This window comes from Mastigoproctus giganteus, chromosome 10 (assembly GCF_048544385.1).
Source record: "Mastigoproctus giganteus isolate SK-2022 chromosome 10, ASM4854438v1, whole genome shotgun sequence".
NCBI lineage: Eukaryota > Metazoa > Arthropoda > Arachnida > Uropygi > Thelyphonidae > Mastigoproctus > Mastigoproctus giganteus.
The window spans coordinates 113,050,501-113,333,275 of NC_143584.1; the positions used below are offsets into that span (position 1 = coordinate 113,050,501).

Consider the following 282,775-nt stretch of genomic DNA (forward strand, 5'->3'; position numbering starts at 1 on the left):
CTGTACAAGTTCTTTAGAGAGGGGCCGTATTTGTCTCGTCATGACAATGCTCCGTGTCACAAAGCACGTCCAGTACGACAGTGGTTTGAGGAGAATAATGTGACTGTCATTTTCAGCTTTGAGCTGATGTGAATCTACTTGAAGTGTTTTCAAACAGCAATTGAGAATTGCTGTCTGAAATTTTCTGTTTTCTCACCAGTTTTTTTTTTTTTTTCCATTTAGTATTCCAGTAAATGTTGGAGGATAAGGTATATAAAACTGAAATAAATTCGTTTATAGGTCCAGAACGTTTTGAGAAACTAGTTGAATATGACCGGTATTTTATCGCTTCTCAGTTTAGGAAACCAGCACTTTGTTCATAGGAAGCTAATCGTAATCTACAGCATAAATATAGTGAAACAGTGAAATAAATATAATGAAACAGTGAAATAAATATAATGAAACAGTGAAATAAATGTAGTGACACTGCGAAATTCACATTCAGTCGTTTCGCTCACTTTTGTGTATCTTGAATGTAAACTGCAAATTTAGTCATATTTGAGAGATTTCTCGTGTCAGCAGCAGAGTCATGAAATCGCGCTGGTTTCATCCTATCTGTCCATTGTTCAAGTTCAAAAACAAAAATGTGTTCCGAGTCACATTTTGTCTTACAACTGTTCCCCCCCCACAACTTTTCAACAGTTGCTTTTATTCGTTTTCCTATTTTCGTAATTTTCTGTGCTGAGTCTAAACAAAAGCTGGAAACTAAATGTCATTCACTGTGAAATATTTATTTCTATATTATACGAAAGATGTCCATTTTCTTGTGCGCATTGTCATTTGAGAGATTTCCTCGGTAGAACGAGAGCATGCCTCTTCTGATCAAAACAAATGGGCCTTGTTAGTTCCTCGCCTTCCTAACTAGTTCACTCATTTCGTTGGAAGTAATCTGGTATTTACAGTTACAGCTTGCTGAAGTAACATGGTTTCGACTGGTTTCCTCCACTTTCTTTAGAATCCCAAAGATTTCAGTGCTGTACTTAACGACCTTCCATAAGACTGTTCTTTGATGCTTCATACAGCAGAGATCACTACAGTGTCTTACTTTGTAATTCAGCATGAATCGGTCTTTTCACTACAGACGAGGGAGTGTTTATGTTTTTTGTCAGTTTTGCATGATGGGGATCAGCAATGAGGAGCGTCAGGCTAGGCATCGTGGCAACTAGGGATGCTGTCATTGTACCTTGGAGAGAATTCCTGGCTGACGATGGCGTAGCTGAAGAACAGTTGCTAAGTCGGTGTTCTCGGCATCCTGTAAGTAAACATGAAAAATAGGAAATAATAAGACAGTAACAATACAGTGAACTTTGATTACATTCACGATAGATTATAAGAGAACTCGATAATGTATTATCGTTTTTTGCCATTACAACAAGTTTTTTAAATAATTGTTTCTGCTGTAATATGAATAGCATAAAAAAAATAGCATATCATTACTTATTCAGATAATTTCAGAGAATGAAAAGTGCCCGTCTATTCTCAGTTCTTCGTAAGACTGTAATGTAACATCTCTTATTTATTAGGTGAAAAATGCTGTCCCATGTACAAATTAGTGATGGGCATAATCGGCAGGTCATAATCGAAATAATCGATTATTAATCATTCAGTCATGTCCATTACTAGTACAAGCCTTCGCTTTAACCTACTTTATCAGAGATTGTACAGGTATCCCTCTAGTTACTCGATTAATGCATCCCGGGAAATAATCACAAAGCCAATCAAAAAGCCAAAAACGAGTATCTCGCAAATCGTTTTCTCAGAGAAAATAGTAATGTAACAAGGCTAGGTTTCGTTCTTGATCAGACTACCGAACATTTTTTAAAAAATATTATTATTAATTTTATATTTCGAGTCAACATCAGTCCTTTCATCCTTTTAGCTAGTTACATCAACGCTTCTCCGTCGTCATAAGTGTAGATTTGGCCGAATTGTGGAATGGCTCTAATGGGCATTAAACTCGTCGTTCCTTTCATCATGGCACTTCCTCGTATTCGCATCGTATAAGGGCCGCCGCCACCTTGAAAGTCTGTGTTTTCGGTATTAAAAGACGCAAAAGCGTAAAGATTGTTGGAGATTCGAACGTATGTGCGGCTCTTCCGAGTTCACCGTGAAAAGATAATCCGCTGTAATGTTGACATTCATCTACCATATCACCTAAATCGCAATATGATACTTTCAGTGGTTTCTTCGTTATCAGGATCTTGTGAAGGTCTTACGTTACGTTTGAGCCGTTTAACGGTTCACTGAGTTTCGGCCTGTTTCTTCTCCATATTAGCTACCCGCTTCCTGTAGCGTTGATTTTCCACTTGCTCGTCGTCATTGAACTTATTCTATGATTAGTTCGTAACCCTTAGCATGTTTTCTCTATATTTCCTTGAAGACTCACGACGGCGTCGTTTTCTCTTGGAATCGGCGATTGCCAATCTAGGTTGTGGCATTGTGTTAATTACTACGTTTGTATGTATAATTAGAAAATTAAACGTCACGGATTCCAGACATACTTGTCGAAATGCACTGATCGATATCTAATCAGGAATTGACCTATGTAATGCATGAGGAATATTGTTGCATCCCAAAGAGCAGGACTAAAATATTTACAAACTATACAAATATTTAAATTTTTACAAAAACTAAACTATTTACAAATATGCAAACTATATCGGGTACTTTCATTAGCTAATATACAATGAAACATCAAATGATGCCAGGTGTGGTCATGTATTAGACAGTGAACCACGTGCACAAGGTTGGTGAAGGTTATGGAGGCAGTTATAGCTCGAATAAGTGACGTAATTGCCCCGCCCTCTTCTCTCATTGGCTGGAATAAATATCACTAGGAGGAAAACCTTTTAATGTATAGAGAAATAATTTAATTTATTTCTAAATTAAATTAAACGACCCAGTACTTGTTTATAACAAGTACTGGGTCATTCAAGTACTGGGTTTATAACAAGTACGACCCAGTACTTGTTATAAACAAGTGCTGGGTCATTCATATGCAGAAATTGTTGTTTTCCGGTCCATCTGAGTTGGCGAAATGGTTGCATTTGTGCATTAAACACGAGCTTAAGGTCAAAAGTTATTTCCTGTGTCGGAATATATACGTACATGGCTTCGTAACATCTATTCCTCGTTGCCTGTTCAGTACTCTTCTGTAAATTGGTTTTTCTGTGAACAGTGTCTCAATATGGAAGCGCGCTTGTTATAACAATCTCCAAAGTTTACCTTTAGAGAACTCGAAAAAATGACAAAAGTAAAAATTTCAAGAACTCGAAAACATAATTCCAACGAATTTTAGGAATATTTTCGTCCGATGAGCAGATTCAGTTCATCTAATTTGTTTCATTGGATTTTAAAAGGTGAATAACGATATATATATAGTTGTGTAAAAATTTATATGTAGTAAACTTAAAATGAATAGCAAATGCTTAGAAAACGGTATTATAAGGTTACTATAATTTCACTATTGTAAACTTAGTAAATTAATAAGAGGAGTTTTCCCTCAATATAGTACGTGGAACACTTCCGTATGATACCCTCCAGAAATTAAAACGGAAAAAACGAAAAAATCGACAACTTACCGGTACATTAAAGTAAAATATAAATAATTAAAGTAAAATATAAATAATTAAATAATCAATTTAACACAATTCAAAATCAATTCAAAACAATTAAAATTCAAATTAACGCAATTAAAAGAATCTAACGAAAAAATTCAAAACGATTTTCCTTCCTGAAGCTGACAATGCTTTTCGACCGACTGTCGTGATCACAGGAATGAAAATTACCGAATCAGGCTAAACCTGCACCTTAAATAGTGATTATGTGTCTTCGCGCATGCGCGTAAAGGTCCACGCATCGGAGATCAAATATGGCCGACGAACATTAACAGAATTCTCGTGTAATTTAATTTCAACGGTTTCTGCAATTAATAGTCGCGTATAATTACGTTGAACGTTAAGTATTTTGGCCTCGTTAAATAAAAAAGTATGTTTTTCGTTAATGGCATGAAAGGCTAATTCTGACGCTGCTGAACGAGAAGCACGAACTGAGGCTTCGTGTTGATTTACACGAATATTAAGAGAAAACCGCGTCGAACCCTGATAAGACGAGTCGCAATCACCGCAAGAAATGTTGTATACTAGATCATTAATTTGTGTTGCGAACGCGGAAAGAACCGAGCGATTGTTCAGTATAGTGTGTAACTTCCGTATAGGCCTAGCTATAATTTTAAATTCGGTATCTTTAAAGAATCTGTTAAGCTGTTTGTGCCACTGTTCAACATATGGGACAGAAATAAAGTATTTTTTGATATTACTATTGTTGATTGGTGCAGTATTTTGTATCCTATCCTTAGCTTGTACCCTAATTCGATTTATTGTGTTAATGGGATAACCTCTGTTCAAGAATCTGCTAGTTAATATTTGTATTTCTGAGTCCAAAGCAGAATCCGTCGTTGAATATTTATAGGCATTTAGAAATTGATTAAAGATAATCGATCTTTTGTAGGTGAACGGGTGGTAGCTATTATAATGTAGAAGCATACCGGTGTTTGTGGGTTTCCGATAGATGCTAAATTGTATTTTGTTCGAGTCCCGGGTAAGCGTGAAATTTAGAAAGTTTAATGACTTAGTATCCGTATCTTCCCTTTCCAATGTAAATTTGAGTCTAGAATGAATATTATTAAACGAATGTAAAATGTCTTGGATAGTACTACTATCGGTAATAACTAGAACATCGTCTAAATACCTCCCATAGTATGTGATACGGGGACGAAAAGGTGTCAAATGTATCTGCTCAATCGTTGAGAGATAGATCTCTGACATTAAGCCACTCAGACTCAAACCCATTGGTAATCCAAAAATTTGTTTGTACACCTTGTCTCGAAAGGTGATGTAGTTAGCCTCAACTAATAGTTTAATACAAATATTAAATCTGCTAGTTAATACAAATATTAACTAGCAGATTCTTGAACAGAGGTTATCCCATTAACACAATAAATCGAATTAGGGTACAAGCTAAGGATAGGATACAAAATACTGCACCAATCAACAATAGTAATATCAAAAAATACTTTATTTCTGTCCCATATGTTGAACAGTGGCACAAACAGCTTAACAGATTCTTTAAAGATACCGAATTTAAAATTATAGCTAGGCCTATACGGAAGTTACACACTATACTGAACAATCGCTCGGTTCTTTCCGCGTTCGCAACACAAATTAACGATCTAGTATACAACATTTCTTGCGGTGATTGCGACTCGTCTTATCAGGGTTCGACGCGGTTTTCTCTTAATATTCGTGTAAATCAACACGAAGCCTCAGTTCGTGCTTCTCGTTCATCAGCGTCAGAATTAGCCTTTCATGCCATTAACGAAAAACATACTTTTTTATTTAACGAGGCCAAAATACTTAACGTTCAACGTAATTATACGCGACTATTAATTGCAGAAACCGTTGAAATTAAATTACACGAGAATTCTGTTAATGTTCGTCGGCCATATTTGATCTCCGATGCGTGGACCTTTACGCGCATGCGCGAAGGCACAATCACTATTTAAGGTGCAGGTTTAGCCTGATTCGGTAATTTTCATTCCTGTGATTACGACAGTCGGTCGAAAAGCATTGTCAGCTTCAGGAAGGAAAATCGTTTTGAATTTTTTCGTTAGATTCTTTTAATTGCGTTAATTTGAATTTTAATTGTTTTGAATTGATTTTGAATTGTGTTAAATTGATTATTTAATTATTTATATTTTACTTTAATTATTTATATTTTACTTTAATGTACCGGTAAGTTGTCGATTTTTTCGTTTTTTCCGTTTTAATTTCTGGAGGGTATCATACGGAAGTGTTCCACGTACTATATTGAGGTAAACTCCTCTTATTAATTTACTAATATTATTATCAACGTAGAACATATTGAGTATTACAGCTCTGATTCATACTATTATACTATTGTAAACTGAAAATATATTGGTATTAATTCATGCCTTTCTAACATTAAGCATTCGCCCCTTTCTAAGCTTAAGATTTTATACCCTGCGTATAAGTCGACCTTAAATTTTCAAACGATATTCTGTTGCTTCAGTGGGCTACTTATACTACGAAATATAAGGCAAATCTTATCTACCAAAATTTTATTGATTTTTGTTTGCTACAATTTCAAGAACTCGAAAACATAACTCCAACAGTCTGACAAGCTCTCGAATACCATCGCTGTAGGTTTAGATAATTCCCTACTGATGTGTGACATGCTCAGCAGGCTGAGCATGTCACACATCAGTAGGGAATTATCTAAACCTTTACTTACTTTACTTTCCTTACCAATTTTTATTGGTAAGGAAAATCTTGGCTCACTGGCACTCTGTGTTATTGTGAAAATATTTTAATTAATGACAAATACCACCAGACTGAGGCAGTTATTTTTCCAGATTTCGTATAGGCGAACATTCCAGTTCCATGCACTCTGTCTGTTATTTATGAAATCTATTAAATTGAATTCTGTTAAAGACAGAATGTATTGTAAATTACGGTACAGACAATTCACACATTGGCATTAAGGACATCTTGCAAAGCAGCAATTATGCCTATTGTAGATAATTATCTGTCTAAAAAACCGGAATAACTCACTGGAAAATTCAACTCCTCTGGCTGAGATCGGTTAACTGTAGCTCCAACTGTAGAGGCCTCTCAGAATTCCTCCAGTCTCTGACGGGATTTTCCTTCCACTGTTTATGATGTTTGCTTAACGTGCTTTCGTTTCCTGCTTCACTTTTCAGAAACGCGCTTGTCGAGTTAAGTGAGAAATTCCTGTGCACCCGAGCTCAAGTGCATGTCTAAAAACCCGAAGTGCAATAGAGGGAAGATCTAGAAAAATTGGATACATAGGGTAAAAAGTGACATTGACAAATGCAAGATGCTGCATATGGATAGAAGTAATTCCAGAATAACATACCAACTGGGTGTTATCACACTCAAGGTAGTGGAGAACAAAAAAGACCTGGGGTAGTTGTACAGCCAAATACGAAGTTCTCTGAGCAGGCTGCTAGGACAGCTTGGTTCCCTGGGTTTTTCAGGGTTCTTTCAGTGATATAAAGGATTTTTAAAACAAATGTATAACACTTTATATCACAAGGTAATTATCCCGTTGTATAAGGCCATTGGTTAGGCCGCATCTTGAGTACTTCATACAAGTCTGGAAGTCTCATTTTAGGAAGCATGTGGGTCTGTTGGAATGGGTGCAGAGAAGAGTAACAACAGTAGCCTGAGGCGCAAAAGTTTTTCTCTTACGAAGAAAAACTTCATTTCTGCCAATTGCAGCATCTGGAAACTAGGAACTGCGAGGAGACCTGATTAAACAATGAGTAAACAATTCTGATGGCATCTTTACTCTTGCCCAGATTTCAATCACGAAAGGATGGTTGCAGGATAAATGTGCGAAAATTTGCTTTCAGCGAGAGATTGCTGCTACAATCAGTTAGCAGCAAACTTCTATGCGGTGTTATGTAAGCGAGAAGTTTGCATAAATTTAAGGAAGGATTAGACCAGTGTTTCTTAACCTTTTTGTTGTTGCGGCACACTTTTAAAGACGCTAAAAATTTGCGGCACACTTTTAAAGACGCTAAAAATTTGCGGCACACTACAATCACTACTATACTCTCATATATTCACAAACTGGAAGTTGTTTCTGTTGGGTATACATATATTTAATAATACACATATTTGTGTAATATAGGTGAACAGATCTAGTAGCTAGGAATCAAAACGTGACGTCACATTAACTACCGGAAGGTGCTCGGACGACGCCACCGTTATCTAAAGGTGGCGTCGGCTCGGATCGGCGCTGCGTAAATAAACGATTTTTTGCTTGAATTAATTTTTATTATAAAACTTAGATTATTATTATTTTTTTTTAAATTTGCATTTTCCTCGGCACACAGGTTGAGAAACACTGGATAGACAAATTATTGGAGGGGATGGACAGGTGATATGGGATTTTTTTTTTTTTTTTTTTGGTTGATGCTGTAGAAACTTGCTTCCTTGCATCATTTGTCACTACTAATACTAATACTAACTGTGAGTAAAGAGCATTTCGAATTATAGAGATTCAATTTAAAAGTTGACTGTACATTGTAGATAAATTAATATAACACTCAATTGCTCTGCTAATGAAAATCACCAGCTACGATGATCATATTCATAGCATTAAAAATTTGACGATTTAGGCAGATGTTAAGTAGATATTTGCCTTAAATCTTTCAATATTTTTAATGCACATTAATATTTATGCCCAAATTTCTCGATATTTGGAAAGATGTTGTCATTTGACTTATGTTATAACATTCATACATACAGTACTTTCCACTGGTTTCAGTACCAATGCGTAATATAGTACACTATATTCTCAAAAGTATTCGGACAGAATACTTTACAAACAAATGGATGTATGTCCACCTCTATCTTTAATAATAGTTAAAATTCTGAGAAAACGATAATGGAAGGTAGCTGGTATTTTATCTTACTTTTCTTAAAAAAACGTTAACTGCACATCCAGAAAAGTGAATGCATTGATTTGTGTTTCAGTTTATCCCAAAGAGGCTCCGCGAAAGTGCAATTAATGAAGACTGCAGGCCAGGATAATTCTGCGAGATGGTGTTTTCTTCAAACCAAATTCTTGAAAATTTGACTTTGTGTTCTGGATCGTTTCATGCTGACGCATGCGGAATCCATTTACAGAGCATTGCTACGATGTAGATATGAAATTGTTCGAAATATCAATGAAAAACATAGCCACGAGGTTTAGATCCTGGGATCAACAACTCAGTCCAAATCACAAAGAGCTGATGTACATCATGTCGTTTTCTACACTTCCTTGAAATTTCGTTGTTAGGACAGTACATTTCAGCACGTGATACCTACTTGGGCATTTTTCAAACTCGACTGTCTGATTGAAATAGTCCTCGATGCAACTCAACACTTCATACGACCGTTTTGCACCATTCCACACTCCAAGAAAATGTTAGGTTATGCTGGACTTATTGAGTTGCAATATCATAGAAACTACGATTGAACAATCTGGTTTCCAGTACCCGTTGAAGGGCTGTCCGAATACTTGAAAGAGTACAGTATAAAGTGTACCTGTATTGACTACGGTCTATTTTTGGTAATCCCATTCAAAAATCTTGTTTTGATTATGAATCTCTTGCATATTTTTCACGGGGAAGAAATGAGTCGCACGCATAAACCATCAGAACAAATAAAGCTTTCACTTACTATTTATTTAAATTTGGGCAGGATCCAATCAACTCCTCCATACTTAGTAAGGACGGAAATCTTGGCGTCAAAATGACACGTAACAAACAGGAAGGCAGTATCACCATTTTATCTGAAACCAGTGGAAAGTGTTTATAACTGATAATTCTCACTGTGAAAAACTGTACTGACATCGAGATCACATAAAAAAAAATAAAACTATTAATTAAATAAAAAATACTATATTAATGTATACTAAACTGTGTCGAATTAAACTGAGAGGAAAATGCTTCATTTAACAATTTATTGTCTAAATTTTCTTGGAATATGAGGTGAATTTTTCTTTTTTCTTTCTAATACTGATCTAACTGGGGCGAAGGCATTTATATGTTCCAATTATTATCATTAATTGGGATGAATCCAATTTTTTTAATACTATATCATAAAGATAATACTGCACTACATTTCAAAAAATGTATATACTTCAGTTATCGTTCTGTGTGTGGGAGATGTTACAGTACTATATTTTTTCTCCCTAATGCTCGAACTTCAGGAAAAATAGTCTTTATTGATAGAGTCAATAAACCTGCCTTCATATACCCTCCTTTCTTCTCCCATTTTCATTTCCCTTTGTTCTGGTTACATCGTAACAAGGAAGCCGTGAGCAAGTAGGAAAATGGAGAAAATCGTCCACGTTAGGCTTCGAATTTGATTACCGGACTCCCACGCACCGAGAAGACATCGTTTGCTGTAGAAGGCAAAACAATGACAGGAGCCAGAAGGGAAGCCGAGAAAACTGAACAAAAAGCAATGGAACGGAAATGAGATTCTTTTCTTATTGGAGATCAGAAACATGACAGAAAGGGAGGAAGGGACAGTCACTAATAGATATTTGAATTGTCAGATACAGTCTTCCTTGCAAAACTCGTGCGTAACAGTTCAGAACAGCACAATCTTCTTGGCGAGTGAGACTAATAGAGAATGCACATGAGTGTGGTTTATGAATGTTTTTGTATAAAATTTTACTGGCATTAAACATCAATAATATAATGCTGCTACTTCCGAGATAGCCACCTTCTTATCTAAAACACTTCCGCCATCTTTCTACTAACTAACTTCCGAATGCCTTTTTCTAAGAAGTTGTGGTTGTTGTTGTAGGAAATAGATATGCTCGGCTTTGATGACTTCATCATCATTATTATTATTTTTTTTTATGCCTAAAAACTCTGACTGATCTGAAGAGACGTCTGATAATAAGAATGTTAAGATTGGACATTGAGGGAGCGGGGGAGGGAGGGCAACTCCCATTTAATATTCCTCGGGCTACTCAGTTTTAGTGTGGCTGAGTGAGGCCTCACATTGTCTTGTAGCAACAAGATGCCTTCGGTCTCTACATTTTGAGCGTATTGCTGGCTGCACCCTCCTCTTCAAGACTTACAATCGTAATCCGCATTTGATAACCGTCCGCTGTATAAGAAAATTAATGATGATGACAATTTGCATCCCATATTTCATATAGGTTCGTTTAGTATGAACTGTTTTCCTGGACGAAAAACTAACTCAGCTAGTGGGAAAAAAAAGAAAAAAAAAGCCATTAAAATTTTTCTCGTGTTATTAACGGGATCCGAACTCGGCCTTTTGTAGTCTGTGTGAGAAGAAGGAGGGTGCTCATATGCACTGTGTTATAAAGGATTTTATAACACAGAACCTGAGCTTAGTAGTAGTATTAGTATGTCTGCGCGGGTGGCCCAGTGGTATCATCACCGTCCTCCCAACGCCCGGTGGAAAAAGCCCAGGTTCAATTATGGGCTTTTTTCACTCAGTGGCTGAGTTAGTCGATCTCAGGTGTAAATAGTAAGGTTCCTCCCCCCCCCCCCCCCGAAAAACTAAGATTTTTCGGGGGGGGGAAGGAAAGAAGGCAAATCGACCAGAGAACACACGCAATTTGCAGACACAATACACATGGATAGTTGAACGTGATTTTCTAGGTGACCCTAAAATAATAGTTTTTTTTAGTATTATAATGGCTAAATGATGAAAAGAAGTGTGCTTTATGTGCATTTGCCTAAAAAAAAAAAAAAAAAAAAAAAAGAAAACCAAACGATCATTCATATTCTTCCCCGTCGCCAAAAAGTAGTTATCTAATTCCGCTTTGAACTTAACAGACTCTCCTCCTCACCAAGGTAGCGAGCAATTCTTTCCGGTAATGTATAACACGCTGCCGCAAGTAAACTTTTTGAGATTAAGCCTTCAAAATTTTGTGCCCTCTAGTTCTGCTTTCTTCTTCCAATGAAAATGTACTTCTCTCGTTCATTTTACTGATTCCTTCAGAGCGTTGTATATACCTATATCAGGTCCTCCCTAAGATGTCTAATTGCCAAGCTTTGCAGTCCGTGTTCATCGCATGGCATCGATTAACAACCCTTACCGATCTATTTATCTTTCTCTGTTCTATGTCTTCGTTCAAGTGTGGCCTCCATGCCTGAACACAATATTCTAAATGTGGTCTTACCACCGTTTTATACGAGGGCTGTTCAATAAAGAATGATCGTAATTTTTCATAAACAACCGTACTATTTCTAACTGAGCTGCGGAATTTAAGACCAAACCAGCTGCATCAGTTTGGCAACTGCACGGTTAACTCGAGCACACCGTGTGACTTTGGCAGTCAGTCAAGTTTATGCCTGTTCAGTTTCGCTTACGAAACAATGGACCTGACACGCGAGGAACAGTATACTGCTCTTTCCGTCTCATAAAATCATCAACTGAAGCGTATGAAATGTTAAAAGAGGCTTATGGTGAATTTACGCTTTCATATAGCAGAGCTTGCAGGTAGTTTAGAATGATTAAATGGATCACGAAATTCGTAGGTCCTGGAACTTCAACCACCGGTGTCATAACAGAAACCATAAACATTGTTTCTGTAACCGTGAGAGAAGGTCGTCGTATAGCAGTAAGGCAACTGACAGAGATGTGAGAATATCAGTAGAAAGCACGCACGGTATTCTCTATGACGATTTGCAATATGACACGCGTTTGTGCTTGTTGGTTTCCAAGACTACTCACACCTGAACAATTCGGGTGGAGGTTTTTCAGGAGCTGCAACGGATGGGTTACCGAATATGGTGCGGTTCTGCACATTTATGTATGTATGTGTATGGGTCGGCTGGCTCCTAGAGCGTCCGTTCAAATCCGCCTCGTTTCTTTGGGATTTTAACAGACTCTGTAAAATAAGAGATGTTGTGTTGTGCTGGCCTCTTGGCTGCCCAGAAGCAGCAGTCACCTGGAAAGCTGCTTCCAAGTATTCGTCCACACCACGGAAAGGCCGGCCAATTCCAGTAGATAGGACGCTTATTGTCTCAGCTTATGAGACAAAAAAAAAAAAAAAAAACAAACAAACAAACAAACAAACAACTCTGGGGGAGGGCTCAGTCCAGAATGAACAAAATAAATAAAAGCGAGAGCAGGATCAGTGCAGTCTTGTGTACGCAATAATTCACAATCCATTTTCCATCAGATTTCACAGTTCTCAGTTAAGTGACACTAGAACCATACTTGATTATAAGTCAAACACTCTTTTTGCAAAGGTCTGAAGTAGTTGAAATTTATTCCTATCCGATATCAACATAGCTTCTTGTTTAGGTATTAAGTTTTCTATAATTCCCATTATCTCTGTTCTGATGTCTTCATAAACAGTGCATTCATATAAAATGTGTTGCCAAGTTTCTCCGGCTCCTCCATAAAAGCATGATTCAGTATTACTCAAATCAAGTACATACAGCTTCTTATTCATAGGTCCATGTCCTGTAAGCAGAAATGATAGCTGCGAAGTTGGTGTAAATCAGCTTCGAATTTGCTTACTGTTAAGAAAAGTTACTTCTGGAATGAACTTTTTTGTCATTCTGCCAGCTGGTATGGTACCATAATACAGCTTAATAATCTCATTAATACAGCTTTTCTTCTCACATTTAGTACCTTAGTATGTATTTCTATACCAGCTACTGTAGTAGGTATTTTTTTCTTAATGTGATAACATAACCCACGAGACAAGAAATAAAAATCAAGGGTTATTGCTCCTGCCAATACTTGAAGGGTCGCGGTGGAGACCCTTCAAGATTACACGCAAGATTCCAAGATGCATGGTACGCTGAATAGAGTTTAGTTTAGCATGGAATCGAACTATCATAGCTCTATGATACCAGGCTCCTGCAGCACATAGTTATGGACAAAAATGCCGCTCTTTATACAATAACAATGTCTTACGCGACAATCTCAGTCTGATTTTGAAATCCTTACAATTGAACTTGAGAATTTTCTGATTTTATCACTTAAATAAAGTGATTCCTACAATTCCTAAATATTTTGTTTCTCGTATAAACGCCATTCAGCTTAACTGTGGTGGTCGATTAAAATCTAAGGCTGCCTTAAATAACATCATCTTAGTTTTGCATGAATTAATAATTAATTCATAATCCTAAGCCCATCTCTGTATATCTGTCAGCACACGATTAGCATACAATTCCAAAATTGCACGTGTTGTTCAAGCTATAATTATCGTAAGGTCATCTGTGAAAGCAAGAATTTGAGCATTTGGAAATTGACGGATTAAGCAGTTTGAACACCAAGTTCCAAATTAAAGGCCCCAATACAGAGCCCTGGGAATAACCCCTTTCAACCTGTTTTATAAACTGAAGGTTTCTTGACCTAATAACCACAGTTCTGTGTCAGAAGTCAATTCCTACTTAGGTCAACAAAGAAAAATTTTATTTTAGTTACTTTTTATTAAATAATTACAATTAATATAAATATGTATATACATATGACAGAATCACAATATTAAGTGGCAAAACAGAAAGCGAATTTCCTTGCAATTTTCCATTTTCCTTTGGTGTTGGACTATTATTTTTATTCACACGTTTCATTTTCCATTTTGTTCCCTCCTTGACTCAGACTAGAACCCAGAATGAAAAAAGAATCTGAAAAAGAAATTTTTTTCCAGCGATCTACACGCTTCGCCACTGACGGTATTTATTCCTAAATTTATATCCTGCTAAATATCTTATATAAGAGAAATTTTTTTCTCCCATATAAAACTAAAATTAATTAATTAAATTTAATTAATGAATTAATATTTGAAAAAACTGTATTAACATCAAGTGTCATCCACTACAAGTTTAAAAAAAATTTATTTGAACTTGAGTGGATGAATAAAAAGTATTTTATTAACGATTGAAAATTTGAACAAGATATATAAATATATATAGGGAGAGTGTGAACTAATAGTAGGAATTGAATAACTGGTAAATAGCGGATATAATTCTAACGGACAAGCCGCTTCTCTCAATTGAGCTAAGGCCGTTTCCTACCACACTGTATCGAATGCGCCTTCAAAGTCCACAAAAACCGCCCATTCGTAATTACGAGATGTAGACATTCAGATATGTGATTGAAAATTCACTAAACAGCCCTCGCTAGATCTTCCTGGGGTAAACCCGTATTGTCTGGGTGATAACACAGATTTTGCTATCACGTCCAGCTTGACTTCTCTTATTTCACAATTAATATTTCTTTTTTTACTAGTTTATTAACAAATTATCTAATCAGCTTTAACAAAGGAGAGTTTTCATGAAATTAAAATGTTTTTAGCCTGATTTCTGCTTGTATGCTGTCCTCACCCGGCTTCTTTCCAATTTGTTGCTAGTGGAACAGGAATAGGAATAAAAATTCAGGATTGACTTCATTGTAGGATCCCTTATTTTTGTGGCTCCTAGAATAACTTGAAATTTTCGTAAGGCAGATATATCACTGTTCGTTGTCTGATTGGTTTCACGCCGAATAGAGAATAACGTGCTTCCATCCATCCATTCAGTGAAGTTTACCTTGACAAAAATTGTCCGTTTAATTTACACATTCACAGTGGTATTGTTTCTCCGTACTGTTTAGAAGAAAATCAGAAATCGGAGCACTTTACTCATTAGGCGCTCAGCTAAGGTCTCATCATTTTGGGTGATCTCTCTTAGAAAGTTGAAATATATATCCAAATACACATAATTTGTTGCAGTAGGGCTTCCAAAATACAACAGCGCCCAATTGATCAAAACATACCTTTGCACAACCGGCCTCAAATACGCACAATAGACAACTGTTTAACAAGAGTTAACCAGTTATAACATTTTCATAATAAATGATTCTTGACTCAACCCCTTTTTACTCCTGTTTCGTCTACATGCAATAAGCGATGCATATTTTCTAACTTTGTTGTTTTTTTTTTTTTTTTTTTTTTTTTGAAAACTGCGACGTGCTGTAAAATTTGTGTCCTGATTCGGAATTAAAATAACAAAATTCATTTAAAAAGTTAACTTTCCTTATAGTTACCAAACATATTGAATAGCAAAATTCATCATGAAAGTCTGGAGAGAATTCTTTTTTACCTGTTTACCAAATTAAGGACTTTACTAAAGTTAAATTAATTAAAAGAAACACGATACCAGATTTAATAGCGAAAGTTAAGTTTATTTGTTTAACACTGAAATTTCAAATCTATTAACATGTATATATTTGCAAAATCACTAAACATTCATTCGTAAAGGGCGAAGTTTCTGTGTTCGCTACGGAATTCAATCATCGGACCCAACTTAAAAGGGAGGAGTGGGGGGTTAAATTCCAAGCTCGCTAGAGAATAGCTGATAGGATTCCTTAGTAAACCGAGATACGTTGCAGTTCCTTAAGAATTTTTAGTGATTTATTGAACTGGATGTAAGGACGGTGTAACCTAATTGGAATTTAACAAATAAGCTTAACTTATTATACAACGAGATCTCCTTTAATTTAATTTTAGTAATGCCAATTCAGCCACATATTCCCATTTCACACTTTAAAAAATAAAAAATAACTATTGATCACATTACTGTAATTTTGAATGAATTAGCTGTGTAGAGTACTTGTGTTAGTACATACTCATGTCAACAATCTTTTAGTTTAATTGAATACATTACTGAATTCAAATGTAAAGAAAGAATGAGATAATAGCAACTCACCTCCATTCACTAGAATAGATGGGTTTGAAGGTCCCAGAGATGAAGATGTATGTGCAAGACTAGAATTCCTATTGTGATGGCACATTACACTTTCTTTAGTATTCTTTTCTGGTTTTAAAAGAGCTATATACACTTTCGGCATGAAAAGGCATGCTAACTGAACGCCTCCGCTAAGGCTCAACAGGAAACTTAAAGTCACTGCTCGGATGGCGTTGCTGGTACTGAGAACAAAAAGTGGAAGGAAGGCCAACCAGATTACGCATGTGGTATAGTTGGTGAATGTCAGATAGCGGGCTTCGTTGAATCCATCCGGGCATTTGCGTGTCTTGAAGGCATAAACAGTGCAGAAACCAATCAGGATGAATGGGTAGATGAGGCCAACTAAGTAGGAAGCAGTATCGGATCCGAGACAGATGAGCACATTCTCCTCTCGAGTAGGATACATGTGGACAACTGCAGGTGGATTATACAGGAGCCAAGTAGTGCTGATGATGACCTCTACGGAAACCAGCAAGGCAGTAATCACGAGTTGTGACTTTGGGCTGGTGTAACGGGGTTTATGACAAGGTCGACGCCGTCTCTGACTGAAGATGCGGGCAATGCGGTTGGTTTTAGTGACGATAGCAGCATAACAGAGAGTATAACAGAATCCTAAGAAGAAACGGGTTACTCCGCATGTCCAGGAAGTAGGCTTCGCAACGATGGCAAAAGTCATGCTGAATGAGAGGAAAATTCCTGCTAAAAGAAGATAACTAAGTTCCCGACCTGCAGCTTTGATAATAGGAGTGTCGCTGTAAGCCCAAAACACAAGCGCCACAAAAGACGCAGTCAGGATTCCAAGTCCAGCAAATGCCATGGCACCAATGGCCCAGGGATTGGTATAACTTAGATATGCTTCCGGGATAGATACACAGGTCCTCTTGGTCTGGCTTGGCAAAGTTCCATGGGGACAGTCTCCGCAGTGGTAATCATCTGGAAGATACTGGTAGAGAGAACAGTTGGTGCACAGCCAGCAACAAGTATCACCCTCCAGCTGCAGCTTGGCTTGTCCTGGAAGACACGGCTCACTACAAAAAGAACGTGGAAATGACGGTTCCTCGTGCTTGAACCTCATAGCATTGATGTCGAGTTCCAGTTTCGCCTCTCCTTCATCGCCTACTTCAGAACGCAAGAAATTAACGCTGCGTCAGCAAAGTTGTTGGTTAGTACGGCAGGAGTTAGTGACAGCAAAAGCCACCAGTACCAGAAAGCAAAAAGAAGATGAGTTCTAAGAAGTAAAGCATAGATTAGATTTATGTGATTATTAAAGATGTTTTGCTTTAGGTGAAACCATTTTCCTGGGCTACGAAAGGTTTTAGAGGAAATGAAGATGCAAAGCGTTCAGAGATAAAAATATTTAGTATATTAATCACTTAGACTATTAAACAATATTTTATATATTATTAGTGAAAGCCGCGTGAATCTTTTCAAAATGTTTATGCCATATGAGCTAAAGCTAATTTTATGTGTACACGAAACAATAGTCACTTAATTTCAAAGAGGAGACGTAGATATAATGATTGACAGAATGAGAGCTTTGACAATGTTAGAGAGACGTTGGTTCCTGAACGTATACAGCAATATTTCAATGATACCAAGCTGTTTCCCCGCTTTACAACGTATATTACTGATATGGCGACCCTCATGGGTAGCATAGTTGGTAGGATCGCCGTCCTCCCCACACCGGGTGGAAAAGTCCTGAGTTCAAGTCGCGTCGAACTCAAAGAGGAGACTCGGATATGATTGCCAGAATGAGGCCTTTGAAAATGTTAGAGAACTAACTCTGATTACCTAACTAATCACCATATCAATTATGCGAATTTTATCGCATTCTGTTAATGCGAAGTCAGCACTGAACAAGAAAACAGTGAACCACAAGGGGGGGGGGCAATCTTGAACCGGGTTCAACTGAATGGGAAAGTCTGGTGAAATAAACGAAAATTCTATTACTATCACTTCTTTACAAATTAAGGTTAATTAGGCAATTTGTAAGGTTAATTAAGGCTGGTAACTGTTTAAGTATCTTTATAATCAGTTTCCAAGTTTATCTCATAGAAAACTCAAAGGAGTCAGTTCGAGGCTACGTTCGGAAGTTAACTTCTAATCAGTAGTGAGAACGAATAATGACCAAAGTTATGGAAAGGAGCATGGAACCATAAACTTTCGAGGAAAAAGAAAGATGCCAATTAAGAAAGTATCATTGAAAATACTGTATGCTGAATAATTTCAAAAATTAAGATACAATACGAATTTGAAGGTTAATTTTTTGCACATCCACATAGAATACTTTTTTCCCGAAAAAAAGTTTGTTTTGTTATAGAGGAACCTGGTGAGCGATTTTACCAAGATATAGTATAAAGGATATGGAAAGGAGACAGATATCAAGAAAAGTAGAACTTGTTTAACTTGATGGCAGGTTACTGCTGGACTTTGAAAAGTGAGATGTTTAGCGTAATGCACAAAAGGAAAAGCCACAAAAAGTGCATTTCACAAAAAAAAAAAAAAAAAAAAGAAAAGAAAAAAGACCAATAACGTATTCCAAGAAATTTACAGATGGGAATGAATCCACATGAACACGCACTCTGTTAATATTTATACAATCCTTCACTTTTCATCCACTTTATTAAAAAAAAAAAAGTGCACAAATTGCTATTAGGATAAATTAAATGTAATTTAGGAAATGAAATACTGTATAAGGTGCTTTCTCTTTTCCTATTTATGGAAACTCCTTACGTGACATAAAAAAACGGATGCCACATTGAAATCATCAGAGCAAACGTAGGGACTATATTACAACAGGAACTCCATTCTAGAAGTCTGATTAATTACTTCGTTTTTTAATTTGTTATTACGCCCAAGACCCTTACTTACTAATGACGAGATGAAATTGTAATATAGACAGCAAAAAGAAAACCAGAAGAATAAATGCTTTTCCTTAAACTTTTATTTGGAATAGAAATTCATTTGAGGTTTCTATTTGGAATTTTGGAATGAGTGTTTTAGCCTAGTACAATATAATTTAAGTGCTTCTAGTTTGTTTTATCAATAGGAGTCCTTTATTCAAATGTGTGGCTTCCCACAGATGAGGCACGAACTGGCGCTGAAGCGACTATCTAGGGATGGAAATTTTCTGGGTATGCCCAAAATCCAACAGTATCTACTATATTGTAAAAATTCTATATATTTATTAGTTTTTTAGTAAGTCAAAATTTACCTAATTAGATTAATTTTGTATAAAAAATAACAAAAGTGTGTTTTAGCCTAGTACAATATAATGTAAGTGCTTCTAGTTTGTTTTATCAATAGGAATCCTTTATTCAAATGTGTGGTTTCCCACAGATGAGGCACGAACTGGCGCTGAAGCGACTATCAAGGGGTGGAAATTTTCTGGGTCTGCCCAAAATCCCAACAGCCCAGAATCCCGACAGTATCTGCTATATTGTAAAAATTCTATATATTTATTAGTTTTTTAGTAAATTTTTACTTAATTAGATTAATTTTTTAGAAAGAATATAAAAAATAACAAAAATTTTAACGACAAATACCTCCCTCAATTTGAAGATCATGTTTTCTGTTACAGAAACAAAACAGTTTGAAAATACGGTCAGCAAATAAAAACGACTGAATTAATTTTACTTTATTATATTGCATTTAATTGGAATTTTTCAAGTCGAATTTTTTTTTATTTTGGTATTTGTATAGGACGTTTGAGCAAGTAACATTTGCCATAAATATCATTAGCATAACTAAAACTGTAATTATATAGGTATTTGTTATTAGCTGTACTTTCACGAAATTCTTTGGCAAGTATGTGACAAGTACCTGCCGCGCCCAAGGCATGACCATGGGTGCGGCAGGATATTTTGAAAGGGGTAACAGGAAAAAATAACTCCCGGAAAAAATATTCCGTTTTCGTCTTATTATTATTATAATAATAAGAAGAAAATCGGAAAATAAGAAAATGCGATTTCTTGTTAAAAGATTCTGCAGCGGGAGAGGAGAGAATTCTATTTACAACAAAAGTAAATATTCAACGCCTATCATGTGCTCAATATTGGATTGTGGATGGCATTTAAAACCGTACCCACAATTCTTTATCAGTTATATACAATACATACACCCGTCGGTAATGGAAACTATCGAATGTGGTGATTACGAATAAGAGTGAAGAAAATTATAAACGGTTGTTTCAATATATGATTGGCTTTGCCGAAGAAAACGAAATTGAATTGAGACCACAGACCATATTAACTGACCTGGAATTAGCTGCAATAAATGCCTCCAAAGGTGAGTTCCCCAATGTGTCTAATAAAGTCTGTTTTTTCCACCTGGGACAATGTGTTTGGAGAAAAATTCAAGCAAGTGGACTGGCATCTCAGTACGGCACCGATGAAGAATTTAGTTTGCTGCTTCGACATTTGTGTGCTTTGGCATTTATTCCTTCTGAGAGATACCACAAGCATTTTTAATGTTCTGAAGCCATATTTTCCGAGGGAAGCTAGTGATGTGATAAAGTGGTTTGAAGACATGTATATGGAAGAAGTAGACGGTATATGCGTAATGGTAGAGTAGTTTGCGCTCCACCATTATTTCTACCAACATTATGGTCCGTACACGATTCCATTCAGCTGGGAATTCCACGCACCCAAAATAGTGTTGAGGCTTGGCATAGAAGATGTAAGTGTATAGTTGGACGAGTACATATTGGCGTATATAGGATCATTGAGGAATTTCAGAAAGAACAGCAACAGGTAGATAATCAGGCTGAATGCATACTTCGTGGTGAATCCTGTATATGCATATATATATATAGATAGACATATATATATATATATATATATATAGACAGGATTCACCTAAAAAAAGAATTCAGAGGGTATTACGGCGTATAATCTCCACTACAGCCCTGTATATATATATATATATATATATACAAAGGGTACTAGGAAAGTTTTGCAATATGACGCAACAATGAATCACAGGAAGCTGCTTGTTGCTGCATGTTGAGACATGTTCATACGTGCATAGTAGCCGCCGCGCCAAGTCGATTGGCTCAGTTATTCATTAGTAGTGAGAGTGTAAAGTGCTTGCGATGGCATCGTGGTCACGAAATGAGATAAGGACAGTTTTGTGGTATAATTTCGTGCATGGTTTAACCATAGACCAGTGCTTAGAAGAAATGACTCTTGCACTAGATGATGATTGTCCACATCGTACAACGATATTCAGGTAGTATAGAGAATTCCAAAGGGGAAAATTTCACTCTGGAGGATTCTGAGAGGCCGGGAAGGCCACGAACGTCAGTTACGGAGGAAAACGTTACTGCTGTGAGGAAAATGCTTGACGAAAACAGGCGAGTGACCTACCAACAGATAGAGGATACTCTGGGCCTAAATGCACCAGCAATTCGTTCGATTCTGCAAGATCATTTGCACATGAAGAAACTTTGTTCTCTCTGGGTGCCGCATCAACTGACTGAAGAGCAGATGACACGACGTGTGACTTGGTGCCGGGAGATGTTAAAAAGGTTTGATAAGGGACAATCTCGGTATGTGAACAACATCGTGACAGGTGACGAGACTTGGCTGTACTATTACGATCTGCCGACCAAGGCTCAAAACAAAGTTTGTAAATAAATCTTTATTTGTCCTACCAAATTTAAAATATAGGTGTACATTGGTAAGTGACAAATTCCGTTCACGGCAGACAATGCCAGGGGATTATCATAAAATGCGAATAAAAGAATGTCTAAAATATACAAGAAAGGTTAAATATACACGAAAAGATTACATTTAAACTACATTACTCTTCACTACATTTCTGTCTAGAGTCCTGGCAATTGTAATACAAAAGTTCATCTTACATCACATCCACTGATCAACTTGTGCGAGATATACATTATTCAATTGCGTACACACAGTTCGACAGAAATTCACACAACTACTAGGCAACAGTAGCCTCAGCGAGCCACACTGCGGTTTGTTTCCTATATTTCGGGTCTTCTATGAGCTTTAGTAGGTCAATTCCGATATGTGTTAGGCACTGAATTGATTCTAACGCACTGGCGGGTATAAACCTGTCGGCCATCTTCAGTCTGTTGGTCTTCATTCTCAAGGATTTTGTACCTCTTAATGCAGATGGCGGGATGTGCCACTCACAAAGCTGCCAGAAGCATGGTGATGATATCGTGCCAGTCATCATTTTGATTGTAGTTATTAATCGTTTCCAGGCAATGATGTCTGGTAAACGCTGCAGTTTAAGCTGCTCAGAGAGCTGCGTGGTTCTTAACTGTTGAGGGAGGTGGTGCTTATGGTTTGCCCACTTCAGCAGCCAGAATTCACTCGCATATATTCTCCTAATGTGGGTAGGGGTGGCTGACGCCCACAATTCAGCGCCATACAAAAATGGGTCTTTGATGATGACGACACACCCGTAATTGTCAGAAAATCCCGATCTGTAAAGAAGAAAATGATAGCTGTATTTTTCAAATCGAGTGGAATTGTGGAACGTGTCGTTTTGGACACGCAGAAGACAGTCACAGCTAAGTGGTATACTGAACAATGCCTGCCTAAAGTCATTGGATCTATGAAGAACCTGCGGCCAAAGTCAAGAATGGACACCTGGTACCTCCATCACGATAATGCTGCAGCTCACCGCGCCAAAGCCTGCACCGAATATTTGACCACGACAGGACTGAAACTTCTCGAGCACCCTCCCTACAGACCAGACCTTGCTCCCTGCGACTTTGCACTGTTCCCGCATGTGAAAATGAAGCTAAAAGGGAGGCGGTTTTCCAGTGATGAGGACTTTCTACGGGCTTGGGACAACGAGTGTGCTTTACTCCCTAGTGAAACTTGGCAGAACTGGTTTAAAGATTGGTTTCGGAGGATGGAGAGGTGTATTGAATGTAGAGGAAATTACTTTGGAAAAATTAAATAAACAAAGCTGTATTGCAAAACTTTCCTAGTACCCTTTGTATGTAACATTTTTTAATTATAATACCAACTGGATAAATTGGAGAATTTAGAATAAAAGTATTAGGGGTGAAAACTATACTCATTAGTTCAAAGGTGCCAAGTATTTAGGTAACTTAAGTTGGACTTCTTTGTTGTACCCTATAAATAAACACAAAGAATATAATAAAATAAAATGAAATAGTAAAATTAAAATGATGATATAGCTAATCATAGATATATGGATACCTTGAATGGAACGTTAACTAGGACTAGTTCCACTCAATATATCCCATCAATAATTAGCTGCGGTTATCTGTTTCTGTTTGCCATTTGCCAGTTTTTCTGTGTACAAATATACTTAGAATTTACTGTGAATATATAATAAAATCGGTTTAATTACTTTAATATACATTAAATTTAGCTGTATTACCTGGGTACCTACCCGCTCACTGATGACGAAGCCAAAAAGCTTCGAAACGATCGTCTGGGTGGTGGTACCGCTGAAAATAAATAACAGTAGCCTTCTCTACTAGAGAAGCGTTATTTATTTGAAGTAATTCAATAGTAGCTATCTTGTTGTGAAGGCAACCACATTATGAGATACATTTAAAACGATGCCTTCTACGCTACAATCGTAGCTCAAATATATGGGTTAACTATGGTGTATTTACACCGATATTATATAATTAAATTTAGCAGAAAACTGGCTAAATTTAGCAGAAAAAGGATAGTAATGGTAATGGAATAAGGATAGTAAGGAAAGCAATTCGAGGGAGATTGAGGTCTATTACTATCAACAAAGAAGTCCAACTTAGGTTACCCAAATACTTGGCCTTTTGAACTAATGAGTATATGAGTTTTCACCCCTAATACTTTTATTCTAAATTCTCCAATTTATCCAGTTGGTATTATAATTAAAAATGTTATATACAGACAGATGTAATGTACAATCATAAATCATTAATCTGTTCTGTCACTCTTTCTCTTTTTCTATTTCTCATATTCTTCTACATAACTTCATATATATATATATATAGTGTGTTTTGTTTATTCATTAATATGACATAAAATATTAACATTATCGTATACTGTAATGTTTTTAGCGGCCGTTTTGATTATATGAAAAATATTTTTTATCGCAAACAGTTTCTGAGATATGGACTCTAACTTTGTTTTTTTTTTTTTTTTTAAATACAATCGGGTATGTCGGGATTTTGGTTGTCGAGATTTTCGGCTGTCGGGATTTTGGGCTGCACCGAAATTTTCCTAATTTGATTAAGAGTCACATTTGAATAATCTGGGCAATTACTTGTGTTCCTTTTGAAAATTAGCAGATATCGAATATTGAGTCATTTGTCCACGCATATAAACCACTTGATATTGGCGGTCATTATCATCTTGGGTTCTCTGCCGTATGGGAGGTCTATGACAGCTGGAACTCATCACTTCTCCATCTCTCCCTGTCTTTAGCCCTTTTTTGCTGCCAACGATATCTATCAGCCTCTGTCAGTAATCCAAGATTTTACCTCTTTCTTTCTCTCTCGTTGTCCATCACTTTCCCTTCAATTACCGCTCTTAATAAACTCTCTCCCAAACAATATATTAATTCAATTTCTCCTACCCTCTTTACTACTTCCTTGTTTCTAACCGTATCTGTCCATTTCATTACTTATTAGTTATTTATTAGTTTTTCTTTGATTCTTCTAATGTTCTCCTTTTTTCCGTATCTCAACCACAAAGCATAGAGGTGGCCTTATGACATGTAGACTGATGTTATGTAAGTAACCTTTTCCTTAACTTCATATTTATTTTTCCCCTGTAAATATCTGCTTCCTTTTTTAAAATTCTGTCTTACCCGTTACAGTTCTAATTCTAATTCACCGACTACTTCTTTCATCGCTTGTTAGTAGACTGCCAAGATATATGGATTAATCCATATATCTTGGCAGTCTACTACAGTGAGTTGACACCTTGTCAACTCACTATAGTTTCATTATCAGTGTTCAATCTCTCCACTCAATTCCCGTACCTTTCAGTATCTCCATTAACCATTTTGAATTTAATGTATCAAATGCTTTTTTTCTAAATCCTTAAAACAAATATAGGCGCTCCCATTCATCTTTATATTTCTTTCCTCAAAATTCTCATTATTCTAACTGCAACCTTCGTTCCTCTCTCTCGTTTCGGAACCTGTATATTGTTCCTTTCCTCTCACTTCCTCCATTATTTTTTCAATCGTGTATTCATTATCCTCAACATCACCTTTTTTCCTGCATCCGATATCAAGGTAATGTTTCTGATATCCTCTGATCCTTTTTCCTTTTCATATACTACTTATCTCAATAGTGATAAAATAACTTACAACGTATATAACTTATTTAGCCTATCTTATTTAGTGATAAAATATATATTTTTAACAAATGAATGTGGTTATTTTATGATTATACCTCGTACGTTGCAAGAATATATGCAAGTCATAATTTTGCTATACTTTACCTTCCGAAGTGTAAAATGCATCTCATCCATCTTTATCCCTCTTATATTAACTTTCTTATGATTTGTTAACTCTAATTACATTTTCCTGGAAAACGAACAAAATTATAAACATGCGTATTTGTCAGACTCTGCCCAGATACCTATCAGTGTATATATCAATTATTTCCCAAATAGGTATTTAAATGAAATTGAAAATAGAGTAACTCGATGAGATATGCTTCAACAACTCTAAATTCAATGACACTAAAAAATAAAATTCATTGTGCATGATTTTTTCGAACTGGTTAGCACTTACTGTACATTACACAGTAGTGCATTTACAACATGATTTTAATTCAGCAAAGGCAGTACTTACGCAGATACGTGCCCACGGGTCTCCATATGAATGTGTTGTCAGGGAGGCGTTGAAAATTGATGATACTATAACGAGGAGGCGCGTCACCACTCTTCAAGAAACGGAAAGTCTTCGCGCTTTCATCTGTAACAAAAATATTTTAAGTAGGAGGAAATATTTACTGAGAAGTAAAGGATGTCGAATAAACTGAACATTAGTATAACCCTGCAAATTAGGGTTAAGTGATATATATACAGGCGGGGGGGGGGGTCCCAGGATTCTTTAAAGGAGTCGGCGAAAGCAGTGTTCCAGGGAATCATTATATAGGATGTTTATAATTAAATTGCCATTAATCATGTTCTTAAGTGAGACGTTTTCTTCGTGGATGATATCCATCGAAAAAATGAGCAATTGCAAACATTTTCATAGACCACGATAGTTATAGTTGCTTCAGAACAATGAAAGATTAGGCGGAGAGAAAGTATAGTAGGCTATGAGAACGCTAGGCACTGAATTAGAGATCCTCTTACGACATGACTTCAAGCAGTGTAAGAAAGTCAAATTTATGACCTTTCTTTTTTTTTCACTTTTGTGTAGTCTTCGCACAGTGTTTATAATCGCTGTCTTCTTTCCCCATCCTGAGTGAAGAAGTTGCAGATTCGAATTCCGTCAGTAATGCAAGGAACTTTTATTTATTTATTTTTACTCCTGGTTGAGTTAGTCAGTCTGAGACGAGGTTAAGGTTCCCCTCCTTCCTGAAACTCCGATGTTTCGTCCAGCAAAACAGGCCAATCGACCAGGTGATACATACACACCGATAGACGAAGTAATCTCAGGTTGTTCTAAGATGATAGTTTTTTGTTTTTTTTTTTTCATTCATGGCGCATGTGAACAAGGACTTGGTATAGTTTTAACTTGATGAATATCAATTAAAGTGGCTATCTTTATCTTTGAAGTTTTTGCAATAGCTCATTTCCTAGTAAACAGTGTAATTTTGACGGTCTTACAAGGTCTGGTAACGGTTAAATCGCATAGAGTTAGAGTTGAAATGTGCAGTGGAAAAGATCCACACCATGCAGAAGTGAATTGCTCAACAAGTCTGATCACGGTATCGTATAATTCACGTGTTATGTCCATAAAATTGTTCCGTGTGATGACGATCAATGTCAATATGCCGGAAGCACAGAGCTGCCTGAGCAATTGTTGATTGCAGTATTTTCTTTGGAATGTTCTCCGCCTACTTCATGATGAATGATTTTCTTCGTCTCCCAGAGGCTTGAAAGTTTCCTGACAAAACCGGCCTTGAGATAACACCACAAACAAAACCTGCATGAACTGAGGTAAGATGATGAGTCAGATGGCCAATAAATTGGTAAATAGCAGGATATTATACGAGGGAATATGGAAATGTCTTTAGGAAATATGCCGGGAGAGTAATGTGGTATAGTGTCCTATTCTGTACGAAAACAGTTGTGCCCAACCAGCCTCATGCCCGAGGGTTAAAAATACACAGTGGATGATAAGTTCAATGATCCCGAACTTCCTTAACAAAGTTGGATCCCATTACAGAATTCGCAGTAAATCTTCGTAATATACCTCCCTAACAACAAAAATGTCATCTTGGACTAGAATACTGTTTACTGTTATCTACGGTGGTTGAACTGGGACACAAGGAAGTCTTCACGATCTCCAAGGCGCTCCTGCTTTCGAACCTGAATATCACACCGTGGTAACATTTCATCGATACACGAATAGTGTAACCCTTATTCAGCTGTTTACACGCGCGCTGGGTGCCCTTAACATAGACATCATTGTATGCAGCAGGAAGAGAAGAGAAGACAATTATTCCAAGTCGACCTTTTACAGAAGCGTACTTCAAAACTTGACATGCATCTCATACTTACTTCCCTTCAACATCGTCAATTACTTCAACACCTTAGAAACCTACTCAACACCTAAGTAGAATATGTTTTGAAAAGAACTACAGAACACAAATCTTGGCTGATACCTTCCTCAGTATTCACTTCTACCACAGCAAGTGACCAAATTGCTGCACAGACAAAGGCTATTCAAAATGAACTATTTTCTTTCTGTGCTGTGGTAACTTTCTATGGGGTTGAGTGGACCCCAGATAATAGTTTTTTATTCTATTTACTCTCGAAATTTTTGCAAACTTCGTACCAAATCTCTTATTTTATTTATTGATTTACGCTGATTTATTATCTTTTGTGCTTATAACCTCATCACTGTAACTCTTAATTGACCGGTAATTGATGTAAACCCCGCTAGCAGCACAGCTTGGTGTAAAGGGGTGAGGCGATGGTCTCAAACGGATTATAAACAATAAATAAATAAATAAAATGAAATGGAATTTCGTGGACCATGTTGTATGTGATAGACTGCATGTCCGATAATTATGACTGTTCACACCGTCATTGAAATAGAAATGTACTTCATCAGTCAACATGATGTCTCAAATTATGAGCAAAGTCTGTGCTTCTGGGAGTGAGGTGGTATTAGTTGCCGCACTTTTTTTGTGTTTTGCGCCAAACCAGCCGAAGATACGAGACTTCAGTGTATCGTGTCTCTAACGTGTACGTTTGCATTTTTTACCAGATGAAAAATCCGAATTTATGGTCTGGTAACGGTTAAATTAAAAAAGACCGTGCATTTGTCACTGGAGGCCGAATAACGCGGACACAGCGTAATAAAATAAGTCCATAAAAATTCCTTTGAACGTCTTGAAGAAATTCGAACCCAGACCCCCACTATGCTACTGCGAGCGTCTGCACTATGTGAATCTTCAAAAAAACAAAACAAAAAAAAAACAATTTACATACAATATACATGGAAGATTCATTGCCTGGGCACTAATTCCATGCAACAAACCAATCAGTAGCATAATGGATGTCTAGCCACTATGGCCCTTTAACTGATGTCGTCGTTGTCCGATTTTCATATTTATTGCGTACAGCGCCAATTCAGATTTGGTGCCAGATTTTTAAAGTCTTTTCTTCTGTGACTCATTTTCTCATGGTCTGCATATTATCCATCCTAAATTTCAGTGTTGTGCCCTTTGATTATAACCGTGATCAAAATGATGTGCTTTAATCATAACCGTCACGTACAGTACTGTATTTTAGAACGATGTTTCTACTACTTTGTATTCCTAAAGCCATTTTATTTATATTAAATCTTTGTCTGGTAGTTCCATTGCATATGGTCATCTCTTACTCCTCAAAGAGTGCCGCTTCAAGTTTCTTAAGATTCTGGATGCACACAAGACAATGCTGTTTCTGCCCAATATGCGAAAAGGGTAAAACTTTCGCTGTCCCTTAGAACTGGAGGTTTGTTGTAGTTGCTTTCAGGGGTTCATGTTACCACAGCACTATTTAGGAATACGGAAAATTGAAAATGATCGACCGAGATCGGACGAGGAACAAGATACTCTTCAAGAATATGCAATAAAAGTTCTTTTGTTTGGATTGATGGTAAGAACACAGAACAGCGAGACTGGAGGTACCTGTGGTACCGAGATTTTCCTCTCGTGTCAGTCAAGCCCGACCCAGCAATGAACCTCTTTAAATGGTATTATTGGAAATAGCAGTGTTCATTTGTGGAATGGTATGTATAGAGAATTTCATGCAGAATTCTGTGACAGCGTTTGACATGAGATCGTAGAAAGTAGGCCTACTCGGCAACATGAATTTGTTTACTTGTTTGTTTACAAGTATTTGTTTACATCAGCCTGCTAATGAAAGCTCCCGAGATTTTTCAGTACTGCTATTTTTAGCGCTACTAAAAGTAAGAGGGCTGGTATAATAACATGGGACTCAACCGAGTCTATTAAAATTATCTCTTCACACATATCTAAATAGAAATGATGACCTAATTTTACGCCAGATATGAGTATTTTTCTGAACATAATAACTGAAATTATGACTGCAAAAAAGTAACTATTTTCACTATATATTATCAATGCAAAAGTGTTTAGAACAAAGTTAAATTACCTTTAAAGGTTACCTTCTCCAAATATCTCTTCAGTTCCTGGCCGTCAATGTTGCCCATTTCATCGCACATTCCAGGTATTCCTTTACATTTTTCTGCATGCATGTCATGGAGGGCATGAGCAAAAGCATATGCAGCATCTCGAACAAATAGCAGCGCTGGCGTCTGTCTGTACCCATTAGCGTCTGAGATTCTCTTGTTGAGGGAACACCAATGAGGATAGTTTTCATTGTATGGAGTTTCAGGAAATTCTGGCAGTTTGCACTGGAAGTGTTCCTCCCAAAATTCCGAAAACCATGGGTTGACGTTGTTTCTTTCTGGAAGTAACGCTGTGAAGTACTCGTCGAATCCTTCGAGAGGCCGCACCAGTGGCGATACAGTAATGGCACCTTCCACGAGGGTTTCATGGTTTTCTACGACGCTGCTTCTGCCTCCCCAGGCATCACTACCTATCCACACAAAGCGATTCATTGCTCCACGGCGTTTAGCTGCGGTCATTAAATTCCTGGCAGTTTGCTTGTCGGCGAAAACCACAACCACTATGAAAAAATTATGTAAAAGTGTAAAAAAAAATGGTATTATCTTGCTCTTGCTCTCTCTCTCTGTCTCTCTCTGTCTCTCTCTCTCACATCTATCTATCTATATATGCATTTGCAGTTCAGCAAATTACCATAAAGGGAAGGAAATGGCTAAAAATTTAAGTTTCTCAGTCGGGAAATGACAAAAGAAAAACTGAAATAAGTAAACTAACAATGTAAGTTTAAAACAAGAAGAAATATCGATGAATACCAAATTAAAATACTGTAATACGTTGAATTCCTAATTATTTTTATTGTCAATCCATTAACTGCTCAAATTATAGCTTCAAGAAGAAATCATTGTGTACACAGCTAAGAATGGCCGAACAGTAATACTGTACTTCTAGTCTTACAAATTACACGAATGAGTAATTGAAAAAAAAGATGTCATTGTGAATATCAGTATCTATATTACAGAATTTATATTAAATAAAAGTTTCCATGTTTGCTGATGATTTGAAGGTGGAAAGGGGGTTAACAAATCGAGCCAGGTCATGTTGCTTCAAAAAGACTTGGATCGGTTGCATATATGATCCGAAAAATGGCATCAAGTTTAATGTCTAGGATTTCTAGAGCCTTTGCTCGTAGGGAGAAGGACATCACTGTCCCTCTTTGATATCATTGAGAGTCCGGCGACAGCACAGTAGTTGCAATCACCTTACACCGGGCGGAAAAGGCTCGGATTCGAAACCTGTCAATGACATGAGGAGATTTTATGGGCTTTATTTGCTCAGTGGCGAGTTAAGGCCATCTCAGGCGTAGACGGTGAGCTTCCCCCCCCCTCCGGAAACTCAGTTTTTTCGTCTACCAGAACGGGCAATTGACACATGCAATTTATGTACATATTATACATGGGCAGATGAATTGGTTCTCAGATTGTCATTTGACAGTTTTTTTTTTTTTTTTTTGGTCTCATAAGGTATGGTCATATTATTGAATAAAATGAGGAAGGTTTTTTTTTCTTCCTTGTTGATGAGTCACGAGCAAGGGAACATATACAAAATCTCAGCGAATAACAGAAGATTGGATCATGAGTTTACCAGTGGGCAGTAGGCTGTCCAACATTGGAAGCCTACTGCCCACTGAATGGAAATAGTATGAATATCCCGTATTATTATTATTTTTATTTATTTTTTTCTCCTCCCCGTTATGGGTACTGCTACAAAGTGGTGGTTAATTGTGTCCGGTTACTATTATTATTATTACTACTGTTGGTCGAGAAACTCTGACTGTCCTACAGATGTTAAAGATCGCGACTTACTGGAGTTCCATGTAAGAGTTCTTTGGGAGGCCTATTCCTGCTAGGTTCTTTGGCACCAGGCCGGTGGTTCACACGGGTAGTCATTACTTGTTCGTTACGGGATTGTCATTATTTGTTCATTACGGGATTGTCATTACTTGTTCCATATGCCACATATCTTTAATTTCCTGTCTCAAATCTGTGTACAGTACTTGCTGATCTTTTCCTCCTAGGTTTCTGGAGGTTGCAGGTTTTGGGCACCGCTATTTCGATCGGGTAGGTAGCCATTTCCTTCGTGTCGATGAGGGTTATGTCTGGTCTGTTGTGCGAGATTAACTTGTCCGTTATTATGGCGCGTACTGCGTCTGGTTCATCACCCAGTATTCCGCGGTGATGTGCTGGATTGTTTCTTGGACCAGGTAGCAGCGTCGACGTGTCATCTGTCACTCCATAATCTTTGTCGTTGTATTTCCTCTGTTTCCTGGCGTCTGCGCGGTCGCACACCAGGTGGAAAAGGCCCGGGTTCGAATCCCGTCGATGACGCGAGGAACTTTAATGGGTTTTTTCACTCCGTGGATGAGTTAATCAGTCTCAGGCGTAGTTAGCAAGGTCCCCCCCCGACAGGCAGATCTACCATCAATTTACGGACATAATACACAATGCACGGCAGATGAATTTAATTATTCGAGTGGCCTTAAAATAAGTTTTTTTTTTTTTTTTTTTTTTTTTTTGCTTGGCTATGTGTCTGTGTGTGTATGCAGCTGAATTTCTTTTATCACCAGTTATTGATGTTATCTATTGCTGGGAGGCGCCTCCGTAGCCGGGTGGGCAGGAGCAGCAGTGCGTAGCTTCTTGATTAGACCGTGGTTCGAGCCCGTGACCATCAAATACGGAGGATGCGGAAAGGTTAGGGAATGACCACCGCACATCCCCGGAGCAATATGGCTTAGTTGCTAATGCTCCTAAAAACCAAATAACTAACAATAACATCTATTGCTAGGGGTTCACCAGTTGTGCGATTTCATGAAGCACTGTTTTATTTCTTTCTCCTATATCCTTCCCCCAATATGTCATCTCTTGTATTTCCTATTATATACACTATGTTTTGCAATAATACTCTGCTCGGAAAAATTAACAGAACAAAATGTTTTATTGCGAACAGCCTCGCCGAAGGCGAATATTTGATATAATAGGCATCCTGGCATGTAAATACCGAGTATCCAATTGAAATGGATCTACCACCTTACAGAGTTGTACATTAGATAAATTATTAATGGCTATGAAAAAGACAGGTTGCGACCACATCACCTACATTCTCACTTCATTCTCATTTTTTTGATTTACTCAGTGGGATAGATACATCTTCAGTACTGAGGATGGCAAGCCGTCATCGTTTAGATGATTCTTTGAGATGGGCGAGCTAATGGAAAACTTGAAGACAAGCAGTTGCAGGAGGACGTGGCACGTTGGCGTTATGTGTCACGCAGTGTCCTCTCGGCACTATGGATCGAAAATCGTATGCGCAGTAGCCAGTGGTATCATCATCGTGCTCCCCACACCGGGTGGAAAAGGCCTGGGTTCGAATCCCATCGATGATGCGAGGAACTTTAGTGGGCTTCTTTACTTCCTGGCTGAGTTCGTCGATCTCACGAGTAGATAGCAAGGTTCTCACCCCCCCAAAACTAGAGTTTTTTTCGTCCAGCAAAAAAAGGCAAATCGACCAGAGAACACACGCAGTTTACAAACACAATAATGGGTTTATGTATTAAATTACGGGTAGCCATAATACACTGGTGTTCAAAGACAGTGCATCACTCCTTAAAATTGTAATTGCTGTCCGAATAACATAAGTATATGGCAATATTTCTTACAGATTGCATCAGATAAGATTTACATGCTTAGGCGATGACGTAATATGCACCAGCTGTTACATTCAGCTATATAAGCACGCTCTGCATGAGTTGCAGTCATTTCTTGCTTGTATCAGGATGGCGAGTTACGTGCAGTTAACGCCACGAAGAAAGAGTGCTAATATTGATTAGGAAGGATGTTATTCCCGTCATATTGCTTATAGAGTGAATTGTAATCAGACGACAGTGAGATTTCTTTCCAAACTCAAGAATACTGGTTTTGCTGATAAAAAAGGAACCGAATGCAAACAAGTCTCTACGCCAAAACAGGACCGTCTTTTGAAGCGCTTATGCCTTAAAACCGTAAAGCTTCTTCGTCTGAGCTGAAAAGAGAATGGGAAGAACAAACAGGAGTGGTAGCAAGTGCAGTAACAGTCAGAAGACGCCTCTTCAAAAATTGACTTGTAGCCCGTCGTCCTAAGAGGCCTGATTAATTTGGTGTAAGGAGCATGTCAAATGGATCCCCCAGCAGTGGAAGTCAGTTATTTTCTCGGATGAGAAGAAATTCAACCTGCATGACTCTGATGGGAGACAAACGATTCGCCGTAGACATGGTGAAGAATACCATCCAGACTGTATGATGTCTACAGCGAAATTCCCTACCAGCCAAATGATATGGGGGTGCATTTCGTATCGCGGAGTAGGTCGCCTGCAGTTTATAAAATGTTCCGTAAATGCCAATGGATACCTGGCTATATTGGGAGGCAAATTGCTGCCAGCCTTAGAGATCATTTCAACATGCTAACTTGGCATCTTTCAGGACAACTCTGCTTCTTGTCATCGGGCGAAAAGTGTAAGTAGACACTTCTGTAGTTACTTTAGCTTCATTTCTGTATTAGAGGTTGGACAATAATGTGTTTACATATGTTACAGGTGAAAAAATGGTTGGAAGAACGGTCCATTACAACTCTTAGCTGGCTAGGAAACAGCCCGGACGTGAATCCTATAGAGAACTGTTGGCATCGTGTGGAATCTGCAGTTGCCAGAAAAGAACCAAAGACCCTTCGTGAACTTCATAATTGGTGTTTGGAACCACGAACTATCAGTTGATTATCTTCAGAAATTGATCTTGTCAATGTCTCGACGGTGTGCTGCTGTCATCAGGGCCAGAGGCGGTTCAACTAAATATTAGTTTTGCACCAGGTGAACTTTTCATTTTGTTTTCCATTTAAAATGATAAACTGAAGCAAATTGAGGGCTTCTGATAAAATTTCATCCACAATTGTCGTGTTTACCGAAACTGTTGTATACAGATTGTAAATGTTCATTTTGGAATATTTTGAGAGCACTTGTAAAATATTATTTAGCTTTGCCTTAACTATTAATAAATATCTTTTGTTTATATTTCTATTTGTGACGGTAGTCATTAATGTAACATACCATCGCGAAAAAGGGTTAGAAATGTGAAATTCCTGGTTGATGCACTTTCTCTGAACACCAGTGTATAATAATAATTTTTATGGAATGAAAATCGGTCCATTCATGAAGCACTGTTTTATTTCTTTCTCCTATATCCTTCCCCCAATATGTCATCTCTTGTATTTCCTATTATATACACTATGTTATGCAATAATACACTGCTCGGCAAAATTAACAGAACAAAATGTTTTATTGCGAACAGCCTCGCCGAAGGCGAGGCTGTTCGCAATAAAATAATATTTTGTTAATGTTTCGAATATTTGTTTCGAATATTTATTCGTTAATGTTTCGAAAATAATGTTTCGAATATTTGAAAACTTTGATTTAATGTCTTTTCACACTTACTTCATTACCACCTAAATAAAAATGCACCTGACTTCATTAGGTTAATGGTACTCGTGGGCTGTCCCTTGCGTTCATGCATTTTATAGGATCAGCAAAGTTTCGTACTTATGTAATGATAATCTATTATAAGATAACAAGAATAAGTTCGTTTTTTATTCCTTTGCAAAATGATAAGATAAAGGCATTTTCATAATGTCAATGATCTTCCATTTTGTGAAGATTCTAAGAATCACCTCGCTGTTGCATTGCAATTAAAAGCTATTTCTTTAATAGATGTATTATGCTATTTATTTGTAACGTAGAGTCATCTGTGGCTGTTTCGATGGTTAATGCGATCTCGTTGATGGGATGCCAGATATCCAGCAAGGAACAGAAAGTCTCATTACAAAAAACTAATGTATCAAAATAGTAATATATATCAGTTACATTAAGTAATTAAACTGACCTCTTGCGTTAATTTTGTGCATCAGATTTTTAATGACTGTGTCATAGTCTTCATCTGTGAAGTGATCCACGTTAATACTTTGGGGACTGGAAAAGCAAATGTTGTACTGTGAGGCGAGGTCTTGAAGCTTCTCGTAGCCTTTGTTTCCATAATCGGTGTCAGAGTAAATGACTGATACATAAGTCCAGCGGAATACTCTAGACAAAGAAAAATAAGCACTCTGAATTAATGAATTATTTTAGCACTCTATATGATTTAATACTTTTGTATTGTGAGATGAGCACATACAGTCTGCGCGTGTAGCACAGTGGTATCGTTAACGTCCTCCCAACACCGGGTGGAAAAGGCCCTGGTTCGAATACCGTCGATGACGCGATTAACTTTAATGGGCTTTTTTCACTTAGTGGCTGAATTAGTCGATCTCAGGTCTAGATAGCAAGGTTCTCCCCCCCTCCCCCAGAAACCGGGGTTTTTCGTCCAGCAAAACAGACAAATCGACCATAGAACACACGCAATTAACAGACATAGGACACACATCACAGCAGATGAATTTAATTATTCGGGTGGCCTAAAAAATAATAATAGATGAGCACATACTACTGACCTACATTTTTATCGTATCCCAGTATGCATTATTGTTGTTGCTCTTATATTAGTTTTCTCTAAGGGGGGGGGGTTCCAACCTGTGATGGGTATTGCTACCAAGTGCACAGGGTAGTTGTTATGTCTGGTGTTACTGTTGGCTCGAGGAACTCTCTGGCTATCCTACAGGTGTTCAGGATTGCGACTTTCTGGAGTTTCTTGTAGGTGTCTCTGGGAGACCTATTGCTGTAAGGCTGTTATGTAAGGTATTTGGTAACATACCGGTGGTTGACACGATGATCAAGATGGGCGTTACTTGTTGCATATGCCACATTTCTTTGATCTTCTGACTTAGGTTCGTGTACTTTCTGATTTTTACCTCTTGGGTTTTCTGGAGGTTGCCAGTGTTTGGCACCGCTAATCAGATAGGTAGCCATTTCCTTCTTGTCGAATAAATAAATCTTTATTTGTCCTACCAAATTTTAAATTTGGTAGGACAAACAAGACTCGACAAGGGTTATGACTCTGTTGGGCGGGATTGTCTTGTCCTTATTATGTCGCGGTTCCTGTGCAGCTTGTGGATTGGGGTCTCTAGTACTGCCTGGTATTCGTACACAAAATACGGTACACTTTCCTTGATCAACTGATATTTCCTTGTTAGCTTCTGATGTATTATCCTGGCTACCTGGTCGTGTCTCCAATGTACTCGTCTGGGTGATCACCTTGAATCCCGCGGCGATGCGTTGGCTCGTTTCTGAGGCCAGGTGGCATTGTCAACATGTATCGTTTGACACTTCTGGCTCTTTGGCGATGTACTTTGTATAGTTTCTAGTGTTGATTACCTGGTCTTGGATGGCGAGCATGAATTTTCCAGTCTTAGGGACGAGCGTGCCACTCGTGAGCCATGCATTGGAAGCAATTTTATTTATGTAGTCGTGATGGAGGTCACTGTAGTGTTTTCTTCTCATGGAGTGTCCTCTTACCTTTAAGTTTACGATAATTATGGCTGCTACCTTTCAGAGTGGCTTTTTCTGCATCTGATAATGTTTTGGAGGAGATAGAGCTTCATATCGCCAGCATACGAAGTCAGGTTGTCATTGACATTGACAAAGGGTTCCAAGACGACGGCAAACAGCATGCTTGAGAGAACACCACCTTGTGGTACCCGAAGGAAGCAGAAATTTAATTTCGGCCTGACTGTGGTTGATAAGAAGTGTTCTGGCCTTCAGAATGTTCATAAGGGGTTTTAGCAGATTGCTTTGAATCCTAAAATAGAGACAGAGAATTACATCCAGTGCCATGCTGCCTGCAAGGCTGTCCACAGTATCGGAATAGATGACGGTTGCTTGTCCATACGCCTCACTCTCGGTCAAAAACATACCCCAGGTGTTCATTTAGATTGTCTGACGAATTTGGAGGCCAATCAAGATGTGTGATATCTTCACTGTGTTCCTCGAACCACTTCAGCACAATGTGGGCCCAATGACACGATGCATTTTCGTATTGGAATATCCTGTTTCTGTAGCGGAAAAATGCAACATGGCAGAGTGCACATAGTCTCCTCAGAGCTGCCGATAGACCTCACTAGTGCTGCACGAGTAGCACAGTGGTATCGTCATCGTCCTCCCCACACCAAGTAGAAAAGGCCCGGGTTCGAATCCTATCGATGATGCCAGGAACTTTTTTCGGCTTTTTTCACACCGTGGCTTAGTTAGTCGGTCCCAGACGTAGATACCAAGGTTTCCCCCCGGAAAACTGGGGTTATCGTCCACCAAAGCAGGAAAATCAACCAGAGAACACACGCAATTTGCAGACACCATACACACGGGTAGTTGAAGTGATTTTCTGGTGACCCCAAATATAATAGTTTAGTTTATTTTTAGACATCACTAGTTTTACTAGTGAGGTCTATACCCACCGGGGTCCTATTCTTTTCCTTCAAAACGTCTGGTTTTGGTGCATTATAGCCTTAGTTGCTGATGCGCCAATAAAACCCAAACCAAACCAAAACAAATACTTCAAAACGTAACCCATATTAAGCAATAACGGCCATGCATTACCATGCATTGTGACAATATACGAGATGTAAGAGACCTGCCTGCAAGGTTTTCCCCCAGAAAAACTGGGGTTTTTCTTCTAGCAAATCGACCAGAGAACACCAAGCAAATTAAAAGACACAATACACATGAGTAGGTGAAGTGAATTTCTAGGTGACCCTAATATAATAGTTTATTTTTTTTTAGACCTCACTAGTGAAACGTTGGTCCATACGCACTGGGTTCCTAGTCCTTTCCAGCAAAACGTAACCCATATTAATCAACCATGGCCGCCTATCTGGATGGTAAGCACCATGCAGGATGGGTTCACGGATTCCTGCTGCCTGCGCCACACAAGAAGGCGTCCGTCAGCGAATTGGACCAGGTATTTGGATTCTTCCAACCAGCACACTCGTTTCCAGTCCAACTAGCGTGTTACCACAGCATTCGCTGTCGATGATGAGTAGTGAGTAGTGGGTGTCTCTTGGGTTCTCTGCTGTGGAACTCCATACATCTGAGTGTGCGGCGCATCCTCATTTGGGATATTGTTCTTGTATTCCCCCATATTGTATTGCGATGTCAACTGTTGCACATTGACCTGCCGTTGAGCCCGTACAATGTGCTGCACCCTTCGCTTACCACGAACCCGCTTCGCTTACCATTTACCTTGCGTAGTCCTTTAGAGCAGCGGTTCCCAACATTTTTTGACTCGCAAACCCCTTTCAACGTAATATTTTTTATCGTGAACCCCTTTCAACACAATATTTTTAATGCGAACTACTAAGCCTGTATTCTCTGAAATCGTATAATATTTCAGAATTTTTATTATAAACTATTTCCAGTACTATGTTTCTACAGGGTGTCTCAAAAATATTGGTACAAACGTTTAGGGGAGGCAGATAACATCTAAAGGAATGTGAATCGCATAGGAACCCATAACCGGAAACGTCACTGTAAGTCGGTACTCGGCGCTGTTCATCAGTTCGCGAGATTGACAATTTCTGGTTTACTCATTCAAGCAGTAGTCGCCGCACGAAGAGCATGCATCAATATCCGAACTGTGAGCTGGCAGACATACACCTAGTGTATGGATTAGCAGAGAGCCCACACGGTGTGCGCCCCCATGCGGCACAACATCGCTTCGGAATAAATGTGTGGACAGGTATGGTCGGCGACTGCTTAGTCGGCCCATTCCTGTTACCATTCCGCATGAACTCCGCTAAATATGGTTCTGTCTTGAACAAGTTCTACCAGGGTTACTTGACGATGTTCCAGCAAATGTGAGACGCAACATTTGGTTTCAACATGACGGGGCGCCTGCCCATTATGGAAGGTGTGTTCGTGACCATATGAACAGGCGTTTTGGGCGTCGATGGATTGGCTGTGGTGGACCGGTTGCCTGGTCCCCAAGCTCACCTGATTTATTGAGCCTTGATTTCTTTCTGTGGGGGAGCCCTGAAATCTATCGTGTATGAATCGCCTGTGGAGACGGAAAGGGATCTCGTGGCGAGACTCGTCTGCGCTGCTGCTACTGTCAAAGAAACTCCAGGTGTGTCGACCGTGTCCGCCAATCCATGCTGCGTCGGTGTCACGCATGCATCGCGTCTCATGGTGGAACCTTCGAGCATCTGTTGTAACATCATGAAATGCATCCATCTCGTACTCCATTGTTAATATTATGTCAAATAAATATTTGCCACTAATTACTGGCTTGTGTCATTTCTGCTTCTTGTGCCTCTGCTACTACTTTCTCGTGACGTTTCCGGTTATGGGTTCCTATGCGATTCACATTCCTTTAGACGTTACCTACCTCCCCTAAACGGTTGTACCGATATCAATATTTTTGAGACATTTAGTATAAGCGACCTTGCTTAATAATCAAAATTATTATTAAGTATTATTTATACTTTGTAAAGCAGTTATTAATAAGTACAAACAAGATTTCGAACAGGCTAAGAGTAGAAAACTTGCTTCTTGTCCGAATAGTAGCCGAGCATTCTGGTCTCTTGCCAAAGCTAATGGCCGCAATTTTTAACCATCTCTGTTCCCACTACTGTCAAAATCAGATGGTTCTTACCACATCAGCCAAAGATAAAGCTAACCTACTAGCATCCTATTTTTCTTCCAACTCATGTATTGATGATCGTGGTAAATCACTTCAAACCTTTCGCGGTACACTCCATTCAAGGCCTTCTGTGGTTTTCCGTCAACAGGATGTCAGAAGGATTTTGATGAATCTGATGCTAAGAAAGCGCCAGGTCCCGATGGTATTTCTCCACTTGATCCCAAAACCTGTGCTTGCCCCTGAACTTACTCCTGTTTTGTGTTGTCTTGTTTCACTTTCTTCAGGACGTATGTTCCTTCTGCTTGGAAGTTTGCTGAAATTCAGCCAGTTCTTAAAAAGAGTGACAAATCCCTTCTACTCTTTCCAAAGTAATGGAGAAATCAATTAACTGCAACTCTTAAACTATCTGGAAATCTTTCATCTGATCAACGATTGCCAGTATGCATTCCGTCAGTGTCGATCCATTGGTGATATTCTGGCTTATGTTACCTATTTAAGTACAAATTCAATGGAAACGTTTGGTGAAACTCAAGCCATTGCTCTTGACATTTCAAAGGCTTTCGGTCGTGTTTGGCATAAAGATCTTCTAAATAAGCTTCCATCCTATGGTTTTCCAGCTGTTCTTTGTAATTGGGTATCCAGTTTTCTCTCTGACCGCTCACTGCGGGTGATGGTAGACGATTCTGTGTCTTCTAACTTCTCCACTAATGCTGATGTTCCCCAAGGTTCAGTTCTTTCTCCTTGTTCTTGTATATTGATTCTTTCAGTTCTTGTATATTGATGACCTTCTTCCATTGACAGGAAATCCTATCTTTTGCTGATTTTGCTGATGATAGCACATTGCTTTCCACCATCCAGTTTGAGAAATCCTGCCCTGCTCAAACAGCTTCAACTTTTCGAGTATCCACTGCCAATTTTTAAATGCCGATTTCAAGGTAATTCGACAGGTGGGGCAACGAAGACTGAATTCCAAACCTTCCAAAACTCAGTCCTATCTTATATCTCGCAAAAAGAATTCCTTTGCTCCTATGATTATCTTCGATTACGCTCTGATTTCTAGGCAAGATCTTGGGGATTACCCTGACTTCTAATCTCTCTTGTCATAAAAGATATTACAAATATTGCTTTCTCTGCATCCAAAAAACTGGGTTTTCTCTTCCACACATCGGCCACACCTTCCACGACCGTCGGTAATAGTAGACCATGTGCTATTACCCGTAACTCCAAATCACAGCTTTCCATTGTTCTACGGTCTAAGAACGACGGACCTTACACCTTACTCGGGGTAATTTGTTAATTGTGGAAGGCTGCTGCATGACCGTGGTAATCCACATCATGGAGCGTCTTGCGTACTGTACTGGTGCTGACACGTGTCTCAATCTCACTGATGGCCTTTGTATGCTGAGACAACATCGTTCCCAGGGGACGATTCTTTGTAAAGCTCTCCTGTCTGTCACATTCTGTCAGCTTTGTAGATTTTCCGGGTCGTTTCGTGACAGTTTCAATATCCATCCACTTCCATTTGTAGATCACGTCAAATTCAAGTTATCATATTAAGCCACCCGAATATTTTTTTTATTCATCTGCCGTGCATTGTGTGTTATGTCCGTAAATTGCTTGTGTTCTATGGTCGATTTGCCTGTTTTGCTGGACGAAAAACCCGAGTTGCCGACTTGCTATCTACGCCTGATAGCAAGGTTTTACTATCCACGGAGTGAAAAAGCCCATTAAAGTTCCTCGCATCATCGACGGGATTCGAACCCAAGCCTTTTCCACCCGGTGTGGAGGATGGTGACGATATCACTGTGCTACCCGCGCAGACTTTGTAGATCACATCACCAATCATCTACCTAAGATCTTTAGTTCCGTTGAAATGTTTTAAGTACAGATCGATTTCTTATGTGGCACTCTATTATCATTCCGCGCCGGAAGTCTGTTTACTTCGTCGATCGCAGAATCTTGCATTCAATTGTATTACAGCCTCCACGAAAACCTACGAGCAAATTTATAATTGTGAATGATAAGTAGTGCTTGGGTAGGACGTGACCAACTATCAACGGAGGGGTGTACGCATATTAATGATAGGATAGTGTACATAATTACATACATACAAGTGGTGTAACATTGTACTTGTAGTTATCGTTGTCCTTTTCACACATGATCGAAAAGGTTTTTAATCTATTCCGTAAACGACACAAGGAACTTTTAATGGAATGGATTTTAATTGGGCAATTGATGTTGGCGTTCATAGAAGAACCTCCGGCCGCTTGCCATTTAAACCAACAGTGGTTTTACGGGGTCTCAAATCGGTGCTCCAGTTGGGTCTGTAAATTTGTGTTACGTTATTTTAAGCAAACATCGATTTTATGCAATGCACCGAGCTTTGTGATGAACCTCATTGCCCTGTTAAAAAATAAGAAATAAAACAAAATTGCAACGTTCTAAGGACGGCTCCACAGTATGCTCTAACAGCACAAAGTTGTTACAATGTTATCAATGATGTTGCAATATCTCTCCCGCAAGGTACCATCCAAAAAAAAAACTACCAGAACAACACCATACCAAGGAAACGGCCCAAACTTGCTTAACAGTTGGGACGGTGATATTATTTCTATATGGTTTTCTGAATGTCATTCTTAAGTTTTCCAAGTGATGAAATCAGCACTAGTTGAGATTCGCCTCTCTAGAGAATCCTTTTCTACTCGTACAAACAGGGCCGTGTTAAATGCGACCCTGATTGGACGAGTTTGGACTACAGCCAAACCGGCCATGGCCGGGGACTTACGCGAAGAGGGGGCCTCATTTTCAGAGTGAATATTTTCTAAAGTAAATATTCTAAATAAACCAAGAGAACGTGTAATATAAAAGCATTCTTAAACTTAACTTGTTAAGTGTTTAAATTTTATTCTTATACCTTTTTATTGTACAATAAATAAGTTAAAAGTTTATATTAAAATTGTTTTTATTATTGCTTTAATTTTGAAGTCAAAAACCGCAACATTTTTGACTTCTTAGTTTACATTTTTATCAAGGAATTATTATTCACAATATAAATATAAAAACCTATGTAGTATTCGTTTTTATATGTATGTGTGTAAGTGTAATATATATATATATATATTAAAGGGCCCTCAAATTTAAATATGGCCAGGAAAGGGGCCTCAAATTTAAATTTGGCAGGGAGCCTCTTTCATCCTTAATCCGGCTTTGCCTCCAAAGGTCATTTCCTCCAAGAATGACAGTGCATTAACTTTCATGATAAAAGGGTTGTAGGCAACACTCGCCAATGGAACTTGATAATGAAAATTGCTGTACCTCGTCTCTAGACCTCTTTGGTCCAGAGACGAAGTCCACATTTCCGGGTACTTACTTCAAGATTTCCAAGATGGCATGCGCTTGATTGACATCCGAAGGTACTGTTCTGAAGAAGAATTCGAATTTTTCTTTGTTGCTTAGAGTTGGGCTTGTAGATTGGTAGCTTATCTGTGGAGAGAAAATATGTTCAATTAAAAGCGAGCACAGTGTATTACCACAATCATTGCAAAGAAATTATTATTTTTTTTTCCTGAATGGTAGCATTTTCAGGAAGATAATAACAATGATAATAATAATAATATTTTTATATATATTAACTAGATGTTCTGTTGTCGGGGTGAAAATTGAAACGACAGCTGTGTTAAGATTTTTAAGTTGGCAATTTCTAATCGAACACTGGCATACACATCACCATCGGAAGAAACAACAAAACAACACTTTAGGAATATCTATATCGAGGAAAGTGGAGGAAGTTAATTTTAATTTTAAAATTAACTGCTTCCACTGGAATTATATAAGCAATCTGTGAGTCAGTTTCCCTTTAAATTTTTGGAATATTTTTCGATGGTTTTCAACTGGAGGCGTACCAGTTGCTACCAGGTTTCACACCGATCTTCAGAAATACCAAATTTCTTAAAGTTTTGTAAGTAGGTGTGGTGCCCACACCACATGGATAAACGCCGCCCCTCTATGTTACCAGGCAGTACTAGGTGGTAGATGACTCTCATCAACCGGTGAAATACCACCAATTTGCTTATTGGAGGCTTGAAGTGGTGGAACCCATGTTTAGTCTCTAGAGCTAAGTTCCGGTCAACCCTTCCCTATCTCTTCCAGCATGCAGTATTATTGATGACTTTTGAGGTTATGATGAACGTCGTGGCGAGATCCAATATTCCTTACATTTCGAGGGTACAGCTCTAAAACGGTGTTCGCAGGCCGGCCGCTAGTTAGTACACCGGACCGAACCTATTGGTAACTCTCTAGGAGGCTTCTGGATCAGCTAGTGTATAATCTTGCTACCTCTACTCTGCCAGATAGTGACTGGAGGGAGTCCGAGTAGTGTGTATGCGGGGAGCATTGTCGAGGCCACGTTATGTCAAGGATCTGGGTATATTCTTACCACGTGTACGCCATATCCAAAAATTTCATTACTTCATACAGCATGCCCCACCCACTTTTTCTTACTATTGAATACACCATGAATTGTCAAACTAATAGAGCAAGCTTATCTGCGAAAAGATCTAAACCTCCCAAGCACTTCCAAATTCATTTCACAAATATACGTGGTCTCAATTCTAATCTCAACGATGTCCATTTCCACTTGCAGTCTGCCAAACCCCATGTACTTTTTCTGACAGAATCTCAGTTATCGGTTGATTCAAGTACTGCTCATCTCAGATGCCCAAATTATTCGCTGTATGAATCCTTTCGCCCCAAAGGTGGTACTTTACAAAGGTGGTACATATGTCCGTTCTGACATTCCCTGTCAGAGACTTGGCAATTTGGAATCTACTCTCTTTGATCTCCTCTGGCTTAAAATCTCTCTACCTCATTGTGTCAAATTCATCCGTTGTCTCTACCGTTCTCCTAACTCCACCAATCACTTGGAGCTCTTTGACTTCCTCTCTTTGCAACTTGACTTTCTCCAGTCGAACTTTCCAAACAGTGAGGTAATTTTCCTTGGTGATTTTAATGTTCACAACTCCAGTTGGCTTCTGTTTTCTAGTCACACCGACCCAGCAGGTCGAGATGCTGAGGCTTTTGCAATTACCAATGACCTAGCACAGATTGTTCATTTACCTACAAGAATACCGGACAATCCTAATCATACAGCCAATACGCTTGATCTTTTTCTCACAAACAACCCTTCTAAGTACACGGTCGAAGTGAGAGGTCCTTTAGGCACTTCAGATCACAACTTGGTGATTGTCTCTTCTCTAATGGAACCTTTATCTCATGGCTATTCTCAACCTCGTGTTGTTTGGCATTACAAGAATGCAAAATGGGATGACCTGCGAGACTTCTTTTCTTCTTTTCCTTGGTCGGATTACTGTTTCAAAACTTCTGATGTCAACGTTTGCTTAGATCGTGTCAGTGATATTATTCTTGCAGGAATGGAATCCTTTATCCTACACTCCACTTTAAAATCTCGTCCATTATCTAAACCTTGGTTTTCCAATAAATGTGCAAAGGCTGTTCAAGAGAAGAATGGTGCATATCGTAATTGGCTTGTTTCTAATTCTTCAGTTTCATTTTCTGCCTACACCAAAGTTCGCAACAATTGTAAAGCAGTTATTAATCAGTCCAAACTGGAGTTTGAACAGGCTAAGAGTAGAAAACTTGCTTCTTGCCCTAATGGTAGACGAGCATTCTGGTCTCTTGCCGAAGATATTGGCCGCAACTTTTGCCCATCTCTGCTCCCACCTCTGTCCAAATCAGATGGTTCTGGTGTCACTTCAGCCAAGAATAAAGCTGACCTGCTAGCATCCCATTTTACTTCCAGCTCATGTATTAAAGATCTTGGTAAAACACCTCCCACCATTCCCAACACGCTCCATTCAATGCCTCCTGTGGTCTTCCGTCAAAAGGATATCAGAAGGATTTTGATGAATCTTGATGCTAAGAAAGCTCCAGGTCTTGATGGTATTTCTCCGCTTGTTCTGAAAACCTGTGCTGCTGAACTTGCTCCTGTTCTTTGCCGCCTTTTTTCACTTTCTTATTCCAAAGGTGTTTTTCCTTCTGTTTGGAAATTTGCTCATATCCAGCCAGTTTCTAAAGAGGGTGACAAATCTCTCCCATCCAGTTATCGTCCCATTGCAATTACTTTTACTCTTTCTAAAGTAATGGAGAAATCAATTAACCGCCAACTCTTAAACTACCTAGAAACTTTCCGTCTGATCAATGATCGCCAGTATGGATTCCGTCAGTGTCGATGATATTCTGGCTTATATTACCCATTTATGGACTAATTCAATGGTTCGGTGAAAAACAAGTAGTTGCTCTTGACATCTCAAAGGCTTTCGATCGTATTTGGCATAAAGGTCTTCTAAACAAGCTTCCATCTTATGGTTTGCCAACTGTTTTTAGTAATTGGCTGTTCAGTTTTCTCTCTGATCGCTCACTGAAGGTGATGGTAGATGGCTCTCTGTCTTCTAACTTCTCCACTAATGCCGGTGACCCTAAGGTTCAATACTTTCCCCCACTCTTTTCCTCTTGTGTATTAATGACCTTCTTCCATTGACTGGAAATCCTATCCATAGTTTTTCCGATGATAGCACATTGCATTCCACTTTCCATTTTGAGAAACCTTATCCTGCTCAATCAGCTTCAACTTCTCGAAAATCTGCTACCAATTCTTTAAATGCCGATCTTCAGGTAATTCTCCAGTGGGGCAAAGACAACTTAGTTGATTTCAACCCTGCTAAAACTCAGTCTTCTCTTATATCTCGCAAAAAGGATTCTTCTGCTCCTATGCTTATCTTTAGTGGCACTCCGATTTCTAGACAAAATGATATATCTCTTTTGGGGATTACCCTGACTTATAATCTCTCTTGGCACAAGCACCTTACAAATATTGCTTCCTCTGCATCTAAAAAATTTGGTTTTCTCTTTCGCTTTCGGCGTTACTTTTCTTCCGAACAGCTGCTCACTCTGTATAAATCGCAAATCCGCCCTGCCATGGAATATTGTTCCCACATCTGGGGTGGTGCCCCCAAAACCTCTCTCAGGCTTTTTGATTCCATTCAGAAGAGGGCAGTTAGGTTAATTAATGATTCATCTCTAACAGAGTCTCTCCACTCGCTTTCTCATAGACGTACTGTTTCTGCTGCATGCCTCTTCTACAGATATTTTCATGGGCACTGTTCTTCTGAACTGGCTTCTATAATTCCCGCTCTCTCTTTCAAAACAGTCCGAACACGTGCTGCCATCAGCCAACATCCATTTACTGTCCAACTTCAAACCCACAGAACCAACTGTTCATCTTCCTAATTTATTCATTCATCTTCCGTTTTCTGGAACAACCTTCCTTCATACGTATTTCCTGAAAATTACAATCTACAGAAGTTCAAGTCCAATATCAACAAATATCTTCTTTCATCTTCTCAACCTCCAACCCAAGCACGGTACTAAGTACTATAGGTTCTAATACCTCTCGTGTTTGGGGTTCATATATATATAAAAAAAAAAAAAAAGTAGCACTGTGTGAGCTTATTTTTATTGTTATTATTTTTATTTTGCTCAAGGAGACAATGGCGACGAGGCATCGGTGTATTGTGTCTGTAAATTGAGTAGGTATTCATATAATCATATAGGTACACCTGTTTGCTAAATGAGAAAACCCGAGTTTCAGGAGAGGGGACCGTACAGTCTTGGATTAATTCGTCCACGGTGTTAAGAAAGCCCATAATTACTCCTGGTGGATTCGAACTTAGATTTGTGTTCATGAACAGGTAGAAGTGAGGAATGAAAATTTTATAGCTATACACTGAACAGTCACGGCAAAACACTCACTGGAGAAAAATTAGTAATCTTTATTCAATATCTAGTAGAGCCACATTTTGCCAGAATTGCAGTACGTACCAGTCCTGGCATGGATTCCACTAGGTGTCTGAGGGAGTCTAGCTTCAGAATTGACCATTCTTTCATCAGGATATTTGCAGTTGCTGTATTGGGATCGGTAGAGAACTGCGAAGCCGAACTGCCCTTTGTAATATCCAGGCATTCTCAATTCTGGAAAATTAGGCGACCATGGTAGATGTTGAAAATCTTGTGGATATTCCTCGAACTATTCAGATATACTTTATGCACGATGGATAGCTGTGTTGTCGTCTTGAAAGAATTCATCGCAGTCCGGGTAAAAATGAAGCACTGTAGGGTGAAGTTGGTCAGATACGACAAAAAATCCAATCCAAGGTGTGAGCGGACCCAGTCCGTACCAACAAAACATACCTCATCCCATGAGACAAAGATGACGTGAGAGTTTGGATGCATGGCTTCATGGGGTTCATGCCACCCTCTTACCTACCGTTGGTGCTTATTGTTATTATTTTAGTAGAGTTTCGGCGCATAAGCTACTAAGACAGTATTGCTCCGTGTATATTTTCTGTTAATTGCGTTTGTTCTGAGGTCGATTTTCTGTTTGCTGGACGAAAAACCCAAGTTTCCGGGAAAAAAGCCGTTAGTGCAAACTAAGTGTAAATCGTGACTCGTCCGACCACATGAGCTTTTAGTCTAGTCTTGGGTTGGCGGCACCACTCTAGTTGATCGTTCGAATTTTTACAGAAAGAAGTGACTTTCGTATAGCTACATACGACTACCATTCTCAGATTCTTCAGCTCTCGCCGCATGTTTCGGTTGGACGCGGATCTGTCTTTGTCTAAATTGAATTTTTCAGTCATTTGCTGCACACTGGACCTTCTATTCTGAATACCGCGTTTTTCCTTTTAGAGTTAATGCTCCTTTCGTCTTATACTCATCATATACTTTTTGTGACGGTTGCTTTCGACACTCAAGCGATTTTGCTATGTTTTTCTCAATTGTCGCTGCTCCTAAACGTGCCCCCAAAATAACACCTTTCTGAAAATCAGAAATATTACTCTCTTCTTGATTACTGGATCGAATAAAAAAAGAATAAGAATAAGAATAAGAACAGGAAAGCGTACATTATTTATCTGATGTCAAGGAACTTGTGATAGTACCATCTAACAACTTACATTTGTATATCGTACGTTTGATTATCTGTTGCCGCCAACTGCAATACAGTAATTTGTATTTTCTTATCTACTTTTTTTTCTTTTTTTTTTTTTTTGGCCAGTGCAGAAAAAGCCTGTGACTTCCTTGCACATGGCTAATACCAATACCACATCGGGGAATGGCCAATTCTAGAAGTAAATATGCCAATTCTCAGGTAGATTTTGCCGGATTCTCCCACTTTCCTAAAATGTAGCACGAACTCTCACAATCATGCCATTTTGAAACTCCTTGACATCTTTACTATGTCCCATAACTGCTACTTTATCGCTTTGATTTGCGCGACTAGATGCAAAATACCACTGCTGTAGCGTGGAAGCTGTTCGGATTTTTATACTGCGAGTTATGCGGCATAGTCCATTACTAATGGAGTTGCCATAATTCAGTGTTCACTGGGTGTACCTACGTCAAAATTTTGAAATCTCCAACAACAAAATGGTTCACACAGATGTATTTAGAACTGAGGGTATTATTATTATTATTATTATTATTATTATTATTATTATTATTATCAGTTTATTTATCTAACACCCCTATACAGACATTATCTAGGAGGGTGGCTAATACAGACATCATACAGTACAACAAATTAGACCGCAACATTGAAAATCAGAAAATACATGATAAATACATCAACAGTCACTTGAGGCAAGCAACATAAATATATTCTGTTATAAACATATCTTCAGTTCTGAAATATTTATTGAGAAACTATATTATTCGAGTTTTCAAAATTTTTAATGACCAAAAGTGTATTGGCTCTCCAATTCTGAGATCCAGAAGTGACAATAACGTAACATGGCATGCATTACGATAAGCGCTTGGGAGCGCGCACGCACATACACACTGATTCTTTCACAGTATTAATAATTTATATCATTAATTAATTAAATATATTAATCACCATATATCAGTAGTTAACAGTAAGTTTCGTCCTGAATTTTATGTAAAGAAAACTGTTTTTAAATGTTAGTTTTAAATATTTTAAATAATTATGATTTATCAGTCTAAATCAAAAACCAATGCGCCCTCTATCCAACTGTATCGTTTATTTGTGTATCTTCTGCTAGCAATTTACTTAACGAAGGAAACTTAGTTAAGTGCAGTGGGCATTTATTTTGTGATATTACGTTGTATTTGTGAAAACTTTTATCTCTATGCTAGGCCGTTTCGGCCTAGCATAGAGATATTATTTTAAAGTATGTGGTATATTGGAAATTTCGATAACATTGTCAATCATTTATGGTTATATAAAAGGGCTTGTCGCATAAGACGACATAAGGAAAGAAAAATGAAGACTGCAAGTTGGAAGTGTATTAAAAAAAAAAAGTATGTTCTTATAAGTATTTTGTTGTGTGCTGACTGCTAACTGTGTATATAACAGTGAACAGCGGAAAGAAAACGTAGTTTCTCCTTAAGGAATGGATTACAGGTATTTTATTTAATCTTTATATTGTCTAATTTAATTTTAATAGATTTTTCAAATTTCACTTATTATTAGTATATTCTTGAAATAATGTGAAAATCACTGATATGGACCTCAGTGCTATCTCGTAATGCATTGGTATACTTAACAGCGATTCGCTTTCCTTGCAGAATAATGAGCCAGTGGTTTTTCAAGTAACTTGATTTTGGGGAATACTAAATAAATAAAGTCGGTAATAGTTAGTTGCCTCTACCGTTCCATTTTCCGTTAGAAAGGATGATATATTCGAGGCATGCATTTTAATGAGTTTATATTTAGTGAATAACAGGTGAAGTGTTGTTGACTAGCTAATGGGCGTTTTCACTAGTGTTGATAAGTTATACTTTCCGATAACTTGGGAAATTAAAACAGTGAAAATGAAATAAATAAAAATTAATACTTCTCACAAGCTAGTCAAAAGTTTGTGTTCTTGCATTTGCCTTATCTGTGAAGGAAGTGTCTGGTGCGCTATAGGCGATACTAAATGTTTCTATGGACGAAAAAAAAAAAAAAAAAAATCGAAAATATGTGCGCTGTTTTTATTAGAAGTTCAAAAAACATCGCTTTGCTTTATGCAGCATCAAAGAGACCAGAAATTTAGGCTACGTATTATCTCGCAGTTATGTCTCGTGACAGAACTATGAAAACACTGCTCGATTTTAACGTAAGTAAACAGTCTCAATTTTAATTAATTATGGCTCATAAAAAATAGACAATTCTTATTATAGAACTGTAGGACTTCAAAATGGGCTCTTTCGCTGATCACTCTCTTCTTATGCTTTCACCCCTGATAACATTTGGTCCTCTCCCATTTTTCAGCAGAAACACACCTGCCTATGCTATTGTTATTTCATTCGAAATGACACCTGGATTATAATTAATTACTTACTGAAAGCAAGACATCATAAATAACTCTGAATACATTTAAAATTTAATGTGGTAAACAGTTAAATGAATAACTAACTATGGGGAAAAAGAAGGGCGCGCTTTGCCTTTCCGAAGCCGTATGTTAGCATTGACTCAGTCATACAAATGGTTGCACATACTTATATTTGTCTTATCTCCCAAAGTATAAATATGTAAATATTTATAGTTCATTTGGAACTTTTATCGCTGAATCGGGTATTGTGTGGGTGGTGGTGGGGGGGGGGGGTTGAGTAGTAATAAATACTGCTGGCGAAACAATTTAATACTAATAATAATTACTTTTTATAAATAAAATCGAATTGGCTACTAATTGTCTTTTGGGCCGAACTCCACTTAGCGGTGCACCCTTCAAAATGGCGACGAGAAGCGGGGAAAGCAGTGATTGACAGGTTGTGACTCCGCCCATTCACAGCGTTCTCCTCTTCGTTTCAGGCGGACGTCATTGCAGCGGCAAGTGCGAAATTCGTATCGTTTCGTAGTCGCATTTGCTTGCTGCGTTCTGTTTCCACGTGCTACCTCGTGTCGTCCTGAGTTAAAGAAAAGTGAAACTTGGAAATATATTTATAAATTGTTCGTATTTTTCCTGGTGTTGTCCTGAGTTAAAAGTGAAACTTGGAAATGAGGTGAGTTTTTTTTTCTTTTCCCATCTCATTAACCTAGTATTGTGTCAGTTGTTACGTTCTTTAAAAAAATCTATTGGCGTATTGTGCATATACAAAGAGGAATTTTATCGTTAATTGCACGTGTTAGTCGACTTTCATTTGTGTGTATTGAAAAAAAAGGTTATTTTTACGCGACTTCGGTAGGGATGCAAGCAAAAACCGGTCGTTGGCCCACACGTAGTATTGTTTCTTGTTTCGAAAAAAAAAATTCCTGTTCGTGTTAATTTTTCTTCATTTTAACTCTGAGATGTTGTTACGTGACATTGTCTTCACCGAATAAATTGCCGTTTTGCCGTTAATTTTGTTGTTTTTCAGCTGCGACATACTGTTGTCGCGTGAAATACGCCAGGCGCAGTCGTCGAGAAGAAGAGGGGAACGCAGTGAATGGGCGAACCGTTAAGTTATGAACCGTACGTTACTGCTTTCCCCCCTCTTCTCTACGCCATTGTGGAAAAAACGATCAACAAGGAAGACCTGTTAGAAGACTTTTTTAGTTAAAAAAGTTATTTAAATACCAGAAAACTGAAACAATAAATATGATTTCAAATAATGATTAGCGAAAATGAACTTCTCAATTAGATTCTATTATCAATTAGACTTTTCAAGAATTTCGTCCCTTCCCTCCCTGGGAAAACACTCGAGTTTCCCGGGTTGGTGGAAGGATTTATTTTTATGGCGCCAGAAGTTGATTCTTAAACTGTCTGGAGAAGCATGTACATGTTCACCGGCTAATCTGCATGTTGTACAAAACTCAGACTAACTCTCGATAAAAAAAAAAAAATAACAGTAAAAATAAAAACCACGCCCTCCGCCTGAATGTGGCTGATTAGTCTAGATTGAGTACTTCAATTCCTCCAGTCCACGGGAATCGGACTCAAACCTCTCAAAAGTGTAGTATACGATTATGAGAACTAACTCAACGAAAATAAAAAAACAAGTAAAAATAATTCCTCCCATCTTAACAAGTTGGAGGTGAATAAGTTATTAATTTATGACTTTTTTAAATACGGTTGTAGGTGCCTGTTTTTTTTTTTTTTTTTTTTTTTTTTGTAGTTGTTGGCGCATCAGCTTCTGTGGCCATAATGCACCTCCCAAGGTTTTGCAGTACTTTGATCCAAGCCCGAGGCGGGATTCGAACCCGCGACCTTTGGGTTGCTATGCAGGCACTTTAACGCGAGCACTTTTTTTTTGGTAAAGTCTATATTCTTTAATATACTTTCTTTCTTTCTTTCTTTCTTTCTTTCTTTCTTTCTTTCTTTCTTTCAATATTCTTACCTACGTTGATGACATGAAATTGTACAAAGAAATTAATCAGTCTTTGGATTGAGAGGAGCTGCAAAAAAGGTATTCAGTTAATATACCAATGGATTAAAAGTCATGGACTAGATGTTAATATTGATAAATGTCATGTCATTACCATTTCTGATCCTCAAACAATTTGTCATCTGTTACAATTACACTTTAGAATCTTTGAATATTAAAAGAAAAGAACTAATGAAATTAAAGATTTAGGGATTTTAAGAACTAGTAATGGCTCTTACACAACTAATTAATAAAGTAACTGCCAGAGCCTCTAAATGACTTGGCTTAATCAAAAGGGCTTGTTTTGACTTTGTTGGCCCTAATATCCCAAAACTTGCTTTATATATCAAAAATGTTCGTCCAATTCTGGAGTACGCAACACAAGTGTGGATCCCTTTTGGTATAAATAATATTAATACGCTTGAAAGGGTTCAAAAATCTGTCATCAGATTCTTAGATTATAAATCAGATTTAGATTTAAATCTTTTATGTTTAAATATAAAGATATGTGTAAAATTTTTTTTTAACCTTCCCATGTTAAGTGTTAGAAGGAATGTTTGACTGCTTCCTTCTACATTCGATTATTCAAGGCAAAATAGATCCTCCATTGCTACTGGCATGTATTAACTTCAATTGTTCCCCTAGGCGTTTGAGGTAACAAATTATTTCACATCTCCAAATTTAGGCCAAATCAACTTAAATTTGAATTTTTCAACAGAATAGCTGCATTGTAAAATGAAAATAAAATTGGTATTTTTATTAATAAAACTAGTGTTAAAAATTAATATCACAAACTGTTGTTTTAGCCCATTCATGTTTTGGATTAATTCTCTATATTTCACTGAAGCTTATTTGTATTACTTTTATATGTTATTATTATATTTCAAACTGTTTTTCACAAATGTAAGGCTTTTTGCTGTTTTTTTTTGTGATTAAAAAAAGTCCAGAGAGCGGTAACCCTTACAAAATGTCGTAGAGATCGATTGATATATTTATTACTTAAAGCGGTCCCAGCCAACCAATGGCAACCCCGCTGTCAGTTACACATAATTTAGCAGTACTCTTACATACTCCTCCTCCTGTTTGCCCAAGTACAGGGAGGGAAATAACCTGCGATGACCAAAAAAGATTGATTTGAACAAATTGAAAAATAATCAAATTACATAAAAAATAAAATATACATATAATTAAATTTCAGACAAAGTCCAAACTTCATTGGAAAGATCTGTATCTGTTCACAGTCTGTTGGAAAGCCAGCAGCGCCAGGAGCTGCAGAGGTCAGAAACGCCAGTACAAGGAACTGGAGTTGCAGTGGATATATCAAGCCTCCACAATTTCACAGAATTCTAGGTAATTCGGCATACACCATACCGTATTACAAATCCAAGGCTTCCAGATGCAGAAGAGTCTTCCGTCTAAGAAATATTGCAGCTGCAAAGGCTTGGAAAGCCAAGACATTCTCCTATTTATCAACTAGAATTGTCTCGCAGCCTTCTGCCATAAGACTGAGATTACTAACCCGAGATACCAATTCAATTCGTAGATCGCAGTACTCCTCACAGTTGTACATATTGTTCCCATGATTCTCTTTCGCCACAATGGCAACTAGATCTTTCATTAATTCCTAAATCATGCAACTTTCCATTAATCGAACCATGACCAGTTAATAAGAACATAGCTTGTAAGTTTGGGGCAAACCATTTGAATTTTATCGAGGCTGCATTTCTTAAATCTGGGAAAAATTTTTGTGTAATGTGCCCTTTATCACAAACACTCCAACACTCTTGCCAGACTTTTACCAAAGCATCCCAGATTCTTGTCCTTTCCTTCCTGGGATCTGCCAAAATGTCCACCTGTATATTCAGAAAAGAACAGGGAATGCCACGGCGGATGAAGTAAGCCAATGCACAATACAATAAATGCAGATCAATAGGCAATTTTCCAGTCACAATCTGCAAAGCTGGGGTGGACACAGTTCTGCATGCACATCCTAAGGAGCATTACTCTTTGAATGGAACTGAGCTCTCTAGTAAATACTTTTCCACTTACACGTTCAAGCCAAATTGGTGCACCATACGTTACCATGGGGATAAATACACATTCATATAGCAAGTTCAGCGCCTTACCTTTTATTCCCCACCCAACTCTAGTGATTCGAGTAATCATCCCAATAAATTTCCTCACCTTTTCTGATAGATAAGTAACATGTGAGTTGAAAGTCAAAGATCCGTCAAACATAATGCCTAGATATTTTAATTGCCTTGCCGATTTTAGACTCGACCCATCCATTCTAACAACCGGGGGTCTTCTACTCGAAAATTGATCCTTAAAGACCATTGTCCTTGTTTTGGTTCCTGATACAGTCAGTTTATGTAACTTGCACCAGTTATTAAGTTCAAACAAACCCTGCTGTGACCTGGTTTCTAGTTGCATCCGTGTATTTCCTTCAATAAGCAACACAAGATCATCGGCATATGCCACCATCTCTGTATGCTCGAAGTCCCTACCCAACCAATCCTCTATAACTAGGTTCCACATTAGTGGTCCAAAAACCGATCCTTGTGGGCATCCCCTGGTCACCTCTCATACAATAGAATCAACCGACGACTTACGGTGCGTGAAGTAGTCCTTTACCACCCTCTTAGTTGAACAGCCTGCAAGTCTCAAAGGCAACTCTGAGGTGTCTAGAGGACCACTAATAATAACCGTGTACTTTGAAGGGTTGCTTTTGATAAAAAAAATATCAGGACTCCTAGGTGTGGGGTTAGGGTTATTCGTATCGTGGTAGATAAACGAATAAGCTGTTTGAAGTTAGTAAAATAAAAGCCTGAGTAGCTGGGTTCGTTTAACTAAAACAGTGAAGCCAGTTGCGGTTGTAAACTTTAAAATCACCAAGGAAAATCACTACAAACTTTTCTGAGTGATTAGCATTACTAGAGGCATATGGTACATGAAAGGAGGCTTATATAGCATCAGCCAAAAAAACCACCATTCCCATTTCACCCATCCATTAACTCCAAATGTTTGTCTCATTCTGCCTTGAATTTATTTAAGCTGTCAACTTCAATAACAGATGGAAGTTTGTAGAAGTGGACAGCTTAAATAAACGCTGGTGACTAAAGGCATTCCCGCACATCTATTCTACAACTGTCTTTCCTCAATTTAAATTTATGTCCCCTCAGGCGACTAACCTGGGCAAGAGGAAGAATGCTATCAGCATTGAGCTTGCTCAAACCATTCAAGGCCTTATACACCTCGATCAGATCACCTCGCATGTGCCTAGTCTCTAGACACTGAAATTTGCAGAACTTAAGCCTTTCTTTGTAAGAGCAACGCTTTATTCTATTCACCACTCGCTGCCCTTCTTGTTCAAGCAGCTCTATATCCTTCCTAAAATGAAGCCCCCAGACCTGTATACAGTACTCAAGGTGTGGTCTGACCATTGCCTTATACAAGGGGATAATTACCTCCTTATCCCTGCTAGATTAGTAGAGTTGGTAGAACTGCTTAGTCAACAAATGAATTTGACAGGATGGCATATAGAGATTTTAAGCAAGAGATTCCAAATTCAGAGCAGGCATATGCAGCGTACACATCAAAAGTACCACCTTTGAAGCGAAAGAAATCAAGGAACGAATAATTATGAAGGGGAACCGACAATAGACTGTCAGAAGAAGTAAGTGGGGATTGGCAAGTTGTAGATATAAAAGAACATCATTAGAACTGGAATTGAGACTACGTATATTTGTGAAATGAAGAGGAAGTTTTTAGGAGGCTTTGATCTTTTTTTGCAGGGAAGTAAGCTTTATTCATGATGCATTCAGCAGATAAAATAAAAATAGAGGGGGGAAATATATGAATTGATGATATTTTTGAGTATGGTGTATAAGTAGCAAAGAATAATACCCAGTTCCTTACCTTAAATAACATGGAATTTACAATGCCTCTCGCATATACACTACTTAGACTCTCCTCCAATTACAAATGGCGAAGTAGGGCTGCGTGGTTATACATTAGCTGATCCGGATGCTTCCCGAAAATTTACCGATAGGTTCAGTCCGGTGGACTATCTAGTGGCCGACCAGCGGCGCGTAGCACACGCTTCTTGATCAGACCGTGATTCGAGGCCGTGACAACCAAATACGGAGGATCCGGAAAGGTCAGGGAATGACCACCGCATATCCCCAGAGCAATATGGCCTTAGTTGCTAATGCTCCTAAAAACCAAAAAACAAACAAAACTATAGCCGACCAGCAAAAAGTCTTAGAACTACACTCTAGAAGTGCAAGAAATATCAATTCCAAAAATGACATCACTCATACTACATTACAGATGACTGAGAGTTGCTGGAGCTTTGCTGTCGAAACTAACACAGGTTTCACCACTTCAAGCTTTCAATAAGCAAAGTGGTGGTATTGCACAAGATGCGAGTCGTCTATCACCTAGTACTGCTTGGTCACACAGAAGGACAGCATTTCTCCACGTGGCATAGCTGCCGCCACACTTCGACCTTTGCTTACGTTGGTTTACATCTGACTGATATTAACTTCCAGAGCTGATCTCCAGGACATGGGTAAACTCGAATCACTGCGTTGCGGGCGTGGCTGAATCCAGGACGGATTCAAGCAGATGAAGTGTGGGTTTTTCAATAGACTTTCATTTTTAACTAGTGAAAAAAGTGTTAGGTTAAGTTTATGCCACTAATTCGAGACAGATTCAAGCAAAAGAAGCCACACCAGCAAAGTGGTACCCGTGTTCTTGAGCATAACCACCTCCAGTATACTAGGTGAAGTGTTTCAGGCCTTGCACATGGGGAGGGGGTCTAGGTTGTCCCAGGGTTACTAACAGTCATGCAAACATGAAGGTGCACGGTATCCCTATCTCCAGTCGCACCAAAAGTAATTTAATTATGCAATTACTTTTTGTTGTATCAAACATGATTGCAACCGAGTAATTAGCGTGCAATACAGATGCGGGTCTACATGATTTCACAAAATACAGTAAAATTTAAAATCATATCGCTATAGTTGTAAAGACCTCTTGTCTCTATGTGGCCATCCTAGGAAGTGAAGGAAGTGTGAAGGAAATAAGAACGCTGCTCCACTGAATGGAGTCAAAAGCTCTCTCAAAGTCAATAAAGATTCCAAGGACATACTTACTGTTCCAGCCTAATATATAGTTTCGCAATACCCGAAGCGCATCTTCTGTTCCACGACCTGGAGTAAAACCATATTGTCTGCCAGACCAGCCTAATTTTTTTTCAGTATAGTCAGTAATCCGTCTTGCCAGCATCCTTTCAAACACCTTTCCTAATCCAGGGAGGAGGACAATAGGTCGATAAGATCGTGGATCATTCTTTGGCCTAGATGGTCCCTTCAGTATCAGCTTTAATAGGGCATCTTTCCATGGTGACGGAAAGGCCCCGTCACGCAGGCAGCTATTAAAAGCTTCAAGGAGGATTCCTGGTATCAGTTTATGAGCCCGTTTAATGACCTATCCTTCAATGAGGTCCATCCCCGGGCATTTATTGTTCCTTATGCGTTGTACTGCATCACAGAGTTCAATCAGGCTAAAGAGATCCTCGTCATGTACCCCAGAGTAAGCATGATTAAGCCTTTTCATCAACAACTGTTCGTCATCGTCTTGCTCAGAGATAGTATCTCCAGTCAGATGATCCAAAATCGCAGACATACTTTCTCTCCAACTCATACTTTCCTGGTCAACACCTCCAATAGAGTATGCTGTATTTCCATTATATATTTTAGTCTTGCCACTACATAGCTTATATACAATTTTCCATGGGTGCTCATTGCCCACTGTTCTAACCAACGTTCTCCAGGCAGTTAATTTTGATTTAGATATCATACGCACGTATGCACTCCGTATCCTCTGATACTCTACTTTAAGTACATTAACTTCCTCCTCCCCATTGTTACGCTTACTTCTTTGGTACCTTTTCCGCACTTGATGAACCTGCTTCCGACGTTGGCTTAACTCACCAGACCACCATTTAACTGGAATCCTATTACAGTTCTTTTGCTTCATAGATGTGTTGGAAGCCTCAAAGACAGAGCACGGAAGTAACTCCACTGCATTCTCTCCAGACATCTGACTGAATGCCCAAATACCCAGATTCCCAAGTCGGACATGAATATTTTCGTCAAATCTATTCCACTTTGCATTTTCGATAGCAAATCGTCGTAACTGTTCCTGAGACGGAGCTAGTTTCGTTATGTCCCTGACAGAAAATACAATGGCCCGATGATCAGAGCAGACCCAGTCTGCTCTTAATCGCCAATCGTCCACGATACCAGCTGCCCTTACGTTACAGATTGTCAAGTCAATATTTGATTCGCCATTAACAGTGAAGAAAGTACTATCTGAACTTGGTAGATTTTGTATAAACAATCCACAACAAGCCAAGAATTCATCTAGTTGACGACCACGATCATTTGTAATTCTATCAAACCACGATGCTGATCTTGCGTTAGAATCCATCGCAAATATTACTGAATTACTACCCAAGCGATTCTGAACCAGTTCCATGTACCTGATGTAGAAATTAATGTCTGTTGAGTGATGACAATACATACATACAACATAGATAGAATGACGCAAGATACCCCTATGCACACCATCTGTGAAGAGCACAACGAATTTATAACAGTAATAACTATGTCCTTATTAAACACTACAATTGCAGCTCTTCAGTCTGGTTCATCTGCACAGAGTACACGTGCTGAAAGTGGATATCCTGTAGGCCGAGGGCGCCTCCGTAGCCAGGTGGGAAGGAGCAGCAGTGCGTAACACACGCTTCTTGATTAGACCGGGGTTCGAGCCTGTCACCACCAAATTCGGATGATGCGGAAAGGTCAGGGAATGACCACCGCATATTCCCGGAGCAATATGGCCTTAGTTGCTAATGCTCCTAAAAACCAAATAACATAACATAACCTGTAGGCCGACCTTTCACTAAGTATGGTTCCTGTATGCAGGCTATATCAATATTCTATCTGATGCACCCTAGTCTAACTTCGTCAGCCACCGATTTTGATCTCTGAGCATTAATCTGTACTATACGTAGGTTACCATTCGATTTTGCATTGTACCGATTAAGAATGTCTGCCATTAACGTTATCAAATTGCCGTGCTCTTTCTTTGACCAACTTAAGTGCATTCAAGTATTCTGGACACTGTTTACTCCTTACAGAGTGATTTGAAGCTCGATTTTTTGCCTTACAATTGGAGCAGATCGGTTGTTCTCGCTGACGAGTACAGAATGTGTAGGAGTGTCCTATACCTGCACAGTGACTGCAGACAGGGTCTGTGCGATATGTCCAAATCCCTGACAATTGTAGCACAAAGTAACTAAATGAGTCATTGAACTTATACCACATGAAGCTAATGAAAATCTTACCATGCAATAACAAATGACTTCTAATACGCCTTGACACCTGGAGGACCCAATTATTTCCTGTTTTTGCTTTATTAATAGTACAAAGACGGACAAATCTCCATCTTCACTTCCTCACTTTTTAGAAGAACCACAACCAAGTTTACAAACTTGGTTGTGGTCTGTTCTCTAATGGTTGTGGTCTCAGTCTCTCTCTTGTGGCCATTTCCAGCTTTCGTTTCGCATTATGGGAATGCGAAATGCAATGAGACGCATGGTTTCTATTCATCTTTTCCTTGGTTGGATTACTGTTTTAAATCTTCTGATCGCAGTGTTTGCTCCGATCGTATCAGGGAAATTATCTGCTAATATCACAGTTCGCTTTTATTCAAATCTAAATCTCTTAACTATTGTAAAGCAGTTATTAATAAATCCAAACTCGACTTTGAACAAGTTCTACGAGTGATGGTCGACGGCCCTCAGTCTTCTAACGTCTCCACTATTTCTGATTTTCTCCAAGGTTCGACTCTTTCTCAATCTTTTTCTGTTTTATATAAATGGCTTTCTTCCACTAAATGAAATCCGATCCCTAGTTTTGCTGATGCTAGTACTATACATTCCAGTTTGAGAAATCCTTACTTTACACGAACGTCCTCAACTTCTCGAAATTCCCCCACCAAATTTGCTTAAATGCCGATCTCCAGGTAATTCTCTAATAGGAAAAGAAAACTGAGTTAAGTCTTGTGAAACTTCCTGTGGTTCGATGGCACTTCAATGGCACTTCAACTTCTAGACAAGATCGCGTGCCTGTATTAGGGTATTATTCTGACTTCTAATTTCTCTTGGAATAACACATCACAAATATTACTTGCCCAGCATAAAAAAAAAAAAGTGGTTCTTTTGCGCTCTGGGAGTTACTTTTCTTGTGCACTTACTGTCTACAAATATACCACTCTACAGTGGTATATTGTTCTCATATCTGGGGTGATGTGGTAACGATATACCACATTAGGACATCGACTAATAACATACAGCATTGAAAACAGTACCTCTACTTGTTTGATGTATGTTCACGATACCATAAGATTCTTCACTAGAACTGCCAAATGGGATACCTTTGACAACTTTACCGAGATGCTCTTCACGACCATTCAAGCTGAGCGCTTGCGAACCGTGAATAGCCACCAGGAAACTAATTTCCTGCAAAACGTACTCCATGAGGCATCACGTGACTCGATGAAAAAATGTACCCGACATCTAAAATCAGTTCCCTTCTAGTCAGAAGAATTAACAGATCTCCGCTCATCTCGCCAGCGTGCAAGGAAAGAGTTACAAAGAAAACTAAGAACACACTCACCTCAAACAGTATCACAGTATAAGGAAAGATACAATGCAATCCGGAGAGAATACCCGAACAAAATTTATCATGCCAAACAAAGTATATGGTATGCCCTGGTGGAGACGGATGGCAATAAAAACCCTTGGGGTTTGGTTCACAAGCTCATAAGGAACAAAGTAGGATCTACGGATATCATAAATTCTATCCGTTCGGAGGGCTCTTCGGAAACTCTTTTTTGGGAAGAGACGATTAACAAGATTCTAGATGGAATAATCTACCACAAAAAAAACCTGATCATGACACTGAAGTACACAGAAACGTCATCACTGAGAATTAGGGCTACTTCCCCTCGGCCACAGAAGAACCCTTCACAGAAGAGGAGGTTGCATTATCCATAAATAAAACCAAAAATGGAAAAATCTCCCGGACTGGACCTCGTCGAGGGAGAGTCCATCAAGCACCTTTGGTCTGTTGCACCCGATGTTCTAGTACAACTAATCAACACGTGTCTTAATGAGGGCTCCTTTCCTACACGTTGGAAACACGCCAACCTCAGGCTTTTACCCAAAGATCTAAATCGTCCCACTGGTACAGCCAAAGCATACCGTCCAATTGCTCTATCGCCAATATTAGGAAAAGTATTTGAGAGGTTACTTCTCACCCGTCTTCAGTCTGTCTATGAAACCAAATGACTCGCCTCCACACTCCAGTTTAGCTTCAAGCAGGGGTGCTCAACTATTGATGCACTATTGAAAACCACACGCTAGCAGATAATTCTGATGCCCGTTACGTACTGGCGCTTTTTATAGATTTTAAAGGAGCTTTTGACACTGTATGGCGGCCGGCCGGAGATCCTGCGGTGAGCCAGAATATCTAGCTGCTCCTTCAACATCTTCAAATGTCTTACAGATTACTTCTGTAACAGAAAATTACCATGAAAACAAAATTTCTTAGTATCACCTGCCAACTCACCAGAGGCTGCCTGCAGGGCTATGTTCTGGGGCTAGCTGTTTGGAATATGATTCTGGATGAATGGCTCCTTCAGGACCCCCCCCCCCCATACCACACAGCTCTCATATGCAGATGACCTGGTTATCGTTGTTGAGGGTCCTACTCGTGACTGAAGAGAATAAGCTGTAAATCTCTACAGATAGAAGTAGAACCGTACTTCTCAAAGGATGTCTTGACATCAATCATCAACCATTCGTTATAAAGGACATGCACTCAAGAATTAACGTTCATTCAAATATTTAGGTGTTACCCTAGATGATCGCACAACTTTCATGCCACATCTCAAGTCCATGAAAAAGGCCAAAAATTATATCAATATGCTTGCTCGCTTCACCCGCAAAAACTGGGGTCTTAAAGAACTGCACTCCACCTTTATTCAGCTGTTTTTGTACCGTTCTTAATATACGGCGCTGCCGTATGGTTCCATCGTTTGTCCATCATCAGCACTAGGAACATTATCCTGCAGATACAACAGTTGATGTTATTAAAATGACTCGGACTTGTAGAACGATATCAATAGTAGCACTATAAGTAATAACAGGCTATTTCCCCCTTAACCTACAAGAAGCCTTCACAAGGCTTTCCCATGCTATCAGAAAGAACACAAACTGAATTCCTGGGGATTAAACCTATTATCGATGCAGATCCGAAACAAGAACTCCGGCGTACTTGGCAGGAACTTGTTTCCCTCTGGCAAATCCGTTGGGATGTTCCACCAAAGGCAGTACTACCAAGTTATTCCTACCTAGTATCTCCTACCTCAACAAATAAAGACTTGGCTAGTTCTTAATCTAATTTACATACTACCTTTCTGCTGACAGGACATGGGCCATTCAAAAAGGGACTTTGGGCTTGTAAACGATGCTCATTGTGAATGTGGAGAACTGGACGACTGGCCCCACATAATGCATTCGTGTAACATCTACCTGGACCTACGTAATTAACTGTTACTGGATATAGATTTAACCAAACTTAGTCCGGAAAGCAACCTGTTAAAATCAAAAGAAGCGTTTTTAGCTTTTAGCAGATATGCGTCAGTAGTCTTTAAAAGGCGTTGGTATCATCTCTCCACGTCTGATCCCACAACATAGACATCCAGACCAGACGTTCCTGAAACCACTATGATCTCTCCTCGTACCTACTCTTCCCTCATCACCGGCCACTATCAGAACTGAATGTACAACCAACTGGACATTTTCCTTGTAGGAATGACGGCACTGAACTGATAGCAATAAAACTCGCACACTTCCCATTGCACCTACCCAACTTTGCAGACCTCCCTTGTTCTGTAAGCTGCCTTCCTTTCCCTGGCCTTCGGTGGGCTCGCAGACCAGGGGTGATTCCTACTTCTTCCTTCCCACCTCTTCTTTTCGATGGAGGATGTCTTCTTTCCTCATCCTTCTTCTTTTGCCAACATTGACTCCACCACTTGTACTATCTTCCCCACTCTCTTCCTTTTTTTTTTTTTGTCTCCGTCCAGAAAGCTCAGGCGACCCTGGTGGAGATCAGCCAGAGTATGAGGGCAGCCTGACTCACTTCCCAGTGGTGGTGGTGATGGGCAACGTAGGGTCCCACTTGTTGTGTCTCTGGCTACTTGGCCATGCGGCCAAGTAGCCAGAGACACAACAGAAGAACATAACACAATACTGCATATACGAGACACTATACTTTTTTCTGGCTTATGCAGTAGTTCTGCATTCCATCACAGTGCATACGGCGCAGATGTGGGAAACCACAGGTGGCGCCTAACCCTAAATACTATGCCAGCACACTAGGACATATACTTTAAACTCTTAAACCCCCTCTCAAGGCTACTCTGTTCGGAAGAGGATTATCAGGTTAATTAATGACCCATGTCTTACAAATTTTCTCCACTCTGTCTCATAGATCTTCGGTTTCTGCTGCATGCATTTTCTGTATATATAATTTTATGGGCACTGTTCTGAATTGGCATCTGTAATTCCTCTACTCTTCCAAATTATTCCTAACACGTGCCGCGACTAGTCAGCAACCATTCATTCACTGTCCAACTCCTAGCTCACGAACCAACGTTTTCTCCCTTTATTTATGCTTTTTGTAACAACCTTCATACGCATCCTGAAAATTGCAATCTACAGAAATTAAGTCGGATGTCAACAAGTACATCTTCTCACGTCTCAGTCTTCAACCCATTCGCAGTATAGTGTCACAAGTTTTAATACATTTCGAGTTTATAGCTTTCATTTAAAAAAAAAAAAAAAAAAAAAAAAAAGTGCCAGTGGAAATCCATGTACATCGACTAAAACATATCATGTGACAATACAAACTAATGGGAGGCCAGAAGAAAAATTACAATAAAATAAATTAAGACCAGAACACAATATAAAACATAAATACTGTACTGTACTTGCAATTACAGGACCAAAGTACATTAACGCAATATAACCTGTCTTCTCAAAAACACACCCTTAAAACAATATTCCGTCACTTGTCTAAACAAACATCCGCGAAGCAAATATCTTATTAGAAACTTGTTTCTAACTTATCTGATATGTGTGCGCGCGCCAAAGCACGATGCTTTGGTATACTGTGTCTGTAGTATTCTTTGGCTTGTTTCCTGGACGAAAAATCTGAGTTTCCAGAAGGGGGAAAAAAATAAAATAAAGAAAAATGTACAACTGGTGCCTGAGAGCGACTAACTCAGCCACTTCCTGAAAACAGCCATAAATTTCTCGCGTCATTGACCATGATTCGAACTCTGGTGTGGGAGGACCGTGATTATAATCATTGTGTAACCTGCGAGAGCAACACAGATCTGGTGCAGAAATCCAAAATTCCATTCCATGAGTTACAACTTTATGGCGTTTTATGCTAGATAGTTATTGTTGACTTTTTTTTTTTTTTTTTTAATTGATAAATTCGTCGGAGTCATTTTCAATCAGTACTTCATGCCTTTATTGTGTCCAATAAGGCACAAGAAAGGCATGGCACATTGTTTTTCATTGTATTCATCAATTGGCTCAACTGTTGCTTTGCTCGAAAGCTTCATTGTCTTAAACCTCACTTCTCTGCCCGTTGAATTTTAGTGTATAATATTGCCTGCAGTATGAGATGCTCTTATTTTGATTTTACTTATAATTCGTAAATTCGCTGTACGTTTATACTTCTATCATTAATCTCCAATCATTGGTGTACCAAAAAGTATCAGATGTATCAGAGTAATAGCATTGTGTAATTCAAATTTGTTTACGTTGATTTTTTTTGTTGCTTTCATAATTTAGGTGTGTACATTATTGTCAATGGTTTTATTGAACAGTCCGGCTAACTGGAGAGATTTGCGCATTTTGACTTAGTATAATTTCTATATAGTTACAGAAATTCTTTGAAATCCTTATATAAATAATGATAATTTTATTTGGTTTTAAACTATTATGGTTATCAGTCGACGTCGAAATCTCTCTCCTCCCCCAGAGTCATTCTGCTCTGTCTCCGATACGCTACTTTGTTATATCAGAAGAATGGTTAAGGAGATGACTATGCCTGGATTCATTCCAGTTTGAAGAGAGCCAATTTACTACTTACAGAAAATGGTGTCTCACTTTCGCAATTAACCATATACAGTAGTTGCTCTGAATCTTTGTTCTGTTGCTAAGATGTGAATGGTTTTTTTTTTTGTTTGTTTAAAGAAGTTGCTATGGATGACAGTCCGGAATTGTGACGTCTATTTTTGGACAGTTCACAGAGAAGTCTGAAGGATTCTTTTCTTCATAATCGGAATACATTTATATTGATTCCTGTAGCTAATTCATATAAAAGAGGATTCCGGAAATGTGAAGTATTTGTGGAAGATGAACTATGAAAGATGCAGATATGTGTGTGTGGGAGGACTTCCAGATGCCAATTGCAAGATGCAGATTGCTTCTTCAGTTGCAAGATTGTTACACTAAGTATCGTTGTTTTCTGTGTTTGTGGGATAGCATAGCAAGAGGCCAGCACCATAAAAGAAAAGATGAACCTGTCAGACAAGAATTAGTCTTGTTAGCGCAGTGCAGTTTGCAGCGTACCGTCCCAAATAGACCAAGGTCTTGTTGCCACCATTTTGCAATTAAGCTAGGAATATAAAGCAATTTATTAAAGCTTTGGACGTTCGAGTGGATGCTTTTGGGAATATACGTTTAGTAGCCCCAAAAGTGTCTTTTTTTTTTTTTTTTTAGTTTCATTAAAGTTATCTACTGTAGCTCCCCCCCCCTCTCGGTTATTCAAAATTATTTATTTGAAATTGTTTATGGCTAAATTTGGTAAAGGGTTGTGTTCTCTTTATAATAAACATAACAGACCTTTATAATAAACACGAATGTAGCATATGTGCTAATTAATTTTTTTTAAACCTGGCTTTTTTCATTTTTCTTTTCGTATTATTCTTTTTTTATATAAAAGTATACGTAAAAGAATATATAGTATTCGTGCTAATATGAGATTTTTTTTAACTGGTTTAAATTCTTGAACCTTTAAAAAAATGAGGGGAGTGCATTATAAACAATTTTTTTTTTCCCCTTATTTCAATGATTAGACCAAAACGACGGCTGCAAATTGGGTAGTTTGCATAAATTTAAAGGAGGATTAGACAAATATTAGAGACGATAGACAAATTGATATGAGTAGTATTGTTTCTTTTTTCTGGATGATGATATATAAACTTCCTTACGTTATTTTGCTACTTCTAATATTACATCTAGTAATATTAGAAATAGCAAAATGACGAGGGGGAGCTGAATGTTAGTGTATAATATTGCCTGCAGTATGAGATGCTCATATTTTGATTTTAGTTATGATTCTTAAAGTTAGAGAGCTTCCTAAGAGGCCAAAATAAGGTAAATAAAGGAAGGCTCTTTAGGTTGTAATCAATCAACATTTGCACGACTGAAAGAACCACTACTCTAAATATGTAATTTTTAGATTAGTTAAATCCAGTGGCGGGAAGTATCAGAAAGTTCTTTCAGTTTGCCAACCAGAGCTGAACACCATCTTAAATCAATGATAAATTTTATTCTTTACCTGTGGCACGTTGAATAACCTCATCAAGTTAGCCAGCTGAATGGATACGGAACTTGATTGACCTCCAATGATACCTACTACTCGGTCGAAGCTGCCATCTCGATATTTCGGCACTGAACCGTCGATACACGTGAATTGGCGTTCATGATGTGCATTGTTACGAGCGATGAAGCCCTTTATGAAATCTAGTGCTTGTTCCAAAGCGTATGCAGTACTATCACAGCTGTCAAGAGCCAACACCCCTAGATTGATACCAGGAAGCAACTGAGGATTACTGTTTATCTTCTTCAGGGTGAACAGGAGGGCTTCAAGTTGTTGCAGGCCTTCATCCTGCAAGAGAATAGTTTAGGATTTTGGGTTGTGTAAATGAGAAGTTTACAAATATATCATGCATTTTAAAAATCATAAGGAATCCTTAATGGTTTTAGCCTTTGTGGTCTTTCAGAACGTGTGCATTCTCTCTCATGGGCGGCGTCCATGAAAAGAAAAGTTATTTTATAATAGCAACATCGGAGCAAACGATACAGAAAAATTGAGAAATCATGCTTTTTTTTTTTTTTTTTTTTACGTCTTGTGATATCGTTTGTTTGTTTGTTTGTTTGTTATTTGGTTTTTAGGAGCATTAGCAACTAAGGCCATATTGCTCCGGAATATGCGGTGATCATTCCCTGACCTTTCCGTATTTGGTGGTGACGGGCCTTGTGATATTAACTCTATAGGTCTTTATATTTAATTTTTTTTCTTTACGATTCAACGAATGACTACCGCGTAACCAGCAAGAAATTAGTGACACATTCATTAACAAGGCACATCATCGTTAACCGAAATCGGCGGAAAGCTAAGTATATTAGAATGATTAAATGATGCAAGGAAATAGTTTTTCTATATGTGCAAAAAAAAACACAAATTGCTATCACTTATGATTTCCCACCGTCAAATTTCTCTCCCTCAGCGACATTGGCGGTAATTTATTCACTCGATCTGCAAACTATCAGCCGACTTCTATACACAGGTAAACTTAATGAGATTCAGCCTTCTATTACTCCCTGAGATTTTATATTTGTGCTGTCTGGTTCTTGTCTCTCCTACTAATAAAAATGTGCTTTCTTCGTTCATTTTACTGATAGCTTATATCATTTCTGTAAGGTTCCTCCTCCCTCACAGGATGTCTGGATGTCACGTTTTGCATTTCGCGCCTTCCAATCCGTTCTACAGTGTGGTCTCGCCATCATCTTATGCAAATCCATAATGATATCCATCTTCTCTATTTATAGTGAGGCCTATAAATCATAGATATACTCCCATGTGCAATGTAAATAGACCTGCCGTCTGTTTACAGAGCACTGCAAATTTGCATCAATAACCCCTAAGTGGTTTTTTGAACTCTCTTCCAGGTGCAAAACGTTACATTTATAACAAGTAAACTTCGGTTGTCATTTTTCAAGCCTGGTTTCGCGGTTGTTAATCATCCTTACTTTTAAATCATCAGCAGACTTTGACGTTTTCCCTTATATTCTCTCCTCAGTCTCTTTTAAGGAAGATTAGAAACAAGAGTCCCAAAATTGAGGACCCTTTTTGCTCCACCTGTCCGCCCTGAAGAATGCACGTTAATAACTACACTCTTGTCTTCTATCTTTTAGGTGGCTCCTGTTCCTGTGAAGCACATTGCCGGTTATTCTAGTTTTCTCAAATTATATAACAGCCCATCATGAAGAACTGTGTCAAAAGCTTTGCTAAAGTCAAGATAGATAAGGTGAAAGTAGTTTTTTTTCATTCAGCTGTTTGACTTCGTCATAATAATTAACTCGATTGGTCAGACAATACTCCCCCCCCCCTCCTCACGAACGTGCCTCGATTCATTAAGGTCCATTTGAGATTGTCCTGTATAATCAGTGCCGCCCGCGATCTTGCCCATCACTGAAGTCAAGCTCACTGGTCCATAGTTGCCTATCACATCCTTCGCTCCTCGTTTTTGAACTGGGAAGACAATGTCGCTTCTTCTGTACAGGGGGAACTGTCCGAATCCAGTGATAATCTTAACTTTCTCAACGGGCTGGTGCCCTCACATGGAGCTTTTTTTATTTTAGTATAACAGGATGAATACATTCATCCTGAAGGTTTACCTTCCTTCAAACTCAGTGACTTTTCTGATATTCTTCTCAGAGATATATCATTTACAGCTGCTTTCTTGTCACTTTCTGTATATGGTTCAAGCAGTCTATCAACTGTAAATATCGTTGCAAAGTATTCAGCTCGCCTGCCACTTCTGTTAGGCGTTCCATGATTCTTCTAGCTCGATCGGATAAGGAGTCTATCTGATTCTTTTTTTTTTTTTCCATTCTTTGCTACTGATTTCTTGTATTCAACCATCATCTATTTTTACCCTATCAGTGGTTTTGTTGCATATACGGTAAAACTTTTACCATACTCTGATACGTTTACTTTTCAGCTTATTATTACGTATCCCCATCATTTGGCCTACGTGTATATTCCTTTTTTGCCACCGTATAATTCTTTATATGTTAACGGTAATGTTTAATTTTGTATGACTGTATCACTTTAAAGCCATACTATTCCAACCGCGTTTATTTTATTTTCCTTTTTTCAACGCTAATTATAAATTATCTCCATGCACTTGTATTCTAAATACGACTATAGAGGTCTTTATTTTCCCGCTATTTTGAATTTCTTTACTTACTATTAAGTCCGCTTCGCTGCTATAAATTGCTTTCTCATGTAGATATATTGCACATTTGGTTTAAGCCTGCATGCATTCATCTACTCTACTGAATTTGTGCATTTCAGCTCCCCGCTTTTATTTTTTTCCGCCAACTCATTTTCTCTTCGCATTTCTTGAAGTACTCCAGGTTGTACACTTTCACTCTCTTATCATACTTTCAGTTTCGTTTTAGATTTGTTTCTCGGCATGTATCGACACCTATATTTTTCGTTTCAATACAACCTCCCTATTATACCTCCCTTTTATACTAACGCTTACAAATGCCAGAGCCCTTACTACAAGGTTGGGTTTCACAACCCCAGCAAGCTTAGTGTTATTTAATAACTTTTTTTTTTTTTTTTTTTATCTTTTTGCTGTCTAATTCTAAAGTTCTTCACGTTCGTTAAACTATTAGTGTAATAAGAGGGTGAAGCGAACGTTCCTACTTTATGGCTATTTTTCGTCTTTATTTATTTAAAATACTCCTTTTCCTCTTCCCCATCCTCAATTTAATACCTCATCCTTATGCCATTTGCTTGTTCCAAATCAAATATATTTTTAAAATACATTGATTTCTTATCTATACAAAATTAAATCCTACACTGAATTCCACATATTTTAAACATATTGATATTAACCATTTTTATCCCAACTCGATACTTTTTTGATTAAAAAAAATTAAACTGCGTTGGAACTACCTTGTCCATACTGTATTAGAAATTGCTAATTTCATTTTCATTCTTTTTTCAGCCAGGTGGCCAGGAGCGGCAGTGCGTAGCACACGCTTCTTGATTAGACCGGGGTTCGAGCCCGTGACCACCAAATACGGAGGATGCTGAAATGGTCAGGGAATGACCACCGCATATCCCCAGAGCAATATGGCCTTATTTGCTAATGCTCCTAAAAGTCAAATACAGTAACAACAACTACATTCCTTTTTGGCCTTTCACTTTTCTTCTAATACTATGGACAAGTATAGAAACGCAGTTCCTGATGCATGGTCAGATGTAGTTCCCAGATGAAATACCTGATCATGTATCAATATTTATTTCAGCTGACATCAGATCAAGCAGTTTTGCATTGCCTATATTAGACCATTTACTAAAAATATTTCCCCCCATATCTGATGACAGCTATACCTTTCTCATTTTTATTTGCATTTTATTAGTATTTTGTTGTACTAATTTTACTTTACAGTTTCCTCACTTTATATTGGCTTGCCTATTCAGCCCATAATTTACCTAATTCATCATAACCTTTAGGATCATATAAACATTCTTTCACTAATCTACTACTCTTCTTTTTCTCCTTTCCTCACCCTTATAGTTACTGGCACCTTGTGTAACTTTCACATCCATTTATGCATATTTAATTTAATATTAATACAACTTATACTTATATATAGTAGTAAACCCATTCCTTTGCCTTTTACTGTAGTAAAAGGCAAAGGAATGGGATATAATTTCAGAAAAGGAAATTACGATGCCTTAAGGTGCTACATGGCCTCTATTAACTGGGTAGATATCGCGCAGAGAATGAATACAATTGAACTGTGGTATGCTTTTAAAACATTAATCAGATGCTTTGAATGCGTATTTACCATTAAAAAAATACTCCACCAAGAGGGTTCCAAGTTGGATGAATAGTGAAGTTGCCACATTACTTGAGCAGAAAAAGCTAGCATGGAAAGGTTACAGAGCAATAAAAAGTACTGAAGCCTACAAGATGATCTTTAATAGAGCCACAGAAAAGGTTCGACAGGCAAAGGCAGTTTATGAGAAATCACTAGCAAAGAGGGCAGATAAGGAATTCTTCACATATATAAATGTCAAGAAGAACAGGACAAACCAAATCGGATCTTCACGTAAGGGAAAGGGGATAGTATTAAATGCACCATCTTCCGTTGAATATGAACTCAACAGTTATTTTGCATCGCTATTTACAAATGAAAAACCTTTTGTGGCAATGGGAAATTGTGGGAGCGAAGTTAAAAAATATGTAGTTAATGATATTGAAATTTCGCAAGATTATTTAATGAAAAAACTTTCGAACCTACAGGCCAGTAAAGCTCCTGGAGTTGATGGAATATGCCCTATAATCTTAAGGGAGGCGGCAAGTGAGTGCATTGAACCATTGAGGCTAATTATGCAAGCATCACTAGACTCTGGGGAGATTCCCTTGGATTGGAAAAGTGACAATGTATCTACCATACATAACGGTGGTTCTAAGAGTGAAGTGGGAAATTATCGACCTGTCAGTCTGACTTCAGTGGTAGGGAAAATCATGGAGGCAGTGATCAAGGGTGGAATTCAGGATCATTTGGATCGAATTGAAATTCTTAAGGATACTCAGCATGGTTTTGTAAAGGGAAAATCATGTTTAACAAATCTGGTTCGCTATTTTTAAAGGGTCACTCACGAGCTGGATTTAGGGAATAATTTCGACATTGTTTATTTAGATTTCAGCAAAGCTTTTGACTCAGTCCCACATGAGCGGTTGCTTTAAGCTGTAACAGGTTGGAATCACTGGGAAAATCCTTAGATGGATAGCAGGATGGCTTCAGGACAGGAGGCAGAGGGTTGTGATAAATGGCTATTCCTCAGATTGGGTTGATGTAAGAAGTGGGATTCCACAAGGATCAGTATTAGGACCACTGTTGTTTTTAATGTTCATAAACGATATCGATGAAGGGATAGAGGGTGTGATGTCTAAATTTGCAGATGATGTTAAAATTGGTAAAGTAGTTAATGCTCACTGTCAAGCTGAGCTTCTTCAGAGAGACCCAGATAGACTTCAGGAATGGTCAGAAAAATAGCAGCCATGCTTTAATGCAACAGTGTTAAGGTATTACACCTGGGAAACAGTAATCCCAAAATAACTTATTCACTTGGTGGAGTTCAACTAAACCAGGTACTGGAGGAAAGGGACTTGGGTGTTACGATACGGTCAGACATGAAATTCGCTGAGCATTGTAAACAGGTTGCAAGGAAGGCCCATGGTGTCCTATCGATGATCTATCTCTACTTTTGCAGGTAGAGATAATCCCATTATCTCTACTTGCAAAAGTTCGATAGAAAAAGAGATAATCCTGCGTGATAATCCCATTAGTAAATAAATAAGAGGAGTCAACCTCAATATAGTACGTGGAACCCTTCCGTATGATACCCTCCAGAAATTAAAACGGAAAAAACGAAAAAATCGAAACTTACCGGAACATTAAAGTAAAATATAAATAATTAAAGAAAAATATAAATAATTAAATAATCAATTTAACACAATTCAAAATCAATTAAAAACAATTAAAATTCAAATTAACGCAATTAAAAGAATCTAACGAAAATATTCAAACCGATTTTCCTTCCTGAAGCTGACAATGCTTTTCGACCGACTGTCGTGATCACAGGAATGAAAATTACCGAATCAGCTAAACCTGCAACTGAAATAGTGATTATATGTCTTCGCGCATGCGCGTAAAGGTCTACGCATCGGAGATCAAATATGGCCGCCGAACATTAACAGAATTCTCGTGTAATTTAATTTCAACGGTTTCTGCAATTAATAGTCGCGTATAATTACGTTGAACGTTAAGTATTTTGGCCTCGTTAAATAAAAAAGTAATGTTTTTCGTTAATGGCATGAAAGGCTAATTCTGACGCTGCTGAACGAGAAGCACGAACTGAGGCTTTGTGTTGATTTACACGGATATTAAGAGAAAACCGGGTCGAACCTTGGTAAGACGAGTCGCAATCACCGCAAGAAATGTTGTATACTAGATCATTAATTTGTGTTGCGAACGCGGAAAGAACCGAACGATTGTTCAGTATCGTGTGTAACTTCCGTATGGGCCTAGCTATAATTTTAAATTCGGTATCTTTAAAGAATCTGTTAAGCTGTTTGTGCCACTGTTCAACATATGGGACAGAAATAAAGTATTTTTTGATATTACTATTGTTGATTGGTGTAGTATTTTGTATCCTATCCTTAGCTTGTACCCTAATTCGATTTATAGTGTTAATGGGATAACCCCTGTTTAAGAATCTGCTAGTTAATATTTGTATTTCTGAGTCCAAAGCGGAATCCGTCGTTGAAAATTTATAGGATTTAGAAATTGATTAAAGATAATCGATCTTTTGTAGGTGAACGGGTGGTAGCTATTATAATGTAGAAGCATACCGGTGTTTGTGGGTTTTCGATAGATGCTAAATTGTATTTTGTTTGAGTCCCGGGTAAGCGTGAAATTTAGAAAGTTTAATGACTTTGTATCCGTATCTTCCCTTTCCAATGTAAATTTGAGTCTAGAATGAATATTATTAAACGAATGTAAAATGTCTTGGGTAGTACTACTATCGGTAATAACTAGAACATCATCTAAATACCTCCCATAGTATGTGATACGGGGACGAAAAGGTGTCAAGTGTATCTGTTCAATCGTTGAGAGATAGATCTCTGACATTAAGCCACTCAGGCTCAAACCCATTGGTAATCCAAAAATTTGTTTGTACACCTTGTCTCGAAAGGTGATGTAGTTAGCCTCAACTAACAGTTTAATTAAGTGAAAAATTTCCTTAATAGGCAGCTTCGTATAATTAATCGGTGTCGAGTTTTTATTTAACATATCCCAAATAATATCTAATGTGTATTCAACGTTTACATTCGTATATAATGAGGTAACATCTAATGAGAATAAATTGTCATTGTCGCCGAGTCTACAGTCTTTAAGACTTAGGAAGCTTCGCGATAAAGTAAAAAATTATCTACATCCGAACGATTGGTCTGTATTGAAGACCTCCATAGATTTGCGACGGGAAGCACAAGCCTCAGAAATAAAAAAACAGACATGTTAATAAGTTGCAAACATTATCGAATAGTTCAAGACACGTTCATGCGAATTCTAACACATTGTCGCGAGCTTGCGACCAAGTCCACACGAGTTGGGTGACATCCCCCCCACAGACACATAACGCACTACCACAGAATATGTCGGCTAGTTCACGAACACCCCCTCACCCAGTATCCAACGAACCGACATATCAACAGGTTACAAATCTTTCCTCGTGTACACTATCGCAGGACCAGATTTCACTTTTATCCAAAGGATTAAATTATAATTTACCACCTCGAAAGCTGCCAAAAAAACAATGCGTAATTGATATTGAATTTGGACTTCGTAGTGTTCCACAAAAAGATGTATTTATTCAACAAGTTAACCAAGTAGTGAATAACATAAAAGAAACGCGACTTCCTAAATTGGATACACATGACAGTTCAGCTTTACGAGAACTTCGAGAAAATAAGGACATTATTATACAGAGGGCAGATAAAGGAGATACAGTGGTAATACTAGATAAACATGATTATATTAATAAGTTAGATTCAGTTGTGTCTGATACCTCCACTTATCGTGAAGTGGATCCGGCACTGTTTACCAATTTGGTAAATCAATACAATAAAACGTTAACCACATATCGAAAAAACGACTACATTACTATGGTTCAGTTGAAGGAATTGAAGTCCAGAACATACAATATTCCTGCACTTTTCGGTCAGGTAAAATTACACAAGCCTGGATTTCCGATTCGACCTATTGTGTCCTACAGGAACTCGGCATTTTCAGCCCTAGCCACACATGTATATTACATTATAAAACCTTTTAGACAGGTTATACAATTTGGGATTAAGAATTACGATACATTATTTAATAATCTTAAAGACTGTAGACTCGGCGACAATGACAATTTATTCTCATTAGATGTTACCTCATTATATACGAATGTAAACGTTGAATACACATTAGATATTATTTGGGATATGTTAAATAAAAACTCGACACCGATTAATTATACGAAGCTGCCTATTAAGGAAATTTTTCACTTAATTAAACTGTTAGTTGAGGCTAACTACATCACCTTTCGAGACAAGGTGTACAAACAAATTTTTGGATTACCAATGGGTTTGAGCCTGAGTGGCTTAATGTCAGAGATCTATCTCTCAACGATTGAACAGATACACTTGACACCTTTTCGTCCCCGTATCACATACTATGGGAGGTATTTAGATGATGTTCTAGTTATTACCGATAGTAGTACTACCCAAGACATTTTACATTCGTTTAATAATATTCATTCTAGACTCAAATTTACATTGGAAAGGGAAGATACGGATACAAAGTCATTAAACTTTCTAAATTTCACGCTTACCCGGGACTCGAACAAAATACAATTTAGCATCTATCGAAAACCCACAAACACCGGTATGCTTCTACATTATAATAGCTACCACCCGTTCACCTACAAAAGATCGATTATCTTTAATCAATTTCTAAATGCCTATAAATATTCAACGACGGATTCCGCTTTGGACTCAGAAATACAAATATTAACTAGCAGATTCTTAAACAGGGGTTATCCCATTAACACTATAAATCGAATTAGGGTACAAGCTAAGGATAGGATACAAAATACTACACCAATCAACAATAGTAATATCAAAAAATACTTTATTTCTGTCCCATATGTTGAACAGTGGCACAAACAGCTTAACAGATTCTTTAAAGATACCGAATTTAAAATTATAGCTAGGCCCATACGGAAGTTACACACGATACTGAACAATCGTTCGGTTCTTTCCGCGTTCGCAACACAAATTAATGATCTAGTATACAACATTTCTTGCGGTGATTGCGACTCGTCTTACCAAGGTTCGACCCGGTTTTCTCTTAATATCCGTGTAAATCAACACGAAGCCTCAGTTCGTGCTTCTCGTTCAGCAGCGTCAGAATTAGCCTTTCATGCCATTAACGAAAAACATACTTTTTTATTTAACGAGGCCAAAATACTTAACGTTCAACGTAATTATACGCGACTATTAATTGCAGAAACCGTTGAAATTAAATTACACGAGAATTCTGTTAATGTTCGGCGGCCATATTTGATCTCCGATGCGTGGACCTTTACGCGCATGCGCGAAGACATATAATCACTATTTAAGTTGCAGGTTTAGCCTGATTCGGTAATTTTCATTCCTGTGATCACGACAGTCGGTCGAAAAGCATTGTCAGCTTCAGGAAAGAAAATCGGTTTGAATATTTTCGTTAGATTCTTTTAATTGCGTTAATTTGAATTTTAATTGTTTTTAATTGATTTTGAATTGTGTTAAATTGATTATTTAATTATTTATATTTTTCTTTAATTATTTATATTTTACTTTAATGTTCCGGTAAGTTTCGATTTTTTCGTTTTTTCCGTTTTAATTTCTGGAGGGTATCATACGGAAGGGTTCCACGTACTATATTGAGGTTGACTCCTCTTATTTATTTACTAATATTATTATCAACGTAGAACATATTGAGTTTCACAGCTCTGATTCATACTATCTAAGTGATAATCCCATTACATAAGGCTTTTGTTAGACCACACTTGGAATACTGTGTTCAAGTATGGAGACCGCACCTAAAGAAAGACATCGAGCTTCTTGAAAGGGTGCAAAGACGGGTAACTCGCCTGGTGAGATCGGCAAAAGGGCGTACTTATGAAGAAAGACTTCGAATATGTGGGTTGTAGAGTTTGGAAACTAGACACCTTAGAGGAGATTTGATTGAGGTGTTTTAAGGCTCTGAGAGGCATCAGTAAAAGGAATGAGAACGAAATTTTCAAAATTATAAATGATGCTAGAACTAGGGGACAAAAATTAAAGTTACGGGGGGAAATGTTTAGATTGGACTGCAGGAAGTTTTATTTTAGCCAGCTAGTTATAAATTACTGGAATAAGTTGCCTACATGGGTGGTAGAGGCTGACAGTTTGGGGAAATTCAAAGGTCATCTGGATAGTACCTTCGGGTCAGGGAAGTGCATAAGATGATAGGTTTAATTTCCTTTTCTTTTATTAATTATTATTATTTATTCATTTTTTTTTATCATTGTTTTATTCGGTTTTTTTTTTTTTTTTTTTTGCTGGTGCAGCATAAGCCATAGGCTTTCTTGCACCATGCGGCCATTACTAATATATGGGTATTCTATGTAACTATAAAGACAATGTTTAAAGGGTTACATATGAAAAAGGTATACAGTTGATGAAATGGTTTCAGTTAATGCAAAATAAATAAATAGGTATGACAGATGCACCTAAAAGCGCAAAACAGCATTAAAGGATGCAAGAGTAAATATAAGTAGTATTAAAAAGTTGTATTGATATATTGAATTAAATATGCATAAATGGATGTGATAGTTATACAAAGAGCCAGCAACTAGTAGGGTGAGGAAAGTAGAAAAAGAAGTGTAGTAGATTTACGAAAGGTAAAAGAATGTTAAAATCCTAGAGGTTATGATAAATTAAGAAAAATTGTGGGCTGAATTAGCAAGCCAATATAAAGTGGGGTAACTGTAAAGAAAAATTAGTACATTAAAATAATAAAATTCAAATAAATTGGAAATAAAAATTTATATGAAAATGTTATAGCTGTCATCAGATATGGGGGGGGGAACATATGTAGGTAATGCAAATATGCATGATCTGATGTTAGCAGAGATAATTATTGATACATGATCAGGTATTTCATCAGGAGACTACACCTGACCATTTATCAGGAATTGCGTTTCTGTACTTCTACATAGTAGTAGAAGAAAAGGGAATGACCAAAACAAGTCATGATAAAGAAATTAGCACTTTCTAGTACAGTGTGGACATAATAGTCCCAACGCAGTGTAACTTATTGAGGTATAAATAATTTAGTTAAAATAGAAAAAAATGTTAAAATGAATATGTAATTCATTTTAACATTAAATAAATATAAACTTGGGGAAGGGAAAAAGGAGTATTTTAAATAAATAAAGAAAAATAGCGGTAGAAGTAGGATAGTGTGAAACGAACGTTCCTACTTCTATCGCTACTTTTTTTTCTTGCAACCTGTTTATTTATTTAAAATACTCCTTTTTCTCTTCCTTTTCCTTAGTTACTACGTATGGGTAGCAATATGCAGTCGGATATGAAGTTTTCTGAGCAATGCAAACAGTCTGCAAGAGTAAGTCATGGTGTTTTGTCAATGATATTCAGGAATTTTTCTAGCAGAAATAATCAGGCCTCCAGACCTGTACACATAAAGTACTGTATGCAGGTCCTGAGGCCTCATTTTAGGAAGGAAGTAGAGCTGCTGGAACGAATACAGAGAAGGGCAGGGAGATTGGTGAGGGAAACAAATGGTTGTTCTCACGGAGCGAGGCTTAAATTCTGCAAATTGCAGCATCTTGATGTAATCTAGGCACCTGCGAGGTGATCTGATTGAGGTTTATAAGACCCGGAATGGTTTGAGAAAGCTCAATGCTAATGGATTCTTCCTCTCTTCCTCTTAGCCAGATTAATCTCCTGAGGGGACATAAATTCAAATCGAGGAAAGACAGTTGTAGAATAGATGTGCGGAAATTTGTCTTTAGCCTCCAGCGGGTGGTTGATTGCTGGAACAAATCTATCGTTGTGGAAGTTGACAGTTTAAATAAATTGAAAGCAGAACTAGACAAAACATTTGGAGTGAATGGATGGGTTAAATGGGAAAGTTTTTTTTTTTTTTTTTTTTTTGACTGATGCTGTATAAGCTTGCTTTCTTGCATTATATGCCTTTGCTAATGCTATGCATGTCTACATGGATAGGTTAATTCCTACCTACCACAAAATCATAACAGAGGATGATGTAATCCTATTTTTTTAATATTTTTTAAAGTTGGTCTATGTAATAACTACACGGATACTGATATGAAAATAGTATGGAAATTTCGATATTTGTTTCATAAAAGTATTTATGAAACAAATAAAACAACAATAAAAAAAATAAAACGCTTTTTAAATTGTATAATTCGATTTAGTACAAAAGTAAGCAAAGTATGCATTTTTAGGGTCCGAAGTCTATCGAAGGACCCTTATAATTCAGTTGTCTGTCTGTCCCGTCCGTCTGCCACAGCATTGTATCTCTGGAACCACTCAACCTATTGACTTGAAATTTTGCATTGGTTTGTACATCATGTGGGTCAACCTAACGCCATATTGATCGTTGTTGACAAAAATGTGTTTGAGAAATGGTGGAGTAAATGTGGGGGAGGACAAAAATGTTGTCGACAACCTATAGCTTATTATGCACAGTTCGAAAGAGCTCAACGAGTAGGTTTAAAATATTTTTAAAATTAAAAATGGCGGCGCCAGACAGGAAAATGTGAGTAATTTTCGTGTCCTCCCCGCTATTTCCGTCGCTAATGGAGCTGAAAATTTAAAAATCACATTTGCTATGCGTTATTCCCTACTTAACAAGGGAAAACTATTCCGATTGAAATCTATCATTTACTTTTTGTGTTAAAATAAAAAAAAACAAAATTTTTTATTGCACTTCGATAGCGCGCTTCTTCGTACTAAGTAACTCTTTTTAGTGACAAATTTTGCAAAAATAGTTAGTTAATTCTATAAAGGTCATTTATAAATTTTGCGACGAGAAGTATTTTTTAACAATTTTCAAAGCTGGAGTTTTCCCGGCAAGGAGGTACTCGGAGAGGCGGCATTGGGGAAGGCGCCTGCGTGGAATCTTGCATGGCCCTCGCTTGCCAGTCGCTTCTCCCACCCTTGTCATTCACAACTGAAAAGACTCATATAGACAACGTTTTCGTTAGTTCCTCAGTTTTAGGCCAAGCCGGGGTACTATAAACTTTTTTTTTTTCAGTTACCATAAAGCTCTCTTTGAGATACTACGCTAACGACCATTCGTGACTACGGATCCTTCATCCTGAGTGCCCGGCACTCAGTAGTTGACCCATTTATTATATTTTTAAGTGTTTTTTTTTTCATTATATTAAAGGTATTCCATTACTTTTAATAAATAAAATTACAAAATGCCCTTGGTTTTATCATATCTTATCTGAGTTTTCCGTAACCTTAATTGCCTCTGGCTCCCAAGGTTGTACTGCTGTGAACAAATTTTACTCTGTGCTCTGAATGTTTTCTGTTTCTAAACACAGCCCTAGCCAGTGGATACAGTATAGGAATTGCTGGTTGTTCGTCGTACCCAAAAACCGCGACGAACAATTCGGCCGATCAACCTCCGTATGTACATGAAAGACGTTCAAAAAAATTGTGCGTCAAGGCACAGATGTATTCTTTTTTTAAGATCACATTTATCATTGGTCATATTTTGATACTTTTTACAAAACAGAAAAATAATTAGCGGTGCAACCTCTTCACTGCGTGTATGCCGTACCCTCTCCCCCCATGTAATTCGTATTCTCGAGTCGCCAACTATTTTCTCCTTAGTATAAACTTCATGTAGAGCCGGCCCGTCCATTAGGCGAACCTATCGTCATACCCTAAAACCGCGACGAACAATGGGACCGATAAACCTTCGTATGTAATGATATGGATTACATGGAAGACGCACAAAAAATTATTTATGTGCGCAAGGTAGAAAAATAATTTGCGGTACCTCTTCTTCACTGCGTGTATGCCGTACCCTCTCCCCCATGTAATTCGCATTCTCGAGTCGCCAACTATTTTCTCTTTAATATAAACTTCACGTAGAGCCGGCCCGTCCATTAGGCTAACCTAGGCAGTCGCTTAGGGCGCAAAGGTCCTAGGGGTGCGTTCCAACAAAACGTAATTTTTTTTTTTGAGGTTTAAAAAATATATTATTTAAATTAAGGAGGAATGGAGGACGCTAAGTTTATTTCGTGATAATGTTCCATGTCGTGTTCGTGCACTGTATTGTTATTATCACATACAATAACTGATAATAATACACAGCAAGCAGATAAATATTATAGATGAAATAGATAGACAGATGAATGAGCGGGAATAGTTAAGCTTGTTGGTAGGGAGAGTGATTGATACAGAGGCGGATGGATGGTACAGAATACAACTGGGGCGCTTGAAACCCTTGCACCGGCTCTGACTTCATGTAATGTAAGCTATATATAAACAACAACAACAAAAAAAAAAAGTCCCCAGTTCATTTCTGGAAGGACTCTGATACTGGCGTCAATTTTCTTGAAGAAAGAAGATTTTCAGTTGTTTTCTATATTTTCTCTTTAAAAGTTCTTTCTAAGAGGAAATTGCATTTCAAACGTTCAAAAATGGGTAGCATCGAAAGCTTCTTCACTGGCACTTTCACTAACTTCTTACTGTACGCATCTGTGCAAATTTCATTAGAAAATTTACATTAATTTCATCAATAATAGTAATAAGTGTATAAAAACATCTGAAAATGTTTTTTCTCTATTTTTTGGTATGCGGAGACGATTCTGGTCGTTTGTTTTCCACGACTCTGCGCGATTTAAAACATCCATAATTCCTAATGTGTCAGCGCCATAGGTCTGACGCCATCATAAAATACGTTTGATTAATGGGTAACTTCTTTATTTAATCATTCAGATCATCTGTTTCTCCTCCAAATTAGCATGTGTGTGTGTGAAGCGCCAAAAGAACTAAGGCATGAGGCTAGGCTTCTGTATACTGTAAATTGCGTGTCGCCTGCGATAGAAAAAACTGGAATTTCCAGGTGAAAGAAACCATGCAACCTTCACATGAAACCGACTAACTCAGCTATGTTGAAGGAAAATCTAAAAATTCCACGCATCATTTTCGGGATTCCAACCGGACATTTTTCATTCGGTGTGGGGAGGATGATGATTATATTCACTGTGCTATCTGTGAGGGCAACCTATCAAATAAACCCATTGTCGGACCAAATGGCTTTCCAAAATTTTTTGGTAAAGCGTGTAGCATTTATATAATTTACCTCTGTTGAAAGCATTCTGAAATATCTTCAGCTTCGGTAAGTTTCCGTCTAAATAGACGGAAATACATATTACATTACTTATGTGTTCAAAGATCACCCCCATAGTTCATAGCACTGGCTGCCAGTGTACAGATGCATAACTGCTAAAGACGGAACAAAGGGAAGAGGTGGTTCTCAGTAGGAGATATGGCCACCCCTCATGTCGACGCAGGCTTTGCACCGCCTGTCCATACTTAGAACAATGTTGTTGATAAGTTCTTGCAGTAACATCGTCCATTAGGTGCTGCAAGGATTTTTAGGCCCATATTTGTAAGATATATAGTTTTCAGAAAATTTTTGAAAAGGCTATTTTTCCAGCGATTGTATTTCACTGCCTCAGCAACAGATCTGTATATCTTCAGATAATACTTTTGAAGGACGCCCGGCCATTTACTAACCTCATGGCAATATTATTTAAAATTCTGCATGCCCAATAAGTCAGTTTGATAGCATTTTCCTATATGTTAAGCGAGTTTGATAATATTTTACTCCCCATCTCATCCAAATTTTAAATGTTCTGTTATCTCTGGGAGCTTATCACTCTTACGGTCGCTGCTTTCCTACAGGAAACTGATCATAACCCACGACAATCTTCTCAAAGAGCAGACAATGATTAGAGATCCATAGGAAAAGGGTATTCTCGGCTTTCCACTTTAATAATCTTGGAACTTTTTCTGTCCTCTTCTGAAAACTTCACTTAAACAAATGATATATTAAGTTCTTCGTGATCTGGCTATTACTGTGGAGAATCACCCCAAGCGATTCTTCACAGTACTCGACAGATGCAATTCCTTGAAAAACACGTGATCCATTTGCCTGGAAATAAATAGTTCAAAATCAGTTCCCTCTATCAGTTACAAAAAAGAAACACATAAGTTGAAATCCAAATCAGAACCTGTTGACTGGCACCTTGATCTTGGCGTCATGCGGGCTTGGACGACTGCCTTCCACCATCATTTTAAACATAATAGGTTGTTCAAGCCATAAAGCAGAACTTATCGGATCTCATGAACCTAATGCCATTAAACACTGGTGCGCAAAATTTAAGGACAAGTCAGGTTTTCACCTGTAGCTTCTTATAGGAGGGGCCTGGATATGGGAAAAGCTTACCAAAGGAACCTCGTTAGCTACAGAAATGATGAAGGAAACAACAACGGAAAGAAAACGGTACAGAGGGACTTTATTCAAAAATGGCAACATAACACTGGTTGCCAATGTACAGATGTATCACTGCTAAAGACGGAACAAAGGGAAGAGGTGGTCCTCAGTAGGAGATATGGCCACCCCTCATGTCGACGCAGGCTTTGCACCGCCTGTCCATACTTAGAACAATGTTGTTGATAAGTTCTTGTGGTAACATCGTCCATTCCTCTGTGTCAGCGCCATCTTGAGCTGGTGAACATTTTCTGGGAGGTGTGGATGTGCCGCTAGGCGTCCCATATGTGTCCGATGGGATTTAGATCGGTAGAATGGGTAGGCCAATCCATACGAACAATGTTCTCACTTTCCAAAAGTATATCAACAGCTGCAGTGCGATGTGGTGTGGCGTTATCATCCATAAACACGAACTCGAGGCCAATGGCACTTCGGAACAGACGCACATGGGCAAGGATTACCTCAGTACAGTAGCGTGCACCGGTTACAGTACAGCCTTCCAGTATATGGACTTGTGTACGTCCACCCCAGACGAGAACACCTCGACCGCCATATCGATCCCTTTCAGTGATGTTTGCGGGGTGATACAGTGTGCCAACCTCTCCCCAGATTAGCTGACGTCCAGAATCGCTGCTGTGACTGAATCTACTCTCATCAGTAAACGGTGCCTTAAGTAAAGATTTTGTGGTCGTAACCTTTAGAAATAGTGTTGGTCCTTAAGTTTTGCACACCAGTATACAATACATTCCACTTTACGCCTCAGTTATCTGGCCCTCGGCCCGCTACATATATAAAATCTTATCCTAGGATTGCATATTAGATCCGTCTTTAGATGCATTGGATTGCAGGCAAATTCTAACTATTTCACATAGCATTCTCTCTGAATCTGAATACCATATCATAGGGGAGCAAATGATTATATAAGAGTATAAAAATCGCGTTGCGCAGCTCATCACGAAAAGGATAGACTCCCTCACCAAATACTTTCACCTGGTTGCCCTTACTTTCCATGAAAGTAAGTAAAACGGGAATACCCTTCCTCTGGCAAGCTAAGTGTATCATGTTGCATTCCTGGAAAGGGTGTTTCCGTATAATTCCCTTGAAATAGTTCACACCCCAGAAATTGACGTTGAAAAAATGCTTTGTAGAACGAGGTCATATTGGAGACTTCCCTTGGGTAGAAATCCTATCAAATCAGCATGCTATGTCCTAACCATGATTGCTTCTGCAGTGTGGTGTGGAGCTGTCCTGACCATAAATGTTGGGCCCTCTTCACTTGGTATATGACCATTCCTGACTGTATGAGATACTGTCATATTGAGGCCTCTCGAGAACCATCTCACTTGCTTATGTGTAATATGTCCATAAATTGGATATGTTTTCTGGTCGATTTTCCACAGTTAATGAGATGGACAAAAAAAACTGTTTCCCGAGGGTGGGGGGGGGGGGTAATTTGCTATCCATGCTCGAAACAGACTAACCCAGCCACGGAGTGGAGAAAAGCCCTTAAAAGTTCCGCGCATTATTTATGTGATTCGAATACAGGCCTTTTTCACACAGTGTTGGGAGGACGGCGATTTTAACCTCTGTGCAGCAACTCGCGCAGATTGAGATACTACCAAAGCTAGCGCGATCATGTAATATTTCGATTCCTAGTTCAACTCGGAGGACGTTATTGAGTAGCTGTCATAAAGGCTTATGATCAACTGCCATTGCATTACCCTGTTTTTTGGGGCTGATGTGCGGCCAATTTTTGAGTTATAAAATCCATCTGAATTTACTTGAAAAGATGTCGAAAAATGTTGGGGAAATTATTGTATATTGGCATCTATTAGAATGTCGGCCCTAGTTCAGGGATATGACGAGCTAATGTCAAGTGTGCCGCCACGAGAGGCACGCATAGGAAAAAATGTCGGCAGAAGAGTCACCCATAAATAGCTTTACAGTATTATAAAAAATATATATATTTTTTTTATTTAAGGCAAACTCCTGATTTAATGAAAATCAGCAAACTCCTGATTTTCATTAAAATATGCTGATTCTTTTGAGAGGGATTCTGCATTGCTCTAATTGAGCTGAGAGAGTCAGTGTAAACTATATATTTTGCAGATGGGTGTAGAGTCAAATTTTCTAGAGCTAATTGTATTGCATACAGTTCTGCTGAAAAGTTGCTATACTCAGGTGGGTGGAAGAGAAGCTGATTTGATAGCAGAGGGAAACACTGCTGCTGCTGCTCGAACAGTTGAAAGAGATTTGGAACCATCCGCATATACCGACAAGAAGTCAGCACAGCTTTGAATATGGCTAGCATGGAGTTGTTGCACATTCAGTGTCGGTAGGCGATTCTTTCCCCATTGTAGAAAATAAGTATCACAGGTCAGTTGAGGAAACAGGGTCTACGGTGGATGAGAGTAATTCTTTATCTGTTGCCTATTGTAGAGAGGAACATTCCAGTTCTGTGATATTTCAAGGAGCCGTAGGCCAGCTGGTCGGATTTTACTTTGTTTATTTCTATAGAGATTAACTAGTGGTTGCTTAAAGAGGTATGGCTGAATAGGATGCAAAGAGCAAGTCTGTATTTTGGCTGCATATTTAAGTAACAGCATTTTTCTGCGGAGATGCAGAGCGGGTTCATGAGCTTCAATGTATAGAGTATGAGTTGATGTCCTATACGCACCAATTGCAATCCGCAGTGCATTATATTGAATAGGATTCAGCCAGTGTAGTACACTCCTTCGGGCAGAATCATAAACTGGAGCACCATAATCTAAACGGGATCTAATAAATGCTCTGTATAAGAGCAGCAAAGTTGTGCGGTCCGCTTCCCAAGAATGGGCAGATAAAGCTCTTAGCATGTTGATCTTTTTGAGACAGGTAGTACATAATAATTTAACATGCTCAAAGAAGTTCAGCTTACTGTCCAGGATTAGTCCCAAGAATCTGATATTGCTGGCAATCGGAATGGTGGAATTTGATATCCGAAGTTCGGAATCCGTATGCAGTTTGCATTGATTGCAAAAGTGGATCGCAACTGTTTTCTGTTGGGAAAGACTATATCCATTGAGCTCAGCCCACTTTTGTACTTTATTGAGAGACATCTGCAATTGCCTTTCTATAGATCTCATATTCTGTGAATGGCAAGAAAGAGATCGTCAGCGTAAAGGTACGCCTCTACAGTATTTAGGAGTTCTTTTGTGATGGAATCAATTCTGAGGGCAAACAGGGTTGCACTCAAAACTGACCCTTGTGGTACTCCTTCTTACAAGAATGTAGTAGAAAGGGAATTTTGATATCGGACCTGGAAAGATCTGCTCTTGAGGAAGTTCTTAATAAATAGAGGCAGGTTGCCACGTAGACCATGATTATGGAGGTCACGGAGAATTCCATAACGCCATCAAAGGAGGACCTGTTTTGGCGAAAGCCATGCTGACTATTACTTAGTAGATGTTCGCTTTCAGCGATCCAAGTGAGTCGACTGAGGATCATTTTTTTTCAAGAATTTTACCGAGGCAACTGGACAGAGATATTGGTCTGTATAAGAGCAGCAAAGTTGTGCGGTCCGCTTCCCAATAACTATTATGATTGGAGGGGTATTTTCCAGGTTTCAATAAGGCCAGAACTGTAGCATGGTGCCAAGAAGCGGGATAAACATTTCCCAGAAAGATTCGGTTAAAGAAAGCTAGCAGAATTTGTAAGTTTTTCTCATCAAGTTGCTCTAACATAACATATCCCATCTGGCCCAGCTGCACTGTTGCGTGTTGTTCTGATGGCTTGCAAAAGTTCAGTATTGGAGCGGCTGGTTATATGGAAGTAGCAGTGAGGTTCGAAAGTTGGTGTCTCTGTTCTGTGGTGGTCTTAGTTTTCTGAAATTCCGGAGTGTAGGTGGAAGCAGCTGAGACGTGAGCAAAAGTTTTTTGCTTAAGGCATTTGCTATATCTAGAGGAGCAGAGACGGCTAGACCATTGCAGGAAAGAATTGGAAAAGGAACAGTTGGAAACTTCCCGGAAAGCTGCCTAATTTTCTTCCATATTAATCGTGGGTTCGTGTTTCTATTGATAGTCGATGCAAACCGAGTCCAAGAATCTTTCTTGGCTTGTCTTTGAATGAGACGAGCTTTTGCCTTTAGTTTCTTGTAGCTAATAAGATTAACTGTAGTTCGAGTTCGACGAAATATATTCCATGGTTTATTTTTTTCGTTCTTCGCTTTTGTGAATTCCTCATTCCACCAACAGTTGAGATGGCGTCGAGTCTTGGAATTTGATAATGGAATTGAGATTTTAGCTGCAAATAAAAGGCAGGAAGTAATATTATCGAGAACTTCATCTATGGGATATAGTTGTATAATTTTTTGTCCAGTGTGATTGCTGACTGAAATTTGTCCCAATTAGCTTTAGAGAATTTCCATTTCCTGCAGGGTTCGTCTAATGGTGGTTGTAGTCATCAGATTACAAACAATTGGAAAATGATCGCTGCCCATGGGATTATCCAGAGCGGACTATTGCATGACTGAAAACAGTATCGGGGAGCAAATCGATAGGTCAGTGGCAGAAGTCTGTCCACTGGGTAACTGTATATGGGTGTGCGAGCCACTATTAAGAAGAGTGAAGTTTTGTTTTTCCAGTAAAGTTTCAATCAGTCCGCCGCGTCTGTCTAATTTAGATGATCCCCAAAAAGGGTGGTGGCCATTGAAATCCCCTAGCAGGCAGATAGGGGAGGGCAGCTGTAATAAAAGTTCTTTAAGGTCATTATAAGAGTAAGTATGATTTGAGACTAGTGTTAAAGCAGTCTGAGTAATCAGACGTACAGCGACAACTTCGATTTGGGTTTGGAGAGTGATTTGCCTAACTGGAATCCTTGAGCTAATTAAAATAGCTACACCACCACGAGCAGAATCGGATGTATTCCGATCTCATCTATAGACTGAGTAGTTTTTTATGGAAATGGAAATTTGAGCAGTTAAATAGGTTTCTTGCAGGCAGAAACCAACAGATTAATTAAGTAATTAATGTCGTCAATGTTGCCACGAAAGCCTCTGCAATTCCATTGCTGCAAGATGTTAGGCATTACTTGAATTTAGAAGAAGCTGTACCTGACGTGGCTGTCTTATGCCGTTCTGGCTTTGGCCTCTTTTTGGAAATGTAGGGTGACCTGTGTCCATATCTTCTACAAATATTTCCAGAATTGGATCTTCGTGTTTGGATGAATACTCAGGATCCATCAATGTGTCCTGAATAATCTTTTTTGAAGGTGAACCAGGATTATTTGAAGTAATAGCAATCACTGGCGGAGGAGGAGATTTTACTGGAACCTTAAGAGGCGTATTATTTGCTTGGTCTCAGTGCTTCAGGGTATTGGACTCTTGCTGAGAGAGGACAGCTCGAGCCTAGTCAGAGATTGATATGTTATGTGGAACGGTAACATCAGTTTGCGTGGCTATTGTCGGATGTTTTTTTTGCGATACTGGCATAGGTACGGTTAGTTATTATACTGAGTGCAATTAATTTTCTTGCTTCTTGATAACTGACTTTATTTTCAACTTTGTTTCCCAATTTATTTTTTTTTCCGTTTTCCATCTCTGACATGTCTTAGAGTAGGCAGGATGGTTGCCTTTGCAGTTGGGACAGATCATTTCTTTCACCGAACAATCATTTTGAATGTGATCGGAGGATCCACAGTTGGGACAAACTGGGTTGCCTCTGCATGTCGTTTGAGAGTTCATACCCAATCCGTTGAGATGTTATAAATACTTTTGGCGTTTATAACATCTCAACGGATTGGGTATGAAAGGACAAGTGCGGCAAAGAAGATATCCTGCTTTTACTGATGAGGGCAGATTTGGACTGTTAAAGGTGAGAATGATATTTCTGGTAGGTATGAGTATATTGTCTCTTTTGACCATAATTCATTTTACATTCTGTTCCTGAATCTCTTTAATTTCTTCCTCCGTCACATTCATCAGGTCCCAACTAGGTATTACATCCTTTGATGTATTTAGGGTTGCATGTGGAGTTAAGTTAAGTGGAATATCAGCAAAATTTGTAATTTTTAGTAGTTTTTCAGAATGCCTGTGGTTTAGAGTTTCAACAAGTCCCCCTGATTGCAGTCTCTTAACCGTCTTGGGAGACCCTACAATACTTTCCAGGTGTTTTTGAATTAGAAAAGGGGATAGCTTACTAAGAGGCCCTTCTGATAGTGAGAGCATTATTAAAAATGCTGGCAAGTCTGTCACCGAGGGATTGGTTTTCAACCTCTTTGCTTGTGACGAATCATGTTCATGTTCGGTATCTGGCCGACATTGTCGACTCTATAGATGGAAACATATTTTGTTCCATGATGGCTCCTCTTAGCCCCTGACAGATGAACTTTTCTGCCAGAGTTACCGGCCCCGCCACGGGGAGGCTGGAGCAGTGTGATATTTAATAGACTAACTCCTACTAATTTCGCTTGGTGTGACCAAGCGAAATTAGTAGGAGTTAGTCTATTAAATATGAAAAAAAGAAAGGTTACGTTCCTTTCTTGCTCTCGATCAGTACTTTTGAGAAAAGAGCTGCTATTAAATAAAAGGATTTATTAAGGAGAAGAACTTAAAAGAGAACTAGAATTCACTTTTTGAGAATCGCAGTGAAAGCACAGAGAAATCGCACAGTCACAATCGCTTGGCACCCGGGGCCACTTCTGATAAATACGATTAAATAAACTTTCGAAAAAAATTAAAGTTACATAAGAAATTTATTAGTTACACAATATGAAAAAATATATAGAGAACAATATGAACTTCGTTGCATATTACAACTGAAAACAATGGCGGAGAAGGTAAATCAAACCAAGGATTTTAAACTAATAAACAGATGAGAAAACAATTGTTGCAGCTTAAAATCACAGCGCTGCATGAATAGGCGATGTGATTTTATCATTTGGTAAATCTGGCACAGTTAAAACCATAAGGAAAGAGTTATTCCAGTTGAACAGATGCAATCCATTCTAGGAGAATGCGACGGTAGCTGTTCAGGTTAATTCGGAGACACAGAAGTGCCTGTATTTTTGAAAGTGCCTGGGCAGGTAAGAACCGATCACAGTTTCAAACGATTGTATTTCAGAATTAGTTTGGGGTTAGACCTTTACGGACGACGGAGAGTTGTGCCACTGACAAAAATCCCGGATGTTCGGGGAATTTATCACTCCTGTGAACATTAAACGTCTGATATAAATAGACATTGGCACCCACCGGTTTAGCCCTTTCTCCGGTGGGTGCGGGATTTGTGCAATTACAGTGTGTGCGCGCGCGCGCACACACAGAATAGTAGATCCACGAGCTAGTCGAGGTCCGCAACAGCACATGCACGGTTGAGGCCCACCTCCCCGTGGTGTAGACGGACATTGGGCAGGCTTTCGAGGTGATCGCCTGCCTGGTGACAAGGCCAGAAATAACTTAACACACTGCACAAACATAACACCACACTTCTGGCTTTTTACAGAGTTCTGTATCCATGACAATGTACCAAGGCGGAGATGAACTGACGTTCAGATGCCGTCCTATACAAGATAATATAAATGTCTACATGATGTAAATTGACATTGGGAGCCTGGGTACATTTAGCTGTTTAGCCATGTCAGTGGTTTTCAATTGAAGAGGTCTGCAATGCTTATTAGTGGTCAATTTCCGGGTCCAGTATTCACATGCAAACACCAGTTTCTGTAGCGAGGGCAAAACAGATGCCCAAATTTCAGCAGCATATAAAAAATAACCGGATAAATTGTCGTTTGTACGAGAGGGGTATCAAAAATTTCGTACCCTTACCAAAAAATAATAGCCCTAGAAAGGTGAAACTTCTAGGGATTAAAGGAACTTTAATCCTTTTCTATGTACTCTCTCCATGTAACACATTTCTCCCATCTGTGGATCAGTTGTTTAATGCTTTGATCATAGAAGTCCGCACTCTCTGCCTGAAACCACGATTTCACTTCATTGACAGCTTCCTGAGACTAATCAAAGCGGCGTCCATTCAGTTTTTTTTTTTTTATTTCTCGAAACAAGAAGTCTGACGGTGCCAGGTCAGGAGAATAGTATGGGTGCGGCAGTAGTTCGAAGCCGCACTAGCAACCAAGTTGGTGGTGGCAACGGCCGTGCGAGCTGGTGCATTGTCTGACAGAAGATCGACACCTTTGGTTAACATTTCACCCCTTTTCACCTTCAAAGCATCGCGTAACTTTTTAAAAAGATTTCTGTAGTATTCTCCGGTAAGTGTGGAACCACGAGATAGGTAATCTGCTAGAATAACTCCTTTTCTATCCTAAAATCTATAATTCCTTGTAAAATTGCAAATTATGCTACCACCCATGTAGACAACTTATTCTAGTAATTTATAGCTCGCTGGCTAAAATAAAACTTCCTGCACTCCAATCTAAATATCTCCCCCCCCCCCCTTACTTGAATTTATGTCCCCTAGTTCTAGCATCATTTATAATCTTGAAAATTTCGTCCTCATTCATTTTACTCATGCCTCTCAGAGCCTTAAACACCTCAATCAAATCTCCTTTAAGGTGTCTAGTTTACAAATTTTGCAACCCACATATTCGAAGTCTTTCTTCATAAGGACGTCCTTTGCCGATCTCACCAGGCGATTTACCCGTCTTTGCATCATTTCAAGAAGCTCGATGTCTTTCTTTAGGTGCGGCCTCCATATTTGAACACAGTATTCCAAGTGTGGTCTAACAAAAGCCTTATATAATGGGATTATCACGTCCCTATCTCTACTTGCAAAAGTTCGATAGATCATCGATAGGACATCACGGGTCTTCCTTGCAACCTGTTTACAATGCTCAGAGAATTTCATGTCTGACCGTATCGTAACACCCAAGTCCCTTTCCTCCAGTACTGGGTTTAGTTGAACTCCACCAAGTGAATAAGTTATTTTGGGATTACTGTTTCCCAGGTGTAATACCTTACACTTTGTTGGATTAAAGCATAGCTCCCATTTTTCTGACCATTCCTGAAGTCTAACTAGGTCTTTCTGAAGAAGCTCAGCTTGACAGTGATCATTAACTACTCTACTAATTTTAACATCGTCTGCAAATTTAGACATGCCCTCTATCCCTTCATCAATGTCGATTATGAAAATTAAAAACAACAGTGGTCCTAATACGGATCCTTGGCGTACCCCATTTCTTACATCAACCCAATCTGAGGAATAGCCATTTATCACAACCCTCTGCCTCCTGCCCTGAAGCCATCCTTCTATCCATCTAAGGATTTTCCCAGTGATTCCAACCTGTTCCAGCTTATAAAGCAACCGCTCATGTGGGACTGAGTCAAAAGCTTTGCTGAAATCTAAATAAACAATGTCGAAATTATTTCCTAATTCGAGCTCATGAGTAACCCTTTCAAAATAGCGAACCAGATTTGTTAAACATGATTTTCCCTTTACAAAACCATGCTGAGTATCCTTGAGAATTTCAATTCGATCCAAATGATCCTGAATTCCACCCTTCATCATTGCCTCCATAATTTTCCCTACCACTGAAGTCAGACTGACAGTTCGATAATTTCCCACTTCACTCTTAGAACCACCGTTATGTATGGGAGATACATTGGCACTTTTCCAATCCAAGGGAATCTCCCCAGAGTCTAATGATGCTCGTATAATTAGCCTCAATGGTTCAATGCACTCACCTGCTGTCTCCTTTAAGATTATAGGGTATATTCCATGAATTCCAGCAGCCTTACTGGCCTGTAGTCTCGAAAGTTTTTTTTTTTTTTTTTTCATTAAATAATCTTGCGAAATTTCAATATCATTAATGATATTGAAATTTCCCATTGCCGTAAAACCCACAATTTCCCATTGCCATAAAAGGTTTTTCATCTGTAAATATCGATGCAAAATAACTGAGTTCATCTGCAACGGCAGCTGGTGAATTTAATACTATCCCCTCCCTTACGTAAAGGTCCGATCTGTTTTGTCCTGCTCTTCTTAGCATTTATGTGAAGAATTCCTTATCCCTCCTCTGTTTGCTAGCGATTTCTCATAAACTGCCTTTGCCTGTCGAGCCTTTTCTGTGGCTCTATTACAGATCATCTTGTAGCTGTTATAGGCTCTGTAACTTTTCTATGGCACCTTTTTCTGCTCAAGTAATGTGGCAACTTCACTATTCATTCAAACTTGGAATCCTCGTCGTGGAGGTTTTTTTTTTTTTTTTTTAAATGGTAAATGCGCATTCAAGGCGTCTGTGATTAATGTTTTAAAAGCATACCACAGTTCAATCGTATTCATTCTCTGTGCGATATCTACCCAGTTAAGAGGCCATGTAGCACCTTAAGGCATCGTAATTTTCTTTTCTGAAATCATATCCCATTCCTTTGCCTTTTTCTACTGCTACCTCTCTTTTCATCATCCACCGTAGAACTCCGTGATCACTTCCTGCTACTGGTTTTTCTACTGTCAGCCCTGTTATGTCATCTGATTCATTGGTGATAATGAGAAGGTCTAGGATATTCTTTTCTCTAGTACTTTCCCTGACATGTTGATACAAATAAGTTGTCTAGTTGATTTAAAAATTTTGTTCCCCATCTCGAGTTTCCTTCCCATTTACTCCAATCATTTAGAGGCAAATTGAAATCGCCCATAAGAAGACATTGACGCTCGCTTACTTGCCCATTCCATTTGCTTGTAGAGGCTTTCGTCATAATCTTCACAATCACCTGGTGTGTAGATACTCCTACTCGCATTATACCTTTGTTTCCAACTATCTCACAACATACAGATTCTATACTAGCACGTGAAACGTCTGAATCCGGGAATGCTATCGTAGCACTCGGGCTGCTTCTGATAAGAAGCATTATCCCGCCACCCCTTTTATCTACCCTATCCTTCCTAAATACATTATACAAGTCGTACTGAAACTCATCATTCCCTATTTCCGGGTGGAACCACGTTTCCGTAAGCCCTATTATGTCCTCGTTACTTGTTTTAACCAGCAGTTCGAATTCGCCTATTTTATTGACGACACTTCTAACATTACTATATAAACAGTTAAGACTTACTGTTCTTGTATATTTAACAAACCTAACACAACCCTTGAAGTTTTTTACGCTCTCTTCCCTGGCATTACTACCCGTTCACTTGAAACGTTTCTGCCCCCAGAACATCTAGTTAATGTCCAGTTGGGGTAACAGATAAGAACCCTTGAGGTATGTGCAAGAGTTACTTTAACCAATATTATCAGATAAACGCGTGTCAGTATTACCTCCCCCCCCCTAACGAGCAGTTTCCCTGAACCTTTAAGGTATCCTCAATAATACTGACAAAAACGTTTGCACCACCTTTGTTTTAAGTGTATCCCGTCTCTACAAAACAAATTCCTTCTACCTACAAGTGTGGGCCAAGCTGATAGAAATTTCCCCCCTAAAGCCTTGCATAGTCCTTCAAGTCTCGAGTTAATCCACAAGGCTTTTAACATATAATCCCTCCTGTCGTGTCTGAGCAGAATTGCAGACACATAGACATTGTGGCCTAGCTCGCGGCATTTCCTCAGCATGGTCCTGTATTTTTCCAACAAATCGTCAGATCGTGTGCGTTTAATGTCATTAGTCCCCACATGAATAATAATAATCTCTTTATCCCCCCCTCTTAAAATCTGACAATCTGTTGGTGACATCATTAATAGTTGCTCCCGGCAGACATACCCTGGTTCTACTCCACCTATCCTTATTACAAAAAATATTCTCCGTTTCCCTGATAATAGTCTCCTAATAAAACAAAGTCCTTTTGAACCAAAGTAGTTTGAACTTGGTTTTTCTGTTTTGAGGCCAGAATCGGGAGTGCATCACATGGTAGATTGCTGGAGTCTTGAGTCCCTGACGAGTTCCCAGATGTAGGTTCCGCAACGGATTAAATCATAACTCACCCGTAAATCACCATCGGCTATTTCCGTGTGAGTCATGATACCCTGTGACGTATTTAAGGCAGATCTCGTAATTACCATTATAAAATTAGCTAAATATCAATGAAAATTAACTTTAAAAAATGATATCTATAATATTATAAAAATCAAACTGTTACGGGAGAAACCCATAACAAAATAATCCATCTAAATACTAAATAAATCAAATATTTAAAAGCAGTAATCAACAGTAATCCAATCCACTTAATTGAGGAGCCCTGACGAAGCTTGTCCGCTCACCTCGAATTCCGACACTCGAATCTTGGAGCCCATCGTTACTTGTTGTTATTTGGTTTTTAGGAGCATTAGCAACTAAGGCCATATTGCTCCGGGAATATGCGGTGGTAATTCCCTGACCTTTCCGCATCCTCCGTGTTTGGTGGTGACGGGCTCGAACCCCGGTTTAATCAAGAAGCGTGTGCTACGCAATGCTGCTCCTTCCCACTTGGCTATGGAGGCGCCGGAGCCCATCGTGCGGAGACCTTAGACATGTGCAGATGGTCATGTAAACCTGCCTATGTCAAGGTTCAAGGAGGCAAGGCAAGACATGGAAGATACCATGCTTACCTTGGGGCTTACCCCCCCCTTGGATACTCCACCGACCAGGGGTAATCAGGTCCTTGACAGCGTTTTTCACAATTTCGAGAAAATTCAAATCATTCTCTATAGTTCCAAGTTCAAGTCCGACCACCTCCCAATTGTTTTTGAATCCGCACAGGCATCTGCAACCTCAGTCTCAGTGAGCAAATTCCCGGACCCGGTACGTATTGTAACTACGTTCTCAACTGACCTGATCAAACCAAATGTTATCCTCACTGAACGTAAAATATTCAGTTGGAACAACCTCTACTCCAAACCTGTGGATGAAGCAATAAATGATCTTTCTAACGAATTGAAACACAGCTCTCATTGGTGCGTCGAAGGCATGTAAAATTTCCTCAAAAACCAAGCGGTGGTTCTGCCCTGAGGCAAAGCATGCTTTCAATCTAAAATAAAAAGCCTACAGAACTTGGAAAAGGTCTGGATCCCTGCAAGATCACATCAATTACAGCAATCAAAGTGAATTTTCTACGCATAAGGAGGAGGTCCCATCTCCAGTATACTCAAAGAAGGCTCAGGCATTCTGAACGCATCGCTACTATACGTGGACGTTAGGTGGTAACGGATGAAGAAACCTTCAAACAGTGGGTACAGTCAACCTTCTACCTGATCTGGAACAACATCCTCCCCTTCCTGTTGTGGCAATCATAGATACAGCCAGGATACTCACAGATACTTACGCATGTTACGATCTCACGAGATATGATAATGAAAGCAATTAACATCCTACCAAACAAACCTACAGTTGGTCCCCAGGGATTTCCGCTATTCCTTCTCGAAATTTGCATGTCTACGTGATCGACCTTTTGCATAGCATATTCAACCGCATTCTACAGTCTGGTTTCACACCCACAATGTGGAATATCTATCACACCTACTAGTACTGAAAAGTAACAAACCGAATGTCCTAAAAGACTACAAAGGCTCCATATCATGTGTGCTGCTGAAAGTCTTTGAAAAATCGACCCAGCCCATCTTAGTCGAACACTGTTTCAACGGATGACCACAGCATCTCCATACTGTTATTCATAGAAGATCCACACTGTTTAATCTCTTAATTACTATTTGGGCAATCCAAAGAGCTCTAAATACTAAGAAACAACTCGAAGTCGTATTCCTGGATATAGAAGCAGCTTTTGACACTTTGCACAAGAGAGCTGGTGAAAATTTTGAAACATTACTTCAGAATCGAAGGAAACCTACTTGTTATTCTAAACCAACTTCTTAACAACAGGAAAATTATTATCAAATATAACCATATATTGGAGAGCACCATCACGACCTCTTTCGGCATCCCACAAGGGGGAATTCTTTCCTCGTGGTTCTTTGCCACTTCTTTGGAGCCCTTCCTTGCGAAGCACCCAAACTTCCTTTCATATGCTACGATCTCAAGATGCTCGTTACATTAGATGATCCAGCAAAAGTAGATGCAGTCGCCTTTAAAACAAAGAACGTCCTGGTTGAACTTCAGGATTATCTACAATGTCTCGGACTAAAGTTGAACCCTCAGAAAGCAGCTCAGATGACCTTCAAAAAAAAAAAAGGAAGAATAAGAATGAAATTACACTGAAAATCAACGGGGCCGTCATCGAAAAGGTAAACTCTCACACCGATTTGGGGTTGACGTGGGATGACAGACTAACCTTCAAAGACCATCTCAAAATGGTCAGGCAGAAAACGAAACGCTTGCTGCTCTCTGGGCAATCCGACAGGAGCTGGTCAGTCTTAGGCCCCGAGAGTTCATCTTGGATTACTTTCAAAGAACGTACCACTCTATGCATCTGTGATTACGTATTCCCGTACAACTCTATGCATCTGTGCTTTGGTCAGGGGCCTCCTGCTCATCTCAAGAGATTCCTTGAGACAGAGTATTGGCTCCCGAAAAAAACAGGGTGATGGGACACCCTTTTACCTCACGGAGCGTGCTCTATGGAAACCTCTGCCTGAAACCATGGGAAACCATCATCAAGGAGAGGAACCTGCACATATTGTCTCAACTCCTTTGTGGCTGAATGGATTCACCAGACATCTGTTAAATGACGACAAACTCTCGGACTGTCCAACGAACCCGGTGCAGTGCAACACCTTGTCCACGATTTTCACTACAAACCTGCAATACCGTATTTGCCGGATCAGTGTTTCCGGCAAATACGGCCGGACCATATAACTCCCTCGGAATCGATGCCTCAGCTTTCTGCAGCTCGAAGCGCTACAGACAGGATACCCTGAAAGAACTGTACAAAGTAGAACTATTGGCTGTACCACCTTCATAGTTTTCAGTTTTGAAACATCATTGTTATATCATGTTAGCTTACTTATAAATACAATGTGTGGGTTCATTTATTTTTTAAACTCAATGTGTTTATATATTTATTATGTACACCCCTTTAGCCGAACCCGGCCGTTCCGGGGGAGCCCACTGATGTGGAAATAGATGTTATTAATATTAATAATAAAATGCTGTGGGCAGACCCATAACTAATTGCCACTGCATTTGCGATTAAATTAATTGTCGCACGTCTGTCACTCAGCACCAACTGCTCGCTCAACCTTTACAACCGTCTCACTGTCTGTGGATGTCGGTCTTCCTTCTCTTGACTCGTCAAAGACACTTGTACGACCGCACTGGAACTCTCGTTTCCACTTTTTTACAGTATCATAGGATGGGCAATTCTGCCCATACACAGTTTTCATTTTTTCGTCAATTTCCTGAGCTTTCTTGCCCTGCAAATGATCACTTGATCACTGCTCGATACTCCACTTTGTCAACCATAGCGTCGCTCCTGAGATTCTGGGCTGCACCTCTGGTCTACGATCACCTATGGGGATGAAATTTCTCATGTTAGTTATTGAATATGTAGACAACTTATATTAAAACGGCATTTCCTGCTGATGTTTTATCTAGGTCAGGGTACGCACATTTTGATATCCCCCTCGTAGATATCTGGTAGTGGTTGCAGCATCTTTGATATGGGGTAAGCGTTGTTTTGCCCTCCTGCGTAAGGTGATTCTGTATGAATAAAACTCCTTACGCGTTTGATTCACACAATACCTCCGTAAATCGCCTACAGAGGTATTTTGTGAGTATAATCTCAGCTTCGGATCAAAATAGACGTCGAAGTCCTTGTCTGGTAACAACTGGGATGAGAGTGCCACAAACTGATGGTTGAATCACTGTTGGTCGCTGTTTGAGTGAATAAATCATTATTGCAGATTAAGATTTAACCCGAAAATCTGCAAGTAAGTTGAAAGTGCGGTCAATTTTTCGGTGATTGAAGAAGCTATTGCCATTGGATTTGCTGAAGGTGGGATTAAATAAAGCAACCTTATCATCGGTGTGTATATATATATGCATCGTCACTGGGACACAAAGGGTGTGACTGAGAATAGGAGACAAGAAAGGACTCCACCTTGAACTCGTGTAGTGATCTTCCGGGACTTCTTCATTGTATGGTGGGCACTTCTATTCTTCAATAAAGCGGTGAAGAAAGCTAGTAGATCGCCATTAATCCTGAAAAAGGATTCCAAAAGGCCGAGAGGGGCCTTGATGTGTAGGCTGTCAAAAGCAGCTTCAATATCAGCGTACACAACAGCTAATTCAGATTAAGTTTTAAGGCCTGAAGGATGGATGTCTCTGTTGCCATGAGGTTTGTTATAGTTGATCTATTTGCGACTGCGAAGAGGAACTTTTTCGATTTATGTGGTATGAACTGTTGGCTCATACCAGAGAAAGCCCCACTCCCATCCTCTAGGAGCTTGAGTAGGGTGGAAGAAATAGGTGTGAAATCTTTTGTGCTTTTTGGCCCTTGAACTTTATTTAGTGGGATCACAGTGTTAATTCCATTGGCAGGGAATACTCGTGTGGAGAGGACAGTTGTAGATTGAGAACAGCGCATCAAGAATGTAGGGACTAAGGCATATAATTATAAAATGAAGGATCTTATTTTGGCCTGCTGTACGTGATGGGCGGAGGGAGTTTATAGCATTTATAAGTTGCTGTCTGGTGGTAGAAACAATAGAGAAGTCATTCATAGGAGCAAATTCAGTGTTGGAGTGGTAATGCTGCAGGATCGGAATTGGCTTGGAATCTGGCAATATCTGGATCAATATTTGAATTAATCATGCTGTGTCTGAAAGAGCATGGCGCTTTGCCCTTAGATAAGATAGCATCTGTGAATCTCTTTATGGCTGATGCCTTGTGTCGTTTGAAAATTAGCTCTTTCTCTGGGATACAAGATCCTATCTTTGACTGGTGTCAGAGATTTTCCACTGCCTGCGAAGGGACTACTTATTGTTAAAACTCTATGATAAATCTTTAGTCCACTAAAACCCTAGTCCTTGGGGGAATGCGAACGGTTTTAGCGATGCATAGATGCATCTCGTGAGGAGATCAACTGCGAGGATTGGGTTACATCCTTCAATCACGTTCCATGAAATACGCTCTGCTGCCTCGAGACACTTATTGGAATCAAGAAAAATTAGAAATTATTACCTTCTCCACAGTATTATGGCAATTGAAGTTAGGCATTGGCAGTAACAGAAGTAATGCAATTGGTTATTGATCTGACTTGGAGGTTTCTGGTGGAATTTTGCTCTTCAAACTCCCGAACAAAGAATCACGTCGAGACGATTATTGCCACTAGTTGGCTCTTCATTGACTATTGTAAAATTTAATGGGAAGAGATTATTCATTAGTCGTTTAGGAGAGTGCTCAGTTGCAGTGGAAGGTTAAAATCTCCGAAGAGTAGATGAGTAGCAGCAAAGGGGTGTAATTTTTCATTATCTAGCTGGTAGCATCATCAGTGTTAGCAATGTCTAGTACTTGGGGGAATGTAAATTTGCCGCTAAATCGATTAAACAGGCATTAAATTTTGCTGTCACGAGTACTGCTTCATAGAATAAGGAGTTACTAGACGTGGCGTGAACAAATTTCAGGTCGGGATCTTTAATGAAGATGGTAACTCTTCTGAAATGAGATCTTGACGTGCAGAATGATGAATACCAAGCAGTACGAGCACACACAAAAGTTGTTCGAGGGTCTCAAGGTTATTTCGAAGGCTCCGAACATTTTGATAGAAAAAATTAAGGATGGTTTGAATGGGAATTATTATAAGTGTTGATCTTACTGGTGTTATGTTTGGATAAAAGGTGGCGGTTTAGACCTGGTGGAACTTATAATCTGAATTGGTAGTGACTGAAAGGCAGGATTATGGGATGTCACATCATGTTTATTAACAGTAATTGGGGTAAGAGAGCGATTGGAGCAGGGATGTGATGCAGTGGTTTTCGACAGTCAACAGACACTTGTGCAGTTTTGCAGGCGGGGGTATCATCCGTTGGTTTTGTGCAAAGGTTGAACTTGTAGTAGATGGTTTTTGGTCTTTCTGTGCACAAAATGGCCTGATTAGAGCGCCAACTCACTGATATGGATGCAACAGACCTGAAGTCAGGGTTATTGCAATCCACTTTAAAGGAGGTATAGTTCGGTTTCTTCAGTAAATCAGTAAATTTGCCGATACTTTGGTATGCAGCCTCGGTGCAGTCTTAATATTCTTACTGTTGGTGAAGCATGAAGATATGAGCATTTATTGTCATGAAACATTTCAATTTATATTTATTAATACCATAAGAAGGCGCTATTATCAGTTTACAGACGTTATTAAGTAACTGTTTCAATAAATGGAAGCAAATTATATTTTATCATTATCGATATTTGTATATGTAATTATCACTTTAAATGAAACCAGGGTCTTAGAAAATGTGGATATTATCCATGTTAATGTTATTAAAGGAAAAATGGCATTATTAATTAATGAATGCCACTGAAGAGAGTACGAAGGTAAAAAGAAGATTTAAATTAATTTGTTTGGAAATTTTTCAATATTAATGAGGTGTTTCCGGACTGTCTCTTAATTCTTCTTGTCTAGTGCGTCTGTGAACCATTGTACCGCAGACGCGTTAACCAGAATGAAGGCTATATCATGTCAAGCTTGACATAATAAATGAGGAAATATTCCAAATTTTCCAATTTCCGAAGGATTTTCTACGTGACATACTAGGACTTTGTCAATAGTGAAAGCCCCATCTGTGACCTGTTAATTATGCCATTCTACGGAAACTGTTAATTTAGGCTGCGTTTAATTAGAAGATGCCAGTTTTTCGCAGTGGTTGTATTGCTGCAGAGTCTCCTTCATATATCTAGCGAAAATCCACTGAATTTAAATGTCGTATCCACATCTTTCGGAATTAGACATGCGCTAACGCTATGCACATTTTGTAACTTCTGCGGAATCGTTTCGGTGGCTGGTAACATGCATAAACACAACCTGGGGGGGGGGATATATAATTCTTTTTAAAAATCTACGATAACGCCATTAAAAGAATGAGGCCAGAGAAATAGCATTTTGCTTCATTCCCTTTTGTGGCCCTAAGAGTTGCCAGGCAAACCTTTGAAAATTATTTTTACGCACGTATTTTTTATGAAGAACATAAGTCCTTTAACAAAAAAGAAAATAATAAAATAAATAAATAAAAACAAGTGCTAGAAGCCGCGTTGATACTTGAGGACGCATCACCTTTAATATAGGTGATGTATTTGAAAAATTTATTGAAAAATACATATTACAACTCAGCTTTGAGCATTTGCGACCTACAAATTATCGAATTGCATACGATGAAGTTGGTGTACCATAGAGAGTATTTTCTATTTTTCTTTCGTTTTTTGGGCTCGTTTCCCATACTGTCATATGCTTCCGAAAGCATATCGTTAGCATCGCTTGTTTTCTTAATGTCCGTTCGAGGCGCCTCCGTAGTCAAGTGGGCAGGAGCAGCAGTGCTTAGCACACGCTTCTTGATTAGACTGGGGTTCGAGCCCGTGACCACCGCATATCCCCAGAGCAATATGGCCTTAGTTGCTAATGCTCCTAAAAAACCAAATAACAACAACAGTGTCCGTTCGAATGTAATAATTTAACTGGGAAAATTAGGTCGATGGGCTGAGAAATGACAGTTGAACTTTAACATTGACAAATGCAAGGTACTGCATGTGGGTAGCAATAATCCCAGAGTAACTTATGAACTGTGTGGTACTACACATCAGGGTAGATGAAAGAGATCCTGGGGTAATTGTGCAGTCAGATATGAAATTCTCTGGGCAGTGAACATAGACTACCCGGACAGCTTTTGGAGTTTTGTCAATGATATACAGAAACTTTGCTAGCAGGGATAAGGATGTGATTATCCCTTTGTATAAGACCATGGTTAGGCCGCATCTTGAGTATTGTATATAAGTCTGGAGGCTTCACTTTAAGAAGGATGCAGATCTGCCTAAACCGGTGCATAGAAGGCCAACCAATTTTTATAAAGGGAATAAGAGGGCTCTTAGAAAAACAAAGACTTCAGTTCTATAAATTGCCGACCGGGCTAGCCGAGTGGGTAAAGTACGTCCCCAGCAACCCAAAGGTCGCGGGTTCGATTCCCGCCTCGGGCTTGGATCAAAAGTACCGCAAAAACCTTGGGAGGTGCAATATGGCCACAGAAGCCGAAGCGCCAACAACTACCAAATCAAATCAATCAGTTCTGTAAATTGCATTGTCTGGAGACGGGGCACTTTCGCGGAGATCTGATTTAGGCGTTTAAGGCCTTGAATGGATTGGGTAAGCTAAATGTTAATGGCATTCTTCTTCTTGCTGAGATTACACACTTGTAGAGACCTAAATTCAAGTTGAGGAAGGACAGTTGCAGGAGAGATGTGCGAAAGTTTGCCATCACCCAGCCGGTGACTGATTATTGGAACAGGCTTCCATGTGTTATTATGAAACTGAGTGGTTTGAATAAATTCAAGGAAGAACTTTGACAAATTCTTGGTGTGTGTGTGTGTTTTCGCTGATGCTGGGGAAGGATAGCGAGCGTAAGCACTGTACGTGGTGTGGCAATAAATTTCCCGGACTGGTGCAACACACACACATGTACGTTGAAGTAGCTCAAAAATGGTTTAATTTTTATTCCAAGTAATCACTACCTGATTGTAATAAGTGCAGTCACCGTTCTAAAAGTTTCTGAAAAGAGTCGGTGAAGACATCTAAAGAGATGATGCTCAGTTCGGCGGTTACGTTTTTCTTTGTTCTCAATACCCCAAAATATATTTTCTTTGAGGGCAGTTTTCACCCTGGGAAAAAAGAATAAGTGCGCTGTTGCTAGATCGGATAGGGTGGGGTGGATGGTTGATCTCTGCAATGCCATGTTTCGTCAGAAATGTCTTCACAACGAGAGCAGGGCGCCTCGGTGGGCAGGAGCGGTAGTGCATAGCACACGCTTCTTGATTAGACCGGGGTTCGAGCCCGTGACCACCAAATACGGAGGATGCGGAAAGGTCAGGGAATGACCACCGCATATCCCCGGAGCAATATGGCCTTAGTTGCTAATGCTCCTAAAAAAAAAAAAAAGAACAATAACAACGAGAGCAGAAGGGGACACTGTTGTTCAATAAGAACTAGCTGCCTTTCTCTTGAAATTTCGGCCCTACCTGGGAAATGCCTTTCAGCAGTCTTTGAAGCACCTTTACGTAAAACTCAGCATTAACTCTCTCCACTTCAGGTACAAATTCCTTGGGAATCAAACCCTGTTTGTCGAAAAACATGATCAACATTATCTTGATCCTGGACTTCTGTAAACGAAACATTTTGAGCCTTTGTGATGATTTTGAAATACTGCATGCTCTGATTCTTCGTCTCTGGGTCCTACCGAAACACCCAACACTCATCTCCAGTGATAACACGGTCGAGGAAACCAGGATTGCCTTGGATGAATTCTTCGCATGATGACACGCTTCGTTACTTCTAACGAAGTTAGAAGTGAGGCTATGCGGCACAAATTTTGCACCGACCGACCTTCCTTTCCCTAAATCTTCGTGTAGAATTTGACAATTCATATTCAACTCATCAGCCATAATTGTGGGGGTCAAACGACGATCTCTTGCCAGAATTTCCCTAACTTTTGAAACTCTGTCCTCATTTCGAGAACTTGACGGACGCCCACTTCTTGGGTTATTACAAACATCCTGACATCCGTCTTTGAACCACTTATACAATTCAGGCACTTAACGTTTAATCATCATAAACTGTTTTTAACATTTCTTATGTTTCTGTTACAAATTTTTATAAGTTTAAAGAAAAAATTGGTATTATTTCGTGCTCTATTGCAAATATCACGACACGGAATGTTAACGCTACTAACAAAACTAGTTGTTACTTGCAACCTGTCAGCTTATAGCACTACAAACGATGTGTACCACCATTTGTTGGAGGAAATTTGAACTACAACTTAGCAATCTGTTTATTTTTAAAATTCAGTGAACATGACCGCAAGACACCACCAGTCCCGGAACTTTATTGCCACACCTCGTACTTACTGAGAGAGCATGCAGGTCTGCAGCACCTGTTATTTCTATATCTAACTGTGGGTTCTATACGGGAACTATAAGAAACTAGTAGCCACAGCATCACAGACTAAATCATTCAGAACTAACCAATCATCGAAGATGGACAACAGTATAAAAAATATGATGATATATTTAAATTCTAGCATCTTTTCTGTAAAAAGATTTGCACATTACCATTAAATTAGTCAATCTTCAATTTAAAAAAAAAAATCCTTTTTAATAGCAAGTCGAGATTCTGTAATAATATCTGATTAATTTCATTCCCGCCCGAGCCCAAATATTACCAGTTTTATCAGTCCAAACACAAGGCGCGCCGACTCTTGGCCTTCATATCTTCTTTGTACTGACATCAGTTATTATTGGTCTTACTTGAATTTCTGGTTGATAGTATTCGATCGAAAAACTGATGGATTTTGTGTACCACCCTTTCGTTCTTCGGTTCATTTCTATTAATTTCCTTGGTTTACCCGACCGTTTGTGGTTGTTGTTGTGAGACGACGTCTCCATTTGGAGATTACGTCACCACTTGATCTATTATAGGTTTTTGTAGTTTTCTTGAAATGGCAAGAACAGATTGATTTCTGATATGATGACTCATTGTTGGAAGTCGTTAAACTCTCAGGGGCTCAACCCATCTATCGTAACTACCGTACAAAATGGAGCAGTATGGCATTAAGAGATTACCGTCTTCCCCCACTCAACCAAAAGATGGCTTAGTTGGGGAAGACGGTAATCAATGGACACTGCTCTTCGTGGGCTAATGTTATTAGTGAAGTCCCCAGGGTTCGGTATTGGACCGATTGTTTTGTATATTTATTAATGATATTGATGAAGGTATATTAGGCTTAATGTCTAAGTTTGCAGATGACACCAAGGTTGGCAGGGTTGTTAATGACAGTATGCTACTGCAACAGGATCTAGAAAAGTTGGGCAGAGAGTGGCAACTGAAGTTTAACATTGACAAATGCAAAGTACTGCATATGCGTAGCAGTAACCCCAGACCGACTGTGTGGTACTACACTAAGGGTAGTGGAGAATGAAAAAGACTTGGTTTCTGACAGTGCAGACAGGCTGCCTGGCAGGGCATGGGGTCTTGTCAATGATATACAGCAATTTTGCTAGCAGAGATACGGAAGCGATTATCCCTTTGTATAAGGCAGTGATCAGGCTACACCTTGAGTACTGCGTACAGGTCTAGAGGCCTCACTTTATGAAGTATCTAAAGTTGTTAGAACGAATACAGAGAAGGAGAACAAAGGGTTTCTCTTACCAAGAAAGACTTAAGTTCTATAAATTGCAGCATCTGGAGAATGGGCACCTGCGAGGTGGTGCGATTGAGTTGTATAAGGCCTTGAATGGTTTGAGCGGGCTCAATGCTGATGGGATTCTTGCTCTCATTACGAACTCGAAGGGGCACAAACTCAAATTGGAAAGATAGTTGTAGAATAGATGTGCAGAAATTTGCCTTTAGCCAGTGGATAGGTGATTGCTGGCCAGAAGAAACTTTCATCTGTCGTTGTGGAAGTTGATAGCTTAAATAAATTCAAGGAAAAACTAGGCGAATGGATGTGTGAAATGGGAAGTGGTGGGAATTTTTTTTTTTTTTTTTTTTTTTATGGCTCATGTTGTATAAGTTTGCTTCCTTGCCTATGCTAATGCTAATTTTTTTGATCTGCTTTCAGACTGACACATAGATGGCGGGTATAGGTATTTTTTTTTTTTTTTTTTTTTTTTTTAAGTATCTGGATACTTGTACAAACTAAAAGTGTAAAGTGTTTTGGGATCAAACGGCACCAGCGGTTTCCCCCATCTCCGCGTAGTTTATATTGTCGTGTAATACAGTACGCTGTAAAGGCTAGAGATTTAAGTGTATGGATATTGTAGTGTGTAATGTCATGTATCGTTCTTCTGGCCATTTAGCCGTGAGGCCCGACGTTGCCCGCACTTCGCCCCGTGGAGGCAGACCAGGTAAGCCAATATTTTAAATAAGCACTCTGGCAGGTCCTGCCACCTAGTTTCCTGAGATTTCAGTGGCTAGGACCTAAAATAAAAAATTTGAGAAGTGATCGCGTGCTGGTAGCGCTAGAATTGAGGCCGAAAATTGTGGGCGAATCTAATTTGGCTGTAATTAAATTTGGATGTGTTGGGCTTTCGCTTGCGTGCAGGTAAAGTGGGATTGAGACTGAAGGCTTGGGGGCAACAGACAGAAGAATGGAGTCGATAGGGAGGGTGACTCGAAGATTTGGTGGGGCATGGGCATGCCCCACCAGAAGGTGGGGGGGCAAGGAGGGGAGGAGACAGAAGGACCATCACCTCCCCCGGGCCAGGGAGAGGGAAGAAATAGTGGGCCAGGCAAGGGCGCGGCTCAGATCGCCAATGAGGCTAGTGTGCAGAGAGGCTCTGCAGTTTTTTCAGTCGGTGGAATGTCATTTCTGGGACATTGTCCCGTCCGAGGTTTCCAGAAGTCCAGTTTATTTTTTAGCCATCCATGGGTTAGGGTCCCGTCCGAGGTTATTTAGTCCAGTCAGTTTGGATGTGCATTTGTGATTTTATTTTGGTCCTTCTGCTATGAAGCGGATCCCTGCGGGTTTGATTTGTTTCTGGTGATCCTTTGTGGTGTCATTGTTTTTCAGATTATGGGCAGCTCTAATGGGTACTTGCATTCTCTTCATTGCGGTGGTTGCGGCTGGGGGAAAGTCCGTCTTCTGCTGAAGAGGTCCTGAGTGTATTTTGTTAGCGCTTTGTAGCTGTCTTCTTATTCCAGGATGAGGTGTTCCTGATTTTTCAGTGTGAATCGAATTTCATTGATGAGCCGACAGCGTAGATCAGTGATATGAGGTGACAGTGATATATGAGGTGTTTCCATATTTGTTTGGCTCCAATGGCAGAGAGGAGTGTCACTTAATCGGAAGCCTGATAGCTTGTGTCTGAATATACCGTGTCTGGTGAGCAGGTATGTGACCAGGAGTCCTGGAGAGAGCCAGTGGGGGTATTTTGGATATGCTGTCTGAATTGTCGGCACGAATTTCTGGGTGATTTCACCTTTGATTAAATTTTCCCAGCGGGGTTGCCAGGCCTGTTGGAGATGTAGTGCGAGTTGCTTCTCTTTTCCATTTTAGGGTCATTGGCTAAGTCAATCGTGCAGTTCAAGCAGATGGACGTTTTTCTTTTGGTGAGGTGGTGGAGGATTCCGCGATGAACGATCTCCAGGTCCAGGGGGAGGGCATCCATAAGGACCTGCAGCGCATGAGTACTCGCCATCCTGCAGGCTATGGAGATCGTTAGCAGGAGTATATCTTTGTATCGTATCGTGTTTTCTCCTGTTGACCGCGGTGGTCGCTTTGTGTACCAGACTCTAGAGGCATATGAAATATCTGGCAGGAATACTGTCGTGTAGAAGAGGGCGAGAGTCTTTTTTTCTATAACCCCAGTCCTTACGGGTGACTCTTGCAAAGAGTGCAGAATAGTTTTGATTTTATTCCTGATGTATGTCAGATGTGGTGTGAAGGATCGATTACTATCGAGCATGACTCCCAAATGTTTTAATTCCGTTGCGAGTTTGACGGTTCCCCCCCTGGACTTTGATTTGGGGAAGCCTCCTAATATCTAGGGTCCCCCTGAGTAGGACTGAACATGTCTTGGTTGGAGAAATTGAGTTTGCTGCTGTCAGCCCAGTCTTGCAGGATAGTGACAGCTCTATTTGTGGAGTTCTCTAATTGTGCTCGGGAGTCCTCAGCAAGCATCAGAATAAGATCGTCTGCATATGCCTGGGATGTGACGTTTCCAAGGTTGAGGTTTAGGAAGCCGTCTAGGACGCTATTCCAAAGAAGGGCCAGAACGGAACCCTGTGGGCATCCTCTGTGTTTCGACCGTAATACGGAGTAATATGGAGTAGTGACTGTGACTGACCAGTCTGAGAGGTATATACTGATGCATTTGTATAAATTTGCTCCCGGAGCCTGCCGAGGACGCTTGTCACCAGAGTGTGTCAAACTCAAACGCCCCAGCAAACTATTGCGATGACGAGGAAGTACTTTCGGTTGGTTGTGGTTGCGGCGTTAACAATATTTTCCAATGCTTCTACGGTGGAGTGTCCTTTTCTGAACCCGAAATCAAGTCCTGCGTTTGAGTAGAGTTTCTATCCGATTCCATCAGTTTTCTCAGTAAGGCTATGGGTCTGTAAGACCCCGGGAGGTCCTGCCGCTTTGTTGGATTTTTGAGGATGAGCCGAAGCTTTGCCATTTTACAAGTGTGTGGGAAATAGTCTTCTTTTAGGCACTGATTAACAGTCACTCAACTGCCTTTTTTACGATTTCCAGCTCTAGTAAGTCTGCGCTTGGTGATTTCCTATTTCTTAGTTTGGCGGCTGCAGTGTCCAGTTCGATCCTGGTAAAGGGCTCCACTTCGATTGTTGTGCAGGTACTATTTCTTAGGCTGAGCAATGTTTGTTCTGGGTGGTTAGGTCCTTTCCGCCTTTATTGATTACCACCTTTTATTACCGCCTTTCTCAGTTTAACAATTCCCTTGACTATCAGGAGACAGTAATTACACCCCTGATCTTCCTCTTAGCTGCATATTCTACTGCTTTAATTAATGAACTCTGTATGAAAAATGAACATTCAGTTGCTGTTAATGTGTTTAGTTCTTGAGCAACTCCATTAAATCTTGATTTCCTTAGATCCTGAATATAAGAATATATAGTTTATAGAGTGTGAAGGTAAAACATCAAATGTAATAGCTTGATGATCACTGTTCTTGTATTCTGCTTTAATATCCCATTCTGCAAATTGTTATAAAAACCCTGATAAGATAATAGTGATATATCAATATTTGAATGTCCATGAATATTCGAGAATGTAAGGTTTACCTGTAATGTTATGAATGTATAAATTATTTGCAATTATGAATTCGACCCCTGATATCGGCAAAAAAAAAAAAAAAACTTGTTATTGTATTATGGTCACCCGGTAATTTCTTACATACACCCGTATATGTCTGTAAATTCCGTGTTCTCTGGTCGATTTGCCTGTTTTGCTGAAAGCAAAAAACCCAATTTCTGGGGGGGGGAAAACTTTACTATCTACACCTGAGACCGACTAACTCAGCTACGGAGTGAAAAAACCCATTAAAGTTCTTCGCGTCGTCGACGGGATTCGAACCCTGGCCTTTTCCACGCTGTGTGGGGAGGACGGTGACGATACCACTGTGCTACCGCCCAGACCCCTCATATTGGCAGCGCTTCTTTTTACCTCTCTCACTCCTTGTATCCAAAGTGTGGCTATATCGTGGGTTGCCCAATTACTTCGGATTCCTTCCCCAGGCCCAATATATTTTCTGTAACTTTTTTTTTTTTAGCTTTGCTTATGCTTATGGTACCTACTCGTACTGCACTGATGGAGTGTGAGGACATTTATTTATTGTACTTAATGTGGAGAATTTTCTTGTCTAGACTTTAATTATAGCTTGTAATACTCTTAAGATTTAAATCTTCATCTTCCTTTTGTTACACGGGATGTTGTGATTAGAAAAAACATCTCAACATGTGATTTTATATTTGTCAGGTAATTTGACACTCACCTGCAGACGACCACATTCATATTTCGCATTCCTTTCGTGAATGGGAAACAGGGCTCCAAGCATGATGTCCCCTGAATAGTTTGTCATTCGACGTTGGGGCCAGTTGATCCCTGATCCAATGGTTGCCACCAGAGGGAGTAGTGGTACCAGCAACATGGCGTGCAAGGTGTTATAGTAAAGTAATGACTTCATCGCTGTATCTAAAAATAAAAAAAAAATAAATATATATATATTAAAGGTTACAAATATGTGCATAAACTCCACACATAGTGTTTTACACGTTATGAATAGACAAACATATAAAAATGTACAAACAATTTTATGTTTGTATATTTTAATCCAAAAAATGTATAAATGCTTTTTTTACTCAAATGTATAAAATGTTTATATAGATAGCATAGAGCACAACAAAAATTTAATGGTTTCAGTGGTTTCTATTCAGAAAATAAAAAATATTTGCAGATAATAGAAGTCTAAAATGAGCATCTTTATTAAATCTTCAAAAGAACTGCATTTTTTGGTCTTTGCCTTCCAGGCTGACAGAAATTTCCTCACAGCGAGAGTGGAGGCACCTTTATTTTTTGGTACCTGGTTTGGCGATTGGAGTCCTGAGTTGGTGTAGTGATTTTCAATCCTGCTCCGCAATAGGTGTTCCAGGAGCTTGCTTAACACTGTCAATAGTGGTATGGGTCAATAGGACGCCGGGAGGTCCTGTCGCTTTGTAGGGTTTTTTTAAGACCAGGCGGAGTGCTGCCGCCAAAGGTAAGTGTAAGTGTATTTAGGGTCAAGCGGCACCAGGGGTTTCCCCCATCTTCGCGTAGTTTACATTGTGGTGTGTTACAGTACGCTGTAAATGCCAGAGATTTAAAAGTGTGTGGGTCTTGGATCGTTTAGTGTCATGTACCGTTCTTCTGGTCGTTTAGCCGCTAAACCCCAATTGGGGCCCAACGTTGCCCCACTTACGCCCCGTAGAGGCAGACCAGGAACCCAGTAGCTTATATGCACTCTGGCAGGTCCTGCCACCTAATTTCCTGAAATTTCGGTGGCTAGGACCTTAAAAAAAACAAAAAACGGGGGCCCTTAAGTTTAGAAAAGCCAGGAGGGGTTAATGTGGTTCAGTTTTCAGTTTAGAAATCGTTAATTTTGATTAGTTATGTGGGGTTTACGCTGGCGTATTAGTCAGAGTAGGGGGAAAGAGACTGAAGACTGGGGGGAAAGACAGAAGTATGGGGTCGATAGGGAAGGCAACCCCAGGTGGTCAGTAAGGCATGCCCATGCCTCACAAGGCGAAATATATGGGGTGGTAGGGGAGGGAGGAAACAGGAAGGCCATCTCCTCCCCCCTGTCAGGGATAGGATGCGGGTTCGAATCCCGCCTCGGACTTGGATCAGAGTAAAATGCAAAAACTTTGGGAGGTGCATTATGGCAACAGAAGCCGATGCGCCAACAACAAAAAAAAAAAAAAAAAAATTACGGAATCCATACTGCCGATCATTGGTCAGACGGAAGGTTTCTAGGTAGTTTAAGAGTTGGCGGTTAATTGATTTCTCCATTACTTTAGAAAGAGTAGAAGTAATTGCAATGGGACGATAATTGGATGGGAGGAACTTGTCACCCTTCTTAGGAACTGGCTGGATATGAGCAAATTTCCAAGCAGAAGGAAAAACACCTTTGGAATAAGAAAGTGAAAAAAGGCGGCAAAGAACAGGAGTAAGTTCAGGAGCACAGGTTTTGATAACAAGTGAAGAAATACCATCAGGACCTGGAGCTTTCCTAGAATCCAGATTCGTCAAAATCCTTCTGACTTCCTTTGACGGAAGATCACAGGAGGCATTGAATGGAGAGTGTTGGGAATGGTGGGAGGTTTTTTACCAAGATCATTAATACATGAGTTGGAAGAAAAATGGGATGCTAGCAGGTCAGCTTTATCCTTGGCTGAAGTGATAACGGAACCAGCTGGTTTTGACAGAGATGGGAGCAGAGAAGGGCAAAAGTTGCTGCCAAAAGCTTTGGCAAGAGACCAGAATTCTCGGCTATCATTAGGGCAAGAAGCAAGTTTTCTACTCTTGAGTTTTCTACTAGTCAGGCGTTTTCTACGCCTGAGACCGAAAACTTAGCAACTGAGTGAAAAAAGCCCTTTAAAGTTCCTCGCGGCAGGTTTGCAAGGGTAAGTTTGTCCTGTCTTTCAGCAGGGCTTTGGAGTCGGCGTGGACCACCAAAACCAGATCATCGGCAAACACAAGGGACTTTGTGCATTCGAGGTCCATCCCAAGGAATTCCTCCAAGAGGATGGACCAGAAAAGAAGGGTCCAAGGAAAGTCCCGAGTGACCAGTCTCGTGACACGGTGGTACCTGCAGAGATCGTGGCCTTCCTTTGGTCAAGATGAGAATAAATACATCAAAGGTTTTGAGCTGTGTTGGAAAGTCTTAAGCATGCTAGGCCATTAAAGACGGTCAAATGCACTAGAAAAGTCCACTGTGATGGCCAAGGAGTATTTAGCCTGGTTGTCAGCGGCTATGGTGGTGATGATGTTGTTAGGCATCGAGCAAGCAATGATGTTGTTAGGCCTAGTCCAAGCAATCGACTGCGACCTCTACAAATTTGCGAAGGATCGGGAATACCGAAGACAGATCTTTGTTCGCCTAACCTCAACCAGGCAAACTGCACAGTAATGTGGGCAGTATAATAAAGTCTAAAAGTATGTCTGTATAATATTCTAAATAATGTCAAAAGTATAATATCTTTGTTAATATATTGTAGATAATGTAACTGAAACTTATTCTGTTGTTGGCTCTGGGGAATGAATCCGTATCTCGATGTGGGCTCCGTCCTACATTGAGATTCGGGTTCATTCCCCAGAAGTGATATATCTTCTTCTGGCAACACTGGTAAGCAGGCATAGACTTGCACGCTTTCGGTATTTTTTTTTTGTTTTTGTTAGTTGTTGGTGCATCGGCTTCTGTGGCCATATTGCACCTCCCAAGGTTTTTGCATTTTCTACTCGGATTCGAACCCGCGACTTTGGGTTGCCAGGCAAGCACTTTACCCAGTCGGTAGTGGTTATCGGACTCGGTTCTGCAGAATGTTATTGAAGTGCAAGTGTATCGTGCGTTTCAACTACAAATATCAGTGAATAATCGACGGATAAAAGTGAATAATTTGGAGAGGATTTACCATTTTATTTTTGCAAAGGTATTTATCGAAACCCATCGCAATGAAAATTTAAGGTTAAGGTTTTATGGAATCTTTATAAAAATAAATCGAAAAATTATAATAATTTTCGATTTATTTTTTTATAATTGTATGTATACTATAATTGCATTTTTGTATTTCGTTTTTCTTATTAATAAAATTATGTACTATAAATATTATAAGTATCTATAAATATTACAATAAATAACCTAAACTGTTTATGACAATTTTTTTAAAATTATATTTTAATAATCCTAAAAATCGTGGAAAGCTAAAAAAAAAAAAAAAAAAAAATTTTAACCCGCGTATATCTCCAGACATTTTATTTGCCCTGCCATTAAAAAGGTTGCATACCCCTGTTTTAGAGTAAAGACATCCGTAATGTGTTCTTGATTCAGATGATACGATACACTCGGTAAAATTGGCGAGATTGGAGGATGTAGGTTCCTCAGGTATGAAACTTGACCTCCTTAATTTCTCAGACATAATTACTATTACGTTTCGACACTTGTGGTTTAAAATTAAAAAGGAATTATGTTTACCCTATGTTTATATCGAGAACTAGCTGGGTAGCGCACCTTACTACTGGTACACATCTTGCGAATTGGATCGAATCCGTATGCTGCTACAAAAATTCTCGTGGCTGTTGTTAATGTGACTCTGATCTCGTATACTGCTACAATTACAAACTGTAGAATAGTTAACTGGTAGCTTTACAAAATTTAAAAAATATATTAATTTTAATTGTTGATATCAATAAAACGCTCTATTTATTGATTTCGCCTAGTTGTCTTTCAAAAAACTTGAAGTGGCTGTCTCAGCAGTGAAAGGGTTTCGATGCTATATTTCGAGTGAAAACAAAGTTTTTATTGAACATAGGTCTTGTAAATGGCTATACTGTACAAACTTTTTTTTTCTGTACTGTGGTAAAATTTTTTATAGGGTTCTCACCGTAGACCACCAAGATAAACATTCATACAGCTACTAATATTAAAAAATAAAAGAAAAAAAAATTAATGTATGAGAATAAGAGAAAGTCTATCTGATTTCCATTAAGAGGAAGTCAAAGTCTGCAGTATAATTATCTACATCTGTTTTAAAATATCTATACTAGAAAAATCTATTCATAGAGCTCTAGAGTAATTTCCTGCTCTGTTTTTATGTAACCCCATGAACAAGGGTAAACAACTTACAGGCATGCGCAGTATAAAGCTCATTTGCGCCGGTGTTTGTTGTCAATACAGTTTGAAGGACTTGGGTATTGGAAACCATTTTGAAGGAAGAGTGATCTTGATCTATTAGTGTTATGATAGTTCCGTTAAAAGAATTTTTTATTGTCTCTCGTACGAGAAACGGATATTAAATAATTTGTTATTTATGTGAAATTTTGTATGAAGCCGACATTCAGCAACACATTCTGAGATCATCTAATAATACTCCACATGCGATTGTTTCTGTATAAAGTTCTTCAGTATCGAAGAGAACTGAAACGGTTTTTCAGTAATGTGTAACTTAGGAAATAATGTGGACTTTTTTTTTCTGTACTGATACTCCAGGTTTTATAGGGTCACCAGATGTTTTGATGGACTAATAATAAAAGATGTATGGCCGAAGTAATATAACAATTGGACGAAATGGTTGAGATGATATAATGCACCTACATTCAAAACGGAGGCTTCTCTGCAATATTTGTTGGAGAAGACTGGGAACCACCTGCAAATAGATACATATGCATATATCCCACAGGTGACTGCCATAGAATTATCACCCCTAAACAAGAATGGTGAAGACTGAAGGATTTAGATTAAACTATTTACGCCATAATCAGAAAGATGTATGTTACGCCGGGTACATCTAGTTTATGTTTAACGTTATTGTAAAAGCCGAAATCCAGGATTTTCCAGTTCATAACGGTAAAAGTCCGAAATATCGAAAAAATTCCACATCAATAGTTAATTCACTTTTCCGGGGCATAAGGAGAATACTCACTACTCCGGAATATAGTGAATATGTAATACAGGCAACCTCTCTAATAGTTTGTCTGAATGCTCCCTCATGTGTGTTGTCTGAGCAAGAAGGCCTTTTTTGGGGAGAAAAATTTATGGCATACATTAGAAACACAGATCTACATGTGCTTGCTAAACAAAATGTCAGTGAGCAGCAAAGCTTTTACTTATCACAAAATGCCAAAAACTCGTTTCTACTATGACATGTCATTACTGATGTTGTGGTCTGAACTCCTATTGTCTTCAAAGAGCATCATCTTCAATTCCATCAAAAGCATTGCTGATTATACATTTTTGAAAGATTAGCATTAGCAAAGGCACATGATGCAAGAAAAGCAAGCTTTATAACATCAGCCGAAAAAAAAAACCCTTATTTCACCCATCCACTCGCTCTAAATGTTTATCAAGTTCTTCCTTGAATCTATTTAAGCTATCAAATTCTACAACGACAGATGGAAGTTTGTTCCAGCAATCAACCACCTGCTGGCTAAAGTCAAACTTACGCACATCTATCCTACAACCGTCTTTCCTCAATTTGAATTTATGCCCTCTCAGGCGATTATTCTGAGCAAGAGGAAGAATCCCATCAGCATTGAGCATGCTGAAACCATTCGAGGCTTTATACACCTCAATCAGATTACCTCGCAGGTGCCTAGTCTCTAGACACTGTAATTTGCAAAACTTAAGCCTTTCTTCGTAAGAGCAACCCTTTATTCCAATCACTAATCTTGTTGCCCTTCTCTGTACTTGTTCCAACAGCTCTACATCTTTCTTAAAATGAGGCCTCCAGACCTGTATACAGTACTCAAGGTGTGGCCTGACTATTGTCTTATACAAGGGGATAATCACCTCCTTATCCCTGATAAAAAAAAAATATGTATATATTCCTGTATATCATTGACAAGGCACAATGAGCTACTCTTGCAGACCGTCTGCACTGCCCAGAACACTTCATATGTGCCTGCACAATAACTCCCAGGTGTTTTTCATTCTCTACCACTGTCAGTGTGGTACCACAGAGTTGATACGTTACTATGTGGTTGCTGTTTCCCATATGTAGTACTTTACATTTGTCAATGTTAAACTTCATTTTCCACCTCTCAGCCCATCTGCTCAACCTTTCCAGATCCTGTTGCAGCAGCATAGCGTCAGTAGTGTCCTTAACAACCCTGCCAACCTTGGTATCGTCTGCAAACTTGGATATTAAGCTTGATATACTATCATCAATATTATTTATAAATACAGAAAACAATAATGGGCCCAACACTGAACCTGAGGGACTCCACTAATAACATTAGTCCACGATGAGCAGTGTCCATTGCTTACCACTCTGTCTTCTCTCCCTCAACCACCCCTTTATTCATAGCAGCAATTTGCCTCCAATGCCACAGTGCTCCAATTTGTGCAGCAGTCTTCCATGTGCAACAGTGTCTAAGGCTTTTCTAAGATCCAAATATAGGATATCAAAGTTATTCTTTGCATCCAGTTCCTTTGTGACTACATCATAGTATCCAATCAAATTAGTCAGACAAGACATCCCCTTAACAAACCCATGCTGTGTCCGAGCTATAACTGAAATCTTGTCTAGATGATCCTGCAATGCTTCTTTAACCAGTGCCTCCATTAACTTCCCTGGAACAGACGTTAAACTAACAGGTCTGTAATTACCTTTGATTCTCCTTTGTGGATTGGGGTCACATTTGCACATCTCCAGTCCATGGGTACCTCCCACGAGTCCAGGGAAGCTCTCGTAATTATGCCTAAGGGTTTGCTTACTTCCTTTGCCACCGCCTTTAATATAACTGGAGAGATTCCATCCATCCCAGGTGCCTTTCTTGGGTTTATCTTCAACAATTTCTCCTCCACTTTACTCTCAGTTATAAGATTATCGGGCTTACTGCCAGAGTTGAATACACCTCTGGCATACCCCTCCCTGAATAACTCCTCATGTGTGAATGTCGATACAGAATATTCATTTAGTTTGTTAGCTACCTGAGCAGGATCATCAACAGGTGGACTAATCTGATTCATCCACTTCCTTCTAGAGTTTACATAAGTAAAGAACTCTTTGCATCCTTTGCCAAAGATTTCTCGTAATCTGCCTTCGCCTGCCTAACCTCCTTTGTAACTTGGTTACAGACCAGCTTATATCATAGGCTTCTGTGTCACGTGTTAATTTATATGTATCCCATGCATTTTTCTTCTCTGTCACGTGTTTAATTAGTTCATCTGGCATCCATTTAGGCCTAAATTTTGAACAATATTTCTTTATTGGTATGAAAAGCCTAGTAGCTTCCAAGATTAATTATTTGAATGCTTCCCATTTTTCAATTCCTACTATTAGTTCACACTCTCCCTATATATATTTATATATCTTGTTCAAATTTTCAATCGTTAATAAAATACTTTTTATTCATCCACTCAAGTTCAAATACATTTTTTTTAAACTTGTAGTGGATGACACTTGATGTTAATACAGTTTTTTTCAAATATTAATTAATTAATTTTAGTTTTATATGGGAGAAAAAAATTTCTCTTATATAAGGTATTTAGCAGGATATAAATTTAGGAATAAAATTGAAATCAACAGGCAGTAGCTCAATCGGTAAAATGCAAGGATTTCAGTATTTTTCACGTGAAGGTGAAGAATGAGAGTTCAATTCTTGCGAAAATCAATTTTTTGATAAATTTTTGTTGTTCATCCACTCAAGTTCAAATACATTTTTTTAAACTTGTAGTGGATGACACTTGATGTTAATACAGTTTTTTCAAATATTAATTCATTAATTAAATTTAATTAATTAATTTTAGTTTTATATGGGAGAAAAAATTCTCTTATTAGCATTAGCATTAGTAGAGGCATTTGATGCAAGAAAGCAAGCTTATGCAGCATCAGCAAAAAAAAAAAAAAAAAAAAAAAACCACTTCCACTTCACCCCTCTGTTCGTTCAAAATACCTGTCCAGCTGAGCCTTAAACTTATTTAGGCTATCAACCTCCACCACAAGGGATGGAAGTCTGTTCCACCAACCAACCACCCGCTGGCTAAAGGCAAATTTCCGCACGTCTATCCTACATCTGTCTTTCCTCAATTTGAATTTATGCCCTCTCAGGTGATTATTCTGAGCTAGAGGAAGAATCCCATCAGCATTGAGCATGCTTAAACCATTCAAGGCTTTATACACCTCTATCAGATCACCTCGCTGGTGCCTAGTCTCCAGACACTGTAATTTGCAAAACTTAAGCCTTTCTTCGTAAGAGCACCCCTTTGTTCCATTCACTAATCTTGTTGCCCTTCTCTGTACTCGTTCCAGCAGCTCTACATCCTTCTTGAAATGAGGCCTCCAGACCTGTATACAGTACTCTAGGTGTGGCCTGACCATCGCCTTATACAATGGAATAATCACCTCCTTATCCCTGCTGGAAAAATTCCTGTATATCATTGACAATACTCCATGAGCTACCCTTGCAGCCCTTCTGCACTGCTCAGAGAACTTCAGATCTGCCTGCACAACCACCCCCAAGTCCCTTTCATTCTCTACCACTGTCAGTGTTGTACCATAGAGTTGATATGTTGCTCTGGGGTTGCTGTTTCCCATGTGTAGTACTTTACATTTGTCAATGTTAAACTTCATTTGCCACCTCTCAGCCCATCTGCTCAACCTTTCCAGATCCTGTTGCAGAAGCATAGTGTCAGTAGTGTCCTTATATAAGATATTTAGCAGGATATAAATTTAGGAATAAATACCGTCAGTGGCGAAGCGTGTAGATCGCTGGAAAAAATTTCTTTTTCAGATTCTTTTTTCATTCTGGGTTCTAGTCTGAGTCAAGGAGGGAACAAAATGGAAAATGAAACATGTGAATAAAAATAATAGTCCAACACCATATATAGAAAGGAAAATGGAAAATTGCAAGGAAATTCGCTTTCTATTTTTCCACTTAATATTGTGATTCTGTCATATGTATATACATATTTATATTAATTGTAATTATTTAATAAAAAGTAACTAAAATAAAATTTTTCTTTGTTGACCTAAGTAGAATTGACTTTAAAAAAAATTTTTTATATTATTTGTTAATTTGCTGTTGGTAACATCATCAGTTGGTTTCACCGTATAGAATTTAAATACTGTCTCAGACCGCCGTAGTCACCTTTACGAAAGCAAAAAACCCTTCCCTTTACCCTTGATGGTAGTTGCGTCTTTGAGTAAATCCCACTTCAGCACACTGTGATCACTGCCACCTAGTGGTTCCTTTATCTGCAGATTCTTGATACATGAAGAATCCCTACTGATAATCAAATCAAGAGTATTACTCCCTCTAGTTACCTCTCGAACATGGTGCTGTAGAAAACAGTCATCCACACAAGCCTTGCTAGTGTGTGAGTGACCAACCCACAAGTTCAAGTCAATATCGGGGAAATTAAAATCCCCCCATTATAAGACACTAATTTACTGGCCCATCCTGTGTTTCTGCACAATTGCTCATTAAACTCATCAGATTCATTAGGCCTATAACACACACACACACCTTCTCTCATTTTTACTTTCCCAGTGCTTATGTCACACCAAACAGACTCAACATTGCATTGTCTACCCACATCAATTGGATGCACTTCCTTAGATTTTTGTGTTTCTTAACTGACAGCATAACCCCTCCTCCTCCCTTCCTGTCTTGTCTATCCTTTCTGTACACAATGTACTCTCCAAATTCCAGTTCTGCACTGCTTATGTCTGTGTGACACCGTGTCTCTGATATCCCAACAATATCTGCCTTTGATGTCTTGACTAGCACTTCAAGCTCATCGAATTTATTAACTATACTCCTAGCATTGGTGTACATGCAAGTATACATGGACCTGTTCCTACTCTTTGTTACCCTAACACAGCCCATGTATCTCCCAGCAGGCCTGGAAATTCCCATTGCCTTGCTTTCCAGGCTGCTGCTCAATTGAATTTCAATAGAAGTAGTGCAAGAATCACTTTTACCTCTGCTAGCGGCTACTATTGATCTATTAGTCTGTGAATCCCCCAAGCTAGCAGTTTTCCGACCCACCTAACTCTGCCTCGATAGCATCCGCAAATATTCTTGCACCCTTTCTATTTAAGTGTATCCCATTGTAGGTTTTTTTCTCTTCTACTTTTTTTTTGATTTATTTAATATTAATATTAAATATCTTGTTTTGTTCCCTAATAAATATATAGACCGCTGGTCTTATATCCCCACTTACACATCTGACTTTGGATTCACAGGAGAATTCAGGTTCAAGGGAACTTCTCAATTATGTAAAATTCCCTCCGGAAAGGCTGGATGTTCAAAAATAACAAACTCACCAATTAATAGATAACATAGTTTATATATATATATATATATATATATATATATACACACACACACACAACATTATAAAGTGATCAAAACTCAGGCACATACTAATATTATCCAAATTTGCCTATGTAGCATCAGATATATATGCAATTTAGTACATTGGGTTTACACTAGAAGGTTATTTCTTTCTACACAACATAATTAATATTCTTACAGAAAACTGCTAAAGTTTCTTCTTTCTTCACACATGATCAATAAATACTTAAGAGGTTTAGTTAACACCCTTTCTCCTATGTAAGTCAAATTCTTTCTTTATAAATTGATTTAAGAATTTCACTCTTAACTTCTGATTTATTTAGTGCCCCTTTTTGTTTTGGGGAATATAATTTCACAAACTTTCTCTAATCAAGATAAATCGTACATTTGACATCAATTTCTGGACTAATGCTTGTCCCACGGGTTAGCTACATTCATAAGGCTATTCCTTTCTCAGTATTTCTCTACCCTTCCCTTCCAAAATGTATCATACATATATGTTAGACAATAACTAATAACAAATATCAAATTTCTCTCCTTTACCTTTCTACATATGTCTAATCATACATTAATCAAAACCATAACTATCATCTGACTTATCCCTATATTTATGTATATATATTTATCCTTTTGTACATCCTTCCCTTAGTATCTTTCTAAACTTCTACTAATCTGATATTAGGGTTCCTACAGTCCTTTATAGGTAAGTGAGAATACTATATAACTAGTCACTTACTTAATTTTACGAATCGGACTTCTCTATTTTGGGGCCTTCCGCTCCTTGTTTGGGACTGTCATCATCGTTTGCCAGGGGCATTCATCTTAGGGGTTCCAGAGGATTTTCGTGCGGGTCACAGTTCTGCTACTCTGCTAAAACTCACTGTTGCATCTGGTCTGGGCTGGCTCTTTGACGTACGGTCCTACTCCGTCGTTACGGGGACTGCTATCTTTCCTTCTGCTTTGCTCTGTCTGCTCTAGGCTGGCACTTTGCCTTCACCGCCTGTTAGTTTGGATACAGGGGCTGCTTCATACCGTCTGGGACATCGGAACTCGATGCCTTCATCGAAAGGGGCTTCCTCCTTTTTTTCCAGGCACTTTTGCCTTCGCTGATTTCTATCATTCCATTCCTTTACTTTCTCCGTTACTTTTTTTCTCTCTCCCACTTCTCCGCTCCACCTTTTCATTAAAAACTCATTCACAAAAAGAAAATTTCACAGGGCGCTCTCTCACTCCGATTCTCTCTTTTTGTTCTTCTCAATTCCGTACCGCCCCTATATTTCAGGCTAACCCTTGTTCGGGGTCTTAACCAATCTTCTCATTCTGTCAAACCTTTCTCTCTGTCCTATTCGCCCATGTTATACTTTCCCATGCTGTCCTTTCAGTGCTCGATCGAACCTCTCATTTTAATAAATTTATAAATTTCCCAGGCTGTCTGCCCCTTTGAAGTCGACCGACCATTTCCGCAACCATATGGTTATGCTTAGCACCTTTACTTCACAAGATCCACAAAACTTGCCATCACTGACAGCCAGACGCCAGTCTTAATTCTAATCCGAGCATTTGTCAAGTATTTACTTCTGGTCTCGTCTCCCGGTGTTACCGATCAAAGTTCCGACAATACGGTCCTCTGCACTATTGTTTCTCCAGAGCCACCCCTTTTCACACCTATTCCCCAACAGCCTCTGCTACCTGTTCCCGTTGTTTTGGTTTATTCTCCTAACTTCTTAACCTTTTCTAATTTAATCCCTATCAAGTGACCCATTAACTTAAATAATATTTGTGACTGTAAGGTTTTGCCGCCCCATGACCAGAAGCTTTATACCATTATACCAGAAGCTTTACTTTTAATTAATCTCTCGTGTGTATAAATTTTTTTCTTGTAAGATTTTATATCTTACACCATCCCTGTAGAAGCAGTCTCTCCTGTTAACAAGCACATACCAGTCTGAGAAAAATTCTACCCCTTGAGCCTTGCACAATCTCTCCAGGGAAGAATTCATCGACAAGGCTCTCATCATATACTCCCTCCTATCGTGTCTGGGCAGAATTGTAGACACTTTCAAATTCAACCCTAACTCACGGCTTTTTTTCAGCATTGTCTTGTACTTGTTAAGTAATTCTGCCGGTCTCCTACTCTTAATATCATTAGTTCCATCTATCCTTTTTGCACAATATGTTCCCCGTTTCCCTGACAATAGTCACCTACAACAACTAGTTCCTTTGGGACCAGCTCATTCTGCCTTGGGGGTTGCCGCAAGGGAGAATCTTTCAGGGAGAGCAGATATTTCTTCTGTGCCGTTGTTTAAAATTCGGAAAAGCGAATGAACCAGCAATAAATTGCCAGAAAATTATCATTTCCTCCGTTATCGACAATCTTTCGGGAATGGAGAATATATCCTCCTTATGCCATTGTCTAAAAAACGTTAATCGGACAGTGCAAGCAATTATAATTTCTTTCTTGCTTCATTAACGTTTTCGATTTTTAAGCAAGAGCGTATGGAGGATAGCTTCTACCCCACAAAGTTGCCAAGGTACCATGTCACTAGAGTATATTCGGCTCGCATAATATGCAGTACTTCTGTCAAAACGGAAAATAATTCGCAATGCTATTATCAAAACCAACGCGAACTATTATATACTAGGATTTACCAACAGTATAAAGTCCGAAAAAAAGCTGAAATGTCTATATTAGGCATAATATACAGTGCTTCAGTCAGATAATAGGAAAATATTCAGACTTTTACCTATTATTGGTGATTTGGTGAAAGTCTCGATTTCGGATCGAAGTGGATTGGTAAATTCTACGATTTAGTGCAGTGGTGAGATTCCACCGGTTCGCGCGAACCTGTTCCTAGAATTTCCTGAGTTCGCCGAACCGGTCCCTAAAGGCCCTTTCACACCGAACGCCATGCGAGCTACGCTACTTTTGGGTCTATGTTTGGTTTTTCTTTTTTACCTTGAAAAAGGAGGAAGTAAGGTGATAGAGAACCGGTTTTTAAAATTTTTGATTCCCACCGCTGATTTTTCGAATTTCGCACTTTTATAGTAACTTATAAGTGACTTATTTTTTGGAATTTTTGAAACGACCAAGAGTGTTGCTATACCTTTCTATGTACTTGTACTTGAGCCAAAGTAAGGAGATGTAAGTTTAAATTCCATTCATATAGGGAAAACCGCCACGACCCCCGGTTAGTAAACTGAAATGGCCCTGCTTGGTATAAATGAAAATCATTGTTGTATCTTCAGCGGAGTGCTAAAGTACTTCAGTAGTTTATTTTAATTTTTTAAGTTTCTTGCATTTATCGCCATTTCTTAAAGTGGTTTTCTGCCATTCCGTGGTTTATAAATCCTTTTGTGAGGAAGTTGTTTCTCCGCCTGTTTTGGAAAGGCTATAATTTTCACTTTATTAAAATAAAATGCACCTGTCTGGACGCTATACAAGTAGTCGCTCTGAAATTCCTTCAGGTTTAAATATTCGAATCAATTTGCAAGCGGAGGGGGGGGGGACGAAGAGTTAAATTATAGACGTTGTTTCTCAACAAGCAGACGATTGACTTAGCACATTATGGCCTCAGCTGTTAATGCGCCATTAAACACGAAACCAACCATCCAAGCAGAGGAGTAGCGATATTATATGGTGCCCGGGGATAGTACAATATACTTGTTCATTCTTCTTCACTCTGGCCGTTTGGCAGTAACTCGTAATGAAGTGGAAACTCAGTTTTAGATATTTATTTTTGAGTCGCACTTGATATTAGTATGTACTTGCTTTCCACCAATCTTTTAACCAGCGATAATGATATTATGATAAATTCAATTCTTTAGTGTCGAGAAGTTGCAATAAGAGCAACAGGATATCCAACACTGTTTCCTCTATACGACGCCAGGAAATGGAGAGCTACTAGCGGAAACTGCCGTTACTAAGACCCTTATTAAAGCAGGCTTACCAAATAATTGAATGTATTTGGCGACGTTATTCTCTCCTTTCCAAAACAAATTTACAGTATGTGTAATAGGAGTAGAAGAGGGAATTTAGGTCAGTCTGACAGGGATGTTTTATTTCTTTCTATTATCTGGCAATAAGGTGGCTTCCATCTCGGATCAAAAGCACCGCCATTTTACAACGGTTCGTTTAGAGTTCGACGTAAACCAATTTATAGCACAATGTGAGGGGATCCTACAGTGTTTTTAAGGCGTTTTTATTTCATTTTGATCCGCAACCTTGCATTAGTATAGACATATGATTCAAGAAAGCAAGCTATCAGCCAAATAAAAAAAAAAAAAAAAACCCTTCCCATTTTACCCATTCATTTACTCCAAATGCTTGTCTAGTTCTGTCTGGAACTTATTTAAGTCGTCAACCTCCATCCACTACGAGAGATGGAAGTTTGTTTCATCTATAAACCACTGCTGGCTAAAAGCAAATTTCCGCACATCTGTTCTACAATTGTCTTTCCTCAGTTTGAATTGATGTCCCCTCAGTATTGAGGGAACATAAATTCAATTCCCATCAGCATTGAGCTTGTTCAAGCCCTTCAAGGCCTTATAAACCTCAATCAGATTACTTCACAGGTGCCTAGTTTCCAGACGCTGCAATTTGCAGAACGCAAGCCTTTCTTGGTAAGAGTATCCCTTTGTTGCCCTTCTCCGTACTCTTTCCAGCAGATGTACATCCTTCTAAAAATGAGACATCCAGGACTGTGTGTAGTACTCAATGTGTGGCCTGACCATTGCCCTTATACAAGGGGACAATCACCTCCTTATCCCTGCTAGCAAAATTCATGTATATCATTCACAGGACACCGTGAGCTACTCTTGCAGGCTGTCTGCACTGCTCAAAAAACTTCATATCTGACTGCACAATTACCCTCAGGTCATTTTCATTCTCCACTGCCCTGTGTAAATGTACGACATAGTTGGTACATTTACTCTGGGGTTACTGCTACCCATATGCAGTACTTTTCATTTGTCAATGTTAAACCTCAGTTGCCACCTCTCAGCCCATCTGCTCAACTTTTCTAGATCCTGTTGCAGCGGTGTACTGTCATTAACAACCCTGCCAACCTTCGTGTCATCTGCAAACTTGGATATTAACCCTGATATACCTTCATCAATAGCATTGAAAAATACAGAAAAGAACAATGGGCCCAACACCGAACCCTGGTGGACTCCACTAATAACATTATTCCACGAAAAGCAGTGCTCATTGATCACCACTGTCTTTTCCCACTCAACCATCCCTTTATCCATAGCAGCAACTTGATCTTAATGCCATACTGATCCAATTTGTACATTACTCTTCCATATGCAACAGTATCAAAAGCTTTCCTAAAATCCAAGTACAGTAAACCCTGGCTAATCCGGATTAATTGGGGAGCACCTACTACAACTATAGAAGTTACTACTGAATCAGTCTGCTACAAAATCACACTTTTCCTAACATACCAGCCATTTCCCAGAGTAACTCTGTCAACACTGGTAATCTGGATTAAGCATTAATCCGGATTTGTGAAGCAAAAGATAGATGTCAAAGACAAAAAAAAAAAAAAACCACAAATCAGTGGAAAATTTAATGATATAGGAAGCACTGATGAAAATAAAAAAAATCACTGTAGAGCCTTTTTAAAAAAAAACTATAAAAAGACAATACATTTAACACCGATAGATTGATAAATGTATTGTCTTTTCACATTTATCATGAGGCGTTGGCGTCGCATGCCAACGCTGCTTGATCGTTGCTGTGAATATCACTTAAATACAGTTTCTTCCAGTAACACTACTTTTGGATTTTTTTTAGTTTTTCATATACAGGGTTCTTAAAATTAAAGTATCCCTGTGTAGAGGGTTCTGGAGCGAGTTCTAAGGCTCGTACTGAAGAGAAATTTGGAGAACAGGTATAATAAAGAATGCGCTCGCCATTTATTGGGGAAAAAAAATTGTTGCCAAATTTGTCACTATATGGCGTGTAACTATCTTAGTTACGATTATGCAAATAACTTACGTTATTTGCATAATCGTAAGTTATTGCCACACCGCCACTTCTCAGCTCTACTGTACTGTATAAAAGCAAAGCAATCTCTTCAAAATTATACAATAGATCAGGGGTGGGCACAGATGAGGTCAATGAGAACCGCATTCCGGTTTTTCATATATTATAAAGAGCCACACCATAGATACATAGTATTAAATACACAAATTCAAATTTAATTTAATTTAATTTATTTAATAATATGATTACATATTTTTCACAAGTCTTAAGTACTATGTAAAGTATACATATATAAGAAAATATAGTTAAGAGAAAGAAAATACAAAATAATTATTTCAAAATTTTAATAATAAAATTAAATATAGTAAAAATCCATTAATAAAAAGTATAACATTTAACGAAGACCTTTGGTCAAATCTTTGAAATTTGGCGTAAAATTTGTTAAAGCCGTTCACAGCAATTCAGTGAGATGATGATTGGTCAACTGTGAACAATGTTTCGACTTCACGCACTTCAAGGTTTAGGCCTAAATGGTTGTCAAATGAACTAACGAGACTCGTAACAGAGAAGAAAAATGCATGGGATGCATATAAATTATCAAGCGACTCAGAAGCCTATGGCAGATATAAGTTAATTTGTAATCAGGTCACAAAGGAGGTTTGGCAGGCGAAGGCAGATTACGAGAAATCCTTGGCAAAAGATGCTAAGAAAAACAGCAAGGATTTCTTTACTTATATAAACTCTAAAAGGAAGGGGATGAATCTGATTGGTCCACTTGACATCGATGGTTCGACTGTTGATGATCCTGCTCAGATAGCAAACAAACTGAATGAGTATTTTGCATCTATATTCACACATGAGGAATTATTAAGGTTTGAAAATGACAGAAGGTTATCAAATTGTAGCAGGATACTTAATGATTTTGTAATAGCTGAAAGCAAAGTGGAGGAGAAATTGTTGAAGTTAAACATAAGAAAAGCACCTGGGGTGGATGGGATCTATCCAGTTATATTAAAGGAGGCAGCAAAGCAACTAACCAAACCCTTAGCCATAATTATGAGAGTGTCCTTGGACTCAGGGGAGGTTCCCACGGACTGGAGATGTGCAAATGTATCCCCAATTCACAAAGGGGGATCGAAGGGTGACATGAGTAATTACAGACCAGTTAGTTTAACTTCTGTTCCTGGTAAAATAATGGAGTCACTGGTTAAAGATGCATTGCAGGATCATCTAGACAAGACTGCAGCAATAATTCAGACACAGCATGGGTTTGTTAAGGGAAAGTCTTGTCTGACAAATTTTATAGGATATTATGATGTGGTTACAAAGGAACTGGATGCAAAAAATAATTTTGATATCATATATTTGTATTTCAGGAAAGCTTTTGACACTGTTGCGCATGGAAGACTATTGTACAAATTGGAGCAGAATGGTATTAAGGGTAAGTTGCTACAATGGATAAAAGGATGGTTAAGTGCGAGAAGACAGAGGGTGGTAATCAATGGGTGCTGCTCTTCTTGGACTAATGTTATTAGTGGGGTTCCACAGGGTTCGGTGTTAGGTCCACTGTTGTTTTGTATATTTATCAATGATATTGATGAAGGTATATCAGGCTTAATGTCGAAGTTTGCAGATGATACAAAGGTTGGCACGGTTGTTAATGACAGTAATGGCAGTGTGCTACTGCAACAAGATCTGGATAATTTGGGCAGATGGGCTAAGAAGTGGCAACTGAGGTTTAACCTTGACAAATGCAAAGTACTGTATATGGGTAGAAGTAACCCCAGAGAAACGTACCAACTGTGCGGTACTACACTTAAGGTGGTAGAAAATGAAAAAGACCTGGGAGTAATTGTGCAGGCAGATATGAAGTTTTCTGAGCAATGCAGACAGGCTGCCAGGGCAGGTCATGGGGTTTTGTCAATGATATATAGGAATTTAGCTAGCAGGGAAAAGGAGGTGATTATCCTTCTGTATAAGACAATGGTCAGGCTATGCCTTGAGTACTGCGTACAGGTCTGGAGGCCTCATTTTAGGAAGGATGTAGATTTACTTGAGCGTGTACAGAGAAGGGCAACAAGATTGGTGAGGGGAATGAAGGGATCCTCTTATCAAGAGAGGCTTAAGTTCTGCAAATTGCAGTGGCTGGAGACTAGGCACCTGCGTGGTGATCTGATTGAGGTGTATAAGGCCTTGAATGGGTTCGGCACGCTGAATTCTGATGGGATCCTTCCACTTGTTCAGATTACGAACCTAAGGGGGCATAAATTCAAATTAAGAAAGGACAAATGTAGAATAGATGTGCAGAAATTTGCCTTTAGCCGGCGGGTGGTTAATTGCTAGAACAAACTTCCATCTGTCGTTGTGGAAGTTGATAGGTTGAATAAATTTAAGGAGGAACTGGTGTGATTTTTTTTTTTTTTTTGGCTGATGCTGCATAAGCTCATACACTTGCTTTCTTGCATCACATTCCACTACTACTACTTCATTGTGGAGTACAAAGATTCACAGCAATATGTTATACCAAAAATTGAAATTAGACGGCAAGCAGCTTTCTTTAAGTGTGGATATTTTGATTCTGGTGAGTTTCCAAAATTCAGTTATAGAAGTAGATTTGTGTTGCATTTGCAATGCCTGATCCTCTTTCATCTCTAATAACTCCAATTCCCCAGCCGCTTTTTCAACAAGTATTATTTCAGAAATTGGAAATGCATCTTCAATAATATCACAAATAAATGGTTTGACAAAATATGTAGATTTCAAACTTTTCAAATCTATGTTTGAAATCTGCTTGCAATTCTTCCAATTTTTCTTTGGTTTCGTCTAGGTTTTCTTCTTTGATATTAATTATATTTGCTTTTACTCCTGGAAAAGATTAAATATTTTGTTCTTAAGATCGTACACAAAAAGCCGAAGTTTAGCCTCAAAACTAAATAGTCTGTGACAAATCAATAATTTTTTCCTTTCCTTGTAAAGCCAAATTAAGTGTTTGCAAATGTTCTATAATGTCTGTAAGGAACATTAAGTCAGAAAGCCAAGTTTCATTTTCTAATTCTGGGTATTTTTTTCCTTTTTCTTTTGTAAATGTTATGATGGGATTTAGGAGTTCCACAAAATGGCTCAAAACATTGTAAGTTGACAGCCATCTTACAACACACCATAGGGATAAATCACTGGGCAATTCATCTGTTTCGTCATTCATTCGCAACTCTTCTAAAAAGTTCTTAAATTGACGATGTGTTTTGGCATTTGTTCTAATTAAATTCACAATCTGCAAAACAATCTTCCACACATTTTCGTATTTGAAGTACTTTGCTATGAGATGATCGCGGTGAATTATGCAGTGAAGAGGTAAGAAACGTGGAATTTTAGGATCGTTGTTTAAAAGACCAACGAGACCTTGGTTTTCCCTATCATTGCAGGTGCTCCGTCAGTCGCAACACTTACAAGTTTATCACGAGGCAATTCAAACCTGTTCATTACTTCATCAAGCGCATTTCTAACATCGATACCGCGAGTTGTTTCGATAAAAGCTACTAGGTCTAACATTTCTTCCTTCACATTTATGTTTGCAAATATCATAGTGGACAAAAACGGCCAATTGTGGAACATCCTGAATGTCTGTAGACTCGTCGAGAGCTAAACTAAATGCTGTACAAGTTTTCAAATCACACATCAAACTATTTTCAACATTTTTACTAATTGCACCAAATATGACAACAAAACCAGCATGGTTTTGTTAAGGGCAGGTCTTGCCTGACCAATTTGATTGGATACTATGATGTAGTCACAAAAGAACTGGATGCAGGGAATAACTTTGATATTATATATTTGGATCTTAGAAAGGCTTTTGATACTGTTGCACATGGAAGACTGCTGCACAAATTGGAGCAGTGTGGCATTGGAGGCAAATTGCTGCTATGGATAAGGGGATGGTTGAGTGGCAGAAGACAGAGTGGTAATCAATGGACACTGCTCAACGTGGACTAATGTTATTAGTGGAGTTCCTCAAGGTTCAGTGTTGGGTCCATTGTTGTTTTCGGTGTTTATGAATGATATTGATGATGGGATATCAAGTTTAATGTCTAAGTTTGCAGATGATACAAAGGTTGGCAGGGTCGTTAAGGACACTACTGACGCTATGCTGCTGCAACAGGATCTGGAAAGGTTGAACAGATGGGCTGAGAGGTGGCAAATGAAGTTTAACATTGACAAATGTAAAGTACTACATATGGGTAACAGTAACCCCAGAGCAATGTATCAACTCTGCGGTACTACACTGACAGTGGTGGAGAATGAAAAGGACCTGGGGGTAATTGTGCAGGCAGATATGAAGTTCTCTGAGCAGTGCAGACGAGCTGCAAGAGTAGCTCATGGTGTCTTGTCAATGATATACAGGAATTTTTCTAACAGGGATAAGGAGGTGATTATTCCCTTGTATAAGGCAATGGTTAGGCCACATCTTGAGTACTGTATACAGGTCTGGAGGCCTCATTTCAAGAAGGATGTAGAGCTGCTGGAACGGGTACAGAGAAGGGCAACAAGATTAGTAAATGGAACAAAGGGTTGCTCTTACGAAGAAAGGCTTAAGTTTTGCAAATTACAGAGTCTGGAGACTAGGCACCGGCGAGGTGATCTGATAGAGGTGTATAAGGCTTTGAATGGTTTGAGCATGCTCAATGCCAATGGGATTCTTCATCTTTCTCAGAATAATCACCTCAGAGGGCATAAATTCAAATTGAGGAAGGACGGATGTCGGATAGATGTGCGGAAATTTGCCTTTGGCCAGCGGGTGGTTGGTTGGTGGAACCGACTTCCATCACTTGTTGTTGAAGTTGATAGCCTAAACAAATTTAAAGCTCAACTGGACAGGTATTTCGAACGAACGGAGGGGTGAAATGGGAGAGGGTTTTTTTTTTTTTTTTTGGCTGATGCTGAATAAGCTTGCTTTCTTGCATCATATGCCTCTACTAATGCTAATGACGCTCAGTTGTACGGTGTAACATAGGAACCTGTGCGATCAATTTATGCAGTTTTGTATTATCTGGATCCAAAACTTTAACCACTTCTTCCAAGTTTCTTTTAATAAATTCTCCTTCTCCATATGGACGTTTGGCACAAGGAATATTCCAAGCTATCAAAAAACTAGCTTCGTTTGCTCTGTCATCTTCTCGACTAAAAGAAGACAAGGGTCCTTGTTGCTTATGAAGACCAGATTGCAAGGACTTAAGTTTCTCTGTTCGCATTGAGTGGATATTGAGTTGAAAAGTGGGGATGACTTACTTCGTAATGTCGACGTAAATTGCTTACTTTGTAGTTTGCAATTGTAACTTTACAAATAAGACACGACTTTCCATTATTGTCAATAAAAGCAAAATTTTCTACCCATTCTTCTTGAAAGATTCTATTTTCTTGTTCGTATTTTCGTTTTTTGATATTTTCTGAGGTCACGTTATCAAAAAATTTAAATAAATTTAATTCCAAAGTCTGAAATTGAAACAAAATAATTAAATTAATTTACGCCGCGGAAAAATTACACTCGTAATTTTTATGCACAAGTCCGCTGATGGCGCCAGCAGTGTAACTGCATGCAGATTTATTTATAATCAAAATAAAAATAGCAAAATATCTAGACATAAAAAAAAATAAACACAACATAAAATCTGTATAACAAAATATTAGTTACTTATTTAATTTAACAAGATTCAGTGAAAAAAGTTCTGAAATAATAATAAAAAAAAACAAAACCGGATTTAAATTTTCAATGGGAGCCACACTTAACTCAATGAAGAGCCGCATGCGGCTCTGAGAGCCACATTTGCCCACTGTTGCAATAGATGTTTGCCTGCACTACAGCAGGCAAACATCTAATCTAATGCCAACAACGTTGCAGGAAAAGGCGCTATCAGCGAAGCTGTACTATCAGAACAGCAACAATGCAGCTGCGGCTATCAGAGAATTCCGGCGTCAGAAGCGCATAAGGCGGTGACCTAGGACTGTTTGTGCTGTCCGCAAAATGATTGCGAAATTTGAAGCGAGAGGACATCTTGATGTTCAACCAGGTAGAGATCGAAAACGAGTGGATTTCTCTCGTGTTGAAGATGTGGCTATGGCTGTCGTGGATTTATCAAGTCAATCTCTATGTGGTAGCGCAAGTGTGTCCGCTGTTTATCGTGAAGTGAACATGCAAGGCTAGTAATTCCGCTAGTAATATCCTTACAAGATTTACTAGCAAGGCTAGTAAATCTTGTAAGGATAGTACCGCAACACCTGATAAACAGTCCGCTGTTTATCAGGTGTTGCGGTACTATCCTTACAAGATTCACATGCTAAAGCATGCTGATGCAGATATTCATTTCACATACAGATTTCAGTTTCTGGCGCGAATAACAGTGGATATCACTTAGCCATGGAACATCCTTTGGAGTGATGAAGCCCAGTTCTGCTTAAATGGACAAGTGAACAAGCACAACTGTCGCATTTGGACAACAGAAAACCCTCGAGTTATCCAAGAGGTCCCGTTACATTTTCCAAAAGTAACAGTGTGGTGTGGATTTACGACCACATTCATGATTGGGCCATATTTTTTTTGAACAGGTAACATGGACCGGACCCCGCACCTGTTCCATCACTGAACAGCGATATTATGAAATGTTGGCAAATTTCGCAATACCAGAGCTGCAACAACGTGGGTGCTTCAGGATACCATATTCATGCAAGATGGCGCGCCAACCCACATACACCGTTTTGTCCAAAGATTGTTAAGGCAACACTTTACAGACGAATGGGTCATCAGCCGCTGTTTCCAGACATCTTGGCCACCGCGATCACCGAACCTCACCCCATGCGACTTCTGGTTGTGGGGTTTTTTGAAGAACCAGGTGTATCGGGAAGGACGTCAAACTGTGGCAGATCTGAAGGACACATTAGACGTCATGTGCTTGCTATTCCAGTTGACATGTTACGTCCTGCTGTAGAAAATGCTGTTCTTCGAATGGAAACTGTTGTTGACCAAAATGGAGGACACATTGAACAATTGTAGCGTTGTTCAAGTGATTTGTATTGCCACAGTGCCATATAGTGACAAATTTTGTAACTAATTTTTTTTCCCCAATAAATGGCGAGGGCATTCTTTATTGAACCTGTTGTCCAAATTTCTCTTCAGTACGAGCCTTAGAACTCGCTCCAGAGCTCTCTACATAGGGATACTTTAATTTTAACAACCCTGTACTTTGAAAAAGGTTTTTAGTTCAAAAATAATATAACCGTTCTGGTATCATTTTGTTTGTTTTCAATTTCTTTATTAAAAAAATAATTTATTACTTTAAATTTTATAAACAATTAACATTAGTTATGAAACGCTCGTTTTCTTCTTCTTCATTTATTAGCTTTTAGCAGCTGTAGATCTTTGGATCATTTCATCCAGCTCAAAATCCTTGGCGACGGCATGTTCAGTTGATAAGGTTGCTAACCGAACCAGGGGCGTTCCGAAGTTTGGGGCTGAAAGGGCTTTAGCCCCTCTTTATAATAAAAATAATGTGAATTTTTTATTGCTACTTGATGATTAAAGCTTAACGATTCTCCGGAACTCTGCTTTAGCTCTCCCTCTCCACCTTAGACAAAACCTGGGACAAACTCCTTATTTAACTGATCTTACGTCATCGTGGAACGGAGATAAAAAAAAAAAAAAAGGTAAACTGCATCCATTATCAACCCACTGCAGGATGGAAGCCTCCTGAACAATTCATGTTGAGGGAAATGGACCATAATCTGCCACGCTGGTCCAGTGCGGGTTGGCAGATCGACCGTATTTAGCAGTCAGGGGCTTGAACCCCGGTCTATTCAAGGAGCGTGTGCTATTGAACTCCCGCTCCTGACCACTCGTCTACGGAGGCCGGAACGGAGATAAGTTTTGATTAACTTCATCTTTGGAAAAGCTCTGTTCTGGCTGATAATGGCAACATTACAAGAATTCTCAGTAACCATAAAAAGATTTGCAAATCATGTTTAAATTTTATGAGCGCATGAATTTTAAGATTTCCGATGAAGAATAACTAACTTCCTTCGAAATGGTTTTGCATATGAACTGCCTTCAGAGTGGGTTTCTATGTATAAATCGATACTGGTGTTGACTTTCTGACCACCATCTGTAAGCAGAATTTCTAAATTCATAAAATTTTTACGTAGTTCATCGTCACTCATTTCTGTGGTGTAATTCAAATGTGTACACAAAATTGAATTGAGTGTTATGCTTTACGACGAACTGAAACCTGTCTTTCACTGACTGGACTGCATCATCTAAAATATTTAAAAAATGGATCCTAAAATTTTCCTTCTGTCTTTCCAACTTCGTCTGAGTGTTCATTACAAAATGTTCTTTTTCGGTAGCGAATTCTTGTTTGCCGAAATTCAGGTCCAGATTAATTACCAAGTTTTTTTTTTTTTTTTTTAAATCGTCCAGAAGGCATTCAAATTTATCATCTGTTCTGCAAGTAATTTCAAAATTCGATCGATTTTTGAATGCAGGGACAGACAGCTTGTGAAATATTTAATATGTATTTAACTAAATACATATAACGACGTAGTTTTTACAAAACATAAATTAATACATATAACTTGACAGGAGGTAAAGTCATATAACGTAACTCGGAGATAATATTCGATACTGAAATACATATATATAGTGTTATAACTGCATTGGGATATAAGTAGGGTTATATTTTGTATTGGGATTTTATTTGAAATTGATTAGAAATCATGACTCAGAGCAGCAAAGCAAAAGGCTCAAACTAATGGGAGTGCTGTGGCTCAGGGGAGAATTGAGGAGGGCAGTTGTCCTCTGAATCACAGTCTTTAGAAATGCACTGCTTGTGTAAAGTGTGTTATTGTCATACGGCACCAGGGGTTTCCCCCATCTCAGTGTTGCTTTCATTGTGGGTGAACCAGTTCACTGGGAAATGCCAGAGATTTAAAAGTGTGAGGGATTTGTTCATGTGTAGTGTCGTGTACCGTTGTTCATCTGGTCATTTAGCCGCTAGTCCCCTGCTGAGGCCCAACGTTGCCCCACTTAAGCCCCGTGGAGGCAGACCAGGAACTCTGTAGACTGTTTTACTCTGGCAAGTCCTGCCGCTTACTTTCCTGAGATTTCAGCGGCTAGGACCTATAAAAAAAAAAAAAAATAAATAAATAAAATAATAAAAAAATAATAATAAAAAAAAAAACAACCATTAGGTTAGTGACGATGCACACACATATATACACATGTACAATTTCATACACATGTATACATACACATGAGTTGGCGTGGGGGTATGATCGCTAAGGTTGTTATGCCGAATTTGGGCTCAAGGATTTTTGGCACGTTAATTTTTGTTGTGTGGGGCTTTCGTTAGCATAAAGATAGAAGTGGGGAGGAGACAGAAGACTGGGGGGTGAGAGATAGAAATATGGGACCAATAGAGTAGGTAGCCCCAGTTTTCAGTGAGGCATGCCCATGCCCCACCAGAGTAGAAGATGTAGGGTGGCGAGAGCGAACAGGACATATTGCCAAGGGAAATGTATTTGTGTGTGTGAGCGATGTAAGGAGTGTGAGGAAATCAGGCGCCAACTCAGGGTTGTTATGGGCCTATCTGAGAGCTTGAAGGATAGGATGGATGCCCTCGAATGATTTAAATTGAGGAGCCCATCGAGCTCTAAGCTGCCCACATCAATGCCAGAGCTTGCACTTGAACATCACGCAATACAGCGGCAACCCCCAGGGCAGAATGCGCTGGTCCCAAAGGAACTAGTTTTCTCGCGATTATTGTCAGGGAAACGGGGAATATATTGTGCAAAAAGGATAGGTGGAACAGGACCAGGGTATGTCTGCCAGGAATTAAGGGCACAAAGGGTGATATTGTTATACATTAGCACTAATGATGTTAAGAGTAGGAGACTGGCGGAATTACTTAACAAGCACAGGTCAATGTTGAAAAAAAAAAAAAAAAAAAAAAAGCCGTGAGTTAGGGTTGAATATGAAAGTGTCTGCAATTTTGCCCAGACACGATAGGAGGGAGTATATGATAAGAGCCTTGTCGATCAATTCGGCCCTGGAGAGATTGTGCAGGGCTCAAGGGGTAGAATTTTTCTCAGCCTGGTCTGGTTTGTTAACAGGAGAGACTGCATCTATGCGGATGGGATACACTTAAATAGAAAGGGTGCAAGAATATTTGCTGATGCTATCAAGGCAGAGTTAATGGGTCGGAAAACTGCTACCTTGGTGGGGGGGATACACGGACTAATAGATTAACAGTAGCCGCTGGCAGAGGTGAAAGTGATTCTTGCACTGCTTCTGTTGAAATGCAATTGAGCAGAAGCCTGGAAAGTAAGGCAATGAGGATTTCCAGGACTGCTGGAAGTCATAGTGGAAAAAGTAAATGCATGGGCTGTGTTAGGGTAACTAAGAGTAGAAACAGGTGCATGTACACCAATGCTAGGAGTATGGTTAATGCTAGTGAAGACATCCAAGGCAGATATTATTGGGATATCAGAGACATGGTGTCACACAGACATAAGCAGTGCAGAATTCGAATTTGGGGAATACAATGTGTACAGGAAGGGAGGAGGGTTTATGCTGTTAGTTAAGAAACACAAAATCTAAGGAAGTGCATCCAATTGATGTTGGACAATTCAATGTTGAGTCTGGTGTGACAAACACTGGGAAAGAAAAAAAAATGAGAGTAGATGTGTGTTATAGGCCTAATGAATCTGAGTATAATGAACAGTTGTGCAGAGAAATAGTGGTCCAGTAAATCAGAATGTCTTACAATGGGAGATTTTAATTTCTCATAGATGGACAGGAATTTGTGGTTTGGTCACTCACACACTAGCAAGACTTGTGGATTTATTGGATGATTGTTTTCTACATCAGCATGTTCGGGAGGCAACTAGAGGGAGTAATACTCTTGATCTGATTATCAGTAGTGATTATTCATGTATTAAGGATCTGCAGATAAAGGAAGCATTAGGTGGCAGTGATCACAGTGTGCTGAAGTGGGATTTACTCAGAGGTAACTACCATCAAGGATAAAGGGAAGGGTTTTTGCTTTCGTAAAGGTAACTACTGTGGTCTGAGACCGTATTTAAATTCTATACGGTGGGACCAACTGATGGTGTTACCAACAACAAATTCAAAATGGGAAAGATTCAAATAATTAATCTTGGAAACTACTAGGTTTTTCATGCCAACTAAGAAATATTGTTCAAGATTTAGGCGGCGTCTCCGTAGCCAGGTGGGAAGGAGCAGCAGTGCGTAGCACACGCTTCTTGATTAGACCGGGGTTCGAGCCCGTCACCACCAAATACGGAGGATGCGGAAAGGTCAGGGAATGACCACCGCATATCCCCGGAGCAATATGGCCTTAGTTGCTAATGCTCCTAAAAACCAAATAACAAACAAACAAGATTTAGGCCTAAATAGATGTCAGTGAACTAAGTAGAAATGTGGCAGAGAAGGTAAAAATGCATGGGATACATATAAATTAACTTGTGACCCAGAAGCCTATGATAGATATAAGCTGGTCTGTAACAAAGGAGGTTAGGCAGGTAAAAGCAGATTACGAGAAATCTTTGGAAAGGATGCAAAGGAAAACAGCAAATAGTTCTTTACTTATTTAAACTAGAAGGAAGGGATAAATCAGATTGGTCCACTTGATATCGATAGTTTAACCGTTGATGATCCTGCTCAGGTAGCTAACAAACTAAATGAATATTTTGCATCCTCTTTCACACATGAGGAGTTATTCAGGGAGGGGAATGCCAGAGGTGTATTAAACTCCGGCAGTAAGCTAGATAATCTTGTAATAACTGAGAGTAAAGTGGAGGAGAAAAAGTGTCCAAGTTTGCAGACGATACGAAGTTCGGCAGGGTTTTTAAAGACAGTACGCTGCTGCAACGGAGTCTAAAAAATTTGAGCAGATGGGCTTGAGATGTGGCAACTGAACTTGAACATTGACAAATGTAAAATACTGCATATGGGAAGCAGTAACCCCAGAATAACGTATCAACTGTGTGGTACTACCCTGACAGTGGTAGAGAGTGGAAAGGACCTGTAGGTAGATATGAAGTTTTCTGAGCAGTGCAGACGGTCTGCAAGAGTAGCTCACGGTGTATTTTCAATGATATACAGGAATTTTTCTAGCAGGTATAAGGGGGTGATTATCCCCTTGTATAAGGCAATGGTCAGCCCACACCTTGAGTACAGAGAAGGTCCAGAAGATTAGTGAATGGAACAAACGGTTGCTCTTATGAAGTTTTTCAAATTGCAGTGTCTGGAGGCTAGGCACCTGCATGATGATCTGATTGAGGTGTATAAAGCCTTGAGTGATTTGAGCATGCTCAATGCTGATGGAACATTCTTCCTCTTGCTCAGAATAATCGCCTGAGCGGGCATAAATTAAAATTGAGGAAAGACAGTTGTAGAATAGATGTGTGGAGGTTTGGCTTTAGTCAGCGGGTGGTGATTGCTGGAAGAAACTTCCATCTGTCGTTGTAGAAGTTGTTAGCTTAAACAGATTCAAGGCAGAACTAGACAAACATTTGGATCGGGTGGATGGGTGAAATGAGAAAAGCGTGTGTTTTTGGCTGATGCTATATATAAGCTTGCTTTCTTGTATCATGTGCCCAAGCTAATGCCTAATGCTAATTTTAATTGACCTCCTTGCCGATAAATTTTCATTTTTTTTTTATTTAAAAAATTTAACCTAATTTTCTAAATGGAATTCCATTTTTAAACTGTTCACTCGTTTCTTGTTGATTGAAAGTTTTTTTTTTTTTTTTTTTTTTCGTTGCTCTTGGATTCACCCCCTCCCCTTCCCCACCACGAAACTTCTATAACCTGAGCCAATGTTACTTTGGCTCAGGGCGGTATAATTCGAACAACGAACAAACGTTAGTGGTATCCTTACTAGCTAACCCCGGACTTCCCTCACCGGTCATCTTGCAGTGATTGTCGACTCTTCTTAAACCGCCGGAATCATTCATAGGCTGGTCTGAGACACTAACTCCTACCATCCTGTTACGTGCACTATGAAAAATCAATGAAGTCTCACTCCAGCGAAGGCTGTACCTTTCTTTCGAAAACTGGCTGAATACGCATCATCAAATCAGTCATTGACTACGTGTTTATCCCGCCCTGCATGTGTAGACATAGATGAATATCTATTGTCTACACATGCAGAGCGGGGATCTGCTAGGCAAATGAAATATATTTAGGCCAGATTCTAATCTCCTCTTTTCGATCTTCTCTGGGTTAAAATCTCTCTACCTCATTGTGCCAAATTAATTTGCTGTCTTTACCATTCTCCCAACTCCATTAATCACTTGGAGCTCTTTGACTTCCTCTCTTTGCAACTTGACTTTCTCCAGTCCAGCTTTCCTAACAGTGAGGTAATTTTTCTGGGTGATTTTAATGTTCACAACTCCAGCTGGCTTCCGTTTTCTAGTCACACTGACCACAGATGGTCTAATGACCTTGCACAGATTGTTTATTTACCTACAAGAATACCGGACAATCCTAACCCTACAGCCAACACGCTTGATCTTTTTCTCACAAACAACCCTTCTAAGTACAATGTCGAAGTGAGTGGTCCTTTAGGTACCTCAGATCACAATTTGGTGATTGTCTCTTCTCCAATGGAGCCTTTATCTCATGCCTATTCCCAACCTCGTATTGTTTGGTATTACAAGAATGCAAAATGGGATGACCTGCGAGATTTCTTTTTCTTGGTAGGACTACTGTTTCAAAACTTCTGATGTCAACGTTTGCTCTGATAGTGTCAGTGAAATTATGCTTGTAGGAATGGAATCCTTTATTCCACACTCCACTTTAAAATCTCGCCCTTTATCTAAACCTTGGTTTTCCAATAAATATGCTAAGGCTGTTGAAGAAAAGAATGCTGCATATCGTAACTGGCCTGTTTCCAATTTTTCAGTTTCATTTTCTGCTTACAGCAAAGCTCTCAAGAATTGTAAAGCAGTCATTAATCAGTCCAAACCAGATTTTGAACAGTCTAAGAGTAGAAAACTTGCTTCTTGCCCTAATGGTAGCCGAGCATTCTGGTCTCTTGCCAAAGTTATTGGCCGCAGCTTTTGCCCATCTCTGCTCCCACTTCTGTCAAAACCAGATGGATCTGCTATCACTTCAGCCAAGGATAAAGCTGACCTGTAGCATTCCATTTTTCTTCCAACTCATGTACTAATGATCTTGGTAAAACACCTCTCACCATTCCCAACACGTTCTATTCAATACTTCTTGTGGTCTTCCGTCAAAAAGATGTCAGAAGGATTTTGACGAATCTCGATGCTAAGAAAGCTCCAGGTCCCGATGATATTTCTTCACTTGTTATCAAAACCTGTGCTCCCGAACTTACTCCTGTTCTTTGCCACCGTTTTTCACTTTCTTATTCCAAAGGTCTTTTTCCTTCTGCTTGGAAGTTTGCTCCTATCCAGCCAGTTACTAAAAAAGAGTGACAAGTCCCTCTCATCCAATTATCGTCCCATTGAATTACTTCTACTCTTTATAAAGTAATGGAGAAATCTATTAACCGCCAACTCTTAAACTATCTAGAAACCTTCCGTCTGATCAAAGGTTGCCAGTATGGATTCCGTCAGTATCGATTCACTGGTGATATTCTGGCTTATGTTACCTATTTATGGACAAATTCAATGGAAAAGTTTGGTGAAACACAAGCAGTTCTCTTGCCATCTCAAAAGTTTTCGATCGTGTTTGGCCTAAAGGTCTTCTAAACAAGCTTCCATCTTATGGTTTGCCAACTGTTTTTTGTAATTGGTTATCCAGTTAACTAATCTGAGCGTGATGGTAGATAGTTCAGTTCTTTCTCCCACTCTTTTCCTCTTTTATATTAATGACCTTTTTCCATTTTAAGAAACCTTGCCCTGCTCAATCAGTTTCAACTTCTCGAATATCTGCTACCAATTCCTTAAATGCCGATCTCCAGGTAATTCTCCAGTGGGGCAAAGACAACTTAGTTGATTTCAACCCTTCTAAAACTTAGTCTTGTCTTATATCTCTCAAAAAGGATTCTTCTGCTCCTATGCTTATCTTTGGTGACACTCCGATTTCTAGGCAAAAAATATCTCTTTTGGGGATTACCCTGACTTCTAATCTCTCTTGGCACTAGATCATTATAAATATTGCCTCCTCTGCACCTAAAAAACTTGGTTTTCTCTTTCGCTCTCGGCGTTACATTTCTTCCAAACAGCTTTTCACTCTGTACAAATCGCACATCTGTCCTATCATGGAATATTGTTCCCACATCTAGGGCGGTGGCCCCAAAACCTCTCTCAGGCTTCTAGATTCCATTCAGAAGAAGGCAGTTAGGTTAATTAATGACTCCTCTCTAACAGAATCTCTCCACTCTGTCTCATAGACGTACTGTTTCTGCTGCATGCCTTTTCTAGAGATTTCCATGTGCACGGTTCTTCTGAATTGGCTTCTATAATTCCCGCTCTCTCTTTCGAAACAGTCCGAACACGTGCCGCGACCAGCCAACATCCAGTTACTGTCCAACTTCAAGCTCACAGAACCAACTTTTCATCTTTCTCGTTTATTCATTCAACTGCCGTTTTCTGAAACAACTTTCCTTCATAAGTATTTCCTGAAAATTACAGTCTGCTGAAGTTCAAGTCTAATGTCAACAAATATCTTCTTTTGTCTTGTCAACCTCCAACCCAAGCATGGTACTAAGTGCTACAGGTTCTGATATCTCTCGTGTTTGAGGTTTTCATAAAAAATAAAAAAATAAAAGTTGCTTCCGCCTCACGGAAAAAATTTCTAAACTTCTTGGTCGGCGTTGAGAATTGAGGCCAAGCTTTACAAGGTTGCGGGAGAGCAGAGTGACAGTGTCACTCAATCATGAAAGCCCATAAAAAGTGGTATATGACAGCAAGGTTTTTCTCTAAATTAGATAAAAGCAATCTTGGAAATTGGAGGGGCGCGATGCGGTGGACACCTTTTAGAGCTGTTGAAATTACCTATGCTTGATGATACTAGGATTTAGGTCTACCCTCCTAGAACTATACAAGCCATTTCAAACTCTGGCCGAAAGGTCTTCCTAAATTTCGGTTAGGTTCAGTCTCGATTTTGCTGTCTAGTAGTCAGTCAAACCATATCATTAACACTACACTTAGAGGAATGGAAAAAGGAAGAGAAAACTCACTGCTTTTACCACTTTTTCCATCCTCGTTCATTTTCGGTTTATAGATCTGAAATGGACAAGCATAGTTTTTGCTACTTCAGGACTCCATTAAGCAAAGCAGTGATGTCACACCTTATGACGAAACATTTACCTTCTAGTGTTACCGAGTAAAATAACATGAAATGCACAATTTTTCTCTGCGGAATGTCAGACAAAAGTGATGTAGGGATATATTTCTTCATTCCTAGCATGCAAATAAAACCTTAAAACTATTCTCTTAAAAGTTCTGTTTTAACAATTTTTAGCAATTTAACAATAAAAGTTTGTTTTAGTTCAAAATGCTGTGTATATTTTGCGTTTTGAATTGTCCTTAAATAATTGCCTTTAATATTATCGATCTAGACTAGGTGACAAAAGTTTTATCATAAGTAATTAAAGAAGTGTTTGTAAGCGTGAAAAAATAATTAATTGTTTTCGAATTCAGTTTAGAACTTTAGGGCCCACCTCAGTCGAAGGCCCTTAGCCTCAAGCAACTTCTGTATTCGACACTTCGAGTTTTGAAGGAAAGCGATTTGAACTGAATTTTGTTGCTGATCATCTTAACCTTCACTAATCAATTACTGATATGGCATATCTTAAATCCCCCTCCCCACTTTTTATACTCCTATTAAAGTCCCTGTTATTATCAGTTTTCTAGGATCAAATATCTCCAACATGAAAGCTTTTAGATAACATGTCAGCTGCAGTGTAATAAGATTAATATCGTTAGCTTGGCTGTGATCTACTCGTTAATTGCAGTCAGTGGGGACCGAATTATCGACAACCGGAAATTTGATCTTGCCGTCGCAGAGCTGCAGCAAATGTACAGGATAACTTTGTAAACATTAGTTTCGTGTTTTTTCTGAAGACATTTTCCTTACAGAAATTGGCAGTTACCCCCCCCCCCCCCTGTACTAAATTAGATGGTTTCAGTGGAATCTGCGTTTTCATCCCACAGAACACAGCTTTAAGAAGTACGCAATTTATAGGCAATACATAAACCCCAATATGGCTTGACTATTTTTGGGCAATCTAAACAAGTAATCCAGTAAATCGGAACAATCGTATGTAGCGGCTTAAAATTCCTATTCTTTACTAAGCTACTGAGTTTTTCCTTTTCTCTCTCTCTCTCTCTCTCTCTCTCTCTCTCAGAATGAGTCAAGCCGTTCAAAGAAAGGAAATTATTATTATTATTAATTTATTTCTCGGTTGAGGAGACACCCTTGGGGCAGCCATTGGTTAGAAGGGTGAGAGTTACATTCTAAGGTGTGAAGCGGACCCCATGATCAAAAGGTTACAAAGTCCATGGGACGTTCATCCTGAAAGGTTGAATACAAAATTGACATACATGTGTAATTATGATCTTATATTGGAATATTTCAAATTTTGACATCTTAGGTTCACATTTAGAATAATGAGAAGGTATAGTTTAAAAGGGATCAAAATTAAATGTAGTTTTCAGCCGAGTGGCTGTGCACTAAAGTTGCACGAGATAGGAGTCGGCAAAGACCTCTAACCTGTAGGAGTTAGAGCTTTACAGGTTCAATTCTTAGTTGAATGAATAGTTCTATCATGTTTGTTGGAAAAAAGCGACTTAGGCTGTCCAGGTTTTTTAAGTTATTTGATGAGGATTTCTTGTTTCAGCATTCCTTGGGGCTTTTCGACGAGAGCGAAATAAAACATCAATGCTGGGAGTGTAATCTTCCTGTTAGCAGCTGGGCTAATGTGAAAATGTTTCTTGTGTTAATTGCCTGTTTCCAGGGAGGAATACTGAGATTGGAAAGTAAGATGGTTCTAGAGATAGTAAATGGGTGATTCGAGATACTGTTGAGCCATCTTAAGGAGCCACTATTCAATACTGCGAAAAGATTTCAGGTTGCTCGGCAGGGCAGAGGACGAAATCTGTGAAGCATACAGTGGGGTGGGAAGTATACATTTCAAGATATACTTATTAACAAGATCTGAGTTTCTAATGCCGATTAGCTCCTGTTTGGCAGCTCAGAACACTGCATATGTTTTTGCTTTGATGTAATCAAAGCGTTCGGAGAATGTTAGTCCCTCGTCCCATTTTAGGCAAGGTCTGCGTACAATTTAACCTTTCGAACTTCGCATCCGCTTACCAGCATAGAGATATTGTTCTTGCTATTTTTCTTTGTAATTGTCATCTGAGCAGATTTGCTTGGGTTTAAACATAGTCCAATACAGTCGAGGTAATACTCCAGTTCATTTAGTGTGTTATTGGCTTGTTGATTTGTTTGCTTAACTTGTTGTAGATCTTTAGATTTGACGAAGAATTTCAGGTCATCAGCATATGTAATAAAGTTTTCTTTATGGGATGCAAAAAATGGTTCCAGAGCTGCAGCTAATAAAAGTGAGGAGAGAACGCCTTCCTATGGCACTCCCTGCCTTTTTTGCCAATTACTCCATTTGGAGTAATGGGCAATAAAATCGTCATGAGAGATTATGAGGCGTCTTCTTCAAAATGCTGCATAAAATCTTCAGGAGATTGTCTTGTATTTTGAAGTAGTAAGATACAATTTGTTCCAGAGCCGTTATCGAGATGTCAAAAGCTGCGAATATATCAAGGAAGATAATATTGTTGAGAGCTTTCTGTATCGGGAAAAGGGAGTCAAGGAGATTTGTGACAGTTTATCTTCCAGATAAAACGGAGTGTATGTGAAGAGGACGATGTCCGAAGCAGTGTTGGGTGAGGGCTGAGAGAAGGGTCTTCTCAAAAATCTTCAAGAGGGTGGCTATGCGTTTGTAGTCTTTGGCGTTTTTTGGTTTCTTTATATCAGGAATTTTTAGCCTAACTATATAGCTGTTCCATATACAGTGGAGAGTACCTTTTGAATGAATGAATTTAAAGTGTGATGCTGTTTGTTATTTGGTTTTTAGCAGCATTAGCAACTAAGGCCATATTGCTCCGGGGATATGCGGTGGTCATTCCCTGACCTTTCCGCATCCTCCGTATTTGGTGGGCACAGGCTCGAACCCCGGTCTAATTAAGAAGCGTGTGCTACGCACTGCTGCTCCTGCCCACCTGGCTACGGAGGCACCTCAGTAGTGTGATGCAACACCTCAATAATATAAGGGTTGATGATTTTTACCATGAAAATAGGAAAGTTTTATCAGGACCTATAATTGCTTTTTTGGGAAGTTCATTTATGGCTTTCATGAATTTTCTTTGGTAATTGTGATGATTGTTAGAGATATCTTTCTTAGTAAGTTAGAGATGGGTTCTTATTTTTCTGCGATTCGGTGAAGGCGGTCAGTTATTCTCTTCCTGCTTTCTTTGGTTGCTAATTGGTTGGGCGCGGGAGGTTGTTCAAATGTGTTCTTGGGCCATTCACTAAAGACCGCGGCAGTCATGAGACCCATTTTTTTTTTTCTCTTATCCTCACGATCCTTTTTTCTCTGTTTGAGCTTTGAAAATACAGCGGCGTAATGTGCTTGTCTTTTCAGCTTTATTAAGTGAGCACTCTCTTTTGTGTACTGAATGTAGTCATTAGGATGACCTGTCTTCAGCCACTTTCTATAAAGTCCTTGATTTTTATGAAAGGCATATGTGGATTAAACCAGTTTTGATTTCTCAGTTATCCTTATGACACTCGCTGCTCCTTCACAGGCAATTTTTGTGAGCGTTTAGACCAGTAGCTGGAGAGCCTCATCTGCCGGCTTCGTATTTAATTATTGCCATTTGTATTCTCGAAGTTCTTTGAGGATGATGTTTGGTTTGATATATTTTACAGAAAAGGTCGGTCTGTGCATGCCGTTAGCCCCGGAGGCGACGCTGGGGCTACAGAAGGGTTCTATTAGTGATTAGGTAAGTGCTTATTTTTCTGTGCGAGACACAGGAGTTGCTGACTCTTCTCTAGCTTGGTGGCTGAAGGCTATTTCTCTGCTCATACCTCCAAGTGGTCCGGGGTGGGCCCCTTACCTGGCTGAATTGAGCGATCTTGTAGTGGGGAAGAGTTTCGTTTGTTTGTTCTATTGTTAAACTCAAGAGGGGGGAATTTTCTTCTTTTGAGTAGTTGAGGAGCATTTCCGTGCCCTCCTAAAATTGAAATTGTGAGCTTTTGTGCCTTGGCACTAGTACTAATTTATTGTTTGCGCATTTCCGTGCCCTTTGTACTTGTTTCTTATTGAATTGTTCTCAGACAGTCCTTTGCATCCGTTAGAAAGGCCTTTGGGACCACAACCCGTTAAACTTGGGTTGTGTGTTTTTATTCCACTTACAGGAGTCCTGAGTGGTTTTAATAATCCATTATTGCTAAAGGATCGACGGCTCCTAGTTCCCTCACCGGCTTGTAAATAGTATAGTGTATATAGTGTAAATAGTTAGATATTCACCATTGTTGGTGTTTATCTTTTAAATTGTATATATAAAATTTTTAGTATATACAAATGTCTTCTTCTGAGGAGATGATGGCGACCAGTGATGTGACCGGGGATGAAATGGATGAGTTAGCTCCGAATGCATCTTCTCAAGCAAAAGAATTGACAGAAAAGGAAGTCTTCGGGGGAAAAACGCTGCAGAGAACTACAGTCAAATTACGATCTTCATCTTTGCCAGGTGCATCACAAAAAACAACTAAAAGGACCAAAAAAAGGAAATCTAGGAAAATATCAGATAGACAACTGGATAATGCTTCGGATGGAGGTGATGTTGGTTCAAAAGAAAAACATAGGAAAAGAAAAGATGAACAAAGTACTGACGGTATTATGAAGGATGGTTTCGAATATGTATTTGAAGCGAAGAAAAAGTTGAATAATTATTTATGGGATGAAACTAAAATACCTAGTGAAGCAATAAGAGTTATATTGGATATATGGAATTCTATTGAAAGGAAAGCACATGAAGTGTTTGTTGAGAATACTGTGCTAAAAGACAGATTAAAAAGAAAGAAGAAAAATCAGATGGCCGCAGTTATGCACAAGTAACAAAGAGTAAAATTACGGAAGAAAAAGGAGCTCCAAAGATAATGATAATACGGGAAAATACTGGGAAACATCGAACAAGTGAAGTTAAGGATGAAATTTTAAAAGAGGTGCGACCGATACTATCAACAATTAAAGTAAGGAACATAAGAGTGATTAGAGACAGAAGCGTGCTGGTTGAGGCTGATACGAATGATGACCTGGCAAAGATAAAATCGTGTTCTAAAATACAGGAGTTGGGGTTGCAGTATAGTATCCCAAAGGCTGTTAATCCTAAGATCGTAATATATGATGTTGAGAAAGAAGAGTTCTGGAGGCAACTATGGTTAAAAAACTTTAAAGAACATAATGTTATTGAAAAGAAGGTTAAGAAGGGAATTGAGGTACTCACAATTAATAAAAGTAAAACAACTCAGATGAATAATTGGGTTGTGCAGGTTGTACCTGAGTTGTGGACTATAATAAGTGATAAAAATAGACTGTTCTTAAGATGGAGTGCATATAAATTCAAAGAGATTTTCACTGTGACACAATGCTACAGATGTTTATTATATGGACACGTAGCAAAGTATTGTAAAAGAGAGTTGGTGTGTGGGCACTGTGCAGGTGCTCACTCCTATAAAGATTGTACTAATAAAGGGAAAAATCCGAAGTGTTGCAACTATGCGAAAAGAGATGTAGAGGCTGTCCATGTTGCCACTGATAAAAAAATTGTCAAGAATTTGTTAAGGCTCTGGAAATATACCAAAAGAAAATTTGTTATGGCTAAGAAAATAAAAATAATTCAGTTAAATGCCCAAAGAGCCAAAGCAGTGGCATCAGAGTTAACAAAATATATGGAGCAGGAAGATGTAGCTTTGGCACTCCTACAGGAGCCTTATGTTTTTAAGGAGCAAATAGCAGGTTATCCTAGGAATTATAGGATAATAAAGGGAAGTGAAAGTCCTCAAGTTGCAATTTTAGTAAGATATAAGGACTTAATGATCACTAGAATAACAAGTCTGTGTGATAAATGTTGTGTGTTTGTGAGATCATAGGTAATTTTGGGAAATGCTATTTTGTTTCTTTATATTGTCCACCCAATGACGATATGGAAAATACTATTAGAATTTTAGAGAAAATATATAATGTGATAGGCTCTTGTGGTGTTGTCATTGCTGCAGATTCAAATACTAACTCTCTGCTCTGGGGTGGCAGAGAATCTGATGACAGAGGATTAATGCTGGAGGATTTTCTTGCCGCTACTGGAGAAGTTAATACTGTAGGACACGCTCCAACATATAGCTTGATACATGGACAGTCCTATATTGATTTGACAGTTGTAACTCGGAAAGCAATAAGGAGTATAAAGGATTGGAAAGTGGAGTGTTGCACAAGCAGTGATCACAATGCCATCTCTTTTGACTTTAGCTGCGATGAACAGTTAAGGTACAAAATTGACACTGGTAGACACAAAGTTAAAGATGTGTCCTGGAATAGATTTGATGAAACATGTATGGAAGAATTTAACTCTGTGGATTGGAACAGTAAAATTGGTGAAAAATGTGTGGGAACCTTAACCTCCAAAACCATCAAAGTGTGTGAGAAGTTAATGAAGAAAAACTTTAAAGTGAATAAACCTGTACTGTGGTGGACTCCGGAACTATCTGAAAAGCTCAAGGATATGTTTGTTAAAAGAAGAAACTTTCAGAGAATAAGACGGCATGGTGATAGTGAAATGTGTAATATATATAAGGAAATGTATAGAGATGCAATATGTGAATATGTCCGGTCCATAAATAGAACTAAGAAAATAAGTTGGAGAAAGTTTGTGAGGGAACGGGGATCCAGAGATCCTTGGAATTCGGTTTTTAAATTGTTAATTACATGAAAAATATGCAAGAAATTTTAGATTCCCCTAAAGATAATAATCAAATTATAACTTGGCAAGATTCTGTGAGCAGGATCCTAGATGATCTTTCTGCAGGACTCCGGAGAGTTGGGGCAGGATCAGAAGCAAATGCAAGAACAAAATGATAAGTATTCTTCTATAAATATGGAGAATGAAAGTTTAATGGAAGAAGTATTCTTCTATAAATATGGAGAATGAAATTTTAATGGAAGAAGTAGAAGAGTGTTCCGTGCAAAGGATGGAAAATCGCCCGGTCTGGACAGAATTGAAGTTGTTATTATGAAAAGGATTTTTAAATTGATACGGGATGTATATTTTTCGGTATGTTGGAAAACGGCTGAATCAAACTAATTGTTAAAAGTACGGACAGATTAATGAATGAAATAGGAAGGTACCGTCCCATTGCCCTCTTGTCAGTATTAGCAAAAGCGTATGAACGGTTAATAATTAACCGTTTGATGATTAGCTATAATGAAAAGAATGTCCTCTAACAACCAATATGGCTTTAATAAAAGGTTGTTCCACAGAGGATGCAATATATGAATTAGTTAAGACTGTTGAGAGGTGTGATGAGAGGTATGCTCTCGGGATTTTTATCGATTTTAAAGGGGCGTTTGATAGGCTGTGGTGAGAAGGTATCCTTAGTAGAATTAGGAAAGTAGGATGTTCTGAAGTTTTAAAGTTTAAGAGTTATTTTTCAAATCGAGAAATTGTTGTGAAAAATAAGTTTTGTGAAGTTAAAAGGAATGTACAAAGAGGTTGTCCACAAGGTTCGGTGATTGGCCCCTTTGCATGGAATATTATGTTAGACGAGTTTCTTGAATTAGAAATGATAAAAGTTAATAAAAAAGCGTATGCAGATGATCTTGTCCTAATTGTTCGGGGGAATGCTAGATCAGAAATAGAAAGAAGGGCTGAGGAAACATTAGGGCAATTAGAGATATGGGCAAGTAAATATAAGTTAGAAATATTCCAGGAAAAGACTGTTCAGATGCTTCTAAAAGGGAAGCTCAGCATGAACCGTGCCCCTACAGTGAGGCTTCAGGGATGGTATGTGAAGGTTACAAAGTACTTAGGGATAAAGATTCAAGAAAGGATGTTCTTCACAGAACATGTTATATATTTGAAAAATAAGATTAGGACTCTGTATTCCAAGCTCAGGAGAGTTGTAAGATCAGACTGGTGAATAAAAGGACGATCCATAAATTTGTTGTACGATTGTTTATTTATCCCCATAGTCACATACGCCTCAGGAGCTTGGATGCATAAAATTGAAAATACAGTTATGCAAAAGTACTTATTACAAGCACAAAGGTTTGCTTTATTGGGAATAACCCGAGCATGCCGAACCGTCTCCTCTGAAGCCTGGCAGGTGCTTTCGGGCAAGATTCCGGTCCGATATGTCGTATTGCTATATGGGCTTTGTGTTATACCAAGAATGTTAGGAGAACATTATTTGACATTATATCTTGCCCTGAAGAAAGACAATATACAAAAATTATATAAAGTTGGAGAAGAAAAGAATGATTGGCGAGATATATATTAAATGGCAAGAACTATGGGATCAAAGTCAAAAAGGACGACAGAGGTATAACTTCCTTCCAAGAGTAGACCTGATAAATCAAAGAAATAAAAACTGGTTGCAGTTTGGTCTACAGGCGACGTTCCTTATAACCGGACACGGTCTTGCTCTGAGACATTAGTTGGGACTTAAAGATAGCGGATTGTGCGAGTGTGGTGTCCCAAAAACATCTGAGCATGTCATGTTAGATTGCAAAATTATATAGATCTGAATTAGAAAGATCTATTGGTCAGTTGGGAGGGGAGAATCTTTGGACCTTGTTCACGGATAGGAGATATTTTACATATTTTTATAAATATGTTGCGGAGTGTTTCCAAAGAAGATACAGCTTGATGCTAGATAGTGGAGGCCCGCCTCCAAGCGGCAGGGGCAGTAACTCCAATCATTAAAATTGATAGAAATTTAAATCAAAGTCAATTATTCTTATGGGGGGCTAAGTGGCCGAATTGCATATTTTGTTATGTTCACGTTGCGTTCTGAATTATTTATATCAATATTAATAAAAGAATTCTAAAAGTTTAAAGTAAAATTCCCGATAAGAAAAATCCACGGATAGGTTACGGCTTGGGAAGTGGATACTCTTAAAGGAGGCAGTAATGGAATGTGCATGCCGTTAAAATTTCCGCCATCCCTCTGATTGGCTCCAGCAACATTGAGTGTGGTTTATACAGCTATAGGATTGTGATCTGATTTAAAGCGAAACAAATTGTCTGCTAATCTAATCCTAAGTGTATTGTAATAGACAACATCCACCCGTTGATTCCCTCTAGTTTCTGGAGTAACCAGCTGTTTCAGTTTAAGTTGTGAAAGAAGAGTCAAGATTTCTTTTTGAGTCGGTATGTTTTGGAATTGGCATGTTGAAGTCTCCTAACAGGATTGTATCCGCAGCTGGATCGAAATTAATGGTGGTAAGTCATGCAAAGAGCTCATATCTCGAATCCATGATGTTGCTCAGGATTCAGATTTGTAATTTTATTTCCCAATTAAAAAAGGTAGCACATAGGAGGCTTCAAAATTATCTGATTTGGAGGGGTGTTCCTTTTGTAGACTGCTATTAATCTTTATACAGGATCATGGTTCTTCCCCCCCGTTTTTCAGTTCTTCCAGTGCCAACACATTTATACCCAGTGGATTAGCAAGAATGTTCAGTTGTCTGTTATTGGCGTAACAACGTTTCAACAAGGCAAATAATCAAAAGTAATCAAAGTCAGCCATCATGATACAGGCTTGTAGCGCGAGAAGCTTGTTTTGCCAGAGGATAATTTGACCAGTCTGGATCCCTGTGTGCAACCTCAAAATTATGTATACAAAGTTTCGAGATCTTAGTTAGTATACAAAAGTGCTTTGTCAACGACCTAGCCACCATTGAGGAATTAATTATCCAGAAAAGCATAGATATTCGTGAAAGTCTTTGCTGAAAGTACAGCAAAGACTCCACTACTCATTAATATCTCAAGATAACTTTGTCCTATAACAGTTGAAAAAAAAAAAAAAAAAAAAAAAGAGAAAACCATGCTGCCCGAGACCAACTACCTCAACTACGTTATGAAAAAGGACTATAAAATTCCTCCGTATTTGCAGTTCTCGAAAATTATTGTTGTCTCTTAAGGGGAATGTTCATAAGCTTCTCTTAGAAATGTTTCTGAACCTCGAGTAAGAATTTTTGACCTGCTTATAGGTGGCAAAGTGAACGTGACTGCTACACTTCAGTTTTACTTTACGAGGCGATCGCTTCCCCACACCAAATATTTCGGCTATCCATTAAAAAATGGCATTTTTGCTTAAAAAATTATATTTGAATGAAATGTATTTCAAATTAATGATCGAGGAAAAGGTAATAAATAAGAAATTTTCATATATATATATTTCATATATTTATATAGTTATATATTTATTGTGCAATCTGACAAATGCAAATCGCAACTATTTTCAAATAATCAGTTTATAATCAATCCCAGATAAATGTAGATAGTTGTCCACATGATTACACTTGTGTAAAAATATTATATATCTGTTTCTTATACGTATTTTGTGTGCTGAATCCTAATAATTTCCTTGACCGTTTCAGTACATAAAATTTGGTTTTTCTTTAGTGGCAATATTTTTGTGGTTATATATATATATATAGTATACCCCAATACCACTAAGAGCAATCGTGTAATTTTTTTTTTTCCTTTTTTATTTTATTTTATTTTATTTTATTTTTTTAAAGTTTTCTGTGGCCCAAACGAATGTATACGAATTTTGAGTGAGAACTGGGGTATCTGGGAGCCGTGTTGCTTGTCTGGTTTGTTGTTTCCTCTTTCTTTTGTTAAACTGCTATAACTATTCAAGAAATGGTTATGGAGCCCCGAGTTAAATCTCTGGCATTTCCCAGAAAACTGGGAAATGCCAGAGATTTAAAAGTGGGTGGGAATTGTTCATGTGTAGTGTCCTGTACCATTGTTTATCTGGTCATTTAGCCGTTGGACCCCTACTGAAGCCCAACGTTGCCCCACTTACGCCCCATGGACCAGGAACCCAGTAGCCGTAGATTCATTCTGGCAGGTCCTGCCGCTTAATTTCCTGAGATTTCGGCAGCTAGGACCTAAAAGAAAATCATCTGCGCTATCGTAGGGGTAATATCGCTTAGGTTTGCTAGGCTGAGTTTTAGGCGGAAGGTAATTTTATCACGTTAAGTTTTTGATGTGTGGGGCTTTTGCTATGATGAGGGGAGGGGGAGGGAGACCGAAGATTGTGAGTAAAAGACAGAAATATAGGGCCAATAGAATAGATAGCCCCAGTTTTCAGTGGGGCATGCCCATGCCCCAACAGAGTAGAAGTTTGGGTGTGGAGGGGAGGGAACAGAAAACGTCCCCCCAAGGAAGTGGGAATAATAGGTGAAGGGGGGGCTAGGGTGCCCTCTTCAGATCGCCATCAGAATAGTTGCAGCGGTGCTGCGTTTAGTCTGCTCTCCGTGCTGCTTTTAGTCTGTTCTGTTTTGTCACACATGGGTCAAGCCCTGTCCTTGCTTTTTTTTCTTCCGTGTGATCAGCACCCTTCTTGTCCAAGAACTGGTCCCCTGCGGGTTTCAGTTTTCTGTCACATTTGGCGGCGATTTTTTTCAATCTCTATGTACGTTGCTGTAGATAGCTATTAGTGTTTTTCTCCTGGTGAATAATAGGTCCTGCACATACCGGGAGGGCACCCTATATTCATCCTCATTGTCCAGGAAGTGGTGGTGCTCCAGTCCTTTTGGGAGGTATCTCAATCTTGTTATTAGTAGCCCTCTGAGGTCTTCATAGTGTTGACAATCATAGACTATGTGGCTCCAACTTTCTCTCTCCCCAAATATGCAGTTGGGGGTCTTCAATGAGTTCAAAGCTTCTTCTTGTAGGGTCCGTGTCCGGTTAATAGTGTTGTCATATGGTACCTTGGGAAGTATCAGGCTGGCTGATTTGGGTATATTTTCCGGAGGTCTGGTAGAAATCTTTTTGTTACTTCGCCTTTTGTAGTCTCCATCCACCTCAGAGTGCCCGACACATGGTTGACTGGACTCAGGGTATCCCAGCAGAACATCTCCCAAATCATGATACCGGCGCCACCGCCGGCTTGTTTTCGTCCCATGCATCCAAGCGCCTTCACTTCTCCAGGTAAACGACGGACACGAACCCGGCCGTCCACATGGTACAACAGGAAACGTGATTCATCGTACTGACTATCTTCTTTCAATCAGTCAAGGTCCAGTTTTGATGCTCCCGTGCCCATTGTAGCCGCTGTCGCCGGTGAACCGTGGTTAGCATGGGCACTCGGAGGAGCCTGCGGCTACGCAGCCCCATTTTCAGGAGGGTTCGATGTACTGTATGTTTTGACAGATTATGCCCGTCGCCAGCATTCCAATTTCCAGTGTGTTGCGCCATAGGCGCCCTTCTGTTGCCATGTGTCATCCGGGAGAGCCTTCGCTCGCATCGAGTATTGATGAGCCGTGGTCGTCCAACATCTCGCCGCCGGTTCGTTCGTTTTCCCTCCTCGGACCATTTTCGGTAGGTACTAACAACGACTCACCGTGAACATCCCACCAGCCGTGCCGTTTCGGATATGCTCTGACCTAGTCGTCTGGCCATTGTCAAACTCACTTAAGTCCGCTGCCTTTCCCATCTGAAGAACAAGAGTAACACTGATTAATGAAGCTCAGTATCAGGTGTTTTTTTATACCTTGTCCTGACCTGTGCACGCGCCGTAGTTTACCTGCAGTTGCTTCGATTTGCATAACGACTCGCTGGTCATAATGTTTTGGCTCATCTGTATATATTGTAAATGCTTTCACGATACACATTTTTATGTATCACTGAAGCCACCTCAATAATTCTGAAACTATATATAGTATATTGCTACATTGAAATTCCCTTGAATTTCAATAGAACACAACGTTCTGTAGATCCAATACCCATCGAGACACACTACTTGAGAAATTGTTCATGGTATGTGATCATGCTGTGCTTGCTAGCAGCATGACAAGATCATTCACAACATGGATCAGCGAAGTTTTGTCACAGTAAACGTTCCATTTTTGACTGGAGAAGTACTACGACTCAGTAATACGTTGGTTGTTTGAACGGAACTGGCCGCTGAAGAAGACAACCCAGCTAAGTGCGTGGGTGTATGATAAATTATTTTCGCATCCGATTAAAGAATACGTTGCTATGTTGTAGTTACATGTCATATAGGTTACAACGGCTACAACAATGGGAGCATTACTCAATTATTAATTGACTGTAGTTTGTCACATGAACGTGTAAATAGTGGCTTGTCATTTTCTATGTATCTCCTTTGCTGCGTAAGATGATTAAGAGGAGTACACCGTTTCTAAGGCAACTGCTATCATTAAGTTTTTGGTTTCATCCCATACACGCTTTTAGTGATATATTTAGTACTTGGATAGTTTGGACAATTTCCTTCGCGATTAGTTGGCCTATCGTAAACAGAACAGAAACGGCTTCACCGTTGTGACTCTGCCAGAGAAATGTCATGGCTGGAGAGGTAGTGGTACTGACCTTATAAACTGCTGACACATTGTTAGAAATCATTCTGGCGGAACATACAGGGCCGCCAAATAACCTCCAAACAGATAATAAACGAAAAGCTTCTTTAGAATAAACAACTTCCTTCTAGATAGTTGGGGGGGGGGGGGGTTCTTAAACTGCCAGTTGCTCCTGTTCCCATTTCTAAACAGTTCTGTTATTTAAATATATTCATCTGAGTACAGTTAGTAAAAGTAATAATTTTGATAAAACACCACAGAGTGCTTAAGCAGACGAATCGACACTTTTTATTTATTTTTTTTTATTCTATATTGCATCACCGTGGTTTCTCCATATACCTCGGTTATTTGGACATTGCCCCCACCAATATATCTGAAACGGTATATCGGTCTGGAGTACTGGATACTAAGAAGGTTTAACCGAATTTCTGAACCACCCACCATTTTCAAGATAGCCTTACTGTCACTCTTGGAAACAACCCTATGGATGCTTATAATTATCACCCGAAATATAGGAACCCTTGCTAAACTTAATGGGAAGGCATTGATGCTCGAGACATTCATAGATTCATCAAGTAACCTAAGACTAACAAAAGAATAACAGACCAACAAAGAGTGCAGATACGGCCCTCCCTTGATCAGCTGGGCTATTTGGGTAATATGTTCCCAACTAACACTCAAATTTGTCAACGGCATGGATATTGATCTTAGGCGGATTGCGAAGATAAAGTTATAGAAAGGTTGTTTTTGAGGAAACCTACGCCATACTACAATTCTGAAACAACCAACGTCTTTTGAGCACGGTTCGAAAATCACCGTTACTTATATCGACGTCCAGGCAGCATTTGATTCCGTATGCGTTCACGCATTGATAAGGCTACTACGTGAGTATTACATCATTGGCGGAGACGTGCTTGACAATGCTTGAGAACAGGGCCATTATTGTTCGCGATGGCAATCTGCGTTACACCAGAACTATTACAGCTGGAGTCCCACAAGGCGGGGTCCTCTCTGGTATCTTGTTCTCAGCTGTTCTTCTGCCTTTCGTGACGGGCCGAACTGATATTATCACCTTCGCTGATGATATAAAGCTGTTCACTGCTATCAATCATGGAGAAACTGCTGACTACACAAATGCCTTGATCGTACAGAAAATCCAGAACCTCGAGGCCTTCCTCTCCGGTTTCGGCCTACACATCAATCCTGAGAAGTCGAAACAGTTGACTTTCTCGCTCAAACGGAACCCAACAATGGTGCAATCCAATATAAGAGGACCCGCGATTTCTGCTGTTCAGCAACACACCGATCTGGACATTATTTTTGACCAGAAGCTCTCCTTTCTACCACACATAGACCACCTGCAAATAAAGTTCTGTCGACTCCGGTGGATGCTTAAGCAACAACTTATGCATGAACAGGCTATTGGGTGCAGATATATTAAGACATATGTATATCCGGTCATACTTTATGGCGCAGAAGGATTTTTGGCTATTGAAATGGGCCATATGGAAATTTCGGCTTCCCCCTGCACCAAGGACCACCCAGATGATGGCAGCGGCTGTAAACATCAGACGGCTTCCTGCCATTATCCATAAGAGAAGACTCGTATTTGCTGTAAAAATGATGGTTGGCATTATTTCGGAACCAGACTTCTGGGCTAATTGCGGATGGAGAATCCCAGTACCTAGCCTTCGGGCCAATCCAGTCCTTCAGGCCATCCCAAACCGGTTAAAGTTATCCGATCGGTTCTTACCCGTGCAAATGCTGCAGCTCACACACTCCTTGGATGGCGACCTCTACAAGTTCGCAATAGATAAAAAATATAGACAGAACTTACTCCATCGACTTTCTTCTCAGGATCACGTCACATGACATTAGAACCTTCTCCCGAAGAACTGTCCATCACTGCCATGGAATCCTCACGACATTGTTCCAACTTTCTGCTCCTGCTCAGATGACTCCAACACTGTAAAAGGATTGCTCCCTGGAGAAGAATTTAACTTGATAACATCCTGTTGTGTATATATTTTCATATGTAAATTTGTCATGTTTTTCTCCAATCTTTAATCCTACACTTGTATAATTAGTAATATATTGTTTTTTCCCCCTATCTTATCCTTGTTTATTACATTCTATTAGCCTCTACTGTAAACTCCTGGCTTGTAGCCGTGAAGGGTATTGTGTACGGCGTGTGCCTCTTGTATGTAATAAAGAGTTCTTCGTCTAATGAACTTATACGCGATGATTTGTACCCAGTAAAAGAATAAGTTAATAGATAACCAGTTACGTGTCACGTTGAACAAGTACTACAAAACGTTAAGTTTAACAACGTAAAGTCTATATTTTAAGTACATGTATGCTGTTGTATAATCTTGTTTATTACCATCCTAGCATATGAACGCTGTATCGAAGCCAATGCAATATATTTATTTATTGAATAAATAATAGAAGTCTGCTAAGAAGTGACAATCTTCACAGACTTCTTTTTGATAGTGGGATAACGTACCCTCCGGAGTTAGTATATTTGTTACGATATCCACTGCCAAATGAATTGAGTAAATTATTGATACATCTATCTACATTACAGTCACCCGATTAGTTATTTTGCGTTAATATCAGCATAGGTTTTATTATTTTTTTTTTCTCACGAAGTATAATCACTTTTAAAGGTGGCACAATCTTACTTAACGAAAGGTGGGGTTAAGAGAACAAGCAACCCCAAACATTGACTTCATTTGGAATATTATATTCAGGTCCGGAGACCACACCTGAAAAAAGGACATAACTTCTGGAGAGTTTTCAGAAACAGGTGACCAAATTGGTGAAGAGGGTAAAGCAATACAAATAGGGCTTAGAAAGTGTAGGCTGCAAAGTTTGACAGCCAGACATTTAAGGGGAAATTTCATTGAGGTGTATCAGACAGTGAAGGAATTGAGTAAAATGAATAATGGTGTGTTCTCCCTCGTGGGTGAGACTCGAACCAGGGAACACAAATATAAAATTTCAGGCAATAACAGAAGATTGACCTCGTGAATTTCACCTATAGGAGTGAGTGTCAAAAAAGTTATCTCCCAATGTGGTGGAAGCAGCGAGTCTGACTAACTTTAAAGTATAATCAAATTATTACCTAGTGGGAATGGAAATAGTATGAATATTCTGTTTTATTATTGTTTTATTTATTTTTGGTGGATGCAGAAAAAAGTTCTTCTTGCATCATTCGATCTTACTAATAGTAATATTCACAGTAATTCGGGGTTACCTTTTTTGTCTGTATGCTTTTACACGTTATAATTGCAATAATTAACTTAATACTTCTTCACTCTGTAGTTTAACCTAAAGTTTAATTAGGTAAAGTTTAGCTCATTTATTAATTTATAAAAAATTGATTAGATAGAGAACGCTACACTCTATAAAATCTAGATACGTCTGCTCAGACTGTCACGTGAGGTAGCAAAGGTTAATAAGTCTTACAGATTAGTCGGGGGAAATAACTTCTCTTGATGTATAACTTTGTAACGCAAAAATATATACAGAGTGTCTCAAAAATATAGGTACAAACGTTTAGGGGAGCTAGGTAACATCTAAAGGAATGTGAATCGCATAGGAACCCATAACCGGAAACGTCACGGGAAAGTAGTAGCAGAGGCACAAGAAGCAGAAAGGACAAGACAGTAATTAGTGGCAAACATTTATTTGACATAATATTAACAATGGAGTACGAGATGTAACGCATTTCATGACGTTACAACAGATGCTCGAAGGTTCCACCATGAGACGCGATGCATGCGTGGCACCGACGCAGCATGGATTGGCGGATACGGTCGAACACAATTGGAGTTTCTTTGACAGTAGCAGCAGCAGCGCAGACGAGTCTCGCCACGAGATCCATTTCCGTCTCCACAGGCGATTCATACACGATAGATTTGAGGGCTCCCCACAGAAAAAAATCAGGGCTCGATAAATCAGATGAGCGTGGAGGCCAGGCAACGGGTCCACCACGGCCAATCCATCGACGTCCAAACGCCTGTTCAAATGGTCACGAACACACCTTCCATAATGGGCATGTGCCTCGTCATGTTGAAACCAAATGTTGCGTCTCACATTTGCTGGAACATCGTCAAGTAACCCTGGTAGAACTTGTTCAAGAAAGATCCAATATTTAGCGGAGTTCATGCGGGATGGTAACAGGTATGGGCCGACTAAGCAGTCACCGACCATACCTGCCCACACATTTATTGCGAATCGATGTTGTGCCGCATGGGGCGCACACTGTGTGGGTTGTCGTGAGCCCACACATGAGCATTGTGCTGATTGAATAAGTCTCATCCGTGACCAAAACATAGGCTGGAAAATTCAAGTCTTGAACACTTTCTTGGAGAAACCACTGCGCAAAAGCCACACGTGCAGGATGATCTAGGGGGAGCAGTAACTGAACCCTTTGGAGATGAAAGGAGTGTAAGGAATTGTCGTGACAGACACGCTGTACGCTGCAACGAGACACTCCTAAGGCAGAGGCAACGGCATGTGTGCTGGTAGTAGGATTATTCTGGACGGCATTCAACACACTTTCTTCTATGGCGGGAGTTCGCGTCGAACGTGGTCTGCCCGCACTACTCCTGTTACCTATAAATGACCCATAATCGCACAAATTTTGATGCACACGCACAAACAAATGGTGGTCCGGTACATATGTCTGGGAAGCGTTCTCCATAAATTCGTTGAGCGGCTCGTCCATCGCCCTCTGCTAATCCATACACTAGGTGCTTGTCTGCCAGCTCACAGTTCGTATATCGATGCATGCTCTTCGCGCGGCGACTACTTCTTGAATGAGTAAACCAGAAATTTTTCCTCTAGCGAACTGATGAACAGCGCCGTGTACCGACTTACTGTGACGTTTCCGGTTATGGGTTCCTATGCGATTCACATTCCTTTAGATGTTACTTACCTCCCCTAAATGTTTGTACCAATATTTTTGAGACACCCTGTATAAATACTTTATATAAAAATAAATAAATTTTAGTTAACAATAGCCAAGGAGAAATTCCTTTGATTTTTCATGAAATGTTAATGGGTTAACAAGGATAGCCATGTTCATAATTAATAGTGACTGAATTGAAATTAATAATTGAGACTGGTAGGGGATTTATTAAAAATCGCAATGAAAATAAGAAAGCTTCTTATTATTGGAGACCGTTTCTATTCCTGTAAATGAGAAAATAAGCAGCAGCAGAGAGTACTGACGGTATCATCAGTGCAGTGTTAGCGAAGATTTGTGTGGGCGCTTTCAGGAAGTCTATAGTATACATGTTTGCTACAGACGGGAGTCAATTAAATAGGCTGTATTTTCATGGTCACTGTGAGAAAACCTTGTGTAGGATTCCTGTTTCGGTGGGGTTGATGCCTTTCGGCTTCTCGATATGGTCTGCAAATAACGGTTATACACATTGGATTCGGTAACCCTTTCTCTAACTGCATTGTCTCTCCTCCTTTATTATTCCAATAACAATAACTAAGAGATATAATCAGGAGAGAGGAGGGAAAGAGAAAAAAAAAAAATTTTCTTCCAACCATTTTAGCTTAAATTCCTGTACAACAAGGGAGAAATAATTCTTGGGAAACTTGGGCGCACTTTGTAAACAAGCGAATGCTAAAGTAGCGACAAAATGTTTGCTTCTTTAAACTAACAATACCGCAAGTGATTTTATTTTTGGCGAAGTTCGGAATTGCGATTGTTTTGTGAAAGTTTTCATTCCAGACTGTTTCTTCCATTTGTTAGTCGACTGACCTTTTTCACCATAGAGTGCATACCTTAGAAACCGAAGACTCATTTCCACTACTTTATAGAGAAATGATTCGGAGGGGGAGGGTGAGATCGATTCAGGAACAGATGACGGATACGAGAAATTGCAGCAAATTATTTCAAATACTATAGGGTTACATTATTAAATCCAGAAAAATGCAAATGAACCCTTCAGATGTCAAAATTAAAGTATCCCTATGTAGAGGGCTCTGGAGCGAGTTCTAAGACTCGTACTGAAGAGAAATTTGGACAACAGTTACAATAAAAATGCGCTCTCCATTTATTGTGGGGAAAAAATTAGTTACAAAATTTGTCACTATATGGCGCTGTGGGAATACAAATCACTTGAACAGCGCTACAATTGTTCAATGTGTCCTTCATTTTGGTCAACAACAGTTTCCATTCGAAGAACAGCATTTTCTACAGCAGGACGTAACATGTCAATTTGAATAGCCAACACATGACGTCTAATGCTGTCCTTCAGGTCTGCCAGAGTTTGACATCCTTCCCGATACACCTGGTTCTTCAAAAAATCCCACAACCAGAAGTCGTATGGGGTGAGGTCCGGTGATCGGAGAGGCCAAGATGTCTGGAAACAACGGCCGATGACCCGTTCGTCTGTAAAGTGTTGCCTTAGCAATCTTTAGACACAACGGTGTATGTGGGGTGGCGCGTGGACATGTAAAGGGCGGCTCCTAGAACGTTTGTTTAACTCCGCCTCATATCTCTGTGAAGAACAGCATCACTACAGATGGGCCAGATATGTGTGTGACGTCGGTTTGTGTGTATTATGTGTGTGTTCTGTTCTGGCCGCTTGGCTACCCAGAAGCGTCATTCACCTGGACAGATGATTCTGGGTCAACACCACGGGAAGGTGGGCCAGTCCATGTAAAGCGCTACTGTCTCAAGAGAGACTTTGACCCACCTGATGATGTTGTCAGAAGGTAGGCCAGGATCTTCTGGGGGCCCATTCCAGAGGGGAAAAAAAAGAAAAAGAAAAAAGATCACCCATGGTGCTGGATATGGAACCGAAATTATTAAAATGAAACATTTATTAAAATAAAATAAATAATTAATTAATTAAAAAAAATAAGTAAAATGGAAGAAGGTAGTGGTGCTGCTAAAAAAAAAAGCCAAATAAATTAGTAAAAAAAAAAAAAAATATATATATATATGATAACATATAAATGCATCAAAGAAAGAAAGTGGTGCTACGAAAAAAAAAAAAAAAAGAAGAAAAATGTGGCGCACCATCTTGCTTGAATATGGTATTCTGAAGGCACCCACGTTGTTGGAGCTCTGGTATTGCGAATTTTTCCAACATTTCACAATATCGCTGTCCATGATGGAACAGGTGCGGGGTCCAGTCCGTGTTACCTGTTCAAAAAAATATGGCCCAATCATGAATGTGGCCGTAAATCCACACCACACTGTCACTTTTGGAAAATCTAATGGGACCTCTTGGATAACTTGAGGGTTTTCTGTTGCCCAAATGCGACAGTTGTGCGTATTCACTTGTCCATTTAAGCAGAAGTGGGCTTCATCACTCCAAAGGATGTTCCATGGCCAAGTGATATCCACTGTCATTCGAGGTAGAAACTGAAGTGTGTATGTGAAACGAATATCTGCATCACCATGCTTTAGCTATTGTAGCATGTGCATCTTGTAAGGACAGTACCGCAACATGCACCACAAAAGACTCCTTCCTTGGTTCGTCTAATGAGTGACACCAGCACAGCTCAGCTCAGCTGATGCCATTAGGGCTCCCTAGCCACGCTGCCTTGCGTGGTCCTTTTTCTCCACTCCCTGGGCGGAAGGGGGGAGGTGACACCTGGTCTCTACCCCCCGCCACCCCTCTTTTTTCACTCTGGTGGGGACTGCTCCACTGACTTGGGGTCATCTTCTCTATGGACCCCGTATCTCTATCTTTTCCGTCCAGTCTTCAGTCTCCCTCCCCGTCTCTAACTTACAACTAGCGTCCGAATCAACTCCAAATTGCTGAGCCCTACACCCAAAAACTTAACATCAAATCGCCAACTAGTACTCCTTTTGTTTTGGCTGACCCCTATCTATAGCGGGTTTTTTTTTAATTAGGTCCTTGGCACTGAAATCTCATCAGGAAATTAGGTAGCAGGACCTGCCAAAGTAAATAACTATGATACTGGTGTACCTGGTCTGCCTCCATGGGGCGGAGTGGGGCAACTTTGGGTCCCATTAGGGGCCCAGCGGCCAAATGACCAGATGAACGGTACACGACACTGCACATGTACAAAATCCATACAATTTTAAACCTCTGGTATTGACACTGTTCTGTTTCACACCCACAATGTATAGCACGCAGAGATGGGGGAAACCTCTGGTGCCGTTTGACACTAAACACACTCTACACTACCGCAACACCTGATGCATTATTAGCCTTACAGTGGAATACGGCATATCCACTTCACGTGAAACAGCTGGCACACTTGCGCTACCACATGGAGATTGAGTTGATAAATCTACGACAGCCATAGCCACATCTTAAACCCGAGAGGGGTCCACTCGTTTTCAACCTCTACCTGGTTGAACACCAAGACTTGACTTGGGACGAGGGCCTCACTTTTCAAAACCATTTTTCGACCATGAAAACTAAGACCTTTTCGGCGATGTGGGCAATTCGACAAGAGCTGACGGGGTTACTCCATGTCGATGTAGTCGGTGGATACGTCCATCGGTACCTACAACCAATCGCACTATATGCATCACCAATCTGGTCTTCTGCACCGACCTCGTACATAAACAGATTTCTGGCAGTCGAGTACTGGGTAATGCGATGGATGAACAGAGTCACGGTCAGCGCATTCACCATCTCCAGGGCTGTTTTGTATGCCAACTTAAATATCACTCCCTGGAGAGTTCACATTGCATCCAGGAATATTCTTCTTCTGTCTCAGATGCTAACTGGTGTGATTGACGCCCCCAGTCTTCACGGAGGTATCGCTACTCCACGTGCTGGACGCAGTAATGACAATCCCTACTTACCGTTGCATTCTACACTATCCAACCTGTGCTGTCTAAAGAACTTCTTTCCGAACAACGCAGTCCCCCTTTTCAGTACATTGGCAATAGATCATGTGAAATACTGTGAAGGCAAGCAGTACAGAGTGAAGAGCCTCTCTGAAGCTTACAGCTTGCTTGAACTATAGAAGTATGAAAAAGAAGCTTGAACTAGATAAAGCTAGGAACTTGAACTTTATAAATAGGAAGGAATGACCAAAATATAAAATAGCTGTTGGACATCTTTTAAATGGTACTGTGAATAATTTCCTCTTCTAAAGTTGTCGATAATTACATTCTGTAAATAATACTGTAAATGATTCGCACTTCTGTAAATATTGTAAACATGATTTGTAAATACTGTATTGCATTGTAAAAATTGCCATTCTTGCATTTTTGTACACCCTTCTAGCCGGTCGGCTGTGTGAAAGGGGTGAAAGCAATCACTTGCTATAATAATAAACGGATTTAATAATAATGTCCTGTCGCTTAAAATTTCGCAATCATTTTGCGGACAGCACAGACAGCCATAGGTCCACGCCTTATGCGCTTCTGGCGCCAGAATTCTCTGATAGCCGCAGCTGCATTGTTGCTGTTCTGATAGTACAACTTCACTAATAGCATTTGGCATTGATGTATGATTTTGAAGAGACTGCTTTGCTTTTATACAGTACAGTAGAACTGAGTAGTGGTAGTGTGGCAATAACTTACGTTATTTGCGTAATCGTAACTAAGATAGTTACGCGCCATACAGTGACAAATTTTTTTTTCCAATAAATGGCGATCGCATTCCTTATTGTACCTGTTGTCCAAATTTCTCTTCAGTACCAGCCTTAGACCTCGCTGCAGAGCCCTCTACATAGGGATACTTTAATTTTAACAACCCTGTAGATGAATTCGTGTTCACTGTTAGAAAAATCGAAGATCAAATTAATCATCTCTTGTAAATATTGTCCTAATGTTTATTCTCTGTGATATGGCGTTCGCATTTTCCAGGTATGGCGGCATTTCCTCTGTTGAAGCTCTCTTGCTCCCGTGAATTTCGAAACACCTTTAAAATGCTCGCTTCGTAGTAACACTGACTCATGGGGTTATCTCCCTGTCTGCATGCATGAATCGAACAGTTAATTGGGATAGCTGTGATCTCAGAACGGAAATTCAGCGTGTAATAAGTTTTTCCTCTTGGCCTATTTACAACAGTGTTGCCCTTTAAGACGTCAGTTTTGTCCTTATTTTAAGCATATGTACTGGTATGTAGAATCCTTTGTTTTTCTGCACGAAATATTTATTTATTATTATTTATTTTTTTTAATTTTTGGCTGATGCTGTATAAGCTTGCTTTTCTTGCATCATGTGCCTCTACTAATGCTAATTTAATTTGGACATCTCTTAATCTTTATATTTTTAAACGTTATATTGCTGCTTGTGTGTGTGTACATACGTACAATATATAAGATTAGCAGTGGATATCCGACTTTTTATTTTCTTACTTCCATCTTGTTTACTTTCACTTGAGGCTGTAGTTGGCTGGTTTCAGGCGAAGGTATAGGGCTTCCACATGAGTTATTCTGTGAATTTTTCCTCCCACGTACATGCCAACCGGGCCTAGAGTACACGACTCACGCGTGCACACGTAATTTACCCCTGTATTGGAGCGTATGTCTCTCCGTCTGTACTGCCTGACAAGAAAATCATGAAATCCTCACACAACTGGAATCCTCACACAAAGACTTTAACTAACAAAATTGAAGCAGTCCAAAAAAATTTTGTCCGTTACCTTACGTACCGCAATCCTCTATTCTATCACTCAGTGTATTATGAATCGCTGTGTGATTACTTTCATCTGAGGCCTCTGTGCACTAGAAGAGTTACTGCCGACATCGCCCTTCTAGCCAAAGTAATCACTGGAATTTATGAAGCATCTGATATCCTGAGTAAAATAAACTTCAATGCTCCCTGTAGACAAGTCAGGAACCTTACACCGTTTCGCCTTGACTCTGCCAACACGGACTTTATGAAGTTCAGTCCACTGAACAGAATCAGCAAATCAGCAAATGACTCTCTCATTGACTTCTTTGACAACTCCCAATCACTGATGATCTCCATCCACAAGTTTGCCTCTTCTCTTAAACTGCAAAGTGACTAGCTCACATCTAATTATTGTAGTTTATTTTTATTTGTTATATTATTTTTCTATTCTCTAACGGATTAATTATTACTTGTTTTACCGGTAACTTAACTTAATACAATCCTCTTTTGTACATATGCTTTTATTGTTTGAATCTATATCAATGTTTATCGTCCAGTTGGATTTCATATTATTATTATGTTTATTGATCTGATCTCAGATACACTGTTAATGGTTACCTGTTGTGTATCTTGCTATTAATAAAATAAAAAAATAAAATAAAAAAATAAAATAAATAAATAATGGATAAATAATTTGTACAGCATGAATGAGCGAGGCGTTCAGCGCACTAAATATTTTCCAGCTATATTTTTCTGAATACAATATTAAATCTGTGATGGGAGATATTTTTTGCATACCTTTTTATCCTATGCTGAGTTAGTCGGCTTAATATTTCACCACTGGAAATTTTTTTTTTTTTTTTTTTTTTTCCTGTAAAACTGGCAAACCAGCCTTTAGAGCTAACGCTTACAGACATCATATATTAACCTGAACGCTGATGCAAAACAACCGAAACGTATTCCTAATGACGTACATTAGTAATTTTATGTACACTAAATGTGAGTTGCGAATATAGTTTTATAGAATTTAGGAGCGCGAGTAGTCGAAACTTTATATAGCTATCCCCCCCCCCCCAGGAATGAAAAACGGTCGTTATATGGGAAGGGCGTTATATCGATTGTTCATAAAATAGCATTAGGTTAATGAGAAATTTGCCGGTACCAACCACAATAGGACGTTATAACGTGTGGAATGTTAAAAAGAGGGTCGCTACAAACAGCTGCTTCGACTGTATAAGAATATAAAATACTGTACAGTAATTCCTATTGGCAACGGCACTAACACAGCTTTTCTTTAAATCATGTTTCCCATCTGAGAACTACACTGATTTCCTCTAATTTCGCGAAATTTGGACCGGTTTGGTGACTTCCTTCGTTATATAGAGAGGCTGAAAGCGGAAATGCATTTTATAGGTTTGATTCATTCTCAAGTTTTCTTCGAAATATGACGCCATGCTCGCAAATACAATTGACGCATCTCAACCTTGATCGGTTAAAGAAAACACTTTGACGTTACTATAACTACACCTGTTGATCTGCCATTCTTTTGTCGTTATTAATGTTACTTAAAGCCATCCAACCTGAAATTAGCAGTGTTTATCCTCTAGTGGGAGTGACTGTGCTGTCACTCGTGTGCTGTATATCAACTGCAGTGCTCTGTCAGCATGTACACTTTCACGCAAACCCAGGCTTCCATCAGATTGGGAAAGAGGGGAGAAGCAGCTTTGCGAAATTCATTTTAAAACCAGTTAAATAAATTCTAGACTAATGCCAATAAATAACAAGGCAAAAACAAAATTGTCGACAGTGAATCTTATTTACCAACGTCGAGTACGGCTAAGTGTATTTAATTTGGTTTTCATGATACAGTAAGGAAAGATATACGAGGGGCGGTGTAACAATAATTAAGAATTATTATCAAGCTAATGAACTTCGTAGTGGATATTGGAATTAGGGTATCGGAGTCCATAGAGTAATATATTTAGTGCATTACATTTCAGACGCATTCGATAAACAATAAATAAATTTTCCGTTTATACTCCGTGACGACCATATAGGGTCAGAAGAGTGTACCTAGTAGAAAAAATACAAGAGCAGCGCCGTGTTTAGCAGTATCGTGGGCTAGAGATATCCTAAGATAAAACCTGGAAGGTTTTATCTTAGCTCCTCTTGGGTACCTTTCTCTTATTTTCTTAGTCCATCTATCATCATGTCTTCGAACTATGTGTCCTGCCCAAGACCATTTCAGTCCTTTAGTTTTGATAAGAATGTCCTTTATTTGTGTTTGCTGCCTAATCCATGTGTTTTTCTTTTTCTCTAACAGTCTGATTGCTAATATAATTCGTTCCATTCTTCGCTGTGTGGTTTTCTGCTTCTCTTCCATTCTTTTGGTGAGTGCCCAAGTTTTACTTCCATAAGTCATGGTGGGGAGTATACATTTATTCATTATTTTATGTTTCACACAAATTGGGATATTGCTCCTCAGTATGTGACTATATTTTCTGAATGCTATCCATCCGAAATTTATTCTTCTCTTGACTTCCAGCCATTTATCATTATTAAGCTAATGACTTGTCCTAGATAAGTATATGAATCCACCTCTTCGATTATTGCTCCTTCAATAATTATATTCCTTTCTGCGGCATACTTGTTCATCATTACTTTTGTCTTAACCATATTAATTTTTATTCCGAAATCCTTACTAATTCTGCATAACTGATTAAGATTTTCTTCTAATTCTTTGGGACCGTGGCTTATGATCACGGTGTCATCTGTAAATGGTTTAGGCACTCTCCATTCACAATTACTCCTCTCTGCGACCAGTCCATCTTCTGAAAGCTTCTTCAAGGGCAGTAGTAAACAACTTCGGAGATATTGTCTCCTTGCCGAACTCCTTTCTCAATTTTAAATTTGCTATTGTCTTTGTCTGGTCTAATAAAGGAGGTAGCTTTCTCATATATTTTCTTCAAAATCATAATGTATGGTGTCTATGCCTTGCTTTTCCAGTGTCCGAAACATTGCTTTATGCTGTATGGAGTCAAATGCCCTTTCGTAATCCACAAATGCTAGGCGAAATGGTGTTTTATATTCATTTTTTTTTCTATTAGCTGTGATATTACGTGAAGGTGATCCATAATTGAGAATCCTGCCCTAAAGTCAACTTGCTCTTTCGGTTGATTCTCATCTAATTCACTCAATGTGAATTATAGTCGGGTATAAATTAAAACTTAGTGTTATTAGCTGATGAAATTCCAAAAAATTTTCAAGGAGACTATTTTTATTATTTTCTTTAACGAACATACCTTGCGGGAGCGAATGTATTAAGGTTCTGTCGAATGAAATGTTTTACTTCAAGTTTGGCATTCGCTTTATAGCATTTATAACGCCTTAGCGTTATAAATGAACTCAAGAAACTCGATGATGTACGCCGGATTTCGATTAAGACACGCATAAATCGATTAGAAAGAATTGCCTACGAACGGATACATTGATATACAAAATAAATAAAAGATGGTTCAAATGGGTTGTGATCAGGTTGCGCCATAGCTCCTGCCTCACCTTGGCATCTGAGTGATTCAGTTTACATTCATTAGTGTTCTCTGTATTAGCTCCCTCAGTGTTCTCTGTTTAAACATAAGTGAATAATATATGATATATAATTATATGTTATATAATAATAATTGAGATGCAGTACAGTGGGTTCGCCATATACTATTCGTTTTCATTGGTCTACATTCCAATCTCCGTTAGACTAGAGAAATTTTTAAAGGCTTCTTCAATCGAAATTGCAATTACCGATCTCAGGCGGAGAGGATAGGCGTTTTCCTGTGGGATTATATTTTATTTATTTATTGTTTTTAGCCTACACAATGTTCTAGAAGATTTTCTTGAAGCATATACTACTCAGATCAGGAGGGTCTAACTTGCTGTCCATTTCTTAAAATTTCGCAGCTCGCGGCCAGTGTAGCCATTTCTAGGTGTTATGCCATCCCATCCTTTCCAACTTAAAACAAACTTGCCCCAAAATTTAGTTTTACAAGTTGTGACACTTTTGCAAATATCCGTTTTTAGTAGCATTCCACTTTTTCTGTATTGCTTTCTTATGTTCTAGGTGTCTGCCTGAAAATTTAACAGTATTATTAGAACCATATAATAAGAATGTTATTAGTGTTATAAAATAATATTTAATTACTAAATGTAAAAAATTAAACTGTGAATATATATTGAGCAAGGAACTAGTCGCTGCTGGTGAGAATACATGCAACCCATGGCCTTCAGCCAAGAGATAGTGAAGGCCGGATATAGTGTGGGTTTGTTGTTTCTGCGGCTATATAGCCGCAGCGAGACCCCACCCTGCCTCAGGGAGGCAGGCCGAGTGTAGTAGGGAATAGAAAGGTCTCGGGGGAGGGGGGGATCCTGGACGATGCCCGAGTTTGCCAGGGAGAGCCCCCGGAGGGGGGGGGGAGGAACACTGTGGCTCTCGCTCCCTTTAATTTCCTATTTCCACCTGGAAGTACGAAGTTAAAGGGATAGAGGGGCACTCTTGTAGAAGCAGCCCATTCTCCACGGGGGGGGCCAACTGTTAAGAGCACAAAAAGATTTGTGGTATTAGAGTCCACTAGGTGAAAATATTGGGATGGGAAAGGGATTATAGATGCTACAGCAGAATTTTAAAAGATTACTATCATCCGTGTCTATTACGAATGGAAAAATGCTTGGAAAAGGACCCTGAACAGACGGAACTGCGGCCAAAAATATAAGGTGATGAATGGTGCTCAACGTCTGGCGAGGATTATCAAGTGATATTGTCGCCAAACGACGGAAATTAACCCCTTCACTTAATGTGGGACCATGCAAAGAATTCACTATGGGAGTAAGAGGGCTTTTCTGAAGCCACTTTTATCTGACGCTTTTGATGCCTCACGGCCTGAATGTCTGCCCTAATTCATAATAACCTAACCACTATACTGACCCAATCATAGAATCAGGTACAGTGTGTCCGCGATTCCAATTTTCGTAAACTAATACGTATCTAATATATTTATATTTTCCTATTATTAAACTTGTCACAATCTGTTTTTGTATCCTTTTCGCTCTGAGCAACAGTAATTTGATATTAATCGTAAACTAATACATCTTCAAAGATTCATGATGGAGGGGGTCAGTCTAAATGAGAAATCAAACTTTATAATCTTAAAAATGCATTTTAACGAGTTAGACAGTGCGGTGTGACAAATGAAAAGACATACTCCACATGTCAGCGTATAATAAGCGTACAATATACATAGTACTTACCTTCAGGCTGCAGCTTTCTCGGACAGTAAAAGTAGTAGCAGTTCACAGAATGATCTTCGCGTGTATTCCCAGTCACTTGTTAAGCTTGTACAGATATATCCACTAGCCCCGCTCCTTCCTGTTAACTCCCGCATGTCTCTGACAAGTCCCTTCCGAAACGTGTCGGCAGGCTTAGTTCAACGCCAGTTACCTTAGCATGCGTAATGTCTGTGATGAATCAGCGGGAGAAAGAGCTCTAGGGAGCGCGCAAGCTGCTGTTACATCTTAATGAGGGTGAGAAAGGTGCTCGTGATGAGGTAGCGGTGTTTTAGCTACTCCTTGGGAAGGAGTGGCACGGAGTTCCTTGGGATGACGTAATTTAAAAAGGAAGGAGGACGGTCCTGAGGAGGTTTCGCCTTTGTAACCGGACATGCTTCTTGCAGGGTTCACTCTCCCCCCCCCCACTTCAGAAGGGAGCGATAGCCAAGTAAAGCACGCTCTTCACACGCTAGAGAAGAACTAAATATTAAAAAAAAAAAAAACCTGCTTATACTTCGGGACGACCACGTGCGAGTTAGAGAAGTTCTTCACAAGATAGAGTGAATATAAAAACATCACCGTATTTATCAGTCGTGTGTCCACTCCAACTACGGTTAACTCAAACAATGAATGGAGAGGGCGCTGAATCTCTTTAAAAGTTACAGCTATCAGTTACAGGCTCTGCAAAAACGATAAGTGTTTACCTGTTATTTATATGATTGTTATTTTATATTGTACTTAATACGTAGTCATATAGTTATAGTTACGCTGGTTATTTTTTATTTTTAATTTAGATAAAGAGTTTTTGTGGATTTTACTTACGATAGATAAAACCGTTATTTCGTTCCATTTTTGTAGCCATTGTTTTTGGATATAGTGGTAGGGAATTCAAATTTAATTGAGGTAGCTAGGTAGCTCTAACGCATAATTATATAGTAATACGCTTCACTGTTTCTATTTAATAGTTCCTATTCAAATACTACTGACATTTAATTTATTGATTTTATTAATTTAAACTACCATGCCCCAAACTAGAGCAGCAAAGCAACGGGCACAAAGTGGCAGGAGTGCTGTGACTCGCGGGAGAACTGAGGGGGGCAATTCTCCAACGCATCACAGCCTAAAAAAATGTGCAACTTGTGAAATGTTTGCCGAACTCTCTGGAACGGAACATGATATTGCCATGGGGGATGTCTTTGTGTGTGCGCGATGCAAGGAGTGTATCGAAATCAGGCAACAACTCAGCGTTCTTATGGGCCTATATGAGAGCTTGAAGGACAGGGTGGATGCCCTCGAAGGAACTAAATTGAGGGGCCCATCAAGCTCTCAGCTGCCCACATCAACGCCAGAGCTTGCACTTGGTCATCACGCAACACAGCGGCAACCCCTAAGGCAGAATGCGCTGGTCCCACAGGAACTAGTTGTTGTTGGTGACTCTATTGTCAGGGAAACGGGGAACATCCTTTGTAAAAAGGATAGGTGGAACAGGACCAGGGTATGTCTGCCAGGGGCAAAGGTTGATGACGTTGTCGAGCGGATATCATCTTTCAAGGGCACAAAAGGTGATATAGTTGTACACGTTGGCACTAATGATATTAAGAGTAGGAGACCGGCGGAATTACTCAACAAGTACAGGTCACTGTTGAAAAAAAGCCGTGAAATCGGGTTGAATTTGAAAGTGTCTGCAATTCTGCCCAGACACGATAGGAGGGAGTACATGATGAGAGCCTTGTCGATCAATTCGGCCCTGAAAGGATTGTGCAAGGCTCAAGGGGTAGAATTTTTTTCAGCCTGGACTGTACTTGTTAACAGGAGAGATTGCTTCTACAGGGATGGGATACACTTAATATATTATTATTTCTTAATATTTCTTATTTCTTAATATTATTATTATTTCTTAATATATATATTATTTCTTGACTGATTGTATCAATACGATACAGTACTTCCATTGTCCAACTGTAGAACAAAAGCAGTTGGCTATTGACAACCAGTGTTCGACGACTCTGAGTGCTCCCACCTCTTGGTATCTAGGTCATTGCCTCCGGCTGTTTTAAAGACTTCGCCTGAAATAAACTAGGGAGTTGTGCTACCACAAACACCGCCTAATCCCTTTAGAGCAATTGTCAAAAGTGTTCTGCTTCGCCTTCGTTTTTCCGCCCTGGTAGGGTAACTACTAAAATCATTACTGTCGCTTTCCGTCATACTGCAATGCCGACCAGGAACACCAAAAATCAACTAAAGACGACTACTGTCGTTTGCAGCCGCTGCAACAAAGAAGTCAGTGAAGTGGTCTCGTGTAAATTATGTTTCGCCCTGCTTTGCGAATCATGTTCGGGCCTAAAATCCCTACATAAATTGAATGCCCCGCGTCGCAAGAATTTCACGTGCGTTCCTTGCAAGAACAACCAGCCGAAAAAATTTAGGTCCTGCGAGCAGTTTACCAGTTGCACAGATAATCAAGTTGGTGAAGCGATCGCAGTTCCATTAGCAGATGATAATGATACATCACCCACTTCCAGCACCTCAGCTGCTGATACATTTCATCCAACTGACTGCTTCCCAGATATAAGGGCCGGATCCGTGGAACGGCTTATTTCCCATTGTGATATCACTAACGCCGCAACCTGTTCGGTTGACCCTGATGATGAAGACTCTAGCCTCTCTAACTTAACAGATGCAAAGGATAAGTCCCACCATCGCAGTGTCGCCACTGTAGCAACTCAAACAGAAGACTTCGCCAATATCCCGCATGCACAGCTAACAATGCATGCAGATCCCCAAAGAAGGAACTCCCCACCTTCTATCATGTTTACTAATGTGTCTACACAAACTGATTTTTCGCTTGCTGAATCTTTGTTTCCTAGCCACTCCACGTGCCTCTTCAAGAACCGTAAATCACTTGAAATTATTATAACATCAATACTTGAAGATATCAAACACCGTATGCTCTGCACTACTAATAACTACGTATCCGCCATAGCTGATAACTTTTCTCAAGATCCAAGTTTGTGTACATGTAATGATGGTGGCCCAGCTATTAAATGCGCTACGACTCAGACCTGCGCTACTAATCAGGATCACAATAACTTATCCTACAGCACTAATGCACTGAATTCTGGCCAAACACTAAATTGCCCCGAGATCCAGATAGCCAAAGAACTTCCTTGCCAGGAAAACCAGACCAGAAACCCTGCCAATCCTACGGAAGAATCAGCTAATCCAGATAAACCACTTAGTGTCCCACTCCACAAATCACAGAAGCCATCTACTCCATTGCAATGGAAACCCAATCCTGAAACTATCGTCGAGCCTTACTCGTACTCAAGCCGAGTGTATCAACCTACAATGCCGAAGAAACCTGAAATCCACAATTGCGGCCCCCCACTGCTAACATTACAACCATCCCGGGCGGAAGTTGTAGCTGCACCTCCTCTTACACTTGTGGCCCAGAGTTACTGCAGTAAGCCTCGCCATCCTGAAGAGGGTAAAATGGGAACCCCAAATGTACTAAAGAGAAGGCGATCGTTTAAAATGGGCACCTCGGCCACCTCCAGGTTGCAGGCGATGAATCCACCAACTGTCCGTCTTCGACGAAGTCTATTCGTTTCCCGACTGGCCCCAAATACAACTCCAGATGATATCGCGTCATACATAATGCATGAGCTGCACTTTACTGTGTCCGTCACACTTCTTAAGAAAACACCCCTGCATACATCGTTCAAAGTTGAGTGCGATGCACAGAATTTCAGCTCCATATCAGCGACTGCTCTCTGGCCGTCTGGATCACTACTCAGGCCATACTATGAACCTAAATCCAATATCACTCCATGCCTAGCCATGGCTAATGCGCTATCCCACCAAGACTGCTCCCAAGCGTGACGGTTTGATAGGCATTCCTATTCTCAGAAGCCCCAAAACCAGGAATCAGGGTCACACGATGATGAGCCCTATACATACCCCGATGACAAAACCTCTGATCAATCTCTGCAATACCACAGCTACAATGAAATCCACCCTCAGCTCATACCAACTATTGTAACCAACCGTGCTAAAAAGCCAACAAAGAAAATAAATAATGTCCTCGAATCAGCACTCGTGAAGGTCTCGTGTCACCTTACACTCAAGATTTTTTATCAAAATGTTCGTAGTATTCGGAATAAGCTCGAGACACTTGAGCAGATGCTTCTGTCCCAAATGGCTGACGTCATCTGCATGTCTGAAACCTGGCTGGAACCACAACAAGAATCAATTGCCTCCACCCAAGCTGCTGGTTACAAATCTTTCTTCACCTCCCGCTCTCATACCTGTGGTGGGGGCGTTGCTGTTTTCATAAATGCCAGTAGACTTGAGTTCGTACATGTAGTCTCTAGCAAATCCAATCTATTCGAAGCAGTGATAGTAACGGTCAAGATCAACTCTTGCTTATTAGATCTCGGTGCAATATATACACCCCCAACCCCCGATGCTCAGACAATCAATGATATTGCATCCTGGCTAATAAATACGCTTCACACATCTGCTATCCACCTCATCTGTGGGGATTTTAACTTACCACCAAATCTCCAACATCTTCATGAGTCACTTATGGCTAAGATTGCACCTAGTGGCCTCAGGATCATAAACGAAGGCCCAACTAGAGGTCTTCATCGCCTGGATCTCATATTATCGTCTGGTTCCTGTAGCGTCGACATTAAACCCGAAACTCACTTTGAATCCGATCATGAACCCATCGTAGTCCTATTGCAGCTCCCAATGCCCAACTTTAATGTCTCCCACTACGTCAAAAGGAAGATCATCATCTCTCCCACCTTCCTACAACCGAACAGATGCCTTTATGCAACAAGATTAATTCCCTGGGAAGTTCTCGAATCAGGAGATCCGGAACTGGCTCTAGACATATTAACTAGATGGTTGCACACTGTTACTATGTTCTCAGCAGCTAAACAGGTCAGTATCTCCGCTAGAACTAATGCTTGGTGGTCTTCGGAGCTAAATCACAGTTTCAAGTGCAAACAGTCCCTCCATAAACAATGGAAACAGTCTGGTACAGCATATGACCGAACTCAGTACTCCAAAGCTAGAGCACTGTTTAATAGACTGAAATCGCAAGCCATTAAAGAATACACTGACAAGACCTTATCCAAAGGCAAAGTGCCATATACCCGTAACTCTGAACCAGATTCCAACTTCAATCCAGTTGAATGGATCAACTATGTAGCCAGATTCCAAGACAACATCACACAACCATATGATTACCAACCAGACCCCATTTCAAGTCCAGATGATGAGCTGTTTTCCATTCAAATCGATCGACAGCAGCTTCGTCAAGCCATCAACTCGCTGCGTCCGTCATGCACCGCTGGCATCGATAATGTCCCACATTTCATCGTAAAGTGCCTCAGTCCATATATCCTTGATCCTCTGCTCTACTTGTTCAACTCCATCCTCTCTCATAGAGTGTTTCCGGCATCCTGGAGCAAATACAGTCTTGCCCCACTACCTAAAGTTCAACTACCAAGCCAGCCGAAGCACTATAGACCGATCTCCACTGCATCCACGCTCCTAAAGCTACTGGAAAAAGTCCTTCTTCCGCATATAACACGCCATCTTCTTCCACAATCATCAAAACAACTCCATTATGTTCTCCCTAATAGATCAACTGTCTCCAACCTTCTGGCAGTCCAAACGGAAATTTTAAATGCATTTGAGGCCAAATCAGAAATGGCGGTTGTTTATGCCGATATTGAAGCTGCTTTTGATAGCCTCAACATCTCAGCCCTTCTGAATCTCCTAACCAATTTCTTTCGGATCAAAGGTGACGTTTTCGCTTTTCTGCACTCGCTCCTCTGGAACAGAACAGTGTACCTCACTCATCGTAACCTCTGCTATACCCGATCCATCAATGCTGGTGTGCCGCAAGGTGGCGTTTTATCGGGGTTACTTTTTACCGCCCTCCTTATTCCGTTTGTGTGTAACAGAGATGATGTCATTACCTACGCCGACGATATAAAGTTCCTAACGGAAATACCACCATCAGCCGACAGGGGAGTGATCACATCGGAAATCTGTAATAAGATCACAGCTTTCTCTAGCCATCTCAACCATTTCGGTCTCAAACTGAACCCCCAAAAATCCGTTATTATGGTTTTTTCTCTGAAGAAGTGTCCCACATCCATACAACCCTCACTGCAGGGTGCCGTTATTCCAAGTGTTACTAAACACAAAGATCTCGGTGTAACCTTCGACCCAAACCTTAGGTTCAACTGTCACATCGAATGTGTTCTACGCAAGATCAACCGAATGCGCTGGATTGCCCGTCAACATCTTCTTCATAACACAGACGCAAGAACCACAATCAGATATCTGGAAACCATTGTGTATCCTACCTTTCTGTATGCCTCTGAAATATGGGCATCCGCAGTACCTTCTCTCATGAAGCCCATCTTCGCCAGTGAATACTGGATATTGAAGTGGGCAACCCACAAACATCGACTCCCCCCTCAGCAGAGGACCACCAGCATGGCCGACCAACTCCAAATCCCGCGGCTGCCTCAAATAATCAGCATGAGGAGAACTGTGACCACAGTCAAACTGCTGGTTGGCAAAATCAACTCCCCTGACTTCTGGGATATATGCCAGTGGCATGTTCCACTTCCGTCCTTACGAGCCACCCCTCTTCTTCAGCTACAACGGAACAGGCTGAAGATCAGTGACAGATTCCTACCTGGACAAGTACTTCCTACAGTACAAGCCCTGCTAATGATCGGAGTTGACCTCCAGAAATTCGCTTCTGATCGCAATTACAGGCGCTCGTTGGCCGAACTTGTTCCCCTTTTGTTTGGCCCCTGATGTCGACTCATACTGATATCTCCATCTGCTATCTCCTATGAGGTGCATAACGGCACGTCGCAGGCAAATCGACGAACTGTCTTCACAAGAAAATGCAATACCGAACAATAATTTGGCACTGTGAAATTTTCTGACTTGTGTGAATATGCTTAAATATGTGCTTTGTACATATGAACGTGCACATACCTTGGTGCACTGTCTGCCTCACATCTATGTACATACTCATATCTTGAATGGCTAATGCTACGTTTTTAATTGTTATGTAATCTTTTATACTGCACAAATTTTTATACTGTACATATTTTTATATTTCTATATCATTGTCATGCCCCTGGCCTCCTGGCTGTGGCGGGCACATTATTGTTATCTTTACCGTACAATAAAGATTTTCTTTCTTCTTAAATAGAAAGGGTGCAAGAATATTTGCTGATGCTATTGAGGCAGTGTTAGGTGGGTCGGAAGACTGCTAGTTTGGGGGGATACAAAGACTAATAGTTTAACAGTAACCGCAGGCAGAGGTGAAGGTGATTCTTGCACAACTTCTATTAGAATAAGAAGCGACCTGGAGCGAGGGGTGTTGGGGGTTTCAGGGACGGATGGCAGTCATCATGGAATAGTTGGGTATATGGGATGTGTTAGGGTAACAAGGAATAGGCATAGGAGCATGTATGCTTGCATGTATACCAATGCTAGAAGTATAGTAAATAAATTTGATGAATTTGAAGTGTTGGTCAAGATATCAAAGGCGGATATTGTTGGGATAGCAGAGACGTGGTGTCACAAAGATATAAGGAATGCAGAACTGGAATTTGGGGAGTACAATGTGTACAGAAAGGATAGACAGGACAGAAAGGGAGGGGGTGTTATGCTGTTAATTAAGAAAAACATAAAATCAAAGGAAGTGCACCCAGTTAATATAGATGAACAGTGCTCTGTTGAGTCAGTTTGGTGCGAGATAAGCACTGCGAAAGGAAAAATAAGGGTAGGAGTGTGTTATAGGCCTAATGACTTGAATGAGTACAATGAACAATTGTACAGAGAAATAGTGGGCCAGTAAATCTGAATGTCTTATAATGGGGGATTTTAAGTTCCCAGATATTGACTGGAACTTGTGGGTTGGTCACTCACACACCAGTCAGACTTTTGTGGATTTATTGGATGATTGTTTTCTGCAGCAGCATGTTCGAGAGGCAACCAGAGAAAGTAACACTCTTGATCTGGTTATCAGCAGTGATCATTCGTGTATTAAGAATTTGCAGATAAAGGAACCACTAGGTGGCAGTGATCACAGTGTGCTGAAGTGGGATTTACTCAAAGAGGTAACTACCGTCAGGGGTAAAGGAAAGGGTTTTTGCTTCCGTAAAGGGGAGTACAGTGGTCTCAGACAGTTTTTAAATTCTGTACAGTGGGATCAACTGACGATGTTACCAACAGTAAATTCTAAGTGGGAAGCATTCAAGGAATTAATCGTGGAAGCTACTAGACTTTATATACCGATTAAGAAATATCGTTCAAGGTTTAGGCCTTAATGGTTATCAAATGAACTAATGAGACTCGTGACAGAGAAGAAAAATGCATGGGATGCATATAAATTATCAGGTGACGCAGAAGCCTGTGGCAGATATAAGCTAGTCTGTAATCAGGTCACAAAGGAGGTTCGGCAGGCGAAGGCGGATTACGAGAAATCTTTGGCAAAGGATGCTAAGAAAAACAGCAAGGATTTCTTTACTTATATAAACTCTAAAAGGAAGGGGATGAATATGATTGGTCCACTTGACATCGATGGTTCGACTGTTGATGATCCTGCTCAGATAGCAAACAAACTGAATGAGTATTTTGCATCTACATTCACACGTGAGGAATTATTACAGTTTGAAAATGGAAGAAGGTTATCAAATTGTAGCAGTGTGCTTAATGATTTTGTAATAACTGAGAGCAAAGTGGAGGAGAAATTGTTGAAGTTAAACATAAGAAAGGCACCTGGGGTGGATGGGATCTATCCAGTTATTTTAAAGGAGGCGGCAAAGCAACTAAGCAAACCCTTAGCCATAATTATGAGAGCATCCTTGGACTCAGGGGAGGTTCCCACGGACTGGAGATGTGCAAATGTGTCCCCAATTCACAGAGGTGGATCGAAGGGTGACACGAGTAATTACAGACCAGTTAGTTTAACTTCTGTTCCGGGTAAAATAATGGAGTCACTGGTTAAAGATGCATTGCAGGATCATCTAGACAAGACTGCAGCAATAATTCAAACACAGCATGGGTTTGTTAAGGGAAAGTCTTGTCTGACAAATTTGATTGGTTATTATGATGTGGTCACAAAGGAACTGGATGCGAAAAATAATTTTGATATCATATACTTGGATTTCAGGAAAGCTTTTGACACTGTTGCGCATGGAAGACTACTGTACAAATTGGAGCAGAATGGTATTAAGGGTAAGTTGCTACAATGGATAAAAGGATGGTTAAGTGGGAGAAGACAGAGGGTGGTAATAAATGGGTGCTGCTCTTCGTGGACTAATGTTATTAGTGGAGTCCCACAGGGTTCGGTGTTGGGTCCACTGTTGTTTTGTGTATTTATCAATGATATTGATGAAGGTATATCAGGCTTAATGTCGAAGTTTGCAGATGACACAAAGGTTGGCAGGGTTGTTAATGACAGTAATGGCAGTGTGCTACTGCAACAGGATCTAGATAATTTGGGCAGATGGGCTAAGAAGTGGCAACTGAAGTTCAACCTTGACAAATGCAAAGTACTGCATATGGGTAGAAGTAACCCCAGAGAAACGTACCAACTGTGTGGTACTACACTTAAGGTGGTAGAAAATGAAAAAGACCTGGGAGTAATTGTGCAGTCAGATATGAAGTTTTCTGAGCAATGCAGACAGGCTGCTAGGGCAGGTCATGGGGTTTTGTCAATGATATATAGGAATTTTGCTAGCAGGGAAAAGGAGGTGATTGTCCCTCTGTATAAGGCAATGGTCAGGCCACGCCTTGAGTACTGCGTACAGGTCTGGAGGCCTCATTTTAGGAAGGATGTAGATTTGCTTGAGCGTGTACAGAGAAGAGCAACACGATTGGTGAGGGGAATGAAGGGATTCTCTTACCAAGAGAGGCTTAAGTTCTGCAAATTGCAGTGGCTGGAGACTAGGCACCTGCGCGGTGATCTGATTGAGGTCTATAAGGCCTTGAATGGGTTGAGCACGCTGAATTCTGATGGGATCCTTCCACTTGTTCAGATTACGAACCTACGGGGACATAAGTTCAAATTAAGAAAGGACAGATGTAGAATAGATGTGCGGAAATTTGCCTTTAGCCAGCGGGTGGTTAATTGCTGGAACAAACTTCCATCTGTCGTTGTGGAAGTTGATAGGTTAAATAAATTTAAGGAGGAACTGGACAGGCATTTGGAGGGAATGGTGTGATGATTTTTTTTTTTTTTTTTTTGGCTGATGCTGCATAAGCTCCTACACTTGCTTTCTTGCATCATGTGCCACTACTACTACTACTACTACTATGTAGGGATGTGTCCTTGCGGTTGACCATTTGATTGCAGTGGGATATGTTTTGTGCCAGTTTTGATTTACTATGGTAACTACATACCAGGAGGCGCCTCCGTAGCCAGGTGGACAGGAGCGGCAGTGCGTAGCACACGCTTCTTGATTAGACCGGGGTTCGAGTCCGTGAGGATGCGGAAAGGTCAGGGAATGACCCCCGCATATTATTTTATTATTAATTATTATCTTTATTGTCTCCTGAGAGACACCCGCTTACGGCTATTAACCAGGGGGTGCACGTTCATATATACAAATATAAGTTATATATACATAATTATCCACTTATAATTTATACATATCGTTGTCTTAATAAATTATACATATCGTTGTCTTAATAAGTTATACAAAATATACATTGTCTAATTAATTATATTATACATATCATTGCCTTATTTTACATAACGGGCAGATAGAAAGAGCACAAGCATAATTTGTAATTTTACAAGGAATTAAGAGAATGTTCACATCTACACCCCTATTTACAGCGAGTTCGCAGAAAGATAAGACGTATGTATAAACATAACAGGAGCATAAGCAGTCCCGACCAGTTCATTCTTCATTTCCTGCATTCTCTTTTGTTTTCATCTGTGGGCTTCACTCAACATTTATAGTTGGAGTAATGCATTCTGAAACTTTTCAGTCCTGTACCTCTTCTCTGTGCAAAGCTTTTCTGGGTCTGCTTGAAGATCGTTGCAGATCTTAATGGTGTTAAAAGGAAAAAAATCGCTGAAGGCTTCCCAGCTGTGTGAGCGCGCTACTGAGTGGAGGGGATGGTGTCCTATTCGCCCATCTTTGCGTCATACGGGGCCGAGTCAGCAGGTAGTCAGTTTTCGGCGAGTCCAGTCTCCCGGTCAGCAGTTTTACAAGCGTGAGAATGTTCTTGGTGACAATTATGTGAGACCAAGGCGTGACATCCAAGTTGGCATATAAAATGGCTCTTGAGATTGTAAATGGCTGCGTACTGATCCTGTTTAACCATCTCAGCATCCAATACTCTAAACCCAGGTAAGCCTTGATGGTAGCATCTGGGGCAGAAGACCAAATCTGAGATGCATAGAGCGGGATGGGGATGACGCATCTTAAAATATATTGTTTTACAAGATCAGGGTTCCTGATACCTACCAGTTCCTGTCTGGAGGTCCATAGTGCTGCGTAAGTTTTCTTCTTTACATATCCGAAATGGGGTGTGAATTTTAGGTTTTCTTCCCACTTCAGACCAAGATAAATATGTCCTGACTTTTTTGACCACGCTGCCGTTCACGCTTATTGATATGTGGTTCTTTAATACCTTGTTGGTGAAAACTATTTGTGCTGTCTTGTGTTCGTTTAGTCGGAGCCCCCCATGCAATTAAGGTATTCTTGCAACTCGGCGATTTTGGAGTTTGCTTCGTTGTTGGGTTGTAAGGAAATGTTTTGGTCATTCGAGGCGATGAAAAATTTTAAGTCGTCTGCATATACGACAAATTGTTTTTGATTTTGGGTCAGGAAAGGATACAATGCTGTTGCAAAGAAAGTAGCAGAGAGGACACCACCTTGTGGGACCCCTGTTAACTTGGAAGGTCCCTTTGGAAATTCCATTTATTGTACTGATGTCTCTCCCTCAAAGAACACACTGTTATTTCTAATACGTGCCAGTTATATGGAAATATTCCTCCAAGATGGTAGTAATAGCCGAGATGGATATACTGTCGAAAGCAGATGCAACGTCTAAAAAGACAATATCTAATTATCTTTTTAGACAATATCTAATTATCTTTTTAGACAATTAGATATTGTCAACACGCCCTTAACTGTCTGAAGTTAAGGGCATGTTGGATTCGAAATAGTCTCCATAAGATTGGTGGTACTAGATCTTTGTGGGATCACTGAATGAAGGTACTCTGGTCTATGCTCGAAGCAGTGATGGTTGATGGTATTTACAATGGATTTCTCAAATATTTTTTGAAGTGAACATCCAATTGCAATAGGCCCTGTAGTCTTTGGCGGATTTAGGATTGTTATTTTTGGGAACAGGTTTTACGAAATATGTATTCCATATTTTCGGAAAGTGGTTTTCACTTAAAATTTTGTAGAAAATGTGGAGGAGGAGATCTATGATGATACACTGCTGATCTTAATCACGAAGAGCGGGAATTTATCAAGCCCAATTGTGGCTTTATTCCTGAGGCTATTCACAGCGGCTTTAATATCATCTCTAGCGATATTGATTTGAGACAGTTCAAGATAGACCTCTGTCTTCAGTTTGCTGATTGCGTCACGGATTTTTCTTTGTTGTTGGCTTCACCGTCAACTTGATTTTCAGCCAGAGGAGTTCCAAAGGTGGCTTGGGTCCATTCTGAGAAGATGTGCTCGGGCATTATATCCGTACGCCTTTTCTTATTAGATATTCTGCTTCCTTTCTTTAAATGTGATCACACCATGTCATAGTGAGCTTGACGTTTCAATCGAATGAACCGTGCTCTAGCTTCTTTATATCGAATATAATCAGATGGGTGTTCAGTTTTTTCCATTTTTTGAAGAGTTTTTACTTGTGGATTAAACCACGAATTCGCCCGATCGGAAGTTTTAATGCGTTTTGATGCCCCCCCCCCCAAGAGCAATAAAGTGAAGGATATCCGAAAGTGCTTCTAAGGCATCGTCTACAGGGAGTTGGAAGAGATTTTTCCAGTTGAAATTCACGAGTCGTTTTAAAATTACGTCTGGTTTTATATACTTGGTTGAGAAGATAACATCAGCGTTGTTTTCCCACCTCCAGTTCTCTTTTTGACTACAAGCTTGACTTCTCAGGTTGGCTTGGATTGAGAGAGGGATGTGATCAGAAGTGAAGCGAGTCCTACTATTAATAGGATATTTACAGTTAATAGGATGTCTACCAGTTAATAGGATGTCTACAGTATTGTAGTATACCAGGTCAAGGCGCTGTGTGCCTCTTGTGAGTGGCGTTTCCAGTTGTTTCATCGAGAGGGTTTCCATAGTACCATCCAATTCGCTCTTTGCATCTTTGTGCTTAGGAAGAGGTATGTTCAAATCTCCCATCACGATAGATTTACATTTGGGTTCAAGTTTGCGACGAGCCAAGTAAGGAGTTCATTTCTGGCTTCGCTGTCATGGTTGGGTGGAAGGTATAGAATACAAATTTGTACATTCTTTGTACAAATTTGTATTCTTACGGGGCCAAGAGGTGTTACTCTTCAAAGAAAAATGGTTCGATATAAACTCAGCAGAGTTTATAATCGGACTATTACGTATGGACTTTGTAGTGGTCTTTCATGCACAGCAGATGGACGAGAAGTTCCCCATATTTGGCAGTTTTGTGTACAGCCTCATGAAGAGTGAAATGTGCATCATCAGACAACAAGATCATTCGAGCCCATGTATCGTCAAGTTCCATACGAGCCAGAAATCGTAGAGCAAAGTCTATTCGTTATTGCTGATCACAAGACTGGTTCTTGCACTACGTGAATCTTATACGGGAACCAGCTTAAAACTATTCGAAGCACTTTACGTACAGTAGACCAAGGAAGGTTCAAGTCTCTTGACACACCTCTGGCACTACTGACTGGTAGTGTTTCGCATTGTGACCTGGAGGACATTGCAAGCGTTACTTCATCTACTACCTCTCGATACGTGGTCTTCCCCTGCCTGGAATAACACCATCTCCCCGGTCACTTCAAATTTCTTTATTAGTTTTCGAAGCCCCACTAAAGTCAAAGGTCGTTTACGCAAACTTTTAAGTTTCCAATATTCACGTAGTGCTGCATTAGCGTTACTATTATTCTGGTAGAACGGTTTTACTAAAAGAGCACGTTCCTTTTTTTTTTTTTGTAAGAGCCATAATGGTTATTGACGGTGATGTTGGCCTTTCTGCTTTTATGTAATAGGATGTCATTTGCGTAAGCAAGCGTGTCTTGAAGTAAATGACAACTTTTACGTATGTGCAGCGCCGTTTTTCCTCTGGTGGCCGAAATTTGAACTAATTTTTTTTCTTCTACAAATCGCTTTCTCATATCCTAAATGATATACCCACCGCTTTTTACAGCGCTAACTCTAACCGTTTTGACACTAGGGTTTCGTGAATAGGGAAACTTATTTTATAACTACGTGGTACTTTCCTAGTTATTTCAAATGGGAATAGATAAGGCGCTAGATAAGGAAGTTTAGTTATAATATTGAACGTTACGGCCAAAAGTACGGATAGGGTGTTAATTATGCTGATTCAGGAGAAAACAAGATTCTAACTTTCCTAACAGCGAAGTCGCTACGTTAATAACCCAGAGTAGCTTTCACTCCTGTTCAAACTTGTAAGAATGCTTAGGTTTCTGTGACTGTCAGTGACCTTACACAAGTTGATTTACCTACTGGAACATCAATCCTAAATACTCTTAGTATTTTCCTCACCAATAACCTATCCAAATAGACAGTTAATGCCAGCTGTCCTCTAGGTACCTCAGATAAAAATTGGTGGCGATGACCATTTTGATAAACTGGTTGTGATACAAATAACCGCATTCTCTCAAAATTTACCATTGGATCCTTAAATGAGGAGATGGTTTCAAGATTCTTCTTCAGTGGAGAGGTGAGGAAACAGAAAACTTTGTTCCTTTCTCTCTTCCTAAAAACAAATCCTGTCTGATTATTTCTTTCGTATATGCATATTTCAGGCTCAAGGCCCAGGTTATAATTTGCATATATTTTGTACATAATAAACAAATAATTCAATATACTGAAATGACATAATTATAATAAAATATAAACGAGTAAATTAAAACTTTACTACAATAGTTATATATAAAATAATTTGATGTTTAACAAGGATAAATGTTAGAATAAATCATAATTTATAAAATGTGTAAATTGTGAGGTAAGAATCATATTAATAAAAACAGCTCTAACATGTATTATCATTCCGCTCTCCTCCAACAAAAATTAAAAGATTCAACGCTGTAAACAGAGCGAGCTTTAGCTAGTACAGTATACCTCAATAATAGCACAACATTCCCCTAATCGTTTTTCAAAATTCAGGTAATCTGTGAACGGATCTAATTCGTAGTAGTCAGTTAAATGAAGACAAGATTAAAGAACACTGAATTTTCCATAGTATGTACTATATTCCAAGAAAAATGTCTTGTGATAACGTGCATTTTTCTTAGGAATGTTAAAAGTAATTGCCGAAAGTAAATAATGATTATATAATATGCTATTTATTATTTTATAAATAAATCTTAATCCTTGAATGTGTCTTCTCTAATACGCGTAAGTTTCGTATTATATTTTGTAAGGTATGAATCGTATTTATTGCTTTAATAGTTCAGAATTCCGTCATGGCTTAGTAAGTGCTTAGGATTCGAATTTTTTCAATCATTCTTTATTAAGTGAGAAATGTAAAACCGGATGGTATAAATAATTCTACCACAGGAAAAAATTTTGGTATATATCTTTTTTGTTAAAGTTTAAATGTGTAAAGAGGAGAATCTCCTTTATAAATCCTAATTTTCAATAGGCTAACGAAACTGCATAATATGTGGGTAGCGAATGAACAATTATCCGTAAATGTTATTCTTAAATCTAGGATAATGGACGCTGCATTAATTGGTTGTATATAGTATATGAGAAAAGGATAATTTCCCATGAAAATAAATGATTCTGTTGCTGTTATGCTAAATTTCAGTAACACTCAGATTTATTGGCCAGAACACATTTTGCTACTGTACGAAGTGTGCCGTTCCGTGCTGCTAGTGGTTCCCACCACCAAAAGCAGCTACTGGGTTGCATTTGCTGAAACACTATAGGCATCATGGTTATTCGTTATTTCCATATCATGTTTCGTGATATTGCGGCGTATTCAAGTAGCTGTTCGTACCTATGGACGTCCAGAACGTTATTAGTAAATGGGGTATTTCATTGGCTAACAACCTTCATGATAGGCGATCCACATCTGAGTATTCTGAATGTTCCTAATGTAGAATGTTTCGGATACGTTTCAAAAAAAAAAAAAAAAAAAAATTCGAACTGCTGTATGCCATAACATATAGTAAAGAAGAAATACTTTCTGGTCTTTAAATGTGAGTTAGCATAGCAGCAGAGTTATTTCTTTTCACCAAATTAAAATCAGTTATAAGAAAGTAGTGTCTTCTAAATCACAAATCTCATAAGACACTATAAACGATGGGTTTTAATTTAAATCCACAACTTTATATCTTTGGTTATATGAAATGGGAAATATTATCAGAGGAAATTTCTTCCAGGCATCTTGAATATGCATTTCGTGGATCGCTGAATGCGAACGATAGTAGTCGAGAAGTGAAATTAGTAACTTTTTTTTTTTTTTTTTTTTCCATCACGTTTTAAAGGAGCAGAGAAATTACGATCGTTGATAGGCGTCTTCCTAGCCAGGTGGGAAGGAGCAGTAGTGCGTAGCACACGCTTCTTGATTAGACCGGGGTTCGAGCCCGTGACCACCAAATACGGAGGATGCGGAAAGGTCAGGGAATGACCACCGAAAACCCCGGAGCAATATGGCCTTAGTTGCTAATGCTCCTAAAAACCAAATAACAAACAAACAAACAAACGATCGTGGATGAAATTTCAGGGTTCAATTACGACTGCCGATATAGCGTTTCTTGCAGTGGCCAGTACGAGATTAAGGTATAATTTACCTAGGAATGCATGAAGATCTGTTCAGCCGTGAATAAACAGATATCGCTGCGCGGAAAATATAGTTGATATTTTGTCCCCTCAGATCGTATGCGTACGATGCCACTCCACTTGTGACGGACATAAATCGGAAGCCAGAGCAGATTACAACACTGCTAAAACCCGCACTGACGTTGTGTCACCGATATTTAGGGTTATTGTTTTTCATCGCTACCATTATCGAGGTTCATTCGAGGAAGACTTTTTTTGGTTTTTGCTTATTGAAAGTTTTAGCACCAAGGCTGTATCGGACAAACAATTAAGGAGGAAAGAGCGTGAGTTTCATTTGGACTTGTTTCTATGGTAACCACTATATTAGATTCATGCAGCGTTGTCGTAGTTAGACATTGAGGCTTTGCTATGCAGTCATAAAGACAGCAAAATTGGTCACGACGCCAACTTGTGGTATCCCTTCCCCTCCAGCGGTCACGTATATATGACTTACTTGATTAATTTTACTAAGATACCATTATAATTTCTGCTGCAAAATTTTTCAAATTTCTTCCGTTCGTAAAGAGTGGTATTTACCCATAATTAATTTAATTTAGGAAAAAAAAGTAAAATCACGACGCCATTACTTTCGAAGGGCAATTGCGTAGTTATTCGATAACACGGATTCTGGGTACTAGATTAAAAATATTTTTTCCAAGCATTCATCATTATACACTCACTGGCCAAAAATTTGGACATCTTTTGAAATTAGCCTAAACAGATAATTAAACGTGCGGTATGCAAATGTAAATTGTCACGCGGTATGATCAAAAGCTCCTTGGTATCAGATAAATGCTGTACGCTTTTCCAAAAGACTTTGAAATCGATCTGGTCCTAGAGAAGATAGGTGATATTTCCGACTGAAAGGGTTAATTTAAGTGGTGTGGCGAAAGTAACCACCTCAAAAGTATACAATGAATGGAAAGCGAAAGGGGAATGCAGCTCTAAAAGAAAAATGCGGCAGAAAGTGCTGGTACACCAAGAACGAGAATGCAGGAGTTTAAATCGAATTGTACGTCAGAATAGAAGGTCCAGTATACAGCAAATGACTGAAAATTCCAATTTTGGCAAAGAGACTAATTTCTAACGACGTATTTTATTCGAACGATGTGTTTCAGAGATTTTATTTTAAAGTGCCTGCGCTTACAATTGTTAGATCCACATGTTGCTACATCTCGATCAGCTTAGGTTTTATGCTTTGACATCGTATTCGGATCTATTAACTTTTTGAAGATTGCAAACGCGTTCATAGGAAATTTTTTTTTTTTTTTTTTTTTTCCCCTCATTACATTACTGTACTTATTAATAAGAGGAGTTTACCTCAATATAGTACGTGGAACACTTCCGTATGATACCCTCCAGAAATTAAAACGGAAAAAACGAAAAAATCGACAACTTACCGGTACATTAAAGTAAAATATAAATAATTAAAGTAAATTATAAATAATTAAATAATCAATTTAACACAATTCAAAATCAATTCAAAACAATTAAAATTCAAATTAACGCAATTAAAAGAATCTAACGAAAATATTCAAAACGATTTTCCTTCCTGAAGCTGACAATGCTTTTCGACCGACTGTCGTGATCACAGGAATGAAAATTCTGAATTTTCATTCCTGTGATCACGACAGTCGGTCGAAAAGCATTGTCAGCTTCAGGAAGGAAAATCGTTTTGAATATTTTCGTTAGATTCTTTTAATTGCGTTAATTTGAATTTTAATTGTTTTGAATTGATTTTGAATTGTGTTAAATTGATTATTTAATTATTTATAATTTACTTTAATTATTTATATTTTACTTTAATGTACCGGTAAGTTGTCGGTTTTTTCGTTTTTTCCGTTTTAATTTCTGGAGGGTATCATACGGAAGTGTTCCACGTACTATATTGAGGTAAACTCCTCTTATTAATTTACTAATATCATTATCAACGTAGAACATATTGAGTATTACAGCTCTGATTCATACTATCTAATTACTGTACTTAGAACAGGTTCACTTTCATTGCGTGTCTTTTGTTTTCCTATGTTCTCGTATTTTTTCCAGAGATGGCACAATAATAACACCGGTTGTCAATCGGGGGAGGGGGGGGTTCGTATAGTGACTGATTTGATTCTAGTGAATTATTTCCCAGGTTGCATATAAGACAGATTTAGAAATGATAATGGGTTCTTGGCGACTCTATTTTAGACATAGGAGATAGCAGTTAGACTGGATAAGTAAAATTTGCGATGTACATATGTAGGAATAGGAATAAGGCCTTTATTGTGTGTTTTATATTTTGTGTTCCCTATCTCCCCTGAAATTGTCTTCAAATTGCCTATGCACGGAATACTAACTTATGAATTTCTTTTAATTAATTATTGGAATAACTGTGCATGTCATTTTGAGGATTCTTCTAATAGCTGATACAGGAAGACTTTGCATGAAAATCTCACTGATGTTTTTTCTTACCCAGTCTGCTTTAATCTTTATAATATTTGCAAACATTTTCATTGCAGTTCCTTGGTTATCATCAGGATTTATTGATATCAGACTTATTGAACTATGCTAACAAACTGAACTTTTACTTTATATAATTGAACCGTCATCAAGGTACTATTTGGTACATTATAAGGATTATTACAGAACCTTGCTTCTGAATTATCGAAGATCATTTTTGTCAGAAGATCTATCTATCAAAGTTTCTGTAATGTTTATGCACGCCGACTAACTGATAGTCTTTCTTTGCATACTTTGACTGAAATAGTAGTGCACGTGTAATGTGTGCATGATAAAATCAAATTTATATTAATGTATCTTAATCGATAATTTATTAAGAAGACTGCTGCATAATCTACAGCTAATTTCCCTTTTTTGAGAATTTCTCTTGATGCTGGTTTTTTGTTTTCCTGATAACCGATTTCCTATTGTGATTGAATGGACTGTTTTGTACTGATGAAACCCACTTTGCCTCTACAACTGTATTTAGTGTTATTATTTTAAATAATTCACATAAGATTAAGATCAAAACTGAACTATTTATTTTAAATAGTTCAGTTTTGATCTTAATCTTATGATGGCACAAAGAATTTCTAGAATTCTATGAAGAAAATCAAATGATAATCATTGTATAAAGTGGAGTAACTTCGGTTTTAAGGATTTACTTGGAATCTGATTTCTAATTGAGTATTTCAGAGTTTAGGATATTAAACTGAAGATGATATTGCATAAGATGAAGAATAAACTGACTTCATTGTGACAGCTCCGATAATAAATAGTTTTATTGATTTTTTTTTTTTTTTTTTTTTGTGGCGAACTTCTGGGGGTTTCCTAATACTTGTGATAATTATTGTGTAATGGTAAAGTGGGAATAGCAAAGAAAGAAAATAATCATGCATATATCAGGTGTTTTTTTGTTTTTTTTTTCTCCCCCCTCTTCTCTTCTCTTCTCTTCTCTGGACTGGGTCTTCTCCCAAGAGAAAAGTTGCGTGGGAGTGCTTCGCTTTGTGGCGCTGTACGAGTTTATCTATTGCTGGAATCGGCCTACCTTCCCGTTATATTAACGAGTACCCAGAAGCAGTTTTCCAAGTAAATGCTGCTTCTGGGTGGCCAAAAGGCCAGAACAACACAACCCACTACACACAGACCCACACTACATACACATCTCTCCTGTTTTACAGTGTTGCTGTACCATCACATTGTAAACGAGGTGGATCTGAACGAATGTTCTAGGTTCTGCCCTAACGTATTTCCATGTACGTATTTAGTATCGTGCAATATCTACTGTACTTTTCCATATACAGCCACTCCCCGGTTAACGTAAGGGTTGCTTTCTGCGGAACGCTACGTAAGTCGGAATTTCCCCCATATTGTGCAGCACGCGCAACTGTGCTCGCTGAATTGATTGAATCAAAAAAGAAATGTTCGATGAACATGTGAATAGAATTATTTATTGTATTTATTCATTTTTTTATCTCATGCGCAGGAAAAATTTCAAAAGCGTGCAATTTAAAAAAAATTCAATATTATAAAATTACAAAAAAAAAAAAAAAAACACAGAGGAGAGAGGCTAGAATCGACATCTTTAGGTGATAAGTACGCCGCTGCGGGGCTGGAGATTTAGAAGGGGTCGGCCGCTCAGTCTTACGAAAGAGCATATTAATGGATGACTGGACGGTGGCTTTTTTCTTTTTATCGTAGATTTCTTTGTAGCAAGCAAGGATATCATTCACTCCTCTGTTAAGAATCGTTCGGTGTCAGGATCCATCTTCTCAAAGCTCGCCATTGCCGATGCAATTTCACGAAATGCCATTGTCATCTCTCTGGTGATGAAGCGTCTCGGCTCCTCATTTGGTTCATCTTGAGCTTCGTCAGCATTTTCTTCTTTCGCTATCGCTGCCTGCAAGTCAATAAGTTCTTCGTTAGATAATTCCTTCTCTTCTTCCTCTAACTCCTCCACGTCTTTGATAACAACCTCCAGCTGAAGTAGCTCTGCAACCTTTTCATATGATTCGTCTTTTTCAAACCCTTCGAATCCTTTTACGTGCCGTGGGCATATTTTCTTCCATGCGCCATTTAAACTTTTAGTAATTCCGCCCAAGGCCTTATTAATATTGTACGATTTCCAAAAGTCTTAACGTAAACTTATATAAACGGGTTAAGTTTACTTTGTCAGTAGTGTGGCTTTGCACTAGAGTGCTCTTGTCTGTTCTATTTTTGATTTTCGCTGCATCAGGACCACCGCTGTTCAATTCCCTGCATTGGCGGTTCGATCTGGGGATCGGTGTGGCGGACTGATCTTGCGATCGTTTCGCCTTTGCGGCGATTTGTTTAGCGTTCGAAATGCAGCGATTCCCTGACCATTATTGGCCTTGTGGTCCTCTGTTGAGATGGGGCATAATGGTCAGTCTATTTTTTATTTTTGTTTTGTTTTGTTTTATTGTGAATGGTTTAAATCTCTGTTTGGTGATATTTCACATAAATTTGGACCTGGTGCCCATCAGAGGGGCACCGCTAAATTTCTATTTAATTGGCTTTAAATTTCAATGAATTATTATTCGTGTAATTAGATTTTCTAAATTAATTTAGTTTCCGTTGCAATATATTTTTATTCTTGTTGCCTTTCTCTTCCCTCCCTGTTAGATTTGAATCTAGGTTTAATTTTGTTTTTTCGCTATTGTCTTGCCGTACTGCTTGCATTATTATTTTAAACCTTATTCTAATTTATATGACTATATTTCAAGCATCATGTAGAGGAATATGCTTTTTGCTGCCTTGATGTGTGCTGTACCCTCCTTTTTATTTTTATTAAATAATACTTTTTTCCAAAATTATTTAAATATAATATATATATATATATATATATATATATATATATATATTTCTTTTTTTTTTCTTTTTTTTTTTTTTGTTATCTTAATTTTTTTTATTCATTTCTTTCTCTTCCTTTCGGGTTTATTTTTATTTTTTTCCCTCTGAAGTGGGGCCCAGAGAAAGATATATATATATATTTTTTTGTCTCATACTCTGAGACCATAGGTGTCCCATCTACTGGAACTGGCCCACCTTCCCGTGGTGTGGACGAGTACCCAGAATCATCTGTCCAGGTGATTGATGCCTCTGGGTAGCCAAGTGCCCAGAACATAACAACAACACACGCATAATACACACAAACCGACGTCACACACATATCTGGCCCATTTGTAGTGATACTGTTCTTCACAGAGATACGAGGCGGAGTTGAACTGACGTTCTAGGAGCCGCCCCTTACATAAACACATGTCCACATTTGTGTTGGACCAGCAACTCCGATCTCACCAACGGATCTTACAGGAGTTAAAGGATTTGCTGGTTACGTGTTGGTATCGGATACCACAAGACACATTTAGAAATCTTGTAGCTTCCTTGCCTCGCCGGGTACGAGCTGTTTTGGCTGCACGTGGAGATCATATTACGTAGGTGGTCATAACGTTTTGACTCATCGGTGTATGATAACGATGAAAGTGTAGTGCAATTTCCATTATAAATATGACCTTTTAGAGAGTTACTGTAAATAGCTTAGTAATATAGCGAAAATTTCAACTTCGAAGGACTCGGAACGAATTACAAAAAAAAAAAAAAAAAAAACACACACACCCAATGTGATTGGGTTCACATTACGATATTTTCACAATACCCCCATTTATCCCTTGAGATGCAAAATACGTTTCCATATTTTTTTCGGTTTGCACCGGCTGGCAAAAACTTACGTAAAGTCGAAATTGCGTAAGTAGAGTTTCTGTACTCTGCGTTACCAGTATCTCTCTTGAAAGCTGCTATACTTTACAGTATTATGTACAATAAGTACTACCCGAAATCCAGAAAATTACAAGATCCAGGAAGGATCAGGTATAGACATTTCCGGATTGGAAGGTTCCAGTGTATAGCGGTGTCCCTGTTTAGATGATGCACGATTAATCGTACGCGACGGCGTATAAATTTTACACCGATTAGTAATATTTTACCGGGCAGAGCAATTCCTATGATTAAGTCGCACCGCATGGGTCCCGTAAGCACCCCCCCCCAAAAATGGCGATGGAGGAAATCCAGTTAAGGACGTAGAGAGATCACCTTTCTGTTCCGCTAATGATGGAGCACATTTTTTGTCACAACAGTGTTCGTTTTACAAAAAAAAAAAAAAAAAAAAAACACAATGCATAGTGATTGTTATTTGTGATGACGTGTCAAAGAAAACAGCGCACTGTTTCACCCTTTCTCCGACTGGAATCACTTCATAACACAACCTAAATTAATTATCTGTATATCACACTATCTTTTTGATAACCCTCTTTCCAGTAGCCTGTACCTACAGGCTAATTCTCCAATGTGGGTTTCTGTATGTCTTCAGTGCCTTGACAGGTGATCGCTTAACCTCTTGACCCTTCCGACATAACTAGCATCATGGTTCTATATATCATCCCATTCCTCACCTTGAGGGAGAAGTATTTTTACTATAGTAAGTAGATCGATTTCTTACCAGGAAGTTGCACGCACCGAATGTCACTCGCGCGAAACACTGACCACAGGCCTGGGTATTCTTGTACAGGAAGTGACACGGGCCATAAGAATACAAGAAGAGTACTAATCCTGATCTTTCTTCTATCCTCCTCTACATAGCCAGAATTTCCTACCGATCTAGCACTTTACCGAGAAAGCCACATATGCTACAACCCGAGCTACTTCTAAATTTCTGTCCCACCCGTCACTACGGTGTGACCAGGTTTTACGTTCATTAAGCTCGCACAACGCCGAATCTCTAAAACCTTATTCTCCCCCCCCCCATCCCAACCCCGAAATAAAATTTTATAGACAATGCTTCTAGTCTGAGATGGAAATCAACCTCTCAGACTTCTAGAAATGGATGATAAACAAAAAAAAAAAAAAAAAAAAAAAGTTAAACGGGGATAAAAATAGAATACAAATCACGATGAATGTTATGCTGGCTTATTTCGTTTCAAACCTATCTAACGAAACAGCTTTATTCGGTCATTCAGGATGGAAAATATACCTCGTTTTTATTTTTATTTTCCTATAAATCTTTCGCGAATGTCCTCATTCTGCGCTTTACGATATCAAATTCAGTTTTAAGCTTTTTCAATTCTTTGTACTCATTGTTGTGAAAGACTAGCCTTTCAAAAATGTCTGCTTGGATTTTCAACTTCAGACTGTTGAAGAACGAGTAGACACTTTTGCTGATACATAATTCCGATGACTTCACTTTATTGAGTGCAGTTATTATGTTTTAACTTCACCGTAATCAAAAACAGCTGTTAGGAAATTATTCTTCTTCGATCGGTTGAATTAATCCGATCCTTTAATTTGAACACAATTGAAACTATACTAAACGATATCCAAATTATATATGTACTTACGTTGCTCGTAGATTTAAAGCTGGATTTGTTTATCAAACATTAAACGATCTTTTCAAACCAGGCAGTGTTTGAATTCCTCAGCCAAATTTCACATGTGGCAGGAGAATTCTAAAGGAAAATTTTAAGGAAAACAATAACGAAAAAAGCTGAAAATGAGCTTGTTCAATGCATTAATTTACCTCCTTAGAAATGCCGGTATTCCCTTTTTGAGAGAGAGAGAGAGAGAGAGAGAGAGAGAGAGGGGGGGGGAAGAGTTAACGAAATTTCGTTCCTGTTAGAGAAGCAAAACAGCATCGTGAAACAGATGCACAAGGTCCCTGTATAACATGAAATTCCGTTGCCAGGGGATTTACATGGGGGAGTAGTGGATGTCATTCATCCTCATCACGGTTTATTGCCTTAGCTTCTGTCTCATAAAAGCTGAACTGAGGTCCTGCGGGTTGAATCTGAACGAAATTAGCTAAATATTCTAATCGCCGTTATTCGGTCTTCTGTCTGTTTGTTTCTATTCATCTCATTCTTATAGTGTTACGTTCGTTCGCCCAGGAAAAGGTTTTGAAGCTTTTGTACCTATAATCTTATCATTACCAACTCTAGTTACATTATTCTCTCAATTTCAGTTTCATTTCTCTTCGTAATAATTTTTTTTGTTAATAAAGCCGACCCTGCATTTTCCTTATAGTGTCGTTTAACTTCATATACAACCACAAGATAAGCAACCTACCTGATTAACTCTCTTACCTGACTTAACAGATGAAGTGAATGATAATGAATGGCCATATTTCACCACATTTCACTATTAGTGTTCACCCTCTGCAAGCGGCACTTCTGTCGTAGAAGTAACGTCTTTGACCTTAGTCTCCTCCCTCATTGCATTGTGGCGTTGCTGATTTTTCACATCTCAAAGAACCTGTTAGAATGTATTCATGTGGATTAGATACTAGAAGAGAAGTCTGCTAAATGACGTAACATGTGACGTAAGTTCTCCCTGACCTTCAACCAATAGAGTAAACTAGTTTATTATGCTCGTTGTAAGTATCTTGGATGAGAAGTTGCGTGAAGAGGCGTTGATGTTCTCTGTATCAAGGTGCACTCTTCACTTTTGTGAGTAAAGGGAAGCTGTGGAGCTTGTCAGCGAGCTGGCTGAACGGCTGTTTTGGTGTATTTTAGTAATGGATAATAGTGTTAGTTGACTGCTTATATTCACGATGGCGCTACACGATTATGTGTCCTGCCCAAGACCATTTCAGTTTTGAAATGGTCTTGGGCAGGACACATAATCGACACATTAGTTTTGATAAGAATGTCCTTTATTTGTATTTGCGGCCTAATCCACAAGTTTTCCTTCTTACCTAACAATCTGATTCGTAATATAATTCGTTCCATTTTAAATTTAAAAATATACTTTCATATTAACATGAATACCTATTTTTTTATTTTTATTATTTTTCTTCTTCTCAGCTAACCAAAAATAAGGGTTTGTGCGTGTTTCATGGATATGGCAGTCTAGGAACGAAGTTGTGTCCATCGGTACTAGGAAACACTTTAAGATAACAGTATAATGTGATAATTTAAGAGTTTAAAACATTTTAAAAGCTGTATTGTATTTCACTGGGCGAAATTGCTGAGAAAACTAAACTACTAGTCTTTCTGTATGAAGAATATATTCTTATTTTTATTAATCAATAATCTCATTCTCCATTATCAAGAAAATGATGCATTGGAAAGAATCCAGAACAGTCAAATAATTGAGCAGGCATCATCACAACAGCATTGAGAGTAAAACTGTTGTTAACTATTCTGCAAAGTGTTTTGACTTCCAGCACTAGGCACATTCTTAGATGGTAGGCCTCTCATCTCCAGCAAGCGCTAGTTTTAGAACTCCCAAATTTTATAAAATTGGACTAAGTGTCTGGAAAAAAAAAAAAATTTTTTTTTTGGGCCTTTTAGAAAAGATCTGTTGAGCTATTCAAATTTTATTAAAATGGGATCAGTAAAATCTGACAGTTTTCTTTGTCCGTCATTTCGTCCGCATGCAGGCTGCCTTAGCTAGCCGAGTGGTCAATGTCAAGGGTACGCGTGCTTTGAGTGACTGTGGTTCGAGCTCGCGGTACTGTTTCTTGTATTATTTCTATCTTGTAAAATCCTCTGACAGTGTGGTCTTCTGATAGTTTAGTATTTTGTAAATATTTTAAATATTTGTATAGTTTGTAAATATTTTAATTAAATATTTTAGTTCTGTGCTTTCGGATGCAACAATATTCCTCATGCATTAGGAATATTTTTGCATCCGAAAGCAAAAGCCTTTTTCTAAGTGACCTATGTAAATACATGATATTTATTCCACCTTGAGAATGCTGCGTGGTGGGGAGTCGGGTAGCCAATGGGAGAGGAGGGATTCTGGTCATATGGTACAAGTGAGTGGGAAAATTACATCACTACAAATTGCACAGATAATTACATAGGTCATTTTCTGATTAGATATCGATTAGTGCGTTTCGACATGTCTTTTACATAGAAAATATTTGACTTACTCTGTCACATATCTACATTTTACATAGAAAAGCGTGAGCGGGGGTTGATGACCAAAGCGAGCAGGGGGCAAAGCTCTGTAGTAATTGTTTTTTGTCGTGATTTTTTTATATATAATTATTAAATGTTAATTCTGTACATTCTCTGATTTATTTGCTAGTGCCTTATTCTTTGCCCAAAGTTGAAATATCACCAGTTTTTACAATCCAAAAAGCCTTAAATTCTAAGAAACAACTTAATCTTATTCCTGGACATACAAGCAGCTTTCGACACACTTAGCACAACAGATCTAGTTAAAATTTTGAAACATTATTTCAGAATCGAAGGTAACCTTCTTGCTATCCTGCAACTTCTTGATAATAGACAAATTTTTATTAAATATAATCATAGATTGGAGAGGACCACCACAACCTCTGTCGACATTCCACAAGGAGGAGTTATTTTATCATGGTTTTTTGCGGCAGCACTAGTGCTCTTCCTTGTGAAGCACCGAAACTTCATTTCATACGCTGATGATCTCAAGATGCTGGTGATATCCGATGATCCAGCAAAAGTTGAGGCAGTCGCCTATGAAAATCAGATAGTACTGTTTTGAACTCCAGGATTATCTAGGACGTCTAGGGCTTAAACTGAATCCTCAGAAAGCAGCTCAGTTGACCTTCACAAAAAGGGACTATTAATGAAATTATACTCACAATAAATGGGACCGCGATTAAAAAGGTTCACTATCACACGGATTTGTGTGAGGTTAAAGTGGGACGACGGCCTTACTTTCAAAGACCACCTCAAGATGGCCAAACTAAAAACGCTTGCGGCGCTCTGGGCAATCCGGCAGCAGTTGGTTGGTCTTAGGCCTCGAGGGTTCCTTTTGGAATACGTCCGAAGGAACTTGACACCTATATCGCTCTACGCTCCAGTACTCTGGTCAGGAGCTTCCTCTACTCAACTAAAGAGATTTCATGGGGTTGAATATTGGCTCCTGAGATGACTAAACAGGGAGATGGGCTACCCTTTTACCATATCTAGGAGCTTGCTCTATGCAAACCTTGGCATGAAACCGTGGGAAACCATCATCAAAAAGGGGAACCTGGACACTTTGGCGCAGCTTCTATGCCACCAAAAGGATTAGCTTGATATCTGGGAAGTGACGACAAACCCTGGAACCTCAGAACGAACCCGGCGGAGTTCAACACCTTGTCCACAATCTTCCCTGCAAAACGTGCAGTACCTTATATCAGTGTTTCCGGCGAATACGTTCGGATTGTATAACTCCTTGGAAATTGATGCCTCATCTTTCTACAGTTCGAAGCGCTATAGACAGGACAACCTCATAGAAGTCTATGAACATGAACAGTAATCATTATGTGGAAAGAATTCCCTGGATTCACAGTATTTTTATTTTGTTTTGTATTTTCAACCTGTTTTGATTGTAATTCCAATCAATGCAATCAACTCAAATTTGCATAATGTACACCCTTCTAGCCGAACCAGGCTGTACCGGGGATGCCCACTGATGTGGAAATAAAATGATGTTAGTAATAATAATAACGATCCAACACATCACCCCTGGATACAAGGTGATCACTCAGACTGAGTACACTCAGAGACGACCAGGCAGCCAGGATAATACATCAGAAGCTAGCAAAGAAATACCAGTTGATTGAAGAAAGTGTACCGTATAAGTACGAACCCCAGGCAGTACTAGAGACCCCAACTCACAAGCTGTACTGGGACCGCGCCATAATAACGGATAAGACAATCCCGCACAACAGACTTGACATAATCCTTGTCGAAAAGAAGGAAAAGGCTACCTATCTGGGCGCCTCCCTAGCCAGGTGGGAAGGAGCAGCAGTGCGTAGTACACACTTCTTGATTAGACCGGGGTTCGAGCCCGTCACACTAAATACCCGTCACACTGAAAGGTCAGGAATGACCACCGCATATTCACGGAGCAATATGGCCTTAGTTGCTAATGCTCCTAAAAACCAAATAACAAACAAACAAACAACTACCTATTTGATTTGACACAGCGGTACCCAACACTGGAACCTGCAGAAAACCCATGAGGAAAAAAATCAAGAAGTACGCGAACCTAAGACAGGAGATCAAAGAGATGTGGCATATGCAACAATTTACGACAATCCCAATCGGCGCGGCCCCAGGTGCCAAGCGATTTATTAGTGACTAAGCGATTCCCAGCGATATATAGAGTGATCAAAAAATAAACAAGTTTCTTTAATTTCCTCGTTAAAATCCTATTATTTTTTGTGAAGCAGCTCTTTATCTTACAAACAGTAAGTGAAGACACAGAAAGGAAACTCACCTTTCTTATTTTTTCTCTTATTCTCACTTTTACTAATCTAACTTACACAGCCGCTTGGTCACTAAGAGGCACTGCTCTTGCCTCCACGTGGCGGGGCTGGTAACCTGGGAGAGGAAAGTAACACTCCCAGGGCCAAAAGAGCAAATATGAGTAGTAAATTAACTACTAGTACTATAGGGCTTCAAGAGAAAGCTCTACCAAGTAGTGAAACAGAAAACACCAAATCAAAGAGACAAAAGACAGATATGGACCCACCAAAAATACCAACATTCATTGTCATACATGCGACAGGAGATCAGACATTAGGAAGTATGTCTCCGTTTGTAATCCAGAAAACATTAGAGGGTCTAGTAGGATCTCCCAAGTCAGTTCGACGGCTGAGATCTGGAGACATACTAGTGGAAACAGAAAATCCCAAACACTCCCAGAAATTACTTTCAACAACAATTTTTGGAAGAATGCCAGTAGTTGTAACACCACACAACACACTGAATTCTTCCAGAGGGGTGATTTCAGAGTGGGACCTCTTAAATGTGTCAGAGGAAGAGCTCACAGAAGAATTAAGAAGCCAAGGAGTTACAGGAGTGAAGAGAATTAATATCCGAAGGGATGGAAATATAATTCCAACAAGAACCCTTATCATAACATTTAATACTCCAAAACCTCCAACAACAATCAAAGCAGGATACCTGAACTGCCAAGTACGACAATACATACCAAATCCACTACGTTGTTACAAATGTCAGAAATTTGGACATTCACAAATGGCATGCAGAAACTCAGCAACCTGTGCAAAGTGTGATTCTAAAGAACACGAGACTACAGTTTGCTCTGCCAACATCTTGAAATGTACAAACTGTAAAGGGGAACACCCAGCCTACTCAAAAACGTGTGAAAAATGGAAACAAGAGAAACTAATTCAGAAATACAAAACAGAACACAACACAACGTACCAAGAAGCAAGAAGAATAATACAGCCACGGACTACAAACAAGCCAACATATGCACAAGCAGTAATCCAATATAAATCAGTAGAAGTTCAAACCGAAATTTCCATGATGCCAAAAGAATCATCTACTGGACTGAAGGCACAGAAACAGGAGAAAACAGTGAATACCTCAATTTCTCTTCACACAGAACAGATATCCACAAATCAGCATCACAACGAAAACCGATCTAAACTTATAAACACCAAAGAAGCCGAACAGATGGAAATAGGAAAAATAAACACAACTGAAGAACCAGTATTAGAAATTTTCACAGAAGAAGATATGGACATGGACCGGCCAAACTATCCTAAAAAAGATAAGACAAAGCATAAGAATGCTCCATTTCGGAAGCAACCCGGAAGCCCTAGAAAAACCAAATAATGGATCAGTTCATCCAGTGGAATTGTAGAGGACTACGTGCCAATTACGACGATGTCCAGTATTTAATAACACAACATACGCCAATATGTTTTTGTCTACAAGAGACATACCTTAGACAACAAGACACCCTTTCAGTGAAAAATTATAGACTGTATAGGAAAGACAGATTAAGAGAAAGGTCAACACATGGAGGTGTAGCCATCTTAGTCCATAACCATATCCCAACCGAACACATTCCTTTAAATAGCAATATAGAAGCGATAGCTGTAAGAATAACACTGAAATTTAGGGTAACCATCTGTTCAATGTACCTTCCACCAAGACCAAATATACCATTTGAGGAAATAGACCAACTAATCTCCCAACTCCCATCACCTTTCTGTATAATGGGAGACATGAATGGGCATAGTCAACTATGGGGAAACACTGATATCAATAGACGAGGACGGATAATAGAAAGAATAATAGACCTTCATAACCTTTCTCTACTCAATAATGGCAAACATACGTATTTTCACTTTCCTAGTCGCACAACCTCAGCAGTAGACCTAACCATATGCACCCCTTCACTCCTACCGGAATTAAAGTGGCAAGTAATAGAAAACCCATACAGCAGTGACCACTACCCAGTAATCACCATACTGACCAGAAACCTTCCTTGCCACCCAAACAGACCACCCCGCTGGAAAATAGAAAAAGGTAACTGGGAAAAATTTAGAGAACTGGCAATATTTAATCCACAAATCATCCAAGAAACATCGGTCGATGATGCTCTAAAGCACGTCACAGATACCTTAATACAAGCAGCCAAACAAACAATACCCACAACCTCGACTCGTTTTCCATTGCACCCAAAATCCTGGTGGGACGAAAATTGCATGAAAACAAGAAGACAACAAAACAAAGCCTGGAATAAGTTCCGGAGATATCCTACAACGGATAATCTGATAAAATTTAAGCAAGCACGAGCACTAGCTAGGTATACACGGAAAAAAGCCAAAAAAACTTCCTGGATCCAGTTTACTTCCTCTATAAATAGAACAACAAACACAAAAATAATATGGAATAAAATAGGAAAAATGAATGGGAAGTATAAAAACCAACCATCACTAGTATTACATTGGAATGGAGAAAGCATTACCGAACCATCAGAGATAGCTAATATACTAGGTGAAACGTTTGCTAAAGTATCGTCAAAACAATCCTACAATACTGAATTTTTGACCTATAAGGAGAAAACGGAAAAAAACAGAATTAATTTTAATACTAAAAGGATTGAACCCTACAACCAACCAATTACAATACACGAATTACGTCAAGCAGTATCACAAACAAAACCAAGTGCAGTTGGATCAGACAACATACACTATGATATGCTTAAACACCTAAAGCAGGCAGAGATAGAAAACCTCCTTCAACTGTACAACCGCATATTTCTAGAAAATCAATATCCTGAACAGTGGCATCATGCAATAGTATTAGCTTTCCAAAAACCCAATAAAGATCAGAAGGACCCAAACAACTATCGTCCGATAGCCCTCACAAGCTGCTTAAGCAAAGTACTAGAGAAGATCATCAACAAAAGATTAGTCTGGTTTTTGGAGACAACCAACTGGTTCACCAATATGCAGTGTGGGTTTAGACACAATCGATCCACACTAGATCACCTTGTACGAATAGAATCAGAGATAAGAGATGCATTTATAACCTCAAAGCATATGGTTACGGTATTTTTTGATATAGAAAAGGCTTATGACACGGCATGGAGACACGGTATATTACAAGATATCCACGATGCAGGACTCAGAGGACATTTACCACTATTCATTCAAAATTTCATGAAAAATAGAACATTTCAAGTTAGAGTACAAAACACCATGTCAAAATCATATAAACAAGAAGAAGGAGTTCCCCAAGGGTCTGTCCTGAGTGCCATACTATTTTCAATAAAAATAAATAGCATCACAAAACAACTACCACCCACAGTGTCATATGCACTATATGTAGATGACTTCAGTATTTCATATCAAGCACAGAACATGGGAACAATAGAAAGACAACTACAATGTGCAATTAACAACGTTAGTCATTGGGCCCAGAAAAACGGGTTTAGAATATCAAAAGAAAAAACAGTCTGCATGCATTTCTGTAGAAAACGAAATTTACATCCTGAACCTGAACTAATATTGCAAGGTAACACAATACCAGTTAAACCAAGTGTAAAATTTCTTCGACTTATTCTAGACAGAAAATTGACCTTTGTAGAACATATAAAAGAACTACGAATAAAATGTATGAAACAACTTAACATTCTTAAAGTCTTAACAACAACATCTTGGGGGGGCAGACCGTTATACCCTGCTCAACTTGTATAAAGCACTAGTAAGGTCAAAAATAGATTATGGAGCACCGGTTTATGCATCAGCAAGAAAGAGCGCCCTCAAATGGCTAGATCCGATTCACCATAGTGCAATTCGAATAGCAACAGGAGCTTTCCGCACATCCCCTATATACAGTCTCTATACAGAGGCTAATGAACCACCACTGTTCCTGAGGAGACAACAGTTGTCATTGTTGTATGCTTACAGGATAAGACCCATAAGAGACCATCCGACTTGGACAACTTTATTCTCGCCAAAATGGGAAAACATATATAGAAACCGCAAAAGAGCAAACCAGCCTCTAGGCATCAGACTACAGGAGCTACTGATAACACATGACCTCAAAATAGACAATGTTGCAAACCAAGAAGGATATATAGATCCACCATGGATAAACCATACCTCAGCCTATGAACTCCTCACACCAAACTGGAATAAAAATACTTTGTCAGACAGCAACTTTCAACAATTGCATGCAGCACATAGAATGCAATATCCCAATCACATACCAATATATACAGACGGATCAAAATCAGAGAACCATGTAGGAGCAGCAGCAGTATTCCCAGATATTACATTGTCACGCCAACTTCCAAAAGAATGCAGTGTCTACACTGCAGAATTAGTAGCAATTCAAATAGCCCTGGAGCATTTCAGAACCACCTACCACTTGAGAGCAGTAATATACTGTGATTCATTAAGTGTAATCCAAGTCATACAAAACACAAGCAATATAACCCATCCAGTACTCTGGCAAATTAAAAGGATACTAACAGGCTACACAATTAAAAAACAAGATATACGTTTCTGCTGGATACCAGGACACAAAGGGATAAAAGGAAATGAAGAAGCAGATAGAATTGCAAAATCAACCAATAACCTTCAAGAACAATATTTCACAGTCCCACATAATGACTACAAGCCAATCATTAAAAATCGCTGTCTAACTCAATGGCAAGAACTCTGGCAAAAACAAACATGGAATAAATTATATGAAATAAAACCAAAAGTGGAGCACTGGAAAACGACCATAAGGAAATCAAGGAGAGAAGAAGTAGTTCTGACCAGATTGCGGATAGGCCATACGCATTTAACAAATGGTTATCTATTACGTGCAGAAGAACCCCCAAGATGCCAAGTATGCAATACTATCCAAACAGTTAAACATATACTTATAGAATGTCCAACATATGAAAATGATCGACACCGAATTTTTTCATCATTATATAAAGGAAACCAAAACATCACCCTTGAAGATCTAATAGGTGACAAAGAACACGTGTCAGATATTTTTAGTTTCATACAAACAATCAACATATACCATCTGCTGTAAATAATAGTATAATACCGCAGAAACAGTTAACCTTTCACATTCAAACAAGATTTATATAAAGAGAACATTGTATAATCAATGAACTGGCGCACTATGATCTCCGTTGTCGATGCGCCAATAAACACCAAAACAACAACAACAACAACCCAATCGGCGCGTGAACCACAGGTATAGTGCCAAAGACTCTACATAACAGCCTAGCAGCAATAGGTCTCCCAACGAACACCTACAAGGAACTCCAGAAAGTATCAATGCTTGAACATCTGTAGAATAGTTAGTTCCTCGACCAATAGGAACACCAGCATTAACAACAGCCACCCTGTGTACTTGGTAGCAATACCCATCACGAGGTGGAACCCCCAATCAGGGAGTTATGAGAGTGGGAGATTCGGGAGGAAAAGGTAAAACAGACGATCAAGAACTCTCATAACTGGCGAACTCCAGGAATAGATAACGTCCACAACTGCTGGTACAACAAGCTCATTTACACACACACAAGCACCTGACAGAGCAGTTCACCCGAATGATAATGCACCCAGAGACAATCCCGAAGTTTCTCACTCAAGGAATCACGTATCTAAAGACAAAGATACAAGGAACCCGAAAAAATACAGGTCAATCATCTGCTTCCCAACGATGTACAAGATCCTGATCAGCTGCATAATCAAGAAGATATCAGACTAGTTAGAGCTAGAACATAATGGCCGAACAACAGAAAGGATGCAAGGAGCAATTAACCATAGATTCTGCGGTTATGGAGCAAGCCTACAACAAGCGCCAAAACCTGTACACCGACTGCATCGATTACTGCAAGGCCTTCGACTCCGTGCCTTATAGCTGGCTAAGAGAGGCGCTGAATATGTATAAAGTCAATCCGATAATTACAAACTTCCTAGGCGAAACGATGGCGAATTGGAGTACCACAATTAAGGTCAGAACATCACAACCAGGCCAATCCCCATAAGGAGAGGGATCTTTCAGGAGATGCCCTGAGCCTACTGTGGTTCTCTCTAGCACTTAATCCGCTAACCCCCATGCTCAACAGCAGCAGCAAGTACGGATATAACATTAAAGAAGGAAGGAAGAACCTGTACATTCTCACCCACCTGATGTACATGGATGACATCAAGCTCTATGCAGGAACCGAGAAGCAACTTCAACAACTACTCCGGATGACCGAAGAATTCAGCAATGATATTAGGATGGAATTTGGTCTAGACAAATGCAAGACCTACGGATTGCACCAGGGAAAATTAGTCTACCGAAACTACCAGCCCCAGACTGGTAAACATATCGAAGCCATGGCAGAGGGAGAGGCCTACAAATACTTGGAGATGATGCATGCTTAGCAGTTACAGCACAAGGAAATTAAGACCTGCCTGACCGGAAAATACCACCAGAGACTTGTAAGCCTGCTGAACGGAGGAAACACAGTTAAATCCATAAACACCTATGCAGTCCCAGTGCTGATATATTGCTTCTGGGTCATAGATTGGACCAAAACCGAGCTGGAGGATATCATGAGAAAGACGAGGACAATATGACAGTGACCAAGAGCTGGCAACACCACCCGAAGTCCACCTTGGGGACACTGACAATTTCTCGGAAAGAAGGTAGGGGCCTGATAGACCTCATCGAGCAACAGAAAACAGCGATTGCTAACCTGAAGGATTACTTCCAGAAATACACAGTAGCATTTCACCAGGCCATAAGAAGACAGACAAGCGGTATACCCCACTCGACATAAGCGAGGAGGCAAAAACGAAGCTAGAAAGATGGGCAAAGAAGACACTCCATGACAGACAGTACAATGATCTCCATCAAGATCACATAGATAAAATTGCTTCCAATGCATGTGTAAAGTGTATTGATGTCTAACGGTACCAGGGGTTTCCCCCATCTCCGCGTTGCTTTCATTGTGGGTGTACCAGTTCACTGGAAAGGCCAGAGATTTAAAAGTGTATGAATTTTGTATAAGTGTATCGTTGTTCATCTGGCCATTTAGCCGCTGGACCCCCTACTGAGGCCCAACGTTGCCCACACTTGGCCCCGTGGAGGCAGACCAGGTACACAGTAGTATGAAGCTTTACTCTGGGCCCTGCCACCTAGTTTCCAGAGATTTCAGCGGCTAGGGCCTATGTAAAAAAAAAAAAAATGTAATGCAACACGCAGCGATTTTCAGGGTAAGACGCTAAGAGATTATTAGAGGCCAAAAGGACATGTGTGACTTGATTTGAACAATTAAAATGTTGGTAGTGTGGGGCATACGCTATGATACTTAGTCAGAGTAGGGAGGAGACTGAAGGCTGGGGGAAAGTCAGAAATATGGGGTCAATAGGGAAGTGGCCCTAGAGAAGGTCAGTGGGGCATGCCCCACCAGGAGGAAAAGAGGGATGGGCGAGGGGGAGAGAAAAACAGCAGAGCCGTCCCCTCTCTCCCCCGCCCAGGAATTGGAGTAAAAGCCCTGTGCAAGTGAGCACAGGTGTAGGATCACCTTATGGCGTCGCCAGCAAAGCTGCGTGTAGTCCCAGTAGTTGAAGTGTCCAAGCCGTGAAAGTTCGTGATTCCTGGGACAGTCCCGACCTGTCTAGTAGTTAGTACTGTATATCCCATTTTTGTGCAGGCGATGCATGAGCGGGTATCCTCACACTCGTCATTCATATTTCCGCGTCTCTATCAGATAGGTCGTTGTGCTGAGAGTCCGCGAGGTCCCTCCTTATTGAGTTTCTTATATTCAGAAGTTGTGTTTTGCGCTGGAAGGGCAAGCAGCTCTCGCACAAGTTTCTCCTTATTATTGTGATTCCCTGTGAACAGCAATTCGTGTTTTGCGCCGGGTGAACAACTCCTGCGCGAATTTGGCTAGTGCCTTGACCAGGCTGGAGAGGCGTAAGTTATTGCTGGTAGGAAGGTTGTTTTATAATACAGTGATAGGGTGCGTTTGTTGAGCCCCCAATCTCGTCTTGTGATTCTGGCCACAAGTGCAGAGTATTTCTTAATCTTTGCTCTGATGTATGTCAGATGGTGCTGGAATGATAGTTTAGAGTCAAGTATAAGGCCGAGGTGTTTTAGTTGGTCCACTAGTTTGATAGTGTTATTTTCCACTTTGATTTGTGGTGGCCTGCGTAGGTCTAGTGTTCCTTTGAGCAAAATCGAGGATGTTTTGGTCGGTGATATCTTCAGTAGATGAGTCTGTGTCCACTCCTGAAGTATCCTCAGGGCCTGGTTCGCCTTGTACTCGAGTTGGGCCCTGCTGTCTGCAGCGACCGTCAAGATTCAGTCATCCGCGAAGGCCTGGGAGTGGACTTCACCCAGGTCCATGGCCAGGAACTCATCAAGGATCATGTTCCATAGGAGTGGGCCAAGAACAGAGCCCTGGGGGCAGCCCATGTGAACAGGTCGATCTAGTTTTCCATAAGTGGTCGATCTAGTTTTCCATAATAAGCGTCATAGTGCGATGACGCTTATTATCCTCTGTGAAAGATATGATTTGATAGTCTTGTAGAGGTTTTCTGGCACGTGGGCCTGCCGTAGTCTTGCCAGGACGCTCGGCCACCAAATGGTGTCGAATGCCCCAGCAAAATCAATTGATATGACAAGAAAGTATTTGCTGCTGCATGAAGTTGCGGAGCTTAGTAGATTTCTTAGGGCTTCCACAGTAGATGATTGTGGTTTAAAGCCAAATTGGGTTGCCATGTCAAGTCCAGCTATTTGGTAGTGTTGGCTAATTCTTGTATATAGTAGTCTCTCAAATAGTTTACTTATAACTGGTAGCAGTGCGATCGGTCGATACGATTTCGGCGAGTCAGGTGGCTTCGCCGGATTTTTCAAGACTAGTTTTACCTTCGCTTGCTTCCATTGTGTTGGGAAGGTGCCAGTTTCAAGGCAGCGGTTATACAGATTGAGTAGTAGTTCCAGTGCAATTTCCGTTACCTTTTTAATAATTTCCGGCTCCAGTAAGTCTGGGCCAGGACATTTATTGTTTCGTATGAGGGTTGAAGCTTGTCGGAGTTCCTCCAGGGTAAATGGTGGTTCACATCGGTTTGTAGTATATTCATTGTTCTCAGCACAGATTTGCAGTTGTTCCGGAAAGATAGTGTCCAGTATATTGTTTATTGATTGGTGCCCTGCGGTGTCCTTGTTGTCATGATGACTTCCCCTCTGGGGAGTTTTTGTCACTATCTTGTACACCAATCCCCAGGTTTGATTGTTTCCGGTTGAGCCTACAAACGTCTCCCAGGCCTTACGCTTGCTCTTGGTTATTAGGTTTGTGTTTCTTGCGTCTTTATAGCTTTCCCTCAAAACTGCAATTTCTGCGGCCGGCCATGAGCTCCTCGCTCTCTGAAACTGTTTTCTTTTTTTAATCACCTCGCGCCTTAGGTTTTGGATATCTGGGGACCACCAAAGACCCACACCCGGTGTTGGATATTTTCGTTTCATTGCAGCTTCGCTAATGCTGGTTAAGATCTTGGTGACTCTCACTTGGGTGTCATTCGGGTCAGGTTGCGGGTTCATATTGGCGAGGTGCTCGGCCGCAGCAGGTGCAAGCAGCTCCCCAAAGAGATCCCAGTTGGCTTTTCGAACCGCAAAGCGGTTTAGCATCTGCTTGGGTACTGATGTCCTGTCCAGTGATCGTCGTATTTCATGTTATCACTCTGTGGTCGGACGTTGTACAGGAGTCTGGACCTTCCAGTCTGATGTATCTGGTAATGTCTGATGTATCTGGTAATGTTTCCAGTGGCCACAGTAACATCAATTGTGGCCTCCCACAAAGTGTTACAAAATGTAGGAAGGTGGTGGGGTTGGTTTAGGACCACAAACGGTGAATTTATCAGGTAGTTTTCCAGGAGCTGCCCATTTCTAGCACCTCATCTGTTTGGGGTCAGACTATGCCAGGCCGGAGAACGGCAGTTTACATCCGCTCCAACAATAATCCTCTGGTTCGGAAGCGTGTCTAGTAGCGTCTGCAGGTACCTGGTGGCGAAGGAAATGTCTTCCCCTGGTCTTCAGTAGAGCGCCACCGCGTAGAGGGGCCCCCAATGGAGTTAGAATGTGGGCACATGCAGCCCAAGTCGTGCATAGTTGGCTGATCTTGATGTCGGTGTAATTGGGATTGCGCACTGCAACTGCAGCCCATGGAGTGTCTTCCTCAGTCTGGACTATTTTAAAGGTCATTGGATAGCCGCGCACCCGTTTTGCATGGCGCACACTCTTCCCCGAGACTGAAGGATTCATGCTAGCCATCCAAGACCAGGTAATCAACACCAGAAACTATAGAAAATACATCGCCAAGCAGCAGCCCGGAGTGTCTGATGACACATGTTGATGATGCCACCTGGCCTCAGAAACGATTCAACACATCACTGTGGGATGCAAGGTGATCATCGATACTGAGTACACTCATAGACACAACCAGGTAGCTAGGATAATACATCAGAAGCTAGCAAGGAAACACCAGTTGATCAAAGAAAATGTACCGTATTCCAAGTACGAACCCCAGGCAGTACTAGACCACAACCCACAAGCTGTACTGAGACTGCGCCATAATAACGGATACGACAATCCCGCACAACAGACCGGATATAACCCTTTTCGACCAGAAGGAAAAGGCTACCTATCTGGTTGATATAACGGTACCCAACACTGGCAACCCATGGGGCAAAATCAGGCCTTACTTTCAAAGACCACCTCAAGTTGGCCTAAAACAGATCAAAGAGATGTGGCATATGCAACAAGTAAATGCCATCCCGAAAATCGTGTTAAACACTGGTATGGTGCGAACAACCCTACATAACAGCCTAGTAGCAATAGGTCTCCAAAAAAGTCGCAATCCTGAACACCTGTAGGATAGTCAGTGAGTTCCTCGACCAACAGTAACACCAGACATAAAAACAACCACCCTGTGTACTTGATAGCAATACCCGTCACGAGGTGGAACCCCAAATCGGGGAGAAATGATATAATAATAATAATAACATTATTTCTTAAGTCTAACATTATTATCCTTGATACACTCGTACGACCGCAACTTGTTATACATAAGCAGAAAGGCCGCTGTAGCCGAGTTGTCCTTTCAAAATGTACAGTAGTACAAATGCTTTGAGTGACCGACCGTGGTTCAAGCTCGTTTGACTGATAAATACGGCAATGTGCTTGAGCTCCTCTGACCTTATGCGGTCTTCCCGGAGTATAAAGAGAATTTATTCTATTTATCACGCACGTCAACGGTGATCCGTTGACGGGTACGTTTTGCATCTGCTATTCTCTGTGGAGTTCCGAAAAGGCATTCGAAGTAAATGGATGAATGAAGCCTTCAAAACCCTGAATTTTCTTTTGATAATCGAACGTGTGGTATGAACATTGGTTACAAAAATAATAAAAGTGCTTATAGTGGCATAGTATTTAGGGTAAGGCGCCACCGGTGGTCTCCCACATTTGTGCCATCAGTACTCTTGTGAAGTATACAGAAATCTGTAAATACCAGAAGTGTGTGGCATGTTGTTAGTGGGATCCTACGTTGCCCGTCACAACCACTGGGAGTTGAGCCAGACTGCCCATTATTCTTTGGCTGAACTCCTCCAGGATCGCCTGAGCTTCCTGGAGAAATTCAAATTGGGAAAAAAAAAAAAAAAAAAAATGAGCAAGGGCGATAGTTGAAGAATGGAAGTCAAAGGATGGAGGAAGATGGTAGGATGAAGAAAGAATGCTTTCTCCAGATGACAAAGGCAGGGAAGGAATAAAGGGTTGGACACTCTTGGGCCGGAAAGTCCATCCGAGCCCAGGGACAGTAAATGTTTGGCTAGGCTAGAGCAATTCCTTAAGAAGGAGTCAGCAAGTTGCGGTAGGTCATTGGAGAGTATAGTTGTCCTGATTGTCATCTGTCTGTTATGGGTTTGCATGAGGTTGGCTGGTCTGATTTCAAAGACTGATTTTGCAAACTCAGTAAAGGCAAAACTCAGTTACTGCTTATCCTGCAGTAAGAGTTGCTCATTATGCTGTGGGTTTATGACCAGAAGAACAACGGTACACGACACTACACATGTACAGAATCCATACACTTTTAAACCTCTGGCATTGACAGTGTTCTGTTTCACACCTACAACGTATACTACGCGGAGATGGGGAAAACCCCCTGGTGCTGTTTGACACTAAACCCACTCTACACTCTGTGGGTTTATGTAGTTGAATAAAGTATATTCCGGCTTATAAGTCAAACTTTGAAGCACTAAAATTTTAAGGTCGACTTATATGGCGGATATAAAATCTTAATTTAAATCTAGAAATCGTAATATCTAAACGGTAAAACAATCCAATTTTAACATCAAATTCAAAACGTTCAGCCGAAATACCCCAAAACAAAAAAAAAAGTCTAGATGACAAATAGCCTAAACCTAAATTCAAGCGAGATATATCCCAGTGCGTTCTAATTGAAACACCTTTGTGCACTTTGTTAGGGTTACTAAAAGCAAAAATAGGGGCAAGTATATTTGTTTTTACACTAGAATTACGAGAATAACATTAGAATAACACTAATGTTATTCTCGTAAGTGTAATAAATAATATTACTTTTGATGTATTAGAACCGGAAACATGGCGCCACTCACACCCGGGGATAAGGAATTTGAGTATGATTAGTTTAATGTGTACAGAAAGGATATATATGTTTCTAAGGTAGGAAAGGACTGGCCCCTCCGTGGGCAGGTGCAGCAGTGCGTAGCACACGCTTCTTGATTAGACCGGGGTTCGAGCCCGTCACCACCAAATACGGAGGATGCGGAAAGGTCAGGGAATGACCACCGCATATCCCCGGAGCAATATGGCCTTAGTTGCTAATGCTCCTAAAAACCAAACAAACAGGAAAGGACCGGAGAGATTTTCATCAATATAAACCTGTGCTACATACAGATCTCTGTAAAGCCAGCCATGTCGGTGAAGTGTTCTTTGTGAAGTGTAGTACTGGGTCAAGTTGTTTCGATTTCGACTGGCCACTTAGCTACCAGGATAAGTTAGCTAAGCGGCTACCTTATCCTGGGAAGCAAGCAACTATCCAGGCTCCCGTTCTTGCCACGTGGAGGCGGGCCTCGATAAACTCATATACTAAATTTCCCTGAGAGAGAGAGAGAATTAAAATCCTACATCGACAAGCTGGTGCCGGCTCACATACAGACAGTCACACTTTTGCACTCTAAACAACAACAAAAAAAAAAAAAAATGAAACAAGAAAGAACAGTACTTTTTTTTATTATACGAGGCAGGCCCTGTTAAATCTGGGCATCCCCTTCGTATATTTACAATAAATAAACGATACCGCACATCCTGCACCTACCTGTTAAAATACTGAAACTCGTTCTAACGATCAACCAACCTGGTTGTTATCCAGCCAGCCACAAGACCTCATTACACGATGCAACAATTAATTTCCTTGATCCTCTACTTATAACAAGATTAACCGTCTTCGAAATACCTGAACGGCAAGCTCTTGGAAGGATATAAAATCTGCCTCTGTTACTACCAGAAGTTGTTTACACCCAGGATTCAACACATGTAGATTCGGCGACCCGGCTTTAATTCCTCTCTAAGGTCAGAGTATTGAACAGTCATATAATATATGTCCCCAATTTTCATCTTTTCCACAGACGCAAGGACAAGGGTCACACTCATGTAACTTTGCAAAAAATGATATATGTCCTATCAAGAAAAAGGTGGCGTGTAAATTTGGGCTAAACCATCTGGACCAAGATTTCCAATTAATATTTGCACGCGAAAGGAATTTATTTGTAACGCGACCCTTAGTACTATCATTCCATTTCTCCTACCATTGACCAACCAAGAGAGCCCAGATACGGTTCTTCAATTCATTATATGCACCAGCATAATAAATTTCAATTGATAGATGCCTGTATGGTACTCCACGCCTTAAGTAAAAACACGATGATTTGAAAACTAAATATAGGTTTAGAAGCAGCCGTCCGGTCACGACCTGCAATGCGTCGTTCGGAAAGGTTCTGCAGGACTTCGCTTCAATAACATTGCACTGTATTTCAAGGATCTTCCTGACGTTGGCCTTTTGTAACCCGTAGTCTAATCATATAATCGTAGTCTAATCAAAATACTTTGTATTTTGTCTAATTATTGTCACTTAAAACCATCTACTACCTCGAGGACCAGTCGGACCTGAAACAGGCTGTCATAAGTCTCATCTTTCGAGTGTTTTTCAGATTAATAATATAGGATTGTGGTAGGGGTGGAAATACCTAACATAGTATTACACTTTAAAATCTGTTAGATTAATCTTTTAGCGATCCAATTTGCGCTTGAAAGTAGTGCAATATCAGGGAAACTCTTCATGAAAGCAAGTTTTGTTCACTGTGATCATTGCAGCAGTTTAAACCTGCTGGCTCCAAAAACATCTTCTGGATGAAGACGAGATAGCCTTCCTAACTAATTTCAATAAAATCAAATAGCATAGTTCATTTAAAATTTTTTATTAACAACTGAACTACAAATCAACATTATCCCCTTCAAAATAGTTCCCTTGGGAAGCCATACACTCCCGGTAGCAGTGCTGGAAGTTTTCGACTGATAGTGCCTTCAGCTGGTCTGTCACGACCTTTTGGATGTTGTCCACAGTTCCAAAATGACAACCTTTGAGGTGGAATTTCAGCTTGGAGAAAAGGAAGAAGTCGCAGGACTCAGATCAGGCGAGTATGGCGGCTGCGGAACCACTGAAATACCCTTTTTGGTCAAAAATTCGGTCACGGAAATGGCAGTGTGACAGCGTTGTCGTGGTGCAGCATCCAAGAGTCTGCAATTTCCAGCCGGACACGATTGAACCCTTTTTCTGAGTCGTTTAAGGACCTCACGAAACTGTTGATCAACTGTTTGCCCTTGAGGCACGAATTCCGTATGAACAACACCTTGACTGTCGAAAAAACAAATTAGCATGGATTTGATTTTCGATTTGCTCATTCTTGCTTTTTTCGGGCGCGGTGAGTTGCTCGTGTGCCACTCCGAACTTTGTCGTTTGGTTTCGGGATCGTTCTCGAAAATCCACGCTTCATCACCTGTTATGACATTTTTGAAAAAAATTTTCGTCATTTTAGATGCGTTCAAGACATTCCTTCGGTTTTCCTTTCGTTCTTTGGTGAGGTTTTTTGTAACCAGCTTTGCACAAATTTTCCGCATGCCCAATTCCTCGGTCAAAATGTCATGAACGGTTTGGTGATTCAAATTCAACTCATTACTGATCATTCTGACTGTCAAGCGTCGATCAGACCTCACGAGAGTCCTCACTTTGGTCACATTTTCGTCCGTTTTTGACGTGCAAGGTCTTCCACACTCTCACGGCCGACTATTGAAGGGTTATTTTACATAGTAAATTTTAGAGTAGACAAGCATTATGCACACATCAACAAAAAATTCAGTAACATGTTTTAAAATTTTTTTTCATATGTTTATGTAAGTTTTCATGTTTTCAGGCGCCCCTTGAACGTGGGTGCCCGCGGACGGGCCGCCCCTGACTCAAGGCTCAGTTCTCCAACTCATTGTCCTTCTAGAGACGCTGCAATTTGCAGAACTGAAGCCTTTCTAGATAAGAGCACCCTTTTGTTCCCTTCACCAATCTGGTTGCCCTTCTCTGTACCCGTTCCAGCAGATCTACAGTACATGCTTCCTAAACTGAGGCCTCCAGACCTATCTATATACAGTACTCAAGGTGCGAACTAACCATGGCATTATATAAAGGGATAATCACTTCCTCATCGCCGCTAGAAACGTTTCTGTATATCATTCACACCGTGAGCTGTTCTGGCAGCATGTCTGCGCTGCTCAGACAATTTCATGTCTGACTGCACAATTACCGCCAGGTCTTTTTCATTCTTCATTACCCTAAATGTAGTATCACACACTTGAACTTTCAACTGCCATTTCTCAACCCATCGACCCAATTTTCCTAGATCTTGTTGCAGTAGCAGCCTGATAACTGTCGTTAACCATCCTGCCAACTTTGTATCATCTGCAAACTTAGAACGTTAAGCCTGATGTACCTTCATTAATATTATTGATAAATATTGAAAACAACAATGGATCCAGCGCTGAATCCTGATTAACTCCACTGATAACATTATTCCACGAAGAGCAATGCCCATTGATAACCACTCTATCCGCTTAAACTTAACCATCCCTTTATCCATAGCAGTAACTTCCCTTTAACGCCACATTGCTCTAGTTTGTACAGCAGTCTTTTATGTGCAACAGTATCAAAAGCCTTCCTGAAATTCAAGTATTTCATATCAAAAGTATTTTTTTCATCCAGTTGCCTTGGTCACGGCATCATAGTTACCTATTAAATTGCTTAGACAAGACCGTCCCTTGACAAATCCATGCTGTGATTGCAGTATAATTGCATGGCTGTCCAAATGGTCCTGCATTACTTCTTTAACCAGTAATTTCATTATTTTCCTTGTCAAGCTAACAGGTCTGTAGTTACTCATGTCGCCTTTTGATCCCACTTTTTGAATGGGGGATATATTCCCACTTCTCCTGAATCCAAGGTTATTCTCATAACTATGGCTAAGGGTTTGCTTACCTCTTTTGCTGCCTCCCTTAATATAATTGGATAGATTACATCCTAACCTGGTGTCTTTTTATGGCCATCCTAACCAATGTCTCCTCTACTTTCCTTCCAGTTATCACAAAGTAATTTAGATCCTCATTACAGTTTCATAAACTTCTGGCATCCCCATCGCTAAAAAATTACTCATGTGTGAATGTAGATGCAAAATACCTATTCAATTTGTCCGCAACCTGAGCAGGGTCATTAATAGTTAACCAGTAGACATTAAGTGGCCCAATGTGATTCTACCCCTTCTACTGTAAAGAAGTCCTTGCTGTTTTTCTTTGCCTTCTTTGTCAGAGACTTATCATAATCTGCCATATCTTGACTAACCTCCTTTGTGACTTGATTACAGACTAATTTATATCTACCATTGGCTTCTGTGTCCCCGACAATTTATATGCATCCCATGCATTTTTATCTGCTACTTGTCTCAATTGTTCATTTGACATCCTGTTAGGTCTAAGCCTTGAACCGTATTTCTTTGTTGGTATGAAAAGCCTGCTAGTTTCTTTCATTACTTCTCTTTTAGAATTTGCTGTTGGTAACATCATCAGTTGGTCCCAGTTTATAGAATTTAAAAACTGTCTGATACCTCTGTAGTCTTCCTTACGAAAGCTTTTGCTTTCGTAAGGAATCTTTACCCTTGACAGTAGTCATGTCTTTAATTAAATTCCCCATTAGTACACTGTGATCGCTGCTACTCTGTAGGTCTTTTACTTGCACATTCTTAATGCATGAAGAATCTGCTGGTAACCAGATTTTGTATTGCTTCCTGTTGTTGCCTCTCTAACATGCTGCTGTAGAAAAGAGTCATCCAAGAAATCCACAAAAGTGTTGCTAGTGTGTGAATGACTGACCCACAAATCCTAGTCAACATCTGGAAAGTTAATATCCCCCATTATTGAGACATTCTGGTTTGCTGGCTCGCTCTATTTCCCTGTATAGTTGTTTGGTATACTTATCACAGTCATTAGACCAATAACACACTCCTACTCTCAATTTTGTGATCCCAGTGCGTATATCACCAGACTGACTCATCATTGCACTCGTCAGCCAAGTCAACTGGATGCACTGCCTTAGATTTAATATTCTTCTTAACCAAGAGCATAACTCCACCCCTTCTATCCTTCCTGTATATATTGGTATATATTATACTCCCCATATTCAAATTCAGCGTCACTTTTTATGTCTGAGTGACACCACGTCTACACGCTATTTCTACAGTGTCTCCATTCGGCGACTTAATCAGTACTTCAAATGCATCAAATTTATTTACATTGCTCCTAGCATTAGTGTATATGCAAGTTATACCTGCACGTGTTCTTACTCTTAGTTACGCTAACACAGCCCGATGTATTTGTTCCATGATGACCCACAGCAGGGACTAAAATCCCAGACACCTTACTTTCCAGGCTGCTGCATGAACCAATAGTAGCAATGCAAGATTCACTTTCACCTCTGCCTGCAACTCTAGTTAAACTATTAGTATGTGTATCTCCCCAAGCTTGCAATTTTCTGACCCACCTGCAATATTTGTTTATGCCTTCATAGCATAAACAAATATTGCACCCCTTCTATTCAAGTGTATCCAATCCCTGTAAAAACAGTCACTCCAGTTAACAAGCACAGACCACGCTGTGAAAAATTCTACCCTGAGAACCTTGCACATTGTCTTCAGGGCCGAATTGATTGACAAGGTTCTCAACGTATACTCCCCAGTATATAGAATTGCGGACATTTTAAAATTCAGTCCGAATTAGTGACTTTTTGTCAACATTGCCCTGTACTCGTTAAGTAAGTTCTCAGATCTCTTACTCTTGTGGTGAAGTTTAAAAGAGAACAACTAAATATGATAAAATTTTCAGATATGGGGTGCACACAACAAGATATACCCAACTCCTTCATATAAGGTGGCAACTGAATACGTCTTCTACCCACCCCACTCCCATACACACTAATCAGATTCCCTACACTCACAGCTGGTTGATACCAGAAGCAGCACGATTATATATTAACTATACATTAACTAATATAAAATATATTAACTAATTCGAATTCCTGTTCGATCCGACTCACAATCTAGCGACTGACCTGCGAAAACAATTTTAAAGCTGTATGCATGAAATGTAATTAATAGCGGATATTGCCATAATATTCGTTATAACCCCAAAAGACATGTGACAGATACTAGACGATAAAAAAGATTGCAAGATGCCAGTGCTTTTCTCTGGGGACCAAAGATTACTTTCGCATGGTACATTTTGTTTGTTTATTCTTTTATTTTGTAAATGGTCAAACCATAATTAACATCATCATATTGAATATGCAGCATTCAACGTGCCACCAGGGCAATAAGCCCATATGCACTAAAAGTATCTCTGGCAATTAAATTGGAATTTTGCATTGATTTTTATATTCAACAAAATAACATATCAATATATAGACCTCATTTAAAAAAAAAAAATCTAAAACTGTCATCTTACCTTGAACATAACTTTATAAAATCAATAACCATAAAATATAAAATTTTGACATGCATTTAGCCCTTCAATAACAACCGGAGGCACGGGAAACTTGTTTCCTGTGTCTCCGGTTGACATCTCTAGTTGCTAGGAGGGACGCCTTCCACCTCCTAGCTTTTCACGAATTATATTTCTCCTACGTTTAAAAACTTTATCTACATATTTACAGAATAAAATAAAATTTTCTCTTGAGTGAAACAAGAAATGAAAATTATCTTCATTAAGCATCTGTTTTGATTTTTTTCTTTTCTAGGGAAAGTTGGACGACCACCAGAGTTCTGGGACTGGTTAATCTTGCTCCTTTTCGTCAATTTCCATAGTATCAGTATTTTTCTGTTTTTTTGTCTACAGATTTGGGATTTGCACTGGCGGTTGGTGTTGGGTCTTTAGCATCTGGTGGGATTATAATTGGAGTATTTACTGCCAGGTCAGCATTTGTTTTTGTTTGTAAGAAGAGGGTACGTGCCCAGTCCGCTATTGAGACGTTAGACGGAACTGAGATGTCAGTTTGTGATGCAATTACTTTGGTTTTCTGGACTATAGTTGCTGCTGCTGATTATGATCTCACTGCTGGGAGTAATGGTATGTGCTTTTTAGCTTCTTGGTATGTAACCTTATACTCAGTTTTATATTTCTATACTCGCTTCTCTCTTTTCCATATACTGCAGTTCTTTGGAGTAGGCAAGGTGGTCTCCTTTGCAGTTTAGGCAGCGAGGAGACTGTGCATTGCATTCTTTATCGTTATGACCTTTTGAGCCACAGGTGGCACAAATGGCTAGACCTCTGCATACGGTTTCCGAATGACCATACTTTTGTCGCTTGAAGAATCTTATTGGATTGGGGATGTATGGCTTTACCTGGCAGTTCAGATCCTGCTTTCACTGATGTTGGTAGGGTAGATGTGTTGAAAGTAAGTATGATAGTGCAGTATCAGGTTTCCATCCTTTTTGATAAGAATTCTTTTCGCATGAATGACATTCTGGTTTTGTAACTCTTGTGCAATTTCTTCTTCAGAGCTGTTTAAGAGGTCACATTCCATGATAACCCCTTTTTATGTATTTAAGGTGGTATGTGGATTGACTTTGATGGGAATCCCACTAAGAAGTAGCTCAGAATGACGGTGATTTGTTTCTATCAGTAGGTCACCTGAATTCCAGCGGCAAACCATTTTCGGTGGACCAGCTACATGTTCTAGACATCTTTGTATTACAAAGGGAGAAAGTTTACTAACTAGCTGGTCTGATGAGGAATGTAAAATTAGAAAGAATGGAGAGATGGTCTGGGTCACATCTGTCTTTTGGCAGTAAATGGGTTAGGATCATCTTGCTGCCGACAGTGTTCAGTTTAATCCATAGATCTAGGTGAAATCTGGTTTGTTGAGTCCATGTTTGCTCCTTTTATCCCCGAAAGGATTATTTTTCCTTTCACGTTTCCGGCCCCGCCACGGGAAGGAAGGAGCGGTGCCACCTAGTGACCAAGCGCTTGGAGAGGTTAGTTTGTTAGTGAAACAATTAATTAATTAATGCACTAAGAAGAGAAAGGTGATTTTTCCTTCCTGGGTTCTTACTCAAAGTGCAGAATCACTTCAAAAGAACTGATAATAAGAAAGGCACAGGAAAGAAAATGAAATCACTCAGAAAATCACTTTATTCATCGCTGAAGAAAATCGCTTGACATTGGGGCCATGGCTTCTGTGACTAATGCTTTAATGGTATTCCGTAATTCTAATACGTTTCTCCTCCATTTGTTATCTTCCCAGTTGATAGAGAGCATGTAGCACCTTATAGGCCTTCGTAGCGGATGGTCAGGAGTGGGCACACGGTCTTTGAGTAGACCAGACTGCTAAATACGGTCGATCTGCCAACCCGCACTGAACTAGCGTGACAGATTATGGTCCATTTTTCTCAACATGATTTGTTGAGGAGGCTTCCATCCTGCACTGGATTGATAATGGCTGCAGGTTAATCCTATCTCTCTCTCTCTCTCTCTCTCTCTCTCTCTCTCTCTCTCTCTCTCTCTCTCTCTCTCTCTCTCTCTCTCCATGTAGCACCTTTAACTGTGATATTCCCCTTTCCTTAATTAAATCATACATTTCCCTTTAACAACTTTCTTCATTTTCCACCTAAAAACTGCCTCATGTTGGTTTCCTGCAAATAGTTTCTGTACATTTGAACCCTACGATGCCGTCTGCTTAGTGGATATTTATCAGTTCTGAAATATTCTTGCCTTCAGTATTTTTTCTAACATGCTAATTCAAATAACAGTACAATGTATTTGGAAGGCTTTTGTCACTCTTAGGCTGCTTTTGATAAGAAGTATGATTCCATCTCGCTCCTTTGTCTTTCCTATCCTTCCTAAATACAACTAGGCACAATAGTGAAACTCATTCCCTATTTCTTAGTGACACCACATTTCTCTTGGCCCTGGTATGTCAGTGTTAGTTGTCATAATCAAGTATTCAAATGCACTCATTTTATTACCTACACTCCTGACATTATTGTAGATACAGTTAAGATATATACAAGTAGATACATGTAGTGTTCTTTTTTTTTTTTTTTTTTTTTTACTATCATGATACTCCTGGAAGTTATTTAAAGCTTGTTTCCGCCAGCATTAACTTCCCGTATGTTTGAAACATCAGTACCCTCGTCACAGCTTGCCAATATGTGTTGCTGCATCAAACAAGAACTCTTGATGGGCGCAAGTGTTACTTGGACCCAAAAAGTACTAGTAGTAGAGGCATGTGATGCAAGAAAACAAGCGTATGCGCTTATGTAGCATCAGCCAAAAAAAAAAAAAAAAAAAAAAAAAAAAACAATTTCACACATCCATTCCCTCAAAGTTTTTGTCTAGTTCATCCTTGAATTTATTTAAGATGTCAATTTCCGCACATCTATTCTACAACCGTCTTTCCTCAATTTGAATTTATGTCCCCTCAGGTTTGTAATCTGAGCAAGAGGAAAAATCCCATTAGAATTGAACCTACTCAACCCATTCAAGGCCTTATACACCTCAATCAGATAACAGCGCAAGTGCTTAGCTTCCAGACGCTGCAATTTGCAGAACTTAAGCCTTTCTTGATAAGAAGACCACTTCGTTCTCCTCACCAATTGTGTTGCTCTTCTTTATATTCGCTCAAGCAGCTTTATACCATCCTAAAATGAGTTCTCCAGACGATAACTTAGTCATCATTACGTAATCATTTGTTGCTCCCAGCAGACACCCACTGGTTCTTAGTCTATCTAACATTATTAAAAAAATGTTATTAATATACAAGAGGAAAAAATATTGTCCTTTTCCCTGACAATGGAATCTCCTAATAAAACTAAATTCTCTTAAACCAGAGTAGTGTGCACATGACTATCTGTTCTGAAGTCCGAATCAGTGAGTGCATTCACTAGCAAGTCACTAGATAATTGAGGCACCGACGAGTCTTCAGTTTTTTTTCTCTAGGGCATCCACTCGTTTATTTAGTGATTGAATTTCATTTAGTAATGTACAATGTTGTAATTTAACATTGGGGATAAAGAAAAGAATGATCAGTTGAGCTAAGTTACTTATTAGATTTTAATTGGAATACATGTTAAAAGCTGTACAACGTGAATTCGCGATTCTCACGTGACTCGCCCACGAGCCATGACATTTTCTGATGAAGTATTTGAAGTGGAATACCTTTTTTATCACAGAGGAACAGCCATTCCTCTGTGTGGTGAGGACGCCGCACTTCGACACCTGCTTACATTGGTTCACACCGTGGTGGTCATCTCCAACATAGTATTGTTGGACCTTATACATGCGGGATATAGACACGATTACTAATAGCCTGATTGCGCAAGGATTCGGTTGTGGCATATGACCACCATTCTGCAGAATTGGAAGCACTTTACTCACAAGTGGAACTTAAATATCCTCTCCATCAGTATTTCAGACTAAGTGGCAGCCTTGGTTATAATGACTGGAACATGACAAACATCAGAGACAATATGTGAGCTGCATAAATATAGACAGTTTTTAGTCTCCTTCCCTTTGGAATTTACATCGGTATGAACACTTCGAGTCATCAAAGCTAAACAACAACAGTGTTTTCTGATTTAAGCGGTCAGCTTAGTGTGATGTAAAATATCCAATAATAAGTTCGGATTTTGTGCAGTTTGATTTGCGTTGTTTTAATTGGAGAACAACGAAAGTGTTATCGTGGGATCTTACGACAGTTACCATCGCAACTGCGTTATCTGCTCCTTCCTTCTTGCTTGGCTCCTAGCAACAGAAGCGAAAGATCGTAAGCCCAATTACTATACCGTCGTTTCAATGTCAGAGGTGTTTACGTATTGGAATGGCTTCCTTCTAGAAAGTGAAAGACCGCAAAAAACATCTGATTGCCACGTGCACTAAATTGAGCATGCTTGACAGGCAGTTTCAGCTGTAGAGAAATTCAAAAATATATTTGTTAAAAATGTAGCTGCTGATAGATTAATTCATATCTGATGGTATTATCATTATTATATGTGATTATATAGAAATTTAATTTAATTTCGATATAAAACTACTTGATTTGATGAAGTTGTATCCAACCAGCACTTTTAGAGCATTCCGCTTTTTTATAGCTTGACTAGTTAAACTTATCTGTTTGATGTATGGTCACTCCAACAAAAATGATATCGGTTTTATCTTAGAAAGAAGGCGAAATATTCGCTTATTTTTATATGATTAAAATTTGCAATACACTATAAGGATATTCAGTATTCAGATCGAGGGGGGATATTTTAATAAACCATATTCATGTATGAGTTAAGTGGAAATCCTTAAGAAGAGGAAAAATATTGATAAGACGGATAAATGAAACCAGATGGCATATAGGATTGCTTTGGATTTATACGCTGAATATCGTGTCTGTACACACGTTCAGGTATATCTTGTGTGGGGCGGCTACTGAACGTTAATTCAACTCCGCCATGTTCTGTGTGATGTTAAAAGCTCTGTAAAAGAAACAGTAGTGGTTGAAGTACAGTGTCTATGTATAGAGGTTGTCCCCAGGATCCTTGGTCCTTTTCTGTGGAACATTGCTCTGGATGAGCTCCTTGTACTGCACCTGGGACTGCACTGTTTTGAAAGAGAGAGAGAGAGCGGGAATAATAGAAGCCAATTCAGAAGAACAGTGCCGATGGCAGTATCTGTAGAAAAGGCATGCAGCAGAAACAGTACGGCTATGAGACAGCGAGTGAAGAGACTCTGTTAGAGAGGAGTCATTAATTAACCTAATTGCCCTCTTCTGAATGGAATAGAGAAACTTGAGAGAGGTTTTGGGGCCACCGCCCCAGATGTGGGAACAATATACCATGGTAGGGCGGATTTGCGATTTGTACAGAGTGAGCAGCTGTTTGGAAGAATAGGAGCAGAAGAATCCTTTTTGCGAGATATAAGACAAGACTGACTTTTAGGATTGAAATCAACTAAGTTGCCTTTGGCAAAATTATGGATAGGATTTCCCGTTAATGGAAGAAGGTTATTAATATACAAGAGGAAAAAAGTGGGGGAAAGAACTGAACCTTGGGACACACCAGCATTCATGGAGAAATTAGAAGACAGAGAGCCATCTACCATCACTCTCAATGAGTGATCAGAGAGAAAACTGGATGGAAGCTTGTTTAAAAGACCTTTATGCCAAACACGATCGAAAGCTTTTGAGATGCCAAGAGCAACTGATTGTGTTTCACCTAACTTTTCCATTAAATTTGTCTATAAATGGACAAATTCAATGGAAAATGTAACATAAGCCAGAATATAACCAGTGGATCGACACTGACGGAATTCATACTGGCGATCGTTGATCAGACGGAAGGTTTCTAGGTAGTTTAAGAGTTGGCGGTTAATTGATTTCTCCATTACTTTAGAAAGAGTAGAAGTAATTGCAATGGGACGATAATTCAATGGGAGGGATTTGTCACCTCTTTTTAGGAACTGGCTGGATGTGAGCAAATTTCCAAACAGAAGGAAAGACACCTTTTGAATAAGAAAGTGAAAAAAGGCGGCAAAGAACAGGAATAAGTTCAGGAGCACAGGTTTTGAGAACAAGTGCAGAAATACCATCAGGAACTGGAGCTCTCAGCATCAAGATTCGTCAAAATCCTTCTGACATCCTTTTGACGAAAGACTACAGGAGACATTGAATGCAGTGCGTTGGGAATGGTGGGAGGTGTTTTACCAAGATCATTAATGTGTGAGTTGGAAGAAAAATGGGATGCCAGCAGGTCAGCTTTATCCTTGGCTGAAGTGACACCGGACCTTCTCGTTTTGACAGAGGTGGGAACAGAGATGGGCAAAAGTTGCGGCCAATAGCTTTGGCAAGAGACTAGAATGCTCGCTGCCACTAGGGCAAGAAGCAAGATTTCTACTCTTAGTCTGTTCAAAATCTACTTTGGACTGATTCATAACTGCTTCACAATTGTTGCGAGCTTTGGTGTAGGCAGAAAATGAAACTGAAGAATTGGAAACAAGCCAATCACGATATGCAGTATTATTCTCCTGAACGGCTTTAGCACATTTATTGGAAAACCAAGGTTTTGATAAAGGACGAGATTTTAAAGTGGGGTGTGGGATAAAGGATTCCATTCCTACAAGGAATGGAGTTCTTTATCACTGACACGATCTGAACAAACATTGACATCAAAAGTTTTGGAACAATAGTCCGACCAAGGAAAAGAAGAAAAATCTCGCAGGTCATCCCATTTTGCATTTTTGAAATGCCAAACAACAGGAGGTTGGGAATAGTCATGAGATAAAGGCTCCATTAGAGAAGAGACGATAACCAAGTTGTGATCTGAGGTGCCTAAATGACCACTCACTTCAACCGTGTACTTAGAAGGGTTGTTTGTGAGAAAAAGATCAAGCGTGTTGGCTTTATGGTTAGGATTGTCCGGTATTCTTGTAGGTAAATGAACAATCTGTGCGAGGTCATTAGTAATTGCAAAATCCTCAGCATCTCGAACAGCTGTGTCGGTGTGACTAGAAAACGGAAGCCAGCTGCAGTTGTGAACATTTAAAATCACCAAGGAAAATTACCTCACTGTTAGGAAAGTTGGACTGGAGAATGTCAAGTTTCAAAGAGAGGAAGTCAAAGAACTACAAGTGATTAATGGAGTTGGGATAACGGTAGAGACAACAGATGAATTTGACACAGTGAGCTAGAGAAGATCGAAGAGAAGAGATTCCAAATTATCAAGTCTCTGACAGAGAATATTGGAACGGACATATGCACAAGTACCACCTTTGAGACGAATGGAATCATACAGCGAATAATTTGGGCAACTGGGATGAGCAATAGTTGAATCAACTGATAACTGAGATTCTGTCAGAAAAAGTACATGGGATTTGGCAGACGGCAAGTGTAAATGGACATCGTTGAGATTAGAATTGAGACCGCGTATATTTTGAAATGAACTAGGAAGTGTTTACGAGGTTTTGATCGTTTCGCAGAAAAGCCTACTCTATTAGTTTGAAAATTCATGGTGTATTCAATAGTAAGAAAAAGTGTGTGGGGGGGGGGACATGCTGTATTCAGTAATGAAATTTTTGGATATGGCATACACATGGTAAGAATATACCCAGATCCTTGACATATCGTGGCCTCGACAATGCCCCCCGCATACACAATACTCGGACTCCTTCCAGTCACTATCTGGCACAGTAGAGGTAGCAAAATTATACACTAGCTGACCCGGAAGCTTCTTAAAGCGTTACCAATAGGTTCGGTCCGGTGTACTAACTAGGGGCCGGCCTACGAACACCGTTTTAGAGCTGTACCCTCGAAATATAAGGAAGATTCGATCTCGCCTTGATGTTCATCATAACCTCAAAATTCATCAGTGATACTTCATGATGGAAGAGATGGGGAAAGGCTGACCGGAACTTAGTTCTGGAGACTAAACATGGGTTCACCACTTCAAGCCTCCAATAAGCAAAGTGGTTGTATTGCACCGGTTGATGAGAGTTAACTACCCCCTAGTATTGCCTAGTAACACAGAGGGGCGGCATTCCCCCATGTGGGCGCCACACCTCGACCCCTGCTTACGTTGGTTCACACCTGGGTGGTCACCCACAGTGCTTTTGTGCATGGAGGTTATACCTAGGATTACTAATAGTCCCACCATCGTGATGGTGCAAGCAGAGGATTTGGCTGTCACAGACCGTCCGGACGTCTCCGAAATTAGGTCCATTTGACTTGAATGTCACCCGAATATCAGTTCCATCAGCGCATGTCATTATAGCTCTTCAAAATTTAATTCGTTGCACCAATATACATGTTCTTGGTTGAAATTTCATAGAATGACATAGGATGTAATTTTTGCCCATGCTACTAATCTCTCTCTCTTTCGCTCAGTGATTACTTGTGTGCGATTTTTAATTACCTTATTCACTGAAATCGAACCATTTCAGTCGAACCATCCACAAACCATTGGAAAAAATTCATTTAATAAAGTAGCCATTAGGTTCCTAATCAGCAGTAAGTACAGGGTTGTTAAAATTAAAGTATCCCTATGTATTCTGTATTGCTTATTCCGCAACAATCTGTATTTTTTACAGCAGTGCTACAAACTGTTTATGAGGACTTAATACCAAAAGTGGTCGCCTTAGGAGTCGAAAATAATTGGCAGGTTTCCCTGATATTTTCGCGAAACAAAAGCATTGATTGTCAGGACTTACGATAAGCTAAAATGATGCATTCATTTTTAGCTTATCTAAATTAAATAAATCTTAAACACAAGAAGCTCGTTTAGTTCCATTTAGAAGCAGAACGACGGCAGTGAGGATAACTTTGAAATGTAAGCAGTATGGAAAAACTTCCAGTAAAAGGGATTAGGCAGGGTTGGATTTTGGTGTTGGTAGATCCTAGGCACTTTTATTCCGAAATGTGCTAAAAGGGGGTCAAAAATTTTGCTCCCTCTCTTAGCACATTTTGCCGCAAAATGTTTCTTCTATTTTAACACTTTGACTGCGAATCAATTAATGACTCAAGTTTCAACTATAATAAATGATAAACCACCTCAATTGACGGAGCGACTATCACTTCTATTCTATTTGTTTCGAGAACAGTCGCTAGGTAGCGTATGTGTATTGAATTGAAGCTCCTAGAGTCGATTGCGCTTGGCAACACCAAAGATCGCGTGTTCGAATCTCGCCTCGGGCTTGGATCAAAGTACTGCGAAAACCTTGGGAGGTGCATTATGGCCACAGAAACCGATGCGCCAACAACTACCCAAAAAAAAAAAAAAAAAAAAACTAGAGTCGATTGCAAAGAAACATCATGCGTAGGAATGGTTCTAGAAAACTGTTTTTTCCCGTTTCCTTCGTAGGCTCTAGGCACTGTGCCTATAGTGCCTAATGCGAAATCAATGCAAGGTTCTCTTGTTTATCGGAGTATGATCTGAACAAAATTAACTATGAAAAATACAGATTTCTTATAGAAAGATTTGATATTTCAGAATGGTATGTTATTCACTGCTATTATCATATCTTGTTTTGCTAATAGTACTATTAAAGGTTTAGTATTATTCTTTTGAATAATGAATACTGAAATTAGCCAAGAGAGAGAAACTTTTTGTCACTGAAATGAACCGAAGGAGGTAGCAGTCCGATAATACTTGGCGCGCGCACACACACCCACACACACACACATACATATATATGCCTGCCTAATGCGAGTACAAGAGTCCCTTTTCGCCCTCAGAACGGTATGGATTCATCGTGGCATGGAATTAACGAGGTGTCGAAAGCGTGTCTCAAGGATGCTGGATAATGTCGGCTCAACTGCTTCGCATAATTGTTGCAAATTGGATTGTTGCACATCTCTGCGACTGTAGGATGAGCTCGTTCCACCTCATCCTACAGGCGCTCATTGGGCTTGATCTGCTGACTGAGGAAGGCCACTGCAGTAGGATGAATTCACTGTCATATTCCTGGAACCAGTTCCCTACAGCTTTGGTCTTACGGCGTGATTCATTATCCTGTTGGAAGAACCCCTTCAGAGGAGGATGTACTGCAGCCAACTTGGTCGGAAACATGTTTCTAGATAACATGCGGCATCCAAATGTTGCTGTGCTGTAAGAGCCCAATGTACAACAGGTGAACATTCCCCATATCATTACATCACCATCGGCCAACATTGTTGAAACATGAATGGACGAGTCCATCGTCTCACATTATCGTGACACAGCAGGAACTGGTATTTGGGAGACTAGGTAACGGTTTTCCCAGTTCTCCAATGTTGATGTTCCTGAACTCACCGTATCTCCTTATTTTCTGCTGACCGAATCATTTGCAATGGTGAGATGTGCCGTTGCAGCTGATTGAAATGTCGCTTAAGTTATTGCTTGGTACTGGGCTATTTGACTATTTTTTTTACCTTGCACAAGTGTTGGTGTCCATTGGCCTCATACATCAACCAGCTGTTTCCAATCACAAGATCGCTGTTAATTGGATGTTATTTAATTACTAGATCTTAATGCATCCGAGATATAGTATGTGAAAACTCTAAATACGGTTGCAGTTTTCAAGATATTCATATTGGTGTGTCTGGCTTCGACTACTATGCCACGTCAAATACGGAGGATGCGGAAAGGTCAGGGAATGACCACCGCATATCCCCGGAGCAATATGGTCTTAGTTGCTAATGCTCCTAAAATCAAATAATAACAACAACTATGCCACGTTGAAAACCACCTAAATCTTTCGTTTTGTCGAATCTCACACTGAATTGTATGCATACTGCATCCATACATTAATAATATTCCGAATGCCCTACTTCAGACTGATGAGAGTCCCATCAATGATGAACAAAAGCAAATTGAACAACACAAACGGGCCTTTTCCAACAATAAAATAGAACCTCCTTTCACCTCTGAGGAAATGAACAAAGCGCTTGAGAGAAAATAAATAAATAAATGCCCTGGTCACGATAATATTGAGGCTGAGGAATTAAGAAAGCAGCTATACATCTTCTAAACCACCTATTAGCACTGTTCAACAAGTGCCTTGCGAAAGGAATTTTCCCCGATTCTTGGAAACAAGCGGTGCTTCGACTCATCCTAAAAGGTCCAGACAAAGATCCTACTCTCCCCAAATCTTACCACACCATTGCTTTTCTACCGGGCTTGAGCAAGGTTATGGAGCGGCTGTTTCAATCCAGATTATCTACTTTCTACCAGACAGCCAACTTAGACTCTCCAAAGCAGTATGGCTTTAATCCAGGTTGCTTCACTGAAGACGCTATGAATCTCCTCAACACAGCAAACTCAACCACAGAAAAATATATACTGGCTATCTCCATTGGCTTTGCTGGTGCCTTCGATTCCATGTAGTGGCCCAGCAATTTCAGGAGATTATGTCAACTCAATATTCCAATCAGCCTCTACTGCTGTCTCCAGAACTACCTCTTCAATCACTCAGTAACTGTTCAAACAAATTTTCAGAAAACTTCTCGACCAGTTGTTAGAGGTTGTCCACAGGGCTCAGTTCTTGGCCCCTACTTTTGGGACTTAATTCTAGATGAATTTCTTCTTATGGATCTAGGCCCTGTGGACTGTATAGCCTATGCAGATGACCTCATCCTCCCTAACCAAGCTGATTCTAGAACTCAGCTTGAGCAAATTGCCTCCCTGCCTTAACGAACCTCCAAAATTGAGCAGACAACCACAAGTTAGCCATTTCTGGAGAAAAAACGATGACTATCCTCCTCAAAGGATCCTTAGACATAAGAAGACCGCCCCAAATTAAAATCTCTGGGCAGACATTGCAACTCAAAACAGAACAAAGGATCCTTAGACATAAGAAGACCGCCCCAAATTAAAATCTCTGGGCAGACATTGCAACTCAAAACAGAACTCAAATATCTAGGAGTAACCTTTGACTCCCGGTTAACATTCTTACCTCATCTTAATTAACTCTCCAACAAAATACGTCGTTATACCGGCCATGATCGTAAGAATTAGCAGGGCAGACTAGGGTTTGAAGAGGACTCTCATGCTACTTTACAAAACCATCTTCTTACCAGCTGTGTGCTATGGAGCAGGCATATGGTTCCATCATTGCACGTAATAAAGCAAAGCTACATACAATTCAACGCAATATCCTACTTACTGTGACCAGAGCTTGCCGCACAGTCAGTAATCCTGCCCTGCAGGTCTTAGCAGGTACTCTTTCTCTGGACCTGGAGGTTATTCGTCGCGGCCTTGCATACAGCATAAAGAGAATTCCCACCACCATTCTGGATATAACACTCGATCTAGCTAATTATCCAAAAAACGAAATGAAACAGATTTCCTCTAAGCTTTTCCAGTATTGGCAACAATCTTTGGGAGCAAACAGCCAAAGGTGAAGCAACTAAAAGATTTCTTCCACAAGTTATGATTACTGCACCAAAACCTGCTCCGTGGTACTCACCAGGCCTTCACGTATCATTCTTCCTCACTGGTCATAGATCGTTCCAGGCACAGCTGCATGCCTTGGGTCTCACCGATTCTCCTCTCTGCCCTTGCGGTGACAACAAAGACTGGATTCACCTCATGTATAATTGTCCTCTTTATGATTTACCCAGAAGTCTTCTAATTACCAGAACTGGAAATATACTCCATGGGCAGGAACGTCTCTACATAATTGACGAAACCAACTACAAAGCCTTCACTAATTTTGCCCATACTGTATTTGAAATGCGTCAAATCCACCTGCAGAAAACTGTTCAGCGCACCCCCATTTTATAATGTACCCAAAACTCAATTCACAGAACATATCCTGAATGGAATCAAAGAAAACACCAACAGGATATTGATCTTTATCCTAACGTTCTCGACTTTCACAAAGGAAATTCTCTTACAAACCCACCAACCCAAAAGGACTTTTCTACAATAGACACAAGATCTCCAAGCAATCCTTGAGCTTTGAATCCTCGTGCCTCCTCTCATCCCCTAACTTGAGAAGATGATTCAAATCCACTTCCCAGCGTGGAACACTGCTCATTGCCTACAAGTTACCCTTGGCCAAAGAAGATTTAATTGCTGATGCTGGGCCCCTTGCCCAGTGTTGGGATCCACTCACTTGCTGGCACCCCTTCTATTTGAGGTGTAGGATAATATCTGATTTTCCTACTTGAGTAGGAACTCATATAAATGCTCCTCCAGGAGTGGGACTGGCATTTGACTTGTCAAATGCAGGGTCTTGCTATTAGGCAAACTGACTTTGTGGGTCACTTGACCTCACAAACTTTTCTCCTTTTCCTGAGGTAGACGGCAACGTAGGGTGGGCTCCCCCCCCAAAGGAGGAGCCCACCCTACCTCACCGTCTTCTGCTTACCTTCTTTCTTCTCTTCAGTCTCTCACCCCTTCTCCTATTTCAAAAAAAAAAATTTTTTTTTGGGGCCCTTCCTGGGAAGCTCAGGCTAACCCCGGGGTTGGCCAGCCAGAGTTCTCTTCCTACTTACCTGGTCCGGCTCCCAGTGACTGTAACTAGCGGTTTGTGGTGTTCCACAGACTCTAGGCTAAGCGGCCAGATGAACAACATAACCCACACTAAGTAAACATGAACATACACTAACATATGTTATCTGGCCTTGACAGTACTCTCTTACTTCACAAGAGATCCAAATGCGGAGTTGTGCGAAAGCCCTGGTGCCGCTTGTCAAAAAACCCTATGTCACTATGCATCCATACATATGTGCCCATGTGTTCATATCGCATAGTATGAATATGTGATGGTGTTTGAATGAGTGCTTCATTTCATGAAAAGGATAAGTATACCTAATAAAGTTACCACCGAGTTACTTTATTAGGTATTAAGTCCAAGTTTCTTCTTTGTGAAGAAATCTGGACTCAATACCAAACCTTGATTGCCAAGCTGGTTTGGCAGTCAAAATGGAAAATGCTTGACAGAAATCCGATGTTTTGCCAACCATCTTCTACGAAGTGTGTTACCCACATACCACACAAATATTCTGAGAGTGATTCAGGTGCTTTTCTAGCTCTCAAAGCTATCCACTCCATCTCCAATAAAGCATTTATCTGAACACTTGGCCAACTAAACCTGTTCTCCCTCTTAGTGATGAAGTAAGTGACGTGTTGGAGATGTTTTACAGAATGACGTTCACCATCTTTTCCCATTGCTACCTCCTCTCTTCCTGCAACCTGAGATGGGTACGGTAACATTGGAGTTTCTCATATTCCAAGGGTACATGAGTTCATTTTTCTGAACAGTTATAAGTATGTAATGACTCTGGGAGGGGGGACAGTAAAATACAGATGAAATTTTTTCTGCTGTGAATGATATTAGAACTAGGGGAAAAAAACTAAAATTCATCGGAAGTTTGTTTTAGCCAGCAATTACTGGAATAAGTTACTTCCATGGTCTTTTTAGACTGACAGCTTGGTCAGCTGGATGGGCATTTATGTAAGGATGAAACAGATAGGGATATTTTTTGGCTGATGCGGAAAACGCCTACAACCATCTCGCCAGTACTGTAGCTAGAGCTTTTGCCGCCCCTCTCAATCACACCAAAAATTCTACAAAAAGTCAAAACGACGTATAGGGAAATAAATTAAAACGCTATGTTTGTTTTTGAAGTAAAACTTTAATTCTAACATTCTAAAATGTTATTTTTCTTGCTTTTCTATTAGCAAAATCGTCGATGACATTGTCGAAGTCCATTTCATCACTCAGTTGCTGTTCTGTAGACAGTATGGCAAGATTTCTTAAACGCAAGGTACTCATTTTAGATCTTAGGTAATTCTTAATCAATTTTAATTTAGAAAAACTCCTCTCGCAACTAGCAATACTTACATAAATAAAAGAATCGTCGACAAATAAACTTGTCTCACGTGAAAAGTGGCCCCCGGGGGTGCTCCCCCCAAGCTACGCCACTGCTTCTCACACTATATGGTTGATATTAAAGCTTTTTTTTAACAGTTATTCCAGAAATGGTTTTGATATATTAGAAACTGATGTGTAAATCTTTTGGTATATACCATCAACAACTATAAAATTCTCAATCTCTTCATAGTACGTTACTGCAAGGGCCTAAAATCCGCAGGCCGGAAGCGCGATCTGTGAGTTTAGGTGTTACAATTTTTACAAAGTTTATCAAAATATTCGTAATTCTTACAAAATGCCTACAGGCAATTACCCGTATCTAAAATTGCTCATCTGCAGTTTTCTGGATTTCATCTTTCCATCTCCCTCTACGTCTTCCTCGTTTACCCTGCATTGGTCTCCATTCTGTCAGTTTTTGTCCTATCTTTCATCACTGCATCTTGCAATGAGCCCAGCCGATTGCATTTAATGTGTTATGTCAGTTACCCCTGTTTTTTTTTTTTTTTTTTTTTTTTTTCCCTCTGATCCACTCATTTTTATTTCTGTCCCGTAGGATAATTCCCGGCATCCTTCTTCCATCCTCCATTGTTTCTCTCAACCTTTGGCCCAGTATTTCTGTTGGACACCAGGCCTCACTTCCATGTATTACAAGGAAAACATACTAGTCAAATAGTCATCGTTTTAGACTGAGAATTTTTTCATCTATAAATATACAGCCACTCCCCGATTAACGTAAGGGTTGATTTCCGCGGACCTCTACGTATGTGCAGCACTCACAACTGTGCTCGCTGAATTGATTGAATCAAAAAAAGAAATGTTCGACGAACATGTGAATAGAATTATTTATTGTATTTATTCAATTTTTTATCTCATGCGCAGAAAAAATTAAAAGCGTGCAATTTAAAAAATTATAAAAGTATAACGTCAGTATTACCTCTCGAGCATCGTTGGCAGAATCGTGGTCTTCATTTGACAACTACGCCGCTCGCTGCGGAGGTTGAGGGCTGTGGAGATTTGGAAGAGGTGGGTCGCTCAACCTTACGAAAGGATATATTAATGGATGACGGTGGCTTTTTTTTTTTTTTTTTTCATCGTAGATTTCTTCGTACAAGCAAGCATATCATTAACCCCTCTGTTAACTTTTAAGTATCGTTCGCTGTCAGGCTCCATCTTCTCAAACCTCGCCATTTCCGATTCAATTTCACGAAATGCTGTTGCCATTACTCCAGTGATGAAGCATCTCGGCTCCTCATTTGGTTCATCTTGAGCTTCGTCAGCATTTTCTTCTTTCACTATCGCTGCCTGCAAGTCAATAAGTTCTTCGTTAGATAATTCCTTCTCTCCTTCGTCTTAACTCCTCCACGTCTTTAGCAACAACCTCCAATTGAAGTAGCTCTGTAACCTCTTCATATAATTCGTCTTTTTCAAACCCTTTGAAGCCTTTCACGTGCCGTTTCTTCCATGCGCCATTTACCTATTAAACCACCCGTTGCTTGCCACGAACTTGGCTTGGGGTACGCCGTACTTATCCTTAATATCTTCATAAATACTTCTTGCTTTTGCTTGAATGGCAATTGGACTCAGGGGCACTTGCTTCTGAATCTGATTTTCCGTCCATATTATTAATGGCTGTTCCATCTTCGATATAGCACCTGAACACTGTTTTGTGATGACTGATGATCTTAAATGCGCTGATCATTTAATAACATGTTCTTTTATACGCGTACTGTCCCTTAAAATAGTATTCACTGTTGAAGGAGCGAGACCTAACTCCCTTGCAGTAGATGACAAACTTTGTCCTGCTTCGTACTTTCGTATATTAAACTCTGGCAGTAAGCTAGATAATCTTGTAATAACTAAGAGTAAAGTGGAGGAGAAATTGTTGAAGATAAAAATAAGAAAGGCACCTGGGGTGGATGGAATCTATCCAGTTATAATAAAGGAGGCGGCAAAGGAAGTAAGCAAACCCTTTGCCATAATTATGAGAGCTTCCCTGGACTCAGGGGAGGTACCCATGGACTAGAGATGTACAAATGTGACACCAATCCACAAAGGAGGATCAAAAGGCGACACAAGTAATTATAGACTTGTGGGTTTTTCTGTTCCAGGAAAATTAATGGAGGCACTGTTTAAAGAAGCACTGCAGGATCATCTAGACAAGACTTCAGTTATAGCTCGAACACAGCATGGTTTTGTTAAGGGGAAGTCTTGCCTGACCAATTTGATTGTATACTATGATGCAGTCACAAAAGAACTGGATGCAGGGAATAACTTTGATATTATACACTTGGATCTTAGAAAGGCTTTTGATACTGTTGCACATGGAAGACTGCTGCACAAATTGGAGCAGTGTGGCATTGGAGGCAAATTGCTGCTATGGATAAAGGGGTAGTTGAGAGAGAGAAGACAGAGTGGTAATCAATGGACATTGATCATCGTGGACTAATGTTATTAGTGAAGTCCCTCAGGGTTCACTGTTGGGTCGATTATTGTTTTCTGTATTTATAAATAATAATGATGATGGTATATCAAGCTTAATGTCCAAGTTTTCAGACGATAAAAGGGTTGACAGGGTTGTTAAGGACACTACTGACGCTATGCTGCTGCAACAGGATCTGGAAAGGTTGAGCTGAGAGGTGACAAATGAAGTTTAACATTGACAAATGTAAAGTACTATACATGGGAAACAACAACCCCAGAGCAACGTGGTACCACAACTCTGTGGTACTACACTGACAGTGGTAGAGAATGAAAAGGACCTGGGGTAATTGTGCAGGCAGATATGAAGTTTCCTGTGCAGTGGAGATGGGCTGCAAGAGTAGCTCATGGTGTCTTGTCAATGATATACAGGAATTTTTCTAGCAGGGATAAGGAGGTGATTATTCCCTTGTATAAGGCAATGGTCAGGCCACACCTTGAGTACTGTATACAGGCCTGGAGGCCTCATTTCAAGAAGGAAGTATAGCTGCTGGAACGAGTACAGAGAAGGGCAACAAGATTAGTGAATGGAACAAAGCGTTGCTCTTACGAAGAAAGGCTTAAGTTTTACAAATTACAGTGTCTGGAGAGTAGGCACCGGTGAGGTGATCTGATAGAGGTGTATAAAGCCTTGAATGGTTTGAGCATGCTCAATGCTGATGGGATTCTTCCTCTTGCTCAGAATAATCAACTGAGAGGGCATAAATTCAAATTGATGAAAGACAGATGTAGGATAGATGTGCGGAAATTTGCCTTTAGCCAGCGGGTAGTTGGTTGGTGGAACAGACTTCCATCCCTTGTTGTGGAAGTTGATAGCTTAAATAAATTTAAGGCTCAGCTGTACAGGTATTTCGAACGAACGGAGGGGTGAAGTGGAAGTGTATTTTTTTTTTTTTTTTTTTTTTTTTTGGCTGATGCTGCATAAGCTTGCTTTCTTGCATCATATGCCTCTATTAATGCTAATACTTCTTAATCATTTTCATCTTCATTTCTAAATGAATTTTGTTTCGTTTCCTGACACTGCCAGCACTTGCACTTTCTTTTGATCCCTCCTCTCCCTTCATCATTGTAATACGTAAATAGGAATGAAGAGAAGTTTGTGAAAATTTGTTTTTGATATGATTGAAGATTTCAGTGAAGGGGATCTCATTTCACCCTACCGTAACATAAAATTCACTGAATTCTAGTTATCGGGATTGTCGCAAATGCAATAAGATCGAGTTTACTACCCGTATATAATAGATTGCGCTAACAGAAATGCCCAATAAACCGGAAAGTGTAAATTGTTTTTATCGTTTTTTGGTCGTGACCTCCAGAAACGTGCTTTAGAAAAATATCACAAAGGCGTTCAAAATTGATTCTTATAATGGGATCATATGATAACGATGAAAGGGTAGTGCAATTTCCATTATAAAAATTACCTTTTATAGAGATAAATAGCTTAGTAATATAGCGAAATTTTCAACTTCCAAGGATTAGAACGAATAAAAAAAAAAAAAAAAAGCTATGTTATTGCGTTCACATTACGATATTTTCACAGTACCTCCATTTATCTCTCTCTCTCTCTCTCTCTCTCTCTCTCTCTCTCTCTCTCTCTCTGGCGCCTCCGTGGGCAGGAGCAGCACACGCTTTTTGATTAGACCGGGGTTCGAGCCCGTGACCACCAAATACGGAGGATGCGGAAAGGTCAGGGAATGACCACTGCATTTCCTGGAGCAATATGGCCTTAGTTGCTAATGCTCCTAAAAAACCAAATAACAAACAAACAACATTTATCTCTACAGATCCGAATACATTTCCATATTTTTTTCAGTTTGCACCGCCGACAAAAACTTACTTATAGTCAAAATTGCCTAAGTCGAGTATTACATAAAGTCAGGGAGTTCCTGATTTCTCATTTTACCATATGCTATCCAGCCAAGTAGAAGAAACTCATTTCTTTAATTTTCTTCTCTAATAGTCTTGTGTATATTGGTCTTTGTATCAGCAAAGAATAAACATCCCACACGTAGCTGAAAGTTCTTCCTCTATTCACTAGTTACAACCCCTACATAAATTAGTTCTATATACCTTGGATTCCTTTTTATATTTATGTACATGGTGACATACAGGCAAGCCCCACTAATCAGCGACCAGAACTTTTTTTTTTTTGTTTTTCATTTATACATACACTGCCCTATCATTAATATCTATACACCTGCATATCTACAGAAAACCTTTATTTAGGAAACTGATAATGCATACTGAAACCTTTAGCCTTTATGATAGCCTTTAGTCTCTGTGGAATACTGTCCAACAATATTTTTTGTAAATGTCTCCTGATATTTTCTGCAATTTGGCCTTTAAAGCGGCGACCAGTTCAGCTCCGTTTTTTGGGTGGTCTCTCCTCACACTCACCTGATGATGCAGTTCATCACAGAGATTTTCTGTAGGATTGAATTCTGTGCTAGCCAGCCCAACTTTTCGACGCTTATGTCCTCAAATTATCACAATGCTAGCAGTATGACATAGAGCATTTCCTGCTGATCCAGGTATGAGCCTTCCCAACGTGCTTTCAAGGTCTGCTGAGATCTATCTAGGACATCTAGATAGACCTCAGCATTCACGGTTTGTCACAAACAACCAAATAGTCCCAGGCCAAACCATGAAACAGTTCCAGACCATCACATTGCCTCCGCCAAACTTGTTGGTACTATACAGTTCGGCAGGTAATTGCACGACCATCAGACTGGAAGATCATGTACTGTGATTTGTCAGTTACTTCAAAGCACAGCTTTCCATTGTCTACGGTCTAAAATAGCAGGAGGGCATGTTGGCTTTACACCAAGCTAGATGATGTCTGGGTTATTAGTAGCTTGATGACTGCTGCATGTCTCTGGTCACTAGCATCATGCAGTGCCCTGCTCACTGTACTAGTGCCGACATGTGTTTTACTCGTCTGTTTTTTTTTTTGGGGGGGGGGGGGGCGATTGTATCGTGATTGTTTCAGCACCAGTTCACTTCCATTTGCAGAAACTATCACCAATTGGCAACTTAGGGATGTTCAGTGCCATTAAAATGGCACATATAGACCAAATGCTTATGTGGTATCCTATTATTATTCTATGCTGAAAATCTGCTAACTCCATCGATCCAAGGCATCTTGCATTCACAATAATACTATTGTTTCCTCGAAGGCCTACAAGCCTATTTGTACGTAATGCTTGAGTAGGATGACATTAACTATCAACAGAGGGGTGTCCAGATATTAATAGTAGGGCACTGCATGTCTTCTTCCGGTCACATAGCTCTCTGAGGAGCTGTTGTGGCCACCAACAAATTCCTCTGCATTGATCATGTGCTCTACAAGCAGCATAGCAAAGTGTCATGCGCAGAAGTTCGCTGATCCCATCCTTCCATCTAGTTGTAGGGCTTGTAGGTTTTTCCTTCCATTATATTCTTCAACAGAAAGTTTTCACTTCTTACTATATGACCAAAAAAACTTGGGTTTTCTTTTGTTGATGCTATGGAGAAGAATTTTAGACCTGCCAATTTTAATCAGTGCCTACTCACTTGTTCTTTGATCCAAGTAAGAAATATGCAGTATTCTCTTGTAACACCACATTTCAAGTGCCTCAATTTTTTTCATGTTAACTCTTTTCAGATTCCATCCTTCACACCCATAAGTGGCAACTGAGAAAATTAATGAATCAGTGATTCTCAGTTTTGGCTTTAGGGGCCAGTCTTGATCTCTACGGAGGACGGCCTCCGTAGCCGAGTGGGCAGGAGTGGGAGTGCAGTAGCACACGCTCTTTGAGTAGACCGGGGTTCAAGCCCCTGACTGCTGAATACGGTCGATCTGCCAACCCGCACTGGACCAGCGTGGCAGATTATGGTCCATTTCCCTCAGCATGAATTGTTGAGGAGGCTTCCACCCTGCAGTGGGTTGATAATGGCTGCACTTTACTTTTTTTTTTTACTTGATCTCTCCATAATTTTGTCAGATCAGTGACCATTTTAGCAATTGCCTGTCGTCGATTTACATTGTTTGAGCAGTCACTATTTTTATTTATTCATGACCCTAAGTAATCAAATTCATCAACTTCTATATATTGCCCATGAACGTTCACTTTACTGGAACCAAGATTATCACCATACAGCCCTGCCTGACACTATTACCTATTGTGAAAAAGTCCTTGTTTCCCCTGTTGGTTCTCACAGTTCCTTCCTGGTGCAGTAGCTTAATCAGCTGAATTATGTGGATTGGGAAACCCATATTAGTCATCATTTCCCATGTTGAACACAATCAATGCATTTTGCATAATCTATAAAACACAAAACGACTAGAACAATGAATTCTTTGCATTTTTCAATAATCGGTCATAGACTTAAGATCTGATATCTAGTTCCTCTGCCACTTCTGAAACCTGCTTGCTCTTCTGGCATTTCTTCTTTAAGTTTTCTTGAGATTCTGTTTAATATGATTTTAAGAAGAATCTTGCTAGCATGAGAAATTAGGATAATAGTCCTGTAATTTGAGCAAATTTTCAGATGTTGTTGTTGTTTTTAGGAGCATTAGCAACTAAGGCCATGTTGCTCCGAGGATATGCAGTGGTCATTCCCTGACTTTTCCGCATCCTCCGTATTTGGTGGCCACGGGCTCGAACCCTGGTCTAATCAAGAAGCATGTGCTACACACTGCCGCTCCTGTCCACCTGGCTACCTTTTCAGATCTGCTTTTTGGATAAGGGAATGAAAATTGATTTCTTGCAATCTGATGGCCAATGTCCCATTTCCCAAATTTTACTATCATTTTATGAAAAAACTCTGAGCCCTTCACACCTGCAGCTTATGTACAGAACTATTTATAATCTGAGCACCGAAACAGTCTGCAATTCTGCCCAGACACGATAGGAGGGAGTATATGATGAGAGCCTTGTCGATCAATTCGGCCCTGGAAAGATTGTGCAAGGCTCAAGGGGTAGAATTTTTTTCAGCCTGGACTGTACTTGTTAACAGGAGAGATTGCTTCTACAGGGATGGGATACCCTTAAATAGAAAGGGTGCAAGAATATTTGCTGATGCTATCGAGGCAGTGTTAGGTGGGTCGGAAAACTGCTAGCTTGGGGGGAGACAAAGACCAATAGATTGACAGTAGCCACTGGCAGAGGTGAAAGAGATTCTTGCACTGCTTCTATTAGAATGAGCAGAAGCCTGAAAAACAAGATGCATGGTATTTCAGAGACTGCTGGGAGCCATTGCGGTACAAGTAAACACATGGGTTGTGTTAGGGTAGCTAAGAATAGAAACAGGTGCAGGTATACTTGCGTGTACACCAATGCTAGGAGTTTAGTAAATAAATTTGATGAATTTGAGGTATTGCTCAAAACATCGAAGGCAGATATTGTTGGGATATCAGAGACGTGGTGTCACACAGATATAAGGGATGCAGAACTGCAATTTGGGGAGTACAACGTCTACAGAAAGGATAGGTGGGAGGGGTTATGCTATTAGTTAAGAAACACATAAAAACCGAGGAAGTGAAGCCAGTCGACATCGCTGGACAGTGCAATGTGGAGTCAGTTTGGTGTGACATAAACATTGGGAGATCAAAATTGAGAGTAGGAGTGTGCTATAGGCCTAATGACTCTGATGAGTATAATAAGGAACTGTACAGGGAAATAGAGTGGGCCAGTAAATCAGAGTGTCTTATAATGGGAGATTTTAATTTCCCAGATATTGACTGGAATTTGGGGGCTGGTTACTCACACACTAGCAGGGCTTTTGTGGATTTATTGGATGATTGTTTTCTACATCAGCATGTTCGGGAGGCAACTAGAGGGAGTAATACTCTTGATTTGATTATCAGCAGTGATTCTTCATGCATTAAGAATCTGCAGATAAATGAACCACTAGGTGGCAGTGATCACAGTGTGCTGAAGTGGGATTTACTCAAAGAGGTAACTACCATTAGGGGTAAAGGGAAGGGTTATTGCTTCCGTAAAGGCGACTACGATGGACTGAGACAGTATTTAAATTCTATACAGTGGGACCAACTGATGATGTTACCAACAGCAAATTCAAAATGGGAAGCATTCAAAGAACTTATCTTGGAAGCTACTAGGCTTTACATACCAACTAAGAAATATTGTTCAAGGTTTAGGCCAAAATGGATGTCAGATGAACTAATGAGGCATATGGCAGAGAAGAAAAATGCATGGGATACATACAAATTAACACATGACACAGAAGCCTATGATAGATACAAGTTGATATGCAACCAAGTTACAAAGGAGGTTAGGCAGGCGAAGGCAGATTACGAGAAATCCTTGGCAAGGGATGCAAAGAAAAACAGCAAAGAGTTCTTTACTTATGTAAACTCTAGAAGGAAGGGGATGAATCAGATTGGTCCACTTGATATTGATGGGTCAAGTGTTGATGATCCTGCTCAGGTAGCCAACAAACTAAATGAATATTTTGCATCGACATTCACACATGAGGAGTTATTCAGCGAGGGGAATGCCAGAGGTGTATTCAACTCTAGCAGTAAGCTACAGAATCTTGAAATAACTGGGAGTAAAGTGGAGGAGAAACTGTTGAAGATAAACACAAGAAAGGCACCTGGGGTGGATGGGATCTATCCAGTTATATTAAAGGAGGCAGCAAAGGAAGTAAGCAAACCCTTAGCCATAATTATGAGAGCTTCCTTGGACTCAGGGGATGTACCCATAGACTGGAAATGTGCAAATGTGACCCCAATTCACAAAGGAGGATCAAAGGCTGACACAAGTAATTATAGATCTGTGAGCTTAACTTCTGTTCCAGGAAAATTAATGGAGGCACTGGTTAAAGAAGCACTGCAGGATCATTTAGACAAGACTTCAGTTATAGCTCAGACACAGCATGGTTTTGTTAAGGGCAGGTCTTGTCTGACCAACTTGATTGGATACTATGATGCAGTCACAAAAGAACTGGATGCAGGGAATAACTTTGATATTATATACTTGGATCTTAGAAAGGCTTTTGATACTGTTGCACATGGAAGACTGCTACACAAATTGGAGCAGTGTGACATTGGAGGCAAATTGCTGCTATGGATAAAGGTGTGGTTGAGGGGGAGAAGACAGAGAGTGGTAAGCAATGGACACTACTCATCGTGGACTGATGTTATTAGTGGAGTCCCTCAGGGCTCAGTTTTGGGTCCATTATTGTTTTCTGTATTTATAAATGATATTGATGATGGTATATCGGGCTTAATGTCCAAGTTTGCAGACGATACAAAGGTTGGCAGGATTGTCAAGGACACTACTGACACTATGCTGCTGCAACAGGATCTGGAAAGGTTGAGCAGATGGGCTGAGAGGTGGCAAATGAAGTTTAACATTGACAAATGTAAAGTACTACACATGGGAAACAGCAACCCCAGAGCAACGTATCAACTCTGTGGTACTACACTGACAGTGGTAGAGAATGAAAGGGACTTGGGGGTGGTTGTGCAGGCAGATATGACGTTCTCTGAGCAGTGCAGACGGGCTGCAAGAGTAGCTCATGGAGTATTGTCAATGATATACAGGAATTTTTCCAGCAGGGATAAGGAGGTGATTATTCCATTGTACAAGGCGATGGTCAGGCCACACCTAGAGTACTGTATACAGGTCTGGAGGCCTCATTTCAAGAAGGATGTAGAGCTGCTGGAACGAGTACAGAGAAGGGCAACAAGATTAGTGAATGGAACAAAGGGGTGCTCTTACGAAGAAAGGCTTAAGTTTTGCAAATTACAGTGTCTGGAGACTAGGCACCAGCGAGGTGATCTGATAGAGGTGTATAAAGCCTTGAATGGTTTAAGCATGCTCAATGCTGATGGGATTCTTCCTCTAGCTCAGAAAAATCACCTGAGAGGGCATAAATTCAAATTGAGGAAAGACAGATGTAGGATAGACGTGCGGAAATTTGCCTTTAGCCAGCGGGTGGTTGGTTGGTGGAACAGACTTCCATCCCTTGTGGTGGAGGTTGATAGCCTAAATAAGTTTAAGGCTCAGCTGGACAGGTATTTTGAACGAACAGAGGGGTGAAGTGGAAGTGGGTTTTTTTTTTTTTTTTTTTGGCTGATGCTGCATAAGCTTGCTTTCTTGCATCAAATGCCTATGCTAATGCTAACAGAGCAATTATTATTATATTGATGTTTTTTTTTTTTTTTTTTAACGAAAACCCAAAACACAAAAGGTATCAAAAGCTATAGTATTTAGTACCGTGCATGGGTTGAAGGAGAAGTATGGGGGGGAGGGGGATGCCGGAAACTTTGCTCTAGAGACTAAACATGGGTTTCACCGCTTCAAGCCTCCAATAAGCAAAGTGGTTGTATTTCACCGGTTGATGAAAGTCATCTACCAATGCAACGTGCTTGTAATAATGTAATACATTAGGATGAAATAGCGCAATGGTGACGAACCGAATTTCAAAATCATACAGAAATTGAATAGTAGCATACAAGAGAAATATTAAATTGATTATAAAAAATTTTGAATTTAGATTAAGAATACAATGATAACAACAACATTTAATACAATACAATTGTATTAAATTGATTTAATAGAATCATAACAATATAAAATGTTCAGGTGTATCCAGTGAATATTTTAACAATGGGCTCGCAATTTACTCAGGCGAGGTGCTTCCCATGCTCGCACTACTAGTAGTGTGATTAGAGTGCACGATGCATTTTTGGTGACCAGTATGATAATGTAAGGACCCATCCTTACAATAATTTAATAAAGTTTTGTTAAATATTGGAAGAATTAATTGTAGTGTAAATAGTTAGTTTTCAGCTCAAATATGTGTTAGGAACCACTGGAATTTGGAAGTTTATTCCAGCCACGCCTAGCTCTAGTTATATCTTGTTTGTAAAGGATTCCTTAAGCGAGTAAGTAAAAGTATAATAGACCGAAACAAATCCCACTTAAGACAGAAGCATATACTCTATAGAAAGGGCACTGAGTGCGGGAGTGGACCTCTTAAAAATTTCACGGTGCGACTCTAGCAGGTGTGGGCGAGGTAGTAATGGATGTGAATGTGAGGTCACAAAGAAGGCATGAAACTTGCTTAGTTGACCGGAACTTACGTTTATTTTTCTCGAAAGTGCCAGAAATTTCCAGACCAACGGAAGTTCGGACACAAAAGGATGGAAAAACACGCCCACGGAAATGAAAGGAGACGAATAAGAATCACGAAGGAAAGGATGTGGAAGTCAATGATTGGCCAGGAAGAAAGCGGAGGGATTTTTGAGAGAACGGAGAGAAGGGTCTGAAAAAAAGATTGATACTGGGGAGATTCGAGGAGTTTGAGTTTTGGGGTGATTCGGAAAGACTTGTGGTCTAAGTTGGGTGGTGGCTGCAGTCCTGGGGAGATGGAAGTAGTAGCGGGAGAATTGTGATAAGAACTCTAGGTAAGACTAGAGTAGGAAGGAATGTTCACTTGTAGATATTGAAGCAGTATGGAGGGAGAAAGGAGGAACACACTCTGAGAATTCTAGAGGTAAAGTTTAATCAAATGAGCTGTCGAGCGACTGGCCAACCCAGAAAGCACCTCAGTCCACGAAAAAAAATGCAGGCTAGGAAGGAATATAGGATCCTGAATTAAATCCAGCCGCGTAGTACCCGGTAGGGAAACATCAGAAAGATTACCGTGATCCCCGGATGGACGACCTCCTGCATTCCAGTCCACGCCTAAGACAGACAGGAACGTAAACCGAGCAAGGAGAAAAGCACAGAAAATCACGTAAGTGTTAGGAAGTTTTCTGAGAATAAATGAACCTAAATTAGTAAGGGCAGGACTATAGGAGAATGCTATATAGTTAGGGAAGGATGTCTAAGTGATAAATATATATAAGTGTACTGTACTAATGTAATACATAAAGAAAGATAATCAGACTAGAGGGTGACATAAGAGTAATGTAATTAAGGTGTAAGTAGTATATAATTGGAAGTGAAGTTCTGTATTAATGTTTGATAGAAAGAAATGACCTATTAAGTAATTAAGAATTGTTGGCAATTGGGTAAAGGTTTCCTAACTAGTGTAAGGTTAAAAGTTGAATTTGGAATTATTGTTAATGTTGATTTAAGGTGAATATATCTGATTGGAGTATGATTTGATTAAACAGGTAGGCTATTAAGGAGTTGTGGAATTAATTGATTGGAAGGGTACTATTTAATTTGGTTGATTAATGTTGACTGTTAACCTGGCTATAAGGAAATGTTTGATTGAATAAATGTACTTTCCTTACAATTTTGGAAAAACGAACTCTTAATGAATTTGTTAGCCAGCTCATTGGCTGATAGTTGGTTGTTCATTTATACGGACTGTTTAGGAGTAGAGAGCGAGGGATTGTGTGAGGTGAATACTATCACCTATCGAAGCCTATGTAGAACATGAAGAGTTGTTGTTGTTGTTGTTGGGGTTTAAAGTGCAATGGCTACTTAGGCCATATTGCACTTATGGAAGTGATGCATACAGTCTGTGTTTGTTGATTTATAAGCAGTTAAATACGGTTATACAATCTTATTCGTTTTAGAAAGGAGAAGAATTCTGCAAGATTTGAATTTTCGCCTATGATATGGTGAAGTGACAAAGATTCCTTTAAATTTGACAGAGAATTGAAAGACATTAGTCGAGCATTATTATATAGAGTACAGTCCAGAAGTATGTGTTTGACTGTGAGTGGTGTATGACAATGATTACACTGGGGAGGATCATTTCCTGACAAAAGAAACAGATGGGTTAAATGAGTATGTCCAATTCTGGCTCTGGCTAGAATTACTTCTTCTTGTCTGTTTGCTATAGAGCTAGAAGCCCATAATTTTGGTAAGGGTTTTAGTTGGAATAGTTTATTTTGGAATTGTGTTTGCCACTGAAGAGTCCATTGATCTTTACATATTCTTTGTATATTCATTTTATAATCTGTGACAGATACTAGCGAATTCGTTGGGGCTGGGCTGGATGGATTTTTGGCAGCATTATCTGCAATTTCATTCCCTGGTATTCCGGTATGGCCTGGAATCCAGCAGAAGATAACCTTTTGCTGATGCTCTCTAAGTCGTATCAACTGTGTTTTGATGAGCTTTAATATCGGATGAGTAGGTGGGGAATTGTTTTGCAATGCTAATACGGAACCTTGCGAGTCTGTGTAAATTATGCTCTTTTGAATTGACATATGGAAGACATTTTCTAATGCAAGCTTTATGGCAAATAATTCAGTTGTGTAGCTACTACACTCTGTCGGAAGAGATTGAGAAACTATTTTATCAGGGAGTACCACTGCTGCACCCGATCCACTCTCGGATTTCGACCCATCTGTATATATTTTAGCGAAGTCAGGATAATGTTGACCATGCTCAGTGTGCAGCTGTTGGATGGTAAAGTCTGATAGAGAGTGTTTACCCCACTGGTGGAAGTACTTGTCACAACATGGCGTGATGTCAGACCATGGAGGGTCAGGATCTATAGGATCTTGCAAGATTTTATCGAAGTGTATATCCCAATCTTCTGTTAGATGTTTTAGCCTAATACCAGCAGGCCGAACTGTCTGTGGTTTGTTTCTATACAGGGTCATATACAGCGGATCATGAAGTATTGACCAATTAGGATGGGTTACCTGGCTTTGGATCTTGATTGCATAGTTTAACAGCAACATCTTTCTCCTGATATTTAGAGGAGGTTCATGGGCTTCGATATATAAACTTTGCACTGGAGATGTTCTGAATGCACCTAATGCTGATCTAAGAGCTGAATGTTGGATAGGGTTGAGCCGAGATAAAACACTCTCCCTAGCAGAATCAAAAACAGGCGCCCCGTAGTCCAGGCGTGATCTAATTATGGCTCTGTATAGGTGAAGCAGGGTGTTACAACATGAAGAGACACAATGTTATAATATATAGGAATATGTATTAGAATTGGATAATTGTTGGTGAAATGATTTATTTGATATCACGATATATACACATATAAACGTTAGTAAGATAACAAGTCTCCAACTAAATATTGTATTCAGTTAAATGTTATTGCAAGTTTTCTTATATATGATATGTCAATAAACAATGTTATATTCTACATTCATGTGTGTGTCTGTCATTCTGAAACTCAGCCAGTCCAGTTTTTTTTTTTTTTTTTTTGTAGTTGTTGGCGCATCGGCTTCTGTGGCCATAGTGCACCTCCCAAGGTTTTTGCAGTACTTTGATCCAAGCCCGAGGCGGGATTCGAACCCGCGACCTTTGGGTTGCCAGGCAGGCACTTTACCCACCTGGCTAGCCCAGTCGGCAGCCAGTCCAGTGGAAGAATACCTAATATAATTGGGGTCCCCGTGAGTCTGGGATTTTCTGAAATCAATCAAGTCAGGTGTAAAAGTGGGAGGGGTTAAACAAAAAAAAGGGGATAAAAAAATATATATATCTATATAATAAAATAAATATAAATTAATATAATACAAAAGAGAAGATACAATAAGAAAACATCTTTTACCACCCCCACAATAACTCGAGTCAGGAGCGGATTTAGTGGGATGGACAGATGTGGCTTATTACCCCCTTAACCATGTGTATAAGTGAATGTGTAAAACATTCCTACGTCTATCTAACAAAAAAAAACTTAAACCTAGTCTCGTCATGCCTTGCTTTACAATGTTAATTGGATGCAACAGTGTCTGGAGTTCTAACCTCTTAGAATTTTTGAATAGTATGACGTTGCAATCATGCTTCTTGAAGTTACTACTGCAGTAAGTATGATTGCAACAATACAAATATTTGTCAACAATTTCTTTTTTCATCACATTCCATTGTTAGGTTCCCCTACCAGCTGTGTCATCATCATCATCATCATCAGCCATTTTCAATCCACTGCAGGATGAAGGCCTCTCCAGCAACTTTCCAGTTCCTTCTGTTTTGAGCACTGGACATCCATTTACTACCCACAAACTCATGAATTTCATCTATCCATCTCCGCCTTTGTCTTCCAGGTTTTCTTCTAGCTCCTCTTGGATACCATTCTGTCATTTTCTTAGTCCATCTGTCATCATGTCTTCGAGCTATGTGTCCTGCCCAAGACCATTTTAGTTCTTTAGTTTTGATAAGAATGTCCTTTACTTGAGTTTGTTGCCTAATTCATGTGTTTCTCTTCTTATCTAACAGTCTGATTCCCAATATGATTCGTTCCATTCTTCGCTGTGTAGTTCTCAGCTTCTCTTCCATTCTTATGGTGAGTGCCCAAGTTTCACTTCCATAAGTCATGATGGGGAGTATACATTGGTTCATTATTTTACGTTTCAGACAAACTGGGATATTGCTCTTCAGTATGTGACTATATTTCCTGAATGCTATCCATCCAAAATTTATTCTTCTCTTGACTTCCAGCCATTTATCATTATTACAGCTAATAACTTGTCCCAGATAAGTATATGACTCCACCTTTTCAATTACTGCTCCTTCAATCATTATTTCCCTTTCTGTGGCATACTTGTTCATCATTACTTTTGTTTTAGCCATATTCATCTTTAGTCCAAAATCCTTACTAGCTGTGCATAACTGATTAAGATTTTCCTCTAATTCTTTGGGATCATGGCTTATGACCACAATGTCATCTGCAAATCGTAAATGGTTTAGGTACTCTCCATTCACATTGACTCCTTTCTGCGACCAGTCTAATCTTCTGAAAGCTTCCTCAAGGGCAGCAGTAAATAGCTTCGGAGATATTGTGTCTCCTTGTCGAACTCCTTTCTCAATTTTAAATTTCCTACTGTCTTTGTCTAGTCTAATAAAGGAGGTAGCACTCTCGTATATTTTCTTCAAAATCATAATATATGGGGTATCAATGCCTTGTCTTTCCAGTGCCCGAAACATTGCCTTATGCTGTATGGAGTCAAATGCCTTTTCATAATCCACAAATGCCAGGCATAATGGTGTTTTATATTCATTTGCTTTCTCCATTAGCTGTGATATTACATGAAGGTGATCCATAGTTGAGAATCCTGTCCTAAAGCCAGCTTGCTCTTTCGGTTGATTCTCATCCAGTATTCTTTCTAATCTGTTAGTAATGACCCTTGTGAACAACTTGTAGATGTGGGATAACCAGCTGTGTATGTCGCTTCAACTAAGAGATCGATACATCAATCGGTGCTATTTTACAGATATTTAGATACGTTACACTCGCAAGTATACATCTCTTACTTTAGTTATCATAAATTCATTGTATCTTGACTTCCAGAAATTATGAAAATCTGTGAATGATCAATAAAGTATTTACAATAAAAAAGCTCTTATTTCGTAATCGATATATATACAAATCAAAATACCCAAAAGAAATGCGAAGGATGTTTCCCTTAAATCATCTACTGCGCTTGTGCCAAGCATGCGCATCTTTTTTTTTTTTTTTTTTTTTTTTTTAACAACTAGAGAAATATAATGGATACATTTTTTTTTTCCATGATAAAATTTTAATACAGCGAATAAAAAATAACATGAAATATTTCCCATAACACAAATAACATAAAACTATCACAAAACATTCCACAACATAAAAACAAATATTACATAAAAAACAAACTTTCTAGAAAAAGTACACAAAAAATCACAGATTACATGAAAAAAATTATTTCACAAATATTCAAGAAAAACTTATTCTAAAAATTGCCAATTTACTTCTTTATTGATATTTGTTGTCGATCTTCTGCTTTGCTCAATAGCGAGCGATGATTACAGAGGAATGATTTGACATAACTATCCGGATCAAATTGAAGCAATGGTTTTCCATTTAGATGTATGGTCATCATAATCTGCAACGTGTTTAATTTACACAATATTATTCATTACGTTGAAAGCTCACTCAGCTTCAGCACTGGGAATCGCAATGGTTTCAAAGATATTTTCTGGCTTTCTTAATTGAAAAGGTAATTTCACTCAATTTTAAAGATAAACTGTCTTCAACGAAATCTCTAAAGTCGTTAATTTTTATTTAATATTTTATCAGAAAACTTAAATTTCTTATTCAGTTTTCACCGTCTTGTAACCGAGACAAAAGTTCTTTCACATTCCACGATTTCGGGTAGCATGTGTTTAAAATTTCTTTCAATGGTATTGTTATTTTCTTTATTTAATTTAAAATCACTCTGTTGCATTAATAACTTATCCTTTAAGGATAAAACAATGCATTTAATAACTTGTCACGAGGTAATTTTACTATTCTTACTTTCAATTTTGATTCCTTGAAATTCTTTCCACTTCAACATGCTCTCAATTTTAGCTTCATAATTTCCTTCAGAATTTTTCAAATTAGCAATAGCATTGATAGTTCAAATCATTAATTTATATGCTTTTACCATTGTGATTCTGTAAAGCTTCTTAAGGTAAGAGAGCTCCTGCAGGATGTCGATCATCAGTGCTAAATGGTTAAGAAATTCCAAATTTAAAAGTCAATTTAACAATCCGGAATATTTAACTTCTGATTCAAAATTGCACAATGCAGGATAATTCCCTTAACCCCCAATTACCATCTGCAAGCTACAAGCTGCTCCTCGTAGCCCGAACACGACCAATCTTTATAGTTTCCACATCAAGTCCTTTAGCAATCATCCTTAATTTGCGCTAGTTTTTTGGAGATTGGTGATACAGTTTTTTTTTTTTTTTTTAATTATTGCCTGTATGCCATTATAATTTAGAATATTTTCTACACAGTGAAGGGCTAGACAAAGTTTCAAAATCTGCCAACATTTCATCTTTGTAAAGTATTTATAATATCTTAGTTGTCCCCCCCCCCCCCACGTTGCTACTCTCACTAATTCCTCGAATACAGTGCAAAATGTCGGAATCACATGGATATTCAGCTTTCATTTTCAGTGACCATGTAACCATGTAGCTACTGTGACCATGTAAAAATAGACAGGAAAAATTTACTGGAAGGCAAGGTTCACTCACTTCTCCAAAAAACATATGCCCATTTGTCGGAGTAAAGGGCAACCACTAGCGCGACTTCTCGGTATGTGACTGTATAGTTTTTACGGACACCACTAACATTGTGAAATGGTAATCCCTTTCACACCCTTAATTCGCACTTTCTAATTGCCTAAAGGCCAGAGGTGAGAACAATGCTTACAAAGTTGTCTCTCCTAATCTGTTCGTTACATGGAAATTTTCAACGGAAACTATTTTAAATACCAAGGGGAATCAAAAAAAATCGCTATAAAGAAGTTCGTTAAACAGAGGTCTGACTGTAATTAAATCAAAAATGAAGCAATTTTAAAATACATAACTGATCAATTGCATCATTAAAATGCTGGGAATGGGGCTTCGCTTGCCCCACTGTAGTTTCGGCTCTGGATACTCAATAATTGCATTCAGGATTTCATTTGTAAAATAAATGATCGTCTCAACAATGGGCTCTCGCCAGCCTACTATAGCTTACCACTGGGTGTATTGTTGAGAGTACTTCATATGCTGTCTTTTGTATTTTATTATTCTAATGAAAGAATTTTATATCATCCTGTATTAAAACCGGTCTTTTTTTGAGTGTGGTGCTTCCGGTCCCCCAGCCCAGTTGACAGTTTAAGTGGTTGTGGCAAATGATGCAAGAAAGCAAGCTATATACTATATAGCATCAACCAAAAAAAAAAAAAAAAAAACCATTAAACACTTCACCCACCATTACTTTCCAAGAATTTGTGTAGTTCTTCCTTGAATTTATGCAAATCACCCATTTCCAAAACAACAGATGGCAGCCCATTCCAACAATCAACCAGCTGAAGGCAAACTTCCTCACATAAATCCTGCAACCACCCTTCCTGAACTTAAATTTATGCCCACTTGTGTGTAGTCTTGGCAAGAGGAAGAATGCCATTAACATTCAGCATACTCAATCCATTCAAAGCCACAATCAGATCACCTTGCAGGTGCCTAGTCTGCAGACATTCAAATTCGCAGAACTGAAGCTCCTTTGTAAGAGCACCCTTTTGTTCCCTTCATCAATCTGGATCTCTGCTTTGCACCCGTTCAAACAGATCTACATCCTTCCTAAAGTGAGGCCACTAGACACCTGTATAAAATATTCAAGATCCGGCCTTACACAAAGGGATAATCATCTCCTTATCCTTGCTAGCAAGGTTTCTCTATATCATTGGCAAAACCCCATGAGCTGTTCTGGCAGCATGTTTGCACTGCTCAGAGAATTCCACGTCTGACTGCAAAATTACCCTCAGGTCTTTTTCATTCTCCACTACTCTGAGTGTAGTACTACACAGTTGATAAGCTGCTCTGATGTTACTGCTACCCATATGCAGTACCTTACATTTGGCAATGTTAAACTTCAACTGCCATTTCTCAGCCCATCGACCCAAATTTCCTAGACAGTCATTAACTACCCTGCCAACCTTTGGCAGGGTAGTTAACCAATCATCTACAAACTTCGACATTAAGCCTGATATACTTTCATTAATATCATTAATAAATATTGAAAACAACAATGGGCACAACATTAAAGCCTGGGACAGGGCCGCATTAACGCTATGGCCAAACCGGCCATGGCCAGGGGCCTCACCAAACAGGGTCCCCATTTTCAGTGTAAATATTTTCTGAAGTAGTGATAAAAATTAATAATAATAACAAACCAAGAAAACGTAAAATAAAAGCAATCTTAATTAACTTGTTAAGTGTTTAAAATTTTATTCTTATACATTTTTATTGTACAATAAGTTAAGTTTCTATTAAAATTATTTTTGTTATTACCTTACTTTTCAAGTCAAAAAACATAAAACATTTTTGACATCTTAGTTCACTTACATTTTTTTCAAGGAATTATTATTCACAATATAAATATAAAAACCTAACTTTAATATATATATATATATATATATATATATATATACAGGGTGTTTCAGTTAAACGTTTCAGAACTTCTAAGAGGGGTAGGGTACATCCTGACAACTCGAAATCATATAGCAATGTGGGGTCGGAAATGCTTTCCTGAAGCGGTGTTGTACACAGAAGCACCATAAAGGAAAGAGACCGTAAGTGAGAAATCGTTTTAATAATAGATGAAAAGAAGCAAAAGGTACATGTATTAAAGTAAGTGTTCGAAGTTTCTTCCACGGGCTACAATGCACGCCTCACATCTCCGACGCATGGACATCCGAACATTCTGGAATACTCCAGGCGAATTTCGAATTTCTTCGGCAGCTACTGCGATTCTTGCAACCAGCTCCTCAGCATTGTCTACAGGGGTGTCATAAACTAGCGATTTCATATGACCCCAGAAATAAAAATCAAGACATGATAGGTCGGGTGACCGAGCAGGCCAATGCACGGGACCACCACGTCCCGTGCGTTGGCCTGCGAGATCACCTCATCGGACCTTACCTGTTACCGTGTCGTCTAACCGGACCTATCTACTTGATCTTTCTGCAGCAAGTATTGCCACAACTTTTGAGAGATGAACAGATTTCTGCATCAACGCAACAGACAATGTGGTTCCAACACGATGGAGCCCCTGCCCATTATAGCGGAGATGTTCGTAACTACCTGGATGTCACATTTGGTCAACAGTGGATCGGACGTGGTGGTCCCGTGCGTTGGCCTGCTCGGTCACCCGACCTATCATGTCTTGATTTTTATTTCTGGGGTCATATGAAATCGCTAGTTTATGACACCCCTGTTGACAATGCTGAGGAGCTGGTTGCAAGAATCGCAGTAGCTGCCGAAGAAATTCGAAATTCGCGTGGAGTATTCCAGAATGTTCGGATGTCCATGCGTCGGAGATGTGAGGCGTGCATTGTAGCCCGTGGAAGAAACTTCGAACACTTACTTTAATCCATGTACCTTTTGCTTCTTTTCATGTATTATTAAAACGATTTCTCTCTTACGGTCTCTTTTCTTTATGGTGCTTCTGTGTACAACACCGCTTCAGGAAAGCATTTCCGACCCCACATTGCTATATGATTTCAGGATGTACCCTACCCCTCTTAGAAGTTCTGAAACGTTTAACTGAAACACCCTGTATATAGGTGGTAGATGACTTTCATCAACCGGTGAAATACCACCACTTTGCTTATTGGAGGCCTTGAAGTGGTGAAACCCATGTTTAGTCGCTAGAGCAAAGTTTCCGGCATCCCCCTCCCCCCATATTTCTCATTCACCCCTTCATGTTTGGGGGTTTCATAAAAAAAAAAAAAAAAAAAAGTATATTAAACGGGACTCAAATTTAAATATGGCCAGGGGCCTATTTTATCCTTAATTTGGCCCTGGCTTGGGAGACTCCACTAATAATATTGCTCCACAAAGAGCAGTGGCATTAAGGGAACTTTATCTATCAATAATGTTCCCTTAATGCTACATTATGCCACTTTGCACAGCAGGAATTTATGTGCAACGCTATCAAAAGCATTCCTGAAATCGAAGTATATATTAAAATTATTGTTTGGATCTAGTTCATTGGTCACTGCATCATAGTAACCTGTCAGATTGGTTAGACAAGACTGCCCCTTAACAAGTCCACGCTCTGACTACAGTATAATGTCATTTTTGTTCAGATGGCACTGCATTATTTCTTTAACCAGTGACTCCATTATTTTCCCTGGAACAGATGTTAAGCTAATAGGTTTGTAATTACTCATGTTATCTTCACCATCCGACCTCCATTTATGAATTGGGGATATGTTTGCACATCTGCAGTCCATAGGAATCTCTCCTAAATCCATGGATGCTCTCATAAGTAGGCTTAATGTTTGCTTACCTCCTTTGCACCTCCCTTAATATGACTGGATGGATTCCCATATTGAAGCTGAACAAATTGGAAGGTGCCTTTTAGGTGCTTAAAGGACTCCATTAATAATATTACTCTAGGAAGAGCAGTGCCCATTTATAACCATCTACTCTTTTCAGGCACTCAAATATCCCTTTATCCATAGCAGTAACTTGCAACTAATGACACATTGCTCCAATTTGTACAGCAGTCTTTCATGTGGAATAGTCTAAAAGATTATTGCAATCCATGTATAAGTATACTCGTATTCAAAATTATTTATTGCATCCAGTTTTTCTGTTTGCTTGCATCATAAGAGATAATCAGATTGGTTAGACAAACTCTTCCCTTAAATAATTTGTGCTGATTTCCATATAATGCATTCCTGTAAAGATGGTCCTTCGTTACTTTTGTAAATCACTGACGTTATTTTCCTGAGAATAGAAATAAAGTTTACTGGTCTATACTTACTCGCTTCATCCATTGATTCCTTCCCTTTTGGGAATTAGAGAGACTTTTGCATTTCTCCAATCAATAGGGACCCTTCCCTGAATTCAAGTATTATCTCATAATTATGGCTAAAGGTTTGCTTATATCTTTTATTGCTTCTTTTAATATAGTTGGATAGATCTTCATCTGCAAGTGACAGATTTCTCTTCCACTTTCCTCTCAATTATTGCAGAATTATTTAGCTTCTAGTTATAATTCGGTGTACTTCTGCTGTTCTCATCTCAAAAGAGTTCTTTGCAGGCATATATACGAGCAGAATATTTATTTAGTATGTCAGCAACTTTCAGGGGATCATTAGTTATTCATTCATATCCCTTTTCTTCTAGTGTTAGTATAACAAAGAATTCTTCACCACTTTTTTTTTGCATTCTTAACCAAAGGCTTCTCATAATTTGTCTTAGCTTACCTAAGCCCCTTGGAGACTCAGCTGTAGACTAGTTTGTGCTTACTGAAAGTTTCTGCATCTCCCAATAGTTATAACCATTCCATGCATTTTTCTTTTCTGCCAATAATCTCAGTTCATCTGATATCCATTTAAGTCTAAGCTTTGAACAATATCCCTTAGGTGGTATAAAAAGCTTAGTAGTTTCAACAATTTACCTGGATTCTTCCCAGTTAGAAAGAATGAGGAGACTCAGAGTTTGTGAAGGTTTTTTTTTTTGAAAAGAATTGAAGATCCAGACTTTCTGAGTACTGTAATGACTTGCAATGAAAGCTGGCTGTTCCAGTACGACCCAAAAACTAAAGACAGTCAATGCAATGGAAGACAACAATCCCTCCCCCAGACCAAAAAAACAAGAATATCAAAAATGAAAACCATGCTTCTTGTTTTCTTTGATAGTAAAGGAATCCTCAGCATGAATTGTTGGGGAGGCTTCCATCCTGCAGTGGGTTGATAATGGCTGCACTTAACTTTTTTTTTTTACTTTATGGCTGAATATGCCCCACCAAATCAGACTGTATATCAAACGTACTATATTGAAGTTCTGCCAATGCTGTGTGAAAAAAATTGAAGGAAGAGACCTGAATTGTTATAGGATGGTTGTATACTCCATCAAGACAATTCTGTAGCATGCATTGCACTCTCTGTTTACCAATTTCTGACCAACAACAAATCCCTGTGTGAGAACAAGCACCCTACTTGCCAGACCTAGCCCCTTGACTTTTTTCTCTCCTTTAAACTGAAAAGTGTACTTAAGGGAACCCATTTTCAGTCCATTGAAAACATTCAGAAAAAAACAACTAAAGTGTTAAAAGGACATGCAGAAGATGACTTCCAGAAATGTCTGTGCTTGGAAGAAAGGTATGGAACAGTATGTGCAAGACCAAGGCAATTATTTTAAAGGGATAACTTGTAAGGTAAGAAATATTTCATTATATTTATTTTATTGCAACAGTCTCTTTTTTATTAGCCACACCTCATAGTTTTGTATGCCGTAGAAAACAGTTGGCAGAAATCAATAGTCTTCATATATATATGTAACAACTATTCTTGAATTCCTAATGAGAACTTTTCTATAGCATAATTATAAACAAATTTGTCTTGAAATGAAAAATACATTTTTTATAACATGTATAAACTGTTTAAGTGGCTAGGTGTCAGCAGAATTAGACCTAGGAAGTGCAGGATCCTACTTAGGCTAATTTTGCAAGGCCTCTTTTTATGAATTTTATTTTATTATTATTGAAAATGAGTATGATTTATGCCATATTTTTCATACAATGCATGACACTATTTTGCGATAGACATTTACTGTTAAAAACACATAGGTTTGCACATAGTCAATGACTATTGTCTTGTTGCACAAATAATCATTTAGTTTATACTGAAAGCATAATCTTAAACTCAATGCCAAAAACAACAACAACAAAAAAAAAAAAAAAAAAAGGGACCCATCAAAGGTCAAATTTGTTTAATTGGCCGGCTCTAGATGTCATTATATTTCCCTCTGAATGCCCACTAGTTTAGCCCTGCTGATAATATATAGTAATGTTTCTAGCCATGAAATCCAACTCTAGGATCTGATATATTTCTTTAAATTTTTCTTTTTTCTCTTCTTCTCTCTAATCTGGTTACTTTACTACTTGGTATATATGTATACCAAGTAGTATAACGAGTACAAGTCAAAATGTGATGGGCTAAACAAGCATTACAGTGAGGCCTCATACCACTAACTTAATTTTTCGACGAACCGGTTCGTGGTATGAAAAGTTTGTGATGCGAAACGTGATTTCCCACAGTATCCTATGGGAAATAAATAAATTGGTACCGGACTCTCCACAAAAAAAAAAAAAAAAAAAAAAGCCACCATTTACATACACTATTTATTCTTCTTCATGTTCTTCTGCCTGTTTCTGCTTTTCAGCATTGAAGAATCTATCCAGTGTTGATTGCTTTGGCTCCTGAAGTAGTGAAGTGCTATGTCATTGTAGAGATCTCCCACTCTGTTCACTTCAGCTGAGTTGGAGTGCCACTCCAACACCCTGTTGTGACGATTCTTCAGGACTGGAGTCCTGAAGAATCTTCTTGATAGTAGCTGAACGCATATTGGACCTTTGGTGATGTTTTCCTCTGGGGAAACATTTTTTTCCGTTTCCCCAACCTGATGATGTTTATTCAGCTTCTTCAGTTCTTCCGTGGTCAGCTGCACTTCATGCTCCTCTATTAACTCCTCCACATCTTCTTCTTCCACTTCCAAGTCCTTAGCTGCTACCACAATGTCCTTCATGACTTCGGCTGGTGAGTATGGGCTTGGCACACCCAGGGTCCTGAGCTGGATATCATCATTCTTCTTTTTCTTGGTGATTCCCTTCTACTTTTGACTCTCTCTCTCTCTCTCTCTCTCTCTCTCTCTCTCTCAGGGCTACTTGGGAACTTTTTTTTTTTCCTGGTGCAGCATAAGCCTCAGACTTCCTTGCATCATATGGATAATAATAATAATAATAATGATAATAACACAGGCTGGCCACAGGTTTCTCCAGGCAGAGTTCAGGTTACTGACTGACACTTCAGCCAAGCCTTTTCTATGAGTCTAATGGCGTGCACAATGTTAAATTCTTCCTTCCAAAATTTCCTCAATATCATGAAGCTGGAAGCATGGCAAACTTCAAAGCACCTGGTGAAAAGTGCTTTGGTGTAGAGCATAGGTTCCCAAACTTTTTCGGGCCACCGCCCACTTTGCAAGACCTAAATTTTGTAACGCCCCCCCCCCCATTATAACAGTTTTCCACGTTCAAGCCGTTTGATATTTTCGACGTAAATAACAACTAAAGATACATTACTGCTTATGCCGTTAAATTATTGAAAAAGTATTGGCCAATATGTTCTTCATCTTGAACACAGTTATTGCTGTTCCGATTTTGATGAAACATAGCCCATATGTAAAGATTGTAAAGTGTATGCTCGAATAACATTTATGCAGTTTCATACAATGGTTTAAATATGAAAATTCGGAATACATATTAGGAGATTGTATTACATTAGTAAGAATCTTAATTATTACAATAAAACACCATCAAATGTATTAGAAAATTGTTTATTTCGAACTTACAAAGTAAAAATACAAAGAAAAAATAACAAATTAATGTGAAGGATAAGCCTGATGCATTTTTAAAAGTTTGTTAATATCGGGTTCAAGTTTCGTTAAAAAACAGTCATAAATCGCCACACTCAGTTATATGCAATCAGTTCCTTTTCTTAGATAGTAAATTCGCTACAGCACTAAACCAATGCTCAGCCAAATAAGATGGAAATGCAATTAAAAATTTCTGCACTATTTCCCATAATCCAGGGTACAGTGTCGGTATTGATTTCTGAAGCCAGAACTCTTGGTAACCACTTTTGAATTTTATTTTAAGTTCTTCATTTGTTGTGAGTTCTATGAGTTCCTCTTCTAAATTTGATGATCCTGCTGTGTTTATATTTGAGAAAGGATCTAGAACCCAATTTGGTATATCCATGTTTAGAATATCCTTGAATTGCTCATTAAAATCATCATGGAGAACCTCCAAATGTTGGCAGTATGTAAGTAAATCTTCCTTTTTGAGAGACACTGTTGATAAATTAAAGTGGCTATATTCCCCTCGGCCTAGATTCCGCTTGAACAGAAGAAGTTTCCCCACAAAAGCGGCAATAACGTTTTTTGTTTTAATTAAATTAAATTCCATTCATCACCTTTTAATTGTAGATTGACTTCATTAAATATTTTATAGAAGTCTGTCAAATAAGCGATGTCATTTTTGGATGTAATCAGGTTGGCCCGCAATCTGTCGTCTGTTTTCTAGGAACTCTAGTACTGAACCAAACAAATTGTAAAATCGATTCAGACAAATACCTTTTGAAAGCCAATGAACTTCTGTGTAAAGCAGCAAACGATTGAAATCTTCATCGTTTTCACTACAAAGTTGGCTAAACAATCTGTCACTCAATGAATTGCTTCTAATCTTGTTGACTGCTCAAATAACGTAATGGAGCGATGTACGCAGACGTTCACTTAAATTCTTCGCAGCCAAATGTTGACGATGAAGAACACAATGTATAGCGAGTACATTTGGTACTGCTTGTTTCAATTGTGCTATGAAACCCTTGTGGTGCCCTGTCATTGCTGGAGCACCATCAGTAGCAGCAGACGAAATATTAAGAATAGGAATGTCTTTCTCTTGAAAAAAACTTATTCATGGTATTAAATATAGATTCTCCTTTTGTATCTGCTTCCAAATTTTTAGCAAATAATAATTCTTGACAAACTTTTTTCTTCTTTTATGAATCGTATGTATGATAAGAGTAGTGCTTCATTATTTGGGAGAGTTAGCATTAGTAGAGGCATTTGATGCAAGAAAGCAAGCTTATGCAGCATCAGCCAAAAAATAATAAAAAAATAAATAGAAATAACCACTTCCACTTCACCCCTCTGTTCGTTTGAAATACCTGTCCAGCTGAGCCTTAAACTTATTTAGGCTATCAACTTCCACGACAAGGGATGAAGTCTGTTCCACCAACCAATCACCCGCTGGCTAAAGGCAAATTTCCGCACGTCTATCCTACATCTGTCTTTCCTCAATTTGAATTTATGCCCTCTCACCTCAGGTGATTATTCTGAGCAAGAGGGAAAATCCCATCAGCATTGAGCATGCTCAAATCATTCAAGGCTTTATACACCTCTATCAGATCACCTTGCTCGTGCCTAGTCTCCAGACACTGTAATTTGCAAAACTTAAGCCTTTCTTCGTAAGAGCACCCCTTTGTTCCATTCACTACTCTTGTTGCCCTTCTCTGTACTCGTTCCAGCAGCTCTACATCCTTCTTGAAATGAGGCCTCCAGGCCTGTATACAGTACTCTAGGTGTGGTCTGACCATTGACTTATACAAGGGAATAATCACCTCCTTATCCCTGCTAGAAAAATTCCTATATATCATTGACAATACACCATGAGCTACTCTTGCAGCCCATCTGCACTGCTCAGAGAACTTCATATCTGCCTGCACAACCACCCCCAGGACCTTTTCATTCTCTACCACTGTCAGTGTAGTACCACAGAGTTGATACGTTGCTCTTTCCCATATGTAGTACTTTACATTTGTCAATGTTAAACTTCATTTGCCACCTCTCAGCCCATCTGCTCAACCTTTCCAGATCCTGTTGCAGCAGCATAGTGTCAGTAGTCTCCTTGACAACCCTGACAACCTTCGTATTGTCTGAAAACTTGGACATTAAGCTTGATATACCATCATCAATATCATTTATAAATACAGAAAACAATAATGGATCCAATACTGAACCCTGAGGGACTCTACACTCAATGAATCCAGTTGATTCATCGAGTTGAATGGAAAATTGGCTGAAGATTTTTCAAAGTCTTCAGCCATTTCATCGATTCTTCTTTGCACTGAATTATTGCTCACAGGAATTTTCCTGATGATATCTGACCCTGGCTTATGAAGCACAGTGTTTATTACTTCTTTTACTGCCAGCAAGATTAATTCCTCACCTATTGTGTGTGGTTTCCCGTTTTTGCGATTAATAATGAAATATTATAAGAAGCTTGTAATCCGTCATTATCTTGTTTAGTGGACAACGCAAAAAGTTTTGATATAGTTATAGTTGGACGTTTAAAATATTTTTCTTCTAGTACTTGAAAATAGGACAAATCTTTATCCTTTTTGTCAGCATGCATTTTAGTCAAATGCTCTTGTAGCCTAGAAGGGTTCATTGCTTCATTTGAAAATACTTTTTGGCAAATCAAGCACATAGGTAATAATTGGTTCGTAGGAGACTGAATAAAGCCGTATTTCAAATACTCAATACTATACTGTCGACATTTCTTCTTAGATTCAGACATAATGAAGTAATAAAATTTGCAACAATATTCACAAAATAGATTTAATTTACACTTTGTATGACTCCACTTATCTATTACACTTTCGACTGATTGTAATGAAACTTATTCCTAAACAGCAAAACTGTACGCCTTTCAAAAACATTTGTTGCTACTGTTTCGCTTTATTGCTTCTTATGTCAACTCACAGTAGCTCACGTTGTTGCATTTCAAAGGCCCTAGGCTAATTAGGGTGGGTTTAAAAAACAACAGAAAAAGGCCTAAAAAAATTCACACTTGATTTCGTATTTTTGTCATTTGCGTGAAATTCAATAGAAGGTTTTGAAAATTGAAGTGGGAAAATCGAAGGAAACAGTTCTGGCTTCACCTATAGCAAATTTCAGCTGTGTCCATAGAGTAAAAATTATAGAATTTATTAGTTGACCTTTGAACTGGGTCCACTGGACCCCGAGGAGATAAAAATACAGATAAGGAGCCCCCCAGACGGCTTCGGTTCCTACTTGGGGGGGGCGCTACTGCCCACTTTGGGAACCTATGGTGTAGAGCTTCTTGAAGTGTGCTATGACATTCTGGTCCATTGGCTGAATTAGAAGTGTAGTGTTGGGAGGTAAGAAAACAATCTTCAGGAAGCTGAACTCCAATTCCAGAGCATCTTCCATGGTGAGGACAGCCTTCGGTGGCAAGTTCTTTTCCCTCCAAGTATTTCTTCACTGTAGGTGCAAAGACTTCAAGCACCCAGTCCTTGAAAGAAGCTTAGTAACCCAAGCTTTTGGGTTAGATTTTCAGTAGACTCCAAGTTTGCCTTTGACAATTGAGTGCTTCTTAAATGCTCTTGGTGTTTCATAATGATACACCAAGAGCATTTAAGAAGCACTCAATTGTTAGGCTTGATCTTCAGGTCTCCATTAGCAGCAAAGAGGAGGGTCAGCCTGTCCTTCATAGACTTGTGGCCTGCCAGAGTTTGTTCTTCTTTTGTGAGGTAGGTTGTACTGGGCATTTTTTCCAGAAAAGCCCAGTTTCATCACAGTTGAAGACCTGTTGTGGTAGATATCCTTCATCTTTCATGAGCTTCTGAAATTTCTTGGCAAATTTATCAGCGGCTTCTTTATCAGCACTTGCTGCCTCCCCATGCCTTATGACACTGTGAATGCCAGTCCTCCCGTTAAACTTCTCAAACCATCCCCTGCTTGCCTTAAATTCAGATTCTTCAGAGCTTGGCCCTGGAGTTTTTTTCCCCTTCAGGTCAGCATAGATGTGTTTGGCTTTCAGACAGATGACTTCTTTGCTGATGGTATCTCCTGCCATTTGCCTTTGGTGGATCCACAGTAGCAGTAAGTTCTCCATTTCTTCAATGATGAGGTTTCTTAGGGTAGTTAATCTGGTCACTCCCTTTGCAACCTCAACATTCTTGATGGTCTCCTTGTTCTTCAAGATGGTTTCAATTGTGAATTTGTTGACTCCGTATTCAATTGCCAGATCAACTACCCTAGCTCATTTTTCATGCTTGGCAATGATGTCTTTCTTGGTTTCAATAGTGATTTTTTTTGGACTGACTTTCACTGACACTTTTCTTAGGACCCATATTTTTAAATCTTTTTTAAACTCTTCAAAAGAAACTTTAAAAAAACAAATTTGGAACTTTCCTGAAACAAAGGAAAGACATGGTGAATAAAACAGAATGTGTATTGTGTTTGTATTAACCACTTCCCTGATTATCCCGAATTAACTCGGGTTAGCATTTTAATGTCATAAATTATTATCCGGTGATATCTCATGGTCGTGTATGGATTTGTGTTCTTTTAGTACTTACCTGAGTGAAGCTGTAAGTGTGTGGTACAGTAGTGCATTCATCGCAATATGGCTCTTGTGGCCATTTGCTGGTGGCCACATTTCTTGGAATATTTTTATCTGAGACAAGCATCAGATGATGCCTGCTGATACCTTGCATATTGTTGTCGCCTGGTGTTCTTTCCTGAGTACTGTGGTCCGAGGTTGTCTGTTTTGTTTTCAAGAATTAATTATGGATAATTAATAATGAAGAATTAATTACGGATAATGACTGAAGAATATTGCAGTTCTGATCAGGATAATAATTCTAGGAATATACAACATTGAATGCTTCAATTTGTTCCATAATAAAGCACCGTATTACCTGGCATAAAAGCAATAAAAATCGTTATTTAACAAATTCGTATTTTTTTGACACGAAAATAGGGAAATATAGTAAGGGAAGAGGTTAAAACCCGGGTTCGTGGTACAAAAAGTTAGTCGTATGGGTTGTTTGCCGTACGAGGTCCCACTGTATGTATTATGTACTTCCAGAGAACGTCTGATTTTCATATTTTACTTGAATATGAGTATTTATTCTCTCTCTCTCTCTATATATATATATATACACCTAGTATATATATATATATATATATATATATATACACCTAGTATATATATATATATATATATATATATACACACCTAGTGTATATATATATATATATATATATATATATACACACCTAGTGTATATATATATATATATATATATATATATATACTGTGCCGCTACTTTATTAGGTACACCCCCCTGATGTGCACACAAATGGTTTGTCCCACAACTGTGGTCGTGTGACTTGCAACGTTCTGGATATAAATGCAGCAGAACAACCTTTAGTATCAGTTAAGCATGCAAACCATAGCAAAAATTGGGAAAAGGAGTTATCTAACTGACTTCGAACGTGGCATGGTAGTAGGTGCAAGACGTGCTGGACAAATCATCTCTGAAACGGCAGTAACAGATGTACTGACAGAACTAAGGAACAATAAAGTTACAAAAAAAAAAAAAAGTCCTTTCTATTCTGACTAATTTTACAAATAATGGTTCTTCCCCCCCTGATATTTTGGTCATTATGAGCTTTTGGTATTGGCAATTATGATTGGCTGTTTTGATGGTCAAATATTGAGCTAGAATTTTCCTCAGTGTAGATAATCTTGGCACCTAGTTCTTAACACAAAACAAAAGATAAAAAGCATTATTTTTATAGTAGTAGTGGTAACCACAAATTCTGTCCCCCCCCCCCAGATGTGGTGGTATGGTAGTTTTGCCACTGCTCAAATGTTAATGAAGAAAATACACCGCAGAAATATGATCTCATTTATTATATAACTTGTTTTTATACAACAGTGGTGTTTATATACATACACTTTTTTATTATCTTTAACCAGAATTTATTTACATATTGCCATTTTCAACAATATACATATATTTTCACTAAAAAAATAAACCCATCCTTTCCTTACTAATTTTTTGTACAAAGCATGTTTTTCCCCTTTTCATAAAGTATATATAGTTCTATTACAAACTAATTGCTTTCAAACATGAACAGGTTTACAAACTTCTGAGGCACCACCTCAATTAACCTGAGAAAGAAAGTACACGCATACATATATTAATATAAATATTCTGCATGCTGTATGTGCATTATATATAAATTATTCTCCAAATTGCTAATTTCCTTTGAGAGATATTTAATTTTCTTTTACACATTTGCCAGAAAACTGCTACAAGAAAAATTTTGGTAACTATGATAAGTATATTAAAAATATAATTTATACACTTTTTTTTTGTTTATTGTGAGAAACAAAAAAAAAAAAAAAAACATCTAAACAGCCTAACCACTTTAAGGAATGTGATTTACATAATATAGTTCACTAATTCAGAGAAAAGTTTTTCATCAGTAAATATCCAAATACTATTTGCAAAATTACTTTAATGTTTTGTTTTTAAGTACTGCACATTTGGTAGTTTGTTACTATATTTTAAATATCAAGTAATTTTCATAATTTGCTTATGAAAACATCACCCCTAACATCTGGTAATACTCTGAGTGTACTTTACAGATGAGGTATACCATAGTACACCTCATCTGTTCTTACTACTGGGGCAATAACAATTGGTACATTGCTGAAGTGGGGACTTCGGGGACTCTATTTCTTCAAAAAAACTATTACAGATTATACTTGTACATACACAAAACTGCTAAAGGATAATTTAAGAAATTATTCGGGTATAAAGAATATGTAAATCTGTAAGCAGTCCTTTCGATAAGATGGGGCTACATCATTATGTGCACTGGACTTGGACATTGTTGGTAGGTGGATGTAGTGCAGTGGTTTTCAACCTTTTTTTAATAACAGCACCCCTACTCAATTTTCTCTCTCTCTCTCTCTCTCTCTCTCTCTATATATATATGTTATTTATTACAATAATAACAAATCATATATGTATACAGTATATAATTTTATTCTTTATATAGAGGTACTAAGTAACTTAAACCCAAATTATGTGGCACCCCTGAAATGTTGTTGTGGCATCCTAAGGTGCCACGGCACCCTGGTTGAAAACCACTGGTGTAGTAAAATGGCTTCTCAGAAGTTTTTATTATGCTAGACTTTTCTTCATGAAAACATAATCGCAAATTTAGAATCCAGTCATAACCATAATGTTCTCTACCATGTGGTAGATTTATGACAGCCAGAACAATCATACCTTTCTCCATGATACCTATTAAATCACCCCAAATTCAGTTTCCTTTTCCCTTCACTTACATTTCTCAGCAAACTCTTTTCCCACTATGCACATTCAGTCCAATCTTTCATTCTTTTTCTCACAGCCTTTATCTTATTTTTGTTTTCTCCTATTCTCTTCAGTACATCTTCATTCTGACTTTGTCCATCAAAGCTGAACCGCCATCAGAAAAGCTGATGGGATTTTTCCTCTTGCTAAGAATAATAGCCTGAGAGAACATAAATTCAAATTGAGGAAAGACAGTTGGCGGATAGATGTGTGAAAGTTTGGTTTTAGCCAGCGGGTGGCTGATTGCTGGAACGAATTTCCATCTGTCATTGTAGAAGTTGATAGCTTAAATAGATTCAAGGCAGAACTAGACAAACACTTGGAGCGAGTGGATGGGTGAAATTAAAAGTTTTTTTTTTTTTTGGCGATGCTATATAAGCTTGCTTTCTTGCATCACGTGCCTTTACTAATTTTAGTAATGCTAATTTTTAATGTATCCTTTTATACATTAGGTATAGTTTCTTTCAGTACATGGCATTGAGCAAACTAGGTTTGCTACTTAATTTATCAAACTTATATTGTGGAGGCACTTTTCCACAAGTTGTCTTGGTAATGAACTACTCTAATGGAGAAGTGTATTCCATTATGGAGATGCTGTAGGCCAAATGTGCTTTGAAGATTTCATGTTATTGTTCATTTGAGAAACATGTATTGGAATGGCTTACTGAAAATTAGCAGAATGGCAACATCATCACCAACAATGGGATGCACTTAGGCTTAGCCTGGCTGGTTTGTCATTTTGTCCCAGTCAGAATTTATTATATTAAAATTTAGCAAGTATACTTCTTCCGGCAGCTAACAGAAGGCACTAAAAACTTTATTATAAGATGTTCTGTGAATGATATTTTACATTTTGAAGTGAATTAAAAAAAAATAAAATAAATTCTTTAAACTTATGATTTAAAAATGCCAAAAAGAAAATATATATTTACTGGTTTGTTAAAAGAGGAAATACACGTACACCTTTCTGAAAAAGGTGTATGGCTATGTTGATAGGGTTAAATATGAACGGTGTTCATCTGAATTTTCAGTGTCTTATGGTGGGCATTCACACATAAAAGATTGCTGGATATCATCATTCTTCTCTTCCTTGGTGATTCCCTTCTACTTTTCTCTTTCTCTCACTCTCTCTCTCAGGGTAATGCGGGAATTTTTTTTTGGCTGGTGCAGCATAAGCCTCAGGCTTCCTTGCACCATATGGCTATTAATATAATAATAATAATTTCTGACATGTATTATGGCTTTATATACCTTTCATAGTTTGAGGCTTTTGTCCTAGACCTTAGTTATGTCTACTTCATTTACTGTAATCTTGCATTTTTGTGGATTATGGTCACTGGGTTATAAGGTCTACACAATGCCTACTTACTTATTGATGACATCTCAAATAGAATTGAAATACAGCTCCACATAAAAAGCAATATAGCAAGACAAACAACTGACCATGTGCCTCCACAATATGAGATTGACGCACTAAGTATCAAATACAGTTTGCTCACAGCTGCATACTGAAAGAGGCTGTGTCTGACATGTACAGTGACTTTATACAGCTTTTGGCTCTTGCCCCAGACTTAATTATGAAATCAAAAATCATCTGAATATAACAATAAATAGATAAAAATGCATACATTTCAGGTTGTTGTAAGGTAAAAAGTATCCATAAAATGTTTTGATGCCCCAAATAAAAATATAACTTATAGCAGTACCCCTACAATTTTGAGAAAAAAACTATCCAAAATATCTCTCAAGGGAAAGGGCAATAATATTTATTATATACAATAAAAAATAATCAAGTTTCATTTCAGTTTCAAAACATTACACATTAAAAAAAAAAAAAAATTTACCTGTGTAACAGATTGCTAACTGTTTTCCTATGCATGCTGCTCAATATGAAATGGTGGGGGGGAGGATGTTTGTAGATAAGAAAATAAGAATGCAGGAGGAACTTTAAGGGATAATCTTTCTCTTCCTGTCTGTGCATATGTATAAACATAATGCATGCACAAGCAATAAAAACAAGTTGAAATCAATGGGAGGACTACATGAGAGCTATTATAATAGGCACTGTGATTCTTACTGTCTAACTTTAGCACCATCATACAACCCTTACTTTACTTCTCCATTCTCCCTACTATTCAATCTTTGGATTTTTTTCTAATCCTTCACTGGCCCACAAAATAGTTGTAATGTGGAGATACAGCGAGGGATAATTCCTAACGATGTTTTTGAATTGTTCCTTAATCCCTCATCTCCAATCCCAAAAAGAAATATCTCCATTCCATCAAGAAAAGATGCAACCATTTTGAACACCTAAATTTTTCAATGTATTGGGCTGGCATTGGAGAGTTTGGTGTCATTAACCCTCAGATGGGGGAGCACCTTGGGATCAAGTATGCCTGAGCCTTCCCCCCCTCTAATTAATAGATTAAATAGAGATTTAATAATAGTATAACAGATAAAAAAAAAAAAAAAATTGGTATCAAAAAGTGAATTTTAAAATTCACTTTTTGATACCAATTTTAAAATTAATAAAATTTAAATTTTTTTTATTAATTTTAAAAAGTAATTTAACATTTTTTCATGCTGATTTTAAGGTTATAAAATGGTACACCTTATCGCAAGGTAGCTGTTGATTAGAAGGAAAGTTGCATACATGTCAGAGGGTTCAAGAACACTGTAGCAAGAATTTTCTCGCTAGAGTGGATTGTATTGCTAACTGACAGTTTTGTTACAGTGTAGTTTGAGTTTAAAGTGAGATTTGTTCAGAGAAAAGGTCCAGAAAGATCAATTTCAAGGTTAGTGAAGAAGTTTGAGTAGTTTGGTTCTCTGATAGACAATAAGAAGTGTTTTGTTGGCATTTCTACTAACAGAAGTCTGTGGGAATGCAAGAAAACATTACACATGTATAGAAAGATTTGCTGCAACAGCTCAGTTTAAACCAAACATCCACTTTAACCATTATTTGATAAGACTTAAAACTGTTTCTTTACAAATTGCAGATGCAACAATCTGATCAATGTTGGCAAAGAAAGGTGATTTGCTTTTGGGATGATACATTTTGTCAGTATTTGGAAATTAACAAAAAACTTGTTCACCAAAGAAGCACACCTTAATAAACAGAATGTACATGTATGGAACAGTGACAACTCCCACATGCTTATACGAGTATCTTTGTACTCTGAAAAATGTAATGCAGTTTCATCAGCTGGAATCACTGGGCAGGTCTTCACGGATGACACAGATAGTGCAGAATGCTACTCAAAATTCCTTCAAGACCACTTTGTTCCAACTCTTAGAGGCTTGTTTGTGAATATGAAAGGAACATTTTAATGATAGACTCATCTCTAAGCGATACACTTGACAAAGTTTTTGTAGGGGGTTAGTGGGGTTGTTAGAATTCTGTGAGCTTTTTAATGAGAAATGATACTTTTAAAATCTTTTTTGTTTGTGTTTTTTTAATAGAAGAGGACAGATAATTATAAGCAAGTCTGGGGTGCGATTTTTTTTTCAATACATTAACATGAATTTAGAAGTGTCTAAAGGAGTGATTTTTTTTTTTTTTTTTTTTTTGATTTCTTTCTGTAGAACACTGTTTCTACAGTGGGATGCCAGAGGTTCTGTTAATTTTTTATCGCTTTTTTTTTTGTACACATTGTTTTTAAAAATATTAGGCTTCTGCGCAAGGTTTGTATATGTAAAAGGAAGAGTATTGTGCAGAAAGAAGCTTAAAAGCATAGGGATCCCCTGTTCAATATGGTTTTGCTTGAATAATAAACTTTCCAATGCCAGCACAGTGTATACATATACCGTATTTCCCCATGTATAAAACGCACCTTTTTTCGAAAAATTTGGTGTCTAAAAACTGGGTGCGTCTTATACAGTAGTTGTAGATTTTTTTTTTTTTTTTTTAACACTTGCATTTCCTTCTTTTTCGCGCTTGTTGTCTTTGCGCTCATTGTTTCGCACTTGTTACCGGTATATTAGGTTACGTTTTGCCACGTTCTGCCCAGAAATGGCTCAGAAAAGATTTTCGCACAGTGCTGAATTCAAATTATGAGGAGCTGTATGAATTTTATGATGAATAAAACTTGAGTTCCAATAACATTATGTAATACATTTTTTTTCAAATTTCGGACCCCAAAATTAAGGTGCATCTTATACATAGGGAAATATGGTATGTATATCAAAACTAACCACTGAATTTTTTCTTGATGATCCTGTACACTAAATAGCCCCCACCCAGAACAGGATCTATTTCATAAAGAATCAAATGGTTAAGGTCTACAAAAATATATTGAGTAACATGCACTTCTGGATTTAAAGTGATGCTTTGATGATATCATGGCATAAGTTCAGAACTTCACTAAATTACAATTTTTTAAATTTTTTCCCTGTCATCTTAAACTATTAGGAGATATTATATGGTCCAGAACAAAGCAGGCCTGATAGGATCTCCTCTGGGATAATGATCTAACTCATTAATGAGAGTATGGCATATTAAAATCTTAGCTATGTTATGATATACTTAAAATGGCACCAAAGTAAAAAAGGTATTTATGATGAAGCAAGATTTCTGCCCATCTGGAAATGTATGAATTGAATTGTTGTTTTATACTTTAAGGCCATGGCATTAAACTACAAAAATATAGAAAGAAATTTTATTTGTAAATTTTTCTGGTTTCTTGATGATGTATATTGTTAGAATGAATTAATTAAGAAGTTACAATTTCTTAGCTTCCAACTCCCAGGCTGTATAAGCTTATTGTGATGCCTCTGTATAATGAAAAGGTGTTACTTTGATCTATTATTTCAGGCCACACATTTACTACCACAAACTTTATTGAGAATATGCTTGATAATACTATCATCAGTTAACAAGTTGTGATACCAATTTACTGATCCACAGAGTTTCTCTCACTCCAGCAACTTGTGCTGAAGGACACACAAATATATAAAAATCCAAAAATCCGTGCCTATAATGTGATGGGCTCAACTTTAAAATTGTGTTTTCAGGCTACTTTATTCTGCATCATACTGTATATAAATGATAACTGAAGAATGTTCACCACAGTTTAAGATTTAAGACATATCGACCTCATAACAATAGTATATTATAAAAACTGCATTCTAAATTATCTGACTCGAAATGGTGATCTAGTCTTCACAATCAAGGCTCATTTTCTTTACTTAAGATCTACAATATTCTATGAAGAATTCATGAATAAATGTAAAAGCAACTTTACTCTGCTACACAAAATATGTATAAAACGTTCTGAAAACAAATTCCTACTGATATATTAACATATACTAAATTTTCTTTTAAGAAATCCCAAGATAGAAACTGTGTGCAGTGGTTAAGTTACCTTAAAAAAGCCTGTGCATATATACTGTTTGATATGAATTGAAAATTACTATCTCTAAAGTTATTTACTAAATGTATGCATTTCAGAAAAATATAGTTTTCTAGTTCCTATCTACCTTCTTATATACAACTAATGCATTAAATACTATGTTATATGTGTAAAAGCTAAGATTTACTGCTTGATCTAAACAAGGCTGAGGTAGGAGTAAGCAGGGATGGATGGAATAAAAGTAATTCATTCTTCGGTGCAGTTAACAACTGTGTACGTGGAAGGAAACAAACTTTGATAAGTAGCTCATATACAAATTTGAACTATATCAGCAACTGGACTAGGATTTACTATGAGGTTTTTTTTTTAACCTAATATATCTGACGCCGGGCATTTCATATTGGGATTGATAAAGAAAATATACTTGTGGACAGTTCTTCTGTTGTTCACATGATCTTAGTCTAGTTTCTTTTTGATTATGTTTTAACTTATGAAATATCCAACCAATAAAAGAAATTTTCTTAATATGTACATATTTATATCTTCTTAACTTTAATATCCTTTTTCATTTTCCTTCTATGAATAAAAAGTAAAATTATGCAGCAGTTGTCAGTTTTAAAAAGAGATTGCAAATCTCTTTGTAAAGGAGAAAATGTCAACGTTTTCCCATTCGAATAAAGATAATTTGTCAATTCTATTCATTACAAAATCAAACACATCCTTACATTCAAATATTATGTTGGGTGGGAACTATTCTCCAACATTTATTAGTCTGTTACACATCAAAATGATCCCTTTTATTTCATAATTGCTTTCTAACATATTGTCACAAGTTTGCATAATACTTATGACATGAAGAAGGCTATTTGAATATCTGCTGCAATTTACTGGATGGAAAATATTTCTTCACTATTCACTAAGAAACAAAATATTCCTGACTTTTATATATGGATAAAGATGCTCTGCTGCTGTGTAGCTACAATGTCAAGTTTTGCAATTCTTAACAGTATTTAGATAACCATTGTTGCATTATGCTATTTTCCAAATTTATCAATTAATTATAATTTATTAAGAACTTGTTACATAACAGGTGTATGTTGGAGGTAACTAAGTATTAAAATAGAACAAAACCATTAAAGGCTTTTGTTACTTATTACTACCACTATAACAGCCCTTGCGCCAATAAATTCCACTTCAACAACAACCAGGGTAGCATATGAAAAATTCTGTAAGAAAGTTATGATAGATACAAGGATATGACTATTTATTGTGATATAACAAAAATCTTTAGTGTTCTTAGGCTAGTGTTTACATGTATAAAAATAGCTGTTAGGAATCTGCAGCTGAAGACCTGAGGCTATTGTTGTGTTGAATTACATGAAAATTCTTAGTTTTTTTTTTTTTTTTTTTTTAACAACTGTAAGTTGAGGCTTAGAAAATCATGTTCTAGTAGAGAATTTTTTAGGTGGGTCAAGGTCATTCACTAGCTGTTCCCCCTCCATCTCATCCGTAAACTGTCAGTCTAAGAAACATACTGCTTATGTATGCAGTCAGTATCTATATTGAAAAGAAGGGAAATTCTAGACAGTTGAAGATCATTTGCTAGCATCCATCTCATTCCATATACTATCACCCTTATAATGGGTTAGTACTGCAAATTTTGTATACATCTTTAAGAACTATCATAATAATTACAGGAAGACAGAATGGAAGACATGATTTTTTTGTTTTTTTTTTAATTTCTGAAATCTTAATAACTGAACAGTTAATTCAAAGAGCAAGATAAATGAATATTAATTGTGTTGGTAGGAATAAAAACCAGGTGAACTGTGCGGCAATATGTATCCATCATCAAGATACATCCATTAAATTATTGGAGATTTCAAAATATAGTATTCTTACTGTTACACATACTAACTTACCAAAAGTTACAGAACAGTTGGCAGCTATTTAGAGGAAGTGAAGTGTGTTGGTCCATCTTTGGCTGTAATAACTACTTCAATACATCCAGAAATACTTTCTACTAATTTCTAGTAGAAAGCTCTATCGGTATGCAATCTATCTGAATTCAGAAATTCAGATGACATTTTCAGCCAGTTAACTGTCAGCATGTTTCATAACCATGATATAGATACACAAAGTTTTCTTCTTAAATAAACATTAAAGATTTATGAGATTATGACACAAAAAAACTATTTTCCAAGATCAAGAAAAAGCTAATATTCATATTCAGATGTTACTGTGATATTTTCATAGTAACACACAATTTGCTATATATACCTTCTAATGATAAACAAAAAGGGTAAAGATGGAGTTTCAACCTATCAAAATAAAACTTCTAGAAAGTACAGAAACCTTCCAGGATATGAAAAGGCTAAGAAGTTAATAAACTTGTCACATTTACTGACCTAATTAATCAATAAAGAGAAGACAGAGACATTACTTCCCTTCCTTCATACAAAGTATTTTATGTTACTAAAAGCTGGTATTAGCCTACTGAAAAAATTCAACATAAATCATCCAGTAGTCACAAAGATATTAAAAGAAAAGCAACCAATTCTCTGAAAGCTGCCTCTCCTACATCAGGAGACAATAATTCCTCTTTTAATCCTTTCACAACTATGCATATGTTTATAGCTTTCAAGTTTCTTTGAACACAGTATCAACACAAATTCTCTTGTATTCTATAGAGATATTGTCAACTGTTTAGAAGTACTGTAATAATGACAATTCTTATATTTAGGAAGGCTTATATGTATACTTGAGTGTACACCAATGCTAGGAGTATAGTTAATAAATTTGATGAGCTTGAAATGCTTGTCAAGACATCCAAGGCAGATATTGTGGGATATCAGAAGTGGTGTCAGACAGACATAAGCAGTGCAGAATTGGAATTTGGGGAGTACAATGTGTACAGAAAGGATAAAAAGGACAGGAAGAGAGGAGGGGTTATGCTGTTAGTTAAGAAACACAAAATCTAAGAAAGTGCATCCAATTGATGTTGGTGGACAATGCAATGTTGAGTCTGTTTGGTGTGACAAACACTGGGAAAGGAAAAATGAAAGTAGGTGTGTGTGTGTGTGTTATAGGCCTAATGATTCTGACGAATGTAGTGAGCAATTGTGCAGAGAAATAGTGGGCCAGTAAATCAACTTCCATCATGTAGAAGTTGATAGCTTAAACAGATTCAAGGCAAAACTAGACAAACATTTGGGGTGGGTGGATGAGTGAAATGAGAAGGGGATGTGTGTGTGTTTTTCTTTTTTTTTTGGCTGATACTATATAAGCTTGCTTCCTTGCATCATGTGCCCATGCTAATGATTCAGGCTTGTGCAATATGGCAGTGTTCAGTTGCGCAATACTATAAAATTTTTTCTTACACAGATTCTGTATTTAATATGTTAAAAAGGAAAATAATGATAATACAAGTTGTAAAAAAATCAATATACAGTAAATGATTCTGTACTGAGAAGAGAATCTATTGAAACATTAAGATCAATAAAATCTTAGTTATTATTGCATTACTATCTTATCTAATATGGCTGCAGGTGGGGAGGGGGAAGGTTTGGTTATTTAAAAAATTATAAAGGCAGTTGAATATATGGAATATCATACATAAGAAAGAAACCATGCTTATGAATAAAGGTTACAGATTAGTTGTTCCTAATCTGTGACTGACAACTATGGTTGTGTATGCATTTTTTAAGTGAATGTATCCTAGTTTGTTTTAATATTTGTCAACAAATGACAATGAAATTAATTAACAAAATGCATATTTAAAGTATATTCGATGTATGTACTGTCATAGAATAAGTTATATATCCCATACTTCTATGCTGTTTGTTTTGCTTTAATAACAATAAAAAAATTGTCTGATCATGGATTTTTTCATTAATGCCATGATTTCATACAGTGAAATAAGTTATTGACAATATAATTTCCACTAAACATGGAATAAAGTCCACAGATTCTCCCTGTTAATTGCCTTTTTTTTTTGCAGGTATCACAGCTCACATAATTTCCATGAAGGAAAATAGAAATACAATATGTATTTTTTTTTTTTTATAGTGACGTCCCATCATCACTATAAAAAAATTGAGAAATAAAGACGTTTAACATCACAATCAACTTGGGTAACATTGTCTTGAAAAGAAAGTGATCTCAAGTAAATGGACCCAAAAGAAATTCATAGCTTTTACTCTTAACAGAAATATGAATTAAGAATAATCAAGAAAATTCTTTGTTGTTTTGCAATTGCACACATTTTTCATGTGAAATAAAAACTTGGATCTTATTTTTATAAATTTGTACAATTCTGTTGATCAAGTTGATATTTTGTTTTCTGCATAACCTGCATATCTAAAATCTGCTTATTTCTTTAAAAACTAAATGCAAATGGAAAATAAGATTTCAGAACAAGATAGCAATTTTCTGTTCTAAATTCTCAGATTGCTGTGTAGTCATGGAAGTTATTAGAGACATGCT

At 39.0% G+C, this 282,775-nt stretch overlaps 1 protein-coding gene across 3 annotated transcripts; it reads right to left on the reverse strand.

The window, feature by feature from the left end:
- Positions 1-416: 416 nt before the first annotated feature.
- LOC150079227 (metabotropic glutamate receptor 3-like) lies at positions 417-175,623 on the reverse strand. Of its 3 annotated transcripts, XM_090384025.1 has the most exons (10): positions 175,309-175,623; positions 113,209-113,408; positions 68,983-69,312; positions 44,154-44,266; positions 36,101-36,297; positions 30,166-30,702; positions 26,177-26,299; positions 16,331-17,488; positions 9,315-9,426; positions 1,169-1,291 (listed from the first exon to the last, which is right to left on the reverse strand). In XM_090384025.1, coding segments are annotated over exons 2-10 (2,763 nt in total). In that variant the 5' UTR covers positions 113,401-113,408; positions 175,309-175,623; the 3' UTR covers positions 1,169-1,290. The 3 variants fall into 3 exon arrangements, with proteins under 3 accessions (XP_090240150.1, XP_090240149.1, XP_090240151.1); XM_090384024.1 differs by lacking the exon at positions 9,315-9,426 and having other exon boundaries at positions 417-1,291; positions 16,331-17,485; XM_090384023.1 differs by lacking the exon at positions 9,315-9,426 and having other exon boundaries at positions 417-1,291.
- Between the last annotated feature and the right edge of the window lie 107,152 nt (positions 175,624-282,775).

Coding starts and splice junctions, on each gene's coding strand:
- LOC150079227 (XM_090384023.1), bottom strand. CDS start 113,400: ATGAAGTCATTACTTTACTATAACACCTTGCACGCCATGTTGCTGGTA. Junction 36,298..44,153: donor GCCATCTTGGAAATCTTGAA/GTAAGTACCCGG, acceptor TTCTTTGTCTAG/AGTATTCCGCTGGACTTATG. Junction 17,489..26,176: donor ACCCGTGGGCACGTATCTGC/GTAAGTACTGCC, acceptor TGCGTTCTGAAG/TAGGCGATGAAGGAGAGGCG.